Here is a 273610-nt window from a genome sequence, read left to right on the forward strand (position 1 = left end):
CGGGCTGGATGCTCCCCTCCCATGTTAACATCGCCGTATCCCATTTGCATTGCAACGAAAGCTTTGCCTGAATTCGTATATAGCACAAGGGCTGAGCACTGAGCTCTCCTTTTTCAGCCATGACTAGCATTTTCTAATAAAAATGTGTTCGTATTGAATTTGCGCAAAAGCAATTCCATTTGAAATGTACAGTGCATTTTTTGAATTCTAGTAACTGTTGCTTCATCACCATGAATAGAAGAAAATAATTAGTAATCAGCACAGGGAGTTTAATGTTTTAATTCTCCAGCTGCTGTTCAAAATAGCTCTGTGCATGCCTAATAGCTACAATTCTTCAAGAAGAAGGAAATAAGCATAATACAACATCATTGCCGAGGCTGGGAACAGAACAGTTGGTAGAAATTGATAGGTTCTTTGGTTTATTGCCATTTATTTAAAGAAAATATGAAAAGTTAAAAACCTGTCAGACAAGGAATTCTGAATCCTGGCACAGAAAGCTTGACAGATGATGTAGCAGTAACAGTGGAACTGGATGCTCAAACATAAATTAAGAGAACATTTTAATAAACCCCGGAATATTTGATATAAGGTGGGATATTTTAGAAGTCTTAAAAATGAGTTTGCTCTGTACAAATGATTGGGTTTGTTGAATTGTGTAGAAACACAATGTTTTGAACTGCTCAGTGGCTGTCACTCTTAAATACAATGCAGTAGAGTCAGTTGTACTAATGCTGAACTCATTGGTCCCCTTATTCTCCTGGGTGCTGCAGATATTCTGCTGAATTCAATTGTTCAATTCCTCCACTACCCCCATCTACAAGAGACGGGTTTGGTCTTCCTCACTTGCAAAGACAAGTCCAGTCAAATGGGCTTGACGCCAGCTTGTCTTGCCCACGTATCTACTGAAGGCAAAGGTGTTGTCGCTCCTGCTCTGTGCTGAGCGAGGTCAAGGCCAGGCTCAGTGTCTAGGACCTGAACTGGCTGTATTTTTGCCAAAAAGCTCTCCTCATCATTCTGCTCATGTGGCCTCCAAATACAGCCACCCTTGATGCCCTGGGTTCTCTCTCTGTTCAGACTGTCAGCATGCTGGGGTTTCAAAGACAAGTTTGCACCTTAACACACAACTCAGTGGAATCTGCCATGCTGCTATGTTCAGCATCCTCCCGCCTCTACCCATGTCAATCAGAAATAGCTGCTGAAATCCATGGCGTTGCCCCAGTGTAAAACTAGTGTGAGATCCCTGTGTGCAGGGAAATTAAACAGGTAGACTGCAGGATCAGCCTTGCCCCCCTTTTTCCCCTGGCAGGAGAGTTGGAGGGGGAATGGTTGTATGCTTAGGTGTCTGAGTGATCCCTGGACATCAGTGGAGATAGCTGGAGTAGCTGAGATCAGAATTAGGCCTGTATAGTAATCTAGGCAGGGAGGGTCAGAAAAGGAAGCCTCGCTCTCCTCCTTAGCCCAGCCGTGCTTTGGGAAGCTCCGACGGATACAGATGCAAACGTTACAGCTTGCCTCTATACCAGCAACACCCCCAACCCAAGTCCCACTCTCCCAACCACGACAGCAGTTCAGACTCAAACCCAGCGGTAGCCATCGCCGGGGCTGATAAATCAGGCCTTATGGATCAGCAGACTCCTCTCCCCCACTCTGTAACTCTCTCAAGCACTGTGTGTTTGCAAGTTTGACACTAACTCTCACATCACCAGTTTCATGTTCTGGCAATGGGAAAAGGGGCAGAGGGGAACTGAAAAAATAGGGTGAAAACCAAGTCAAGGGTTAAGAAGTCTGCATACAGTATTGCCCTGTCAGCCTAGCCCATCTCCCTACAGTAGCCTGGTATCTAGTGATGCTAGCCCTCCTGTCGACTGCACTGCAGGATTTGCTTTAGCTCAGCATTTCTTTTCTTTCTTAGGTGAGTATCTGCGAGAGGCTGTGAAATCTCAGTGACCCAAGGAAGGACCTGTTCAAGGAGAGAGGGGCTGAAGCAAACTGAAAACTTGTCCCATTGCTGCTCTTCTCCTGCAGTGTTCATTTCAACCCAGTGTCGGCATGGAGAAAGTAAGAAACCAGAGCCAAGGTGACTGAAGGACACACCTGAGTTCTGCTGGCAGCATTCTGCCGCACACCATAGTCCACGGAAAGGTGCCCGTGCCACCGTCATCCTGAATGAGCCAAAAGTTTATCAGGCACTGCTGGCTGGCCAAGGGTGGGAGGGTAGCCTGGACCTGCCAGGGCTGGGAGGGGGGAAAGAAGAAGCCTAGGGATGCTGGCTAGGAAGGAGCCCCAGGCACTAGGGCTCCGGGGTTGGATTCGGCAGCCTCTCCCCTGGCTATGGTGAGACAGAGCATCCTCCCATGCTCTGTGCCCAACCCAGCCATTTGAATGGCCAGCAGCACTCCCCTTTGAAGCCTGGTCTGCCCCTGTGAGAGCGCCCAGCTGCTTGCAGGCTGGGACACACAATGGTACTGACAAGGCCCGAGTTAGAGGAGGGATTTACTCATCATCCCCCAAGTAACAGACCTAAAGATTCTGGTTTGCTTAAAAATAAATCCACCTAGCACGTAAATAGCCCAGGCTCACCCTCTGAACTTCTTCAGCAGAGCTTTCTCCAATCTCCTGCTGACCGTTCATTAGTCAGCCCATTGCAGGGACAGGAGCCAGCCCTAGCAGAGCGTGACTGGCGCCCTGCCACCTTCACGCTCCACAGCTCCCTGCTCAGGCTCCGCTGGCTGGACAGCCACGGGCCGTTTACTTAGGCTCCCTCTACCAATCCCTTCACAGTCATGGGCAGCAGTCCCTTGTGTCCAGGGGCACAGGACCCCCCAGTAATCATTGGGGGCACCGGACTCCTTCAGCCCTGGGACCCACAGTGCTCCTCCCAGGGCTGTGGGGGGATGGGGGGGGGAAGAGCACCACCCCTCCCAGGGTGGGGGGTACAAAACATGCTCTCCCCATAAGGGATGGAACAGAAATTGCTGCATATGCCTAGCTTGTATCTTCATCCCTTTCACCAGGGCCCAGGATGAGCCACAATTCCTTCCCAGAGATCTCACTAACTCCATGCTCAGCTAGGGCTGTTTCCTCCCTTCCCTACTGCTTTCCTGTGCTTTTATTTATCAGGCCTCAGCTGCTGGGTTAATTAATCCTTTAGCTCACCCAGCCTGCTATCCTGATTAGCTGCTTACATTTCATTTCCCAGTCAGACCTCTTCGGGTCTCACCTGTTGACTCCCTGCACTCTGTCCCACCACCTGGCTCCATAACTACATTTCCCAGAACACCACAGGGCTGGGGGAGAGGGAGGGTTGCCCCCTGTTCCCAGCTACAAAAGCTCCAACTCTACCAGCTGACCCTGGTGTAAGCTGCTCTCCCAGAGGAGCTGTGGTGTTCCTGTTTGCAGTGCTCCTTTCACTAGTAATGCAATCTGCTTCAACAGCAGCTCCCAAAGGTACCATTTTAATCATCAGTCTATAGTCTGTCTTACCCCTTTTTAATATAATGCTGTTCAAAGATGTTTACTTTTCCTCAAGAGCTTCCTAAAGAACACATTTGATGTCCAAGTGTTCACAGAAGTGGAGGTCTCTTTAAACAGCACCCCCTTGAAATACCTTGTTTTGTGTCACTATGCTAATAATATTTAGGAGCTGCTGCTTTTGCATTTGCAAGAGGAAAGGGAATAATACATAAAATGCTGGAGGAGGTTTTTAGCATGGTCGCTTGCTGAGTTTATCTCACTCTGAGAGGGGTTTTTAGTCTGTTTGATTCAGCACAACCTCTTCTAAAGCTTTCTCCTTCAGAGTATCCATGCAATGTCCTTTTTGTTTCTTTAACTAAACGTTCCTCTCTAATTATTTTATTTGAAGTAAAAACAAATCACTTATAAACAGACCTGTACAGAGGAACTGAGCTAATTGGCAAACTTGGGCTGTTTCACATGGGGCTAGACATAAATTGATTTTTTTGCTGTGTAAGTTTAGTTGTGATGAAAGCCGCAGAAGGGGCAGGTGTCAGGGAGAAGGGTGTTTTCAGGCATTCTGGTAAGCCTGGTGTATTCCCCAATTACTAAAAAGTACCTCCACTTGTTATGGTATCTTTACAAATCTATACCTGTGCAGTCACAAAGGTTTTGCCATTTTTCCTGAATATATTTATATGAATATTTTTTCAGTTTTTCGACTGTTATTGATCAGCACTTTTCTGATGCTGCTTCTGTCTATGGCTGAATCCCCCTTCATGCTCCCTTTCTGATGACATTGTTTTTCCTTGCATGTAGTTTTATTTAACAAAATATAAGCTCCTCATGGTGGCCTACACAGCAGCCTGTAATTGGCAAGGTAAGGGTGAAAGGCCTCTTCCTTAGAAGAGAGCATGTCCATACAGGGATTGCCCAAAGGCCCATCCTTGTGCTCTGCTGGAATTCGTTACCAACCCCCCAGGAGAATATAAAAGGCGTTTGCAGAGTCTCCCTCGAGCCAAAGAATGAAGGACTAGAGCCACAAAGGGTCTTGGGTGTAGCAGTGTCTAGTTTTTTTTTTATCATTTGCATTACCATAGTGCCTATGAACCTAATCATGGCCCTGGACCCCTTTTGTGCTAGGTGCTGTACGAAAAGATGGTCCCTGCCCCCAAGAGCTTACACTCTAAGTACAAGATGAGGCAGCGGGGGGAGTACAGAAACAATGGGATGACATCGGTCAGTGTGACGCTCACTGAGCTCTGCACACTGCCAGTCTGGCCATTGCCATGGTTTTTGTAGACATCCTACCCTGCGACCACTGGAGTCCTCAGGCCCACGTCAGGTGTGGGGAGTTCAACAGCCAGTCTGTGGAGTAGGGAATTCCTGAAGCCAACCTCTGGGAAATGCTAGCCCCACCCCTCAAAGGTAGCTGGGGCCCCACACAGGACTGGAGGGAGGTGTCTCTCTTCACTCGGGATTCACAACCGTGGCCCTCTCCTGGAATCAGGTGCCTGAGCCAGGGCAGCCCTTTCTATCACATACAAACAGGGAGACCACCCCCTGCCCATGGTTCACTAGCCCTGGGGTCAGGGCACTCACTGGGCATGTGGGAGAGCCAGTTTCAAAACCCTGTCCCCTCACGCCTAGGTGAGGACTCTGACCACTGGGCTATGGGGTGTTTGGGAGATGCTGCCTGTATGCCCTGAAAATTCCCAGTCTGGTTGCCCTGGCTGTCTTTTGGGGGGGCCCAATCCGTTGGGCACAGGCAGCAGAACACCTGCCTGAACTTGAGGTTCCTGCTCTGTGGCATCAGGTCTGCAGTGGCTTTGCGCATGCTCACCAGTGAGAACCGGGGCACATGCAGGCGCCTTGGGGAGTTCAGCAGCTGAGCGGGTTTGAGGAGCGCAGCAGCACCTCAGTGCTGGACTTAGCTGCCTCACATGGGAGTTGGATGCCTACATCCCTTTGCCAGAAAGGAAGGTCTCGGCTGGCAAAGGCCCTTCCTGCGTTTTGCTTGGCATCCTGGCGTCTCTTGGGTTGAGTGTGGAAGTGTGCCTGTGCGGTGCCCTCCTCTTCATTCCGAATTCCTTCGCTAGCGAAAGCCCAGTTATATTCCTTTCCAAACCTTCAGGTGTCCGCCCCCCCCCCCCCCCCCCCCCCCCCCCCCCCGCTGCTTTAAGGTGTGTTCCAAAGCTCAGCTCTGCCTCCACAGCCAGCTACAGAGCATGTTCAGACCTTCTCCTAGCACTGCTGTTACCCGCTCAGTTTTCAGCTTGGATTTTAATGTACTGGATTTCTGCTGCCGATGTACACAGCGCATGCATGAAAACGGATAGCGTGGCACTCGAAGCCCCTTAGATCTGAGAGCATGCCAGATGGCTGAGTCAGTATGCATAATATACATTTGTCTGCTAGTGTTCAAATGAATGGATGTCTTCCAAACTATAAGCAACTTCGTATGGATTCTCATTTACATACAGGGCTGTCTGTGCGCCTAGCGAGAGTTCCTCGGTGAAGTTTTCAAGAGTGCCTAGAAGAAATGGGGCTCCTGAGCACCAAAATCATTTTTGCAAATGGGACTTAAGCCCACAATTCATTTAGGCACTCACGAATATTCTGCTCCCATCTGCAATGGCTGCTGCAGGAGGACCGTTGTCACTGACTTCACTGAATATATATGCTGCCAGTGTTTTGGGGAACTTGGGAACTCTGGTGGTTACAAATTGTAAAGAAAAGGGCAATTTTAATTGTCAGTGAAGTTCCACTTGTAAGTCAATAGGTATGTGGAGTAGGAAGATTCCTGAGACTTCCAAAGATGGCTGTGAAGATAATCTTATTTTGTGGGATGAAAAGATGCCACACTGGAGATTGAGATCTGAGCTTGCTTCGTAGTGCCTGCTTTTTTTGGGGGGGGCAGATGCAGTGATGCTTGTTAGAACCATTGTATTTGCTGCTGCTCAAAGCCCATATAAAGTGGGGGAAATATTGTTGAGGTCAGCTTGTTAACTCAAACTGTAAATTCCCCTCTCTATCAGAATAAACAATCAGAAAAGCTTCAAATACAAACTTTGTTGTAGATATGAGAATCCCAGGCCTTTCTGTGCATTTATGAATAAGCTATCACACCATTTGTGTGCAGCATTCTAGCCCTAGTGGTTCTAATGAATATCACCCTTGGTGACTGCCAATATTTGCAGATGTTTAGACCAGTTTTGCCACAAACCATGAAAAATTTCAATGCTCCAAAAAGCCCTATGGAATCTTTCTCGGAGGATTTTACCTTCCAAGGAACTGTTGCTTACCAGTTGATGTGATTCTCTCACAATCCCAAACTGTTGTCTCCTGGCTGTCAAAGCTCCCAGCTGTCCCCAACAATTTATACCTTGTTGTGCTCTTTCTAGACAGATCTGCATCTTATTGAACCTGAACATGTGGGTGGAGAATTAAGTACATTGAAAATTTAATATCAAAATCTCTGGGCCAAGTGCTGAGATGGTATAAACTGGTGATGTCCATGGAAGTCAATAGAGTTTAACTAATTTACACCAAGTGAGGATGTGCCCCTCCATCTTAATTTGCATGAAATTGCTGTTGGATTTCCATTCTGCACCCTGGAGTGCTGCAGACACCAGAGGCTGGTGGAAGAGTGCACCACGGCTGGGTGCTGCTCAGTACCTTTCTAAAGCACTGCATGAGCAAAGGCTACTCAAACCATGTGCTCTCTGTGAATGTCCTTCTCTTCTTTTAAAGTGCAGCCGCCTCTGCATTGACCCACAGCAGCTGTCTAGCAGTGTTTAATAGACCAGACATTGACCACAAATATTGTAATAGCTGGTGCTAGAGTGAGCTTGGGAGTGCAGGTTCCTACTAGGAACAGCTTAAAGTTGCTGGATAGGCTCTCAGCACAGTGGATCCTTTCCCAGTTCTGAGGAAGCTCTCCAAATGTCCACAGAATCCCTGCTCTGTACAGCTTCTATTCTGTATCCACAAGATTGGTTTCTGGGCTAGCACGCTGAAAAGCTTTCGTGCGTTAGCAGAAATAACTAAAAACCAAACTGTGATAAGCAGTCAATATGGCTAATAAAACCCTGTTGTTAAACTATCCTGGGAAAGGTAACAATGAAACAAGCTGGTACAGTAACAATCTGTAGCACTAATCAGCCTATGTTACAGCGAGTAATCATCTCTCTATAGGTTTGTAATCCTCTACCTTCCTGTGTGACATTAGCCTGTTGTTGTACCAGCTAATCACTTCCACTTGCTAGGAAGCTATGCAACTTATGTAAAACAATCAGTTAGCAGTTAATGAGCACTGCACTTAGACCCCGTTAGCAGAAGGAAGCATGGCACACTAAGTACTGTATGTAAATGTGGTGAGAATGACAAACGGGAATCTTCCTAGGAGGGCAGGCATAGAGGAACTGTAGCTGGAACCTGATTAAGCAAAAACTTGGCCCTTGTGTATTTCTGCCTTTTCACGGAGCCTGTAATTATGTTGATTCCTCTTGACTCAATTAGGAGTAGGTCACACTTCAGCTAGTTCCTGCAGTAACCCTTCCTTTGCCTTCATTCCTGTGAGCAACTCTCTAGCCTTCTTGTTCTGGAAGCCAGCTGAGTGTCTTCAAGGACTTTGGAAGAAAAAAAAAAAAAAACCCCAGTCCTGTATGGTCCTGGAAAACTCCTATTTTAACTGTAACATGATTCAAACGAATGGTGCCTAGAACCCGCTGATAGTGTTGTGGAGATGCACTGATGTACCACTGGGTGGCTGCAATCTATTCTAATGAGCCCAGGGAAGAAAGCAACAGTACCCTTCACAATTGCTCCTGAGCTAAATATATCTCAAAGGTTACCATTAAATACCATGTCAATGTTTGCATTCCATTTCTACGTCCTTGATGTAGTATCACCCGGTTGCTTTTGTTTCTAGTATCTGACTGGTGGAAAAGAGCTGTGTGCCCCCGCTAGTAACAATGCATACCAATTACAACAACCAGTCCTTGTCTGTGATGGCGGCTCAGGAGGCAGTGAGATCCCTGGAGTCTGCTAGTACGGAGTTTATGGTCCAGATTCTCAATTTTTGTAAAGAAGAATAGTGAATTAAATGAATTCCAACTGCTGGCTTTGTTCTTGCACTGAATACTGTTAAACTGGACAGTGTTAATGGTGGCCAACGATCAGACCTAGCTGAAGTGGATTGTTCTACTGAACATGCTTCATTCAGGCTGAGTAGAGGAAGAATTAGATGCCCTTTTGTGTGGTGATGGCCGAGGCAGCTGAGGCCACTGCCCAAGGCACAGGCCAGCATAGAAGAGCCTGAGGAGGTTCTGAGATGTGGGCTGAGGGGTGTCCCTAGGGACTGGCTGCAAACACAGGGGCTGGGGGGATTGATTGGTTGGAGCTGTGTGTGAGAACCAGGAAGTGGGGACTGCCAGTGAAGCAGTTATCAGCATGACCCAGAGATAGGTCAGAGACAGAATATAGGACTGGCTGGAAAGGGTGAACTTGGAAGCTGTGAGCAAGGAAAGGGTCTGAGGTTGTTTTTCCTTCTGTGTTCAGGGCAACAGAAGTTTGTGGACATTATAAATAAACGAGATTGAACCAAAGAAATACTTCACTCGTATCCTCAGTTTCTCCTCCTGACAGAAACAGCCCGGCAAGACCCCAAAACTGACTAATCACTCAGGCCACAGAGCAATGAGGTATTCAGGAATCTTGGGACTAGGTGAACAGAATTACTTCTCATATGCAGCAGGCCTTCCTTCCAGTGCAGGCTCCAACCACATGCTCCGTTACAGCTGACTGATGATGATCGTGGGGAGAGTCAGGTGCTTGCATGAAGAAAATACAGATGTTAACAGGTACTGTGGGGGATAACTTTATGTTACTGATGAAGGCCAGGGTCTTCCATAGATGTAAATGACGGATGCATTTGGCCCGTGTCCATTTTAGCTTCAAATGAAATCACTGGAGTATGAGGATCAGATTTAATTTCAGCTACACTTGTATTACTCTATTGACTTCATGGGACCTTAATGTAAACTTCTGCCGCCTTCTGGCCAGTGCAGAACACCAATCCCCCAGTCAGAGCTAGGCGGTAGAACGTGGTACAGGAATAGAGCTGCTCTTGGGGTTGCCATGCTGTCACTGACCCAGCGGGGTTGCTCTTGGTTTACAGGGGGGTGATGAGTTCAGCTAGCAGCCCATGGCCCCAACTCTATACCCTCCATTATGCAGATGTAAGGAAGGGCAGGCTTGGTTTTGTTATCGTGCATGTGCTGCAGATGCATGGCAGGGGCTGAGCTAGTGCAAAATAACGTAGTGCTCCCCATGGGGCTTGTGTAAGCTCAGTGCATGTTTTAATGCTTACTGCACACTTGTGTAAGAGCTTCCGGTTTTTAATACAAATTGAAAGTGGATATTTCTGCATTGTGCATCTCACTTCAAACGCACACTGACATGGTGAAATGTAATAACTGAGCTGTAGATTAGGACTCACATTTGGGTACTGCAGGTGAATTTCCATATGGCGTTAAAATTCTGTGAGGGTTCTGTTCAGCTTGGTAGCTACAGTAATTGGGAGCTTTACTCCAAATCTCAGCTCTGTTTTCACACTAAGTTGGTAGAAGAATGGCAGTTGCAGCAAACAGATTTCTTGGATACAATAAACTAACTTTTAAAACAATCAGAAAATACATTCACCTTTTCTTTAACTCCATTTTTATTTAACTCAATTTAACTAAGTTTTAATTGAGGCAAGGAAATAAGCCACACGTTCAGAACCAGTATTTAAAGGTGCAGAAGTGAGATCACGATTTTAAAATTTGTTTTCCTCAAAGTTGTCAGAACAGTACAGGGCTGAGCCATCAAGCTCTCACATTCAGGCATCCGTGTCTGCCTTGAAATTATTCACTTGCTCCAGAAATCTCTCACTCAGCGACACATTTAAATAATGGCAACTGAATTCTGCTTTGTTGTGATATTGGCTACAGATTACAGGTCGCAGCTTGGGTCTGAATTTAGAGTAGTTCATTTAAAAATACCATTTTTGCCAACAACCAAAAAGCTAAGGACTAACAGTAACACCCCTCCCCCCCTTGATGGTGTCTAGAACTAAATTATCATAGAAAGAATTTCAGAGTGAATTAATGAGGGGACAAGACCATTCTTTTTTTGTCCTTATTTTCTTATATTGCACGTACACAGCTGAGGGTGATCATGCCAGTTGACCAGATGGTGCTAGATTCATAGATGTCCCTTCTGAGTGCCTGGCACTAGAGAATATTTTGCTACTGGATGGTCTGGCCTGGATGGTAATGTGGGGTGGTGTGGAGCCACTCTGGGCGGGAGCCACCATTTCACATGCTATCCTGCTTGACTGGCTGCTTCAGGCCCTAGATACTTTCAGCTTCCTTGGGGTCTGTTGTAAAGATAATCTCCATGGAAACAGGCAGCAACCCAGTGTTGTATCACAGTTAGCAAATGAGAGAAGGGGGCAGCAATAATCAGAGGAGACTCTACGCTAGGCTGGATGGAGCGGGAGGGTTTGGATGAGGTGGATCTTGGGTCAGGCTCTTCCTGAGCTATTGCACAGCTACCACACTGCACCACACATGGGGCTACATTTCTCCAGTGAGCTGTGTGTATTGTAAGCGAGTACTTCAGGGCTGTTCAGGAGCCAGCCTTCTGGATTTGTAAAAGATTATTTTTCTCTCTGCTCTGATTATTCTCTTTAAAACAACAGAAGACCCACTAAATGTCCTTTGAAACATGAGAGAGAGTGTTCTAGAGGTTACTCCTGTAAACACAAGGGTATGTAGTGGTAGGCACTGGACTTTGCATTGCAAGCGTGCATTTTTAAAATGGAATAGTTGGGTCGAATAAAGCTCATTAGCGCAGAAGTTAGTCGCTCATTTGCTTTCATTCTGGTGTTTTCCCTGAAATCTGCATCCTTGGTTTTAAGTATAAGATGTTTTACTTTTGGGGTATCTCTCAAACAATTAAAGTGGCCATTAATAAACTGCAGCAAAGTGTTCTACGTTCAGAGAAAGACTTCTCTGGAATTTTTACTGAAAAATGATCTGGCTGTTCCATATGGCCATTCTGGTTTTGTGTTTTCATTTGCTAAGCTGCAGATGAAGTGGTAAAAGAGGATGATCCCGCTTTCAGGTAAAACCGGCTCACCAGAAATAATTGGTGTTTGTTGCAGTCAGTGAGGGTAAGCTTGATAAAGTAGTTGACTCACCTGTTACATAGGCTTTTTTCCTTGACCTTATTTGTAAAAGCTGCTTGTGACTAGATGGCAGATTGGAATCCTCACTGGCAGGAAGTCCAGAGGGGTCTTCATCCCCCTGTGACTGAATATTGGTGAAACAAGTGTGCCTACAGAACACTGACTACACTTTACAGTATCTTTGGTACGTGCTGATTTCACCAGGACCTGGGAATCGCTGCCTAACAGGCATATTTGAATTATTGTACATCATGATAAAGAATGGAACTTTCTGATCTTTCAAAATGTAACTGCATCCAGTACGTCAGGGCTGTGATCGTAAAGACGTCATTCTTGTGAAATGCCAAGCTCTCTGCTCTGTTGAGTCCTCCAGCCTGGACGCTCAAGTACCACCTCCTGCTCCAAATACCTCAAGTAGACTGTAGTGTGACAAGGTGGGTGAGGTCACATCTTTTAGTGCACCAACTTCTTTTGAGTTGCTAAGAACTCTTCTGCGGTTTTTACATTTCAATAAAATGTAGCGTGATGACTAAAAACTACGTTATCTGTAAGGAATGGATTCTCTCTCTGACCCTTCGGGGCCCAACTCTCTATTCCAGTAAGGTTCTTTCACAGGAATTACTTTAAAATAGTGCACAGTGGAGCCTGCTGTCTGAAACGTCTTCAGGATTAGAGCCTTCTTGAGTAAGGCTATTGAGATTTGGCTGTCATTCCCCATGTGAGTGGCACAGTTGAAATGAGTGAGACGGCTTGTCTGAGTAAGGCCGGCCGGCTGTGGCCTTCAGCTTTTTATGAATGGCCTGTCCGTGATGATAATGATGATAGTTATAATACAGGGTTGGCAGAACTCAATTTTTAAAATATTTTTAGCAGATAATATTGACATTTATTTTTAAGGGTTTTTTGCTATTTTTGTCCATTTAAATTTTCATAGTTGTGGGAAATTATGGGGGAGTCAGATAATAAGTAGGCCAGACATTACTTTAATTTTTTGAATCACAACATCTATTGTTAAAGCTTTGTAACTATTATAACACAAATTCCCAACATCACATGTCAAAATATACAGAATAAATATCCTTAAATCAAACTCTGTTCTCAAGTGATGTCTTGCTTTGCCTCTTTGTACATTTCTTTTACTGATGGTGTAATATTTCTTTGGCTGTTTTGTGCATGTATGGTGAAATTGATGTTCACTGACGTTAACCAGTAAATCTAATCCTTCCAAGCCAAGTTGCACAGCACTGGGATCATGCATGGTGCTGTACAAATAAGTAAGAAGGCAAGATCCCTTTCTTATGTGGAGTTGACAGTCTAGGTCCCTGATCTTGTGAAGACTCGTGCATGTGCTTAACTTCACTTGTGAGTTTTTCCACTATGGTCACTGGGGTGTACAGAATTATGGCCTAAAATAACATGGCAATGACACACGAGCAGTGTGCGGGTGCCATGGGATTCAAGAAGAAAGGGAGGCAGCACTTGAGAGAGTGGCTCCTTCTGGCCTTAGAACCTCTGAATGAGTGAGCGTTACTTGTCATGGTTTGGTTGTTTAGGAATGCGATGAAGGGAGAAGAGCTTCCCTGGGGAGATAAGTGATGGGCCACAAGTGAACAAGTAAAAAATACATGTTAATAGTTGTGTATAGCAGGTGAGGATTATGTATGTTCTATATCACCGTTACATGGTTCTCTTGCTCTTAACTCTGTAGAGAATGGAGGATAATGTTCTGTGCAGATGGACTTTCCACTCTGCTCCTAATAAGGTTTGTTCTCTATCTATGGTATAGATGTATCCCTTTCCTGTACTTTGGCTTTATTAATCCCAACATAGCCCTTAGCTTAGTACAGAAGTGGCTGTTCGTAGAGGTTTGCCTATGGGACTTCTGTTTCCAACCCCAATTAGCATTGCGCTGAAAGATGCTACAAACACCTCCTATAACCAGACAGGTGAAATTATTGGCGCAAGGGCCACAGATATAATTTTAACAACCATGAAGGGCCACCAGTCTCGGCCAGCAGCCCCTCCACCCCCACTGCAGTCAGACAGAAGAAGTTCAGTGAGGAGGCTGCCACCTCACTGATCTCCCATCCTCCTGGCTGCAGCAGAGAAACCACACGTCCTGTAGCCCCATGTGCTCCACCTGGGTCTCTAGGCCGTGGCTCCCTTCTGCAGCCAGGGGGAATGAGATCCATGCTCCCCTCCCTCTGGCTCCAGCAGGAACCCCAGCACCTAGGGATCCAAGCAGAGCGCTTTGCTGTGCTCCCTGCTACAGCCAAAGGGAGGACCGCGCTGAGCTCTGTCCCCTTGGCGGCAGCAAGGAGCCTGCCCCGGTCTTGTAGCCCCACAGCAACGCGCTCTGTCTGGGTCCTTAGGCAGCAGCTCCCTTCTGCTGTTAGCGGAAGGAGAGCAGGGGGCCACTTTGAAAGACTGTGCGGGCCATGGGTGGGGAGTCGTTGTTGTACAGCAGTCTAGCACCTCACCTGAGCAACTCAGCCCTGTGACTTCAGATCCTAGAAACTGCCACAGCCACATGGGTTGAAATTTGGATGGTGATGACCAGCATAGCTGGTTGTCAGACAAAATTTGGAGGAAGAAAGTATCTTGTTCATATGTTGATGGAGGGCTTATCATTCCAATCACATACATGCTGCTGGCTGGATAAACGCTCTGTGTAAATTTGCTTTTTTGTTTCTTAACGTTCAGTACATGAAGGGGGAAAAAAATCACAATCGCACACAACCCTGGCTACATTTACATAACAGTAGCCTATAAATAAGGCCCAATCCCTCTTGCCCACATCTCCTCACAGGACTAGACCCAGAAATTCTTAAAATCTGACTTGTGACTGGGAAGCTTTGGACCAGGATAGTGATTTATGTATGACTTATTTTTAATCAGTTGTGGATTACGGCTATGTCTCCTTCAGCATTCACCAACGTAGCAGCTTTGACCTCGGTTTGCACTTGAAAGCAAGAATTCGGCAAACTCTTGGTACCCCAGAAAGGCAGTGCTGCTGATTCAGCAGGCGGCTGCCTTCCTTTTCAGAGCCAGTGCCTTGCATGGTGTGAAGTGGGATTATTCTACTGGAGGTGCCAGCTTTGGGAGAAGACATGATCATATGAATGATGCCATGGGCCTTTTAAAGAGCAGAAATATTAGCCCTAGAGTCTTGACTAAACTCCCCTTGAGCAGTTATGAAGTATGCTGTGCTAGGAAATAGCTGCTGTTTTGTACCCCAGAGAGAGCTGTATTTCAGTGTTGTGTGATGTGATCTATTGTATGTGTATTGTGCGTATTTTGCTTTAGGAGCCTTTGGTCTTCATGATGCTATATGAACATAATAGCTTGTATTTATAAAACACAATAATAGAACAGGTTATAATTATCTTCTCAAATGAAGCTCTAGACCTGTGTTTATGCAAGAGTTCAGACTGGATGATCCAATGGTGCCTTCTGTCCTTAAAATCTATGATAAGACAAGTAGCACCCTCTGGCTGCTTCATGACCCAGCAGAAATTCATGGAATGAAATCTTGGATGAACTCCTCATTCCTGGATAACTTTCCAAAAAGCGGGGAGATCGGAAATGTGGATTTCCCCAAACAGGAGCTTCAGGGACTTCGCTGTCTTTGTTCTGTAGGATTTAACAAGAAATGAAACCAAACTTCAGGTCTCCATAATCCATTTATGTCCGTGTAAGTCGGATGATGCTGTGAAGAGTGTTAAATTTACAAAGAGAATAGGATGTGTTCGCTGTCAGGAGGAGACAGGATCAAATACGCTCTCTACCAGTATCCCACCTTCCCAGAATAGGTATGAATTAACTGGAACAAGCAGAATGAACACTGTGCCGACAACCGACAGATTAAGCCTTTTGTATAAGAACCCAATAAATAGCTAAACCCAGCTGACTTGTTTGGGCAGTTAGGTTGCAAATTAAAGATAAAAAGAAACCGCCTAGAATGAGGACTATAATAGCAAACAATTGACTGCTTTCAGTCCCTGCAGAAAGGGCGGAAGGGGGGAGAATAGCTGTTCTAAATGGAATTTGAATTTAATCTAAAACCTAGAGCTTAATGGTGAATTGTAATGGTGACAAGTTTAATCTGAACAAGATTAGCAGATGCATTGCTAATGCTCTTGAATCTAGTGGGTAGGTTACTACCCTATGAAATGTTGAAGTGCTGATTCCTATTAACTGCAATGACGCCAGAGAAGGCAAAGGTAATGAACTGTGGAATCGCCTTCTGTGGAATTTTTAACAAGCTTTTCATTTAATCCAACAGGTATTTCTACTTGTTCATGTAAATGGAGGGATAGATGTGCAATATTTTACTGGAGATTTGAAAGCAGAATTTAACAGTTGGAATGGTTTGCAGAGATTGTAAATTAGCCACATTTTGTAATCCTGGCTTAATGAGAAAACCGCAAAAGGTTCTTTACTCAAAACTAATAATGCTGCAGGTTTTGCTTCCTCTGTACAGGCCAGTAACCTGACTATGATGCTAGTTTAAATAGTCAGAACTTTGATAAATACCGTCATGATACAGTACTCTGCCCTTTTCTTTCAGGAACAAATACTTGAGGAGAGCATTTTTTTGGATTGCTTTGTCAGCTAGTCGCATCTATGTCTCTTTTGGAATCTTTGTGCAAAATAATAGAAAAAATTACCTTTGCAGATCTAAAACCAAGCGAAACAATAAATCAAGCAGGCAGGTTTCCCATTTCTTTGGGCAAAACCACATGCCAGTACGCATTTATTTCTGATGACTCTCCCCCCATGGCAGGGTCTCAGATGGGAATTTGAATCATAGCCTGGGCTTGGTCAGCCCTGTTTAACCACAAAAAGAACTTCCTTCAGCATCCCAGCTAGGGAAGGGAGGCCTGCTTCCCTCTCTGAGTCCACCGAGAGTTGTGGGTCTTCCCAGATAACCCCCAGGCATCTCTTTCAAGTCCCTGAATATTAAAACTGACTCTGGTCTTTCATGTCTGACTGAATGTCTCATGTCCTGTAGAAATGTGCTCAGGGGGAGAGTTGATCAAAACACCTATAAGTGATAATATAGTAGTCTGACAGGCATGAACAGATTACCCATATTTTAGTTGATTCAGAAACCACCTGAACTTCCTGCCAGCATGCATTACTGGATACTGTTGACTATTCCTATCTGGATAACACGATTGAATGATTAACAGCAGATATGCTAGAATTTGCTGAACATAAATTGTCAATGTGGCACAGCCATGGAAACTACTACCCCATTTACAATTACATTTGAGACCTATCAGTTTTTAATCCATTTAATGTGTGCCATGTTAATTTTATATCATTCTAGTTTTTAATCAAAATGTCATGATAGCAAGGGATTACAACTGATGAACAGAGGTGTCTCCCAGTCCTATGTCCTGAGTTTCTCTAACTCCCAGTTGAATTCATCTAAACTTTAGAGAAATAAGTTCAAGGGGTGGGCAACAAAATATCTATAAAGAGGAGTGTGTCTTCAGCAGTCTCCTCCTCCTCCTCCCAGCACATGGGAGGATGGTGGAAGCAGTCCTTTTGAACCTGTGTCTACCAATTTGTCAGGTATTTTCTGGGCTTGAGTAAGCACATTGAAAGTGCAGTATGTAAAAGGAATTGGTTTAGAAGCACAGGGACCCAGGCTGATGTTCCGATTTTATAGGCACAGTCCTGATATCTGGGGCTTTGTTTTATACAGGCACCTATTCGCCCCAATCCTCATCCTGATTTTTCACACTTGCTGTCTGGCCCATCTAGACACGGGAAGCATGAAAGAATTTGCAACCTGAACAAAACCCAATCCAGGATTGCCCCCATCTTCCAGCCCCTCCTTGGCCACCTTACTGGTATCTCGCCTTTGCTTTACTCCCGTCTGTCTTTTATAATCTTTTATGGTCCATGCTGTCTGTGGCAGGGACCAGGTCTCTTTGCATCTGTGCAGTATATTGTACGAAAATCAAATAACGAATCCAGCCCATCCTCTAACCAGCTCCCTGGTCCCTTCAGAAGCTCTGGGAACACTGGAGAGTCTTGGAGCTTGTCCTATAAGTTGCCAAACCAAAGTCCTGGTGAGCCCTATCCCGGGGGTTATCAGAGCAGGGGGGGACTATGGAGAGTTCTGACATGGCTTTTTTGCATGGAGAGCAGGCTTCTGTTTAGTATTCATGTGTTTTGACAGAGATAAAATTGTTCCTAAACTCTGGCTCTTCCATTGATTTTATAAAGACACCCTTTCTAATAATTCCAGTTATTATTTAGTGCCATGTTAATTACACTGCCTCATTGTTTAATGGATAATCATTGTCTTGTTGGAAAGTAAATGCAGCTTTTTACTGAGATCTGATTTTTCTTGTTGAATTTATGATTGTCTGGGCAGGTGTTTGATTTGGGGAAATTAGCTGGCGGCGCTCACACAGAGCAGATTGCTCTTCAGTAGATATAAAGGTATTAAAAAAGTCGGCAGATACTGAGCAGTTGGTCAAGAAGCAAACAGAAGTGGGAGTTATAAACTCAGCTTGATGAGTTGGGAGCGTTTCAGATTCCAGACGTGTCTCTTAGAAGCACCACTTCTGTAGTTTTCTGCAGGAGTGATTGATAACACGAGGAGGGGGAAGATGTAGTCCTGGCAGGTGGCATGCTGGTTCAGCAGCAGCAGGTGCAGCTCTGAATGCTGATGATTGGTAATAAGCTCAGGGCGCAAAGCTGGAGCTGGTTGGAACAGTTTGGACTAGATGAAATTTCAGCAAAATACGCTGTTTTGTCCAAGCGGAGACATTTCGTGGAGACATTTGTGTTTCAACAAGCTCTTCCTCAGCACAGCTTTGTCAGCTCTGGTCTGGGTGTGAGAGAGAGACTGACATACTCTGTGGATGGCCTGGTGGTTGGGACTTAGACCTGGGGTGAGGGAGACCCCCGCAGGTTCTGGAATTGAATATTTCAAGTGATAGAGAGCCCACCTCACTCCTCAGTAAGCGGTTCCAGGGCTGCTGTATACGGCTTGACAGCCTCATTCTGCAGGTCTGGTTTAAAGGTTTTGGTTCCACGCAGGTTAATTGTTACGCTGGAGTTGCTCTCCCTCACGAATGAGGCCACAGATGTCTTAAAGTCAGAACCACGTCCATGAGTAAAGGTTTGGTAAGGTAATTGAACCTGGGCAAGATAATGTAATAGCTGACAGGGGACTTGATGAGTAAAGAATTAAAGGAGGGTAATGTAATTAATGGAGATTGACATGGGTTTATTGAATATAGATCCTGCCAAACTAGCTTGGTATTTTTTGAGTTTATAAATTTGGTCGATAAAGCTAACAGAGACGACCTAATGTACTTTGCCTTCAGTAAGGCATTTGAGTTGGTACCACGTGACCTGTTGATTTAAAAAAAACCCCTAGAACAATGTAAAATTAGTATGGTTGCTCCCCATATGTTTGCCCTGTGGAGATGGAAGGGCCTTGAAAGAAAAATGAAAGAGTATGTTGTTTGTTTTGTGTTTGTTTTTTTTATCATGGCCAGACAACATTTTCTACTCTTTCAAGGGGCTGCTTTATTTCAAGGTCCAAAGAAGATACTTTTTATCAATGGGCTTTAGCTTTTTCACCCCAAAACCTCCGCCCACTTCTGATAGCTTTCAGTGCGGCTCCAAAGGACATCTCACATCATGGTAAGATTCTCATTCAGAGTTCAGTTAAAATGATTTCTCAATCCCCAGCATTTTTCCTGGGTGCGGGGGAGATGTGTGGCATAGGAGTGGTGGCGTTTCACACCTGTCGGGCAGGGCAGTCTCTGGAGAGCACTGATCTCCTGGAGATCCCTGAGTGGGAGCTTTGTTCTAGGCCAGCAGAGGATGGCCCTCTGTGTACGCAAAGGAGATCCTTGAGGTCTAGGGACCACCCAGCACATCTCTGAACGGAGGGAGGCCTGTGAGTTCGAGGGGGCGCTGCCCGATCAGTATGCCCTGCCCCAGAACGTGAGTGACTGTCTGGAGCTCCTACTCCAGGAGAGGTTTGTTTTCCTCACCAGCCAGCAATGGGGGGAAACTGGTGGTAAAATCATCCAGGGGCTGCTGTAGTCTGAAGCCGCAGTACAGCCTCTTTACAAGCAACCTGCATCTATAGACGGCCCTGCCCGCCCACCCGCCATGGGGACCCTAACACAGACAGGCTGATGCCCTCCGCTGTAATCTGGACTCCTTTCCGACAGCTCTGGACACACACACACACTCGTTACAGCCTGCTCTTTTTGGACTCCGGTTACCGGCGTTCGAGGACAGTGTGCGTGTGGTAGATTCGTAAGTTGCGTTGTGTGCGTGGGGGGTGGTGTGTGAGGTCATGACATTGCCGCAACCCCTGTTTCTAACGATCAGCGAGTAACTCGTAAACATTGAATAACTGCTTGTTTAACTGTTTCCCCTCAACTCTGTGTCCATTGTGAATCCCACGTGGTGCGGAGAGGAGGGGCGGTCGGGGACTGGCGTGGCTTTCACCCTGAGCGGAATCACACAAGAAATCTCTCTTGTATTAATAACTGAAGAGGGCCATAAGCCGGAAATCTCTCCCATCATACAGTGATGTTAAACATGGCAGCAGAAACATCCAGCTCCCGCCGTGTTTCCTCTTCTGCTGCAGGCTGCTCCCCAGGGCCATCCCCAAACAGCTCCTCCCAACATGGACCCAGGATGTGCTGCAGCTGCCCTGGTGGCATAGCCTCCTCGGGGACCAGCCTCAGCAGCAGAGTTTCGTTTTGTGCCATTCATCCATTGGCTGGCTCTCCTCGTGATTCCTGTTTCTGGCTCCTGGAAATTGAGTGGGAAGTTTGGGTATGGGGGGTGGGAAACACAGGCCCCAGGGATCGTGAGGTAGCCTTGGCAGACCCTCCAGACTCCAGTCTTGTGGCCTGGACTTGAGCTGCCTCCACACTGCAAAATGTCTGAGCTTAGAGACGCGTCACAGTGGGACTTGGGCATGGAGCCATACCTCAGGTCTGGCCCATGGGCCCGAGTCACTGATCTGTGTGTGGATTGTAGTGAGACTGGGGCTTAAACTTGAGTCAGAAGGCAGGTTTACGATGCATTCTAGACAGACCCATAGAGTTTTATTTCAATGCCAGCTCTGGTGGGAGTGTTACACGGTGGTGTCCTGTGAAGCACGAAGAAACGAGAGGAGAGAAGAGCTCCAGGTGTATATTAAAGATTTCGTTAGCAAAGTGGCAGCGTAGGAGACTCTTCTCAAAATTCTGACCATGACACCTTCAGATGTCTGCACCAAGGGCCACCACCTCAGTAGGAAACATCTGCTCTTTTTTTTTTTTTTTTTTTGGAGCTCTGATTTGAATTTTAACTCTAACCTCAGCAAAAGTTACTTGACATTAAATGTAATGATAGTGAGCTTTATCTGCACGGATTGTAACTGCACCCCCTGAATCATTGCTCCAGGACTTCCTACTTTAAAAATGTCAGCGCTGGTTTTTAATTTGTTAGAAAACTATTCTGTGAACTTTGTTCCAGTTTTGACTTGCTGCTTCAACAGTAACTTGCTTCTCTCCTTTTCCACCCGCTTTGCATTTCATGAGTACTAATTTGAACATCATTAACAGAACTGTATGCCAGAGATTGAAACTCTGTTCTAACAGGCCAGTAAGTGGCAAGTGTTGGTGAAAATGTGTGCGTTCTTTGCACTGTCCATCTGAGAACCTCAAGACAGAAATCAAGCCTGCAAAATTAACTTTTAAGAGTATAAAAATTCATCTATCATGGCATCAGGTTGCATATACAAACAATGGACCAAAGTCTGACATCCAAAGATTTAATTGTTTTGCCTGACCAAGATGTCAGAACGTGGCTCAATGATAAAACCACACACATCCTACACAAGTGTGTAGGTTGTATGTTATATTTATTGATTAAACTGGTTTCTCAAAGTGAGAATAGTGTTCTTCAAATATTTTGAATAAGAAAGACATTGTTACAAGTTCTTAAGGATATGTTCTTAAGGATATGTCTCTATCTAAAACACTGACTTGGTAGATCTTGATTCAAGATTTATATGTGAAGAAATCTCAAAAATTTGGATTTTGTATATCTGAATTAACTTTGGATGTTACTTTTCCCCTCTGAAAACACATGAAAAATGGTTCATGCTACTGTTTTGAATCTTTATATTTGTCTGCTAAGATACGGTGAGTATTCGATTGCAGGGTACAGCAATATATAATGTGCTCACTGTGGTGGGATATAATAAAGAAGGATTTTTGGAGTTCCTGCTGTCTAATTATTTCATTCTAGCCCACAGTGTCCACACATCTCTTCCTTATCCTGAAAGGCACCCGAAACACCAGCAAGTGCCAAGACAAATTAAAGCATCCAATCTAAGTAAACAAGCACATGGTGGAGTCCATATGTTCCAAAATTAGGCTCATCTTTGTTTATAACAATACATTACTCTTCTGCATTTAGACAGGAAATGGAACCACTTCTCTGGCAGTGAGGGACAGCTCTGAATCCTTGGCGACAGAACATTAATATCCCTTCGTGATGTCTTTCAGTTCAGCCTCTTGGACTCAGCCCTCGGGAAGGGTCTGCTCCATAGACCCTAACAACTGACCACTTCCAGCCTCTTGGACCAACATTTCAGACACTCTCTCAATAAGCTCCTGTGCACTACACACAACAACTGCATTTCATACGAATGTTGCCCTCCGTCTTACGTCATTTATGGAGCTGCTCGAGGACGTGGCACACCCTGTGGGATAGAAAAGGGTGTTTAATGGTAAACCTGGGTGACCCTTATGGTTCCCACCACCAAATCGCTGCTGGGTGCCTCTGTCTTGACATGTCACAGCTGCAGTTCCAGACAAGGCCTCCTGAATTTGAAGGTGTGGACTTACTGATTGTGGGACCTGGAGGCATTGGCTCTCCCTGTGCTCCTTACTTAGGTGGAAATGGCTTTTTAAATCTAGGATTTCGCTGCCAGCCAGGCAATGCATTGGAACTAGAGGAAAGGTAACTGTTTCTCAAATGTGCTTGATTATAATCAATCTCGAGGGCACAGGTCTGCAAGCTGTGAGGCATGCCCAGAGAAACATTCACAGAGGACGCGGTGGGACCCGGGCTAGCCCCCAGGGGGTGTGAAGAGGGAGCACCATCCAACCCTGCTCTGCTCTGGCCCCTGTTCCGAGTGGTGGCTGTGCTCAGAGTCCTGGCCCCGGCCTTGACCCAGGCCCCGGGGCTCTGCTCCCAGCCTGGCCACAGCGCTGCACCTGACTGCGGCCAGGCCACAGCCCCTGCCTGGGCCCCCGACTGCAGCCTGGCTGTGGTTCTGCTTCTGGCCCCACTCTGGGCCCCAGACCAGCCCACAGCTGCAGCCCCAGTCCCGGCCCTGACAATGGCCTCACTCCCAGACACAGCTCTGGCCCTGATCGTGGCCCCAGCCCCGGCCCTAGCTCCCGGAGCCATAGGGAGACAATGGACACAGGTGGGGTAGAGCGCCACATAAGTAGTTTAGGGATGACTGTTCTCGGGACTGGGCAGAAAGAGCACATCAGTGCCGAGACTCAGGGCTCACTCTTGAATTCTCCTTCCAAGATTCTGGCAGCCCAAGTCCCTGAGCCAGTGGTGTCCTGGGATATTAGAGGGGGCGGGTAGTGTTGACCCAGGTGGGGCTGGGTTGGGCTTGACTTCAGAAGAAAAGGGGAGGAGGCCAAAAGTGAGCGATGTTGAGTTTTCCTAATAACTCTTTGGAAGCAAGAGCACTGCAGCTTGTGTAAGGGAGTGCTAACCTGTATTGTGCTGGTCACCCACTCGGTGCTGCTGTGCGACACACCCTACCCTATATAACAAAGCTCAGCCATACCTGGCAGACCGTTAAAGGATCTTATGATGAGCCAGCTGGTGTGAATAAGCAAGCTCTGTAGCCAGTCCATATCTACGGAAGTACGTGAAGTAAACTAGGAACAAAGTAAGGGAGATTACAGGCTCTCATTAACATGTCACTCTTCAATACCCCAGAGAACTTCAGCTTTATCAATCTTTATAATGGACAGACTGGATTTTGAATGGCAAACTCACTCCATAAAGAAACTGGAGATGCACAGGTATCTTCTTTAATTTATGCTGTGGGGAAGCAGGCAGAGCAGATCTTTAAACCCATTGACTTTTCTGAAGCTTGTCACAAAGGTGACTATGAAAGGGGTCTGGCTATGTTTGATGCATACTCTATACCTCAAAGAACCATGATTTGTGAAAGCATATTTTCAGCAGAGAATTCAAGAACCAGAGAAAATGTTGAATGTTTATAAGACCTCTGCATGCATTAGCTGGCTGAAAAATGTGACTTTTGGGGAATGCAAAACATGAAAATATCAGACAGGCTGGTTATTGGGTTAACAGCAGCTACAACTGAGGAGTGATATAACCTTAGCCACAGCTAGCCAGAGAGTAGAACAGCCTGAAGTGGCGAAACAGCAAAGCCTAGGGCAACTTGGCAAACTTGAAACACGTGAAGCTAGCTTAGCAGCTGTGAGCAGACACTTGAGCATTAAGTCATGCTCACAAAACCTCTGAGGCAAGGCAAGAGAGCGCCCAAGCGAAGAGGGACAAATTCCAGGCAACATGCACCAGGTGTGGAAAAAGTCCTATCCAAAGAGAGAATGCTTGTCCAGCCTGTGGCACATTGTATAAAACACGCATGACATACCGGCATTTTGCAGCTGTTTGCTGCACCAAAGCAGTCAAGGAGTTGACTTATATTACAGACAATCAGAGCCATTTTTTCTGGGACCTACCATGTGTGATGAGACAGAGCCTGCCTGGAGAGTGAAACTGAATGTTCATGGCAAAGCTATTGACTTTACAATTGATTCAGGAGCAGAGGTCAATGCCCTCTCAGAGCTAAAGTCACCCAGCACAGCCCTGACTAGTCCTGGAGTTTTTCTGAACTGCACGGGGCTGGTTCACCAAAGAAACAACTTACAAAGACACAAGTTGTGTGCTCAGAGTGCATGTGACCAAAGGCTCAAAGACCAACAACTTTCTTAGCCACAACAGGGCAGCCCTGATGGGCCTAGTGATAGAGATGAAAGAGCCGCAGTTGATGATACTGGGCTTTTTAAAGGCGATCTAGTACAAATCAACTGAAAAGACAGCACTGAACCATACAGTGTCCAAACACCGCTACCAGCCAGAGACTAGCTGTGGCAGAGACGAGCTGTGGGTTTATTCCAATTCAGAGCATATCCTTACCTGGCTGTAGTGGACTATTTTTCCAGGTACATAAAATAATGTACTTGAAAGACAACATGTGACCGTGTTAGAGAGAAACTGAAATGCACTTTTGCTCACTTAGTTATTCTAGAATAACTAGGATGGGCAACAGACCACAATTCACTGCAGCAGAATTTGTCATTCCAGTCAAAATATGATTTTGATTATATTAGCAGCCCACACTACCACATGCAAATGGAGAGGCTGAGAGCTGCAGACAGCCAAGAAAATCCTACAGCAAGAAGATCCATTCCTTGCTCCTCTGAGTGACAGTTCAACACGAATAGCAACTACTGGATATAGTTCAGCACAACTCCTGATGGGAAGACCACTCAAAACTCTAGGTCAGCGGTTCCCAACCTGTGGCCCATGGGCCAAAAGTGGCCCGTGGGGTCTTTCCAAGTGGCCCACCACTCCCCTCCCGCTGGCTGCAGAAGGGAGCCACTGCCTCAGGACCCAGACAGAGCGTGTTGCCGGAGGGCTACGAGACTGGAGCAGGCTCCTTGCTGCCGCCAGGGGGACAGAAGATCAGCGCTGCCCTCCCCTTGGCTGTAGCAGGGAGCATGGCAAAGCACTCCTCCTGGGTCCATAGGCACTGGGTCCCTGCTGGAGCCAGAGGGAGGGGAGCACTGATCTCCCGTCCTCCTGGCTGCAGAAGGGAGCTGCTGCCTAGGGACCAAGTGGAGCACATGGGGCTACAGGACATGTGCGGCTTCTCGGGAACAGCCAGGGTGACCAGAGATCAGCGAGGTGGCAACCTCCAGGCTGAACTCCTTCTGTCTGGCTGAAGTTGAGGGGAGGGGCTGCTGGCGGAGACTGGTGGCCCTTTAGGGTTGTAAAAATATCTGTGGCCCTCAAGCCAAAAATGTTGGGAACCACTGATCTAGGTTCTTTTCCAGTCTCCAATAGCCAAATCCTATGAAAAAGGCTAAAGGAGCTTTTTGCGGGCTGGGGTAAATCAGGAGGGTTAATTGCGAAGTTTGGATTTAACGTGTATTTTCACTTCTGTATAAAGAGCTCTAGGAAGGATACTTCTCAAAGACAGAATGTGGAGCTGTCTGAAGGGATGAATAGGAGAGCTTACAGTGCAGTCTGTCTGTCTGCAAACCAAGCATTTTCTGTCTTGCGCTGCCTGTTATCTCTGTCATCGTGGTACGCTTTTAATGTATGTAACACTGATCTAAAACCAACAGAAATGTGCAACTGCTAAAGCTTTGTTTCATTCTCCTTGTAGCTGAACCCATCTCCCCCACTTTACCGCACAGGGCGCCATCTTCACAGTCTGCACAGAGTCAGACTTTACACTATAGAAGGGGTCAGTCTAGGACACCAGACACGAACACTTCTGAACATTGCAGAGACTTGCAGCTAGATCTCACCTTCTTTATCTCCGATTCGATTTGGAATAATTCCAAGATTCAGGTCCTCTGCCCGGTGAGCAGTAACCGTGAAGTGGAATAGCTGCTGAATAACAAGCATTTCCCACACCTTGTCATAGCTGGCTGCAAGTAATTAGGGATCTTTTAAAAGGAATGTTTGACTCTAAATGTGTTTTAAAACTAAAGCAAAACAATTTAATTGTTTAAATGTCCTGTACTTACAAAATGCCAATGTCTAAGTATCTTATTTAGCCCTTTAATGAAGAATGAAAAGTATGCTGCTATAACAGATTGAGAATCTACCTCTACAGAATAGGCATGTAGATTTACTATTACTGTAACAATGAATTTTCTGTGGCAAACATGGAGATAGGAGTCCTGTATCCAACAACTACTCTTTAATTTTCAGGTCTTCAGTGGCTTGAGACAGTTAGTTTAAATGTCACCGAAGAACATCTGCTTGGTTTTAGCGTCTTACGACTCAGCCGTCCTGTGAAGAGCTGTAGACCCTATTTACTGCAGGTAGTAATTTAGCTACCTTTCTGGCTTGCAAATAGTGTTTGAACCAATCCTCATTTTCTAAACACTTTGTACTCATTAGTAACTTTCAGGCTTGTTTCTGCTTCCTGCTTGGATGACACACTCCAAACAGTCAAATAAAGAACAGCAACCCAATTCTGGTCCAGTAGTCATTAGTGCTTAAATCTGCATAAACTTTGGGATTCATAGACATTTCTAGGAGTACTGGGTAGCTCTCCAAACTCTCCGGGGTAATGACTGCCCTGACATAGCAAACGGCTCTGAACTTTTATTAATTGAAATGCTCCTGTCTTTAAACTATGTTTGACCAGTTCTAGTGTAGTAATGGCAGTGAGAAGCAGACATCCTCATCAGCTGATAATCAGACTTTCTAGTGCCCTACTCCCCTCTTTTGCCTGACATGAAATACTTGAATATGTCACAACACACACCTGTAACATGAAGTCCTGTGTATGTCTGACAATCTCTCTGAAGAGCGTTCCTATCCTGACCTGTGCTACTCTTCATCTTTCTGGCAAAGATCAGATGACAGGAGCTAGCTTACCCTGCCCCTCCCATCGTGTTAGGGTAGGTTTGTATGCTCATTCTAACGCTTCACATGGTGGCAGCTGCTAGCCCATCCCCAAAAGCAAAAGGCCAGGCCCCTAGATGTGCTCCTCCTTTGGCTGAGGCACTACCATGCAATTCAGAGCAGGAATCGATTGCAGCTCTACGTAAGGTAACTGCAGAGGGAAAGAACTGCAGCTCAGGTAACTACTAATAAAGCATGCATCAAACACTGCTGCTTGACTTGCGGGCAGATCTGTTAGTCTGAGATGTTTCTCTGTTAAATAACACTACTCGACATGAAAATGTTAAAAGAAACTCTCTCTGCTGTTTTTGACCAGGGTGTGTGAACCATTTTTGTGATGCTCCCGTCATGTCAGCTAGATGAAGGTTCCGTTTCATAAACTCCTGTTTCTAGGGTATTATCTACTGTAAAGTAGCACCTGGCATGCAAACGACACTGCCGATCTGACCATTTGGTAGGTGTTCTTCTGCAAAGAACGATTCCCACAAGTTTGCAGGTTATGGATGGCTTCTTGTGTGCTGCAGTAACTTACAGTTCATCTCAGGTACACATTGTCAGGTTTGTCTGCCCAGAGCAGCCTAATTACATATTTCCTACCGGGACTGGAACAACTGTAACACTTGTTACTTTCCTGGAAAGATTCTCTTTAAAATGGACTTAAATAAAATTCATAACAAAAGTAAGAGTTAGGGCAGCTATCACAGTCCTCTTTTTTTTTTTTTTTTTTTACTGCATGCTTTAAACCCTGTCAATGGTAATGCACGGCAAGGGCGGGGGAGATGGTGCACAGCTGAAAGTCCTGAATTCCAGCCTCTGGCCTTTACACTTTCATTCTTCAGAATGAGATAAGCAGCATATTGAGTTGTTGAGCCTTTGATGGTTTAGAGAACATTCTGCCTTGTTCCAATCCTGCTTTGCTTTTCAGTCGATGGCATTTCCCAGGGTGATTTCGTGATCTGCACAACTGGAAGCAAAGATGAGAACACAGAATTCATTTCCGTTTGTGCCCTAAACTGAGATTTGAACTCTGATTCCCAGAGGTGCACTGACCCTGTTGCACCAACTTGCCCCCTGTAGTGGGTGTCTTTTATTTTCTTCGACTTCTGTCTTCAATATTTTTCCCCTGTGTGGCTGGTGCCAATTCAAGTAACTATTGTGTGACCTGTTGCATACAAATATAATAGCTCAATGTAAACATCAAGTCGTATAACTACAATTCAGGCTACTAAAATGGATTCACTATCAACATTTTTGTTCATATGTGACTCTTACCTTGTCTCTAATCCACAAACTTCAATTTCTGTGTATAATCTTACGCTATGTTTTAAACCATATTAAAGCAGGAGCCCAGGACTCAAGAGAATTACATTATAGTTGCAGCTCTTCCATAGATGGGTATGTGACCTTCTGCAAGTAATTTAATCTTGCTGTGCTTCAATGAGCATACCAGTAAAACTGGAGGAATAATACCTGCATCTTCTATAGCACTCTCCATTAGAGGATCTTGAAGTGTTTTGTTAATATCCACACCTTCTCCCTCAACTCTCCATGACTATCTGAACTTTTCGGACAAAGGAAATTCTAGGACAGGTGGATGGTCAGAAGATGATGGAAGGCTTGTTCTAAACATGCAGAAGAAGCAACTGCGCTGGTGTCTTTAGGAACTCCCGAAACACAGTTGATAAGTGAATGATTAAGGAAGCTGGGCCCTTGCCTCTCTGAAAATATTTTTAACTAGGGGGAAAATAGACTCGGAAATAATATGTAAATGTGACCAGCACTAGTATTTCCACTCCAGAAGGTCTGAGTTCACTTCTGACAGCGGGGACGATAATGTGAAAGGAACAAATAAGGTGAATGGGGGAAAAACCCTAAACCAAAATGATCTGTTATTGATTTACTCATTTTACATTGACCTGCTCACCCCTGACAGTTGTGGAGCACTGTGAAAACAGCTCACAACTTTCTAGTGCATTTGGAGGTGGTTTAATTGAAAAGCCAAACCCAATAAGGTCACTAGCGTTTATAATCGTTGTGTTTGCGGCACTTCCCCTTCTGGGAAGAATGATCTGACACACCCACACGCGACTCAGGCTGAGGTGTGTGTTTAGGCAGCGTTGCCAACTCCTGCAATATTTCCGTGAGTGACAGGCATGCAGAGGCCTCTGGAGCTCATCTGGCAATTCATGTGAAATGCTCCAGCCCCTTCATGAAGTTCAGTCCTTCCACAAGCCAGTAATGTGTCTTTCCTCTCTGCTGGCGGCTCTCACAGGAGGGGAGGAAGGAGCAAAGAGCCCACCCACTGGGAAAAGGGGGGGGAGGCGTGAGTGGAGCGATGAATCCTGAAAGGAACAGAGGTGGGGGGAGGGCTGGTGGTGAAAGAGAGTGAATGGAGTGTCTGACCTGAATGGGGAGGGGGCTAAAGGGACAGGAGCAGTGGGTGGGGACAACAGGCAGATGTAGGGGTGAGAGCTCCTGCAGTGGGGGGGGCCAGAACCTTACCCAACCCCGCTGGGATAGCAGGCAGCACTAGCTGTCACCCGCGCACACTGGGGATGGGTGCGGGAGCTGGAAAAACCCACAACACAATCTTTCTTTAAAAAGTCTCGTGATTTTCGCTCTCTCGAGCTTGGCAATGCTGCTGCAGCATAGCGACTGGTGGATTCGAAATGTGCTAACGGGTGGTAGCGACATTTTATAGCCTCGAAGGGCTAGTTTTATCTAGTTAACCCCCTTGTACTGGTGTGAATGTGAAAGAAGCTATAGAACAAGCGGCTCTGCTGTGCTAATCCAGAGGACCACACGGTGCTGTAGGCGCTAGGCATGTATTTGCGTTTCCATCTAATGACTCGTGTCCGCTGGATGGGGTGAATTTCATCCGTTCGCATGGTGTTTCTAACCCGGCCTTCTTTCAGAGGGGCTTGCCAAAGGAAGCGGAGAGGGGCTGGAACCCACCCAGGGGTCTCCAAGCCTCTGCCAGACTCCAGAAAGCAGAAATGTCAGTCCCAATGTTTTGGGAGCCAGACCCCAGACAATCGTGCGCTAGAAAGGACGGTGGTGTTCTCTGGGCTGTGATTGTTGCTTCTTCCTGCCCAGCCGTAGCAGGGGCGCTGGAACTGGGGCTGCTGGAGGTGCAGCCACACCCCCTCCCCTGTGCGGGGCCCCCCCCCCCAGCTCCAAGTGATTTCCATCATAGGCAGGGTTTGCACTTGGGTTCAATGGTTCAGCACCTGCATTATAAAATCAGTTCCAAGGCCCTGATCTGTATCACGCGAGGGACAATTAGCACCGCCCACTCTCCTGCTGTACTGGGGAAGGGAAGGCTGGCCCCTGCCTCCCCTCTGTTCCTCTTGGGGTTCTCTCCCCACCTACGATGGGGGGCTGCAGCAAAGCACCCCTCTCCCCAGGTCTCTCACCCAGGCAGGAGCTGCAGGGACCTTCTCATTGATCCCCAGTGGGGTGGGGCCACCCAAAGCTTTCGTGCCCTCCTCCCCCACCCTGTGAGAATGGCGTTGGGTTGCTGCTGCGGACAGGGCAAGGGATCTCTGCCTGCAGCAGCTCTGACTGGCTGCTCAGCTGCTTGGGAGGCAGCGGATGGACCAAAGGCCACCAGGTGGGGTCAGTCTGCCTGCAGTGGGCGGGCTGGTGGCAGGGGCTGCGCAGCAGCTGCTGGAGGAAGAAGCTCAAGTGTTGCCTGGCAGGGGAGTGTGCGCAGATGGGATGGGCGGGGCATGTCCAGGGGAGCCGCTGTGGGGCTGAGGCTAGCAGGGGCCTGGCTGAACACTGAACACTCAGTGTAATCCCCCCCAGGCTGCTGGGGGTGGGTGTGTGTGTGTGTGTGTGTGTAAATTGCCGTGCTCTTCCTAGTCCCTCTGAAGCATCCGGCACTGTCAGAGACAGGATACCTGGCTAGATGGACCACTGACCTGACCCGCTACGGTTGGCCATATGGCCTCTGCAGCAGTTACTCCTGGAGTTAGCGCTGCCCTGCAAAGAGAGACCCCGGTGACCGCAGGGTTTCAAATCTTAAATATAGCTTCTAACAATAGATGCTCTGCTGTCTCTCTCTCTTGCCCAGGAACAAAGCCATTCTTAAAACGTGTCAAAGCAGGCAGTCTGAAGTCATACATGTCTATGGAGACGGCAGAGCCGCTGGAAAGCGTGCTGTGCATCTGTACCACAGCACTTATTTAGGTAGCTGGGAAGAACATAAAGAACGACAGAACGGACTGCTTGAAAGGGGATGGAATGCATGTTCAGCAAGCAGCCTGTATTCTGAACAAATGCTTAAAAACCACTATTTCTGCTTAAAATATTTTGCTTAATAATTTAAAAGAATATTCCTTATTTTAATTTGCAAGGGGATAACCTTCAGATACTGGTGTAATTTTAAGCATGCATTTTAACTTTTGGTTGAACATTTGAGATGATGAGTAGTTTACTTCTAGGTCACATTCATGGCACCTTTCATTTTAAATCTGGTTTTAGCATACTGTGACCGTGACAGGTTCAGTAAGACTAGTCCTGTGGAAAGATTTTCAGCATAGTTAATCCCTGTCTGTTCTGGGCTAGCATAATTTACGTGACAGGACACTTATGTAATAGGTATATAGAAATTACAATGAGAGGAAAGATGCAGTAATTAAAGCAATCGGACTAAAAGTTGGGCTTTGTGCTGAGCTTTCTGTGGAAAGTTAGAGGCAGTTTGTTGAATATTTATGCGATCAAAACAAGATGATTCTTTCCCTCTTGTTGAGGGCATCCGAGAGTGCATTTGGCTTGATTACTTGTGCTAGGTTGTTTCCAGTCAATAAGCAGAGACGATCAAAGTCTGAACCTATGTCTCTTTTGGCCACCTGGTGGTTCTGCATTTGTTTCCTCAGTGAAAGAGGGTAGGTTGCATGAACAGTCACTACCATTGGTCAGCTGAATGACAGCTTTTTTCCAGCTGGCACTCACCTCAGACAGTGGGCTTAGTCCTGCTTGCCTGACTCCTGTGTGTAGCAGAGTGCTGTAACTTACACCAGATGCCCATGGTCTCCAGTGGTATTCTGGCCACGGGGTGTAGGGAGACTGTAACCACAATTCAGCTCTCCTGGCCACACTCACTGCATCAAGGAGCTGCCATAGTGGCTCCTATGTAGATGGAATCCTCTAGCTTTCTGGCTGCTTTCTTCACCAGAGCAGTGCAAAGTGGCTAAGGTAAGGTCCAAGATGTGGCCCACTCTCTTGCTTTCTCTCAGCATTGTCCTCAGCTATGCCTGTCAACAGGGAGTACCAATTAATGTCAGCTGTGCTGGTGGCTTGTGAGATAGGCACCCCTGTCCACTAAGAACTAGATGGAAATTGCCATATCCGATGCACTGAATACCCTCTGGATTGTGACTTGCATCACTGTTCAGATGCTCTGGGCAGTATAAAAACGTCTATAGAATAGTATATAGCACACTACCACGCCTACTCAGACTTGGACCCTAAGGCACTTACAATATTGTGGGCTTTGTACCTTGGCTATATAATCAATCCCCTCAGCTATCCCACACCCCTCATATCATCAAGAAACGGTGGAGGGCAAACAATGCCATGAGACTAAAACAGTACTGATCAATTTGAACAAATGCTTTGACTAAATGCATGATCAAACAATGCCCAGGTCAATGAATAGATTAAGGAAAATGCTAGTGCTGTAGACTGATGGGACTCATTGTATTGAAATGTACAGTACTAAATAATTGGATGGTGAAATACGAGACAACCTATAAAGCAAGGGAGCTGTGTGGTTTGGTTCCTTTACAGAACAACGTCTCTGGCATCTGTCTTCAAGTACCAAGTTTGCGAAAGTAGAAATATTTGCTTTGACTTCAGTAAAGTCAATTGGCAAGAAAAAAAAATCCTACGTTAATAAAAACAAACATTTGTTAAAAGATATTCCCTCACCCATTCTTCTATTGAACCAACTTCTGTCGGTGAGAGAGACCAGCTTTCGGCCTTGCACAGAATTCTTCCTCAGGCATTTAACTCAGATTTATGTAGAAAATAAAACCTTTAAATATCAATTGGATTTTCAGGCGTTTAATTGCTATGTGATGTCTAAATTCACTGTCATGTAAATAACTCAAAACTATTATACCTGAGCTATATATGTGTAATGAGATAATTATGGGTACACTGCAATTACAATGAATATTTGTGCATTTAATATTTTATCCGGGAGCAATCATAACTGAGCTGGGTAATCGTTAAATCAATAATACTTATTAAATGTTTGTCGTAACTCTACATGTGCCCATAGAAATGCTCAGTTATCTTCAACCTCTCTACTTTTTCTATGGGTTAATTTCAGCAAATGGATAAATTTCTCTAACTCAGATGTCACAGGCTCTAGATTTAGAACAGACTTCTAAGGTCTGTGTTCCAATTGGCCATGGTGAAAGGAGTTCTGGACTAAATGTTTCGTTTTTAAATCTTTAATATTTTTTCTCTCTAGTAGTCCTAGACGCAGTGCATGAAATAGTTCCGAATCAGAATCATTATTGTAATTTTAAAGTTTGACCTTTGAGTATTTGCAATGAAATGTTAGTAAGCTGTTGATAGAAGAAAAAACTCATGAATAAACTTGAATAACAAGTAAACTATAGGATTTTATGAGCTGCCATATCTATTTATTACAAATGATTTACTAGGCTTTCTAGTTTAGTTTACATTCTGAACAAAATAGAAAATATCAGAAATCTTGTGATTGAGATCAACCATCCAGACTCCTTTGAGTTGAAGTATAGGAGACATCCAAACCTTGCAGTACCTTATTTGAACAAAGCCTTTTAAGGCAGCTTAATCTCTAAAAGGCTAATTTCTTTCTCAGTAGAAAAATTAAGCTTCTTGAATACTACGTGCAATTCTGGTAGCCCCATCCCAAAAAAGATCTGTTAGAATAGAAAAAGGTACAGAGAGAGGCAACAAAAATTATTAGGAGTATAGAACAGTGTCCATATGAAGAGAAATTAAAAAGACTGGGACTCTTCAGCTTAGAAAAAGAGACAATTGAAGGGGGAAATCATGAATGTGGAGAAAGTGAATAAGGAAGTGTTATTTACCCCTTCACATAACACAAGAACCATGGGTCCCCCAATCTAAATAATAGACAGCTGGTTTAAAACAAACATAAGGAAGTACTTGCTCACACAATGCACAGTCAACCCATGGAACTCATTGCCATCTGATGTTGTGAAGGCCAAAAGAATAACTGGGTTCAAAAAATGAATTAGATACATTCATGGAAGCTAGGCCCATCAGTGGCTAGTTGCTAAGATGGTCAGGGACACAACCTCATGCTCTGGGTGTTCCTAATCCTCTGACTGCTGGAAGCTGGACTGGTCAACGGGATGGCTCACTCGATAAATTACCCTGTTCTGTTCATTCTCTCTGAATCATCTGGCACCAGCCCCTGTCAGAAGACTGGATACTGGGTTAGATGGACCACTAGTTTAATCCAGTATGACTATTAGTTCATGATTATTAAAACTTGATTGGTCCTACATCTGTTGCTGGTGGCTTTTAGGTTGAATGATATAAGAAAGCAATGTTGCCAGTTGTTTGGTTCCTTCAATGAGGGAATGTCTGTGACTATGTCTACACTATGGAACCTGTGTTGGCACAGCTGTGCTGGCTTCGCTCCCTAGTGTAGATGGCATACACCTACAGGAAGAGGATTTCTGCCAGTGCAGAAACATTACTTCTTCAAATGATGTTAACTATGCCAACAGAAGCCCTCTTCTGTGGGTGTGACCGTGTCTACACTGGTGGTTTTGTCAGCCCATGTTGCTAGGTGTGTGGATTTTTCACAGCCCTCACTGACATAGCTATGTTGGCCTAAATTTTAGGTGTAGACCAGTTCTGTGTTAAATGTAATAGGCCCAATTCAGTCCTAGCCTGGTTGATACGGCACCTTTGAATTCTCTGGAGAGGCACCAACTTACGTGAAAGGTGGATTTGGCCCTTTGTGCTTCTCAACCCTTCTAAATGGTTTTTCAGGTTTAAAAAAACAAATTTAAAAAGAACCCTCTAAAATACCTAAAAGACCTAGAACCATAGAAATGTAGGACTGGAAGGAACCTTGACAGGTCATCTAATCCAGTCCCTATAAAGGACCAGGACGTAGGTGGTCTGGCTTAGTGATTACACCTGGGCTGATGTCTGCCCACAAGGGACAGGAGTTGCCGCGCTGGAGTTAGAGGAATAGCAAGGCCAGGCAAGAGTCAGGGTCAGAGTCAGACTGGGTCGGAGATCAGAGGCAGTATCAGGCTAGAATCGAGAGGTAGGAATCAGAGTTGAATGCAGGCTGGAGTCGGAGACTGGAGATCAGGAGACGAGGCAAAGTCCAGCATTGCAGCAGGCTGAAGTCTGTGTGGATATCCAGACAATTTCCTGGGGCAACCCCTGGGGTTAAGTGGGGGCACTGGGCCAATCAGAAGACTGCAGGGTATTGTCACCCTGGGTCTCTTGGGTGGTACTTCCTACGGTGTCTACTTTCCACACTGCACCCGGCCTCCTAGTGGCACTGTGGGAATATCGGCTGCCCTAGAGTCAGTAGAATAGGTTCTAGTCCCCAGGTCCTTGCAGTTCCCTGCACTGAGATAGGGCTAAGTATTATCGAGACCATCTAACATGCTCTTAAAAACCTCCAATGATGGAGATTCCACAACCTCCCTAGGTGAATTGTTAAAATGCTTAACCACCCTCATGGTTAAGAAGCTTTTCCTAATGTCTAACCAGTATCTCCCTTGCTGCAATTTAAGCCAATTGTTTCTTGTCTTGTCCTCAGTGTTTAAGGAGAACAATTTTCACCCTCTTCTTTGTAACCACCTTTTATGTACTTTGACTGTTATCATGTCCCCTCTCTTCTCCAGACTAAACAAACCCAATCTCCCCCCTCCCCCCCAGTTTTTTCTCGTAGGCCATGTTTTCTAGACTTTTAATCATTTTTGTTGCTCTCCTCTGGACTTTCTCCAATTTGTCCACATCTTTCCCCAAGTGTGGTGCCCAGAACTGGACACAATAAGTGGAGGCTTTAACAGTGCTGAGCAGAGTGGAAGAATTTCTTTTCATGTCTTGCTCCTGCTAATATATCCCAGAATGATGTTTGCTTTGTTTTGCAACAGTATTACATTGTTGACTCTTATTTAGTTTGTGTTCCATTATAACATCCAGATCCTTTTCTACAATATTCCTTCCTAGGCAATCATTTCCCACTTTGTATATATGCAATTGATTGTTCTTTCCTAAGTGTAGTACTTTGCATTTGTCCTTATTGAATTTCATCTTATTTATTTCTGACCAGTTTGTCAATATCATTTTGAATTATAATCCTGTCCTCCAAAGCGTTTGCAACCCCTCCCATTTTGGAATAGTCTTCAAACTTTATAAGTATATACTCTCTATGCCATTATCCAAATAATTTTTTTACTTCGTATTTTACTTTAGTCCAATAAAAAATTGTTGTTGAATGGAACTTCTGCAGTTAATTTTTGAAAGATGGTATCACATCCAGAAGATCATCTAATGCATGTCACAGCAATGGGAATATTAGGGAGGGGAAGAAATGTTCATATTTTGAAGAATAATATATGATTAAGTTTGAAGCTAAATGTTTTGGGATACTGTTTGAACACATAAGAATGTAGTAATTTAATTCTTTACAGTAAATGACCACCTTTTAATTATGTAAATTGCAAAGAGATATAGTTATTGGAGCTTCACTGGATTTTGAAGTGTCCTGCTTTATTGACTCACAGGACATGTTCACTGAATAAAGAATATTTTTTCATAGACTCAAAAAGCATTGCCCGGTTATGTTTAGGTAACAGTGAACATAGCAGTTTGTTTTTCCTAAATCACCTTCACTACTTGTTTATCTTTAATTTTAAGTTTAGTTGTTAGCAAGACTTGTCGTGAAATAAGCATTGTGTGTACAGTCCTAACCATATATTCTGGTGGTGCAGGACTAATCTTTGCTGTTAGAGATTTTGGATGAAGAAATCCTCCTGATGGGCTAGAAGGGATCAAAACTATGGAACAAAGAGAAAAAATTGTTCATGTCATTGTCGGTCTAATGTAGACTGCAATTTCCAGTGCCAATGTTCCTGCCTCGGTCTCTCATGAGTTATATGCATCCTGTTGCTTATGTATTAAAGTGACTTGTGAAGGTGGTGCAAAACATGAGAAACAAATACTATTATAGTTTCCTACCCATCCACTGACTGACTGAAGGAGCAGAAGCAGATATACCATATAGTCTATATGGGTGTCTTAGCTTGAGATACTTGGCTGCAGGATTCCACATGCTGTAAAATGCCACTTCTAAAATGTTCTTACTGCTGCGCTTTTCAAATAATTATATGAATTCTTGGGCTGTATTGGGGACAACTTTTTGTTTCAGAAAATGGAAGAAGTAACCAGGGGGACAGCCATTTTAGACTTGATTCTGACCAACAGAGAGGAACTAGTTGCAAATCTGAAGGTGGAAGGCAATTTGGGTGAAAGTGATCGTGAAATAATAGAGTTCATGAGTCAAAGGACAGGAAGGCATGAGAGCAGCAAAATAAGGATAATGAACTTCAAAAAAGACCGACTTTAGTAAACTCAGAGAACTGGCAGGTAAAGTTCTATGGGAAGAAAAATCTATGGGATAAAAGGGTTCAGAAAATCTGGTAGCTTCTCAAGGAGAGATTTTTAACTATCCCAATGTGACGGAAAGATAGGAAGAATAGTAAGAGGCCAATATGACTCCATCAGGAGCTCTTTAATGGCCTGAAAATCAAAAAAGAATTCTACAAAAAGTGGAACCATGGATGACTTGCTAAGGAGGAATACAAGAGTTGCACAAACATGCATGGACAAAATCAGAAAGGGTAAAGCATATAATGAGTTACACATAGCAAGGGACATAAAAGGCAAGAAGAGTCATTAAATACATTATGAGCAAGAGAAAGATGAAGGAAAGTGTAGCTCCTCTACTTAGTGGGAAGGGAAAGCTAATAACGGATGTCATCAGGAAGGCGGAGGTGTTTAATGCCTAATCAGGGGGAAGGAATGCAATCCTAAATAGGAGAAGAACAGATTAAAGAATAGTTAGATGTATTCAAAATGGCAGGGCCTGATGGAATTCATCCTTGAGTACTTAAGAAACTGAAGCAATCTTAGAACTGTTAGCAATTATCTCTGAGAACTCACGGAGGATGGGTGAGGTCCCAGAAAACTGGAGAAAGGCAAACATAGCACCTATTTTTAAGAAGGGGAACAAAGAGAACCCAGGAAATGTATAGACCAGTCAGCCTCACTTCAATACCTGGAAAGATACTAGATTAAATTATAAAACAATCAGTTTTAAGCACATGGATGATGATAGGGTTATAAGGAATAGCCAGCATGGATTTGTCAAGAACAAATTATGCCAAACTAATTTCCTCCTTTGGCAGGGTTATTGGTTATCAGTGGTTTGCTGTCAAACTGGGAGGGTGTATCTAGTGGGGTCCTGCAGAGGTCAGTCCTTGTATATTTTCATTAATGACCTGGAGAGTGGAGTGGAGAGTACACTTACAAAATGTGTGGCTGGCACCAAGCTGGAAGAGACTGCAAGTACTTTAAAGGTATGATTAGGATTCCAAATGACCTTGACAAATTAGACAATTAGTCTGAAATCATCAAGATGAAATTCAATAAAGATAAATCCAAAGTACTATAGTTAGGAAGGAAAAATCAAATGCACAACTACAAAAGGTGGAGTAACTGGCTAGGCAGTAGTACTGCAGAAAAAAATCAGGGGATTATAGTGGATCACAAATTGAATGAGTCAACAATTTAATGCAGTTGTGAAAAAGCCTAATATCATTCCTGGATGTATTGCCAGGAATGTTGAAAGTAAAACATGGGAGATGATTGGCTCTCTCTGCTCAGGACTGGTGACGCTTCACCTAAAGAACTGTGTCCAGTTCTTGGTGCCCCACTCTAGGAAACTTGTGGACAAATTGGAGCGAGTAGAGAGGAGAGCAATACAAATGATCAGAGGTTTGGAAAACCTAACCTGGGAGAATAATTTGAGGAGAGCTCTGATAATAGTCTTCAAATATGTTAAGGGCGAAGAGAACAGTGATCAGTTTTCTCCACGTCTACTGAAGTTAGGACAAGAAGTAATGGACTTAATCTGCAGCAAGGAAGATTTTGGTTAGATGTTAGAAAAATCTTTCTCACTATAAAGGTAGTTAAGCTCTGGAATAGGCTTCCAAGGGAGGTTGTGGAATCCTTGCCACTGGAGGTTTTTAAGAACAGATTAGACAAACACCTGTCAGGGACAGTTTAGGTTTACTTGGTACTGCTCAGGGCAGGGGGCTGGACTAGATGACATCTTGAGGACCCTTCCAGACTGACATTTGGGGCTATGAAAATGATACATAATAATATAAAATATGGATAAGCAACACAAGCAAAGGCTTCAAAAAAACAAAGTGGTCGATGGCCATAATGGACCACCATAAAATACCAACTCCAATCTCCTGTACCTCTCACATGCACATCTGTTACCTCCTTGATTTTAGATGAGATTCTGTCCATAGCACATGGCTTTGTTGTTTTGCCCTCAGTCTTATAAATAAGACTTTGTTTTTCCTGACATATTAGTCTTTTAAAATTGGGGCATGGGAGCTTTTCCATCTTCAAAGGATTCTCTTTGCATAACTAAGGGAAGTTGCAATTTGTTTTCTTGAGACTTTGTTGTCCCATATAGGGAAGAAAAATCATGTAGTAAACATATTTGACTGTTTGGTAACTTTGGAAGCTAGAACATTTGGCTAACAGTTTCTAAGATTGGGACACTGTCCTGTGGGGGCAGGGACACTGTGAGGGAGGGGGAATATGACCACCCTGTTTTCCCCACATCGTCTGGTAGGCCACAGTTGAATAAGTTTGTAGGAATCATGCAAATATTTCCAATGTGTTGTGAATATTTAAGATGGTACTGGCATGAATCCCATCTGCACAAGGTTCTGTGAAGTGCTTCTGGTGCTGAAGGTTGTTGTAATGGATGAAGTTAACAGTATATTAACAAACCCAAGGTCCCCTAGGTTATCACTGTGCCATTCCTTGGCCACTCAATCTCCTCAGAACCAGTTTCTACAGGTGCTTGGGCTCCGCCACAGAAGATTGCTCTCTCAGCTGTATAAGAGCCTGAGACAAAGGTGAGCAGTTTTGATTCTCCCTAGCAGAGGGCATTAGTGCACATAACATTAAACAACATTAACTGCTTGAATAAGGGGGAAGCTCTACAATGTGAGCTCTCCCACAGGAACTACTGCATTTCTGCTTACTGGCTTTCAGTACAAACTGTAAACTTATCCCTCCAGTGAAACTCTAAAATGCTCTGCTGGGTACAACTGCTTTTTAAAAATCCCTCTCCAACAGGAATTGTCTGATTTTTGGCAGGGTTTTTTTTTTTTTTTTTTAATGTTTGCTTCTGAAGCTTTGCCAGGATTTTTGAAGCCTTTGACAATGTGTTAAGTAGCTTCATATTTTAACAAGCTACCTCTGTGGACTTCAGTAACCCACCTAATGTACAGTTTGTTCCTACCAGTTTCCATTTGCATTCAGATGGATCATCGCCTTACTGCTGAATTCAGTCAAAGACAAAACTTGCATTCACTTTGATGGGAACAGGATGGTGCCCTGTGGTTTTTTTGTTTGTTTATTGTCCACTGCCAGAATGCCTGTGAGTTTAATACATCTAAAACGTCTTCCCAGAGCAGAACAAGATTTGCACGTAGATCTTACTGCAAACAGGAAAGCTTTGATTGTGAGATCAGAACCTGTTAGATAGTCTTTTATGGCTGACACCGAGAATTCAAATTGATTGTTCATCACTTGAAAGACCTCAGCTAAATTGCTACAAGAAAAAAAGAATTGTAATTCCTTTGCTTGAGATTGGGAATTATTGTTGGGCTTGAGTGCTCATCAAAAAAGTCTGCTCTATCAAATTCTACAGCTGCCCAAATGACAGACTCAGCTCTTCCTGCAAGAGACAATCATTTCTATTATTCCTGCATCAACTTTTTACTGCCACAAAATGTTTGGTTTATTTTATTTGTGTTTCTGCCTGTAACATGGACATCAAGAGCTCGATTCTGCTCTAACTCGTTCTCGTTTTATGCCAATGTAACTCTGTGGACTTCAGCTGAGCTGCTGTTCATTTACACCTGATATCTGAATCAGACCATTGTTTCTCTGGATAAAGATGAGGCTATTGAAACCAGTGATTGAGTCTATTGAGAAATCTAAATACTGTATCAGCCAAGAAAGCCAGCTGCAGAATTCATAGACTCTGGTCTGATAAAAAGATTGGTATACACTTTTGTATTTACCAAAATGCTTTAAATTGTATTTGAAAGCCAAAAACCCTTTTGTGACTTTACATCTGTCTGTAACAGGAGTTGATGAATCAAATTCTGCAGTCCACAGAGATAAGCAAAGATGTGAGCAGGCTGCAGTCACACTTTACTGCAATTCTTTATGCAGGTATCTGGTTGCTAGAAGTTTGGCTTGAGGGTATGCAGCATGCATCAGCTACTTTGCCTGAGGGAATCCTACTCTGCATATATATATATATATATATATAAAATACCTAGAACTACTGTAATGGGTGTTGTTGCTGCCATTGAGGCTGCATTACCTTCTGCAATCCTGGAAACAGCAGGAAACGTCTACTGAGTTTGAGAAGAAATGCAGTCTTGTTCTCTGTTTCGTTGGAGGGCAGCAGCTTGTGTTATCTGATAGACCCTAGAGCACATATATAGCAGGACACAAGAAGACTAGCCATGTCTGCAATTCCTCCCGTTGTCCTGTATGGTCCCTAAGACACAGGTTCATGAGTGAATGGGAACACTCACTGACTATGTCTTTGCCTTGAAATAATCTTCTGAGCTGCACTCAGCTGAGAGCCTGAAAGAGTGTTTAAACCCTGCCAGTTTCCCATGCACAATGGGCTCCACCCTTCCCAAGTCCATGGGGAATTTGGGAATCTCCCCAGAAACATTCCCTTCCTACGGTTCAAGTGACTATACTTTTTAAGGCTATCTCGTAAATCGTGGCACAACATATTTTGGTGTAATCTTGAAAGCAAGCTCAGCACCTTCCCTAGACGTGCTGCTAAGGGAGGGGCTCCTCAGCTAACACAGTCAATATCTTGAGCAGCTCAAAACTCCCGGAAGGGCCACTCTGAAATGGCTTTTAGCACCAGAGCAGAGAGAGCAGAGCCTGTGCAGCCACAGGCTTTCCCCCCAACTCTTCAAATAGTGATGTGAGCCCAGAACTGGCTTAATCAGGGAAAAGAGGAGGGAAGCACAAACGATCCACTGAAGAGCCCTTCCCTTTGATGGGAGGTGAGGTGAAAAAGGCTCCTACCTCCCCATAAACACAGGGTGTGTTATCCAGGGAAGTAAGTCAATTTGGCCAAGAACCATTCCTCTCCTTGCTTCCTATTGGTGGCCAAGCTTTCCAGCAGGAGTTCCCATAGTTCTTGCTACTGACCATACTCTGCACAGTCCCACTCCCTGGGGAGGATTTAGCTGGGAATTGGCATGAGCTTTGCTCAGAGAAGATAGGAGTTAGCTGATGTACAAGTTCTCCTTTAAGAAGAACTTGGAACTCAGCGGCAGAGTTGATGCATTCCCATACGTGCTGAACCCACCTTCCCTTTGAACATATAGGGCAACCCAAGGCTCAGTCTTTGGTTCCTGCTCTTTTCTACGCTCTGTCTGTAGATGCTATTAGCCACAAGCCTGGCTTCCAATACCACCCTTACGTTGATGACTCGCAAATCTAACCCTCAACTACAGAGCTGTCTCCCTCCATCCAATCCCACGGTTCAGCTTGTATTTCGACACTTCCTTGTGGACATCCAGCCAGCAATTTAATCTCAATGTGGCCAAAACTGAGCGTTTAATCTCTTCCGAGCCCCCAAGACTGTTGGGGCTTGTCTTGTTCCCATTTTTGCAGTCACTGTGGGTGATACTACCATGCTCCCTATCACCCCAGGTGTTGTCTTCAACTCTGTCCTCTCTCTAGACCCACCTGTCCAGGCCATGCTTCTGCCTGCAGATTCTTTTGAAGGGCTTGTCACATAGGAGACTCTACGGGTCTAGTTCTAGCACTCTAGCTCTCCACATGAACTCTCTCTTGTTCTGGACTTGACCTTTTCTATGTGGCCAGCAAACTGAGCTTCTTGTCCTCGCATGTCTCAGATACTGTAAACCCCTCCTCAGTGGTCTAGACACCCCCTCCAGTCTGCTCAGAATGCTGCTGCTGCCTGGGCCATCTTCCTGGCTTGTCCCTGTGACCACATCCCCCCCCAACCTTGTACCCCTCCCATAGTTCTCCCCTCCCCAGCCACGTCAGAGACCAGCTCCTGGGCTTCGCCTTTAAGGCTTATCACTATTGAGCTCCTCCCTTTCTGACCAGCAGCTTATCGAGCTGCTGACCTGCCTTCTCTCTGCCACTGATGGAAGCCTTTGTTGCCTGTCTGCCTGCTTCTCCCTCAGGCCTCTCTGCCATCTGCATGGGACAAAGTCCCTGTGAGCATTCACAAAGCTGCCACCCTCTCCTTCAGAGCTCTCCTAAAAGCTTGTCTCTGCCCTGCTGCCTACACATGGCTCCTGTCTGCCTCTGGCGGGGCACCGGGGGAGCTGAGACGTTCGTTTGTGCGCCACATGCTGCCATTTTGCTACTGAGCCCCCGCTCCCCATCTACCTAGTTCCCCTGGCAAGGTGTGTTGGCAGCTGGACTGGGGTCTGGCACCGGCGGGTCGTCCCTTCGGGAGTCTGTGAGGAGTGGCATGCAGCGACTGGAGAGCCTTCCCAGCCAGGGTGGTGGTGGCTTTACCAGTAGAACAAAGCACTCAGGAAGCATCTTAAAACACGGTTCACGTGTGTACGGGACGGTTGGCCCTTTACCGTAGCTCAGCGGGTTTTCGGTTGGCAGCTCTCGGGCCGAAGGGCAGGGGGCGGGTTGAGGAGAAATCAGGGCCCAGAGACGGACAGTGCCCAGGGCCAGTGAGGAGAGGCCAAGGCTCCAGGTCAGCCTGACTGACAGGCGGACAGGCCAATGAGGGAGCCAGGAGGGCAGGGGGGTCCCGTCCTCCGTGTGAGGCGGGCTGCGGGCCGAGCTAAGGGGAGCGGCGACGCTGCCCCCAGAGCCTCAACAGCCGGTGCCAGAGGGGCCGAGGCCGAGGAGCCGCCCGGGGAGCAGGGCCGGAGGCAGCGCAGCAGCCGCACGGAGGCAGGCCGGAGCCGGAGCCGGGTGCGGTGAGCGAGCGGCGGGGGGGAGACGCCCCCAGCCCAGGGCCCTGCAGCCGGACTGGGGGGGGTCGTGACCCCGACGGGCGATGCGGGGGAAGGGCCCTGCCCCCAGCACCTGGGGGCGTGTGGCCCCCGCCAGAGCCCGTGTCCGACCCGCCGCCTCCCTGCAGCGCAGCCGGGCCTGGGCCGGCGCCTGGGGCGTGTGAGGAGCAGCTGTGAGCGTCCCTCACGCCCAGAGACGCAGCCGGGGCAGGGGCCCACGGGGCGGTGGGGTTGAGGGGGGGTTTCCTTTGACCTGTCCCATTTCTCCCTGTTGGTGGTGGTGGCTGTTCAATAAAGGGTGTTTGCTTTGCAGTGTCTGCGACGGGCAGTGGGGCAGAGACGCGCCCAGTGTGCAGAGAGCCCCCGGGGTGGGACACCCCAGCCCCTGTCCTCAGTGACCACGAGAAGGTGGGGGTCCAGCCCCCAGGGATCCTGGGCCCAGCCTTGTGGGGGTTACGGGGACCCCGCCACACAGGGGAGTGGGAGGGGAGCCCTCGCGGCCAGGCAGGCCCTGGGTACAGGGAGAGGGAGCGAGGACTCAGATCCTGCTGCCAGCCAACGCCAGCGCGGCAGTGCATGAGCCAGGAAAGTTCCCCGCAATAGCCGGACCGTTCCCCCGCTTACACATAAATGTCTCTTACCTAAAGGCTTGCAATCCCCTAATGGTAACCCAGGCAGGCCTGACTTCTTCAGACATCTTCAGCGGCTCTCTGTGTCTGTCTGGTTGCCCCAAACAACTACCACCTATCTTGATTGAGGGTCCCTTTAAAGCCTGCCTGCTGTAGTTCTGTTCCTGCCTTTGACCTTTCTGTTCCAAGCTAGTCCTGAGCCCCAGTCTCCTAGCCAATGGCTCCGGCATCGTCCTTAATTCCAGTGTTTCCTGCGGGGTAGTGTATCGTGAACCATTCGTTTCCTTCCTGCCTCTTTTTTCCAGACAGGCTCCGGTTGAGCTAACCCCATCTCTGCATGCAGTAACCATCCCAATAATCAGGCCAGTAGGCAGCCTTCAGGGATTATTACAGACAGCAACAATTCCATCATTGCTTTTGAGTTGTAATGTATGGTAGCTTCTTGCAGAATAAGTTCTTTTTGGCATACACTAGAAATTAATAAGTTATTTTCTTAGATGTGATTGGGATTGAGGTTCGGGTTCTCTAGTTTAATTCTATGTAGCATGTCAGCGTAGCACTGAGATAAATCTAGGTTGTGTAACTTGAACTAGAAGTGACATCTTGCAGAAAAAAGTAAATGAAGGAAATATGTTAGATTCTGAGGCGAATGTCTCTCCATTAAAAAATGTGACAGGTGCATAGAAATCTAAATCTTCAGGAAACTTGCCAGCTTGGTGATTCAACACAAGAATAGTCCCTATTTCAGTGTAATTGTTCTGTTTTAGTGCTGAGAGGCGGTGAGCTGGAGTTTGCTAGATTAGTTTTGGGAATTTCTTTACCAATATAAAGATTGTTGTCTTCAGGGAGGTCATTGGTATTAATGAACCACACTCTGAAAAGAATGATGGAGTATATGATATATACTGAACAAACAGAATCCATTGTAGCAGTAAATTCCTGGTATACAGGTTTATCTTCTTTTGGATTGGGAGAAATCCAAGTAGGGCTGTGTGCATGAGGCTGATTGTCTGTTGGCTAAGATCTGCCAAAGTGGATCTGATTGCAGGTTAGTTATGGTCACTTCTAAGAAGGAAATGTTTCCCATTTGTTATGTCACAGGCTCAGCATTAGATCACCCTTGTGTCCTTTGCTCTTTACACAATGAGAAACCTCACAGGTACTGTTGGGGATTCAAATAACCATGCTTTTTAAAATATTCAAACATGCAAGGCCTAGCGTGTGCGCATACTCTCTCAAACATGCACGGCTGCTTTGCTTGGGTTCTAGCCACTTCTGAAACATAGCACATGGTGAGCACCACTAGAGGGCCCACAGACTATTTAAAAGAATACTGCCCTATTTCTATCTATTACAATCATGGCTCAGTTATTGTTCTTTTTTCCATTCTGCCGGTCATTGTAACATGCCCAAACCTCTGCAGCTGGACATCACTACACACTGGAGTACTTGCGAGAGACTAAAAGCTACAGAACGAGGGGATGCAGTATCCCCGAAATCTGGTTCCATGAGGGAGTATCACAGCCTCCTGAATGAAATGTTTCTACTCCAAGGGCTCTTCACTTTTGTTCCAGAGCCTGTGGATGGAGAATGTGGATGAAGAGGATACAGTGCACATGTAACTATCTACATGGAATGCGGTGGGCTCTTTGCAAACAAAGCGTTAGGGAAAGGTGAATGCTCTTCAAACATCTAAACACACACAAGAGCAGACCAAACATCACAGATGGCTTGACAATGCTTGGCTTGGTTGGGTAGCTTTGTATAGTCAGAGCGGGATTTATTGTGTGATTGTTTGCATGTGGCATACTTCTTGTTCCTGCTACCTGCTAGTGATGGGGTCCAAGCTCCAGCGGGAACCAATAGGAGTGGGCAGGCTAATGTGTGCATGAGGGCCTTCTGCAACTCAAAAATCTTGCTTGCTCAGGTTTGTGCTCAGGTCCCTGTGGATTCATCACCTGTGAATTTCACTTCCTATCAGGGTTGAACAAATCCAAAACATCAATGTGGTTTTCAGTTTGCCAATTTCAGGCCAATAACCAAACCCAAAGCTGGCTAACTTTTGTGCTTTTTGGTGGTGCTGTGAACACCTTGTGCAGCTCTAGTGGGGATGAAGTTATTTAAGTGACAAAACTGTAGGAGATTACAGATCCTTAATGTGCATGGATCACTGATTGAAATAGGAGCATCTGTTTTCACATACAAAAGGTTATTTCCTTGTACAAAGAGAATATTTGCACATCTTATTGCCTGCTTTGCCTGAACTAATTTAAGGCTTGATTCTATATAGTAATTTGACTGCTGGGGGAATACTGCACCAAAAAATTAAAATTTCTGTACACAATATTTTAAAATTCTGCATATTTTATTTGTCAAAATAATACAATATAAAAACGTCAGTAATTTATTTCAAAATACCCTGTCAGCAAGTATGTCTTTAACAGTACAGAAAACAAAAAGGATTCAGGAAGTATTTTTTGACAAATAGATTCCTTTTCTAGGTATATTAATACAGAACGTTGAGTAATAATTACATTTCTGTATTATAGTTTAAATTATTTCCCACACCCCTCAGAAGCAGTGCAAAGGCTCAGGGGAGTCAGGGACAACAGAGGAACTGAGGGTGAGGGAAGTAATTGCTAGGAAGAAGCCTGGGAACAACCCTGGAGGGTTGTTGGGTGTGGGTGGGAGAAGTATGGAACAGATTTTTTTGGGGGGTGGCGTGGAGGGGAGGAGTTTTTAGGGAGTTGGGGAGACCCTGGCTGACCCCTAGCCTCTCCCATTCAGTCAGGCTCATCTGCCCCCATCCCCTTGTGTCCCTGCATTCTCATTCAGCCACCCCTGCTCCCTGTGTCCCCATGAGTCCCTACGCTGCCTGTCCCCATGTGGCCCTCCACTCCCATTCAGTCCCTGATCCAGTCTGTCCCACCACTAGCCCTTCTGAAACCCCAGTCTGTGACCCGCCAGCAGCCCAACGTGCCTCAGGCTGTCAGTTCCCCCATATCTCTTGCCACCTGAGCTAGCTCCTTCCTATTCCCTCAGCTGGAGATGGCTGATGCCATGAAGCAGGAGGCTTTATAACCCTTCCAAAATTTTGGTGACTAGACTTAAAATAATGAATGCATTTAGCTGGGGATGTTCATTTCCTTTTTTGGTCTATTGAGTGAGTCTGTTTAATCTCTCGATGACAAATGCAAAGCACTCCACTGAGGAAGGAACAATCAGCTGCACACGTACAAAATGGGGAATGACTGCCTAGGAAGGAGTTCTGTGGAAAGGGATCTGGGGTCATACTGGGCCACAAGCTAAATATGAGTCAACAGTGTCATGCTGTTGCAAAAAAAGCTAACATGATTCTGGGATGCATTAGCAGGAGTCTTGTAAGTAAGACATAAGTAGTAATTCTTCCACTCTACTCTGCGCTGATCAGGCTTCAGCTGGAGTATTGCATCCAGTTCTGGGTGCCACATTTCAGGAAAGATGTGGACAAATTGGAGAAAGTCCAGAGAAGAGCAACAAAAATGATTCAAGGTCTAGAAAACGTGACCTTTGAGGCAAGACTGAAAGAACTGGGTTTGGTTATCCTGGAGAAGAGAAGACTGAGAGGGGACATGGTAACAGCTTTCAAGTACATAAAAGCTTGTTACAAGGAGGAGGGAGAAAAATTGTTCTTCTTAACCTCTGAGGACAGGACAAGAAGCAATGGGCTTAAACTGCAGCAAGGGAGGCTGCACATAGGCTGGACATTAGGAAAAACTTCCTAACTGTCAGAGTGGTTAATCACGGAAATAAATTGCCTAAGGAGGCTGTGGAATTTCCATCACTGGAGATTTTTAAGAGCCTGTCAGGGATGGTCTAGATATTACTTAGTCCTGCCATGAGTGTAAGGGACTGGACTAGATGACCTCTCAAGGTCCCATCCAGCCCTATATTCTATGATTCCATGAAATGTCGTTGTTTTTCCTTGATAGACTTGTACTTGTAGATTTGACAAACTGTTTTTTAAAGCTCATGAACACTGTAAGATCTGGCTAATAAAGATTGGAAACTACTAGACAATAGGAAACCAGCCAACACCAGGGTGTAATTATAGCTAGATGACTGACAGCAGTAAGCAGCAAGCACACCAAAAGGACTGTACACTGATTACATTCCATGTATTTTGTATAATGTCCTCAATTTGCACAGCACTCATTTGCATTCGTATCTAAACAGTCTTGTTATACATACTTTCCTTAATTGCTTTTTGAAGGGGGATCCATAAAGCATATTTTTCATACCTCTAAGCTGATATTTATGTGGCTCCGCACAAAACATGTCTAGTACAATCTGTCACTGCGTATGCTCCAGCAGTCGCTGATTTGCGAAGAGGCCAGCATTTTCATATTTAGCTGTCAAAACCGGGCTGTGCAATCCTTATTTAGACACCGGAATAACAGTGGCTGGACTTTAAGGTGCGTATAAAAGGGAGATGATCGGTGGGAGCACGAAGGCCGGGTGAGGCCTGGAGCAAGCTCTTGTGGCCCTGCAGGCGCACTCTTCTCAGCTCCCTCTAGGAAGTTCAGCAACAAACCGCTCTCCTCCAGAGTCTTTGAACCAAATTAGCCAGATCCCAGGAGAAGGGGGATATTTAATCAGCTTCCCCCAAAAGACTTCCCCCTCCTCAGGGTCAGGGGAGTTTCCTGTCAAGCTTCTCCCTTCCTCCACCCAGGGGGCCCACAGCTCCCCTTTCTGGACTGGGCCTTGTCACCTTTAGCCAACCGTGGATTTCCTCTGACCTCCTTCAGCTGGCGCCTTGTTCAGGTTAGTCCCTCTTCTCCCCTGGCTGGAAGAGATCAGCAAGGGGACTGGACTTGATGACATCTCTAGGTCCTTTCCAGCCCTACATTCCTATGGCTCTACCCTGCTGGTGGTCTCTGCTCAGAGGGAGGAGGCAATGTATACACAGCCCTCCTTGCTAGAGTTGGTTCTGGTTCTGAGTTGGTTTGGGAGAGAGGTGTGACCTGCTCCGCCCCCTCTACAAGATTCCTGGTCTGGGGACCTTAAAGGAACAGCAGCACAGGTTTTCCACAAACAGACTATTCCCTGAGGCTGCTTGTTTTCTCCCCATATCTGTTGATGTCATTTTCTTAGACGCTGGGGTACCAAACTCTTTTAAAGGGGCCACACCATGGAACAGGAGTGGCCACTAGGCCCTACTACGCTTAAGGGGACAGACTACCTCTGTGCCAGTCCCTTACAGGCTAACAGAACAAGTGTCTGCCAGTTCAATTGCCATGTGAGGCAGTGGTGTGAACCCCGTGGTAACCCTGGGAAACAGAGGACCAATAGAGCAACAAGGCGAAAGTCCCTATGCCACTACTAACAGCTGATTGGGCATAAGATCTCACTATTGCACTGTAATTATGATAATCACTGCATGCAGTATCATCCTAGATACTTCAAAATGTGCGAAGGAAATTGGAAATTTGATTTTAATCCCCCGTCTCTGTATATTTAATGTGCCCATCACTGTGGTATCTAACCTGCCAGAAATCCTTCAAGAAGCAGCAAATTTGCTGTGAATCTGAGTTGTTGTTGTTGTTAAGCTTCCATGAAGAGAATAAATCTATGCCATGAGTTAACTATCATGGTATATACTGCTAGCAACTTAACAAGTAGGCTCTTTATTTTGAGTTTTGTTGCTATTTCTGCTGGTACTGTGTTCTTGCCCACAGCTTCTCTCCACTAATGGTAGAGTACCCTTTTTTAGAAGTAGATAGTAGAGAGACTGATGAGATATGCATTAGAAGTATCAATATTTCCTATGCATTCTCAAAGGAAGGTCCTGTCTTCCAAAACAGGCTGACATCTTTTTAAAGAAAAGCGAGTTCTGCTTCAGAGAAACATCAGATCAGATCTATTTTCAGAGGGGCCAGAGCAACAGATACAAAAAGTATTGGTTAGCTCTTATTCTGCTTGACTGGTTTTTTCCATTTTCCACATGCCCCATGACAGTCATAATTGTTGGAGACCAATATGTTACTATGTAGAGAACAGTGTTTGCTGAACACATTTTGCTTCTCTGCATTTCCCATGCAAGCAGTGTCAGTTGACTCAACAACCTGTGGGTTTTTTAAATCAGACGTCGGAATTCTATGCCTAACAAAACCACAGCTTAGGGCTGAAATTGCTTCAAAAACATGTCACGAGACATCAGGAGCTGTGCACAGATGTTCACTCCAGATCAATTTCTGCCCTTATCAGTTTTGTGAGAAACTTATGTGGCAGTGAATTGCAATTCACGTTTTAAAAATATTGCTTTAAAAATTTAGCCATATGTCCCATTAGCTGAAGCATCCCTGTTTGCACTGCACTAATGGTGCGGGCTAGTACAGTAACTGGTATTCTATTACAGTATAGAATTGTAGCAAAAGTGGTGAATGTATAAAATAACAGGCCTGATCCAAAGCCAGCTGAAATCACTGGGAGCCTTTCCAGTGACTTATTTGGGCTTTGAATCTAGCTCACAGTCACTGCAAGACTTGTGAGATGGGAACCCACAGAAAGGGTTCACAGCCACTCCACAGCTGGATAAAGGTATCTATGTTTGAAAAACTGCCTACATCTGCTGATGGACAGATGATTCCTAGAGCTTAAGGAAAAGGTCACAATTCTAGCTTTCTCGCATATTATATAGCATACTGCTCAACCAGGTCCCAACGCCAGACGAAAAGCAAGCCTTATCTATGCTGCAGAAGATGCCTGTCCTGTCAATGGGGGACTGGGGTTGATGCTGCTGAGCCAGACAGGCAAGTACAGAAACACTGCTTACATCCTTACTTGAAGCTTTTGAGGAGGGTGCAGAAGTTCCACTCTGCTGTTCCCCTCCCAGCCACAGCTTTGTTTAGTCGTCAGGTGTAGATCACTAAATAGGAGACCAAATTGTTCTCTGTATGCTTACTGTCATCACTTCGGGGCAGGGTGAAGACATCTGGACACCAGGAGTTGGTTATCTCCTTGCCGGCCTAGGATACTCTTGTAGCCTAGTAATACTTATAGCACATGTATAGCTGCAGACTGCAAGCCCAAAGAGACCAAGTGACACGTCATCTGGCTGGAGAGCTGTTGATTTGGACTGAGATCTAGGCTTCCCTGGCGGTGACCCATACCCATATTACAGGATAGAATGGTAGGATTGAAAGGGACCTTGCAGGGTCATCTAGTCCAGTCCCCTGCACTTATGGCAGGACCAAGCATTATCTAGACCATCTCTGATAGGTGTGTGTCTAACCTGCTTTTAAAAATCTCCAAGGATGGATATTCCACAGCCTACCTAGGCAATTTATTCCAGTGCTTAACCACTCTTCCTAATGTCCAACCAAACTGTCCTTGCTGGAATGTAAGCCCATTGCTGCTTGTCCTATCCTTAGAAGTTAAGGAGAACAATATTTCTTCCTCCTCCTCCTTGTACCAATATTTTATGTAGTTGAAACCTGTTATCGTGTCCCCCTCAGTCTTCTCTTCTGCAGACTAAACAAACCCAGTTTTTTTCAATCTTCCCTCAAAGGTCAAGTTTTCTAGACCTTTTAATCATTTTTGTTGCTCTTCTCTGGAATTTCTCCAATTTGCCCACATCTTTCCTGAAAGGTGGCACCAGAATCAGACACAAAACTCCAGTTGAGGCCTTAATCAGAGTGGAATAGAGCAAAAGAATTACTTCTCATGTCTTGCTTACAACACTCGTGCTAATTCATCCCACAATGGTGTTTGCTTTTTTCACAACAGTGCGTTACACTGTTGACTTGTATTTAGCTTGTGATCCATTTTTACTTGCAAGTCCCTTTCTGCAGTACTCTTTCCTCGGGAGTCATTTCCCATTTTGCATATGTGCAACTGATTGTTCCTGCGTGGAGTACTTTGCATTTGTCCTTATTGAATTTCATTCTATTTACTTCAGATCGTTTCTCCAGTTTGTCCAGATCATTTTGAATTTTAAACCTATCCTCCAAGGCACTTGCAACCCCTTGCAGTTTGGTATTGTCTGTAAACTTTATAAGTGTATTCTCTGTGCCATTATTTAAATCATTGATGAAGATATTGAACAGAACCGGACCCAGCACTTATCCCTGCAGGACCCCACTCGATATGCCCTTCCAGCTTGACTGTGAACCACTGATAACTACTCTCTGGGAGCGGTTTTCCAACCACTTATGCACCTACATTATAGTAGCTCCATCTAGGTTGTATTTCCCTAGTTTGTTTATGAGAAGGTCATGTGGGACAATATAAAAAACTTTGCTAAAGTCAAGATATACCACATTTACTGCTTCCCCCATCCACAAGTCTTGTTATACTGTCAAAGAAAGCTATCAGGTTGGTTTGATACAAGTTGTTCTTGACAAATCCATGAGGACTGTTACTTATCACCTTTTTATCTTTTAGGGGTGTGCAAATAGATAGCTTAATTATTTGCTCCATTATCTTTCTGGGTACTGAAGTTAAGCTGACTGGTCTGTAATTCCCCGGGTTATCCTTATTTCCCTTTTTTATAGATTGGCATTATATTTGCCCTTTTCTAGTCCTCTGGAATCTTTCTTGTCTTTCATGACTTTTCGAAGATAATCGCTAATGGCTCAGATATATTTTCAGTCAGCTCCTTGATTATTCTGGGATGCATTTCATCAGGCCCTGATGACTTGAAGACATTAAACTTCTCTAAGTAATTTTTAACTTGTTCTTTCCCTATTTTAACCTCTGATCCTACCTCATTGTCACAGCATTCATTAAGTTAGATGTCCAATTGCTACTGAACTTTTTGGTGAAAACTGAAACAAAAAAGTCATTTAGTACTTCTGCCATTTCCACATTTTCTGTTATTGTTTTTCCCCCCTCATTGAGTAATGGGCCCTATCCTGTCTTTGGCCTTCCTCTTGCTTTTAATGTGTTTGTAGAATGTTTTCTTGTTACTCTGTGTCTCTAGCTAGTTGAATCTGGTTTTGTGCCTTGGCCTTTCTAATTTTGTCCCTACATACTTGTGGTGTTTGTTTTTATTCATCCTTTTTAATTTGACCTAGTTTACACTTTTTGTAGGACTCTTGAGTTTCAGATCATTGAAGATTTCCTTGTTAAGCCAGGGCAGTCTCTTACCATACTTCCTATCTTTCCTATGCAGTGGCATAGTTTGCTCTTGTGCCCTCAATAATGTCTCTTTGAAAAACTGTCAACTCTCTTGAACTGTTTTCTCCCTGAGACTTCCTTCCCCTGGGATCTAACCTACCAACTCCATGGAGCACTGGTGGGTCAGCCTGGTGGTCATGTGGTTCAAGGGAATCTCTGCAGCCATTCTGTGGCATGGAAGAGGAGTACCCTTTGCCCCTGCCTCCTGTTTGGCCTGATGACAGGGCTGGCTCTCTGGCCTTTGAGGCATAGATAAGTGGCCACCCTGGAGGAATGTAAGGTGAGCAGGAACTTGTCCTCCATTTGTTCTAAATAAAATCAGTTTATAATCCTTACTTGTGTGTAACTCCATTGACGATACTAAGGTTAGGAAATGTGAGTAGAAGTTGAAGGATTGGGCCCATTGTTCTGTGGTCACACATGGATTTTTGTTAGACAGCTATATTGGACTTTCCTCCGGTATGTTAAAAATGTCCCCACTTTGCAAACTGTCTTACTGTGCTTGACATTTTGTAAGTGAAAAAATAACATAAACTTAGATAACTGAGTAAACTAATTTTAAACTCTCCTAGCAGAATTAATGAGCAGGATCCTGTGTAGAGCTCTGAATCCATTTATTCTTCAGAGATTATGAGAATGACTGTCAATATCTTTTCCATGCTTGAACTGTTTTCATCAGCAGCTTTCAGGTGTGGATTATCTGCACTTGACAGTAATTGTTTCTGTTTTTTGCCAAGTTCTTGCAGAGGTTCCTTGGATGCTGCTTTGCTAATCTAGAGGCAAAATGGAAAATTTCAAACAAATAATCATTTGTCAGAGATCAACCCCCTGAGAAGGATATACTTTTAGCAAGATAGAAATATTGGTTGTGATGAAAATTCCAAGCAAAATTGTATGCTGCAAACAACGTTGTGTGTCAGTGAATATCTGTGTGAAACAATAATATTCACTGACATTTAGTAACACAGTAATTGGTTAATATTCTGTGGAAAATACTTGATCAGGGAGCAGTGTATATTTTGTATGATCTCTCTTGTTTCATTGTAATGAGAGCACATCTGACTAGAGGGCAATTGAATAGTTTATTGCAGTTATTTACCATCTCTGGCAGCTGAAGGTAGTGATGACATTAAACTGCTAGAAATAAACCAATAAGAGAGTGTCCTCCTGAGCAAATTTAAACGCAACATTAATTGAAATAAAATACCCTAAATAAAGCACTGAATTTATTAGCTCACATCATTTATGTAAGAGCTTTCAGGTAGTTCATGGTAAATTTCCATGCTAAAAATGATGGCTACCATCGAATAGTGGGTTTACCTTGAATGTCTGAATTGCTGTGTTTATTACTTACAATCCTGTTTTTGGTTCTTAGGTCACTCAATGGCATTATGCAACGTGTAGGTTTCAACACTAAAGGGCTTTCATGGAGGGTTCAAAGCAACTGGAAAAGTATAACTGTAAACGAGTTTGTTAGAACTAGGCTGCTAATTGGCCCTATTGTTACAGCCAATGAAAAGAAGAATATTGTGTTAATTTCAATTAAATAAATGGATAAATGTAATAAATAAGAAAGTCAATGTCAAAGGTATTACCATGACCCTGTCGTTGTACAACATTAAACACTTAACAAGGTTCAGGGTTTTGAATACCGCGACCTTGGCCTGCGTAGTACTATGGCAAATATATAATTAAAAATAATTTTAACCTACAGAATACAGATACAGAAAAAGGAGAAAACATTAAAGGATTTGAAATGTAAAGTATTAAGCAAGGTTTGGTGTACATTTTAACAATGCCTATGGCATGTTTACCAAGCAAAAAGTGTTTATTTGGTGGTAGTCTTTAGAGACTGAGATTCAAATCTTTAAGGAAAAATTCTGATACTCTTGTTTGAGCTAAATTTTTTTCTCTCACTCAAACTTAGTTTATGAAAGTGGGGAATAGCTTTTTAGCTTGTGAAGAAAGTGGAATAGTTTTTCTTTGATCCTCTTACCAGGCAAAGAAGTTTTAAAGGTTGAACTGCTGATGGAGTTGAGGAGTTTGGTTGGATCTAAATTCATATCTTCCAGCCAAGTCTTTCACTGGTCACACTGCTTCTCTTGGAGCACTCCCAAATAAACCTGCCCCAGGCCTGGGCCTTACCAGTCTAATCTGTTCCCATATAAAAGTCAATAATAAAATAGAAATAAACTCAAACTTATATATAGTGCAAAAGCATATAGAATATTAGACATCAGAAAGATATGACAATGTTCAGGACAGACTACACGCCCCATTAGCCAGAGAGAAGAAACTGTAAGTCAGTCAAGGCTCCAAGTAGAGTTCTAGGCTTCTAATCAATTAGAATCCCTATCGAAGGCTCAGCAGTTCTGTTTGTCTGCAGTGCATTTGGTTTCAGTGTCTAATCTGCAATGAACACATTGAAACACTGTAACTCTCTGAAAGGCTTGTCTTTTGTTTGTGTCACATCTATGAATACTGAATTAGTTTAGCTTGTCACCTTCTTGGGAAAATAAAACTGGAAGCTGTTGAACGTTGGAAATACTGTACATTGCATAAAGCAAAGGATAGGGCTCCCCGGTAAGCTTACCCTGAATGACCATGAATCAGACTGAGCATGAGACAGGAGCCATAATATGTCATTACTGACTCATAAAGCTGAGCCAGAAAACAGGGCTGTAAATGAAGATTCTTGGACAGGAGCTGGGAGGATCACATCTGTGGAAGTTCTGTGCCTACTTCACTCACACATGCTGACCTCTGCTCAGAGTCAGTTTCTTAAACTTTTTAAAGGCACAAACATGGGGGAAATCTATCAGTATTTGCTACGGAAAAACATAAACATTTTAGCAACTAGTGTTTGTTTGACTTGTTGCTTGCGGGGGTCCCAGAGCAAAAGAGCTGCTCAGCTCACTCATGTATTCAGAGTTCTAGAATGCACTGATCTGTCTTTAACATGGGCACAAATTCTGAAAACAAAGAGTGTGTCTGCAGTGCCAATGAAGGTGTGGTTACAGTCCAGGTAGCTTTAATCTAGCTAGTACAGGTAGTAGTAGTAGTGCAAGTGTGGTGACACTGGCTTCATCATGAGCGAGCAACCAGTGTGCAACCTTGCTAGGGAGCCTTGGCATGTAGCTGGTTGTCTAGCTTGCATTGAAGTTCATGGCATCACAGCTACAGGCTGGCTAACCTGTGGGGAATGGGCTTTAAATGAGGCTCGATGGGGGCAGGAGACAAAAGCCCACAGATAAGTCAAAACCATGGAGACCTGGAAGAACGGTCAAAATCTGGGGGGAGCATGGGCTGATAGCGAGACAGGAGAGAACATAGGGGAAAATCAAATCAGTATCTTAGATGTCTGTATGCTAATGCAGGGAGTATGAGGAATAAGCAGGAAGAACTTGAAATGCTACTTAATAAACACAACTATGACAGTTGGCGTCACAGAGACTTGGAGGGATAATACACATGACTGAAATATTGGTATAGAAGGGCACAGCTTTCTCAAGAAGGACAGGCAAGGAAAAAAGGGAGGAGGTGTTGCCTTGTATGTAAAGAAGATACATTTAGACTGAGGTTGAGATGAAAAAAGGAGACAGACTTGCTGAAAGTCTCTGGGTAAGGATAAAGGGTAAAAAACAAAGATATGTATTGGAGACAATTTTTTATTTCAGAAGGTTGAGAAAGCTAGTAGGGAGAGACTGTTCTATATTTGATTTTGACAAACAGGGAGGAACTGGTTGCGAATTTGAAAGTGGAAGGCAGCTTGGGCGAAGGTGATCACGAAATGATAGAGTTCATGATTCTAAGGAATGGTAGGAGGGAAAAAAGCACAATAAAGATAATGAATTTCAAGAAGGCACACTTTAGCAAACTCGGGCAGTTGGTAGGTAAGATCCCATGGGAAGCAAGTCTAAGGGGAAATCTAGTTCAAGAGAGTTGGTGGTTTTTCAAAGAGTCATTATTAAGAGCACAAGAGCAAACTATCCCACTGCGTAGAGTAGAAGTATGGCAAGAGATAACAAAGATGTGAATAAGTGAGGCCAGGTAATTGCCGGTCAGGATGAGACAGTCTTCTAGCCAACCAAAGATGGTAAAAAGCATCATAGAATCAATAAAGAATCCCTGAGTATTCCTACACAATGGGCTGAATTGACCAAAGGAGACTGTACCATGGCTGCAACTGTTCAAAATACTCTCCTTTGCCCACTAGCACCACTTCTGGCTTGCTGGGGTTCAGCTTCATCCAGCTGTTCTTCTGCCAAGCACTGGGCCATCTTGGTGCTAGTGCTGTGATTGTCTGTGGTGAAGGACAGGTAGAGCTGTATGTCATCTGCATTTTGCTAGTGCTTGAGTCCATGCCATCTGCAACCGCGCTCAGGCAAGACAGCAGTATTTCATGGACAACAGTGTTGAATGATCTGGAGAGATCCAGGAGAATGAGAATAGATATTTGCCTTCCATCCATTGACAGGAGATCATCCATCAGTGACACTAAGGCGGTTTCAGTTCTTCAAGTTCTTGCTCACGTCCATTCCCAATTAGGTGTGTGTGCCACATGCACCACTGCCATATATAGATCACTTCTGGCCCCCCTCCCTCTCAGTTCCTTCTTACTGCCTGTGATGGTGCTGAAACATTCAGAGCTGCCTGAAGTGCCTCGGGGACGCTGACATGTGGGAAAAGTGTAAAATCTGTAAAAGTTTCTGTCCTCAGACTAAAAAGGACCAGGACATCAGAGTCATCCTAATGGAATTGGTGCTCAGACCGGCATCGGATCTGAGGTTGGACTTGGCTCCAAGTACATCAGCGCTGTTTTGGAATGCCCTGCCCCCCTCCGGCACCATTGTCTTCCCAGCACCGTTCAACATTTCCGGTGCTGAAGAAGCAGCTGAAGAAGGCCCATGCTGATCGGTGCCGGCAAGCATGTCTGAAGTTGGCTTAGAAGAGCATGGGGACATTAGTGAGACCCACGTCAAGCCACTCCTCCCTGCAGGCCCTGGCAGGATCTCTGCTTGTGCGGGTGTCAAGCCCCATCCCTAACCCGTTGCTGACTCCAGGGAACAGCAAGGCAATCCCGGTGCTGCTGACATCCAGGGAAGGGAGGCCCCCGCACTGAGAGCCAGCTGCCCCCTCAGTGGGCTTATGGAGGTGAAAAGCTGCACTAAGATCACCTCAGCATTCCCCATCACCAAGGCACCACTCTCCAGTGAGCCAGCGGTCACTGGATCTGTGACCCCAGTCTCCGGTACCACACCGCGAGAGGTCAGGATCCCATATCTGGTCTCCAGATGCTAGGTGCCGGTCTGTGGAGCGATGGAAGCGATCCCTTGAATGCCAATCCCCAAGACCTCAGCACTGGTCTGTGGACTCCTGATGTGGATCTCCAGAGTCCTGGCGCCGCTCACCAAATCCTTATAGAAAACCTAAGGACAAAACATGGTCATGGGACACCCAGCACTCAGGCTCCCAGCTCTGATCCCTGGCACCAGAGCACGAGTGCTCACGATGCAATGCAGAGGGGAAGTCAGCGGCAGAGCCTCCATGGTCGCCCAGGAGTGACTCCTTTGATTTGGAGGAAGAGGATGTGGCTGTTCCAAGAGGACAGTCTTTGAGCCAGATGGCCAGTTTCCCCATGATGCCACCGATGGGGACATGGCCTCAAGGGCAGTGGCCTGGTCCATGGCACTTTTGTAACCCATCAGGGTTCCCCCAGGCTGTGGCCCCACAGGCTCACTCACTCATTAGGACCTCAGTGCTGCGATCTTCAATAGCCCAGAGTATGGCAGCGAACCTGGATGTGGAGTCCAATCAAGAAGGGACACCCACAGACAGCCCGGCAGGTGCTACCCCAACCAGAGAAGAGGACCCTGCCCCCATCTCCACAGCTACCAGTCTCTTCTTTCTCTTTTGCCCGATGAGGCAGTAGTGGGACCCTCCACCAGAGCCCCATTAGATGACTTTCAGGGCCCACTAAGAACTGCTGAAGCATGTGGCAACCAACTTGGGGCTCAAGGTGGAGGAGCCTAGAGAGCCAGTGGCTGAACTATTTGGCATTCTGGCAACAGCAGCTCCATCCAGAGTGGTTTTCCCAGTGCATGAGGGAGTGATGAAGGTGGCCAGGGCACTATGGCAGACCCCTGCCTCCTTGCCCCCCACATCTAAAGGGGTGGAAAAGAAGTAATATGTGCCTGCCAAGGGGTTTGAATATCTCTACACCCACCCCTCTCCAGGATCGCTGGTGGTCGCGGCTGCCAATGAGCGAGACTAATTCTAATCCAGTCTCTTATCGATAGACAGATGCTATCTGTAGGAGTCATCGTCAACTCATACCCCTGTCTAGGTCCTCACATCCAGGCTATGCCTAATTCTTGATGATTAATTCTACGTAACGTCTCTAAGATATGGCCTTTCCCATCCACCCACACAGCTAAAACACTTATCTAGGCTCTTATCTCTATTACTGCAACATCCTTTTCTCCGGCATTAACAAATGCAATCCTGCCCTGTTGTTGGAAGGCAGCTGCAAAGATGATTTCCTAGCCTATCTCTTTGGCTATGTCACCTTTCTCTCTGAATCCCTTCTCTGGCTGCCCCTTCTCTATCTCCTCAAACATAAGCTACTTGTCTTCATTTTCAAGGCCCTTCACAGTCTTTTCCCACCCTACCTATTGTAGTAAGTATAAGACCTGTCATAAGGCCTGTCTGTAAAACAGGCTAAGGCCTAAATGGAGAAAGACCTGTCCATGTTTCCCCACTCTGTTTCTTAAACTCATATGGACCACCTCTCTACCTAGTGCATCCAATATTCATCAAATTCTGTGGGTATGTGAAGGGAGGGTAAAAGGGGATTACTTAGCTCGCAGTTTTCTGTCATGTTAGATCGCGATCCTTTCTAGAGGACAGCTCGTTTACTTACCAGACCAGTGGTCAGGGTCACCAGTGTGGTACGGTGTGTTGGCCACCGGTGTTTATCAGTGTAGGCTGTGTGCGTGTATCCCTGTGCAGATGCTGTCCCAGCTCTAGCCAGGAAACCAAGACGGCTCTCACGATCGAATGAATCGACACGACCACGGATTAGTTGAGCAACGAAGGCACCCTGGCCAGGTTTATTGTGTGCAGCACAATAAGAAGTGACCTACAGAGTATCTCTGGGTCAGTTTCGTATAGGCGGCGTTACAATGGCCACGGCCCAATGGCGGGACTTCCTGTTATCCCCTAGACCGGATGACATTATTCCCTCTGACACCCTCTTTTATACATTGTTTCATACAATTTCATTCTGCCCCCTTTGATGTAGGTAGTTGCAACCCTCTTGACGTAGTCTAATACCATCTTTTTCCGTTAATTGGCTGATTTGGGCAAAACAACTCAATTTATCACCTTTTAGTCATTTCTATTCATCAAAGTGTCATTTTAGGGAGTTAGTTCTCTTTGGTATCTTGGTGCCTCCTGCACCTACTGCATAATTTGTGTTTTAATAATATTTTGGCAATATATATGTTTTTTGCAGTATCAGCACTTTCCTGTGCCAATTTCAGTTAGCTTGTTTTTTTCCACTTATACTCCTGTTCACTTGGCTTTTTTCACTTAGGCCTTAGCCTATTTTACAGGCCTTATGACAGGTCTTATACTTACTACACCTATCATCTCTCATTCAGTATAGAAAAGTCAACGCCCACCTCTGATTGGTCTGTGACATAAGTCTCCATTGCTCACTTGTTACATTTTCAAATAAGTATCTTCATACTTTCTCCCATTCCGTCCCCAGCACTTGAGAGAAGCTTCCCATAAACATCTGCAACACAAACTCATTATCCTCCTCCACAGTCCTCTTTAAAACTCTTCTTTGCCATGATGCCTGCAAAAAATTGACAAGCCACCGATGTGCTGAGGCCTCTGCCTCTTATGCTGCCCAATATTGTCTTTTCCTTGTACTCCTCATTGGACTGTCTGTACCAATCTGTTGTCTCTTGACTTACACTTAGATTGTAATTCTTGTGGGCAGGGACTGTCTTTTGGTTCTGTAATATTACCTAGCGTGTTGGGGTCCTGGGTCACAACTAGGCTCCTATGTGCTATGGTAAAAAAACTCGTCTCATGATCACCCTATTTATCCATTCTGCTGCTTCCTTCCACGAGATCCAGAATTATTGCTATGCATTGTGATAGTCTTCAGAGGCCCTGATCACAGACCCAACATGCTGATGCTGTACGAAACAAACTGGAAGGCACAGGACCTGCCGCACATACTTCATACTCTAATTTAATGCTGCACATAATGCCATGTGGCCTACCTTTCGACATACTCTACAGTGCTGAAAAAGTGCTCCAATTGTCTGGAATGTAGCAGAGGAATCTGTTCTGTTGACAAAAACAATCAGGTGTTCTCAGTGTGTACTAAACAGTATACTAGCTAAGACAATACTCCTTCTATGGCAAGAGGATGCTTTTCCAAGCCACTGAAGCTGTGAATCCTCCTGGACTAGCAGATACGGAAATGGCATTCTTACTGAGATAAAGCTTGAAGAGGATGTCTGTAAATCAATTGGGAATAATAGTCAAGCCTTTGGTCTAATGCATTTGTTCAATGAAGTGGAAATTCATTAGCTGTCTGTTTTAGAATAAATATCCTCCCAAATGTCTGACCTTTGTTGTGCAATGATATTTTGTCATGTCAGAACTTTGAGGAGGTGTAGTCCAAGTGCTTTCAATCAATCTGTTGTTCTTTTTAAATTTAATAGGTAATCACTGTGTCAACAGCACATTTATCACCATTATCTTAAAAATGTTTCTTCCCCTCTTGTCTTTAAAGGAAGAAGTTAACTTCATGAAACTTTTAAAATGTTGATGGGGCTAACCCTGGTTGAGGAGAATCTCTTTGAATCACCTCTCAGATAAGGAGTTCAGGATTTGGTTCATTGTTGGGGATACTTACACCAAATACCAGAATCTGTTTTAGCAGATGACTAATCTTTAATGTAGGGATGGTTTTTATTGTAGGTTTATCTGCAATGCATCTTGAATATGGTAATCCTTGCATGAGGTATATTCCAATGTTTCCTCGATAGTTCATAACGACTCGTAATTGAGCACTGATTGATCACAGTGTTGCCAACCTTGCCTGTGTTTTTCTTTTCATTATGTTTGCTGTACAATAACCGTAGACGATGATGGAGATTCTGATGTCCTCAGACAGTATAGGTAGTGGCGCTTCTTGTTCTGCTGGGTACAGAAAACTGGCTGCTTCTCAGTGCTGAAATACTGTTCTAGAGTTTTACTGTTGTAATGAGGACTGTTGTCCTTAAAGTGAAGACCGTGTGTTCTTGCTGAAGGCCTATGTTACTTTAAACACCACTATTCCGAGTACAGAAAGTGTTTAGTAACATGAACAGTTCTGCTGCGTGTTCTGCACTTTCGAAGTGATATATAAAAGCTACAATTTGTCATAATACTCTCAAAGGTTTGTTCTAATAATATTTTGTTTCATACTGGTACAGCCCCATTAAGCCTGTTTCTGCACTCCCTGGGGACTGGGCCCAAAACTGTGCAAGCTTGTTGTTTCACATTGCGATACAAACAACTGATATCTCTGGCCCAAGAAGCAAAAATCTTATGAGCCCTTCACAACAATAATCATGCATAGCACTTCATCCATAGATCTGGAAATGTAGTGCTTAAGGAAACTGAGGCACAGAGGTCATGTGACTTCCACATGGTCACATGGTGAGTTAAATGATAAAGTTGGGACTAGACTTGCAGTCCTAAATACCTGAACCCATTTAGTGTTCCCTTCCATATAGACCTGTGTGTTCAGTAGTAAAGTGTGCGGAACTACCAGCTCAGCCATTCTGTAAGTATGGTACGTAGGCGACGTGGAGTGTTCAGCAGAGTGATAAAATGCTTTATTTTTAAAAGAAACATATGGTCCTGCTTTGACACCCCATGTCCTCCTGACTTGAGAGGGAACCTGGCATGTTGAGGGGATTGCAAGATGCTCTGCCTAATGCAGAATTATCATTCCTCTTTTCTCTGCAGTTTATGATAAAACTGGACAGTGAGGAGTATACATACTTCAGCAGCCGTGAAAAGCTTCAGTAAAACCACCGCTGTACAACACAACAGGATTCTACCACACAGGTCTGCACTTTTAATAATAGTAATGTCAAGTATGAATGTGCTCTGTAAACATGATTCTTTTTATACTGAATGAGGCTCAGCTAGCGAAATATGTCAATGTTCAGGGTTTTTAATGGTTAACTAGTGCAGGGGATGTGTTAAAATGGGATTTTAGAGTTACATGGCTGATTTTGGTGCAACTTTATTAAATTCACTTCAGAGTAAAGGAAAATATTTTTGTTACATTTTATTTTTTGTAATTCCCAGGGTAGAAAATGTGCTTAGTAACAGAATCCTAAAGTCTAGCACTTGGGTGCTGATCTTGGAACATTTACTCTTTCTGCTGGTGGGGTTAGAAGTATTGCAGAGGGAGAGTGCTAAAGCTGTAATCCGTGCTGTTGTCTGAACCTTCTGAACCATAGAGCCCCTGTTTTGAGCTGGTAGTTTGGGTAACTTCATTGTCTATGAATGATGAGTGCTGTTTTAGCTCAGGCTTTAATTTAGCATCGTCCCAGGTAGTTTCTCCAATCATAGATGCCCATGCTCCCTTGTTTTTGGGATGGGACTGGAAGGGTAGAAATTGTAACCTTGCCATTGACTGCTCTGGTTGGAAGGATGCTCAGATACCATGATGAGGGGATAGTCTTATCTTAGTGTTACATGAAGATTTCATATATGTACTGACACGGGGAGCCTATTTAAGAGTCAGTAGTTTGCTGCTTTAAAAAGAAATTGACAAAAACTCCCCCTAAAGTCTCCTGGACTCTGTTTTTTCCCTTCCTGTCATTGCTGATCACTAAGATTGTTTCAGTGTTTGCAAACAGAGTATTTTCTAATCTACAGGCTGCTGTTTCTATCTGATTGATTCAATGATATCACAATCTGTTGTTTGTGACATTTATAATCACCTTGGAATTAGTGTTGTCAGAGAGGCCAGATTTATAGCATTGCTGATGAGTTGGGGGGAGCTAAAGTGGCTGATTCAAAAGTAGAAAATGTGTCTTAAATGAAAATACCTAGGTAACCAGCCATGGTGGATTGGAAATAGAGAGTTCATGGTGAAAAAGTACTGGAGCTTTGAATTAACACTCCAATCTGAAGAAATTTGTCAGAGCATAGCTGTTGGCAAGAATCAATCTCTCACCTCTCACCCCTGTTGATTTTAACAAGAAGGCTTTGGCTTGCGTTTTGCTTTTGTGTGTGTTGGCAAGTCAGTTCAGTTATCAAAGTCAACCCCTACTTTTTGAATGCCAGGTAAATTGATGCCCAAAAAGCTAGCAGGGATTTAAAATCTGGCTACCAACAGTCTACTTCCCTGGATATTTATCTATTATTGTGTGACTTCAGATAAATCTGCCTTGTTCAGGAATGGTTTTATACTGGAGTTTGATGATGCCCATTTAATGGGTGCCCTGGCCATTTTAGTCAGGTTACACTTTGAGACCCTTTGTGATTTCCCATCACTGCATTTGAGGTTTGGAGAATGGGAAGGGACTACTGATTCTCTGCTTATCCATTTGACTTCTAATTGTTCATTCTCTGTGATTAGACTGAAGAGCACCCAAAGTTAAACCTCTGCACAGATGATGGATTTATGAATTCTAGGTACTTGGGAATGCTGCCTGCATTCTAAAAGCTCTGTGGTCTGTGCTAGGGCTTTAGACAAATTCACTATTTATGGTGCCGTGAAGCCTATTGGAATAAACACTTCTTTAAAGCAGCAAACATATGGAATTAAAAAAGCAAGCACAAAAAGATGTAAAATATCATGAAAATTTGGCCTATCAAAGAATGTGTGAACAGTGACAATTACTTCTGTAATGAAATAACCATTCCAATTCCCTATTCGGACCCAGTTTGATTGTGTCAAGTTTGCAGATGTAATGGTCTATCCTGCATGGGGCTGAACACTTGTATCTCTCATGGAAGGCTGATCAGCCCCTCGCAAGACTGGGGCCTTGGCATTTTAACTTCTTCCAGAGTTCACTGGCGGGAGACGTGCAGCTGTATGTGAGAGAGTGTGTTCATTTGAAATACAAATGCATGGGATTTTCTCAATTGCCTAAGTGGTTTAGGAGCAGGTTGCGCCCCATTGAAAGTCCATGAGAGATGTGCACCTGAGTCATTTAGGTGTGTCTGGAAATCCACCCCAGATATGTTTGATTAATTAAAAATCCAAACCCCAATGTCTGTGCCAAGCAAAGATTTGTTCCTGAATTCATATCCATTAAACATGGAAAGGAAAATAGTTTAAAAACCAAAGATAAACATTATGAGCAGGATATATTTTAAAGCACCTTCTTGGAGGAGAACTTTCACAGTAAAGAATATAAAAGTGATTCCCATTGTCAATAATTTTCCATATTCCCTTTGCTGGATAGAAAATAATTTGAGTAGGTGCCACCACTAGCCTTAAAATGTATGAAGAAGGGATCATTATAGAATCATAGAAATGTAGGGATGAAAGAAACCTGGAGAGGTCATCTAAGCCAGCCCTCTGCCTTGAGGCAGGATCAAGTACACCTAGACCATCCCTGACAAGTGTTTGTGCAACCTGTTCTTAAACCTCCAATGGCAGAGATTCCATAACCTCTTGAAGCCTATTCCAGAGCTTCACTACTCTTAGAATTAGAAAGACGTTCCTAATATCTAGCTGAAATCTCCCTTGTTCTACCTTCATTGGACATGGCGAAAAATTTTTCACTGTCCTCTTTTTATATGAGTCCTTAATACAGTGGTTCTTAACCTTTCCAAACTACTGTACCCCTGAAGCCTGAGTCCCACCCCCACGGGGCTGAGGCATGTAACTTAGTTTCATGGCACCCCTGTGGCTCCAGGCAATTGCCTTTCTTGCCACCCCCAATACCAGCTCTGCACTTGCGACCCCTCTAAACCCCAGGTTAAGAAACACTGCCTTAATATATCTGAAGACTGTTATCAGGCTCCCCCCCACCGCCCCGCTCAGTTGTTTTTTTTTACGATGGGTCCACCCTAGTTGTGGCTATTAGATGTTACCCCAATTTAAATGTTAAGTAACTGTGATCATCTAATCTAACGTGGGTCAGCCCTAAGGGAGACTTGGAGCTGAGGAATGAAACCTTGAGGAATTTGACCCAGTATTGAGCAGGAAGCCCATCCTGGGAGCCGAGCCCTGGGGTGATGAGCTGTCCGTGGCCTGTGTTGCAGATAGGCTGTTGTGGTCTGTGTCCAGTGGAGTGACTTTATTTGAAGCCTTGCTGGTTCATTTCTAGTTGCAGTGCTTTTCAGCTGTCAAAGTGAGGTCACCGTGACAAGGACAGCAGAACCTTTGTAGAAGTGGGGAGCCACCGGCGCCAGAACTGCAGGGGCCAGGGCACCATGTCTCCCCACTTTTTAACATGGGTGTAGTTTGGGGGCAGAGGGCAGTGATAATGGTGATCAGCTCCTCTGCCGTGAAGCGCAGCCCCTGCTAATGCTGCTCTGCACCTGCCTGATGCTTGTAGTTTTGGCAAGGTGGGGGCAGTATCGCCCCTGCCCCCCAAACTACACCCATGTTAAAAAATGGGGGGCCCATGGCCCTCTGGCTCCCCTGGTTCCGGTGTTGTTGCACCATGATCCAGTCACTCATGGCCAAATCAGATAGGATTTTGGATTTCCACAATTGGTGAGGAGTGCAGGTGGACAGTGAGGCCAGGTCCTGTCTTGTTGACCTGAGGAAGCCTCCCCAGTGGAAGGGAGGGATGTTCTGGTAGTAGTGAGAGGGGTAAGGTCTGTGGAAGGTGAGGTGCCCACCATGACTGAAGCAAGCCCATTGAAATCCCCCTTCCCCTGCCATCTCGCTGGGGTAAGATATCAGTGCTCCATAGCCAACTCTCAGGTCAGTGCGGGTCTGGGTGTGCCAGCCCAGCGTACGCTGCCCCAGGGAATCCACTGCACAGTGCTAATTTTGGCAAGGTAGCATGGGAACATGTCACTGCTACCCAGCACGGTTTGATCACACTCCGTTTCAGATACACTGTCTAGGTGTGCACTGTATGTGTCAGATAACAGGAGGGGGCCCAGTATCTGTGTAAAGGTTAAAACTTCAGTTTGAAAGCATTTTTATAAGCTTTGCCATTCACCTAGAACATGTTTTTTGGTATTATTTAACGATATCTTAATAAAGTTTTAAATGTTTCACTAATTAGTCCTTTTCTCATGTTTTGACAGGTTATTCTGTAGCTACAATAATTAATTCTTATTTTTCTGTGTTTGATTGAACACCTGTTGAAAATCTTAAGTAATGATTGGGTTTATTTGTGTTTAAATTTGTCAGCAGTGTTTTACATAACAAGGAGTTTTGTCTCCACTTAAGCATACACATGCTTCCTTCATACTGTCATTATATAACCACAGTATTTAGATGAAAGTGAACTCTAGGGTATAATGCAAAATGTTAATTTTGGTGCTCAAATCTTATTAACTGAAAGGAATCACCACAGAATTTTGTATACAAATAGCCCCATAAATCCTGCAACATTGATAATGTAGCTTCATTTGTTTCAGATGCGCAAGGCTGCTGAAAATGATGAGACTTGCTTGATGTTTTTAATATTATTAACTGGTATGAGGTGCAAGTTTCAACAAAGATTTGGAAAAAAATAAAAGGATTGTTGTATTGCCTGGGCACTTACAACCACATAGACTACCGAAAGCAAAACTCACTGTAGTGGAGAGCTATGCTGCAGAGAGAGGATGTCCGATTTCCATTGACAAGAAAGCCAGTTTTGATCCCTCTGATATCTATTTATTGAGGCTTTTTTTAATACACTAAAGCTGATTTAAGTCTCAAAATTATTTCTAAAGTAACTTGGGACTGAGCAAGGCAGATAACAGCTCAACAATAAGCCATTTTTTTACCCAAAATTCTACAAAAACTAGCACATCCGGTCTTCCTAATACTCTCTGCTTTGAGTGTCTAGCTATACAAAACAGTAGGCAGAGATGCAATATTTTTATTTATTTAATTCTTTAGTTTAGTGCTACCATTCTCAATACAACAAATCCATACCCACAGAATATGATAGCTGAATGGAAAGGCTATATAAATCAGTGGCCACTAATGCAACAAAATCTAGCAATTCCTTTATCTGCTGACATTCTCTCTTTCCTGCTCCGATTTGTAATAATTACTTGCATGCTAAATTTACATATTAGATTATGCAAAAAGATCATTTGTTTGTTTGGAAATCTATTTTGTTAGCAGAAAATGAAACTGATAGAGTTGGGCCTGCAATTCTTTTAATCAGTAAAGTTAGCTACAAAAACCCTAATCTTGTAACCCTTAGTCATGTGAGTAATCCCTCTCTATCAGGTAGCCTCATAGTCCAGGGTTGCAGGATCAAGCCTGGAATGGTCTGTGAAATGTTGCAGCAAGTGTGTGGGTATTTTGACAAACTCTAATTCTAAAGTGAACATTCTCTCAGTAGGATCTGATCGTTCTGTTATACTGTTTGCTACAGTAGCATGTAGAAGCTCCAACCAAAATCAGGATCATAGTGTGCTGGGTGGTGCACAAACACCTAGTGAGAGACCGTCCCCACTATAAAGAGCTCATAGTCTAAATAGACAAGACAGAAACAGGGTGGGGAAAACGGCCTAACACCCAACTGGAGTGAGAGGCACAAGAAGAGAAGTAACAAGAACATCCAGCAGGTTAGTGGCTAGGCCAGGAGTAGAACCCAGGGCTGCTGACTCTCACTCCACTGTCCTAATTGTAGAATCATACAAATGTCCGGCTAGAAAGGACCCTGAGAAGTCATGAAGTCCAGCCTCCTGTGCTGAAGTATCCTTGATATGTATTTGTCAAACCTGTTGTTGAAAACCTCCAATGGCAAGGATTCCATAACCTCCCTTAGAAGCCTATTCCAGAGCTTAACTATCCTTATAGTTAGAAAGCTTTTACAGCCATCTAACCTACGTCTACCTTGCTGCTGATTATGCCTATTACTTCTTGTCTTAGTTTCAGTGGACATGGAGAAGAACAATTGGTCACAGCGCTCTTTGTAACAGCCCTAAACATATTTGAAGACTGATATAAGGTTCCCCCTTAGTCATCTTTTCTCAAGACTAAACATGTCCAGTTTTTTAACCTTTTCTCTTTGGTCAGGTTTTCTAAACCTTTTATAATTTTTGTTAGTCTTCTCTGGACTCTCTCTCCAGTTTGCCTCAGTTTCCTAAAGTGTGGTGTCCAGAATTGAACACAGTAGTCCAGCTGGGGCCTCAGCAGTGCAGAGAGAGCAGTTACTGCCCATGTCTTACATAAAACTCTCCTGTTAATACTCCCCAGAATGGTATTAGCCTTTTTCTCAACTGCATCGCCTTGCTGACTTGTATTCAATTTGTGATCCACTGTACCCTGCTGAGCCTTCTCAGCAGTACTGCCACCTAGCCAGTTATTCCCCAGGTTGTAGTTGTGCACGTGATTCTTCCTTCCTAAGTGCAAAGTTCCTCACTTGTCTTTATTGAATTTCATCTTGATTTCAGACCACTTCTCCAATTTGTCAAGGTTGTTTTGGATTCTAATCCTGTCCCCCAAAGTCCTCCCTGCTTGGACTCATCTGAAAATCTTGTAAATATACTCACCACTCCATTATCCAGCTGTGAAGAGGTTCACACACAACAGGTGCACCTCCTTGTGGCCAGATGTAATGTAGTGGCTGTCTTTCTGTATGGTGCCCTAAGCCGATGGTTGCTCTGTTGCTGCAGTGGTCTCTCTTCCCACAATGTGGCCCTCTGGCCAAATCATGCTTTAGTCCATCCCTTCTGGGGTATCAGAAAATCCAACCAAGCTGTAGGCCAATGACCTTACAGCAGGTGTTCTGACTTTCTCTGGGCTCTGTGATCCTTGCCTGGGACCCTATAGCTGGCAGCCAAGGTGTACTCCTTCAGACTCCTTGCTGCCTCCTTGGACCACTTCCTACCTCTTCCATCCACCAGAGAGTGACTGCAGACTTTCTTCCTGCAGCCCCTTTCATCGTATTGGGCTTTGTGGTGCAGCAGGCTCACTTCTGGAGTTGATGACTGCCATTCACTGGATTTCCTAGAGAGGCTATGAATGTGTCTGTCACCTTTCCCAGTATTCTTAAAGAACTGCAGAATAGGTTTTTTAATTTGGCCCCATTTTCCTTGTGTTCTGGATAGGTGTTGCAAAGAATTTTGTTACTCCAAGGCTTCTGAGTTGTCCATATGCATATCCTTTCACTGGGACTGTCTTTACAATTCCATAAGAGATAACATCATTTCCTGGACTTTACACGTTTTGCATAGTCCATCCTTATGTTTGTCTATTAGAAACAGAATACTATTTAACCCACAATTACTTGTTAAAATTTTGAATAGAACCACTTTGCTCTTCCTCTCAGGGCTTTGGATTGTATCAGCATTTCCAATTCTTACCTCATGGCCTTCCGCTGAAAGGCTTGGTGTTGAGTTGCTTTTACTCTTCTATTCATTTTACAAAGTTGGCTGTATATTTCTGATGTATTGGTATCGTTATTTACTTTCCTGTAGTATTTCCTCCAGCTTTCTCCTTTGCCCTTTTATAGCCCTTTGTGCAACTGCCTTACCTTTTTACATGTCAAGTCTTCACTGTTTAGTGTGTTTTTTGTTTTTGAATATGTCTTGTTCCTTTCCTTAATTACCTTGTTACATTCCTTCTTCCACTATGTTTAATTAGTGTTGGTATTTTAGGAATAGCTAGGTTGTCTTTATAATTCCCTTAATAATATTACTACAGAATTCCTCAGTATATTTGCTTATACATTACTTGCCCACACATTCCTCATATTTGTTTCTAAAAAGCTTCCAATTTCCTTTTTTAGGTTCCAAGTGGGGGTATTATTCTCATCTTTGGTATTTCCTTTTCCTTGATATATGATTAATGGTGGGAAGTGGCCACTACCCATCCCCTTATCTCTGTAAATTTCCCAGCTGCATTTGCTTGCTATGTTACTAGATGCTGTACCCAGGTCTAGGCAAGAGAGCCTGCCGTCCACTGCATTGAACCTGGTAGGTGTTCCATCATTTAATATTATTACATTATCATCTTCAAAAAATTGTTCTTATCATTTGTCCCATTTCTCCACAATCTGTTGTGACTGTTTGGTTCTCCACAGATAATGTACGGACATAGAATCATAGAACATTAGGGTTGGAAGAGACCTCTGGAGGCCATCTAGTCAAAGCTCCTGCTCAAAGCAGGACAACCCCAACTAAATCACCACAGCCAGAGTTTTGTCAAGTTGGGCCTTAAAAACCTCTAGGGATGGAGATTCCATCACCTCCCTAGGTAACCCATTTCAGTGCTTCACCACCCTCCTAGGAAAAAGTTTTTTGTAATACCCAACCTAGATCTCCCCCACTGCAACTTGAGACCATTGCTCCTAGTTCTGTCATCTGCCACTGCTGAGAACAGCCTAGCTCCCTCCTCCCTGGAATCTCCCTTCACGAAACTGAAGGCTGCTACCAAATCCCTCTCCCCCCCACTCTTTTCTTCTGCAGACTAAACAAGCCCAGTTCCCTCAGCCTCTCCTCATAAATCCTGTGCCCCAACCCCTTAATCATTTTTCTTGCCCTCTGCTGGACTTTTTCCAATTTGTCCACATCCTCCCTGTAGTGGGACCCAAAACTGGACCCAATACTCCAAATATGGCCTCACCAGAGCCGAATAGAGGGGAATAATCACTTAGAAGATTAGATTGGAAGGGACCTCAGGAGGTCATCTAGTCCAACTTTACTTGATCTGCCAGCAATGCTCCTCTTAATGCAGCCCAATATGACACATGACATCTGCAATTAATTCCTTCAGTTCTACAGCCTCCAGCTTTCTGCACTGGTTGTAAACATTATGTTGTCTGAGAAATGCAGAATAGTTTTGTATCAGTATCTCAATAACATTTTACTTGTTATTTAGCTTTTTAACCTCTATTTCAAGGTAGTTTAAGTTTGCCTATATGAACGAGCACCCACCTTTTCCTGGTTTTCTATGATGTGTATATATGCCATATCCTGGGATTTTATAGTCTAGTTCTTCCGATGTACCATGTCTCTCGTGTACATATTATATCAGTGTTTTCATTTCAATATATTTCTTTAATTCCTGCCCATGTGCTATAAGACTATGTGCATTCCAGCTAAAAATAGCCACCCCCATTCTTTTAATCTTTAATATTTCCTTCCCTTAGGAAAGGATGGAGTCATTCCATTGATAGGTTGCTAGCTCCTAGGTACTTTTCAGCAGCGTTAGCTGTAATTCTCATTTTGTGTTTCTTTGCTGTCTGAGATGTACAATTTATGATTTCAATAATAAATGCAATGAATCTCTCTTCTTCTATAGGTATCATGTCCTCTCCTTGTAACCCAATGTAACTCATTACTTCCTTCTTAGTATTCTGTTGCTTGCTAATCATTGTCCCCACATTGGCTTTTCTTTTTTGTCCTTTTTCCTTTTAGGTGTCTCCTAGTGGCTTCTGCATATGAGATAGTGTTTATGATTTTGGTTTTATATATTTCTCTAACTTGCTTTACCTCAGTACATCCTCCATATGCTGAGCTGTGTTTTCCTCCACTGTATTAACATTTTCGTTCTGTCCCTTCTTCCCAATTATCATATGAATAGTCATTTCCACACTTGCTGCATCTTAATTTCCCTTTGCAATTATTTGCTATGTGACCAAAACTTTGACACCTGTAACATCTCATTAGAACTTGTTTGGCAACCCTGTCCCTGACTGTTTAGGAGCAGAGGATAGATGCTGTACATCTGTGTGAGTCCATGTCAAGGATGCATCAATTTAAACTCAAGAAGTATCAGGCTTTCAAGAAATGTGGTCAGCTCAGTGTTTCCATTTCTCTGAGTAATAGAAGCAGCGTGCAGCAGGTGACGATGAGAACTGGCAAGTCTCCCTTGAAATTAGCAAGAGACTAGCGAGAGTCGCTTCCTACCCTTGAGCATAAATAATTCTGAAAGTGTGAGCAAAGCACATAAAAGAAACAGAACACCATTTCTGCTTGTGAAAGAGTGGTGCCCGAAGGTAGTTTACCATTCCAGTGGGGGACATGGGGTCAGCTCGGCAGGTACCCTTGAGAGGAAGTGGAATTCTAGAATAATGATGGTTACAAGGGGAAACTGTTTTGACAGGTGATGGGAGTTTATCTGCAGCTGGAGAAGAGTGAAATTTCTGCAATTAAGGGGAGGTTCTTGGGGCCTGAGCCAATGCTCACTGAAGTCAATGGAAACTCCAGTTGACTCAATAGGCCCTAGATGTGTTCTGCTGAGAGGAGTTTGATAGTAGTAATAGTTTTAACTCCTGAAAGAGGCCTATAGGTCTGAGTGGACACTGGAAAAGATCTGTTTTGGGGGCCCATCTGCTGGGGTGTTTTCTGAGCTGATAGTCAGAGGGCGGGGTGCGGGGTGTGGAGGAGCATTTTGTGGCTGTCTGAGTTTTGTTCCTGTCTGAATGTTTGGTTTTTAATGCTGCAGGGGGTTTTACGTTGTAGTAATGAGGTATTGGCTCATCTAGAGCCTGTATACTGGCATATTATCATTAGTGAAATAATAATAATAATTATAATAGTGAAAGGAAGAAGCTTGTATAAACTCTGATGCTCAAGTATATATTGTTGGGTTCCGTTTGGGGTGTTTTTTATATCTACCCTCAGTTATTGTGTATTCTGTTCCTGAGCTAAACCCTTTATTTTCATATAATCTTGCTTGCATTTGCTACCCAATAAGTGTGTTGATTGCAATAAAGGTATAATGTGTGTATTTAGCCGACCGGGGCCCGACTTTGGGAACGACTTTTGTTTGTTATCAGGATGGGGGACAGATGGGATCTAGGAAAACGTCTTAGCTCACCAGTTTAAATAAGGGTGGCAGCAAAAAAATAAACAAAATCCTCTGTCTTTGTCCAGATTTAACACTGAGTTGAGGCTGAGATCGGTTATGTTAGGTACAACTATTAACTCTAAAGAGAAATTTAGATGACTGTAGGATATTTGTCTGCCCTAAAATTGCTTCTGTTCCTACCAACTGCAGTTTCAACAGTCAGACAATTCGTTTCAGTTTTCACCTAACGTTATCATACTGATTTTGAGCACAGAATGAGTGCAAATGACTTGCTGTATTTTGTGAATAACCTCATTTCAATCTCTTAAATTTTATTGTTGGGTCATACTTTTATCATTGTGTGTTAGAGGCATTGTTCCTTATTTTTAGACGTTAATGGCTTCACTAAATTACAGTATTAGAAATACAAGAAAATTTAATGTGTGGTAATTGCAGGACAATTAGGGAAATCATGGAAGCAGAAAATGATGGTATTAAGTTTTAACTTTTATTATGAATTTAAAAACCCCTTAATACTAAACCTAGAACAAGAATAAAAAGCACTAGGTACAGTAGTTCCCTGAGAAATAGTCAAGTTAGCAGAGAGCTTACATGGCAGGCTACAAAATGAACTATATTTTATACTGTGGCTACAGCTACACTGACGGCGGCAAAGTCGCCGCCATCAGATCGATTTCTCTGGATTGACTGAGCAGTCAGTGAAGACTCGCTCAGTCGATCCAGAAATCGACGTACTAAGACCACCTTCACAAGTGGCATAGCGCTGCGTCGACAGGAACGCGGTTCCCGTCAGCACAGTGCATTGAAGACGGCGCGCAGAAGTGAAGCAGAGAAGTCGACGGGAGTTGCACAAGTTTTTTTGGTAGCTTGTGTAACTCCCGTCGACTGCCGCCGAATCTCGGCAGTAAGTGTAGACAGGGTCTCAGTAAGCTCGAAAGCTTGTCTCTCTCATTAACAGAAGTCGGTCCAATAAAAGATATTACCTCACCCACCTTGTCCTTGTTTAAAAAAACAAAACCGGCTATAGTAAATGTGACTTCCCCTCACCCCCAGCTCAAATCCTTCTGAAAGCAAGGAAACATCAATCTGTGGGACACCTCTTTCCCATACCTGAATGCCCACCCAGCACATTTCTAGTGATAGGGGCACACACTACATCATCATAGGGAATGAATGCCCTCCTGTCTCAGATTAATAAGGCAATACACGATCCACAACACATCAGTCTTCCTCTCAGTTTGTGACAGCCCTAATTGCAACCTCAGTGACATCAGCAAACATTCAGCATTGACACTTGCACAGGTTAAGTGGATGTGTATTTGTGTGAGACTTATGATATCTCAGTTAAGGTCACTTGTCTCTAAATTGTGTCATAACATAAGGCAACACACATATGCCTAAGTTATAGATGGTTAAGCTGATTAACAGAGGGATGTTGGGGATCTCTATTGCTTTAGCAGAAGTAGAAATGAGAATCCTCAAAGAGCCACTCTAACAATTTAAGCTGTTGAGGATTTAGTAAGGAATTCAAGGGTTCTGAAATAAGTTTGTCAGGTGGCAAAGTGGTAAATTTCAGGGCTTCTCTTCAGAGTCCTTTTTCTAAAACAAAGGATCATCTTTCTAATGAGGGTTTTAAACACAAGCAGAAGCTTTAACCCAGAAAAAAATGATCTGCCAATCTGTCCTCATCAACTTGTAAAATAACATAAAAATAATGTTATGAACAGTTTGAATCCTTTTCTGTATGAGAGATTTGATAACATACTCGGACTTTCTCCTAGAATGTGAAAGGGCAAAAAGCCGGCATTGGGAGCCACACTCTGCCTCGATGCACCCTCCAGCTCTGACTACAGTTGCAAATAGGAGGCAAGCGTTTGATTCAATGGCTTTTATTTGGAGAAGCACCCTGAGTTAATTGCCTCCTACAGAACTCCATCTTAACTAGACAGAGATGTCACATTCCCACAGTGGAGGACATGTTGATGGTTCTGCTCCTCATAGCAGTTAATGGAGACCTAGAGAAGAGATACCTGTTCCTAAAAATGATCACATCCATGAATTGGAACTGTCCGCTCCTGGGACTTGGCTTCTCGAAGTGCATCTGTAACTCACTGCTCAGTGTGTGTTATACACACCCCCCTGCTGGGTTCAGGGAGGATGCAACTCTCTTACAGTCCATTTTCAGAGGCTGGCTCTTTAGCCATTTTTTTTTGTTCTTGAAATGCCTGGTATTGGCCAAGATGATGATTACACATCTTACATTGAATTTCTTCTATCTGAGCATCTGGAACGCCACAGTCCATCTAAGCATGATCACAGAAAGGTATTAATTCACTCCTGAATCCCCTTCGCTTTTGCTTCTCTTAGATCTAGTCCCCACCTCGCCCTTAATTACTGGTGACTGTTGCTCTTTTTGATTACTTTTTAGTGCGATCATCACTTGTTAATTCTAGCTAGGATTTTGGTCCAGATGTGATGCTCGCTTTACTTTGTCAAACTCTCCCTCCTGGTACCTCTGTGTAGGCCTGATGCTGAACCTTGCAGTGTCTTCATGGATTGTCCTGTCTGGAAAGAACCGTGTCACTTCAGTTTTGGCAGAGTTCTCCTGTGGACTGCTGCCCCTCTTCCCTTCAGTCTTATTTCCTTGACTATGACTCTCTTCTCCCTTATCGTCACAAGCAGGGTAACTCACCCTTCCTCTTGCTGCCCCATTGCATTCCATACCATCTGGGGAACTTGCCTATTTTCTTAGAGAGACAAGATGCGTGGGGTAGTATCTTTTATAGGACCAATTTTTGTTGGTGAAAGAGACAAGCTTTTGAGTTACACAGAGCTGAAGACCTGAAGAAGAGCTTTGTGTAGCTTGAAAGCTTGTCTCTTTCACCACAGAGGTTTGTACAAAAAAAGATATTACCTCCCCGACCTTGTCTCTAATATCCTAGGACCAACACATCTACACCACCACTGCAAACAACATATATTCTTATGGTCCAAATAGCCCTTTTGTTTATTCTTTTGAGTTAGGAAGGATTTATCCTTCTGACAGCGCTGTTATATCTCCTTTCTTTCTGCTACACTGTGTTGCCTGGAAACCAGGTTAAGTTGTTTGAAGTATGGGTTAATGCAAATGTTCACTCGTAGTGGTATATTCTTACTTGAAACCTGGCACAGATGAATGAAGGAATCCACTGCATGCACAGAAGTTTAATCCATGCACTCTCCCTTTAGCAACTAAATGTTTTTCTCCCACTACTGCTAGGCCAAAATCCATGCACCCATTTGGTGCTTCTTCTTCCTCCTTGTCCCACCCCTTCTACGAGTGAACTCTACTCTCCACCTCTCTGTCAACCAGGTATGCTGGGCATTGTCACAGATGCTAGTGCCCTTCCTGACCATCCACTAGGACTGCTGGGAGGGGAATCCAAGCCTCTTCCGCTCTGGATCTGCTGGGAGTTTCAAGTTCCTGGAGACTGAATAGAGTCCAGCCACTGCTCCAATCTTGGGGTCCCGAGGCATGTTCTTAGGGTGCAGACCTTCTATTTGACACTCCCTCCAAGCATTGGAACCTTCTGTTCAGCTGCCTAGCATCTTTGGCACAGCGCTGCCCCTCCAGGCTCCCCAGTACTTAAGTACGCCCCATTCCCAGAACTCCACCTCAAAGCTGTGAAGTTTCTAGTTCTAGTAGCCTGTCTCAGGGGCACACAGCAGTCGTGAAGCGGTCAGCATGCACACTTAGCCCAGTCTAACAACTTTAGACTTAATCTTGTAAAGTACAGAGAGTACAGGTCATCCAGAACAATAACAGCTGAAATTGCAGGGTCTCCCTCTCGCTTGGTCTTCCCTTGTCAGTCCTTTGTGACCAGCTGGGTTCACGCAGGCAAGCAGGGAGGCAGGCTGGCACATGGCAAGTGGGCTTTCCCTCATGAACTGGAGAAAATGGCCCCTGAGTAGACAAGCCTCTGCCTTTTAAAACCTGCAATGCCCTGTACCAGGTGACACACAGGTGACACACCTGTTAAGCATGCCTGCCCCAATTCAGCACTGCCCTCCAGACCGGTGGTTCCTTTTTCCACTTGGAGTGCTATCTGTGCTCACTGCTGCTACCTTCCCAGAAATAGAAATATCATCCCAAATACCTGCCGATCTCATTGTTTGGCAGACTTGCCTCAGAATCGGTGTGAGTAAGTGAAACATGTCGCTATAAACAGCATATATCTGATCAACAAGCATCTTAGAAAGGGGAATGGTCTGGTATGCAGGCAGGTGTGTTCAACACACACCATGCAGTCTAGGTTTGGATCTGAGTTACGAACACCCCAATGCTGGGGAGTGCCCGGGTCAGAGTCTGGGTTTAGCCCATTGTATGTCATGTTCTTCTGCACCACATCTGGCCTGGTCTCAGCCTGCAACTATGCCCCAGCTGTGTTCACCGTAAGAGCTTTTAATGGCTGAGGTTCATTTAAATAAAGCGTGCTACCTACTGGCTGATCAGTATAATACAGGCTAGCAGTCCATTACTTAGAGAGAAAATGTGGGTTACTTGCAAAATCTGGATCTGGGGTTGGATTTCAAACATCCCCAAGACCTGGCAGTGTTCATATTCAGGGGTTTGGTAAGGACTGTGGTCAGGTACATTTTCATTGACATCAATGGGACAGTTCACAAGGTTAAAGTTAGGTAAATGCTTAAGTGCTTTGCTGAATTGGGGCCATAGTGCTTTACCCACTTTTCCTGTGACCCAGGAATGGGTTAGTGAAAACTAGAGCTACTCTCTGGGTTATATGTTGCATTTCTTGTGGTAAATAAGTTGCACTCACTGCTTCTAAAAATATTCACAAGGGTTGCATCTGTAAAGCTAAATATTGCATTTACCCCAATTGCCCTTTCAGTTTCAGGGAGCTGTGCTGCCGAAGCTGGGTATTGCAATTTCTGCTTTTGATTTGTTTAAAGGAGCTCAGCTGAACATGTTAAAGTGTTCGTTGTTTTTAGTGCCTTCCCACCTTTGATTTGGGGTGTGGAATTGCCCCCTTCCCCTACTGCCCATTTTTAGATGAATGAATAGCACAGAGAAACATTGAGTTGTTTTGAAAATTGTTTTCTATCTGTTTTTATTAAAAGGAGACGAATTTATGTCTCCATTGGAATGTATCACTGCCTGCCTCAGATACCAACCGTTCATACTGAATCTGCCTAGCACACCTCAAGTGTCTTTTTCTTATTTAAAATGTATAGGGACAGATTGACAGAGGCCTGGAAAGGGAGAGGGTCTGTGAGCCTGCAAAGGGGTTTGAACAGTAGGAGGTGAACTGGTGTGGGTGCCAATTCTCTGCTCAGGACCCTGATCTCCAATGAGTGATATGCAGGGACAGTGCTGGAAAGAATGGGAGGAACTGTCCAGGAGCATATCCTGCCCTCCTCTACCGCCCTTTTCAAGCTGGCATGCAGCAAGCTGCCAAATGGGTGAGTGAAGAACTGTGCAGGCCCCCAGATCTTTGCATGACCCTGAAGGAGCTGGGGGCGGTTTTCAGGGACCAGTGGTGGGGTAAGGCTGGAGCTGTGCCATCATTTATAAGTGGCACCGAACCACTTGGAGGCTATATTTGCCAAACACAGTATTGCCAAACTCATGATTAAAAACAAACAAACCAATCCCCAACAAAACACTTTGGGCTGTGTATCTTTGCTTTCTGGTGTGTGATCTAAACTGTAAGCTGCACTCTGGGTGCATGTTCAAGCTTTTCCAGCGAAGAGCATTAGAAACCTCCATTTGTTTTTTAAGTGAAAGCTGAGAGTCTCACAATCACCTGACTCCAGGCACTGGGGCTTTAAGAAAAACGCCAAATATCATGAGACTCTCAATAAAACATGACTTAATCACACTACGAACTTCACTTTTGCAAGTGATCTTCCATATGACACTCCTCTCTTAAAGATGGAGACGGAGGAAAACTGGCTGGAGAATCTACTTACCAGTGAAACAAGTCCAGAAAGACTTGCTGCTAAAAGTGAGATAATGGAAAAATGTTTGGAAGTGGATAAAGGAACATGCTGCTGAATGTGCTCCAGGTTCAAGGACTATCAAAAAACAAGAGACCAAATATCCCATCTGCATCTATCCCTTCGGAAATGCATTGGGGCAACCAGGCGCTAACCAGGGAACTTGGGTGGTGAGTCATCTTCTCATGCTAACTCCATGGTTGGAGAAGACCCTCTGTGTTCCCTCTTATCTGCTTCCTTTATAGCGCCTATTTCATGACTGCACTAAACTGTGTATTTACTTCACACAGCCTTCAGTCATGATTTGAGAATGTCAGTAACTCAGCCTGAAGTTAGGGGTCTATTACAGGTGTGGGTGGATGAGGTTCTGTGGCCTGCAACGTGCACAAGGTCAGACTAAATGATCATGATGATCCCTTCTGACTTAAGTCTATGAGTCTAATTATTAAAACAAAGTATTACCAGTGAGTGAGCTCTGCTGAAGTTTAAAGAGAATTCAACATGATGGAAAGGGTAAAAATGTGAATGTATCCTGCATATCTCTCTCATAACTCATCAGTTAGTTGTTCTGTCCATATCCCAGTAGATGTTTATCTGAGCACAACAATCATTTGCCCTAGTTATGAAAGAAATCCTTCACACTGCAGAGACATAGAGCCTAGCTACAGCCTGACAAGGAAGTCTGATGTACCTTTATGTTTATCCTCACTGTGTGGGATCTCACTAACATAAAAGTGTTTATTAGTAATGTTTATCTAAGCACCAAACTAAAGCCTTCAGACCGGGTGTCCGATTGCCTTTAAATCAGTTCAAAGCTGCAGTGAAAGGCTGTGCGTTTGGGATCCTATCTATACACGGTCTCCTTTTGTTTATCCACAGCACTTTCTTCTTAGGCTCTCTTCTTCACTGAACCCTTATTGATGGAATTTTTTTCTGGTTTCCTGTGGCTTCTAATTTGGGCCTGGATCCTGCATGCCCATCCACATGGATGGCTCTCCTGTGAAGACTTGGGTGGCATTGAAACCTTGCAGATGTAATCATCTAAACATAAGGCTCCTAATCGAAAGCATGCATACCTTCTCACTACCTTCTCACCACAGCAGTGCTACCAAGTGACAATGTAATAAAACGTAGGCTTGCACAGGGCACTATTCTGATGACCTACAGTGGAAGAGGCTATAGCTAAGCTGTTGTATACAAGGTTACTTTATTCTAGAGGACGCTAAAGCACTTTTCTCAAACCAGTTAATACTTCTGAGAATCATTTTGGTTCCCACTAACATGATGGATGCTGATTTCAATTCGGCATCTGGTTGAAGGTCCCCTTGACTATGGCTGTTAAGTTTCCCCTCTTACCAGTTATTCAAAACTTGATGGCTCCTATTCCATCATGCTTTTATGTTATGCTGGAGCTTGCATTCCATCCGGATGTGTGAGGAAGACGATGATGCAGTGCTAAACAAGAGTAAATATCTGCATCTGTTACAGCAAGGAAAGTCTGAAAATGTGCCAGGGTAATTAGAATACACTATCATAGGAAGCCTGAAAATAAAATGTACAGGAGCAAATTCTGCTCTCAGGTGTCTCCAGTTTCCAAAGTGAAGTCAGTGAGGATGCAGGGATGTAAGTGACAGCAGATTTTGACCCAGATAGTCCAAATCAGGGTATCTAAGTGAAAATGTCAGTCAGTAAATATATATATTTTCCCTCTCTAAAAGACATACTGTGTAGTCTTACCTGAAACCAAAGCTTTGCTTATATAGACCCAACAGTGTGTGCCCTATGGGCTTTACAGACACAGATGAAGATGAAGTCTGACCAAAGAGCTTACAGTCTAAAGCACCAGTCCTGAATTTGATCTGTGTTGGTGCAGGGATCTGCTTGGGTGGAAAAAATTCCACTGTTAACACCTAGACAGTCAGTGCACACTTGAAGAACGAATGGGGGTGAAAGCTGAAGCAGTGTGATTGGATGGTGACACTTAGCATGCATAATGTTAGTTCCAGATTTTTGACAAATTATGTAGTCAGTTGCTTGACCACACTTTGGTCTGGTATGAAATATATTCCAGAGACCAAAAAACCAGTGTCAATTAGGTTTATTAATATGCTGCAGGAAAAAGGTTCTATATAATAAGTTTCCAAAGAACAGTCCCATTCAGCCAAGTTACAGTCACCTTATGCAGAAGGTGTGCTCCCCATGTTACACATTTCAGCTGGTATTACTAGGTGTTATAGGATTTTATAAGTTACATCTCTTTACATGTCACTAAAATCCAGCCTATCAGTTTGTCTCAGTTCCCTTACTTGTTGTTCTGTTCCTCCCTTATCTTTGGTTTGGATGCTTGCATTTCAGGTACTGGTCCGTGAAGGTAACTCCCTAACTTGTACTAAGACATAGGACGAATGTATCTTGATTTTGGCAAGTTTCCTATCTGCTTATGTGAAATGGTTACTTCAGCAAATGCAAGGAGTTGTGGGTATTTCGCATAAGTGAACAGAATTATGGGGTAGGCCAGTTTAGGCTATTACACTGTTACAATATTTGTGCATAATGTTATTGGTACTTAATGCATACTCTTATATATGGTGCAGATAATACATATTATTAATAGGATATATATTTATATGCTAGCCAGCATATGTTAGTCAACAAGATTGAATTTTAAAATTGAGTTTTCAGTCCACTTTGTGAACACTGCTTTGTGCATGTAATATGACAATGTGGGATGCTCTATTTTGTTTTTCCAGTTTCATAGAAGGTGAAAAACTTACCATTACCAGTTCAGGTTTGCACAGTTTTTCAATAAGTAAAATACAGTGGAATTTCACAAAGATGACTGAGTTGCTATAAAGATGGCAGGTTCACAAACTTCCTTTTTCTTTAAAAATACTGTCTGCCCAGGATGGCAGGAACTGCTTGTAGCTTTCCAGTGAATTCATACTTATTATAGATCAATGATCTATACACTTAACTACAAGTCTAAAATGTTTTTGGTTTCTGATAATTGCAATTTGTGTGGAGACAAGGTGGTTGAGGTAGTATCTGTTATTGGACCAGCTTCTGTTGAAGAAAGATAAACTTTTGAGCTACACAGAGACCTTACAGAAGTTGGTCCAATAAAAGATATTACCTCCCTCACCTTGTCTTCCTAATATCCTTGGCACAATACGGCTCCCATACTCTACACATAACAATTGTATTATTTACAGTTTCTGTTCAGTGATTTATGATTTTGAAGCAAACTAGAGCTGGCAGAAGTATAGATCTTGACAGTCTACAACTGGGCTTTTCACTGAAAAATGCAGATTCAGGTAGACCAAAACATTTTGTGAAACCATGTTGAGTTCACTGAATTATTTCAACTGTAAAACAAAACAAAAGCGAAGCCCCTGAAAAAACTGATATTTTCAAAATATAATATTTAAATTTTTCAATTCAAAACGACTGCTTCAAAATTGCTTCAAATTCATTAATTTTTTTTTTAAAAAGCTCCAAAAAAACCCACCTTTCTTTTGACCTGAATTTTTAAAAAAACTTTTAGGTTTGCTGAAAATTTTGAAAACTTTTCATTTAAGTTTGATCTGAAAGGAATTTATTTATTGAACAGCCAGCAAACCAAAAACTCAGTTATTTGCTCAGCTCTGTGCTTCTCAAAGAAAATGTTTAGCTATTGGCAATGCCCATATATTTGGGTGAGTGAGGCCAAAATTTGAAGTAGTTTAACAATATCGTGTAATTAACAGTCAGGAAGGCAGAAGATTCTGGAAGCAAACCCTGGGCTTGGTATGGGGTGTCGGGTGGTAGGTTTTGGTTTTGTGGAATATTTGTCCATCTTCTGTGATGAGAGGGTGCTGTATAGTTTGGAGGTTCCCTGGAAGGGAACCAATCTCCTTGGGGAAAGGCTGGCCAGAGTAGTCGGGAGGCATTAAACTAAATAACTAAAGAGGAGGGTGAAAATGGCGAGAAAATGAGCACTCCTTCAGCACAAAATCATAATGCTGAGAACAAAATGAATCAAGAAACCAAAAGGTGTGCAGAGAAGAAAATTTTTAATTGCCTATACACCCGTGCTAGGAGCCTGCAAAATAAACACGAGGAATTGGAATTGCTCATTTATGAACATAAATTTGATCTAGTTGGTAGGACTGAAACCTGGCAGGATGATTCTTATGGCTGGAATGTTGAAATCATGGGTTATCACCTGTTTAGGAAAGATCAAGTGGGCAAAAGGGGAGTGATCACAGATACTGAAAGTGATCTGGCTCTCTTGGTAAACTGGGCACAAGCAAACAATATGTGTTTTCATATGGCCAAATGGGAAGTTCTATGTCTAGGAGCAAAGAATGTATGCTATGCTTACAGGATGGGGGACTCTGTCCTGGGAAGAAAGATTTGGGGGAGGTGGATGGATAATCAGCTGAACAGGAGCTCCCAGTGTGACACTGTGACCAGAAAGAGCTAATGCCGTCCTGGGATGGATAAACGGGAACCTCAAATCGGAGAAGGGAGGTTATATTATCTTTGTGTTGGGCACTGGTGAAACTGCTACTAGAATGTCCAGTTCAGGTGTCCACAATGCAAGAAGGATGTTGATTAATTGGAGCGGATTCAGATGAGAGCCACAAGAATGATTAAAAGATTGGAATACCTGCCTTAGAGTGATAGTCTCAAGGAGCTCAATTTGTTTAGTTTAACAAAAAAGAAGGTTAAAGGGTGACTTGATCAGTTTAGAAGTACTTACATGGGGAGCCAAATTTGATAATAGGCTCTTTGATCTAACAGGCAAGAGTCTAACAATATCCCATGGCTGGAAGTTGAAGCTAAACAAATTCAGACTGGAAATAAGGTACTTTTAGGGTTACAAATTTGCAACCACTGGAACAACTTATCATGGTTTGTGGTGAATTCTCCATCATTGGCAACTTTTAAATCAAGATTTAATGTTTTTCTAAAATCTGCTCTAATTCAGATAAGAATTAATTCAGGGAAGTCCTGAAGCCTGTGTTATATGGGAGGTCAGACTAGATGATCACAGTGGCCACTTCTGGTCTTATCAATGAAAAATACATGTAAAGGGACAGGGCATCTTAGTGGTTAGAGTTCTGGACTGGGACTCCAGAGACATAGGTTCTTTTTCCAGCTGTGGCATTGGCCTGCTGGGTAATGTTGGGCAATATTATTATTTCATATTAATGATTTATTATTAAAAGAACATCCCAGTTAGGGAAAGGAATATCTGACACATTAGTTTTGAGTGTCCACCTTAACCATCTATCTTAAAAATCAGGGGCCATTTTAAAACTTGTATTCTCTGCAGCAAGTTTATAGGGGTTGGAATGTTTTGCTGTCCTGCAGCTGGTGTCTATTTTGGATTCTATATAGGTTACAGAAAACTTAGCAGTAATGATGTGGCAGCACCACCTATGCTGATTGGTTGGCATTGTATGGTCTCCACAGCAATGCATTACATAGGTGAGACAATGTCCCTGCATTATAGCACATTTGTATGGTCCAGCACATTCTATGCCCTGAATTCCCCACATGGGCTCTCCATGGACATTTGCTCTGCCTTTGCACAGCACAGTAGAATTCTAGTAGAATTCTGTTTTTCTTCTCTGGGTGTGTAATTCATTGATAGTCATTTGTGCTATATAAACAAACTGTCATCCAGTGCATTACCTAAAAGGGATTGGCAGAATGCATCACTGTGGTTACATTCAATGATCCGTTGCTTAAGTAGTTAAGACTTCAAATCAAATTTATTATATTTAAGCTAATGTCAAACGTTCTGAACCACAGTGAGCACATTATTGCAGAATAGGCTGCTTCTCAGACGCATTAACTTACAGATTTAAAAAAAAAAAGTCATGTAATACAAGTTGGTACAAAGACAAGAGCATTTATTGCATAAACCCCTTGTTTTGGATTACTTCCCTGGACACGATACTGTTCTGTAGAGTCCTTTCATCACTGGCCATGCACCAAAGATGATACTGTCTATTTTATTGTTAGCTAAATGAGTTCAGGTGCTTCCCTCTTGCTGTGCACCATGGGAGATGACAAAGGCATGCAAATACTAGAGAAGCAAATGGAGAGTGTGGAAGGGGAGTGATGGCCATGTGGTGTGTTACTTCTTAGCATGTGGCTGCTTCTCCCCTGCCCCCCGCAACAGCCCTTTTACATCTCTGAGACATGCTTGTTGTGGCAGCCATTCTGTGGGTCATGGTCCCTCAGCAATAGGTTCTAACTTACACAGTGAATAGCTGGGTGCATTAGTTCTGCTCCATGCAGCAGGAAGTTCTGGTCTTGTGGCTTCCACTTGCCCTTGGAGAAGAAAGTAATTTCTTTGGGTGGGCAGGTAACCAATGGCAGGATGCTCCCCAGGCTTCTGGGGGAGGTTGACCTGAAAGGAACATGGTGAAGTGGGCAGGCTATGTGGATCCTCCAAGTTCCTTTGGCCTAGTGTCCAGTGTTTCCTGTGCTTCTGTAGGCTCTACCTGATTTCAGGGCCACTTTTCAGGCCCTGCTACTCAACCACTATTGCTTCTCCTTGAGTCAGGGTGGGGGAGCAAGTGACAGCGCGTTGGCTTTGCCCTGTTGTCACCAATGTGGATGAGTCTCTTTTGGTTGGTTCGTCCACAGAAGGTGACAACTTCTCTTGATGTTAACAGGTTTGAACATCTCTTTAAAACTAACAGTTCACACTGATGCTCACCTTCACTTGTTAAAAGTCAGTCCCCAGGGTGGGATTTCCCCAAGCACTCAGTGTTGGCCTAGCTCTGCTGCCTGGGTGATTGACCAATTAAAACCCATTGACATGTATCACCAAAGCAGAATTCACACATCTGCAAAGCAGTGATAATTCAATTCAGCAGAACAGTGTCGCTGAAGGTCTGGCCCTGCACACCCCAAACTCCCACTCCGGCCTGCAGGCTCGAAACAACATCAGGGGTGGGGTGTGGAAACCTCCTGCCAATAAGAGACAAACCAAGAAACTTGTTACCAGAACCCAAGAGAAGTCTATCAAACAGAAACAAAAGCAGCCCTCCATTAGGCATTGTTCCCAAGTCTGGAAACTTCGCCAGGAATCTGACTGAGTTGCTTTCAAAGATCTAGAATGAGACTGTGACAGATCCAGGGTTGTGGAAAGGTCAGAGAATTACAGACCAGGGCGGGGGCACATCAGTGTGGTGTTTGAGGAGAAGTTAAGCACTATCCTGCCCCTGTTTGCTGTTCAGTTACATGAGGGTCATTGTGTTTTCTATTGAAAATAGAAGCTGGAATGTGGGTGAGAGCAGGAGAGAGCAGCAGAGGTGATTGTTATGATTAGTCTGCTAGCAGTATGCCTCTTCCAGCCTTATCCAGTGAAGTCTGGGCAAACTTGCCTGCTTTCATGCTGGGCACGCAGATTGTAATGTCTTCTCTCTCCAGGGGTATTGTGGTCTTCTTTTGCTGTGCCTCGTAGTCTCAGCTGTCAGTTACCTTTGCCCTTCTGATTGAATCCCTTACCTTGTCCTGGAGCCGGGTGATGTAACTTAAATACGTTACACGTTTCGTGCCGATCAAACTGGAAAGGCTCCATGGCTGTGTGTGTAAATGAAGGGAAAGCCCCTTTTCAGTATTCCAGCTGTGCGTTCCACAAGAAATCCCATGATATGGTGCGCTGCATTCCGTGACTCTTGGGCAGCTGTAATAGGGGAGAGGAAGAAGAAATGACTAATGGCAAAGCATAAAAGCCCCTGTAACCTAGACAGTGAGCGAATTTTTATTTCGATTCTAACCTTGCTGCTTCATGCCTACCAATAAAATGCTCACTCCTGAGGACACCTACCACTTATTGAAGTGCGGCCGTTTTAAGGAAGCTAGTACTAAAGGCATTGCCTGCGGAATGGGAACAGAACCCTAATATGTGGCTGTACTAATCCATTCCTGCACAAACGAGAGAGTGGACCAGGCTCTGCTCCAGGTCACAGGCAGGCACTGGTCTAACTGAGAACAGACTGCAGATGAGTGATTGTCATAGGAAAAGCAACTTACAGGAGGCTCTAGGAAGGTATAAGTGGACTTGGCATGTTTCAATTTGTATTTTTATCAGTTCAGTGGATAATATCAGTGTTTATTTGCAGGCTGTTTTTCCAATTTTTATCTGTTTTCATCTATTTTCATAGTTGCGGGAAATTATGGGGTGGGTCCGACAATTATTTAATGACAGTAGACAGTGATATTCAAAAAGCTAAAGCTTTATGACTAAGACACAAGCTGTCAACATCACATGTCAAAATAGATAAAGGAAATATCCTACACTATCGCTGGCATTACAACACGTACATATTAAGGTGGGACTTGAATATGTTCTTAAAGAGCATTCTTCTTATTTTGTCTGTAAATTTTGATTATTATCAATGGAAATATTTTTTGTCAGTTTGTGTGCATGGTGAAATTGATGTTACCGACATGTATTGATGAAAATCTAATCCTTTTAAGCATAGGTATAAGAGGGAAAACATCCCTTTGTACATCATCCCCTTCCTATGTTAATTGCAACAAACTCTCACCAGCTACCTTCCGCTGCATATGTGCCATTTGGAACCGTGGTCCATTGTCTTGTATCACCATCCCACAGTTTGAATGCTTGTATGATGTGATGTTGTCTATACCTGCTGCTAAATGAATTCCACAGAAAGCAACTGCAACCGGGGCACGTTTTGTTAAGTGGGTCGTAATGGGGCTGATATGTCGAATCCTGTCTGCAAACTAATGTGATATGGGGAATCCCAGGGTGCAGAGTTGTGAAGCTGCCTTGGAGGGCTGCAACCATTCAACACAGCTCTGATACTTTCAGATCAAGGTTTAGTGCAGATTTCCCCCAGTTACAGTAATTGCTTGTGAAATTTGTGATTATTGAATGAAGGGTTTGGTTCAGAGGGCAAGCACACTTCTGTTTGATTCATTTTATGTTCTAACCCAAACTTATAATTGACAGACTACACTTAGTTGAAAGAATGAGAGAGAGAGTTTGGCAATAGAGACTGAATTTATGGGAACCAACACCGTGAATATTGTACTTTGGAAGAAAAAGTAGTCAGAATATAAAGCGGTGTAGGAATTTGGGGGAAAGTAAAAGGTAATGAACTTGGCATGGTAGTGCCTGGGAATGGCACTATTGGAGGACATCCGAGGAATGACCGCTTCTGTGATAAATGTCTAACATAACTTCTTATGAGGACCTGCCATGATATTGGACTACAGCTAACGCAGCAGCTGGATGCTTGCTTTGGAGGAGGTCAGGAACCCTGTTGGCCTGCTCTGTGAAAACCTTTCATCATTACCTAGAATGCAATTTCCTGATTTCTGCAAATCAAGATGTTAACTGCAGAGATGAAGAATCATCTGCACGGATCCTGGCACATTCACTGCTGTACCCAATCCCAGATCTGAGTAACACACAGCGTCATGTCAGATAGGGACATATTGAAGTCATGTGTTAGATGTGGTGTTTCATAGATCCCTTATTAAAAACAGCATATGCAACTCATGAAACAGTTTTCTTTGAAATGTGACTTACAAAGCTAAAAAGAAAATGGAGTTAAATTCCATAATATCTACTGAAAGCTCAACTGCCCGGAAAGAGGTGGGCACTCAGCACAGATATCAGGCTCAACTATTTTTATGAGATGTTATTTCCTCTCAGGATTTACTGCAGATCTCTTAGAATGTCTCAAAAATCTGATTGCAGCCCATGCAAGCCAGGGTATTTTGGACTGAACAGAATGAGTCATTCTAGATAGCTGCAGTGATGCTGGAAGTACCAAAATGATTTCAGGGATTGGGAAGAATCCTAAAATACCCTGTTTGTGCCCTCATAGTCTGGGCAGCCGGCATACTTATGCTCACTTTTCATTGTGAGTGTTGATATGAAAGACAAATAAATCAGGGCGATTAAGATACGGATGTGAATTGATGTAAATCGTAAAAATGTATTAATATCTTGGTATTTAACACTGTCTCTCTCAGCCTTTTTCCCTGCTTCAGAGCTGACACTACTAAGAAATAAATGTGAAACACAGGCAAAATGAGCCATTCAATTTACCCCTCCTAAATTAGTTGGCTGAATTTAGGGAAATGCATTTTAGGCTTATTAATGGAAATGTGGCTATAAAGCCTTTCCCTGAAGAGTTCTAAATGAGAGTACAGGGAGCTAATTTAGAAAGTGCTTTTATGTCTGTCTTCTGTAGGCATCTTTGCTCCTGATAGGTGGGGAAGGGAGGTGAACGAACGTTTGGATAGGGCCCAGTCACTTTGTCAGGTTCTTCAAATACAGGATTGGAGGTGCACATGTGACAATGATTAATAAAATTAGCCCATCATAGCTGAATAATCTTAACCCAGCTCTGTCATCTGCTTTGTGCGTTGCCCATCAGCAGAGTGTCGAGGAGTTGTACCTACAAATCTGACCAATAGGGCCCTGCCCCTACTGACTGTTACAGGGGCAGGCTTGGTTTCCCTCTAGCTTTCATTGTACTTTTAGCTGGAATATTAAAGAAACTTGTAAAGTGGAAAAGACCCAGCCGGGTGACTGACTGGTGTTGCTCTGTCCCTTTCCTGCTCCAAAGATCTTAGATTCTGGAGAGAATGGTTCATGAGTTACTTACCTCCTTGTCAGAATATCCAGTGAGGTAGATACAGTGAGGTTTCTAGTCTGCACACAAAGGGTGAGCAAAGCTGGTGTATAGGAGCAGGGCTCAGCCCTGAGCCATAGAGATAAGATTCAGAGGGGTAACCTTGTTAGTCAGTAAACAGCAAAAACAATGAGAGTCCTGCATCTGACGAAGTGGGTTGCAGCCCACGAAAGCTTATTCCCACAGAAATTTGTTAGTCTTTAAGGTGCTACAAGACTCTTGTTTTTAGAGATGAGATTGTTTCCCCTCTATACCCTAGTTGTTGGGTGAAGAGTGGGAGGGAATAGTCTCTGGCCTTTAATGGCAGGCAGAGTTGTGCAATGTTCTCATCTGTGGCTCATAGACAATGGGTGGAATATAGGAGGGGCAGTTAACCAGACTTGTTGCTTGTGAGAGGTGGTTTCCTTCTCCTGTAGAGTGAAGGAAAGCCCAGGTGGCTAATGTGGCAACAGTGGGATAAGGAGACTTCTGACTAATCAGAAAGGATAAGAGTTTACATGGTTTTTGGTAAACATGGCCTGCCGTTGTTGCTCATGAGGTGAGAATCACAGAGTGGGGAGAAGGTGGTATTTGCACTTAAGGACCTTCATGACTGGGTTTTGCTTGGGCATGGGGGCAGCTTTATCTTGCCCCTAAATGTCCCTAACAGCAGAGACTGCCTGATCTCTTGTTCTTTGGGAGTGGCACTGGCTGCAGGACACTCAGCAGAGCTGGATTTGTGGGTTTTTGCACCTCCACCACCTTCTTCCAGGCAGACTTACTACCGCTCTAGCAGCTTCCAAAGAAATGTTTCCCTCATCAAGACCCCCTGCCTCCTGAAGCTCCTATTCTGTATGCACTGAGTTTGAGCTGAACACCTACCCCATGTGCGGCGGACCGCAATGTTAATACAAAAAGCTAACCAAAGTTTTACTATTTGAACTTGGTATTTTATAAAAGTTCTCAGGGACATTGAAACGGAAGGAACAAAGACACTTCAACGTATAAAAACGACAGCAAAAGGAATTAACACGGGGAGGAGGGATGGGAAGGTAAAAAAATCTGGGAGAGCCATGGAAATGGTGTAAAAAGCTGTAACAGCCCAGCAGCAAGGTGAAGCATGATTCAGAAAGTCTAATCTGACCTAATGTAGTAATTCATCTCCAGAGTCAATTCTCTGGCGATGGACTGGATTTACAGACTCAGATTTTGGGTAACAGAACTCAAATAAGATCCATTTAGTATGAATCACTATTGACTACCTGATTTATAGTGCAAGCTGCTTCTGGGAGTGATTGCAAATGCAGATGTTTTCTGTGCTGCCTCTCTCATTGATTGGAGTGAGGTCACTTTGCTGCCATGTGGCAGCAGATTGGATTAATTACAAACGGGCTGTACAATACGTTATCCTTGAAACATAGGACATAGTTTGACTGAGTTTAAAAACATTAAAATGGTTTATACTAAGAAATACAAGTTGTTCCCAGCAGTTTTTCTGCTTAGGCCCAAAAACAAACTCTGTACGTACGCAGCTGGGGATGTACAATACCTGGTAAATCTTCTGAAAAAGCCTTCCAGGAGAGGGGGTGTTGATGAGTGTCTGGGGCAGAGGAAGGATGAGATGTAGGCTACAGCTCTATTTAAGTTGATGGACCGATCACAAAAGATGTGTGTAAAGCATTGGGGGTGTGAACCTTGTCCCAGTAAGAGGTTTGGATTGACTAGGCACTTCTCTGGGTATCTCCACCTTTCTTCTGCCCACGCCTTCTGGCTAAGCGATGTTCCAGGGACAGAGGGTTTTAACTGATTCAATTTTGCTGGCCTATTGAAGACTAAAGAAGCAGGGCCCATGTGCTTCCTTCCAAGCATACGACTAGAGTTAGGATTTGAAAGGACAAGATTGCTAAGGTCTGTCACTAAAACAATGCACCATTACAACTTTGTAGTGTTTTTGTCAAATGTTGCATAATGGTTCTACCATAATCTTTTTACGTCAATGTCATTTTTCAAGGTTATGTTGCTATTTTGCATAAGGCAAATTAACTTCTCATTGCTTGACAAATAGTTAACATCAGCACCCAGAGAAATTTATATAATCCCACTTCACATGGAAAGACTTATAGAAAAGGAAAATGTGAAGAGCATCATCTCAAATAATTTTCCTTAGGTTGAGGCAATCTATGCTTTTAAACACATGTAGCTTTATTGTTTTTATATAAGCATATTAAAATGTGCAACGTTCCAGCAGTATCATCTTGCATTTGGTACCATCTGGTGGATTACAAATCTGTTAATTTTAATGATGTAGAATTTACACATTTCAATGGCAAAGATCTATTTTTTGTCACTGAATATCTTGTGGTCATCTGTGCTCTGAAATGTATAGGTATTGGATAGAACCTATAAGCATTTCTATGAAGCATCTACAGCAAATTCCATGCTCTTTTACTACCATGGCACGTAGTTTGTTAGTTTAAGAACATCAACCCATTTTCCCCTTAAGATATGATAATTTATGCAGTATTTACATCTTGAAGCTTTCCCTTAACTGCTTTCCAGCCAAGAATCCTATAATGAGCCCAAACTATAAAAATCATCCTTAGTGGGGATAGGCATAGCTGTCTAGCAGCACATCTTTTTAAACAGGGGACGTGGTCGTCTTTATACTGCATATAAATAAGAACTTAAACATCAGATCTAAGCCAGTTTTAGAACAGTGTCGGGAATCCTTTGTTATAGGTTAATTAGGCATAATTGGAGCTATTTGACAGTGGAATACTGGCTCAGCAGGGAGAAAAGTCACGTATGTTCACCTGACTGTAACACTGTACTTATTAAGCCAGCAGAAACCAAGCTCTCAAGCAAAGGAGTCCCATTGTCTTAACAATTACTGTGATGGAGCAAACACAGCCCCATAGCATCTGTCCAAAAAACAAATGGGTCCACAGATTACACTGGGGCTAGCTCCATCTTGCAGAGACTGCCTATGCGGCCTGTCCTAGTAAGGCAGAGATCCAGTGGTAGCTACTTTGGAACAGGAAATAAAGAGGAGGGAAGGTTCCTCTTTGCATGGAGGGCAGATCTTTCTCTCCCTGTGGCCAGAACAAGCCTGGGGCTGTTGAGCTTTGAGTGTAGATTCAGCTAGGAAGGTCATTTGGTCCAAGGTGGGAAACAACCAGAGAAAGTGCCTAAATGCAGCTGATTACCCCATAGCAGACATGGGTTTTTCTCCAGCTGGCCGTACTCATGGGGTATGGACAGGCTTCTGTCATCATCCGGCATTTGATTTTTCTCTTTTCCTCTGATATTAAGGAATGAAGTTATAATGATGTCATGGACTATTTTTCATTCTTTTGACAACCCAACACTTGTAGAATGTATCTGTAAAGCAAATGTTGGGTCAATGTGTGTGCTGTTGGAGTGGTCGACTGTTCCAGGCATGGTTCTGGATCCAGGGAGATGTTGGATTGACCAGTGCATAAGGTTGGAGAAACCTTTTATTGTTTGTCTGAAGGAACTTGACCCAATCTCCCCGTCTGGAGTAGGGCTGATTGTCTGGTGTTGAGCATGCTTCTGGAGCACACTTCTGAATGTGGCGGGGGCTGGTTTGGGAGCTCAAAAAGTTACAGTCTAACTTTTTAGAATGATGTTGGAGTGTCTGGAAGGCAAAGAAAAAGTGGCATCATGACCTCTTAGTCCTGTAAGGTTGGCAGCAGCATCTTGGGAATGGGTCAGTCAACATAGTTAGCTGGTGGCTTCCTTAGACTGCCACAGGCATTGAAATATGTGGGCATCAAAGAGCCTATTAGCTTCTAGGGGAGGTGTGTAATGGCTTGTGCTGAAGACACAGAAGGAGCCCAAGACCCAGCTTTGGTTTGGGCTTCCTGAAGTGGGATAATGAACAATGTTTTCTGCCCTAGTAAAGTGGCATGGAACATCTGAGCCTCATGGCACCCTCTACTAAAGCTGAGCTCGTCTGAGTCTAAACAGTTTAACCCTCTTGTGTTTAAATAATAATGCACACCAAGAGTTAAGCGAGAACCTACACCCAGGTCCATCAGCGTTCCTGAGGACCCAGCCAGATACTGTTTGTGTGCTAACAGTTTCTGCATAACTAAACTCTTGGTTTTTTTCCCCTTAATTGGATATGCTTCCTACAATGTTTGTATGTGTGTATGTATATATGTGTAAAATATCTATATCTATCTATCTATATATTTAATTTTAAAAAGAGATTGGAGGAAAGGAATGCCAAAGTTCAGAATAAAAAGTGGATTGACTTGCGCATTCTCAAGTATATTAATTAAAACTATCACCAAATGTAAGTGCAAGCTGTGCAGATGCTATTGTAGCAACTAGAAGATTTTTCCAGTGTGTGTTTAGTTGCGTGTACTGTTATAACACACACATACAATTACAGTCAAATATTGTTGCATTCATGTTACCAAACATCACTCCCTGCTTGGAGAGTCCAGAAATATATAATCATAAAGTGATAAGATGAAGACCAATCATTGCAAATCTGAGTTTGTTCTCTTGTCAGCTTCTGACAAAACCTTAATTTTATTTAAAGGAGTTGTGTGATTTCCATTTGATTTCAAGGGTTAGTGGCTGAGATTTTCAAAGGATGTTGAGTTTTACGTATGGGCACCTAACTCCCTTAGGCTCCCTTTTAAGAGTAGTAGCTGGAATTTTCAAAGTGTGTGTGTGGGAGGAGGGAGGGGCAGAAAAATACCTCGGAGCTGATAAATTCACTTTGGGGAAAATACCTCCTGTGTCTCTTACCGAGATAAGTGTTAGTATCACATCCGTGTGTGTGTGTGTGTGTGTGTGTGTGTGTGTGTGTGTGTGTGTGTGTATTACACTAAGGTTTTCACAGGGAAACTATCCTCTCCTGGTGCTGTGAAGGATGACCCTCATCGGTAGTGCTGCCTACTGGCAGGTCATCCGTCTTCCTGACATCTCCTTTCCTCCACAACTCTAGCATGAGGTCGGCCCCCTCTTTTGCAGTTCAGCCCTCTGGCCAGGTCCTATGTTCCAGTTCTCCCTTTTTACGGTATGCAAAAGGAAAAGTCCCATTATGTAGGATTCTCTTGGTGCCCACAAGGGATGTGGGGTTCTCTTCTTAGCCTCGGGTGCTGAGGCATGTATTCAGGGCCATCCCCAGTTGGATTCCCCACTGAGGGATAGGCTCTTTTTGTTCCCACGATTAGGGGCTGGTACGGCAGCCCAGGCCCACCCTCTCCACTGGGCTCTGATCCAGGGCCCCATGGTGAGCAGTACATTCTGTACCTGGCAGTGCTAAATAGCTGCCTCCCAGGGTCACTTCCTACTGGAGCTCCCCTTTCTCCCAGAGGCTACACTGAAGGAACTGAACAGAAAATAAAGTTTCTGACCTTCCCAAACAGTCACTGGTTTCTGCTTTGTGTGCTTGGTAAGGTTCCTGAGGTCAGGTCTCAGCCAACAAACGCTGTTACCTCCCCTGAGCTCAGAGCAGAGGGCTGCTCCTTTCCACTGCTTGCACTGCCTTCTGAGCTGCTCCCCTTTCCCTTCTCAGCTCCACCTCCAGCTGGTGCAGCTTAGCAGGTGTGTGGGGGGTGGGGTACCTGGGCTCCTTTGCTCAACCCCTTGTTCTCCATGGCAGGGTTTATAACCCACATCACAGTGCAAAGGTAACTTTTTAAAGGAACCAAACACGATCTCATTGCAATAGCTGTTGATCACATATAATGTCATTTAAAATAAACCCCGGGGCCCTGTTTAGGCTAAGGCTGGCACTATATCTTTGCATTCTGGATGGAGGAGTCTGACTTCTGCTTGGCGAACTGGATGAGTTAGGCAGTCTGGCAATAACTAACGGAGGTTTGTGCAGCCACGGCTCAGCACCTCGTAGGAACAGGTGTATTTCTCTGGCTGTCAGTGAGCTTGTTCCCTGTGCAGCAGCTGTGGGCTAGCGCCCACGAAGGGCCCTTTGGTTAAGACAAACTAGTTGGTAAGACTTCAGCATTTGGGAAATGTAAGCGTACATCAAAATGCTCAGTGCAGAGGAGGGTTCGGAGCAATGACATTAAAACTACAGGAACAGTGTCAACACTAAAGCTGGTTGGAAAATGACCAGCTAGTTTTGTGACAAATTCTGAGCTCGAAATGGACTCACTTGCTAACCTTATCAAAATGGTTACTGAAACTTCATTTGCTGTCACTCTGTTTGTGGGTAAGCAAAGTGGTGATAACCACTTGAATAATATTTTCTGGAATGGTTTCAGTAAAATGTTCTATAATTTCAAGGTAAAATGTCACTACCTCTCACCCTCCTCCAAACTTCATTTTAGAAAAAAATGCCGTTTTTGATACTGCCTGCAGCTGCCCTGGTGAAAAATTTCACAGCTGAAGAAACATCAATGGTAAAACTGGCAGTTTTCTGGTGTTCCACCAAACAGAGAGAGTTTTCACTTTTAATCAGGATGCTTTGTCATCCGTTCACTTTGGACCGTGTTTTTGTCAGCTAGTCGACCTTCCCAATGTGCAGCCTGGATAGGACCCAAATAAGAGACAGCATGTGCCTTCCTTCTGAAACACCATCAGGCCATGCCAAAACTCCAGATATTGTGGGATGGAAAAATCTTCGAGTGCTAGGATTCTCCCAGGTACCTAGGGGTCACATTACACTGAACTCTGGCAGTCAAAGAGCACATCAAAAAACTGAAAAAGGAAGTGAACAATAGGAATTGTGTACTCCAGAAACTGGTCAACATGAAATGGTGAGCTGATCCCAAAACAGTCTGAGCAATTAGTCTTACCAGCGAGTGTTGCCATAGATAATCCTAATGTCTCTCTATTTCCCCCCTCTCTGTTTTGTATGAGATTGCTTTTGAACGTGTAAAGAATTGCTAATGCTTTTGTGTAGCTGGCACAGAAAGTTAATTCACAAGCGGGCTAAGGATGGGGTGGACTGGTTTAGAGATGAGAGGAATTAACTTCAACTATCACCCCAAACCCAAACTAAACCTTTTCTAAGGATCAAAAGTAGTTACCCTGCCACTTTCCCTATTTCAGAACCACCAGCAATCTGATAAGTATCCGTCCTTCAGCAACTATGCCATCATACCTCTAGTGGCTCTGTTTCCTCTCTGTCTTCACAGCACAAAATCCATTAACAGCGCAGGGATGGAACCTTCTCTGCCATTCCTGGATTTCACCGTGGGGCACAAACAGCAGAGTTTTGCATTCTAGCCAGGTCAGCAGAACCCAGGGGAGGGGTGACTGTACATCACTGCGTCGGGGGCGGGAGAGTGGGCCACTAGGCTGCTGCCTGTCTGAAAATGAGTGAAGCCCAGATTGTCAGAGGTGGGGGATTGGAGGAGGAGAGGAGAAATTAATTAGACCACGCATCTCTCAAAGAGATTCTCTGCATTAGCCCTCATTTTGGGGAAAGAGGAGACCACCCCCTTAGATGGATAAGCTTACATATGCTCACCCACAGAGTGTGCAGTAATGCTCTAGAATGTGTGTGATTGTGTGCAATCTTTCTGAAATGATCGCAGAGCAAACTGGTTTCAGTGGAAATACTATCCGTCTATAGATCTGCACCAGTAGCTCTTTGGCCACCCTACTCGGTATGGAAAGAGAATGCTTTGTGATGAACTATTTTTAACATGAGAAGGTGATTATAAGTGTAGTCTAATAAAAGCTAAGAGAAAATTATGCTTCTGGTTAGTGTGTGGGCTGGATTCAACATCCAGAATCCATTTCTGTGTGTCCTCTGGGATTTTGTACTGAACATTTGTATTTTAATTACTTGCTTCTGTTCGTACAGTAGCCAGTTGTAGGGGCAATGAATTCACACTAAAATATCCTTTAAATCCCAGAACTACGCATGCCTAACAAACTTCATCTGGAGTAAAGTAATTAGTCCTAAGTAGGTGTTGGAAGAACCATTATCACCAAATGTAAGAACCCACAGTCCTAGAACTAAGCTCTGCAGGGTGCAGGGCGGGCCCGTTCCTTTCTGCTGCCAAGGCCCTGGGTGGGGGAGCACCAAGAAGTACTGAGAGGCTGAGCCCTGCAGCAAGTCACGCCTTAAGGAACATGAGTGACTGCACTCTGTGGTCGACTGGCATGCCCCATATAAATCAGGAAGCCATTTCTGTGAATTGTCTCGGAAACACAGGCCCTTTGGTGTGCTTAGACCCTACTACGCACCTTGATCCCAGACTCCTGGCTCTTGACCTAGGCATGGATCCCAGCCCTGATCCTGGTTTACTGTCTTCGGTTTAAGACCTTTGCTGACCCTGGTGAAAGACCCTGGTCCGGCACGACCTCGATTCTTGCCTCACACTCTCAATTTGACAACAGACTCGGACTTTGGGGTTTTGGCCTGGCCCAGCCCTGAATTGGTCTCTGACCTTCAACACCAATACTGAGCAGCTCACTCCGGGCCCTCAGGCCACCCACAGGATGACAGGAGATCGATCACTTAATAATTGCCCTGTTCTGTTCATTCCCTGTGAAGCATATGACACTAGCCAGTGTCAGAAGACCGGGCAATGGGTTAGATGGATCATTGGTCTGACCCAGTATGGCCATTCTTATGTTCTTAATCTCTCCTTTTGGAGCTGTTCCACTTTGTATAAGTAATCATTGGAGGAGGGACTTTAACCTGGGTCTCCCACATCACAAGTCGTGCCGTAGGCAGCAGGCTATAGAGTTATTCTCCCCCCTCTGACTGACCCAATGACTGATCAAGTATTTTATACAAAGTAGAAAAGCTTCAGCAGGGAAGACTGAGAGAGACCCACAATACTTGCCAATAGCCTGGTGATTGGCACTGAGCAGGGATTCAAACTTTTGTCTCCCACATCCCTGCTGAAGTACCTTAACCACTGGGCTAATGGGTATAAAAGGATACCCCCTCTACACCTTTTATTTCCTTTGCTATTATTTAAAAAAAGATTTAAATTGCCTGAAACTAAACAACATTTTTGCCTTTTTTTATTTGCCAAAAATTCTGAAATTTCTGTTTGAGTAGAACTATTTTTTCTGATCCACCAGGGAACTGAAACTTCAGTTATTTGCTCAGTCCTTACAGGGAGTTGTCTGCCATTCATAGCACTGTGTGTTTCTGATATTAACATGTGATGACCATTTCCTGTAGGGTAAAAGAGTGTGCTGTCTCCAGAGAAACACAAATATGGAAAGCCTCTCTCTATATGGATTTGTTTAATTAAAAAAAAAAAAATCCAGGGGAAGAGTAATAAATTAACTGCTACAAGGAGAAAAGTAACGTTTATTTACTGTCGGCAGCTCTGAACAGAAATCTAGAAAAAAATATCTAGAATAGTATCTCCTGTTTCTCTCTCCTTAATCTACATATCAGTCATGTTTGAACCTCAGCGGCTTCCAAGGTTCAGTATGGATGAGCACTCAAAGCTTGGGCTCTCCCCCAGTTCTGCAGCCAATGTCACAGCATTGTGGATTACAGAAGAGCCTCGCATATGAGCACTACCTTTTTAGCTCAGAAACGACGTCTGCATTCCCAGCTTACACTTGAATACAATGTCCAGGGCTAGGATGCCTTCACCAAACCCTACTCATGGAATCCCCCCACTCACTGGGGAATGTGTGTATTCTCAGTGTTGATGGCTATTTGCCAGGTATAAAAGGCATGTACAGCTATGGGGTTGGGGCTGGAAAAGTAAACTGTGTGTGTGGGGTGTAGCATAGCAATTTAGTTTTATACAACTCTGCATCACAGTAGGTGAAGGAATGTTTTGGTTTTAACATCAAACAGAAAGATATAATACAAAAGATGTAATTAAGAAATAGTTGTTTTGGCTACTTGTTTGTTTTCCTATTTCCATATAGAAAGATTCCAGCTGCCTTAACAAACACCTGCCGAGTAATTTTTAAATAGGCAGGTTAAATATCATTTTAGTTGTTGAAGCTTCAATAAAACACATGAGAAGCAGATGACTCATTAAAAGCATCCCTGCACGATACATCATCGCTGCTCATCCTTCTTGTTGGTGAGATAGTACTAGGGGGAAAATAGAGAAGTCATAACCGTGAAATGTTTGAGTCTGTCATTAAAGCATGGGACAGGAAGAAGCAAACCCATTCAAACTTACTCACAAATGCTGTGCTTTTCAAAATGCAGGCAGTTGTTCCCACGCTGTTTGCCTCTCTTGTATTGGTGCGACTCCATTAAGGATGAAATTCACCCCAGTGCCATTCACAAGGCTGCATGTACTGCTTAAGCCCCTAACAAGCTCTAAGTGGCTCTCCAGTGTAAGATCCTGCAGACTTTCTTGTTAAATATGAGCTGAGCTAAGGAGCTACATGCAGGCACCGATGCAGATAATTAATGATCTTACAACTTTTTGTCTGTTCTGCCAATGTCTGTGAATCCAATCAACTTTTTCTGTAATTATTTCAAATGCTAAAGGAAGAATCCAGCTGGAGAAAATGTGGTGGATAGCGGGGTGGGGACTAACAATCTTGGAAGCCAGTAATTGGTCACTTTGCCTAGCAGTTTTGATCAGCAGAATGAAATGATTGGTGCAGATTATCAAATGCTTTGTTTTTTGTTTTACTGGGCCCAACCATGCCAGTTCCATGTATTTTAATAGTCTATAATTACTTACTTTTATTAAACTACAGTATGTGCTCTGAGACTGGCTTTCACTCCTTTGGAATTAATTTCCCTTGCCCATATTCTGCGGCCACCATTAATTTTAACTATTATTATTTGTAATTTATATTGCAGTGATGCCTAGAGGTACCAAGCTTGGGACTCCAATGTGCTGGGCACTGGACATTGAATAAGAGACAGCCACCGCCCCAAGAAATGGATAGTGTAAACAGAGATGACAAAAGGAGAGGGCAAAGGAGAGATTATTTTCCCATTGTAACAGATGGGGGACTGAAGCACGGAGGTGAAATGACTCACCCAATGCGAGGTCCGTGGCTGAGCCATGAGCTAGCCCAGGCCTGAGCCTGAACCTCCAGACCCATCTAACTTTTCTCACTTTGACACTAAGACTGTGTGGTAGGCTCTCCCCTAAACTTCTGCACTTGCAGGGATAGAGCCAGAGGGCAGCAAAACAAAGGTTTCTTTGATTGCTGGTAAAACAGAAGTCCTGCCTCCAGTGCAGTGGCAAGCTGCAGTCCCAGAGTGCCCTCCCTCCCTCTGCAGGCAAGGACAAACTGAGCCAAAACATCCCTGTGGCGTCCCGCCTGGTCCAATCCTGCAACGCAGCTGGGGGAGCAAATGGGTCAGCTTAGCACCATCAATGTATTGGTGCCCATGGAAGAATAATTTGGAAACAGTTCCATTCACTGTATGGTGGGCATGGCCAACAGCCTGGTGGCCACTCAGAGTGATACATGGACATCCGCATCCCACAAGGGCCCAGTTAAACACCAGTGACAGGGACTGTGTAACTGAAGGCAGAACTGAGCCCCCAATCCATACAATGTGCTTAGCAGTTGGTATGCTGGGAAAGAAGTTTTACTATTTTGGGGGGGAAGTGAACCATGACTAATTCTCCAGTACCCGTGTTAATACACGCACTACTGCTCTTTCACTGATACTGGTTGTATTGTGACAAACAGAAGGATCCTAGTTAGTGCAACCAGTCTTACAAACCCTTCTTTATCCATCCGTCCATCTGACCTATGCTGTAAAGGACTAGAGAGGCAATAAGGAGGATATACAATACATTGCTGCTAATGCTTTGTTTATGTAAAACAAATCTGAGTGAATTGCCTGTGCAATGTGCTTTGTGGTTGGCTAGCTAGTAAATACCACTTGTACACCTGCATGGCAGTGCTCTACACCGCTATTGTGTGTCGCTGCTGGCTGGTCTGCAGAACACGGGGGGAAGGGGGTGAAATTAACTTGCGTCAATGCTGTAATCAATCATGAAAATAAATGCTATACAAGCACAGATGTATTGGTCTGTACTGATTAGCCTGAATTGCAGATTAGTTACTGTGGGCTAAGTCAAAAGTTGTGTAGTACTGTATGGTACTGCACATGCTATAAAACCTATCCGTTATGTATTTGCTGAATAGGTAAGAGGCAGAAATATATTTTTCATTTTATGTTGAACCCAGCTGAGGTCACTTCTGAAGCCTCCAACATGTTCTATGTGTATTTGGGGATTTTTCTTCTGCTAATAGATTCTCCAGTCTGGCGAGCTGCACTCAAGTGCAGGAGCTGAGGAAAGGGGGCCAAGGCAGAGAAGTAGAATTCAATCACTCTGTTTCCCCTTTCGTCACTGGACATCAGTTACACTGAATACCTTCAGAGCGTGGGGAACCTGCCCTCACATTAGCCACTCAGAAATTCTACTTGACACTTCAGCTACGTCTCCGCTTGGGCTGGAGATGTGATTCCCAGCTTGCGGAGACCTGCTCATGCTCGCGGTCGTCGAACTAGTGCACTAAAAGGAGTACAGTTGCTGTGGTAGCACATGCAGGGGCTTGGGCTAGGTGCCCACGGGGTCCAGAGGGTTTGTATTCAGGGCTGCCAGCCTCTCCTACAGCTCACGACTGCCCAGGGAACTGGGGCTCTACTACTCTACTCTGCTCTACTACTCTAAGGAGTTGTCTGCCTGTCTGGTAACATTCTTTAGCTGGCAATGTTATTCTGGCTTATAATCACTTAAAATCTTTCTGTACTTAGTAAACTTAATTGTTTGTTTTATATAAAGCACTGCTTGTGGTTTGGGTATGTGAAGAGATTTCATTTAGAGTAACAGAGCTGGGGCATATCAATTTCTTTGATAAATTGACTAACCAATGAGCTTTCAGAGTCCAGTGGGCAGCACTGAAGTCCGTAAAATGTCAGTTCGCAGGGTTGCATCTGGGACTGGGGATAGTGGCCGGGTGGGTCACACCATTGCATAATCCCATGAATGACTGGCCAGAAGTACTCATTCACTAGGTCAGGGACCTTTTGCTTACAGGTGGCTGGGCATGGGCTGACCCAGTAGTGGGGGGTCACACAGCAAGGTAAGTGAAAGATGACTCCAAGAGTGGGGGGATTGGGGTGACAGTGATCTACCAGTCCAGATTGCAGAGGGGAACATCACACCATCTCTCAGAACTTTTAAACAGTGAACACAGAATACACTCTGAGTAAGTCTGAGACACATTTAGAGCTGTTTAAGCATGGGGAGGCTTTTCTTTCAGCACTTTTCCTGTATACACCTTGTGCATTTACACACATGCACACATCTGTACTTCATGTCCACATCCTAACAATAAAAGGGCTGAACAGCCTGGGACATTTCCCAGTTAATCACAACAGACAAAAGGAAAAATAAGGTACTTAATATATTGGGGTTTTGCAAACTCTTCAGCTCTTGCAGTCTCCTAGATTCCTGTCAAGGAAGAGCTAGAACTGCAGTCAAGGAGCCACACCATAATGTTCTGCTGTCCCATCACTTCACGCTAACAGGCTTCCTCCTGCTGTCAGAAAGGCTGGAATGGCCCGCTGATTGATACCGTTACCTCCTCTCCCCCAGATGATCAGTCCTGCGGCTTCTGGGATGCTGGTCTTCAGTCAGGTGGCTTGTTGACCTGAAAGGTGAGGCTTCTGGGCCATGTGTTTAGTCTTATGGATTGTGAGCTTCACTTACTCAGCCTTTGGACAAATCATGGAGGAAGCCTGCTTTGGAGCCCTGCAATTTGGTCTAGTCAGGTTCAAATGAGCTCATTGTTAGTGAGAGTTAACTTGGAAATGTCCTGCTCAGGGCTAAAATTCTCACCGGATGTTTCCCGGAGCCCTGGGACTCAGCTGCAGCCCTGTGGGGTGCACCAGGGCTCCCCCGGATTTGAAAATATTTACTGTAGCACTGCTCCAAATGGCTCTGGCTGAATTTAAGTCCTGATCCTGCTTAAATCATCAACTTAAAAATATTTGGTGTTTTGTATACTTCAGAGACTTCTCCCCGCCCCCGCCTCCAGTATCAAAACTCGGATACATGAGACCACTTTGGGTGAAGCTGGCATGATCTTATCTGGGCAAAAAGGTCTTGAGAAGACATTGTCTCACTAACGTACAGAAAGTTTGATATAAAAAATTCCTGTAAAATAGCTGATTGCTAGGATTCTTTTTCAACAGCCATTCAACATTCATCCATCAGCAAAATTAAAAATCAGTGTGAATTTATGATTGATGTCATCTTCTTACAAACAAGACAATTTATAGAAATTTTTCTATTTAGAAACTGGTTATAATTCAAACATCTGATCCTCTGGAAACTTTTCTCTATCACGATGAAGTTATTTAAAACATATCAAGATGAAACCTGTTTAGAAAATAGATTGTTTTTGTAAGGCCTGTATTCCCATATCTGCAGTTTTTCTGACACTATATTTTTGATGTCGTCCTGTTCAAATTGAAACAAAGGAATAATGGCATAGTCTACCTTGTCAAGCTATTGCCTGGGTTCACTTAGGTATGATTCTCCACTGTTTCACCTAGAGAAGTTAGATGCAGAGATGGAGATCTGTCTTCTGAATGTATCTTGAGTTACAGGGAAATACGGTTTATAATTTTTGCTCTGCGTCATCACATACATGTATATTTGTCTCAAAAATAAGTAAATAAAAAGCAGCATATGTGTTCACTCCAAAAGTAACTTACCCCATCCTACCATGAGTCCTCTTGAGGAATACTCACATGAAACCTTGTCAGCAAGGCAACTGAGGGTATGTCTACACTGCAGATCACAGCACACTCCTTGCGCTGGGCTGTTGCGTCCCCACTTGCCGCACTTGGGTCGACATTCAAAGCAGTGCACCGTGGGTAGCTATCCCACAGTACAACTAGCCGCAGAGGCTTTTGGGAAGCTTTTGTCCTTCCATGATGCAGCGTGCTCCCTTCCCCTCCCTTCTTGTCCCAAACAAATTGGAAATGCTTTTTCGCGCCGTTTTTCTATGCCGTGTGCATGCCGTTGCCAGAGAGACATGGAGCCTGCTCAGCTCTGCACTATCATTGTGAGCATCACAAATAGTTCATGGCTTATCCTGCAGTATTTTCAAAGGCGAGACAGGAGCCGCAGCATGGACAATAGCGATGTTACTGTGGCCGCCCTGCTACAACCCATAGAGTGGAACAATTCCCATTTGCTGCAGGCTCTCATGCATCATCTTCAGTCCATGGAGCACCGGTTCTGGTCCCAGGAAACAAGCTCAGATTGGTGGAATCGCATCATTATGAAGGTGTGAGATGATGAGCAGTGGCTGCAGAATTTTCATCTGTGAAAGTCCACTTTCTTTGAACTTTGTGCGGAGCTGTCTCCAGTCCTAAAGCACATGAATACTCGCTTGAGACCAACTCTGACAGTGGAGAAGCGAGTGGCCATTGCTCTGTGGAAGCTGGCAACCCCAGACTGCTACTGGCTATTGGTCAGTTGGGAATCAATTCGGAGTCGGTAAATCCACCGTTGGAGCTGCTGTGATGCAAGTGTTCATGGCCATCAATAGGCTTCTGCTAAGAAGGGTAGTGACTTTGGGAAACATACCGGACATAGTGGAAGGCTTTGCCGCAATGGGGTTCCCAAACTGTGGTGGGGCAATAGATGGCACGCATATCCCTATCCTAGCACCTGGCCACCTTGCCACAGAGTACATAAACCAGAAGGGATACTTCTCAGTGGTGTTGCAGGCCCTTGTGGATCACAGGGGATGTTTCACCGACATCACTGTGGGGTGGTCTGGAAAGGTGCATGACGCGCGCATCTTTAGGAACTCAGGTCTGTTCAAGAAGATGCAGGCAGGCACTTTTCTTCCCTGGCCAAAAAATAAACATTGGGGATGTGGAAATGGCCATAGTGATCCTGGGGGATCCTGCCTATTTTCCTTGCTCCCTTGGCTAATGAAGCCCTACACCGGGCACCTGGACAGTGAGAAGGAGCATTTCAATAACAGGCTCAGCAAGTGCAGAATGGTGGTGAAATGTGCATTTGGCCATTTAAAAGACAGATGGAGATGTCTGCTTACTAGGCTTGACATCAGTGAAAAGAACATCCCATCAGTTATATCTGTGTGCTGTGTGCTCCCTAATTTGTGTGAAACAAAGGGAGAAAAGTTCCCCCAGGGTTGGGCCATGGAGGTTGATAGGCTGGATGCAAATTTTGAATAGCCAGATCCCAGCAGTAAGCGCAGAGCCAATGGCAAAGCGCTTTGTTTTTGGGAAACATTGAAAATCTGGTTTTGAAATTGAAAGTAATGTATGTCTATGCTGTGCCTTTATTTCCCATCCCCCCACCCTTGCTCCAGCGGCCCCCCCTCCTCTTTTCTCCCCACCCAAGCTATGAATGAATAAAGACAGATATTTTTTAATGCTGCGAAGTTTTATTTGTGACCTGTTTCAGTGGGGGTAAAGGAGGATAACTTAACATTATAAAGTGTCACAGTGCAAGCAACTGTGGTTGTGTGCAGTTCTTAAAGGGGCCATTGCGTCCTTTTGCTCGCCTCCACTGGTGTGGAGTGCAGCATGTACTGCACCCTGCTCAGCCTCCTCCTAGACCACTTGGGAGTGGGGGCTGATAACAAAGCGGTAGGCAGCAGAGCGTTTTGGAGGGGCTACAGAGATAGTCTGTCCTGCCACTGCTTTTCCTGGAGCTCTATCAGATGCCTCAGCATGTCGGACTGATCCCTAATAATATGCAACATCTCCTGTTGCATATCATGCTCCTGCTCCTGTGCAGATCTTCTGTGTTCCATGTTTATGTCTAGTTTTTCAGACAAGGATATTCTCCAGGCTCTGAGCTCTGTGTCAGCAGCTGCAGAGGAGTTCATTATTTCGCTGAACATGTCATCCCATGGTTTTTTTTTTACTGGCTTCCTAATCTGGGAAAGTCTTTCAGCTGGAGTTTGGCAAGGGGGGGAGCCGAAGGTCCGAGGTGTCTACTGTAAGATAAGCAAAGCACAAAGTTGCCATTGTTAGCTGACCCAAAGTAGTAAAGGAAATATTACAATGTCAAAAGTATTCCCCTTCATGTTCACAAGGCTAAGCCAGACCCACATTCCATTCTGTACATCTCAGAAGGGTCGGACTGGCGTTACAGACATGGTAAGCATGGGACCTTTGCATCCATTATGGAGAGGTTTAATTAGCACTAAAATCCACAATCCACACTTGAGCAAGGAGAGGGATCACCGGGCTCCCCTGTAACATCCCAAGGACCGGTTTGGGAGGAGGTGGGCAAAACAGATTAGAGGATGCTGCAGGTGAAGTATAGCAGCAGAAAACACAGGGCAACCAGTGTCCCGACCCGTAACACCTAGAGCAACAAAACCAGAACTAGGAATTGTCTTGGGGAGGCGCACAGGGACCCCATCCGCAGCAGAGGAACAACACGGAGTGATTGTATTGGTTGGGTATTTTAAATTTGCACCATCTTCCCTAGGTGACCATGTGTGATATCCGTCTCCTGAGGGTAACGCAGATGGAAAGGGAAGATTTGCTGCAAGCATCTGGGTACAGGCCTGGCCCTTATGCTGCTATGCTGTGTTCCGCAATGATGCTTGCTCATTTAATAGCTGAGTGGTGGGGAAAGTATCCTACTGTGGTGGAAGAAATAAGGCTCCCCTCCCCAGAAACCTTATGAAAAGGTTAACAAATTACTTACATGAAAGTTTCCTTGAGATATCCACAGAGGATTCTCGGAGCATACCTCTGCACATAAATAGTCTGTTCCAGGAGTAACCCTCCACTGAGGTTTGCCACTATATGTAAGACCTTCCCCTCAAAACACAAACTTCTTTTAAGAAGCTGGACTGGGGACATAACCGCAGAAAAAAAGATTTGTCACACACACTCACCAGATGTGCCTTCCCCTGCATCTCGATCAGTCCCGTTGTCTTGTGTATGGCTGGACTGCTCTGGGGTAACAAACAGGTCCTGGCTCTCAGGGAGAATGGATACCCTGCTCTCCTCATCCTCATTGTCCACAGAGTCCTCCTCATTCGTCCTGGACTAGAATTCTTTGGAGGTATTGATGCTGTGTGGTGGCACAGTGGTGGGGTCACTGCCGAGAACTGCATGCAACTCCTCATAAAAACAACGTTTTGGATGAGGAGCCAGAATGGCTGTTAGCTTCCCTAGTTTTCTGATAAGCCTGCCTCAGCTCTTTGATCTTAACACAGCACTGCTGCACGTCCCTGTTGTGCCCCTTCTCCAACATGCAGCGAGATATCTTCTCGTAGATATCTAAATTTCTTTTGCTGGCTCAGAGCTGAACCAACGCAGACTCTTCGTCCCACAGACAATGAGATCCAAGATCTCTGGTCGACTCCAGACTGGAGCGCGTTTGGGCCGTGCAGTCGCCATGAGCAGTTCAGCTACAAAGCTCTCTCCATGCTGTCCAAACCGGAAATGGAAATTCAAAATTTCCTGGGGCTTGAGGGGGGGTGCCACTTCCTGTTTACGTGGCCATGTTACAGCAGAGCTTGAATGTCCAGAGCGGTCACAATAGGGCATTATGGGATACCTCCCGGAGGCCAGTGGCATTGCGTTTTGCCTACACTGATGTAAATTCGACCCATAGAATTTGAATTCAGTGCTACACTACTTGCAGAGATGGTATTATTAGGTCAACTTTTACCACACTTTAAATCGACGGAACTTGTATGCCAGTGGAGACGCATAGTTTAGGGGGTCGATGTAAGTGGCGTTAAGTCGACCTCCATTGCCAGTGTAGACCAGGCCTGAGAAGTAAAGGATTCTGCAAATGTAATTAACAAATGCCAGTTCAGACAGGGCCATCAATATCCATTGTGACTGCTGCATACTGGTTAATGGGGAAATATAAACACACACAATATTAATTAATAGCAAAATATTATATCCTGTGATCAGCACACTCATTAGACACCTTTACCACCGGATTGTGAATGTGCTGAATCTCTTACGCTAAGCAGGGATACTCTGGGCTGGTACTTTGATGGGAAAATATCAAGGCTCACCTGGGGACCCCAATGAGGCCCTGCTTTTGGGGGGTGGTACATGTGGGGTAGCAGAGGCCTGTCATGACCCAAGAAAGAGGTTCAGCAATGTTCATCCAAAAGTAGTTGTTATGAAGGAAGGGGAGCCGAGTTACAAGTCACAAAATGGTTGAATGGGAGTAGTGTCACGTGTAGCGTGCTGCACTGCAGACTCATGCAGAATTCTGAGGAATAAACTGTCTCTTCCGTTTTTTAAACAAAGTATTTGCTTGGCTGACGTTTCATGAAGTCACAGTAAGAATCATGCTAATCTTCTTTGGTTGCCTGATAGTAGCAATAAAGCTATGTTGGGAGGCATTCCTTTTACTTTAGCTTCAGAACCGATCATTGTGACAAGAGCACCATGATGCTTTCTGTTACCATTGAAAAAAACAAACGAAAGCTTCTCACAGGATCAGCAAAGTTATGGAATTTTTTTTGCGGAGACAATATGCCTTTTTACTTTGATTGAAAAAAAATATTACTTTTTCGGCAGCCTATGTTGCGTGTAACTAGTTGTAAAAAGAAAAGCCCCAAAGAAGAAAGTTATAAACATTATATAATCTTATTTATTTAAATACATACATCTGGCAGCCACTTAAATGTCACTTTTTTTTTTAACCATACATTTCATGATACTGCATTCATTTAAACATTCTTTGCAGTGTTCTTGGCAGATGTTATGCATCCTTGATTGGAAAGTCATGGCTCAGCGCAGTTTAAAATGATGTAGAATTGGGAATGTTAAATTGAACCGCTGAACCAATACAAACTTTAAGGTACCCTCACTAATACATGTGTATGTTTCATCAGATGCAAAGTATGACATCTATGCTTTAGCCTTTTATATGAAACTGTAATAATGTTCCAAAGTCTGACTCCTGGTCTTTTAAGAAGAAACTAAACTGAGAAATGAACCCTTAAAAAGCCAAAAACATTTTAACCCAAATTTGCCATGCTTTATTTTCTTATAATCTCCCCCAAAAAAAGAAAATACAAAAAACGGGTTTCTCTTTCTAGACAAAATTCTACACAGTCTTAATCCCTTCGGCCTTTTCTGTGCATAAATCTATTGAAGAACTAGTCACATGGTTCCATAAGGCAAAGAATAATTCAAGCATATCACATCAGCGAGAGGTAGAATTGTGTTTTGGCTAGTTCTAATGGCTTTCCTATCGAGAGACATAAATTCATTCAGAAGCATCTTTTTAAGAGACTGGGTAGATTAGGGGACTGGCCAGGGATATTAATTTTTAACAAGTCTATTGCTTTTAGATGTTTGTTTTTATTGAGTGCCACTGTACTTACTAGTTTATTCAATGTAGATTTTATTGCACCAGACATTATTTGATCCATTTGGGATAAACATTAAGTGTGGGTGCCTTGGAGCTTAACTGCCCAATTATCATGAACACCAAGAGAAGATGGATGACATAAATCTTTTTGTGCCATGTGGACGGTGTCTCTTTATCCCTTAACAAGCACACTTTAATGTGATGCCGAAGCTGAAGCAGCTGGTGGGACTGTGGATTTGCTTATGGATCACAGAGTGCAAAATGTTAGACCCTAAAACATAACAAGGTCTATTTCCTCTTCAGAACTATGTGGGCAGAGCTGAAGCATTGGCACCAAGCATCTGTACTCATCATTGCCTCTATAGAAACCTCTGTGTCACGAAAAGAATACTTTGAATAGTAGAAGAAAGGAAAACCTGGAGGTTTATGATCACGTCATTCTGTTTCTGCCAACAAGGCAACAGTGCTGGACAAACCATTTGGTAGAGCAAGCAAGAGGCTAGCTCTGTCAATGAGAACATGCATGTGCCAATGTAGACTTATGGTGACATGGCTCCACTGGACAGATTGAATGGCAAAGAATTTAACTGGAAAGAGCTAAAGACATAAATTATGCACTTCCTTGCAGAACTGAGAAAGATGTCCAAAGAGTAAAACCCCACCTGGAAACAACAGGATAAGCAGTGGACATCGAGCTGTGCCAAACCAGCTGGACAAATGTCAGATATCGTCAAACCAAAAAGTTACCTTCCACCTCTGTGCAATTTAGATTCTTTTCCCAACTGATAAAATTACCATCAAAATTAAATAGGGCCATGAGATTTCATATCTATTCAGAGGGGGAAAATGTTCTGGCTTCTCATGAAAGGGGAAAAACAATCATGTATTTATTCCAAGGTCCATCAAATCCTGTGTTAAATATTGGAACAAGGGGCTATATCATGAGCAAGTATGCAAAGTGCTGAATATAACCTGCTTAATAGAGACTGCCCAGGAGGAATGGAAGTGTTCTTGTAGGTTCAGGAAAACTTTAGGGGTAATCTTGTCAGAAAATTGGTTAGAGTGGTTTCCTGTACACCATGGCTTTTTGTTATTTGTAGGTGAAGAATTTGGCTAAGATTTTTAAAAAATTGGTCCATAAAGTTAGGTTCCTAGGTCCATATTTATGCATTAAATGTCCTCAGTGGGATTTTTCAGCTCTTTTGATAATCAAGCTATTTACTTGGATGCAAAAGTATGGATTTAAGAGTCTATCTTTAGGCACGCACTCCTGAAAAATATGCGGCCTTTATCTCTGTGAACCATTAAAGGGAAAATGTTAATAAGGAGACAAAAGGCTACTGGATACACTATACTGATGGTGAAGGCTGTCTTCTCACTACAAACACAGCTCAGAGGAGTTTGAAATGTATATGAGTTGGAAGTCTTACCAAGAGTGAGTTAACTGGTTGTGGCTCCTGAGTTCCTGTATTTAAGCTTCTGATTACCACCTGTTCCAGTAACCTGTTCGGCAAAGTACTTTTGGTTCTAGTAGAGAGTGAATATATTTCAGCTGCAGCTGAGCATTGGGTAGGCATAACCTGGTGATTGTTGTGATATTGTTAGCATTGTGGTATACTGGAAACTTGTGTCATCAGCCAGCATTACATGCCATAGTGTGAGGATGTGTGTTGCTGCGGCAGCCTACAAGCTTTCTCCTGGTGGTGTGATCAGATTTAATTCCTGGATATGTCACAGTTGAATTTAGGATTAATAAGAACCTTGAACAACATTAAGGCCTGTGTTTCTGTTTCTTCTGGAGTCCTAAGAATTTTTGTCTTTAATCTGTACCTATTTTTAGATCCTTTTGTTTTCCTTTCTTTAGTTGCCCAAATGGCCTTTTCTTTTCTTTTAAATGGTTTGTTAAAGGTTTATAGAAGGACTACACAAACTATTTAGCGAATGAAAGATTTAGTCGCTGACAAATTGGACAACTGCTGCTTGCCTCTCCCAGCTGTTCAAATCAATATGTTCAAGGAGAATAAAACCGGATAATAGAGCAGCTTGGACACCATTTTACTCTTCAGGTGCATCTTCAAAAATATACCAATGTAATTCAAGAAATGCAGAGAGGCAAGGGGAAAGGTGAGGGGGATTGCAGGTTGTATTTTCTTTTGTTGCTCTTACTGATTTCAACAGTTTTATATACATTTATGTGATTTTTTTTGTAGATTTGCTGAGTTACGTAAGGAGAAATTTGTTAACTTAGAAATGCTTGATTCCAGGATCCAGTATTACAGAATACTGTATTCTTCGTACCTCTTTGAGTCACCAAGAGAGATCCCACTGTTTTTATGTATCAGTGAAGAATTGCAAATTACTTTAGGTTATTGAGACAGCTGCAGGTCAGGTGAATGCACAAATTACTTTACTGTTGTCAGTCCTAGACACTGAATGCTGTAATTTTCCATCAATAAATAGTTTTGTACTTTGATGCCAAATTACAATCCTCTTGCTCTATCAGTCATGGGCAAAACAAGTGGCTAATACCAAATATTTTGTGGTGCTTATGCTAAGCCACATTTTTGCCATTGCTATGTGGGGCCAGACTGCCCCATCAAGCTGCTTGCAGTGACTTTGGAGCCTGGGTACCAACCTCAGGACAGACTGTTAGGAATCAGGACACAAACCCCAAAATGGTTGTGAGTTCATCAACCAATTATCAAGTGTAAACTCTTCAGACACTATTATGGCCTAAACCTGGAGGCACAGATAGTCCCCTTGGGTATTCCGGTCTATCTCGCCACTCTGGTGAGCTAGTCTTTGTAATGGTCGGTCACTTACACCAAGAATCAGTCAAAGGACCGGTCACTTATCCCAGGTCAATTGTGTCTTAGATATTATACCTAAGACAACTCTTGTAGCCAATCCTTTAATAAACTATATACAGATTCCTTACATAGAAAAGGAAGTAAAAGTTATTTACAAGATTAAAGCGGGTAAACATATACACACAAGTGAGTTACAATGTTAAGCTTCAAAAAGTAATAGATGATTCTAAAACAAGCAAGCTCTATATGTCCTTTAGGGCCAACCCAGGCTTAAACAGTGGGGGTCTCTTGCTTATGCCTAGTAAACCTAGCCCCCGGAGTCCAAGCAGCACAGAGATTCAGTTCCTTCTTGTTAGGGGGTTTCTATCCGCCCTCCTCCTTTGTGCTCTAAGTTGCAAACTCAGCTGTTGGGAGGAATCCACTTGCATGACTCATTCTCCTGGGTTAAGGGCAGAACAACAAATGCCTTTTGTCCTCTTTATCATCCCACAATCGACCCTCTAGTGTGGATGGACCTTCCCTGTTGGGAAGGATATAGCACTTTCTGTTGGAGATCAGCACTTCACATTAGTTAATGTCTCACTCCTGTCTGGTGATTTACACAGTCACAGAGGCTCACAATGCACTGCTCAAATATCACCTTACAGTGTGGGATACAGAGATTTTACATGAGATGAATGCAGGCAGCCACTCACAAGCATTCCATAAAGTCTAAACACATTTTTATATTTCTAATACATTTTTAACAATACTAGCTCACAGTTGAGCCAGACTGATCCCAGTTAGATCTTTATCAGCGTTCAGTGTCACAGACCCGCTCCCAAAGAAATAATTGTGTATGAGGGAAATTTGAAAAAGTGCATGTGTCCCCTTGACCACACAACACAGGGACAACATTTTGCATTATATAAAAGAACTCCATACACTTGACAGCAAAGGGGCCAACATTTTCTAAAGTGACTGGTGATTTTTGATGCCTTCATTTTGGGTACCCAGCTTCAGACAGCTCAAAGTGGTATCTCAGTCAGAGAACTTACCATAGCTAGTCTTTAAAAGACCTGAGCCAAGACAGCTGAAGTTATCTGACACATCAGCCTGGAATGGTGAAAGGGAACTCCACAGATGGGCCTGGTGTAACAAGCGAGGGACAGACCAATGTCATGGCTAGAGGATGAAAATGTTGTGGCTCTGCATGGATTCTCCTCCATTTGGCATGCTCTGCTTTACAAGTTACCTTTCACTTATTTCCTATGGCTTGTTTCTCTTTCCCCTTTGTTGGGAGTTGTCTAAATTTTCTCCTATCATCATAAAGCAATGAACAAATGTAAACTACTTAGACAAGATGGTTATGGCTTTGTATTGTACTTGCCTGCCTAGATTTATGTGACTTCATTGTGACAGCCCTCTTATCCTTCAAGCAGCAAAACAATTCAATCCACAACCAAGTTCACATAGGCTTTTATTTTGTAAGTTCTTGTAAAGGACATTTCCTGGGATCCTGTTCCTGCCAGCTGTGTGGTGGATGATGTATTGCACCAACAATGTGTTATTGATTTAGCAGTGTCTTGCTGCATCAATAAACAGAGAGGCTGGTGGAAGCAACAGTGATCCTGCAAGGGAGACCTGCTCACCTAATTTGAAAGGCGAAATAGCAACGTTTCCCATTGTGGCATTTGGGGTAGGATAGGAAAGAAGGTTAGGAAGCCCCCAGTTGTAAATTCTTCACCTTCTAGTAGAAGGTGATGCTGACAAGAAGTGACTCAGCTGTCAGAACTGGCTCTGTGGGCATTTTGTGAAGAAGCAATATCGCAGTGCTTAATGCTTATTTGTGTGATTGAGGGTTATGAGGATGGCTGGTGTTTGTTTTGAGCGAATGATGCTGAGAGAATTCATAACAAAAATTGCATTCTAAGCCTAGATGGAAAGTGATTTCTGATGGGAAAGCAAATTTAAAGGAGCCAAAGGGGATGCATTCTGGGAAATCAGGTTCCCATTCAAAAATGGATCTTAAAAACATTCCCGAAGATGTTGTTAGTTTAATGTTATGGATTTGTGGGTGGAGGAGATGCTTCTCTTTGTACTGTAGCTGGAGGGTTGACATTTATTGTTCCTCTTGCTCGTTGTGCAATTCCATCCTGAGCTGTGGCCTGCTTTGAAGAATCTGTTCCCTAGATCACTGAATATATAAAAGGAATAGGGTATGTCATTGCATCAGAGAGAAGCCCTGCAAGAAGAAGCGGAGTTTTATGTGGTCTATTCAGCTTCTTGTATTTCTAGGAGAGCAGTGTCATCATGGCTGTTTACACTCTCTAGCTTGTTTGTCAAATGGCAAGTGGTATTTCAAAAAAAAGTTTTCAAAGGAAAATTCCCATGTATGCTGGACTAGACCCTGAAAAGTTCTAGTATTCTAGAAATGGGTGACTACCAAGAGGTGCAGGGCTGGGTTTGGATAAACTTGAATGTGGAAATTCACATGCATAGCCAAACCAGAGAAGCCTCCTATTATCTGTGACCCTTCTTCTGTATCTAAGCAAGGTCCCTGTAACTGATCTTCAGGGAGGAGGCTCAGTTGCCCGGTACAACTGGAGAGCTCCTTTCTAGGCAGAACATTTTAAATATCAAAGGCATCATAGCATTTCCTCCCCAGTAAGCACTGTGGAGTTATGAAGATGCAAGATATTGTGCTCCACCCACTCCCACTTCCAGTGCGTGGGGTGGCAGGGAGAGTTAGGTTTCTCACTGAATTTCACATAATTGTCACATTTATCCCTGCTCCAGAGACGTGTAACAGTTTGGGGGAGTTTCTACCTTGAAACACGCTGGACTTCAGTAGAGATGTGCTGTCTGCCTTTCTGAGAGGTATCTCTGATGTTTTGAACAGAGAAGCAGATGCAGACTTTTACAAATCCCTTACAGCCGAGAGCTATCATCTGCCATGAAAGGGCCAGCAAATGCCAACCAGGAGAGTAGAGGCCAGGAGAGCCAAACTCCCATGAATAGTCCCCTTGCCATCAGTGAGGTATGCTTCAGTAAGTGCTCATGAATGAGAGTTGAGGGCTGCCCCACTGGACTGTAAGTTATCCATTCAGCCTCCCATCTTTCTTAACATACTACATTTGCGTAAGCTTAATAGAGAAAACAGGCACCTCTTGGTATGCAAACAGTACTCACTGTGCAATATCAAATGCTCCGTCAGACACTTCAGATGAGATGTTATCCAAACCGGCTGGAAAGGCAGTGCAGGATAACTTGAGTGCTATTTATATGGCCACAATATAAGATTGGCTATAGCAGTTGCCTAGTAGTTGCTGCTAGTGGTTGAGACTGAAAACGGTTAGCTATTAACTCCTGTTCTCACATGCTGAGAACTTTAAAAAACAAAAAACAAAAACAAAAAAAAAACCCAAGCCAGGAAATCTTTGGGTTGAAATTTTCCATGCAGTGATCTAGACACTTTTGAATGGACCCTGAAATCTTGTTATTTACTTATTATTATCATTTGTTTTTGTTTTTTATTATTTTCTCTAGAGCCTGGACCTGGATTATACTTTGACCAAAAACTTTGGACCTTGACAAAAAATAGACTACCCCGATCTTCAGCATGTTACTCATGTCTGTGACATGCTTATCCTCTGCATATACTATTTATTATTAACGTGTGGTAAAGTCAGGCCAGATGGCTACAAAAGGGTACACCTATTTACAAACTAGGGAGGTGCTCAAGGCCCCTCCCCCAACAAAAGGGTATATCAGGGCTGGTATGTGAGCCCGAGAATGCTAAAGGCCCTTTTCCCTGCAGGCAGAGGAGAGGTTACTGCAGGTCAGTTAGAGACACCTGGACCCAATTAAGGGCTACTCCCAGTGTACCTAAACCCTGCCTTCCCTAAAGGGGTGAGTGGGATGAAGCAAAGTGGCCAGAAGGTTTGGGGTGGCTGGAGGAAAAAGTGCTTCTCTTCAGCCAGAGAAGCAGAGAGAGGAAGAAGCCTGGCCCCAGCCTGCAGAAAGGACTAGTGTCTCCAACCCTCCAGGGCTTTACCACCACCTCTACAGCCCTGAGAAGGAGCCACAGAAAGGTACCTCCCTGGGCCATATACATGGACTGGGACTACCTGCCCCTCCCCTGCGGGGTTGAAAGACTCCCCCCAGGCCTGAAATAAGGCCTGCATCAAATGCTCCATGAGAGAGGTACTGAGAGGAAGAGCCCAAGGACTTGTCCAGGTTGGGGCAGAGTTACCACAGGCCCTGCTGCCAGAGGAGACTGTTGTCAATAGATGAGACCAAGGGGGTTGCTATAGCACACGTATCCTGTGTAAATGCACCCATTCTATGAAGTGTAATGTCTGAGGATATACAGCTTCCTTTGCTTATTATGCAAATACTTGTGAACTTATCAGATTGATACATATGGTTTATTCAAACTTATTAGGCTTTTGTAGCATCCATTTAATGGAAGTGTCCTTACATGTTCCTTGGTAGCAATTGTGTTCCCCCATTCCTAGGAAGATGTTTAACTTTTATTGTTTTTTGCTCACTAATGTTCATTATAATAAAATGTTTGAATATTCTACATTCACCATGTATTTCTTAATGTAAAATATATCTGTATAGCCAGGTTTCTTAAACATTGTATCCCCTGCGAAAGGTAAAGTCTAGTTATCCTAGCAAGCTTCCAAGTAACCTCTGGGCTCAGTTCTCCACTTGGATGCAGTTGAGGGCGGCTGTAGGGAGCTGGTTGTGCCATGTTTGTGCTGCTTCCCTCTATGTGGAGATAGGGTTAACTGGTGTGAGAGGTGTATCTCCTGCCTCTGCTAGCAGAGAGTTTTGCTGCACAAGGGTAATTCTTTCTTAGACATTTATGGCCAGTTTCCATCTATTATGTGCCCATTAAATGCTGTGACATGGACTTAGCAGACCAGAGAACTGTCCATATGTACTCATTTTGGATTTACCTAACACCTGCAGTTCTAATAGTAGTCAGGATGGAAATCACATGCATCTCCGAAAGGTGTAACATTAATTGGTAGCTGCATTGTAGGAGCTTTCACCATCCTATCTATGGGCCATTGTTGATTTACGCAGGCCTATGCATAGTCCTCTGCACTGAGCAGCAGCAAGTTGAGCTCCCTTGCTCTCCAACTCGGGGGGAAGGGTCAGGGTTTATGCTACTCTGAGGAGGCCTAGGTGTCAGTGCCTCCTTTTCATATGAACACACACTTCTCTTTGACCTTGCAAATCGGAGCAACCTGTTGTCACAGCAGCAGGGTTAGTGGCCAGCAGTGCTCTTCCCCTGAGCATCCTGTTTTCATTATTTGTAACCTTGTGCTTATGAGTTGGGAACTTGGTACCTATGCAGGATCAAGTCCTGTACACAGATTACCTTCTGGCATTGAAAAAACACACTACGAATGAGTTGTAGTATGGCAGGATGAGTCATGGGAAAAACCATCATCAAGATGTCATCCAGCTGCATGGATTGGGAATAGGGTTTTTATATTAATGAATTTCAAGGGAGGAAGGTATTGAAAATCCTGTTATAATCAACCAGATTTTATTTTTCATGTTCCATTATCTTGCTATTAAAACTAGAGCACTGCAGCCTGGCACAAGATTTTTTTTTTAATAGAAGTGAACTTTTTTGCTGCATGTGTCTGTGCCTTAGGTAATTCAGTGATGTTTATTGGGCAAACACATGTATTATGTAGCTGATAACCAGGCAACCATGGCTTTGTGTTTATACTCTGTGCTGCTTGCTTGCATACAGTGTTGTTTATAGGTGCACCTACATGCTGGAAAGAGAGTTTGGGGTTCATATTAAATCATTTCAGCAAGACTTTAAATACTCTCCAGTATCCTTTCAGGAGAAGAAAATTAACTTTACTGGAGGCAGAACCTATTTCCTTAATGAGGAAATAAAAATGATCAATAAACCATAAAACAGGTACATTGCAGACAAATCTCTATGGTCACAAACAACTAAGAGAACCAGCATAGCTGGGAATAAACACAGATACTGGGTATCTTTCTAGGTGTGGGGGAGAGCTACAGAGCCAGTGAAGAAAAAAAGCACTCCCTCAAACTAAGACTTTGACGGGCTGTTCAGGCAGACCTAGATTAAGGGGTTCAAGACACAGCCCAAATGGTAATGCTATGGCCCCTTCCCTCCATGGAAAGGCAGTGCAGGGATCACCCCCACACCTTTTTTCTGGGCAGATAGACTAGGGCTGGCCAGAAAACAAGAATTCCATTTCATGAACATTTTTAAGGTTTCAACTTTTGTTTTCATTCTGCATCTGAATGAATCTGAGCACTTTCAAACCTGGAGATCCCCCACCCAGAACAGCCAGACACCTGGGATGTACCTGGTTCACACTAACCACTAGACTGCTGCATCAGCCTCACTCCCTTCTGTTGGAGCAGCTCAACTTATTCACCAGCAGCTGGAAGCTTGTGCTGTTGTATGGATGTAGCACTTTTGCCAAGTAATCTATAATTTGGGTAGTCTCCATAATACAGCCAATGACATTGTTCATGCAAATTAGCTATTGAGTAAGGGTGGTGATTGGTTTCATTACCTCTGCTATCACAGTGGTCTAGGATGGGAGAGATCCCAGAAGACTGGAAAAGGGCAAATATAGTACCTAGCTATAAAAAGGGGAATAAGGACAACCCAGGGAATTATAGACCAGGCAGCTTAATTTAGGTACCAGGAAAGATAATTGTTTGATTATTTGTTCAATCAGTTTGTAAGCACCTAGACTATAATAAGGTGATAAGTAACAGTCACCATGGATTTGTCAAGAACAAATCATGTCAAGCCAACCTAATATCCTTCTTTGACAGGGTAACAAAACTCATGGATAGAGGCAAGCAGTAGTTGTGATATATCTCGACTTTAGTAAGGCTTCTGATACCGTCTCACATGAACTTCTCATAAACAAACTGGGGAAATATAGCCTAGACAAACCTACTATAAGGTGGGTGCAAACCATTCTCCGAGAGTAGTTATCAATGATTCACAGTCAAGCTGGAAGGCCACATGGAGTGGGGTCTGCAGGGAGCTATCTGGGTCCTGTTCTAGTCAATAACTTTGTAAATGATTTAGATAATAGCATGGAGAGTATCCTTACAAAGTTTGCAGATGATACCAATCTGGGTGGGGTTGCAAGCGCTTTGGAGGATAGGATAGAAGTTAAAAGGATCTTGACAACCTGGAGAAATGGTCTGAATTAAACAGGGTGAAATTCAATAAGGAAAAATGCAAAGTACTGTGTTTAGGAAGGAATAATCAATTGCACAAATACAAAATGGGAAATCACTGTCCTCTGAAGGAGTATGGAAGAAAATAATCTGGTGGATCTCAACTAAATATGAGTCAACAATGTAACGTTGCTGCAAACAACCCAAACATCTTTCTGGGATGTGTTAGTAAGAGTGTTGTAGACAAGAATGAGAATTAATTCTTCCATTTCTACGCAGCACTGAGAAGGCCTCAGCTGGAATATTTTGTCTGGTTCCGGGTGCCACGCTTAGGGAAAGATGTGGACAAATTGGAGAAAGTCCAGAGAAGAGCAAGCAAAATGATTAAAGGTCTAGAAAACATGGCCAATGGGGAAAAATTGGGTTTGTTTAGTCTGCAGAGGAGAAGACTGAAGGGGGGACATAAGTCTTCAAGTACATATAAGACTGTTATAAAGAGGAGGGTGATAAATAGTTCTTTTTAACCACTGAAGACTAGACAAGAAGCAATGGGTTTAAATAGCAGCAAAGGAGATTAGATTGGACATTAGGAAAAGCTTCCTAATTATCAGGGTGGTTAAGCACTGAAACAAGTTACCTAGGAAGGTTGTGGAATCTCTGTCCATTGAGGTTTTTAAGAGCAGGTTAGACGAACATCTGTCCTTTCCAATCCTATGATTTTCTGATTCACCAGCGTCCTTTTGTCTCATACTGGTGTCCATACAAAGGAACAACAAAGCTGGGGTATCAGAGGCTCCTATGAACTGCTCACTCTGTGGGAGGCAGCTCACTATGTGGAACAGTCAGAAAGCTGAGAGCCAACCCTGCTCCCCTGTTCTGGAACAGCCCCAGACTTGCTAGTAGCAGAACTGGAGGTGTTTGAAAGTGGGATCTTTCTCATGACAGTCCAGCTTTTCCCAGAGATAGCAAGCCTTCTGCAGAGTTAGCATTCTTGGCCTTCTGATAGCGTTCCAGGCGTGTGTTTTTGCTGGGTCAGATTCTCCATTTGGGCTGAATTGAATACAAATGCAATATTCAGTTGAGAGGCATCTTGTTGTATATGATCTAATGTGGAGAAACACTGACATAGGAAAGGGTAGATAGGCTGTGAGTTGTTTAAATTGTTGGCAGTTACTGCAGTTATGCCCAGGACTCAGATAACTGGGCAGATACATGATTAATTATGGTAATTTGTGTGCACAAATGATATAACTATGACCCCAATATTTTAAAAGATCCAGGCCCTTAAAGAGTAGTCCAGGCACGCACCTTTTGCAAATTTGTACAGGTAACATATACAAAATTAACTATAGTTTTACCGCTGAGATGGACAATCCTAAATTACATGTAAGGAATACTACATATTAAAAAAACAAACCCAAGTACCAAAAAGGCATTTTAAAAGATTCCATGCGAAATAGCCCCTCGGAATAGTTCAATGCAGTGATATTGCTTTCCTAAGCTAGTTTGTAACTTTGAAAACATATGCACATTTTTTTAAAATAAAAACCTCTGTTTTATTTAACAAAATCTGGGTTGTCATGGATTTGGATTTCATGCATGTGTGAGAAGGTGGTGATCCTTCTGGGATGTTATGGAGTGAGCAACAGAGCAGATATCAGGAACATAGAAATAAAGCAATAAATGAAGCACAAACTTCACAACCAGTAACAGCATACACAGGGTGTCGCAACCTTGGCATCTGCAAAGGAAACAACCAGCCATGGAGGCAGTGTCAGCAGCACTCAGACTAAGAATGTGTGCTGACCTCCCACAGAGAGAGCCAGTGTGTTCCTTCCCTGCCCCTTCCCCCCACTTTTCAGCTGGCATTAGTGAGAACTGGAGTAAGGGCATAACTCCTTTCACTTCCACCAAGCTGCAGCCATTGAACAAAGGCAGACAGGCGTTGTGCTTGATCATAGCACATAGGATTTGTCAGACTGGGTCAGACAAGGGGTCTGTCTAGCCTCATGTCCTGTCCTCAACAGTGGCCAGTACCAGAGGCTTCAGAAGAAGATGGAAAAATTCCTAATTCCTAGTGGTCACAGATTGGCTTAAACTCTGAAGCACAAGGTTTAGTATTTCTTCCAAAATGTGTTAGCATTCACTGTTCTAACTTTGAATATTTGTGTGAGCTATACAAAAGTCCAGTCTTTTTTGGGATCTTGTTAAATTCTTGGCTTCAACAGCATTCTGTGGCAATGAGTTCCACAGTCTATTACACTTTGTGTGAAAAAGTGTTTCCTTCTATCAGCTTTGAATTTCCCACACTTTAGTTTCATTCCATGTCCCCTTGTTCATTATATGGGAGGGGCAAAACATAAGCTTCTGATCTAAACATAATTTGAAATTGGTCCGGGTGATCTGAGAGCCAGCATAGTAGGAAAATCCTCTACAGAAAAAGACTGGCATGACAGGTCCACAGACTAATCGTTCATCGATCAGCTTTTCTGGAGTGTGTTTGGAGCATTTTATTTTGTTCATTCTGCAGCAATTCAAATATTGGCCATACTCTCTGATTTTTCTAATTATTTTAATTAACAGCAGCAGAAACTGTCGCTGACAGTGAGAGTTATGGAAACATCTTCTGACATCTGATACCTGCTTTTTTTCTTGCTGACACAGGTATGAATCGAGAGCACCAGTGGAGTTACATCAGTGTGACATTGGTAAGAGAGGAGAACTGGGCATGATTGTTGCTTATTTTTCACTTTTCTTTGTTTGCCTTCTACTCTGCTTGAATGAACAGAGCCAAATTCTCCAGCAGCAGAAACTGCAGTCTCTTCTTTCCACTCGCTTTCCCTGCTATTCTTTGAAACGCTCACCCTTTCCTCAGCTGTCAATCCAGCATCAAAAAGTAGCAAAAAGTAAAATGTCACAGGAGGGCAAAATGCAGATGCTGCTATGTTGCTGTGTGATCTCCTGAGCTCAAAACCTTTACTAACTTTTACAGAAGCATTTTAAAAATCCTCCATTTAAAAAAAAAAATTGCCTTGGGTTCCTCTCCATTTAATTGGCTAAATAATCATAATCCACACAAACCTCCACATTTCTTTTTCTCTATCACCCCTCTGTGCAGGGGGACACAAAGAATCACATTAGGAAAGTGAATGAAAATGATAAACTGAATTTTATGCATATTGGAAGGTAAAATGTCAGAGGGATTCATCAAATTGCACAAAGAGATTGTTGACAATTCATTGTCTTTGGAATGTCAAAAATATATTAGCTCAATTTAAAATTTTCCAGACTCTTTCATCTTTGTGAGAGTTCAGAAATTATATCCAAGTTCAGGTGAATAATTTTTATATTTGTACAGTACTTTGAAAAAGATCTATATTAACAGCCTTGTGAATGGGAAAGAGCTGAAACAGAAACTGCTGAAGTTACCAAATTAATAAATACTTTAAATGTTTTCAATCAGCATATTAAATCAGAAATGGCACGTTCTGCTAGAAATGTGTTTGAGGTGATGTAGTCCTTATCAGGAATACAGTCTTGCTAAAGGTGTCCATCAGTGAGTCATGCTCCTTTCACATTTACATGGTGGTAATATTTTTTCTGTAATACTTAGTTTATTTTAAGATAATAAATGTAAGGATTTATTAAACATCCAAACATCAGATGTATTCCAGTTTCTGAATGAGTTATTTTATCATCTAAGTGCAGCATCATATATTTGTTTTTAGTACCAAAGGAATACGAATCAGGCTGACGTTTAGTATTTTCTGAATAAAATGAATACCTCCAAAACATTTAGAGATAAAAGAAAAAGGATCATCTGACTTTATAACACATACCATACATAGTCTCTGGGAAATATCATAACAAAAAGAAACTCTTTTGGAATTAAAGGGAATGTCATCAGAACATAATTCACTCGGTTTTCCAATTCTACATTTTCATTCTCAGATGTACTGCTTTTCTGGGGAATACTTCATGGGATGCTATCTAAACTAGGATATGCTCATGCTGTCAGGAAAGCCCAGCCTGGGAACACCTATGTATAAGAAACAGAGATTTCTAATTTGTGCTGCAGCTTTCTCTTGTTCTTGGATGTGATATATTTTCTCTTTGCTAAATAATCATAGTTTCTGCTGCAAGTTTTAACTCACTACTTAAGGAAATGGCAAAAATCTAGAGGTATGAATTGAGTAGCCACATTACAGCACTGAACGTATGTCTTTAAAACATAAATAATTGAGCATAACTGAAATGCAGTCAGGTCAATGTTAACTAAATGTATGCTAAACTAAGTAATTAATTATGTGATATAAATGTCAACTGAGGTATGAGTATTCAGATATCCACTAGAAATATGTGTGTGTTGAAATGGCTGGGAGATGTCAGGAATTCAATTGTTAATGAGAAAGGTATAATAAAAGTTGAAAGTCATTACACTGTATCATTCTGGATTAGAATGTACATGTTTTAGAACTCCATTTAAGTTAGTTACTATTTTTCCTAATGATGATTCAAAATGCATCTGGGAAATGTTAATACTTTTTTATCAACAACTAAATAAGAATAAGATAGTAATCAACTGTATGTGGCGTTTTTGTATCTGTACAGCCCAGTGCCTCTGTATATACACTGTGGATTTCTGAAAAGTCAGAAGTGTAGTAACATGTCTAAACATAGCTTTAGATTTTTGATCATTTAAAATAATTAATGTACTTGCTATGTTTCCTCCCATTTTATTGATTACCGTAATTTTTGTTCTATATTTAAATTCTAGATTGTCATTTCTTTAGTGTGGGAACCTGTTTTCTCCTTGTTCTGTGAAGTCCTAGGATGCCTTTTGGGCACAGCAAAACTAATGTGAGAGCATGGCATAGCTTTTCAGTGGGGAAATAATGAAATTCACTATACAGCATTATTCCTTGTAAATTATTGTAGGTTTCTGACAGAGGAAAAACCTTTTACAGATAGTTTAATCAGTATTTGCAGTAGTAAAGATAATAGTAATTCATTTCTATACCTTCCTTGAAGTCACTAAATTACTTAGATAAAATTGTTTGCCTAAGTAGTTCTTACCTGAGGACTTGTATGGCATCTATATAGTAACTTCATCTTCTTGAAGAGGTTCAATGCTAAGTAAAGTACTAATATCTGATGTGCCAGTTGCAAAGAATAATGATGAAGTGAAAATAAGGGGTTTCTGTAGATTGAAAGGAGGTTCTGGAAGTGATCCACTACTAATTTTCTGCACTAGTATTTTTTCTATATATAGTTAGCTGATAACCATACTTTTTAATGAAAAGTTTTCATTTAATAATTAAAATTTCTTTAAAAGCATCTTTGCACAGGGGAGCTGACATAAAATGCCTACAACTAAAGTACTGGAACGCCTATGGCTAGTACAAAATCACTAAGTACCATGACTCCTTCCAGATTCTAAAGTGTTTGCAGTATCATATATGAGAAATATGCCTGTCAAACCAGGAACGGTTCTCTCCGTGCACTATAATGAAGGGCCAGGGTCCACTCTCTGATGTGGGTTGTGGTTGACTTCATTGGGTGCCGTGTGCTTGCAGCTGAGGGCAGACTCTGACCCTAAACATGAGAGCCTCACATGGTCTGTATTTCAAGTCTGAGGATATTAACTACAGTAAAAAATATTATGTCTGCCATAAAATAGTTATTTCCAACTTATTTTGTAGGAATCACTGAGGTACTGCAGTTATTTCATAGAGTCATAGGGTGAAATCCTGGTCTTATTGAAGTCAGTGCAAAACTCCCAAGAGAGCCAGGTTTCTCTGGTATCACTCTGTCACTCAGATAAAGTTGACTTTTTAATGGCTGCCACAGTAACAGCTGAATACTTGAATCACTCTTGTTTCTAATTTTCTCATTTGATATATGTTTGAAAAGGGGAATGTTAGTGCACTGAAAAGTCTTTGACTTCTGGGTCACCCCGTCTATTCTACACCAGGCTGTCAGTGACAGGAAGCTGTTACTATTTGATCTGAAGGCAGCTGGATGTTGTATATGAAATTTGTATAGTGGCTCCCTCTCCATTTCCCAGTAGACCTGTGTTTACATCACAAAAATGTTCGAAACTGACATGTCTTGCTGGCAGTCAAAGTAGAAAGGACAAGGACTAACCTGATTAGGAGGGTAAACTACTGGTTACACAGAGTGGCTGCTGAAGTTCAGAGTTTAGGCAAATTGACAAGACAAAGTGGGAGAAAATTTGCACTGCCACTGCCCAAGCTGTATCTATTCCATGGATAAACAAAAGTTTTGTTTCCAGGGCTATCAATCCAGCATCTTTCAACAGCACTGCCATAGTCATACCTGGAAAGTTTCCCCCCATTTTGAAAGGGATTGCTGATTATGGTGTCATTTCCTATTTTAATTGCAGGGACTCTCTGCCAAAGCAATAAAATCTGTTAACCTAGCTGATATAAGTCAGAAGTAAGGAGCTGTAGAAAATTGATAATGGAAGCAAAAGGACACAAGGAGGAATCTATGGCCAGCAGAACTAAGGACAATAAGGAGGGTTTTTTTAATATATTAAGAAGAAAAAAATTATGACAATAGTATTGGTTTATTATTAGATGGTAAAATAGAATTATCAATAACAATGCAAAAAAAGCAAGTGTTCAATAAATATGTCTGTTCTGTATTTGGGGAAAAAACAGATGATATAGCCTCATCATATGGTGATAACACTTTCCATTTCACTAGTGTCTCTGTGGGATGTTAAACAGAAGGTACTAAAGATAGACATTTTTAAATCAACAAGGTCCAGATAACTTAATCCAAACATATTTAAAAAGCTGGCAGAGGAACTTGATGAACTGTTAATGTTGATTTTCAGTAAATCTTGGAGCACTGAGGAACTTCCATAAGATTGAAAGAAAGCGAATGTGCCAATTTAAAAAAAGCGTAAACGGGATGACCTGGGTAATTATAGGCCTGTCAGCCTGACATCGATTCCAGGAAAGATAATGGAGCAGCTGATACGAGACTCAATTAATAAAGAATTAAAAGAGGATAATATAATTAATGCAAATCAAAATGGGCTTATGGAAAATAGATCCTGTCAAACTAAACTGATATCTTTTTTTAATGAGATTACAAGTTTGATTGATAAAGGAAATAATGTTGATGTAATATACTTAGACTTCTCTAAGACTTTGACTTGGTACCACACAATATTTTGATTAAAAAACTAGAATGATATAAAATTAATATGGCACACATTAAATGAATTAAAAACTGGCTAACTGATAGATCTCAAAATGTTATTGTTAATGTGAAATCATCATTGAGTGGGTGTTCTTGCCAGTGGGGTTCACAGAGATTGGTTCTTGGCCCTATGCTATTTAACATTTTTATCAATGACTTGTAAGAAGACATAAAATCATCACTGATAAAATTGGCAGATCACTCACAAATTGGGGGAGTGGCCACTAATCCAGAGAGAGATCTGGATCGGTTGGTAAAATGGGCACTAGCAAACAATATGCATTTAAATCTGATTAAATGTATACATCTAGGAACAAAGAAAGTAGGCCATACTTACAGGATAGAGGATTCTATTCTGGGAAGCAGTGACTCTGAAAAAGATTTGGGGATCAGGGTGGATAATCAGCAGAACATGAACTCCCAGTGTGATGCTGTGACCAAAGGAGCTAATGCAGTCCTGGATCGCTTAATCAGGGGAATCTCAAGTAATATTAGAGAGGTTATTTTACCTCTGTATTTGGCACTCGTGTGATCACTGCTGGAATCCCGTGTCCAGTTCTAGTGTCTACAGTTCAAGAAGGATGTTGATAAATTGGAGAGGGTTCAGGGAAGAGCCACAAGAATGAATAAAGGATTTGAAAACATGCCTTATAACAATGGTGCCCAAACTTTTTACTTCGTGCCCCTCCTTACCTCTGTCCACACTTCCCCCCTAGCTGGGGCTGGGAGCTGGGCATGGTCGGGGACCGAGACTGGGAGTGCGGGCTGGGCCTAGCCATGGGGGGGAAACTTTCCAGGTATGACTATGGCAGTGCTGTGGGGAGGGGCAAGGCTGGGAGCTGAGCAGCCGCAGCTGGGTGTCATGGGCTGAGACTGGGGACCACTGCTGGAGCTGGGGGGCCGGGCATCGTGGGGTGTGGCCGGGCCAGGGGCCGTGGCAGCGGGTCCAGGCCAGGAGCTGAGGCCCTGCATGCCATGGCTGGGAGCTGAAGCCGGGCCAGGTGCCAGAGGCTGAGGCTGGGGGGACGGGACTGGAGCAGAGATCCAGGCAGAGTGGGGCTGAGTAGCGCTCCCTGCCCGCCCCTTGTGGGGCTTGGCCTGGGCCATGCCACATCCCCAACGTTCCTCCATGGCTCCCTAGGGGGGAGTTTGGGGACCTCCCACAGTTTGGGGACCTCTGCCTTATAGTGATAGACTCAAGCTTAACAAAGAGAAGGTTAAGGGGTGACTTGATTACCATCTATAGATATCTACACAGTGAGCAAGTATTTAATAATAGTCTCTTCAGTCTAGCAAAAAAGGTATAATCCTATCTAGTGGCTGGAAGTTGAAGCTAGGCAAATTCAGACAGGAAATAAGGCATACATTTTCAGCAGTAATTAACCATTGGAACAATATGCCAAAGTTCATGGTGGAGTCTCTATCACTGACAATTTTTGAATAAAGGTTGGCTGTTTTTCTAAAAGTTCTGATCTCGGAATTACTGTGGGGAAGTTCTAAGGCCTGTGTTGTACAGGAGGTCAGACCAGATGATCACAGTGGTCCCTTTCCCTTCTGGCCTTGAAATATATGAATCTGTGAGCCTGACTGCTATAAATTAACACTGCTTTTAAAAAGTCCTTGTCATAACCGTATGCCTGTGGGGCTGGCTTTGTACGGCAGTGCACAAAGAGTTATTAGTCATACATAATTCCTTTTATTTTTCCTTCACGTTCTAGAACTCAAGCACTAAGCAAGTGCATTTCATGTTATTCCTGGAACTGCCGCCTCACTTCAATTTTGCTCTTTCAAAAATATAGTCATGGCATCATCCAAAATGCACCTTCTTGTACTGCAGCCTCATTCCCAGCTGTAACCTCCGCTGAAAGCAGACCTACTAATCAGAGAGAAAAGAGAGGAACACCTAGAAAATATTATTTAATTAAAGATAATCAGCATTCATCTGCAAATTATGCTAGAATAGGGCTGGGTTGATAGGAAAAGGCAGTAACATAGCTTAGACTTTCATAGCTATTGCTGTGAGCTTTTTGGGTGTGTTGAAGCCTGGCAAAATTGCAGATGCAGAGGAAAAGGCATATTTTAGAAATGTTATAAAGGAGAAGCAACATGATTATGCCAAATCCTAGATACATAGCAAGAAGGAAAGGGAGGAGTCAAAGCCAACTCCCATGCTGTTGAGAGAGTGACAGGGAGGTTGGTGACATTGTCATCAGCAATACAGGAAAGGGCTTAGGAAGAAATAGTAGCGGTTCAGTTCTTGACAAATTTAGCTGATGGAAGTGGCAGGACATCTGTGAGGGAGAGACAGGAAGAGATGAGGGCCTGGCTAAAGGGGGAGAGTGTGCGGCTCAGGGGATGCTAAGGGCAGAATCTTGGAGAAACCGACAGAGAGGGCAGGGAAGTGGTATCAGATTTTTCGAGGGTAACAGTGAAGGGGCATTCAGGATAGCAGGATGGAGCCATGGAAACCCAAGGGAGGAGTAGTGGTTGATGGTTTCAAAGGCTTTAGAAAGTCTGAGGAGAATGAGGCTGGAGAGGAGACTTCTAGGCTAGACAAGGAATAGATCTGTAGCTATATTTGTAAAGATAGTTTCAGTGCAGGGGAAGGGGCTGAAGCATGACTAGAAATTGTGGCGGGAGTTGGAAGAGGAGCAGTTAGAGCAATAAGACTAGACTGCCAGCTTAGTCCATGAGGAGAAGGGAAGAGACGCTGGGGTAGTAGAGAAGGAAGGGGGTTGTGCGGATTCCTTTAGGATGGGAAAATCTCCAGATAGCCAGGAAACATAATGAGAAGGGTTGCCATGCCAACATTTGACACCTAGCGTTGTCAGTGAGTGCCCAGGGACTGTTACACGTGTAACAAACTGAGAAATAAACAAACGGGGCCTTGGAGTGATTACATGCCCACAGCATGACCTGTGTGTCACCATGATTTGCTGATGGAGACTCTGATTGGGTGTACGTAGCCTTTGGAGCTCCCTGCACAAGACCCTCTGGTCCTACTGTAGTCCATCCCAGTGCAGTGCAGTGAAAGGAAAGGGCAGTGAAGGTGGGACCTCCAGGTCTGCCTAGAGAGGCATCTCAGAAGCAGCAAATCAGAGCCCAACAGGCTCAGATAAGGGGAGTTGCAGAGCCTTAGCAGTTCCTGGCTGGGACCATAGAAGTGAAGAGGGTGCTCCTTTCTGGCCTGGAGATAGACAAGAGCCGTAGAAAGCTGGCCCTGAGATAAGAAGGCTGTCGATAAAAGGGACCCAACAGGAAGAAGCCCAGAGAAATAAGATCATTAATGATCTGGAGGATGGGGTGGATTGCGCACTCTGCAAATTCCAGGATGTCACTAAGCTGATGGGGGAGGTAGATATGTTGGAGAGTAGGGATAGGATACAGAATGACCTAGACAAATTGGAGGATTGGGCCAAAAGAAATCTGAAGAGGTTCAACAAGGCCAAGTGCAGAGTCCTGCACTTAGGATGAAAGAATCCCATGCACTGCTACAGACTGGGGACCGACGGGCTAGGCAGCAGTTCTGCAGAAAAGGATCTGCGGGTTACAGTGGACAAGAAGCCGGATATGAGTCAACAGTGTGCCCTTATTGCCAAGAAGGCTGATGGCATATTGGGCTGCATTAGTAGGAGCATTGCCAGCAGATCGAGGGAAGTGATTATTCCCCTCTATTCAGCATTGGTGAGGCCATATTTGGAGTATTGTGTCTAGTTTTGGGCCCCCCGCTACAGAAAGGATGTAGACAAATTGGAGAGAGTCCAGCGGAGGGCAACAAAATGATGAGGGGGCTGGAGCACAAGACTTATGAGGAGAGGCTGAGGGAACTGGGCTTCTTTAGTCTGCAGAAGAGAAGAATGAGGGGGGATTTGATAGCAGTCTTCAACTACCTGAAGAGGAGTTTCAGGGAGGATGGAGCTAGGCTGTTCTCAGCGGTGGCAGATGACAGAACAAGGAGCAATAGTCCTAAGTTGCAGTGGGGGAGGTCTAGATTGGATATTAGGAAAACGTTTTTCACTAGGAGGGTGATGAAGCACTGGAATGGGTTACCTAGGAAGGTGGTGGAATCTCCATCCTGTGAGGTTTTTAAGCGGAGGCTTGACACAGCCCTGGCTGGGATGATTTAGCTGGGGTGATCCTGCTTTGAGCAGGGGTTGGACTAGATACCTCCTGAGGTCCCTTCCAACCCTCATCTTCTGTGATTCTGTGAATAGCAGTGGCAGATTGGAGTAAGCCGTATGGAGCTGCTGTCTACAGGGTCCTTGGGTTCAAACCCGGAGTAGTGGGCATATTCAGGTTTCCTCAGGGGCTAGAGGTAAAGTGGCATAAACCCCAAGAAAGGGACCAGCCTTATTTTGGAGCCCAAACAGAAGGCCCCGAACCAGGGCTGAAGACCCTAATTAGGGCAAATGTCATATTCATTACTGGACTCTTCACTACCCTGGAAGGGTTCCTTTGGCCTTTGTGGCCAAGCTGCTGAAGACCCTCCAAGATCCATTGGCAGATTGCAGGAGGTGTCAGGGGTGAGAAAAGGACTGTAGTACCACAGCCAGCTGCTAGGAAGTACTCCAGAGGTAATTGCCCCATCATAGAGGCCCATCACCCTCCATTCCATTAGCTAACGAGATCAGGCATGCTAATTTTTATTAATTGGCTTAGAAAAAATAAAGCCAAACCCTTGAAAGTGGACCTGATTCTGATGCAGATTCTTACCATTCTCTTAATAGTCAGTGTGTTTAAATCTGGCATATTTTAGTGCTGGAGCATGATCTGCGGCAGACTCTAATTCTGCTGAGGATGGGGTGAGGCCTGTGGCAGACTCTGGTTGTTTTCCCAGTTTGAAGTGAGTCAACACACAGTCTGCCATAGCAAACTCTTACGGTACTGAGGCTTTTCCCACAAGGATAGCTGTTGCAGAAACAGAGACCTGACAGGCGACACACAGGCCTCAAACAGCAAATGCTGAGGCTAAGCTTTTCCCAAGCACAGCACTGACCAAATTCTGCTCTCATTGAAATCAGTGAGAGCTTTGCCGCTGGCAATTCGGCCAATGCTGAGCAATGTTGAAAATCTTACCCTTAAGCTGGGATACAACAGGCCACCTCTTCTATTAACTACTCGGACATTTCACAATATTGGGCAAAATCAGTTTCTCGGGTTTCAACCAACTCCACTGCCAGGATGCTGGTTGGAGTGGGTAAAACTCCAGGAGAGGCCACAGAGAACTGTAGAACACGTTAGACAATATGCCCTATGCACTAGGGGCGCTGGAAGAAGGAGGGAGAGAGAGCATCTGAGAGGAATGAATGTGTGCCAGGACCCTAAATTCACTTGAAGAACAGGGATCTGTGAGGCTCCTAAGTACATATTTAGAGAGTTAAATAAGTGGCCTGATTTTCAAAAGCCTGTGAGTGCACAGCAGCTTCTGTTGGTGTCAGTGTGGGGGGCGGCACCTCTGAGAAATCAGGATTTAGGTTCCCGGTTTTGAAATCCTGGCCTGGAAAATATTTTAATTTGTGAAATGTCAGTCTCAAGGTTACTTGCACATACAGAACCCCACTGACTGTCTGATGTGTTCATGGTGAATAAGAAAGGGTGGCTCATAAAAATGAAACCTGTAAACAATGTCTGCATGTAATGATGACATTTATCCCTATCACAGGTACGCAGGAGCTGAAGTCTGTCCCAGGACCCTTAGGGCTTGGCTAGTGTTCTGCATCCCATGACAGCCAGCCTCCCAGCCGGGGTTGACAGACTTGGCCTAGTGAAGCTCATGCTAGCACTGTATCCATGACTGCGTGGACAATGCTCTGAGTTGGGTTTCAGGCTCTTCGAGCCATCCCCCTCTCCTTGAGACAGATATTACTCTGATTCTGACCTCTTAGTTACACTATCTGTCTAATTTTTTTCCTTTGTAGATGAGTCAGGGGCAGCACCTCTTGCTTCAAACACCATTGTCAGCTGTATCTTTTTTTCTGTTGTAAGTTCATGATGACCCATCACTTTCACAGGAATGAAAGTGAATACCCACTGCTATTAAGTGACCAGAGCTGCAGCTTTCTCTGATACTGCAGCAATGTATGCAGTTTCTCACCTTAAGCTCAAGTACAGAATCTGAAGATAAAAATCATTTTTAGGAAATGTTGCCCTCAGTGTCAAGCCGTATATTGTCATTCCTCTTGTACCACAGAGAGAGTGAAACATGGCAAAATGAATTGATGTTTTGGAACAGTTTTTACTTTATATCTTTTCATAATCAAGGTTTTTTTAATAAATATTTAACACAGTTTTTCTCTAGCTGTGTCCAAACCACATTGTGTCCCTGATACGGTTTCCCACAATCTGGCATAGCTGTGGCCACGTGGAGGCTGGTCCCAACACTGCAGGGTTGGAGGGTTCTGAAAGATTTTCTTTTTGACCTTCTCTATTTGCTTTGAATTTGGTTCCATATTTGAGTTTTTTATGAGTTTATAGACTGAAATCTCTGTTACAAGCTTAAGTAGAATGAGGAATACTAAGCGCTGGTCTACCCTGAAAACCTACATTGGCATATCTATGGCCATGTCTATACTGATGGCAGCAAATTCGCCGCCACCAGATCAATCTTTCTGGATCGATTGAGTGGTCAGCGTAGACCCACTCAATCGATCAGGAAGTCGACGCTGGTAAACCACCCCCTCAGGTAGCATAACGCTGCGTCGACGGGCACAGCACCGTGTAGACAGCGCGCAGAAGGGAAGCAGAGCAGTCGACGTGAGTTACGCAAGCTACTCTGCGTAGTTTGCATAAGTCCTGTCGACTGCCGCCGAATCTCCAGGTAAGTGTAGACCAGGGCTATGTCTCTCGGTATGAATTTACACCCCTCGGAGACAGATGTGCCGACCTAACTCGCTGTGTAGACAGTGCTACCACCTCTCAGGGAGGTGGGTTAACTAGAGCGATGGGACAACCCCTCCTGTCGCTCCAGTGAATGCCAACGCTGGAGCGCTAACATGGTGCCGCTGCAGCATTTAAAACGTAGACATACTCTAACACTGCACTACTCTTCAAACCAAGAGCTGCGTTACAAATGTATTTATGAGATTTTAGAACAATGAGCGTGTTATTCAACTGGAGTGCAATCAGCATGCTTGGTGCTGAACTCTTGGGGGGGAGGGCCGTCTTGTGGTTGAAGCTCTGGACTGGGATTTAGGAGATCTAGATTTAATTCCCAGCTCTGCCCTGGACTCCCAGGGTGACCTGGGGCAAGTTGCCTAATCTCTGTGCCTCTATACCCTATCTGTGACATGGGGATGATGACATTTCCTTTTGCTTACCTCTTGTCTGTTTAAACGGGATGCTCTGTGGGATGGGTGGCTTCTTACTCTGTATGTATAGCACAATGGGGCCATGTTCTCCTCCAATAGGGTCTGTAAGCACCGCCATAAACAACAGAAAGACATGACATTAGTACCAAGCAGCTCATTGTGTTCTTCATAAACTTTTCCAAATTGTCTCAGTAAAATGAGGTGAATAATATCTGGCAAAGACCAATTAATCATTGGAACCATTTACTAAGGGCTATGGTGGATTTTCTGTCCCTGGAAATTTTAAAATCAGGATTGGATTTTTTTTAACAGATCTGCACTAGTTCAAACAGGAATTAATTCAGAGAAGTTCTCTGGCCTGCATCATACAGAATGTCAGATTAGATGATCATAGTGGCTCCTCCTGGCCTTGGAATCCATGAATCAATGTGCATAGTGGCATTTGAGATTGACTGGGAGAGGATGGTGGGAGTGCTGCTTGTTGCCTGTGCAGTGACAAGAATGGGTGAACCTCAGAGTCACGCCTATTTGTGGGATTTGTTATCCTCTGGGTTGCCCTGGATCACTGTAACTTCAGTGCCTACTCTGGGATGCTCCCCCCCATGTTTGTACAGTAGGGGATGGTCAACACTGTCTGGATTAACATCCACCTGTTTAGGACCCTCCTGAGCTTTGTGCATGGGGTGAAACCCGATGTGTGTGTGGAGGGGTCATTGACAGCAACCTCTGTGTGGGGTGAGCATAGCCATCAGCCCAGGAAGTCCTGGTAGAGTAGCTCCATTAGGAGTGAGGTAAAGCTGCAGGGTGTCATTGAGACACGAGGCCTTTGTTCAAGGAGTGCTCTGTATGGGTATACTGCGTGCGTGCACCCAGAGAAACAACATTTAAAGGAACATTATTAAGGGGAAGCACTCAAAAGTTACAAAATACCAGAAGTAAGCCTGCCTGTGCAACCTTAATTTGGCCACCTTGTGCATTTACATTATGATACAGACTTTAATTGCTTGATCACATACTGTTTTTTCCACATGACACTGCCTCATTTGGTAATCAGTTAGTGAGCAGCTATTCAATATTTTGCTTACTCCTTGTTCAATGTGTAGCCCTAGGCCTTCTTTACCACACACTATTCAAACTCTGCTCTAAAGACAGAAGGATTAATTTCCTCGTGGGCTTTTCTGGGGTGCCCATCAATGTAGTATCTGACTGCTTCACAAATCTCAGAAGATGCACTGAGCGGTATGTAGAGCAATCTTTCTGCCTGTCTTGCTTTTCCTGTATTGTGAGTGGCTGGTCATCCTGCCAAACATATAAATATGAACCTCCGTCCTTAGTGGTTTTTAAGGCCCGGTTTGACAAAGCCCTGGCTGGGATGATTTAGGTGGGTTAGCCTTGCTTTGAGCAGGGGGTTGGACTAGATACCTCCTGAGGTCCCTTCCAACCCTAATATTATATGATTCTATGAACTGAATTTTAATGGTGGTCTTTGCTTGACAAAGAGAAGTGACATCAGAATGGGCCAAAATGAAAGAGGAGAAAACAGGATTCGGAAATGTCTGCTGCTCTCTTCTTGTCACCCCGATGCCATTTGTTAGATAAGTAAACACCCTTTCTCATAAGGTTCATTGTGACACAAGTGGGAAGCCAGAGCTATATGCATTACTTGTGTGTTCTCTCTAGTGTTATAACCTTCACAATTTACGGAAAAGTAACACTAAAAAAATCCTCTTATGAGCTCTGCATTGCAATGGATTAATTTCCCTAAGATTTCTTATCAATTTACTCCAATTTCAGGAGCTGACTATGGTAATGATAGGAAAGAATATTAAAGTAAACAAGTTATGAGTGAAAATGGAAGGAAAACTGTATAATTGATGCAAAACAATGCTAATCTCCCTATTCCTCCCAGTCCCTGTCCTAATAGCAAACAGTACTTTTATAGCATCTGAAGAAAATACAGTAACAGTTTGCCTGGAATGGTCTTTATCAGATGGATGCCAGAGATATGTATAGAAAGTCCTTGAAACCAGACATCTTGCTTCTGAAAGAACAGCCTGATTTCTAGAACTCCATAAATCTCTCTAATGACTTGGAACGTTCAGAGTGAGTGTGATCTGAAGATAGATCGCAATCCATGCCTGCTCACAAGAGCACTAATTGAAGCAGCAATATATTTGCATTTTAAAGGAACATGTAAATACACACCTTTCTGATGTCTTAGTAGTGCTTTTTCTACCAACGTACTTTCACATATTTACTTATGGGAAAATAACTCCTGTGAAGCCCTTTAAAAAGCATCATGCTAACATCTAACAAGGACTGAAAGAGCCTGAGGGTATCTGAACAAGCAAATTCTGAGTAGTAATAGCTGACTGGCAAAACCAAACTGTTCAGAGCATAAATACCTTTTCCTCATCAGCTTTTGCACCTTCTCACACTTACACTTGTGTAATTAACTTCTCCAAACCTCAGTTTTGATCTGTTTTTCCTGTTTTCTCTGTTTTTTCTCTTAATGAAAACCTGATGGGCACTATTATTTGTTTAACAAAAAATGGAAAGGGAAAAAATGGAGACCACTGTAATACCCCGAACCTTTTAAAGCTGCTACTTCATACTCATGTTTATGATAAAAATCAGAATGCTTCATATTTACTCACTGTCTTTCTATCCAAGGCTCTAAAAGCACTTTCAAACCATTAATAATTTAATCCACACAACTCCCATATGAAATATCTAAGACGAGCTGTACCCTTTCTGCACATGGGGAAACTTAGCTCGGCAGAGGGTATGGCCAGATTTTCAGTTATGGAGCACTTTGGTTTCAATGGGAGCAGTGAATTCTCACTAGCACTGAAAATCAGACCATAATTGACTTGCCCAAGGTCAGAGTGTCTGTGGTGCAGAAGACTAGATGCCTGAAGTCCTGACTTCCAGGAACTTGCTTATGAATACGTATGAACACATGAGATAGTGCTGTGAAATCCCCTCTCCTGAAGCAGTGCTGATCTCCTTCGTTCCTTTTCACTGCAACGGGGCATTATCAATCTGAAAATAGTCATTCTTTTAAAGAACTTAAAGTAGTAAGAGGAACCCTATCTGTCCCTAAACTCCCAACTAACTGCGGGAGGTCCTGTGTTCTAAACATCTGTGTGATGTAGAGAAAACTGACAATGCAGGAGAAACAGTGAAGCTGACTTTACACACACTGTTATCACACAGTGCAATCACATGAACAAGTACACTCAAAAAACATTTTTTTTTCAAATCTCTTCCCTTCTAAGTGGTCTTGGGAATCACTTGTTACAATTGTAACTAGATAGTTTTCAGATTATTACACTGATTGTGTTTCTTTTTCTTGCTTTGCTTTCCACCACTGCAGTACTGTACCTTCGAACGGCCTCACAGGTACTCTGGCTCAAATTCTGCACTCCTTATTAGTTCTTTGCTCATTCAAGAGTCCCGTGGACTTCCCCCTCCCTAAGGACCTGACTGTGTATTTGTGACCAAACCAAATGTTACCGGGTTGAAATGTGTATTTTTTCCTGACCAGTGTAAGATGAATAGATAAGATTTCACTACAATGACACATTGGGAAGAAAATCACTCCATTTAAAATAAGTATGATGGGGAGCCAATGTAATTTAATGCATTATTTTTTGCAGAGCTCTTCCATGCCTCTACTTGACAGAAAAATACTAAAACACAAACATCTTCCTTAGAACCAGATCTCCATTCCTATTGGTAAAACAGTTTTACTATTGTCCAACTAGAAGAGAGTTTATTCGTTGACTCAGCTGTGGTTAGTGGAAAAAGGACATTAAAGAAATGCTCTTTTCTTTTCCTTTCTTGTAATTTGTCCTGTGTTTACAAATACTTGAAGATAGGTGAGAGGTCATTGGTTCTGCAGTAAATATATAGGGAAGATTTCAGTGCTGTGAAACTATTTAAAATGTGGATATGTTGATGGAAAATTTTTCTCTGAGATGCTGAATTTTGTAGCTGTGCTCTGATTTATAGCACATGTATTTTGGGTTTTAAAAGTAATCAATTTTAAAGACATTTGATATGCTTTTCTTATTGCATTTCAAAAGGTTACAATAGTCAAGATGTATAGAATTTAAACTCCAGAATACTTTATGGCGTTACAGAAATAGAAACTCCAAAGTTCATTGGACTTATATTGATCCCATTTTTTGTGTGGATTGCATTAGTGCATTAAAAATTTACATAAAAAATCACTTTTTAAAAATTAGCTTTCCACTTCTAATGTGACATTAAGAAGATATGTTGTTTGTTGACACATCTGTAACTGCCATTGTATTTTCTCTCTATTGTTACCTTTTCACAAAGACAGCATTGGAAAGAGAGAGTTAAATCTAGATGCTGAACCTTTCACAATACATGATAGTCTTGAATATGTTCACTTGAGTAATTCTGATTCTTTGTATACACTGGGCCACACTTAAGCTAAACTACCACTGAAGGACATGGGCAGCAGTCCTGCAATAGTGCATACGTTGCGCTTCTCAGTCATCTGTACAGATGCACCTTTTAAACCAGCTGTCTAAACCAGCTGTTGCCCTTCCTCCCTGCATGGGCCCATATTACTTCAACTGTTGGGTCTTTAACACCATCTTGTGCAATTCTCCTTGCTCCCTCCTTCCCACCCCTCTTACCGTCCCTCTTCAGGGACCTCTCTCACGAGCAACTTCTTGTTCGGGAGGAGCAGGTCCTCCTAAGAGTAGGGGCCATAGAGGAGGTTCCTCCGAACATGAGGGGAAAGGGGTTTTATTCCTGTTACTTTCATATTCCCAAAGCAAAGGGAGGCCTCAGGCCTATTTTAGACCTATGTCACCTCAACAGATATCTCAAGAGGCTGAAGTTCTGCATGTTCTCCTAGCCTCTGTCATTCCTTCCTTGGATCCAGGATACTAGTACACTGCTCTCAACTTAAGAGACATGTACTTCCACATTTTGATTTTCTCCAGTCACAGGAAATTTCTCTGGTTTGTGGAGAATGAACCCATCATCAGTTCTCAGCACTCCCTTTTGGCCTCTCATCAAAATGTGTAGCAGTAGTGGCTGCTTACCTGAGATGTCATGGAGTACAGATCTACCCCTCCCTGGATGCCTGGCTCATCAAGGCAGGTAGCAGGCTCAGGTCCATCGCAGTCTAGATCTGGTAATTGCCACTTGTTAATGATTGGGCTTGCTGATAAACGAGCAGAAGTCCTCCCTAGTCCCAGTCCAGACCATAGAGCTCATCAGAGCAGTCCTTGACTCCGGACAGGCCAGGGCTTTCCTTCCAGAACCCCAGTTTTAGGCCATGGCACATCTCATTGGATACGTCCAGGCCTGCCCTCTCACTACGGTGCAAACACGCCTCAAGCTACTGGGTCACGTAGCGGACTGCACTTACGTAGTATGCCGTGCACACCTACATCTCAGACCCCTTTAGGTTTGGCTAGCCTCGGTGTATACTCTGAGCAGACACAATTTAGAGCATGTAGTTACAATAACGACCCACGTTTGGTCTTCCCTGAACTGATGGATGAATCCCTGCTCGGTGTTGTAGCCAGAGGGAGTAGAGCACTGATCTCCTGTCCCCCTAGCTGCAGAAGGGAGCCACTGCCTAAGGACCCAGTTGGGGTGCACAGGACTACAAGACGTGCAATTTTCCTGCTGCAGCTGGGGGAATGGGAGATCAGAAAGGAGGCAGCCTCCTCGCTGAACTCCTTCCATCTGGCTGCAGTGGGTGGGTGGGGGAGAGGCGCTGCTGGTGGAGCAGCCAGGACCTACCATTCTTGGGGGGAGGGCAGGACTCTATAAATAAGTGCCTTTTGGTTGGGCCTGCACTTTGCAGGCCACCCACTGTGACTCAGGTGCCAGGCCTTGTGCTTCAGTGTGTAGTGACAGTCACTTCTCAGCACTAGTGCTTTGTCTGTGTGTGACACACTGTGAATAATTTGTGGGTGTAAAATAGTGAGTGTAAAAATGAGCACAGTCGCATCAAACTGTTTCCTTTAAATACATAGTGAGTGGTAGTGTGTACATCAATACATGAGAGAGTTGATAGACTGGTGGCCCTTCAAGGTTGTAAAAATGATATTTGTGGCTCTCAAGCAGGAACCCCTGCCGTATACACTGTTCTGCAAGGACCGACTCACCAAGTCTTCCTACAAAGGTGGTATTGCTACATTGATAGAACCAAACCCTTCTGCAAGTCCTCACAGTTCTTCATTGTGGTAGGAGAAAGGATGAAAGATCGACTGGTGTCTTCCCAAGGGATTTCTTCCTGGATTATCTCCTGCATCAGATTCTGTTATGAACAGGCAAATGTTCCTCCACCAGCGATTGTCACAGAACATTCGACCAGAGCTTAAGCCGCATCAACAGCCTTTCTGGCCCAAGTGCCAATCCAGGTGTCATCTGCAAGGCGGCCACATGGTCATTGGTACACATCTTTGCGACCCATCATGCTATCATCCAGCAAGCTCCTGGTGATGCCAGCTTCGGCAGAGCAGTGCTCAGGACAGCATATCCATGAACTTTGAGCCCACCTCCAATGATACTGCTTGCCAGTCACCTACAGTGGAATCGACATGAGCAAGAACTCGAAGAAGAAAGGAGGGTTACTTACCTCTCGTAACTGTTGTTCTTTGAGATGTGTTGCTTACGTCCATTCCATGACCTGTCCTCCATCCCCATCATCGAGTCAGTGGTAAGAAAGAACTCAGGGGACGCAGGACTGGTGGTGCCTTAGAGACCGGAGCATGAGCGTGGGGCTCTAGGGGGCGCTGATGTCATCCCTACGGATATTGCGAAGGCAGAAAATTCCAGTAGCCATGCATGAAGGCCCGCACACGCCTGGAATGGAATGGACATGAGCAACACATCTCAAAGAACAACAGTTACAAGAGGTGAGCCACCGTCCTATATCATTTGTAGAGACTTCTATTCGACTCCCTAGGTAAAGAGAATCAGAGGCCAACTCGCTGCTGTGCCCATTCTTGACCCTGAGTTCCACCAAAGCTGTCAATTTCTTTCCAGCCATAAGCCGTTGGACCACTTACATGCCAGTTCCTGGGAAGTGCTCTGGGACATGGTTTCTCTCTAAACCATTCCAGACTGCACAGGAGGCCTGATGACTTTATCATGAGCTTTGGCAGCCTCATTTATGTCTACTGAAATAAAAATATCACCTATAGCAGGCCTAACACAATTATAGCAAACTCCCAGTAGCATTGAAAGGGCTCTGTTATCCTACAGGTGTACGAAATTATCCTATTTTCTGGCCAGGTAGCTCATTGATGCATCTCCATTGAAATTTTGGGGCTCATTCTGTCACAGACGTGACTTATTGAATGGAGAAATACCTAACTTACCAGAGGAAGTCTGTAAGGCTACTTGATTATCAGTGCATTCTCTTTTGTAGCATTACAAAACTGAGTTGCTGTTTCCTTTGGATACAGAGGGTTAAAAAAAAATTCGATCTTAATGGTTCAGGATGAAGATGTGTGTTGTTAAAAATAAGTATACAAACATCATTCCTCCAGGGATGTAGTAATTCTTGTAGTTCATAGGTAATTGAATAGACTTTATAGTACTTTCTTAATCACAAACTGGTTCTAGTTTGAGGGTTTCTCTAATTCCTTTTGAGCCTTAAAACAAGTTCTGAAAACTGAGATTCTGCAAATAGTATCTTTGGCTCCTGTGTACTGAATATCTCATTTAAACCACCTCAGTAAATTTTAGGCATAGAAAGCAGGGCACATTCACTAGTTTACCCAAACTTTGCTATTTTGGCACATTTATTTGTGCTTACTTTTTCCTGCAAGTTTAGAGATCTTTAGTATTTCTGATTGCTCATTTTGCCAGCTGTAGTATTTTGGATCCAGTGTGTGGGATTTCCAGTGTTCAGTTGCAATACTGCCATTGATCAGCATTTAGCAGTCCACGTTTTAGACTGTCAGCACTGAAGAGCTAAGCAATAAGTTGCAAGATCCTAAATTCTAATCAAATCCATTAGATTATTAATATAAACAAGAATATAGTGTGGCAGCCTGCTGCATTTCTCTTTTCCCTACAGCAAATAGGAGCTGATAACCGTTTCTCTCTCCTAACTTCTTTGAAACAGCCTGGATATTCTTTTTAGATCTGATTCCTTGAAGATGAAATAAAAAACTGCCTGACAGCTGGCTTTGTTTTTTGTTTCTCTTCGTTCATGGTCTCCACTACATTATGTCTTTTAAGACATGGTGATAAAGGTTTCTGATAAATCTCCTTTGCCCAAGAGGAAGAAAGCATTTTACCAATTGGACATTTTCAGATATAAACAAAGCCATCTGTTCTATTTAAAGCATGGCGGCATTCAATTCCTCATTGTGAGGAAAGGCTTGTGGCTGCCATAGATGGTGTTTTTTACAGAGAGGAATAAAATATAATTGCAACAAAATTTTTGCAGTAATTTTTCTCCTTTGATGTTTCCAGACATTATCCTAATTAAGCTTTTATCATGCAGTACAAGTACAGTAGCACATCACGTCTGTCTCCCAACCAGAACGTTTCAAAGGTACTTTACTTACCAAAGCCTAGTGCCTATTGAAGGAAATACGTCTGACAGCATAGAAGGGATGCAGTAACTATTTTTTCAACTTCTTTTTTGGATGTAGAGACATTAACTCCTGGTCATTTGGAGAGAGGAACTCGAAAGGAGAAAGGGTCCTGTCATTGTATGCTGCAAACCCCATTGCTACATACAGTCCTTCGTTTCTGTTCACAGGGATGGTTTTGTTAGGTCAGGTTATGCCACTGGCTGTAGAAGTTCATGCAGACTCATCCTCAGAATGGATTCCTAGGAGTGCCGTTGTAAAAAGCAGCCCTAGAGCCTATACAGCTTGTAGGCTGTGGGAGCTAGAGTGTGTGTTCCAACATGCGCTGCATCATCTTGATCAAAGTGGCCTTCCTCTCCAGAGCTGCTGAGGGTGGTCACCAGTGGGGAAGGCCACTCTGAGTTGCTCAGGGCTAGTCTACACGGTGCGTTAGTCCGCGCTAGCTAGGGTGTACATTCTAATGTGCACTAGTGTGTTGCACACTAACTGGCCTATGTGGATCTTGCTGGTGGGCACTAAAAGTACTCCAAGGTGCATTAATGTAGTGAAACAGGACTACATTACTGCCCACTAAGGAACTGTTAGTGCCTGTCAGCCACACAGGCCAGTTAGTGTGCAACACACTCGTGCACTTTAGGATGTAGACCCCAGCTAGTGTGGACTAACGCACCATGTAGACCAGCCCTTAGCTTGCTCCACGCAGACATCCCTGTAGTGCTCAGCAGGTTGTCGTTTTGGCGTTTTGTTGAGTTTAGTGTCAGTCACCTGCCCTACAAGAAATACCGTATCTAGGTGTGCCATGTAAATCCGGGAAGAGAGCAGATGGTACAACTGCTTATATCCACCTTTTATGGGCAAGATTTTCAGTAGCGGTGACCTCTCTTTCAGTGGCTAAAGCGGGGCTTATGAGACACATGAGGCCTTGTACAGACCATCTTTGCTGGGGGAATTTCTGTGAATGTCTGGCATGCAGTTCTTAATCCTTTGTAAACGTGTTAACTTCCAAATATGGCCATAGTCATAGTCCTCAGTGAAGTCTCTTGCCAGGTTTCAGTTTGCAGTATGAAAAACTGTGTAGCAGCAATTTTAATGAGAAACATCTAGACAAGTTTTGTGTGTGTGTACTGCTACAAATATATAGAGATAAAAAGAAAATTAAAGTTGCAATGTCAAGTATTCAGAAGTTAAGAAATGCCAGAATTAAGTTTGCTCGTGCAACCTTAATTCAGCCCCTTTGTGTATATGCATCATGATACTGTTTTTAATTGTGTGATCACATAAACATTCAAAATGACCATTTTGGGGTTAAGTCTACACAGCTACAGACTGGGGACCGACGAGCTAGGCAGCAGTTCTGCAGAAAAGGACCAGGGGTTACAGTGGATAAGAAGCTGGATATGAGCCAGCAGTGTGCCCTGGGTGCCAAGAAAGGCTAATAGCATATTGGGCTGCATTAGTAGGAGCATTGCCAGCAGATCGAGGGACGTGATTATTCCCCTCTATTCTGGGGAGGATGGAGCTAGGCTGTTCTGAATGGTAGTAGATGACATAACAAGGAGCAATTGTCTCAAGTTGCAGTGGCGGAGGTCTAGATTGGATATTAAGAAAAAGTTTTTCACTAGGAGGGTGGTGAAGCCCTGGAATGGGTTACCTAGGGAGGTGGTGGAATCTCCATCTTTAGAGGTTTATAAGGCATGGCTGGACAAAGCCCTGGCTGGGATGATTTAGCTCATGTTAGTCCTGCTTTGAGCAGGGGGTTGGACTGGATGATCTCCTGAGGTCCCTTCCAACCCTCATCTTCAATGATTCTATGATTCTATATTTGCCTTTATTCATTCACTTCGTCTCTCAACCTGCCTGATGTAATCTTGTCCCAAACTTGCCTTTACAGTGCACAACTCAAAGGGAGGATGATATATCCAGGGTGGGGACATGAGTCAGTGATCTTTTTCTGAATAGTATTACCTGTAGGCCTGGCAGTTCAGCACCTCCCTGGCTTCTATTGGGAACATCCAGCTGCCCCCTAGCTTGCTGGCACAATATTTAATGTGCTTTCATCTCATGGTGAACTGACAGCTGTTTAGCTGAACCTCTCCTGCTCTGCATTTGTTTACCAATTCACTAGCAAATGGTTCACTGCAGCTCAATTAAAAAGGATATATTAGAACTGAGTGTGTTACCTACCTGTGTTCCCAGTCACTGTGTGTTTTCCACAAGTGTGGTTAGCAATACCACAGTAACTATAAGCATCTCCATGGACTACTCCGCTCACCCTTGCTGATATAAAATAAATGTCTTTGCATGCTGGCTGCAGTTTGGGAAATCATTCACTTTGCCACAGACTCTTCGCACTTGTAAATCACAATGTGGTGGGTAGCTTGCGCTTTCTAGGGAAATATAATTGTTTCCAGCCCTTGATTTTAATCCTTTTCCTGGTAATAAAGGTGAGTTATTTATGTGTTAAGCTAGCATTGTTTGTTAAGGCAATTTGATACAGGTGAAAGCCTAAAGCTGGCTGGTCTGTCATTCTAGAGATCTTATTGTTTGTATGCAGAAAAACTTATTATTCAGCCACGCTGGAAATTAAAGATGAAAATTGAGGGCTGCATTGTACTAGAATTAAATTTCAGGCTTCCTCTACATCCAGTGATTCAACTCAGCCTACCAGGTATAACAGAGAAAATCATGGCAAAATAAAGAACAAATAGCCAGAAATCGCATCAGACATGTACATTTGTGACTTCTGAGATACCATTAAGTGGGTAAATCCTTACTGGGCAGCATGACATAACCTATAGGAAAATTCTGGGAATAGTTTTAATGAAGAATGGGGTAGGGGAAGTTTGATTTAAAAAATAGTCAAGAGGATTGGGATCCATGAATGCTGTGTTGACTCACTAACTATGTATTATGTAGCGTGTATGCAATCCCCTGCCATCTTGAATTTTTGCTACCACTTCAACAGAAGGTGGACTACAGTTTATTGCAGGTTCATTATCAAATTGCCAGAAGTCCACCTGTGAACCCATTTTCCTCAGTTGGCTGCGTGGTGCTGGGTTGCTTTCCATTCCAACAAATGTTTTCACAGATATGTTGTCAAGGTGTGAGTGACTCGTGATGTGGGTTATGAATTAGTGAGAAGGGAATAATTTTTTAAATGTCACCAAAACCACCAACTTTTTGTGAATCTTGGTGTTGGTAATTGACAGGCTCAAATAGCCAGACTGAGCCAGTCCGCCATCCAGTGAAGAGTTTAGTTAAGAGAGCTACATTATTTGGGGTTTTTTGGGGGTTGTTTTTGGTTTTGTTCTTTTACTTCACTCAATAGTGACTTGCAAAAGTTCATTTCAAGATGCTTCAGCTGGAACAACTCTCTAGGGTGTCTTGTTTGTGTGAGCAAACATTACTCACAGAGTAAAGGATTGGGTCCATGCTTCATGGACATGGAAAAGTAGGTTTAAAAATATATATTGAAATTACAAATGCATCGCAATCTCCCCCAAGCTTTATTGTCATCCCTGCACTGAAACGGTTCCATTTTGGTTTTTGATCTTAAATTTCTGCAGACTATACAGCTGTTCTTTTCACTAAAAATGGCAGCTATAGTGGAAAGACATCTCCTGACTTCAGTGTGTCCTAGTGGGTAGAGCATTGGACTGGGATTCAGGAGGCCTGGCTTCTATTCCAGAGAATGAACTGCTGGGCGACCTGGGCCAAGTCACTTTGCTGCTCTGTGCACCAGTTCTTCCCTGAGTATCTGTCCCCATGGGTGCTGCATCGTGGGATGTGTGCGCGCCTACGCTCTTCATCACAGACTGCAGAGCAGTGCTTGTGGGCCCACACCTGCACAGAACAACACCCCGTGCTCACAAGAAGGGGACATGGCAGGCACAGGCCTGGCACCACCCTCTTCCTTCTCAGCTACCTGATGCTCTAGATGCAGTCTTTGCTGCTAGCTGTTTCAGCTTCCTACCTTTCTTGCACCCCCTGAAAGTCTCTATGTTTGTTTCTTAGTTATTTACTTCATTGTATTTTATTTTATTTTATTTGGGGGTTTTTGTGCTGTTGGAAAGGCTTTTCCCTCCTCCTACTTGTGGAGAACAATTTATGCTGAAGGCCCCAGGGTTTAAACCCTCCTAGACACGCCATTGTTCTTTTCCCTGCACTGACAGACATTTGAGTTGGCTTCGGTGTTTGGGGACTCCTGCATCCCCTCAAAATGCAGAGTCTGTCTGGGATTTAAGGGCAGGTACAAAAAAGAGAGGCATGCTAGACTAAAACTCCTTGGGGTGTCCCCCCCGTCCCCCCAAGCAGCCCTGGATACATCAGCCTCAGCATCACAGGCTGCTTGAGTCACCAGTCCAGCTTTGTCTGTGTCCATGGACACAAAGACCTCAAAGAGAAAGAAGCACACCTCCCCAACCAGAGAGATGAAGAACGGGTAGGTCAGCCCAGCACACCCACTCTTTCAAGACCTCACATCCCTTCAAGGACACTGTAGAGACTCTGAGTGAGGCATTAGTACCATGAAAGAAGCTTTGTCTGGGTAAGCTCTTTAGCAGACAGCCACCACAGTGGCACTGCCTGATCCTCCAGGCCACTGTGATACACATCGGGCTAGTGTACCTCCCTTGGTACGGGCTTTCTACTCAAGCTCTGGTGTAAGACAGGACCTTGCATCCACAGTCAGTAGCAGCACAGCAGTCTCCCTCCCACCGATCCGTGATTTCACCTCTGGCACTGACTCAAGCCTCTGCTGTAGGTGATCACAGCCCTCTGGCTCCTTCCAGGTTTCTGTCGGCTGATGAACCACAGTCTCCATTACTATGGAGATCTGTCAGAGCCCCTTCACTAGTACTGCCCAGGCAGCTGCAGGCGGAAACCTGTCCAAGCCTTCAGCAGTCGGCACCAGTCATGATGCCTGAGGCACCACCACTTAGTTCCCTGGACAAATTACTGGACTCTGAGATCTCGGTACAGGAATACAACCTGGTACTGCACCATCCAGTTCCCAGGAGTCCCTGTCTTGAGGAGGATCCTAAAGAATCTACCAGGCACTGCAGAACTGGAGACTGACTATCAGGGACTCTTTCCCTATACCCCATCAGTGGGATTACTGAGATCCTTGAAGCCAGTTTGTTGACCAATTTTATCGGATGCTAAGAAGAGATTACAGGCACCCACTGGTACACTCCCACTCACGACTACATGTTTTACACGCCCCAATACTGTGTATTACTTTGGTACTGGATGATATGCAGGAACCAGAGCCTCAAACTGATGAGGTCTCCCCTCCTTTAATCTGCGTCTCTGGATGAGGCAGTAATGCCACCTCCACCCTCCTCCTGTTAGAGGAAGTCTGAATCGCAGCATTCTTTGGTGGGTATCTTGAATGTTCATCCTCAAGAGAAGGTTGCTTTACGCATTAATGAGGCATTACTATCCCCTGCATATACATCGTGGCAAACACCAGTTATGATTCCACTTATCTCCCCAGCGCCCACCTCCTCTTTCAACTACTGCCTGGGAGGCTCTACAGTGGAGCACGCATCAGGACATATAATCACCTTGTTTTTGTTCCTATGGCTGCTCAGCCTCCCTACCTCCTTCACCTCTGCTGTGGAGTTTCTGATTTTGCAGCTGAGAAGGAACTGAGCAGCGGCAGGTTTGCATCTGCCAATATCTGCTCGTTTGGAGCACGAAGTGGTCTTCTGTGCAGGTGCGGTCCTGCGAGCAGTACTTTGCAGTCTCTGATCAAGAGTGCATGGGTGCATGCACATCCTACAGTGGAGTTCCCATAGGGACAAAATCATCTACAAGAACTCAACTTACTCTGAGGTAAGTAATCTCACCTTTCCCCATTTGTAGAATGGGCATAATGATACTTACCGTGTAAAGTTCTTTGAGATCTACCGATAAAAAGTGCTACATAAGAGGTAAGTAGTAGTATTACTCAGCTACCTGAAGCAATAAGCAGAAATATCCTAGAGCCATACCCTAAAGATCTTGATGACTGTCCTCATTTAATCACTTAAATAACTATGGCAAAGGTGTATCCCTATTCTGCATTTCCATGAATATAAAGGTTTCCAATAGTGCACATGCTTGCTCAATAACAGCTAAGCTGAGGTATGGAACTAATTAAAGATAAAATATTTTCCCCCTACAAGAAATGTTTTGATAAGAAGGGCCAAAGATGCAATTCTATGTCTATAAATGTGAATTGTTCTCTGGCTTTAGTAGAAAAGGATTATAAAAAAAAATCCTCTATTTTAGATCAAGTTAATTGTGAAGTTAAGGTTCTGGAAACAGTTGTCCTGGGAAAGTCTACATCAGAATGTGAGAGAAGCCAGAAAGCCTCTGCAACACGGTTGGTTATCTGCATTTCAGTAGTACTCAAACACCCCTGTGAGGATCAGGAGCCCAATTATGCAGGGTGTTCATAACGACATAGGGAGACACAGGCTCAGATTCTCCAACATGCTATAGATCATCACTGATGGGGATTAAACCCAGTGGCTTTGGGCAGCTAGTGTGGGAAATCTCTGGATGGCACATGCCAACTCCTGACCCCCTGGTGAAGGGGGTGTGGTTGAGAAGAGAAGGGTCTGAGTTGGCTGACGTGTCCCTGTATTCTGGTGATCCCGGCTATGGGAACAGCTCTGGGGGCTCTGAGGCTGCTCTGAAACTCCCCCAGGGACTGGTCTACTCTAAATCTGGCCCCAGGATTCTGGAGTCACAAGCTGCTTCTTTTCTCCCCAGCTGGGCCCAGGACTTACCAGTTGTAGCTGCAAACCCGGCCCAATCCCCACCCTCAAGACCTTGCAGTCTAACAACAGACAAGCTACAACAAGCAAGTGTGTGAAGTGATGGATGTGAAGGGGAAGGGCAGAGAGGGACCAGGGTGCTAGCAATTAGACATTATTTATATTGATAGCCAGGGGCACAACTTGATGTGAGTCGTGTTTGTCACATCACTAAATCTGAGCTGTCACAGTGGGCTTGCAGCTTACAATTCGTAGCTGGCTAATTTATTTGAGGCCTTGCTTTAGAAGCAGGCCTGCAGAGAGGTTAGTTGGGGGAAGGTGTTCCCCGTGCGAAGGCACTCATGGGCAATCTCAGCAGGCTGCCGTTCTGAGCAGTAATTGCGTTGTTAGAAGGTAGCCAGGCATTTCCATTCTTCCTCTGGCCATGCTGTTGGTTTCAGGATGTGAAGTGTGTGTTGGTATCAGACTGTGCTTAGTAGATTTAAATATTTGGCTTGAAGGAGTCTTGTCAATTCCTTGAGGCACCGATCATTCTGCTGCCATGCCCCGTTCTTAAGAGAATGTGATGTAAATCCTTCCTTGGTCCAGGTGCCTGCCCGCACCAAAGTGAGCCCTGGCAGCCTTCTCTCCTTGTTGGGGGATGCAGAGTCCATCACTGCCACCAGTGAAATGGTCTGCCAGGGACAGCTCAAAGAGGTCGAGTGCAAGGCGCTGCTCCCGGTGGTCTGTCTTTCTGGCTGTGCCCAGATGCTGGGGGCTTGTGTACACAAGTGGGGGGATGGCCAATTATTTCTCGTGTCAATGATTGAGAGGATAGGTGAGAAAAGTGTACTATGGTGACTCAGAAATCCTGCTGGGGCCCCAGCCCCTGACCCCCAGATGGATGCTCCTCCCCCTTTCTGCCCAGGCACTGGGGAGCATGGACCCCCCAGCCCACCTTCAGCAGATGCAGGGGCTGGAGCTGGCAGGTTATAGCCTCCAGGTTGTGGCCACATGCGGTTGGCAGGAGCTGGGAGAGGCTCTGCTCAGCCCAGCCCAGCAACACGGAGCTATTTACCAGTTACCCCAGAGCATTGACTCCTCTCTGACCCTGCCCCACTCTTCTTCTTCCTTTCTACAACCTCCTTTTATTCCCTCCTTTTCCAATGGTTCCTGCATAGCCTTTGCATCAAAACCCCCCAGCCCAACCCTCTGAACCTCCCTCCTTCTACTGCCCTAGTTCCCATCAGTCCTCTGGAGACCCTGACTCCCCTCCACTCTTCAGCGTCTCTCAGCAGCTCCCTCAGCTCTGCCCCAGCACTGCTCTCTGCTCTGTCTCTCTGGTGCCCCTCACTGGTGATCTTTGGGGGCGTGAGAGCAGGACCTGCTGCTGCTGCGCCGCATGTACAGATGGAAGCAGTGACCCCAGGCTCCTCTGCTCTCAGTGTGGTGTGCATGGGTCTCAGGTGCTCTGAGAGCCAGCTTGGCAGCAGTAGGTCTATGCATCAGGTGAGGAGATGCTGAGGCATGGTTGTTGGCATATGGCCAGTTACTGGCTCTTGATACAGGCCTGTTCTGCCTAGTGGCTCATCCGCCTGGGGAGGAGCCTGCCCTTCTGGTACAATAAAAGAGGCTGAGTTTTATTGCTTCAAAGGTAATAGTCCGCAGCTGCCTGTGACAGTAGCACCACTGGTCTGTTTTCTTCGTGCAGTGATCTTAGTATTTTGTATCGTGCATCTGGCTCATGGCAGGCTGAGGGGCTATCCTTCGGCTGCACCAACATCTGTCAGACAAAACATGCAGCCTACCCTTACTGCTGGGTGCGATGGTGACACTGCAACACAACATTTCTAACACTCGCTCCCTTCTGCTTTGAGGAGGAGTCTTCTGGCTCTGCTTAGCTGTTAACACTGCAATAGGAGACCTGACTTTCTTCCCTTGAAAGAGTCAACTCAGCTCTTGGCCTCACCTTGGGAGGGGCTGAGCGACTGCAACCTGTTGATTTCAGTGGGAGATGAAGGCCCTGGGCACTGCGCTGAAAGAAGATCCTCTGCAGCTCTTTTCCTGATTGCTGAGTGACGTTGGGCAAGTCACTTAACTTTAGTTGTCTTTACTCTCCTTAGATGGAAAATTTGTATAAATAACACAGAACAAGGGAGCAGGAGCCTTTGTCCTGCACTGGAATAACATTTTCAAAAATACCTAAGTGATTTTGGAACCCAAGACTCACTGAAAGTCCACGTAGGGGTGGGGAGCAGTGAGACCATTTTATAACTTTGCAAAAGATAAAGTGCTGGAGCGCAAACCCTGAAGTGATTGAATAACCGATGGTGCAACATTTTGTTTTTCCTCTCTCTATTTTTAGGTATTTCTGATGTATTTTAAAGAAGGTGAGATATGCAAATGGAAAGGGCAGAATTCTAAGGGATACTGCCAAGGATTTGAATAAGTCATAGTGTGGCTCTAAAGCAACTTCAGCTCTGCACTTACAAGGCTTCCTTTTGCTAGGAGTGGAGAGTTGTGTGTTGTAGCGTTTAGAGAAAGTGCTGGGAGGTGGTTTTTAGGCTGTGAAAGGTTACTCTTTACTGAAGATTCTTTTCAGGCACTATGATTTATAAGGAATGCATTTTTTGATCGTTGTACTAGTGTTACGTTTTTGCATCGCTCTATAGTAGTGAATGGTCTGCCAACCATAAAAATATGTGCTGGGCTAAAACTTGGAAGATATATTGTGTTGTACATATGTATATTTATGCACATACAAAAAATTGGTATTATCTGAAGAAGATTTAGATTGATTTAGTAAATCTTAATTTAAGTACATCTTAATTTATAGGAGTGCAACAAATTGGAAGATTTTAAACCTTCAAATGCTTGTCTTTTCTATCTGAGGATCAGTAGTCAATCTCAAGTGTTCACTTGGCACTTGTGGTATTTAAAAAATAATATCTTGTGCCCTCCTGAATCCCATCACATATGAAAGGTATGAGTAAGTCAAGTCACCAGAGAATGTAAAGCATGTAAGGGATTTGTTATGTGTTGCATACAGTGAATGCTCTAAACCTCTTCCCAGTTAGGAATCTCCTGTGGCGAGAGCGGGGAGTCAGGTGGGGGGAAGGGGGTTAGGGAAAGGGACACAGATAGGGTTCTAATCATTTTTAACAATGTTCATTTTACTTGGTGATGGTTCCTCTCTGGACAACATAATGAAAATATATTAAATTAATGATCCATAAAGTCAACAGAAACCAGATAGGGTAAATTTTCAATCAATCAAAATTAATATTAAAACAAATATACTAGAGATATGCCTCTCAGTTAGAGTGGGGGTGAAATAAAGTCCTCATGTTAGAACGCCCCTTAACTTTGGAAAAGTTCTGATTTAGACTAGAATCTTAGCCTTTCAAACGAGACTCATCTCATACCTGCTTTCGTAATCTACATTTGAAATAGCTTTCATTTGTATTCGTGTAGTGTTCTTTGAAAATACACCTATCACTCAAGAGTCTCATTACGTAAAAATACGCATTCTGCATACTCAGTCTTTTACTTGGATGTACTGAGCACCACAAGTGCTCACTTTAATGACAAAAATACAGTTTACTGCTTTTTTACTCCTGTTATCCCTGGAATGCCAGTGTAACTAACTCTTCAGTGCACAGTTAACTCAAGTTATAACTTGACTGTTGCCGCTAACTCAAATCCTTTCCACACACACAAACCCTTAACACAAGCACAGTGTTTTCAGCTTGAGTTGGCTGATCTGTCACAGCTTGATTTAGTTCAAATCATCACCTGCTAAGACAACCACTCAGCATTGCTCAAGTGTTATTACACAGTGTGCCCACTCTCACTTGAGAATTCCTCTGAAGTTAGCCTGTCCTGAGTGTAGACAACCCTGAAGATAATAGAATTGGATTCTGTTTCTGCTTGTGCATTATCAACAGTCTGGATCGCTGCATTCCACCTGTGTACCCCACTGAAAGCATTCTATAAGTCAAGGATGTGGCCTCTCCTGGAATACTGTATGTGGTACTGGTAGTGCAGTCTCAAAAACAATATTGCGGAATTGGAGTTGGTTCAGAGAAAGATGATGAGAACAATCAAAGGTCTGTGAAAACTCTCATTGAAAGAGAGGTTGAATTAGACTGGGATTGTTTATCTTTGAAGGAAACAAATAAGAGGGGACATGATTCATGTATATCAAATGAAGATAGACCAGAATTGTCTCTTTTCCATGTCTGGTAACACAAGGATAGTGGGAGATTTTCACATAGAGTGTAATTAGACGGTGGAACTCAGAACTCAAGGAGGCCAGAAACTTAGCAAGATTCCAAAATGGATTGGACATTTATATGGCTCTCAAGAATATCCAGAGTTCTGATTAATGACAATCACATCTTTGGAAGGGTTATTGAACCTTGTGTTTCAGGGTTTAAGCCAGTCTCTGGCTGCTGAAGATCAGGAGCAGATTATTCCACAGTTGCTACTGCATGGCTCTTGCATCTTCCTCTGAAGGCTGTAGCTATGGACACTGGGTGGGAGACAGGACACTGGACGAGATGAACCTCAAGTCTGATCCAGTATGGCAATGCTTATGTTCCTATATACCACTCATTACAGCTGCCCACCTGAGAACTGTGAAGTAAATCTCTCAGCCGGGATAAAGCCAGCCAAACGAGCTCCTTACTCCAGTCATCCTTGCCCCAGTATGCAAGGGGAGGTAGGATGTGGGGTGGAGCACATCTGCTGTTCACCAATTCTCAGCTGGTCTATGGTTCCCTTAGGGGCCAGAGTCAACTGGCAAGTTAGAGCAGCCTAGGGACTGCTCTAATTTATGGTGGGAGCAGGGCAGCTGCCCTTGAGAATGAGGGAGCACCCTGCTGCCCCACCCCTGGAGTTCATTAGAAAGAATCTGGCCTCGGAAGTTTTTGCTAATTAACATAATTAGCAACAGCAAGTTATCTGATGGTTCATTGCACCGACGACTTAACATCATCAAGGATTTAATAACTACATTAATGTCGTAAAGCATTACAGCTTCCTATTGTGTGTTTTCAGGCTGTCAGCAGATTCAGGGCACAGCACGCTTGTTGCTTTCATTGTAGTTAATTACAGTTTATTTCTGTACTTCCATATGCTAATTTATAGCAAGGATTCCCTCTTACTAATTGACAAGTGTTGTGTGTGGAGGGGAAGGGGTGGTCCAAAGGCAGCAGCAACTTGCATGTTTAACTTCAGACTGTGAGTAAATTATTTCGTGATACTTATATAATGCCTGTCTCCTGCAGGCCTCCATGGGTCTTATGAACATTAACAATTAGCTTCTTCATGTGCAGTGGTTGCATTTCCCCACAGTGCCACAATCTCTTAACTGACACACAATAGTTTTTCCTGTTTTGAGTATAGGGTGACACTACAGCATCTAGATACTAGACTCCTACGGTTTTTAATGGGAAGCAGGGACCATTAGCACACTTACACTGACAGATATGTCTTTCTGAGTAGTAAGCTGTGAGGTCAAGGAAAGGATTTCTTCTGTCATGAATGATCCTGCAGAGGTGGGGAGATGCATGGTGGGTTTTTCTCCTTCCTTTAAGTGGTAGGATACCAGGTCTAGGATCCAAACTTATGCAGCAATTCCATAGTCTCATATTATCTTCAGATTTTATTGCATAAAATACAAATTGGATCTCCTTCACCTGGCCTATAGAGACCAGGAAGGAGCTGGCATGTTTCACTGCTACCTTTTAGCACCATGCCAGTTGAGACTGTTCTAGAAGGAACTTTTAATCAGTAGACAAGTGTGCCTCCTCTAGTCTCACTGGCAGTGCACTGGCTGCATCTGTTTGAAATTTGACAGTATTGAGCACGTGCTGTTGGGTTGTGTGTGTATTTTAAATTGTTTTGAGGGTCTGAGCAGCTTCAGCAGTTGAAAAGCTGATTAAAAGGGATAGTTCCCAATATTATTCTATTAGTATCACTAACTGGTTTGAGTCTGTGTTGCATGCTGATGAAACGTCTGCGAAGTGTTGTTAATATCCACCAAAAAGTCTTTGTGATTAACAATTACTGTTAGGATGAGCCTAGGAGAATTTTCGTGTTGAACAAAATTGCTCTTATTGGGGTTCACTATTTCCTCATGGGCCTGGTCCAATGCCCAAGGAAACTGACGGGTGTATTTCCATTGAATGCAAGGGGCTGTGTTCAGGCCTCATGTTTGCAAGTCCATTGTGCGCCCAATTACTCATCCACAAACTAGTAGCTTAGTGCTTGAAGTGCCACTCTGGGATTTACAAAACCCAAGGAACTCAAAATATGACACCCTTAATTGAATTTACTTGTGAATTTTTTATAGCTTAATCTACAGTGTATTTTCTTCTCTTGAGCTCTCCGTTACTCTTTGAGTTTACATGGTGCTATAACTGTGCTGTCTCTTGTCTGCTTTAGAAAAACAAGAGGGTGATGGTATTCGGTGTGGTTGGTGTTCATTGCATGCTGCTACTTTCGTTCTCAGCCTAGGACGATCCCCTCACTTAGCTACCACTGCAGAACTGATGTGATGGGGGTTCAGGATCTGACTCTTCCCATTTCCTTTATTCTTTGACCTTTGCCAGCAGCTGCTACTTTGCTAGCAGCAGTTTGAATTTCCTGACCACTCCATGACACAACTGGATTTTTTTTCTTGTGGCTCATTTGTCATCACAAGGCTTCTGGACATACTTGGGCTTGTCCGGAAATGTAAACTTGTGGAGTTAGTGGGAAAGAAGCTCCCAGGCAAAGGTTCACAAGGGCTGAGGGATTTGTTTAGTCACAGTTCTTGAGTAGAATTTACTGCTGGCCTACTAAAAAGGATGAAGTGAATGTCTTGTTTTGATAGAACTTATTGCATTCTGCTGTCGTACAGTGAATTACAGCAAAATCTAAGGTACTACTTTGTGATACCTCGGGGCATCACCGACTTTTTAATGGCAACCACTGTGCATTTCATTAAATGAGCTTAAGAAATGGCAAACAGTTCACATTAGCCCTATGCTATCACAATGGGCTGAAACAAAGCAAGGTAGTCCTTTTAGTTCATGTTTCAGAAGAATGAATGACAGATCTCCACAGATGCCAAAGAGAAACCCTGTCTGCTGACAAGCTTTTCTGATTTATCTGCTACCACCCACTGTCGTTAAAATCCTACTTCTGACTCAGATAACGGTTTGTGATTGGGAATCAAACAGACATACCAAGCTACAATAACATCCCAAAACAAGTCTGTACAGCATGTCTAGCTCAAACACTTAAACATCACGACTGTGCACAAGTCTACTGCCAAGTCAAAGAAAACAGGAGATAAAGATTGTGCAACCTATCTTACTTCCTAAGCATTCCAGCCAGAAAGCGTACATGCCTATAATCCCATCAGGACCCCAGAATGGTGCTCTCCCGGGAGACGTGTTCTGGGATATCTGAGAAAGTCACAAGTGAATGGGTTCTGGAATTAAGAAACAAAAGGTAAGCAAGTCCAAATGAGAGATGGAACCCAAAGGCCTTTCTGCCCTGTGGCTGAATGAACTGTTAGGCCCCAGTTTTAGTAATCCTTAAGCAAGGTGAAGATTTACTCATGGACTTAAGAACAAATCATGCCAAACTAAGCTAATTTCCTCCTTTGACAGGGTTACTGGCCTAGTGGATAGGCGGGAAGGAGCAGATATGATCTAGCTTGATTTTAGTAAGCATTTGACACAGTCCCACATGACATTCTTATAAGCAAACTAGGGAGAGGTAGGTCATGCCAGACTAACCTGATTTCTTTCTTTGAGAAAATAACTTGATTTTTTAGATAAGAGAATGCAGCAGATCTCATATACTTGGACTCAGTAACGCATGTGATGTGGTACTGCATAGGAACTTAGTTCAATTGGAGAAGATGAGAATAAGTAAGAGTATTGTAAGGCGGATAAGGATCTGGCTAAAAGGGATAAGGGAACAGATTGTGCTAAAAGGTGAACTAGCAGACTGGAAGGAGGTCACTAGTGGAGTTCTTCTAGGATGTGTCTTGGGACAAATTCTATTCAATATTTTAATTAATGACCTTGGCAGAAAAAGTAGGAGTGTGTTAATGAAATCTGCCAGTGGTTCAAGGTGGGAGGCAGTGTTAATACAGGAGAGGATTGGATTTTTATACAGGAAGTTCTGGATGACCTTGAAGACTGGAGTGACAGAAATGGGATGAAATTCAATAGTACAAAGTGTAAGGTAATATAATTAGGGTCTAATAATAAGAATTTCTGCTACAAGTGGGGTTCTTACTGGTTGGAAGTGGGAGAGGAAGAGTGAGACCTGGGTATGTGGGTCAATCACAGGATGGCTATGAAGCACCAGTGTGATGCGGCTGTGAAAAAAGCAAATGTGATCCTAGGATACATCCTGCAAGGAATTTCCAGTAGAGACAAAGAAATATGAATGCCATCGTACAAGGACATGGGAAGACCTCATCAGAAATACTGTGTACAGTTCGGTCACTCAAGTTTAACCCATGTTACCCATGTTGGGAAAGATTGTTTCAAACTGGAAGAGATGCAGAGAAGAGCTACTTGGATGATTAGGGAACGGAGGGCCTATCTTATGAGCAGAGACCGAAAGAGCTTGGCTTTTTTAGCCTAGCACAAAGAGGGGTGTGCTTGCTCTCTATAAATACATCACAGTGGGTAAACATCAGTGAGGGTGAAGAGGTATTGAAGCTAAAGAACAAATGGGTATAAACTGGTCAGGAATACATTTAGGATGGAAATTAGCAGATGGTTTCTCAGCAAGAGAGGAATGAGGTTCTGGACTAGCCTCCCTGGTTGTCAGGGCAAACAATTTGATTAGTTATAAGAGAGAGCTGTACAAATTTCTGAGTGGGATTGTATGACAACATTGCTTGTTATGGTGGAGGGCAGGGCTCAGCAGCCTTGGATGTCCCTTCCAATTTTTGTTTTCTATTTCTAAAGCTCAGGCTTCCGGGCTTCAGTTGGCCATCTGCAGGGATAAGGAAGGGATTCCTTGTCCCCACCCCAAAGTATTCTGGGAAGGGAGTTTGTTCTCCTTCCTCTGAAGCATCGGGAATGGACAGGATGGGCCAGTTCTATGTGGGGGACCAAGCATTGTCTCTCTCATAGGTGATTGTTCAGCTTGGTTCTTGCTCACAAACTCAGAGTCTAATTGATTACCCTTTGTAGGGTTGGGAAGGAATATTTTACCAGATCAGACTGGCAGTGGTGTTGAGCTTTTTTGCCTTCTTCTGCAGTGTGGGATGTGGGTCACTGGTCAGGGTTATCTGGCGGTGCTTCATTTAATCATTTCCCTGCCATTGCAGGGGCGGTGGGTGTTGATGCACCTCAGCCCTCCTGTTCTCTGCCTGTGGACATAATAGTCTAGTCTCCTGAGTGCCGTAATGCTGTGGTCCAGTGTTGGTTGTTGGCCTTAGTGTGGGGGTGAAAGGTAGTGTTGGTGGCTTGAGATACACGGCGGTCAGACCGAGTAGGTGATCTGGTGGTTGCTTCTGACCTTCAACTCTATGACAGCAAGGCTTTGTGTTTGGAGCCACTGGAAACAAATCTCAGCATTAGTGACGAGCAGAGCTACTGCTAAATGATTGAGATGGATAATAAGAGTCTGATGTTTATTCATGGTCAATTAGTTTATAATGAAAATGGCTCTCGTATTCACTGTAGAATATGAGAGACAATAATTACAGTTATTTTATTGCATTTGAACTATGTCTTATCTAGCTCTTGTGTACTTCTGCTGCTCCGCAGCTACACCATCCCAGAGAAGAGTATTTATCTTTCAAACAGTCAATGGAAATAGGTTAAAGAAGAGTAAAAGAAGGGAAAAAGTTCTCCGAGCAGTACCTATTAAATAAGGTTGTCTGTTGAGTGAATAATGGTGTGCAAAGAGCGACGGTAATACAAGGCTGCCTTCCCTGCTTTGTGAGTTGAAGATATCCTCTTAAGAAATGGCATCACAGCTCCATGGAAACTAATCAGTACACTGGTTGAGTGAATCAAAGAGCTATAGTAGATAAGATCCTTTTGTTTGAAATTATGATGAACCTGTGGGTTAGGTTTGCCAGATTTTACTTCAGGAAATGTGATATGAAACTACATAAGAAGAGAGAGCTGCATTTTGAAAAAAGGGTTTACACCAATTTGTCATCAACTGTTCTAAATGTAGATGTCACCAAGGGAGGAATGAATCCGAGTGGGTTCTGTTATCAGTGCTCAGTTGTGTAGGCTGTGTGCCTGTGCCCCCCATGGAGGTGCTGTCCCAGCTCTGCGCAGGTAACCGAGACAGCACTCACGATTGAATGAATCGACAGGACCATGGATCCATTGAACAACGAAGGCACCCGGCCGGGTTTATTGCAGTTGAAGCACAAGAAGCAACCTGTAGCTTACAAGCACACTTCAAATACGAGTGCTCCATTGCAATGGAACAGCACAATTAATGGCAGGACTCTGTTATCCCCTAGGCTGGACAACATCGTTCCTTCTGACACTCTTTTATACACTGTTACAGCCAAGTTTTGTTCTGCCCCTTTGACGCAGGCAGGTGCCACCCTTTTGATGTAGTCTGATACCACCCCGTACCTTACACTGGATGGTTCAGGCAAAACGTCTCTATTTGTCATCTTATAAGAGTTTTCTATCTGTTAAAGTGTCATTTCAGGGGGTCAGGTGGCCCTTGTTATCTCTTTGGTGTTAAGATGTGCTGGTACCTTCTGCCTCTGATATGTATTTGTAGACTTTAGTAATGTTTTGAAAATATGTGTTGGCAGTATCAGCTTTCTTCTTGCCAGTTTCTGTGAGGTCGTAAGTTTACAGCATGACTCCTGCTAACTTGGCTTTATAACAGACTTGACCATTCTTTTACCTTACACCTTGGCCTGTTATGCTAGGCTTCAGGCCTCATGCTCCAGTTGTTAAGGTTAACTACACCACGGTTCCTAGTTTGGGGGGGTACATGCTACAGGCCCTTCCAGCCAAGGGGGATTCCACATTTATGTAGAGGCATTTCATAACATAGTAGTTTTCATAATAATTTCATCATATCATCCAGAATTCATTCCTTGAATAGGTTAAGGAGCTAGGGCCTGATTCTGGAAACCCTTCCTACTAGAGGCAATCCTGACCTATATGCACTTGTAGTAGGTAGTGTACAGTTTAAGGTCCTGATCCTGCAAACCTGTATGCATGTGCTTAGCTATCTGCATGTGAGTTCCCATTGCTGTTAGCTGAATAACTTGTGTACTTAAAGTTGGGCTTGTGTGCGTGTTGGCAGAAATGGCATCTGTGTATTTTGTTGCCATCATGGAGCGTTGTAAGCTTTTCCTGAAAGCACAATTGGAGTTGCAGGTAGCAAGGAACATGAAGGGTAACAAGAAGGGTTTCTACAAGTATATTAGCAACAAGAAGGTCAGGGAAAGTGTGGGCCCCTTACTGAATGAGGGAGCAACCCAGTGAGGGATGATGTGGAAAAAGTTGAAGTACTCAAGGCTTTTTTTGCCTCTGTCTTAACAGACAAGGTCAGCTCCCAGACTACTGCAGTGGGCAGCACATAATGGGGAGGAAGTGAGTAACCCTTAGTGCTGAAAGAACAGATATAGGACTATTTAGAAAGGTCAGATATGCACAAGTCCATGGGGCCAGATGCAGTGTATCCGAGGGCACTGATGGAGTTGGCTGTTGTGATTGCAGAGCCATTGGCCATTATCATTGAAAACTTGTAGCGATCGGGGTGTCCCAGATGACTGGAAAAAGGCAAATCTAGTGCCCATCTTCAAAAAAGGGAAGAAGGCAGAACTGGGGAATTACAGACCAGTCAGCCTCACCTCAGTCCCTAGAAAAATCAGGGAGCAGGTCCTCAAGGAATCCATTTTAAGGTACTTGGAAGAGAGGAAGCAGATCAGGAACAGTCAGCATGGATTCACCAAGGGCAGGTCATGCCTGACAAACCTGATTGCCTTCTATGATGAGATGACTGGTTCTGTGGATATGGGGAAAGCAGTGGACATGCTATACCTTGACTTTAGCAAAACTTTTGATACTCTCTCCCATAGTATTCTTATCAGCAAGCTAAAGAAATATGGGTTGGATGAATGTCCATAAGGTGGATAGAAAGCTGGTTCGATCATTGGGCTCAACAGGTAGTGATCAATGACTCAGTGTCTAGTTGGTAGCCAGTATCAAGCAGAGTACCACAGGAGTTGGTGCTGGGGCTGGTTTTGTTCAACATCTTCATTAATGATCTGGAGGATGGGGTGGATTGCACCCTCAGCAAGTTTGCAGATGACACTAACCTGTGGGAGGAGTGGTAGATAAACTGGAGGGCAGGGATAGGATATAAAGTGACCTAGACAAATTGGAGGATGGGGCCAAAAGAAATCTGATGAGGTTCGACAAGGACAAGTGCAGAGTCCTGCACTTTGGACGGAAGAATCCCATGCACAGCTACAGACTGGGGACCGACGAGCTAGGCAGCAGTTCTGCAGAAAAGAGCACGGTAGTTACAGTGAACAAGAAGCCGGATTTGAATCAACGTTGTGCCCTTATTGCCAAGAAGGCTAATGGCATATTGGGCTGCATTAGTAGGAGCATTGCCAGTAGATCTCAGGAAGTGATTATTCCCCTCTATTCGGCATTGGTGAGGCCTCATTTGGAGCAGTGTGTCCAATTTTGGGCCCCCCACTACAGAAAGGATGTGGACAAATTGGAGAGAGTCCAGTGGAGGGCAACAAAAATGGTGAGGGGGCTGGAGCACAGGACTTAGGAGGAGAAGCTGAGGGAAGTGGGCTTATTTAGTCTTTAGCAAAGAAGAGTGAGGGGGGATTTGATAGCAGCCTTCAACTACCTGAAAGCGGGGTCCAGGGAGGATGGAGTTAGAGATGGAGTCTCAGTGGTGGCAGATGACAATACAAGGAGCAACGGTCTCAAGTTGCAGGGCGGGAGGTCTAGGTTGGATATTAGGAAAAAGTTTTTCACTAGGAGGGTGGTGAAGCACTGGAATGGGTTACCTAGGGCGGTGGTGGAATCTCCATCCTTAGAGGTTTTTAAAGTGCGGCTTGACAAAGCCCTGGTTGGGATGATTTAGTTGGGGTTGGTCCTGCTTTGAGCAGGGGGTTGGGCTAGATACCTCCTGAGATCCCTTCCAACCCTAATCTTCTATGATTCTATGAAAGAACCAACGAGGCTTGTCCCACCTCTGCCAGAATTTGCCTCATTAAAAGGGCTGTTGAATTATAGATAAAATTAGCTAGCATGCTTCAACCGGCAGAGAGGCAATTATTTTAGCCACACGATGCAGTTCCTTTCTCCTCCTTGGAGAGAGATTCTTCACTGAAAATAATTTGTGGTTTTAAACAAAGAAATGTTTCTCTAACTCCTTACAAATCACATATCAGCAAAGGGATTTGGGAAAGAAAGGTTATTTCATGTCAGTGTGATGTGTAGCTCTGCAGACTATCAGTCAGAAAGGAATACTGTGCTGAGTGAGGAATAAGAGAAAACAAAAATAGAAGCCTAGACCCTCCCATCAGCTCTATTCACAGTTGATTCTACCTCATGTGAACTGAACAGACAGACCCATCCCCCACAAGTCACAGCCCCTGCTTATAAGACTAGTGTGTCCTGGATGTTCGTAGTGCTTCCTCCAGGCAAAATGTATGCGCTTCACAAGTGTGTACCAGCGTTGCCCCAGGCAACAAACTTAACAAAAGGATTTAAAAACGCTCTTCCACACACTTGGGTGGGTAGCAGAAATTTCTCCAATGTATATTTCTACTCGTGTGAGGGTTTTTTGCCCAAGGATGAACCTTCATGTGGTTTCCCATGCTGATGTTGCTATGGCTCCTCAGGTATCGTACCACACTTTAAAAAAAGCAGCTTGAATACTAATCAATGAGATCAGTGATGTCAAATGAAGTCCCGATGGTAGAATTGAGTCTAAGTGCTAACTACAGACAGTCATGGACTGGAAGACCACTTATTATTCTCTACATGTCTCTACCTCAAACCCAAGTCTGAGGTATAGTTGACACAACAAAGGAGCCCCACAAGAGTTTTCTCTGGGAATGAAGTTTGAGTTGTAGATTCAGTCCCGTCTCTGGTGTTCATCAGTGGGAAGACCCTGCTCCCAAAGGGTATGAACTTCTCCAAGTTCGGTTCTGGTGAGTGGGGCGGGTTTGAGGCTCTCTCCAGGGGTCAGATGCCTACAGCCCAGCTCAGTCAGGAGGGGATGGGATTCTGCCTCTTCACAAATCCAGCTGTTCCCTTCTGCATAGAAACCTCCTGTTGGTGGTATTGGCTATGAGTTAGTTTAATTCTTGCCCCAAAATGTGAGTGGGAAAGAGTCCTTCCCCTGGCCCTGCTGAACCTCAGTTCTGCAAGCTATGAGGGAGAGAAAGGACTTCCCCAAGTATCTTTGTACCTGATTCCACATTCCCTGCACCAGTGTGGAGCAGGCATGCAGCACCTACAGATGGAAGTGGTAGTGTTACATGCTCACCATGTGCAGATATCAATGGCCCCACAAGCAACGGGGCAATGGGGAAGCACCCCTGGAGTTTCTGTCCCATCTTTTACAAATATGGCAGTCAGTGTGTGTTTCTCTCATTATAAAATAAGGGTGGAATCTCCATTCTTAGAGGTTTCTAAGGTCCACCTTGACAAAGTCCTGGCTGGGATGATTTAGAATCATAGAAGATTAGAGTTGGAAGGGACCTCAGGAGGTGTCTAGTCCAACCCCCTGCTCAAAGCAGGACTAATCTCAACTAAATCATCCCAGCCAGGGCTGTGTCAAGTCGCAGCTTAAAAACCTCTAAAGATGGAGATTCCACCACCTCCCTAGGTAACCTATTCCAGTGCTTCACCACCCTCCTAGGGAAAAACTTTTTCCTAATATCCAACCTAGATGTCCCCCACTGCAACTTGAGACCATAGCTCCTTGTTCTGTCATCTGCCACCACCGAGAACAGCCTAGCTACATCCTCCCTGGAACCCCCGTTCAGGTAGTTAAAGGCTGCTATCAAATTCCCCCTCATTCTTCTCTTTTGCAGACTTAACAAGTCTAGTTTCCTCAGCTTCTCCTCATAAGTCTTGTGCTCCAGCCCTCTAATAATTTTTGTTGCCCTCCACTTGACTCTCTCCAACTTGTCCACTTAGTTGGGGTTAGTCCTGCTTTGAGCAGGGGGTTGGACTAGATGACCTCCTGAGGTCTCTTCCAACCTTAATATTCTTTGATTCTATCATAGAGCTTCTATCACATGAGCTTCTTGACAAAAGCCTTCCTAAACATTTCCAGATTATTTGTTTTATGTGAATATTCACTTCGTGAATTATAGATTTGTGCGAAAGATTGGAGACAAAATTGTCTGCTCTCGAAATAGATAGCTGGCTTTTGATTAAGTTGACGCATGCCCTTCCCTAGCATTTAGTATTCATGTTGCATGAATACCCATTTAGCTGAGATATATTGTGTTCTGCTCTACACAAGCATGATCCTAAATAATATAATGTAAGTGCTAAAGAACAATTGAATTGATAAAATTTTAAAGAGAACTGTGTTCAAATCAGGTTTCTATCAGTTCAGTGACTAGGCATCTCCTCAAAATGTTTTGAGCTAAACAGTAGCAGTGTGAATCCTTATGTGTGCAGCGCTGAAGACCCTGTTTGGAGAAGACATGTCCAACCTGGAAAATGCATATCTGAAAAAGGACACACATGTCTCCAAAGTTGTGCTGCATGTGAATCTGAATCTGGTTCAGGCCCAGCTCTAAGTCAAGAAGGGCCAGTTTTTAGAAAGGTACTTTGGCAACTAACAATGCAGATCGGCACCTATGCACTTCTGAAAATCCCACTAGGTACTTAAGTAACTTTTAAAAATCTGACTCCTGGCTTTGGGAGAAAGATGGGAGTGCATGCTTACTGGTCTCTTCTCACCCTTTTACCTCCTTTCCTTCACTATTGGGGACTGGAACCTCTAGATCCCGAAAGAGCTGGTTCAAAGATGCTTCCAAACCTATAGCCATCAGAACCCCTAATGATAGACCCCATAGGGACAGGAAGGAGTGCATATGTCATATTTAGTCACAATGGGAGGTGGATTATCCTAAAATTTAAAACACAGAATTGGGATTCCTGGGGTCTCTTACCAGCTTTGCCACAGACTTGGCAAAGGGGGGTTTCAGGTTTCGAGGGACTTGGAAAAGTCCCACCCTGAATCTCGGGCATTGCACTTAGGGATCCTATTGGATCACATTGCAGAGAACTCCAGTTTTGCTGGGTCCTGGGCTAGGGATCTTAGCTGGGTAGATCATTATCTTCCTGCAGAAAACAAGCCAGTTCATGTTTGTTTACGCCAGTAGTTACCCAATGGTCGAATCCGCCTCATTGTTCTGGTTAAAAAATGTTGATGTGACTCCATCACAGATTATCAACCAGAAACAATGCACATTTTCACTTGTATTGAGTAGGAAATTCTGGATTTGGAAATGTAATGTGGTTTTGAAGCATTTGAGGAATAAATAGTTAAATAAATGAAGTGTGAAGAGCTCAGTTTTAAGACACAGTCCCAACAACAGGAATTTGGGGATAGGAGAGGCTGAGGGGACACTTCCTTAAACTGAATGCTTTTCATACACTGACTTTCAAATAAGGGGAGATGTTTATTGCCTTGTATGTGCACTTCGGGCAAAAGTTTCACTCCACTGCACTCCAGTGGATGGGCTGCCATACTCATGCTGAGGCAATTCTATACGAATGTCCCCTAGTGACTCCTGTTCCATATGCAGGAGGAGCTCCAGTGGAGAATCAGTTTGGAGCACAGGGAATGTAGTCTTGCCCTTCATTCATGCAATGCTGACATTTTGAAGGAGCCTTAAGTAGCTGAAATGTGTTTGACATATGGAATTTCCCCCGTGACTTTTAATGTTGTCAATTTCTTAAACAAATGTTATTGCATGAAAAGAACTGACTGAAGTTATGTAAAGGCAAACATGGAATCATTCCATACAGGGAGCTCTCCATGCTTCCCAAAATGTTAAGAGCCACAGCAGATAGCATTAAACTCAAGCTGTCTACATTTGTGTGTGTTTGTGTGTGTGTGTGTGTGTGTGTGTGTGTGTGTGTGTGCGCGATCCTTAATAATCAGTGCACTCTAAAACCAAAAATGAAATAAAAATAAATCAAAAGTGAAAACACCCAGAAAAAATAAAAAGGAGATGGGAGGGGGGAAAAAAGGAAAAGCTATGGTTACCCCTGAGATCTTCTAGTACTAGGGAGTTATGCTCCATCAGTGTATAAATGAAGATCAGGTTAAACAACATCCTTGTCCTGCAGGAACTCTGTTAACTTGCCCATGACCAAAGTGAGTCATGTCCAGCTCTTTCTCTCTGAAAGGCTAGTGTAGACCTTTCCAGGTTCTGTCGAGTACCTCCTTTGTGATGAGTATGGGAAGTGAACAGGTTAACTTGAGGGAACAGACCTGGTAAGAGAGTAGATGACTCAAAAGGCAAAAACAGTGGGGACACGTAGAAAAAGCTGTTTTTAACTAATAGCCAAAAATAGGAAAAAAAGCATGAAGCTTTGCCCAGAGGAGAGCTCAGTCAGACCCTTCTTCCACCTAAGAACTGGTGTGACAGAGCCATAACAGGTAACAGAGCCCAACGTTCAACTGACAAATTGTAATGAATGAATCTGACAGTTGTTTGCTTTTTCTTTTATTGAGGTGGGACATATTACAAATGCATAACATGCTTTTCTTCTTCGAGCGCTTGCTCATGTTGATTCCATTCTAGGTGTGTGCCCGCCCACGTGCACTGCTACTGGCACTTTTTTCTCTTAGCAGTAACTGTAGGGCAGGCTTTGTCGCCCTCTGGAGCCCTGTGCTCATGCACAGCTTTATGAGACACCACCAGCCCTGCGTTCCCTCAGTTCCTTCTTCCTGCCCGTGATGGTCACTGGAACCCCTTCTTTCTTGCTGTTGCAAGTGTTCAGAGTTTTCTTGTAGTACAGTTTTCTTCCCCTTTGTTTTTCTGTAATATAGTTGGCAGTTAAGTTCCGATAGTCCCATTTAGGGATGTTTGTCCGGGAGCAGGGCATTCCCTGTTCCCCGGCCTTCAAACCCTGTTCTACCTGCCATAAGCCTTTCCCGCTTAACGACCCACATGATAGCTGTTAAAGTACTTGGGGGAACACACAGGAAGGACAAGAGGAAAATTTGCAAGGGCTTTAGGCCTAGAACGAAGAAGATAGAGAGATCCGTCTGAAAGCCTTGCTCATGGTGGCGGCACTGAGACTGGCCTCAGAACCTCCCCATTCTGACTCTCTCCAGCGCAGGTGCCAGCCTGTTCCTCATCGTCACTGGACGAGGCGGTCGCGGGACCCTCTTCTGCAGTGCCACTGGATGATTTTAAGGCATACCAGAACATATTGAAAAGTTCACATTGAACCTGGGCTTCAGATTGAGGAATTGGATGAGCCGGCTGACGAGCTGTTTGGAATATTGGCCTCAGCAGCTCCTAGTAGAGTGGCCCTCCCAGTCCATGAGGGGCTTGTTAAACTAGCCAATGACCTGTGGCAAAGCCCAGCCTCCTTGCCCCCCACATCTAAGAGGGCAGAAAGAAAATACTATGTGCCGGTGAAATGGTTCAAATACCTTTATACCCACCTGGCACCGGGATCCCTGGTTGTCATGGCCGCCAATGAAAGGGACAGGCAGGGGAAAGTCAACTCGACCCCTGAACATAAGGATGCAAAGAGACTCAACTTGTTTGGTCAAAAAATTCATTCTATGGCCAGCCTGCAGCTACGAGTGGTGAACCAGCAGGCGCTGCTAGGTAGATACCATTTTAATATCTGGCAGTCACTGACAAGTTCGCAGGCTCATTGTCCCCCTCCTCCAAACAGGAGTTCAAGGCCATTTTAGAAGAGGGGATATTGGTGACCAGAGCATCCCTGTAAGTGGCTTCCGATGCAGCAGACTCTGCAGCCAGGATCATGGCCTCGGCTATTTCGATGAGACAGGCATCATGGCTCCAATCCTCGGGTCTCCTGTCAGAGGTCCAGCAATCTATCCAGGACCTCCCCTTTGATGGCACGGCCCTCTTTGCTGAGCAGACAGATGCCTGATTGCATGGCATGAAGGACTCTAGGGCTGCTTTACAGTCACTTGGCCTCTATACGCCTTCTTTTTCTAGAAGGAATTTTAAGCTCCAGCATGAACAGCGCCCTGGGGACCACCCCCAGAGAGACTCCTATAAAAGGAAAAACAAGGCTTATAAGAGGCACAAGGGTTGTTTGTCATCCACTGGCCCTCATCCAGGCTCTAGCCACCATAACCGGAACGGAGAGCAGACCTTTTGAAGGTGCGCCTGGGAGCGACCTACCAGTTCTTTCCATGGATCCAAGCCCCCTTTTGTTTTCTTCTCATCTAGCCCATTTCCTCCCAGCCTGGTCTGCCATAACATCAGACAGATGGGTGTTCAGCATGGTGGCTATTGGTTATGCCCTCCAGTTTGCCTCATTCCTGCCTTCCCACCCTCCCCCGCCCCATCCTTCTTTAGGGACCCCTCTCATGAGCAGCTCCTCGAACAGGAGGTACAAGCACTTCTGCAAGTGAGTGCGGTGGAAGAGGTTCCCAGAGACTTGCAGTGTCGAGGGTTTTACTCCCGTTACTTTTTGATCCCGAAGGCAAAGGGAGGGCTGAGGCCTCTTCTGGACTTAATGTGCCTGAACAAGTTCCTCAGAAAGCTAAAATTTTACATGGTCTCCCTAGCCACCACCATTCCCTCTCTGGATCCAGATGACTGGTATGCTGGTCTCGATTTAAAGGATACCTACTTGCACATTGCAATCTTTCCTGATCACAGAAGGTTCCTAAGGTTTATGGTAGAGACCGCCACTACCAGTTTGCTCTGCTCCTGTTTGGCCTCTTGACTGCACCACGAGTTTTCACCAAGTGCATGGTGATGGTAGTGGCCTACCTCAAGAGAAGAATGCAGGTGTTCCCCTACTTGGACGACTGGCTCATCAGGGACAGGTCAAGGTCCCAGGTCCAAGCCAGCATTTTGATCACCCGAAGTGTTTGTCAGGTGCTGGGCCTCCTACTAAACAAACAGAAATTTAGTATTTTTATTAGTCCCTGTGCAAAGAATAGAATTTATCGGAGCAATGGCAGAGATTATTACACACATTTGGGCTCGTCCCCTCACAACAGCGAGGGTGCGCCTCAGCATCCAGGGCTACATGGTGGCCTGTATCTACGTGGTTCCCCCAGGCCAGGCTGCACCACAGACCCCTCCAGACGTGGTTGGCATCAGTTTATTCTGCGGTCAGACAACATCTGGACAAGATACTTACGGTCCCTCCAAAAATACTTACCTCCCTGGTATGGTGGTCGAGTCCAGGTCATGTCCTTTCGGGAGTGCTCTACAAAGCGCCTCAGCTGTCGGTAACTCTGGTCTCCGATGTCTCGGACTTGGGATGGGGAGCTCACGTTGGTTCCCTCAAGACTCAGGGTACGTGGGCCTCAAAGGCACTGGGGCCACATATCAACGTCAAAGAGCTCAGGGCAATTCATCTAGCCTGTGCAGTCTTTCTACCACATCTTGCCAACAGGGTGGTGCAAATTCTCACAGACAATGCAGCCTCCATGTCTTATATCAACAGGCAAGGCGGGGGCCAGATCTCCTGCCCTATGCCTAGAAGCCATGCATTTATGGGACTTCTGCATCAGCCACAATATCCACCCAACAGCCGTTCACATCCCAAGGGTCAACAACTCTTTTGCGGACCGTCTCAGCAGGTCCTTCTGCTCTCGCCATGAGTGGTCCCGCCATCCAGAAGTGGCGGTTCGCATCTTCCAAAGGTGAGGCAATCCCTGAGTGGACCTCTTTGCCACCAGGGCCAACAGGAAGTGTCATTGCTTCTGTTCCCATCAGGCCCTCAGTGCAGGCTCCATCACAGACGCTTTTCTCTTCCCTTCTCCTGTATGCCTTCCTGCTGATACATACCTTTGATCCACAAAGTCCTCCTGAAGGTGAAGAGAGACAAGGCACAGGTCATCCTTGTGGCACCAGCGTGGCCCAGACAACACTGGTTTAGGATGCTGTTAGAGCTGGTGCGACACAGGCATTGGACCCTGCCGCTGAGCCCGGACCTTCTGTCCCAAGATCAAGGTCGCCTGTTCCACCCGGAGCTGACCTCCCTCCACCTGATGGCTTGCATGCTCTGTGGCTGAACTGGAAGGAGCAGGCCTGCTCAACCCAAGTTCAGTGTGTGCTCTTGGAGAGCAGGAAGCCATCGACCAGATCAGCCTATAAGGCTAAGTGGAAGCACTTCATCTGCTGGGCAACTGAACATGGCGTGTCCCTGACAGAGGCTTTGATCACAACAATCTTGGACTATCTGCTCCACCTGAATCAAGAAAGATTGGCCTTCTTGTCAATTAAGGTCCATGTGGCGGCAATATCTGCCTTCCACCCCTTGTTGGAAGGTAGAACAGTCTTTGCACATGGAATGACAGCTAGGTTCCTCAAAGGTCTGGGAAGGCTTTTCATCCTGATAAGGGGGCCTTCCCCTCAGTGGGACTTGAACTTGGTCCTTTCTAGACTCACCGCGCCGCCCTTCGAGCCCATGGCCTCATGCTCCCTTACGTACCTGTCCTGGAAGGTTGCCATCTCATCTGCCAGGTGAGTGTCGGAGATCAGGGTGTTAACATTGGAACCACCCTACTCGGTGTGTTTCAAGGACAAGGTCCAACTATGCCTACACCCAGTTTTTTTGCCTTAGGTGGTCTCCCATTTTCACCTGAATCAGGAGATCTTCCTGCCTGTTTTTTGCCCCAAACTGCACAACTCTAGTGAGGAGAGGTGTCTGCACTCTCTCAACATGAGGAGGGCCATGGCTTTTTACATCAACAGGACTAAGCCCTTCCGTCGCTCCACCCTGCTGTTCGTGGCGGTTGCAGACTGGATGAAGGGTCTACTGGTTTCCTCGCAGTGTCTTTCGAAGTGGATCACAGCCTGCATCCAGGCCTGTTATGAGCAGGCCGGAGCTGCACCTCCAGTGTCCTTGACAGCCCACTCAACAAAAGCGCAGGCGTCATCTGTGGCCTTCCAAGCCCATGTCCCCATACTGGACATCTGCAGAGCAGCTACCTGGTCGTCGGTACATACCTTCACGTCCCACTATGCCTTGATGCAGCAAGCCTGGGATGATGTTGGCTTCGGTAGAGCGGTGCTTCAAGTGTCACGTCCATGAATTCCTGCCCAGCTCCAGAGACACTGCTGGTGAGTCACCTAAATTGGAAATGGACATGAGCAAGCACTCGAAGAAGAAAGAACGGTTACTTACCTTGTAACTGTTGTTCTTCGAGATGTGCTACATTCCACACGCTCCCTCCTTCCCCTCAGTTGGAGTTCCGGCAAGAAGGAACTAAGAGGGAGGGGGAGCCGGCAGCGCCTATATGCAGGCATGTGTGCGCCACTGCAGGGGGATGTGGAGAGCACACACACCTAAATTGGGAATGGACATGAGCAACACATTTCAAAGAACAACAGTTATGAGGTAAGTAACCGTTCTGTGTGTGGGTATGCCCTGTTCCCACCCTTTACACCTGAGCCTAATCAACTCAAGTGTAGTTGGATTATAAACCAATAAAGAAACCTCTGTGACAAGTTCAAACTTGCGCAGAGCTCTTGGGCTCCAAGTGGATAAGGTCTCAAAGGCTCCTGAGTGGATAAGGCGTCAGCAGCTACCTCCACAGCAAAGGGGACCAAACCTGTTTTCCAAGGCTGGGCAAACCTCTGGTACAGAGCTGGCACTTGCTTTAGGCAAGATTTTCTGGCTCTGCCAGGAAGGGAGGGGTGGGTTGACCTGGTGGCAGCACTGTACTGTTCCGGCATTTCCCATTGGTGCAGAATTTCAGCATTTGGTTAAAAGAAATGTCTAGCCCTCCCAGTTGCAAAGAAAACCTGCTGTTTAGTCACTAATGCAGGGTAGTCCTGCTGCAGACAGGCAGCCTCAAACAAAAGCTCTTTCAGCCAAAGTCTTCTGTCCTGAAGCAAATTTTCCATTGAAGTCAGTGGCAGGTTGGGCCAAGTATGAAATGTAGGATTTCAGGCTTTGGACCTAGAAGTTATGAACAGTCTTCAGTCACTTTAAGAGGCTGTTAACTCTCAATCAAATGATGAAATGAGAGCACCTGAGGGCACTCAAATTCTGCCCCTCTGTGTCCCTCCTCTGAGACAAGAAGGGAGGAGATCTGTATGATGTGTATGGGAAATACCCTATATTTTAATGACACTGTGTCTTGGTATAATCATTGGGACTGTTTTAGTCAGTGAACATATGACGCTTGAAACCAGTAAGAAATAACAGCAGCTGTTCTGCTGCAGAGGCGTAGAAGAACTGCCCTGGAGTATTTGAGAGAGACCCCAGCTCTGCTCATCTCAAAGTTTGGCGGGAGATCTGTGTACAATTCATGAATTCTAGTTTGAGTTTAGGAACTGTCTGTATCAATATCTTTGTCCAACTACAAAGTCCATTTTGGGATGTGGGACTTGCCTTTTCTGTTGTCCTTTTACCTCCACGCTGGACTGAAATTCCAAGGGTTAGTGATACAGGACGAACAATGGGGAGTCGTTCAACCTTGATGTTCCTCTATTCACACGGATGCCCCATTGGACAAAGAATTAGTTACTGCTCAGAAGAGCCAGTCTACCCTGGTGAGCTGGTAAGCAAGCAATGATCACCTGGTGGGGAACTTTGATTGAGGCTGATCATAGGGTTACCTGACAAAGGGGACTGGAGGCTATAAAGGAAAATGTCTCTTGCTGGCCATTTTGAGAGAGAGGAGAAGAGTGTAGAAGACTGGCTGCAGGAGTGAGCAGAGACTACATGTTCTGGAGGAGAAACCATGTGCAGCAGGGAAGTGGGAGAGGAAGGATCCCGGCCTCCTGAGAGGACTCTGACCTGAGCCCAAAGAATGCTGCAGAGTTGTGAGGAAACTGAGGCAGGGAAATGTATCCAGGTGTGTTATTGTTTTGTCTGGGTGTGTATAACTCTTGTGTGGTCTAAAGAGTAACTGTGTTAGAATCCCTTTTGCAAAGCCTGTGTGTTATGTACGTCAGCTATCAAGTGTCCCTGTGCTTAAGCTCCTGAAGAGTTCGGAGGAGCCCAAACTAGTCACGGGGTCTAGGGCAACTGAACTGCAAGGTCTCACTACTGGGAAGGGGTAACAGACAGTCTGTGACCAAGAAGTGTGCGGAGATGCCAAGGAGAGAGACACTGCTTCAACCTGTGCAGATCCAGGGAAGCGTAAAAGCGCACCGTCCAGTGTGGGGGACTCAAACCTAGCAGCTTAAGCACACAGACACAGGGATCCAGCTCGATTTGATCCTTTTTCAGTCATACATTTTGTGGCGATATTAGAAGAGCTCTAATAAGATTTTAGCAAATATTTTGTAAAGCACCAAATCAACTAAAGATGTAATTTGAATAGTGTTGTAGCTACAATATTTGAGACGTGTGAGAATTCATTAGCTGCATATCTCACAGTGACAAGAATTTTCAAGCTGAAAACTTCTTCAGATTCACTCACACCAGAAAGAGACGTTTTGGCTCTGACTGTTCTATGACAGATTCTGCCTTGCTAGGAAGATAATTGTCCTCGGATACGATGTGTCTCCTCTTGCTGCCTCCTAAATGTGAAGGATTATCATCGTGCGTGTCCATAGATTCTGTGCTGAGCTGCGGGAGTTGCTGTGCAAAATTCTAGTAGCAGTCACATTTCCCATTGTAAATGTAATAATATGTTTTTTTAACCTGAATAACTGATACCTGGGGTTAAATTCTGCTCTGTTACACCAGGCAAGGGAATTTTCCAGGGTAAACGAGAACAGAATTTGACCCACTGCTCCTATGTAAGTATATCCACTGTGTATTCTGTATTTGCAAATACCTGAGCTGAGGATAAATGCAGGGGAATCGCTGGTGTAACTCCAGATTAGGTCAGGTTCATCCCTGGTGTAGGGGTGAATTTGGTTCAAGTGTGTGGCCTCTTCTGAAAATCACATGAAGCAGATGGCACATCATCTCTGTGGTTTCCGTATACAGCTGCTCTGAGAAACATGGCTCTGCATCCTCCCCTTTCCGTGGGGACAGGCAAATAGTTGTTCACCAGGCATGGTGCTGTGAAAATACAATGGGTACAATTAAAGCAAAGGGCCAGACTCCATCCTGGTGTAAGCTCCATACCGCCCAAGTGACACCTGTAAGGATGCAGAGAGCTAAAGTCAGGGCTGAGTATGGCCCCTGGAGTTTATAAACATTGTTCTGGCATCAGCTCTTAGAAAATAAAATCAATGCAAGGTTGAAAAAAAAGCGGAATTCATTCCCATTTTAAAATGTTTTCATCACTGCCTGAACTTCAGCAGAACCCAAGGAGCTGAGAGTAGATCTGAATAAGTTGTTTATATTCAGACATACACCTCGTTACCCCCCTACTCCTTCCCAAAAATAGCTGGGAAGCTCACTAGCTCAGGCAAAGAATTTTCTAGTATAGTGTATTCTTACATCAATCTGAAAAGAAGGAAGTCCCTTGTTTACTTGTGTCCCTGAGTTCTTAAAAAAACACAAAACACACAAAGAATGAGTGTCTGTCTCTGACAGTTTGGTACTAGACCATTGCTGAAGACGACCAGGCGTTGTGCAAAAAATTCTGTGCAATATAGTTCCTTAAATACTTTCCTGAAGGAACCTGTTTCTTATTATTTTTCTTCTGAGAAGAAAAGGAAACAGGTAAATAATACGTGAATAACTGAAGTAAACAGCTGTGCAAAGGGAGGCAAAGGGTAAGAATGTTTGCTTTCACTTTCTTTCCCAAATCTAATCTGTCAAATCGCTTCACATCAAAATAAGCTACATTACTCACATCATTTTGTGTCACATAGGGCATAATGTGGTGTGACAACTCAATGTAACTCATCAAGTGGGACTGAGAAAGGGCAGAATTAAGGCATTATTGAAAGGAAATGCCCCTGTACACTTTTGGACATGGATGTTCTGTGATTTAGGGAGAATGGGAGGTTATTTTAAGCTCACATGGTGTAATTTATATCACCTTGCGATCTCGCAATATGTGAATTATACTCATTTCGATTCCCTGAGATTCTCCCACTTCCTGACATGTAACTTATAATCTCTTTCACGTCTCCTCTGAGTTTGGCCATCTGAGAACAGTATGGTAACATACATGACACAGGGCCAAAGGAGCAGGACAGTGGAGAAAGCAACTGACAGGAGAGTGTAGATGGTGTATGTGCTTCCTTGGATTCAGAAATGAGGTCAGAGCCTCCCCATTTTGGCTCTCCCCATTTAGCTATTGAACCAAAAGAAATTCAGTCCCCCGGGGCAGCTTGTGATGTATTATTACATGGCGGTGTAGCTTTTCCCCTTTTATTTGTCTGTGGTGACAAATGAAATGTTAAATCAACAGGTTACTGCTCCCAGACAGGTAGCCAAGTCAGGCCGAGACTTGAACATGCTTGGGTGATTTCTTAATGTAAGTGGACTTCATTGTTTCCGTGGCACTTCAGCATGAGCCTGATTGGGTGGCCCGGCTTAGCTTGGTAGAGAAGAGAGCTTAGGCCGGAGGGCATGAATCTGCAGCAGGTGTCAATGAGACTTTTCCAGAGGTGGGACTGAGCCATATCTGGGAACTGGAGGAGCACAGGGAAGCAGAAGAGAGAAGCAATGTTACCACGTGATGTGGAGAGAGTGGAAGAAAAGAATTGCCAAAGAGACTTAGGAGCCCAAGTTCTATTGACTTCTGACAAACTGCAGATCCTGATGGAAGAGTGCAGAAGGATGAAGCGTTTCAGCTTCCTGGAATTATGGAATTTCAGTCTACTGGAAGCTGATGGTGGTTGCAGTTACAGCTTGTGCAATTTGCTTATCAATTTTGTGGTTGACTTTATGTTGTTCTCAGAGTCAGGATGTTAGAAGAGTTCTGCATTGTATTTGTCAACATCGATACACTTTTTAAGTATGACCATTCTTCTTATAAAGAATCTCTATGTAAATTCTTCTGGTATGAGAAAACTAATTAAAGAAACAAGTACAAAATATCCCCTTTAGCAATTTAAGATCATAAAAGGGAGAAAAGCAAAGAACTAGAAACATCTAAATAAACAAATCTGATTTCAGTTAAAAACAAATTGACTTTAATTTTATTTAAAAAATCATCATTTAAGTTTTTTAAAAAATTATATTTTTAAATTTAAAAAAATCATGATTTGTATCCATCCTGGCAGCTGGAGAGAGTCTATAGAAGATGTTACAGCAAAACCCATTCCCAAACAAGCTACTGGTGTTGGGTGCAACTTAAGTGTCCTTTCAAGACTCAAATGAGGCCTACTGACCAGTGATGAATTGAAGAAGCAAGACTCGGTCACATAGTGTGGTGCTACACATCTTGGTTTTAGCTGGGACCTATAGTGCAAATACTGTTCTCACAGTATTTCCAACACAGCTGAAACCAGGATCCTGTTATGTATTGATGAAAGCTGCACAGAGGACAGAAATCCTGTTTTGTGAAGGATTCTGAATTTGCAAAATCTGTTTTCATTTTAATTTGGAATGAAACCAGCAAATTATGAAAGTCTCTATGAAAGAAAATTTGGACAACAATCTGTTTCAGATTGAAATGTTTCATTTTGTTTTGGCTTTTTTATTTTATATTATATTTAATACAAAGTTAAACACAGTTAAAATAAATAGTGAATTCCAAACAAACATTTTAAATGTTTCATTCTAAAAATGTTTAAATGGAATCTTTCAACATTGTTAGAACTCTTTTTCTGGTTTTTCTTTAAAACAAAAAAAAAACCCCAAAAAAGAGCAAAATCAACACCAATTTCACAAAACGTTTCAATTTTAATGGATTGCATTTTCTGACAGAAATGGTTCTGTTCAAGTTTTTCCAACCAGCTCTAGTGACAAGAGCACTGTACGCTGCACATCTCTGTCCCAGGGGACTTCTAATCTAAAACATAATTTAATTTCATCTACTTCAGTCTACACCTGCGGATGATCTGCCCCAATGGATACAACAGAGATCAAACTTGGAATCTGCACTAAACTCTGCACACAAGGAGTATAGTTTCTCTTAGGAAGGGAGGGCTTGAGCTTGGCAGATGTTAATTATCATGTACTAGGAATCTCATGGGAGCACAGTATTATCACACAAGATTTCCAGCCTGTCTTCGAGACCGAAGCCATTTGTATAAGCTTTGAATTACTCACTTAAAGTGGACCTCCAAAAACTTAGGGCTTTACATTTATTGCTTAAAAAGCATATGTTGATGGGATCACTTACTGGCATGTGTTTAGAATATGAATAACTCAATATCAATAAAAATAATGAAATGCTTCTTTCATGTGTCCCTATTGCCGTTGGGAGCAGACACACATTCATCATTCAAAAGGATGCTCTTGTAAAGAAAGGGTCTGCAGGCCAGTCCATTTGCCCAGCCCCCCCGGCCCTTTCAGAAGCTGCCAGACTGGAGTTCCATTTGACAGTGCTGACCATATGGATGGCTGATATTGAGCCACTTCATCATGGGAGAACTGATATTCTAGATCTTCCAAATAAGGCTAACTGTGGTGATGTCAGAGAGGCACTACTTCGCTTGGGCAGCGGGATGATTTAGGAAAGGGGGCAGTGAACTTTTTCAAGTCTCTATCCAGGCCAATTCATAGCTGAGGTTTGGCTATACGTTTATTTTATTATCACCATAGACTGGGTACTCTCCACAAAGTCAAGAAAGTTGTGTGAGTTTAACAAGTAGCAAACAATAGTAATTCCTGGTATCTGTTAAATTTACTTCTTGGTAAATGAGTAGTAGATATTTCTGAGCTTTGCTGAAAACCTCAGGAGGTGCCTGCCTTCCTGAAAACAAAACATGTAAAATGATGTTAACAGTTCAACTCAGATTTGGAGCTGAATTAATTTTCAATTATTCTCCTGGTCCAGCAGTTCAGTCATAATAGTAGAAATAAAACTGCAGTGTATGAAATATTCCAGTCCTGGTGCTTTAGAATTGATTTGACTCAGAGTATATTTAAAGATCAAAAGAAAGCTTCAGGCATTTGTCAATCAAATGAACTTGTGAAATTACCACTGCTTTGCTCTCTGTCTTGGAGAAAGAGGACAAACAAGGGCAGGTGAGCTGCCAACCCTTTGACAAACTTAAATTTTTATTAATAGAGTTCAGTATGTGGAGGGAGGATTTATGAAACTTGATGGAGGTGCTCAGTGGGGAAGGACAGATACAGAACTGCAATACGAAAAATCCTCCTTGTCCTCTAATAAGAGAGACCATTTTAGAGAGCACCATGAGTTTATAGATTCATAGAGTTTAAGGCCAGAAGGTCCATTAGATCATCTAGCCTGACCTCCTGTATATCACAGGTCACTGAATTGCACCCAGTTACCCTGTACTGGACTTAGTACAATTTGCATGTTTGTTGTTATTGATAATGACTGAGGAAGGAAAGTGCAGTGTGACTCACCTAACTATGTAGCATACCTAGTTTAGATAGGTAATGCTGTGTGCTCCAGCCTTCACAGAGAGCATAGTGCACCTAAAGAAATATTCAGAATTTAAGCTATTCTTATCTGTGGGTTGTAGATCCTTAATGTCCTCAGACAAGGCAACAAGATTCAGGGACAGACTGCCAAGATGTATAGGATTTTAAATGCAAATCGTTGTCAGATGATGAGATTTAGCATGGTATCAATCCTACTTGCCAGATATTTCGGCTGCTGTGGGCAACAGCAGTACAGGGAAGGATAAAATTAAAGTGGTTAAATTTGAATTTTCTGGCTTCCCAATGACCTTTTTTCCCCTGAGGCTGGCTCTGTCACACCACCACCTCACTACCTTGGATCTCAGTTTTCTCCTGTATCAAAAAGCAATGAATGCTGGTTACCTACCATCCAGTGTATTGCAAGATTTAAATTGAGGTTCTTAGTAGAGCCCTGCGTGGATACAAATATGGGGATCCACATCCAATCCACGTCCACGAGAATAAACTTCTATCCAACCCACAATCCGCCCTCCCTCTTTTAGATGTATTTGCATCCCTAATATTAATCAGTTGTTTGCACCCAGCCACCCCTCATCAGCTGTTCAGCCCCACCATGTGACTAATTTATGTTCAACTGTTCAGACCCGCCCACAGCCTAACAGCTGATCAGATGTTCTGGTGGTGCCTGGGGCTGGCAGCTGCTTCAGTCCTGCCCCAGAAGTCATGGAGGTCCCAGAAAGTCTATTCATGACCTCCGTGACCATCTGATCCACAATCCACAAAAAATGGTCCGTAAATATCTGCATCCGGGGATGCGGATATCCGCAGATATAAAGTGTATATCTGTGGATTTGCAGGACTCTAGGTGCTTTGAGAGCTTTGCATGGAATTCACCACATAAATACAAATGATTAAAGCCAGTTAATAATCCCTGGATTATGAGGATCTTTGACTTCCAGACCTAAACTCTGTCGACTAAACCTCAAGTGAGTCTATATCTCTCTGCAGCCTGGCAGGAGTCTGAAACCCTGAAAAAACTGTCTGCTCAAGTCACGGTGTTAAATTCTGTAACCTGTGAGTATTACATGGCTTTACCACAAAATTTCTGAAGCAGGCATCAAACTTTTGAGTGCCTCAGGAAGCTTGCTGACAGTATGGGGGTTTCCTAAAGTTCATGAATGAGAGTTAAAATCTATAACAATCTGTCACCAAAGTTTCTAAAAGTAGTCAAAAGCACCAGTCATCACTGGCCAGATGACTAGATAAACTTTGGACTCTCTGGGTCAAACTATTCTTGAGCTAGGACTAGCCATATAACGTTGGGAGACGTCCCAGAAATGATTCTGCCTCATTAATGAACAGCCTTGTTCAATTTGCTTTAATTTTTCAGGAAAAAAAAAATCAGCCTTGGCATAAGATCCCAAAATATGACCAGCCAAGCAGATTGATTTAGTTTTGGCAAGTTGGAGGAATGAGAGCTAGGTCAGTTCATCAGGTTCTTAATGGAAAGGTAGCTTCAGCCTCAAGCACTGCAGTGTCTTCATAGTGTTGGCAGTGTCCCTGGAAGGATTAGGGTTAGCCTTTGTTAGTGGAGATTTATTTAGCACTTTGAGACCTTGAATGAAAAGAGCTACAGAAGCACAAAGCTTTATTATTAATAGAGAGCTCACCTGTTTGCTTGCTGTTTCAATCGATAAAAAAATAGTCAGTCTGATGAGAGAATAGAATTAATTAAAATGAAAAATGTTAGCGCAGCAAAAATAAAGTAGAATAAAAATATTGCAGAAAAAATACCTGGAGAAAGAGCAGGTTCCTTTTATGCTCTCTCTAAAACTACCTCAAGCAATGGAATTGACATCTGATGTGTTCCACACCTGGATTAGAAGTGGCGGGCAGAAAGTACAGCTGTGCATATCGAGAGCCCAGGTGAGAGAGTCTGTATTTGCTGGACAGTCAGAAGCAGCAGCTCATTTTTGGTGGGATGAAACTACACAAACTGAGACAACGCAGTAAAATAGTTCCCTGGCACTAATTCTATTCCTGCAAAGCAAGCTTGCTAATAATGCTGCTACAGCTGATGCCTTTCTGGGGAGGATCAAAAGATACCGTATGACGGTGGGGAGGTGGTATTGTGCTCAATTCAGAGATAAGGAAAGCGAGACAGAGAGAGGTTAATCACATAAATCTGTTAGTCTCAACCCCAGGGTTAGAACTAGAGATGAGCAAAACCATTGACAGGAATAATAATATCTCATTGACCTCAGTGGGCTTGCGTGTGTGAGGAAGTGCTTGCCTGCGTGAGCCAGGGCTGCACAAGCCAGCGCTGTGTCTCAGGAAATCCATGAAACCCTGCTTCACGTGCTTAGTCCTCAAAAATAAATGCCTCATTTTAAATCTTGCTGAAGGGAAATGCTTCGTAAATGTTTGTATCCTAGCCGCTATGCCAGACCCAAAGGCAGGCTGGTCCTTTCATTAACTACAGCTGTGCAGACTCCTTAGGCAGATTGCTTTGCTGAGTATCGATTGGCTGTTCATGAAAACATTTTAAAAAATTAAGATGCAGCCAAATGCCGTGGTGTTAGAGAATTGTCTACCATTACCAATTCTCACATTTCTTACTCTGTCTCTTGCTTGTAGCCCGTATAACAAACCTGTTGTTCAGTCTAACAGAGAGTGTGTTCAGTATTTCACATCCACAAGAAATGCAGCTAATTGCAGAACTTCAGGAGCTCTGACTTAGCTCTGTTCCCCAAATCAATCTTTCTCTGGCCACGGAGGCTGTTTATTCCTTTCAGTGCACTTGGAAGCTGAGTCCATAGCATTTGCCAGTAGAAATGGACACACACATCAAGCTAGGTATTGTTTTGATACCCCCTTAGATGTGCAGAAGGAAGAATAGGAATGAACAAATAATGGGCCCTCTCTTCCACACAGGGTTGTCATTTTAAACTTCGGATAATCGTGTCTCTCCTTGAAATACCTGTTTTAGCCATTAGAGAGACAAGGTGGGTGAGGTAATATCTGTTATTGGACCAACTTCTGTTGGTGAGAGAGACAAGCTTTAGAGCTTACACAGAGCTCTTCTTCAGGTCTGGGAAAGGTCCTCAGAATGTCACAGCTAAATACAAGATGGAACCGATTGTTTAGCATAAGTAAATAACACATCATTCAAGGTACCATTATCAGCTTTGTAGTGCGATGTCTGGCCAGATCCTCATTCGGTCTGGTAACGGGAGCCACAATAAAGCCATGATGCTCAATGTAGACTATGCAAAATGGGGAGGGAAGCTGCACATTGAACCTGGTTTGGATAATGCTGTTGTATTATATGCTTCGTGAACCCCTTCAGTTCCCTGTGGGCATAAGGAAGCCCCGTGGCTCTGTCTGTCTAATTTTAGATATTTGTAAGGCCTCACCATGGCACTCCAAAAGGGTTGTTATCCCATCTCCTGCTTTTCCCTGTGGATCACTGAAACCTTCCTCCTCCTCCTCCCTCTCCTTTTGCTTCCTTTCTCTTTGTTACTTCTTTCCTTCTTGCCTCCTGCTCTCCCCTCCTTGCCCTGTTCGAGGTCAGTCCTGAGGGAGATAATGTTACAGGGACAAGACCTCTTCAAAGAGTAGGGTCTTGCATTTGGATCTGAACATGGTTAAAGTTGGACTCCGTCTAATCTCCCCCAGCCAGGTTATTCCCTAGGTGCTGGGCATGCTCATCTTGTTGCCGATGCTGGTTAACTAATGGGGACTAGCAGTAAGGGGATCTGGGTTTTACTCCTGCCTCTAAGAGCTACTCACTGTGTGACCTTGGGCAAGTCTTAGAATCATAGAACATTAGGGTTGGAAGGGACCTCAGGAGGTCATCTAGTCCAACCCCCTGCTCAAAGCAGGCCCAAACCCAACTAGACCCTCCAACTAAGTCATGTCACTGCTCTGTGCCTCAGTTTCCCCAGCTGTGCAACAGGGGCCATCCAGAGCTGCAATGTTAAAATTCGCAACCTAAGAAACAGAGCAATTGTTAGTGCAGGTTTAGCATGGTCCAAAAAATGCACAGTTGTTCTGCCCAGTGTGCTAGTGGAATTATAGCACTGACTGTAGTTTAAACATACAGCGTGGTGAGTTGCCACAAGGAAAGGATTTTAAAAAAGGGATAACCTTTATTTGGCTGTACGATGGCTGCTCGTTGTTGCAGCACAATCCACAACCTCTCCTGATGTGCACTGTGGCGTTTGGGTTTGAAAACCTGTTCCATTGTACATGACCCTGTTCTCTCCACCACCCACAGGGCTGTCATTCAGAAGCTGCCTTTCACTAGTGCAAGTAGCCCGCTGGTCTCCGTTTTTGCAGGTCTCCAGCATTGAGACCATTTAAAAACAACTTACATGGAGTCAGAACTCCGTAACATTCAATCAATAACATGAACTTTTTGTCTTTATGGAGACAATTGGAGACTCTGTTTCTAGATTCTTCTCCAGAAAAAGGGCACTTTTCAAAAGGAAAAATCATTGGGACGTATTCACTTTTATCCTGTAGGTGCTTTTGAACATTTCCCCAAGCTGTCCAAATATTTTCTCCAATTGCCTTTCTGAGGAAGGGTATAGAATGCCAAATTTTAATCTAAAAATATCTTTGCTTCCTGCTCCCCCATATGTGGGGTTCATGATTTTGGAGTTAGACCCCAATCCTACAGTCTGATCTGTGTGGCTGGAGGAGCCCCTGTACTGGGAGGAGCCCACTGGTTTGGAATTTTATTTAAATTGTTTGCTGCATTAATGTAGTCAACAGAAACATTTTGGGAAACTCTTTTAGTGGGAGCTTCTGAGAGACAAAGCCAGCAGATTAACACCAGCGTGGCAGTTTTTAACTAAAAAACTCACCACTTAATTAAATGGGTGAGATTATTATACAAGGTGAGTTCTTTTTTTCAAATGTAACCACACTTTGTACTTGGTTTTATATGGTGGAGTTTGAGTAATAAAGTTATGAAATATTGACTGATTCCCCGTTCTCTCACTGCTTCCAGTACATCAAGGGAGGCTTCCCTAGAGGAACTTCTGACAGGCTGTAAACCATCAGCCATGACAGCGCTGATGAAACAGAGAGTTGTTTGGCTTTCTAATCTGTTCTCTCTTGTGAGTTCAAGATGGCTTAACTGTATTCAGCACTGTGTCCTAGGGCCTGTTCCCCTTCATGACGCTTCTGTCCTTCCTCTGTCCTTGACAAAACATTTGGTACCTCACAGCAGGATGGCCTTGACTCAGTGACACGAAACCGCATCTTCCTGGGCTGTACCTGAGAGGCAGTCTTTGCCGGCCGCCCAGTGGTGCCGTACAGCTGGAGAGGTAGTTCCCGTTGGTCTCTGCTGTGTATTGCTACTCTGTGTACTGAGGCCTTAGTTCAGCAAGGTATGTATGTAAGCATGTATCGAACTCTCAGGATGCATGTGGGGGCTATAGCTGTTGGAGGCCCAGTGCGATTTGAGTTGACATCTTCCGGTTGGCAGAGACAAATCGGACTACTGAGTAACCTTGCAGATGTCTCAATTTCTGCATACCACGGCACATAACAAGATGAAATACACAACATGTTTGCCTGCAGCTGCAAATAGATAACGGTGATGTGAACAACAAGTTATCCTTGGACGTCTGGAGGTACACCTTTTCATTGCCAAGGGGAATATTTTTACACCACCCCTCCTATCACCAGATGTTGTTTTGATGACCCCAATCATCATGGTGAGAATGGAATGTAGTTAAGGGTGAAAACCCAATGTAGGTAATTAGTATATATGATAATGAGTAGAGAGGTAATTAGTTGAAAGCTGTTTATGGAAGGGTATAAGAAGTCACTAGACAAAGGGGCGCTCCATCAACACCTGACTCCGCGGGAGGTGCTGTCAGTCGGACCAGAGGATCCACTGACTCGCTGGCCGGGCCCCTGAAGAAAGCCGTTCCTGTATACAGCCTTCTGGGTGTCTGCTTAGCACTCCAGGCTTAGTGAGTATGATATATTGTAGTTCATTTTAGGCTTTGTATTCAATTAGTATATCTATAGAAAACCTTGCACATTAAACCTTATTGATCTGCAAATCGGGTGTACCGTGTCTCACTGGTATTCACACTGATCATAAGTGTCCAGTATCAATATAGGCCAGCATGGAATTGAGAGGGCATTCTGAGCAATTTCAGTGTGGCCTCCATTATCCTAAAGAAAAGGTTGGCATAGTCCATAGCTGACTGATAGTTACTTAGTTGGGGAAAAGTCTGTACCCAGAAGACAAAGTCTCTCCTCACCTGGTGGTTTCACGCTTCAGATCCAGGAGGATGTGGGCCAATCAGAGCATAGCTGCCTTGGCTCTCCAGAAGGAAACAACTAATAGACGTGTGGAGGTAAATCACAGATTCATAGAATTTAAGGTCAGAAGGGACCATCATGATCATCCAGTCTGACCTCCTGCACATCGCAGGACACAGACCCTCGCCCACCCATTCCTGTAATAGACCCTAACCTCTAGCTGAGTTACTGATGTCCTCATTTAAGGACTCAAGTTACAGAGAATCCACCATTTACTCTAGTTCAAACCATCAAGTGACCTGTGCCCCATGCTGCAGCGGAAGGCAAACCCCCACCAAGGTCTCTGCCAATCTGGCCTGGAGGAAAAGTTCTTCCCATCCCTGAATATGGTGATCAGTTAGACCATAAGCATGTGGGCGAGATCCATCAGCCAGACACCTGGGAAACAATTCTCTGTAGTAACTCAAAATCCTCCCCATCTAGTGTCCCATTTCCAGCCACTGCAGATATTTGCTAATAGCAGTCATGGTTGGGCCATGTGCCATTGTAGGCATTTTCATCAGACCATCCCCTCCATATATTTATCAAGCTCAGTCTTAAAACAAGTTGGATTCTCTCCCTTCGTCCCCCCAGCTCCTCTTGGAAGTCTGTTCCAGAACTTCAATCCTCTGATAATTAGAAACCTTTGTCTAATTTCAAGCCTAAACTGAATGATGGCCAGTTTATATCCATTTGTTCTTCTGCCAACATTGGCCTTAACTTAAATAACTCCTCTCCTTTTCTGGTGTTTATCCCTCTGATGTATTTATAAAAAGCAATCATATTTCCTCTCATCCTTCATTTTGTTAGGTTAAACAAGCCAAGCTGCTTAAGTCTTCTTTCAGAAGGTAGATTTTTCCATTCCTCTGATCACCCTAGTAGCCCTTTTCTGCACCTGTTCCAGTTTGAATTCATCTTTCTTAAATGTGGGAGACCAGAGCTGCACCCAGTATTCCAGATGAGGTCTCATCAGTGCCTCGTATAAAGGTACTAACATTTCTCTGTTTCTAGTGGAAGTACCTTGCCTCATGCATCCTAGGACTGCGTTAGCCTTTTTCATGGGCACAGCCCCTCAGCAGCTCATAATCATCCTGCGCTCAGTCAATACACTCAGCTCTTTCTCCTCCTCTGATAGTGTATAGGAAAAATTCTTGTTGTTAGTGCTTAAGTGCATGACTTTGCACTATTAAAATTTCATCCAATTTCTATTAGTCCAGTTTTCAATGTCATTCAGATCTTCTTGTAGGATATTCCAGTCCTCCTCCATATTGGCAATACCTCCCAACTTTGTGTCATCTGCAAAATTTATTAGCACATGCCCACATTTTGTGCCAAGGTCATTAGTGAAATTGTTGAATAAGATCAGTCCCAAGACCTTGAGGAACTTCATTAATGACCTTACTCCATCCTGACAGATCACCTTTCAGCATGACCCATTCAGCATGACTCGTTGTAGTGTCCCCTTTAACCAGTTCCTTACCTACCTTTTGATTCTCCTATTAATCCTCATTTTCTCCTAATAACTAAAAATTTCCCATGTGGAACTGTATCAAATACCTTACTGAAATCCAGGTAGATCAGATTTACTGCATTTCCTTTTGTCTATAAAATTGGTTCCTTCTCAAAGGGATCAGGTTGCTTTTTCACGATCTATCTTTTGTAAAACCATGTTGTATTTAATCCCAGTTACTGTTTACCTCTATGTCCTTAACTACTCTTTCTTTCAAAATTTGTTCCTAAACCATGCATACAATTGGGTCAAAGCTACATGCCTGTAATTTCCCAGATCATTTTTTCCCCTTTCTTAAATATAGGCACTATATTTACAATTCTCCAGTAATAGGATACAACCCCTAAGTTTACAGATTCATTAAAGATTCTTGCAATTGGGCTTGCAATTTTGTATGCCAGTTCCTTTAGTATTCTTGGATGGAGATTATAGAGACCGCCCTGATTGGTCTCATTAAACTGTTTGAGATTGGCTTCCAGCTCAGATATGGTGATTTCTCCTTTCTTGCTACTTACCAATACTAAATCTAACATGGCATCGCCTCTTGTTAGTTTGGTGATTATTAGGTGATGCATCACGGGGGATATAGTTCAGCTAGTGGAGGAGAATGGGGGCATAAGGCATGCAAACAACAATTCCCATAAGATACTGTGGTGGCGCTTCCTAATAGACATTTTTTGTTTTCAGCTGAAAATTGTTGCCAAATTTTCTGAGGAGCTCTAACATTCAGTCTTGCTTTATAGGCTTTGAGAGACAGAGAATCAATCCCATCCCTAGGTAATTATATTAACATGTTTCTTATAACGTGTCTTGGTTTTGGTAATTATTTTTCCCCTTTTGGTTGAGCTAGTTTGTCCCCTAACATTTAGAGGTGTGAGGCCAAATTCTTTGCTGGAGTAGACTAGTTGGCATTTTATGTGTGAGGGTATTTTGCTCTGCTTTTTCTGTCATTTAAAGTCTCTTCCCCAAATTGTGTGGCATACAATTTAGAGGTCAAAAGTTAACAAAAAGTTAGTAACCATGGTGCAGCCGCTTTATCCTTCCCCTGCCCTGATGCCTTTGCATCCTTCAAGGTATTTGTTAGAACAATTCAGATCTTAGACTGAATGAATCGCATCAGATAGCACTGAACTTGCTCATGTTTTTTTTCTATGGCTGTTTCAGAGGGAACAGTTGCTATGCAGCTACTTGGGCTCAGAAGGAAGATACAGATTTTAAGTGCCCATTCTTTTAAAATCTAGAGACCCAGAAACCCCTGGAATGGGCCATTCTTCAAGGTCTTGAGAACCCAGTTTCTAATATTTATAACTTAATTTAAACTCCTGCAGCCAGGTTAACAAACACAACCCAGTAGGAATGTCCCTTTGCCTTATTTCTGAATAGACAAAGGGTTTGCAAAAGTGTGGAACATCCTTTTACTAGAAATCATTGTCTGCTACACAGTGTTTATGATAATCATGTTCTATTACATAGCATGCAATCTGCTTCTTGCTTTGATAAAAATAGAGGCATCCTTTTTTTCCTTATCTTCCCAACTTCATTTACTCCACACTGATAATGGTCTCTTACTTTCCTTTTCCTTTAAAATAGGGCTCAATTAGAATTTTAAAGCATTTTGTGACCTGAGATGTTCTACAAAAGTCACTTTTTCAAAAGAACAGTCCCTAACTGATGGAAGTTTGTAATTCCAGCATTGCTAGTGTTACATTTTTTTCATTGTATTTGCTCTTGTTTGGCTGTAAAATTAAAAATGATAAAAAAAAAAAGAACTTCTCATGCTTTAGTTGGTAAAACCAAAGATGAGCAAAAGGCAGTTTTCTGCTTTTGTTAGATATTAATGCACATGATAGACATGCATAAACTCTTCAGTGATGAAAAACGTATCTAATGCAATGGACTATAGGGTGGATTGATGGAATTACTGCAAGGTAAGAAATTACATGGTCTCCTCAATGGCAAGGCCCAATACGTGGCTTGGGCAGAAAATTGAGCCAAGTAACTGAAACTGTGAATAATAGATCTGATTTTGTTTTGGAAACTCTACCAGTTTAAAATAAGACAGAGTGAAGTATGTGTTTTTCTTGGGCAGCTGATCTCACATCAGTCCCTGTTTTTAGCAGTGATGAACAGGGACTAAAAATCGGCCATGGCATTTAAAGCACACCAGCCAGGGTGCAGCTGGACCCACGTGGTGGGCGAGGTGAAGGGGCGGGGCTGGGAGGGGGAGTGGAGTGGAGTGGCGTGGCCGCCGCACTCCGGCCAGGGTGCCGCTGGGCCGATGTGGCAGGAAAGGGGCGGGGTAAAGGGGCGGGGCGGCTGCTGTTCTTGGCCAGGTCCAGCTGGAGGGCCTGATGAAAAGCTTCCGCAGTGGGCTGACTGGCCCACCAGCCCTTGAGTGCGCCAACCCCCCTGGCCTTTGCCAGAACTGCCAGGTGGCCAGTCTGCCCATGGCTTTTAGTAAATGTATTTGCTTTATGCTTTGTTTGATTCCGTATTCTAGTACATTTGATTAGATAATTGATTGGATGCAAAGCAAGCACTGTATAGCATCTGAACCTTCTATTCCACCATTTCCCTAGAGATCAGAAAGTCTTGTCGTATGATCAAGGTACAGAGGAAATTGTCCATACGAATATGCAGATAGCCGTATAATAGAGCTGCAGTGCCAATAAAAGCTATAGTTAAGGCTGCCTACATGTTTCCAACCTGAAGGCTATTTTCCAGTTACTTTTTGAACTTTTCATGCTAAATTTTTCTATGCTTGTTCTCTGCCCAAAGATGGCTTTTTTGATAGAAAGTTTAAGTGAAAACAATCCAGCCATTTGTGAGTATGAGAAAAAAGTGGATTTTTCTCCCTGAGAATTGTTGTGCTCTGGTTTTGTGTGGCTTTAGTGTCGAATAAGTGTGCTATAGAAAGTTTAAATTTGCCTAGGAGAGTTGTCTTGTTGTGTCTTGATGGAAATCAGTTTTTATATGCCTGAGTTATGAGGTTTGTTTTTTCATTCTGGTTGTCCAGTATTCTTAATGAAAATGTTGTTGTATTATTAATTAAGAGCATTTTGAAAAACGTGCAGTGAATAGGTTTGTGTGTTGAAATCAGCCTCGTGGGTAAGTGAGAAGTTGGAAATCTAATTTACATGCCTCGAGAATGAGGTGGAATACCCTAGTCCATACTGGTTTGCAGTGGGGAGCCCTGCCTCATTCAGTATGCAAAAGCGTACAATTAGCCCCCAATTCTGCAAGATGCAAGTGTTTGCAGAGGTTTAGGGGGCTGCCTATATGCAACCATTTGCTTGATCAGGGCCTAAGCGATGGCCTGGATGTCAACATTTATTTCTACAAACATTGCCATGGGATCTTTAGAGGTCACGAGGGATCAGGACCTTTATTTTAAATTTAATCTGGAAGACAGCAGCACAGTCCCCCTCATACCAGGCTGGGGTGTTGGATCTAGAGCTAGAAGGCCACCCGATGGATCATCAGCACTTATTTATTCCTTTCAACTCTTCCATACAAGTGCTGAGCAGGCCACTTGGCCTGCCTTGAGAGATCGGATGGGATCATGGCCCCAGGTAGTGAGGCTCTGATGGCTAGATCCTGAAAAGTGCTGAGCACTCTGGCCTTAATCCTGCAGAGCACTTATGAATGTGGTCCAATGTAAACACGTACTTAACTGGGTGCCTTAACATGTGTGCCTTCGTGGATGGGGTCAGAGCGCTCAGAACCCTACAAGATTGAGGGGTGTGTGTGAGTGAGAGAGAGAGAGAAAATCCTAAAAATAATAGGGATGGTTTAATGCTAAGTGAACAAATGCAACATCATCATTGTCTATCTGGGATCCCACACTGTGATTTGTACATCAGTGGCCTATAAAATAAACCTAACAGAAACCTGCCCTTTAGGGAAGAATAATAGGTTGCTCCAAGTCAATAAATACGCTTCCTTAGAAATTACAGTGCTTTGGAAGAAGGAAATTATTTTTCTTTAGGTAGGAGGTCTTTGATGCTATTTTTTTTTTAAAGATGGCAGTTTGTGCGCTCCGTGTTTCACAGACTGTCTGTTTGTCTGTCTATCTGAGAGATCAGGTGTTGAGGGAATATCTTTTACTGGACCAACTTCTTTTGGTGAGAGAGACAAACTTTCAAGTTTAGACAAGCTTGTCTCTCTCACCAACAGAAGTTGGTCCAATAAAAGATATTCCCTCATCCATCTTGCATCTCTAATATCCTGGGACCAATGCTGCTACAACAACACTGCATGCAATGTCTGTCTGTGTAGATTAGATTATCTAATCTAATCTACATTCTCTATGACCACATGATAGTAAAATAAATCCTGGATTATAAAGGTGAATTGTCCAAAATATTTCAGCTGAGGTAAATGGATTTTGGTGCTTTTTAATAAAAGGAAACACATACTGAAATTATCATTTTATTCCTTTAACATCTGTAATAGTTCAGCTCCCCTGCCAGTCTGGTTTGTGTTTTAATGTGCTCTTGGTCAGTTTGTTGGATACCCATTATAGCAGACCACAGTTAAACAGTAGTTGGAATTGCTCAGAATAAAGGGCTGCATTTGGTGGATCAAGAAAGGGTTCCTAGGTTCTGTAAAAGAAAATGTTGCTATCAAGCACACCAAGATTCTAGCCAGCGGAGAAACACCCCTAGATCAATGTCTTACCAGAAGCTGGGAATTGATTCAGAATCTGAGAAGAACAGGAGAGCTTGACACCAGTGTCCTGGAGCTGCTTGGATTTAGCATAGTAAAGAATGAATTCATACAGCAGAGCAAGCAGAGGGGAATTTAGAAACATGGTGCAGTGGAAGGAAGGATTTAAAACACACATGAATGTGGAAGAAGGCCTCTTCAGTATGAAGATGCAATAGGCTATACTGTAAAAAACTAAAATACAAGGCAGAAAAAGGGGGCAAGGATCTGCTTTGAAATCTCGGGGGAGAGGGGATTATTTATTATAAGACTCAATTTCATTAGCTTTTTAAAAACACACAGTTTTTATCCTGTGTCCAGAGCACTGGCTGGGTGCCTTATAAATGCTAATACGTAATTGTCACGGTTCAGGGCAACTGTACCTGTATTTCCTCTCGGTGGTCTAGCCAGGGCACCCAATCTCAGGCTTCCAGCTGCCCAGCTGTCGCCTTTCTTGGGTGCAGACCCATGTCTCTCCCTCTTCTGACCAGAGCATTTCCAGATGCACAGCTTCCTTGTCTTCACTGTGTATTTCTCAGCACAGACAGGTTGCCCAAGGACGCCTGCTGGCTTTCTCTTCAGAGATGGTTAACTGGTGTCATTGCTCCAGTTATAAGGTACACACTATGCAAGCTTATTTTATTCTTAAAGTAAAAAGCATCATAGAAAAACATGTTAAAACAATAAAATAACTGACATGCATGCTAATGAGCTCAGCAGAATTAACCCCACTCTAACATGGATTCTGGCCCAAGCAGTCCTTCGCGCCTGCCCTCCCACCCCCAATGCAAGGTGATTCCCTGCGGTTACAAGTTCATCATAGCCTCAGCTCAGAACAAGCATGCTCAGAACATGTTTAGTTCACCCTTCATACAGTTCAGGGGTCTTTGACCTGGGGTTTCCATGAGCAGGTAGTTTGTACACAATGCATCTGTCTCCAAAAAGCTGGTTTTGGAGGGGAGAATTTGCATTCCCCTCACCCTAAGGTACTTCCTAGGAAATCCACTTCATACCTGTTTTCCAAAACAACCTTTGAAGTTTCTAATACCTTCCAGAGACTACATTAATCTTGTCATCTTGCTACAGGCATTCAAAACAATAGTACATGAACATTTGCACTTCTGATGCAATGGTACCGGTGATGTAAGCAGAACCCCTGGGGCACCGCCTGGGAGCTGGGATACCATTGAGCCCTCTGTCCAACCAGCTTGGGCTCCCTCTCACTCTGTGATGCTGTGACAAGCCACAAACCCCTGGCAGGTATCACTTTCACAGCCCTCCACAGGCAGGGACCACACTCAGTTCAGTTCAGTGAATGCTTTCTAGCCACTCACGAACCAACAACAGAGAAGCTTCAGTTGGCTCCTCAACCCAGGACCACAGGATTATACCATCTACCAAGGTCAGAAAGCCCGGCCAGTGGAGATTATTATTCAGTCTGCCCTTCCCTCGAAGCGGAAGGAACGTGCACCACCTTTTGTTGCTGAGCAGTTTGTCTAAACACTTCACTGAAAGACACACTGGTGAAGGTAAAACATTAAACAAGTTTATTAACTACAGGAAAGTAGATTTTAAGAGACTATAAGTGGCAAGTGTAAATAGATTAAAAGAAGCTACCAAATGAAATCACCATAAGATCTCAGTCTAAATTGGACACAGGAAAAGGGTTTGAATCAGCGATGTTTCATCCTTGTTAGCTGGTTTCTTAAAACGCAGGCCGGGCAACCTTCCTTGCCTGGTACTCCCCCCTCCATCTCAAAGTCCTTTTGTCTCAGAGGACCCTTCAGTTGAATGGGAGTGGAGCCAAATGATGATGTCACGCTCCCCCTTTATAGTACGTTTCCGCTTGCTGGAATAGTCCATGCATGTGACGTGGCGGCTGCATCCCATTGGCCAAGCAGCCCCATTGCGAGTGTGTCCCCCTACAATGAAGCCTTCCCTGTAAACAATTCCTGCTAGTGGAATCTATTCTGAATGGGAGAGAGAGTCTCATTAATGCTGTCTGGCCACTCCATTGCTGTGCTGAAGGGCTGTTTGTGGGAGTTCCCCACTTGCAACATGTTCTAGTAGCATGTTCAACAATGCTTCATAACTTCGCATACTACAATGCCACGTACAATCCAACAGGACATTAATGTTCAGCAGATCAAGGCTGTTAAAATAATACCAGACAAGGCCTACCTTGTACAGAACATATCATAATTACACGACACTGGTGAATATGGGGGTTTTGGGGTGTTGTTCTCAGACCCAGAGTGTCACAGTACCCCAAAAGTACAACTCCAATTCGATAAGGTTTATCTTAATTCCATAAGGTTTGTTCAGGATCAGACGGATATTGTCTGTCTGTCTGTGTAATACTGTGGTTAATTATGTTTGCTAGGGCAGTGTCTCAGGCCAGGCAAGGCTGAAGCCCCACTAGGGTGGGCCCTGCGCACACCCTGGGTAGTAGACAGTCCCTGTCCCGGAGTGCTGGAACCATGTAAGTAGTGGGGCTGCTGAGAGCCATTGAACCGAACTGTAAATCCTGTAATACGATGGAAACCACTTCAAGCCAGGGGGTGCAGCAGCCCTCCCAGCAGCCCTAGTTCCAGCATCTCTGTCCCTGCCCTGAAGACCTTCCAGGTCCTGTCATTTCTCCGTGTTTGCTGTGGGCCTCGCTGCCCATGCAGTGTGTGTGGAAGGGGGAGGGGCCCCTGAGGCGCTTTAGCAGTGTCGGCAGTGGCTTGCCTCCGAAGCATGCTGACGATGATGTTCAAAATGGGGGCCTTCTTCTCACAGGGAGGGGTCTGAGCCCCAGCAACATACAGTGAATGGACTGACTGCTGCTCTGTTAGCACCTCCTTGCTAAGTGCGCTTCCCACTGCATCAAAACTCTGGGGCCATGTCCCTGCATGTGCGAGCGGGGGAGAGAGAAGGATTCCCAGCCCTGCTGGCGCTGGGGAACAAGGAAGAGCATGCCAGTGGGCTGTCTGTGTCGAAGGGAATGGCGATTAGAAGAGATCTCCACAGGCTCGTCAGCTGCAGCCCAGCTGGCTCAGATCAAGCGGACACTGGAGATTGGATATTGTTTGTGACCCTTGCTCACGGATTGACACACAGGTCACTTAATCCTGCTGCACAAATGGAAGCTGTCAATCCCTGTGACTAGGATGTGCCCAATACCATAGTTGTCCCAGTAACAACGCTAGGCGTGCGTTGCAGTGACCACGACATCGACACCCCAGCTGTGGATTGACAGCTTGTAAGGAGGCCCTGCAGTCAGGGCATTCAGAAAGACAAATATGCTCTCCCTGCCTTGCTGGCTGTGTGAGTCTGATCGAGATTTCCAGGCTCTGGTTCATGTCAGGCCATTGTTTGCATGTGGGTTAAAACCAGGTCACCTCTCATCTGGACTGCTCCAGCACCTCACCTCTGCATTACATCTTGCTTCCTTGTATGATCCTTTCTCTCTTTGCCTTTGCCTTGAACATCACAAGTGTCGCTCACTCTGGCTTATACAGATTCTGCTTGGCACTCCTTTAGGACTAGAATCCTCTGTCTTCTGGAGCCATTGATTGCTGCTGACATTGCCAGGCTGGACCCCTACCCCACACTTCTTACAGTCTTTGCTTATTGCCCGTTGGCAGATGGAGAGCAGCTATCTTTCTGGCTGCCCCAAGAGCCTGCAAGCCCCGGGCTTTGCCCTCCCTCCAGTTTAGCTCTTTGAAAAAGAGTGGCTTGTACATATATCAACAGGTGTGAGCAGCATCTGCTCCAGCATGGCTTCGCTCTCACAGCAGAGCGGCAGCCTGCCAAAGAGATGGCACTTGCATCGTTATGCACGCTCCCCATCTGTATGAAGCTTTGGTTAGAACCTGTTGCCCTAGTCAAACTGGCACGTCTTGTAAATGGGCATGAAGCTGTTCTAGCATATGGGATTAAACAGAGAGAGTCAAGGCTGTAGAGCAGAAACAGTACATTTGTTAAAGGAGGGCAGGGTTCCCACATAAGGCTGTCAGAGTCACTGGCTGCCCTGTGTGTGTGTGTGCTAGAGAGAGACACATCCGGATTACATGATGAAGTCTGTGTAATCATTTGCATCTTCATGTTTCCATAGAAGACATCATTGTCTTATTATTTTTTAAAAAGTTTTTCCAAAGAGAAGGTAGAGATGTACGGTAACTCTTCTGACCAGGAATGTATTTATATACTAACACATTCCCTGCTCTGTGTGTATCATTTTGTCAGTTGTACTTGCCTGGTTTTAATCTTTGATTGCTGCGCCTTGTTGAACTGAGGAAATCTGTGGCCAACCCCCAGCCACCGAGACACCCTCTTTGGCCCTTCCCCCGCCCCCGAATGTTGTTATTGCAGAGGTGTGTAGGGTTAGCTGGGTTCGGGGGAGTGACGGATGAGAAGCTACAGTGCATCAGTCTGTGAATACTGATGTGTAATAATGGTATGACGATTGTAAGTGACCTTGTCAGCAAGGGGAAGTTGCTGTACTGCTATGGTGGGTCCTTGGAATTTCCTGTGTGGATGTATTGATCTAATCTAGTCGGGGGCTGTGAGAAGGGCAAACACTGCACGCAGTAGTCTTGATAAGCAGCTGAAGACAATGGAACGAGCTGTAGCTTAAAGATCCCATCTCCAAGGAAGATGCAAGCTGATTTTGCCAGATGGGGAACTTGGAGATCAAAGACCAAACAACTTGTAAAGGGGACTCTCCTTGACGTACAGGGGGAGAAATGGTTTGTGAATGAAGAATGGATCATGCCAGCCAAACGTTGGGGGTCTTGGTGGAGAAGGTGCCTATAGGGAGTTTAGACCTTCCAGGATCCCGTTGTGGAAATGGTTGGACACCTGGTGGGCTAGAGATGAGTGCAGTTGGTTACTGTTTTAAGGGTTGTTTTTCTCTGAAATGCTTTTGTGGCCCACTGGACAGAGCATTTGGTCTGGGGCTCAGAAAGTCCAGGATCTATCCCCAGCTCAGCCTCTGGCCCCTGGGTGACCTCGGCCAACACACTTTCCCAGTCTGTGCCTCAGTCTCCCCAGCTGTCACGTTGGGGTGATGATGCTGACCTCCTTTGTGAAGTGCTTTGGGGTCTGTGGAAGAAAAGAGTATTCCTCTTGAGTTCTTGGCTCGGACAACGCTGTCCTGGTACTGCGTTAGTTCCTGTCATTGCTCCTGGAGGGAGCCGAGCTGCAGGGTCTGCACCTAAGTTGGGCATGCCAAGGAGATAGTGGCTAGTACCAGGGGACGGCAGGCGGGGCCCACTCTGAGAGTGGGGGAATTGCATGAGCCCACCCAGAGCCAGGTGAGGCGTGAGGCTCAGAGGGGGGAGTTCAATGAGACAGAAAGGGTCAGAGGTGCAGTTCACCTGTGACAGGCCAGAAGCAGCGAACTTCAGTCCATCATGTGCCTCCTGCCTGCAGGGTTTCAAGCATGCAGCTGTGCGTGCACAGAAGCCAGAATCTGGCCCGAAAAGAGGCACCTGCTCGAACGTAATCTCAACCAGGGCTGAGCTGTGGGCTTGGCAGGAGCCCGGCAGAGCCACCAGGTGTGCGTTGAGTCACATCGTTATTTGTCTCGTTGTGGTCACTTGCATCGTGTTGTTCTGGGTGGGTGACAAGGAGTTTCTTCTCCGAGTTCACCTCAATGTATGCTGGGCTCAGGCTGCTCTCCGGGTGCTCCTGCTCTGTACTTTTGCACATTGGCATCATTCCAGTCCAGCCCGAAGCCCCATAGTTGCCAGCATATTGCTCACATTTTCCATAGAGAGAGTGACATCTCCCTTCCATGGGAGGCACTGGCAACTACAGCTGATCAGCAATTTTTGTGATGAAAATTTTTGTTGTTGTTGCCAAAAATCAATTTGTCAAAAATGATTATTTTGCAGAAGACTGCAGTGTAGACGATACTTCGATTCCTCAGTCCAGGATGGACTTTCTGGGGAGAGCGCTCTAGCCCAGGATAGCCAGGAGTCCAGTGGTGAGGGCACTCCTTTGAGATGTGATTCTAGTTAGGCAGAGCAAGGACTTGAATCTAGGTCTCCTGTCTCCCAGACAAGTGCTCTGACCACGGGGCTATTGGCTATCTGGAGGATAGTTCTTCAAGGTCACATTTTTCCAATCTCTCTTTTTCTCTTTTTTTCCAACAAAATTTGAAAGGTCTGTTTCTGTGTGATGCAGAATCTGGAAAACTTTTGGAAATATCAGATATTTTCACAGGACAGGAAAACTATTTCCTGCTCAGCTGTATGGGAAGCCCCTAGTGTGCCTGGTCCAGAACACCTGTTTTAGCCTCCGGTGGAACAGCCATTGCAGAGGTGGCAGCAGTTTGGAGTGCTCCCGGCTGCCGGGGGAAAGTCCCCACACCTGCGAGAACAGGAAGGCATTTCCTTCTTGGAACTGTGCTATCAAAGCAACTGGGCTGATGCCTGGCTGAAACCCCCTCCCCGGGGAGGAAGCACCAAAAAGGTACAGCATGCAGAGGGGATGTCCCTGCAAGATAATGCTGACAACAGTGACTTCCTCTTCCTAGATGCCCCCCTGGAAGCTGTGCAGCACCCAACCCATGGAAGGGGGGGGGGGTTGTAGAATATGATAGCCTCTTCGTACAGCTCCCTCACCTTCCCTGTGCCTGTCCTGGCTGATGCCATTTTGGTTTCTGTGTGGGTGCATTCTGGAAGCGATGATCTGGCCTGGAATGCATTAGTCATTGAAATGCCATGGCAGTTTCCTTTGAAAACCTTCTCCTTGTTACAAAGACAGTAGAAAATATTTCCTGACTGACTTATCTTTTGCTTATTCACGTTTGGATTGCTTAGCAAGAATCCATCCCATCTGAATCACTGGTCCAACCCATCTGGTCACAGAAGAATGGTTGCAAAAAGCCAGCATTCAGGAATGCTGCTGTCCTGTCAAAGCTGCTGCTGTAAAGGCAATTACCAGTGATGTTACCTGGAGCCGATCTGATTGAGTGGGAGGCAGTTGAATTATAACCACCGGTAATCCATCGTGGATGGCTGGAAGGTCAGCGAATGGCATAGTCTGGGTATGAATGCATACCACATTCTGTTTTCTTCTCCAGAAGCCTCTTTTGCATGTGGTGAATTACATCCTGCCTGTTGCTGGTATTGCATTTTTTTCCAGTTGAATTGTGAAGCTGGCAAAGTCCATAATGATGCAATCTGGCTAAAGCTTCACTGTGTGCTGCCTTCCTCTGGAACGAGTAGCATTCAAACCCAGCTTTATTAACTGTCTACTGAGAAGAAACTTCTGTAGAATGCTGCTGATCCACGCTGGACACATGTCCTTGAGCAGCTTGCAAGGTGTGGGTCATTAAGCAGTGGCTGCTAGCAATGGCCCTGGTCAGAGCACTCCTCTTGTACAAGCAATTCCAGATCTGCCAGCTGAGGCCGTGGGGTGACCTTTCAAATCATTACATGACTTATGTTAATTATCCACCTGCATTCTTGCAGCATGATAAACATTGGTGGAATTTGGAGGGAACTGCTCCTGTATTCCCCCTCCATGGCCCTTGCAGGGCATCCACTTCAGGTTTGTGGCTCCCACCCATCACCTCACTTGGGCAGAAACATGTATCTCTCTCCCTTCTGACTGGGTTTTAGGAATGCACGGCTCCCCGACGTACCCTGTGAAATCCCCAGCAATCTGCGGCCTAGAACCCAGTGCCTGTGCTCTGCTTTCTCGCCAAGGTCTATGATCAGTATATTGCCACCAGTTACAAGTTACCATCCAGCTCCTTGTAAGCAAGCACGTTGATTCTTAAAGTAAAGAATGTGCATTTGCTGGATCAGAAAGCAAGCCTTGTGTCAGTTTAAATGCAGCCTTTTTATGCCAAAAGCCCTTTCTTTGTCTCTTCATCTCTGGAAAATTCAGTTGAACCACTGTATGCAAACCTTCCCAGGGGTGGTGCCTACCGGGAGATGTTTATAACCTACGGGATTCACCTTGCTCGTCCCCCCCACCTTCCAGTTCATAGTTCCCAGAGGCGCTGTGGTAACCCATCCATCTGGAGTTGTATACAATCCTTGACAGATAAACTTGATACAGTATGGTCCCCAAATGTATTGCGTGCAGTTGCCATATCTGTCATGGCCTCTAATGAACTTTTCTCATCCATCATATATATATATATACAGTATTTTTTTAAGTTTGATTTTTTTCCTCTGGTTATTTGTAAATTGTTTGCATGCCTAGGAAACGTGCAAAGCTGATGGATATTCCAGAGTTCTCTTGCTGTCGTACACCTCAGGAGAATATCTCTTGAAGGTGACATTTTTCCAGTGGAAGTTTGTAAAAGGAATTAAATGGAAGCACCTGTTTTGAATTGCAAAAAATAAACAGTTGATCAGACTGAACAAAATGACTGTACTTACTTCTGCCTGCTTCCCCCTTGCTAGTATAATCATTCAGTGTGCTAGGTGGAGCTAGCATGATATTTTTAAAGTGGCAATAGAGAGAGAAACCGGGTTCCTGTATGAAAGGACAATGTGTGTATATATTTCAGATCATTCAGTGCTAAAATTAATGATAGGTTTCACCCTTCCTGCCAAAGCTGCTTAGTCATTTTTTCTCAAACCCTGTTAAGATAAGCCTTTTTTTAGCTCTACTGGAGAGCTCACCGAATACGTTCAGCCTGAGTAATCGGGATTTGTGTGTGTCCTGCATGTGGCCTGGGAGGACTAAATCCACCTTCCCGACCCAAGGGCAGACTTGCAGGGCTTCAGAACAGCTGAGATCTCCAGGATGGCTGCTCTAGCCTAGGGGCTGGAATAGCAGCTGTTGCATCTCCATGCTGCTGGATGAGCTCCTTGCAACGACTGGAACGTTCCCACGCAGCACACACTCCTTTATGAGTTACGATCCCTGTGCTGTCGGTAACAAAGCTCTCTCTTTGCCCTCACTCCCGCCTCTCTGATGGGGTGGGGTCCTGGGGAAAGGAAAGAGAAGACAAGGAGGCGTCCCTATTTTGATGCTCTAGCACGCAAGACAGCCTTAGTTTCATTCTTCGTGTTCCCAGAACACGAGGTCCTGCGGTTCCTGAGTGTCACTAGACAGCCCAGAGGAGTGGGGGACCCAGGCTGCTGTCCCCAGCATTCCGCAGTAGCAGGCAGATCGAGGCCTGTATGGGAACTGATTGCTGAACCAGTCCAGAGGGTATCTGGAGCATGTCCCCCAGGGGCCACTAGAGACATTTTCCTGCCTTTAGGCTAGCAAAGAATTTCTCCTCCCCTTGTGCCTGTGGCTTCCCAGCCACAATTTCCCATAACATCGAGCTCCATTTCCCTTTTAGTTTGTGGCCTCTCCGTGGCATGTTAGATCTAGATATTCTGTGTGTCTGACCCTGGTTCCATCACATCAGTGCTCTTGCTCTATGTCTGAGAAGGGAAAACACCAACACATGGTTTGCAATTTACTGTTAATGCTTTGTTCCATTTATGAAAAATTAAGGCCCCCCTGCTTCAGTCGTCAGCTTAGCAGTTCCCTGGAGCTGACACCAGGTTCAGTTGTCATGTTGTTGAGTGGGAAATGCTGGAGAGAAACCAATTTATTTTATAATATATTTACAAAAAATATGACATTAGAATCCTTTTAGAATGCAAATTATTTACCAAAAAACCAAGTTTTTACCGGTCCCTGAATAATTAAATAAGGTGTATTTGAATAAAAAACAAACCACCGATATAAAGTATTCGGAGGCAGTCAGGTTAAAAGGAATAATCCAACTGGAAAATACCCCAAAGGTTTCGGAAGTGTGTGTGTGTCATTTCCGACGTGTTGAAGGCCCTGGCCATTCGAAGAGCTCACCGTGCCCCGCAGAGGCTGGGCGTCTAGCTCTGTTTGTTTCCAGGGCAGGACTGGGCTCCCGGTTTGTAAAATTGACATATTGCAGGTTTTGTAACAGCAACAAAGTTGTGGCTAGTTTTGAAACATGAGTTTTGAGCTACCAACCATTGTGTGGCCCGCAGTGCCCATGTGAGTGGGAGTGCTCTGGTGATAGTGGGGTTGGGCCTTTGCCTGTCTCCTAGCTCTCATCTTCTGTTTTAAAGTGACTGTTGAACTGGCTGCTTTTGTTGTTTCTTAAGCGCTCCTGGTAGGAGCAGGGCATTCCCTGCCCAAAAGCGCCTGCCATGGAAATGCTGGGCTAACTCTTTTCTGTTCAGCGGTTCTTTCTGGATTGCCATTTCCAGCATGTATGACGTTTTGGATCAGGGAGGTGTAGAATTTGCACCACAGACCTTACCAGGCCAGATATGTTCAGAGTTGTTGTGGTCTGTTGTGTCAAGGCTCCCACATGCTCAGGACTGCTTTTTTAAAACAATTGTTTAGGTGGATTTGCTGCTTTAGCTTTACATTGATTTGGTTGTTAACAGCTTTTAGAACTTTAAAGCCTTTGAGAAGAGTTGTTTGTGCTCTTTTTGGCGCAGCACTCTGTAGTCTGTGGTCTCTGTGGGCTATATAATTCTTGGGTGGAACATACAATTTAGTAGAAGTTATGGGAGAATGGCAGCTCCTGCATTTATTTATAGACGTTTTAATGCTTCAGTTTTCTATAATAAGACTGTGTTTATGACAGGTTTTATTCCCTTTACTGGAATTATAAAGAAATTTCTTACTACCCTGAATCAAAGAGCTGGCATACTCTCTGCAGCTGATTATGGCCAAATTCCATCCTAAGATGCATGTGCCTAATTCGTGCTGACAAATCTCATAGCTGAAGGCAGAATTTGGCCCATAGGTGTGGATTCTGGTCTTGATTACACCACTGTCACTCTGTTGCCTTCAGTGGAATAACAGAAATCCATATGAGTTTAGGAATTTAGCAGGAAGAGTCTGGGTTGGAATTAAATTTTGATTGACAAATCATGTCTGACTCTTCAAAAGATAATGATGTCTGTCTGCAGTAGGATGTTCCCATTTAATGTGCTGCAGAAAGCTGCTATGTTTGAGTTCCGACACGAGCAAAGATATGATGGTAAAGTCATTTTGTTGTGTTTCCATACTAACCAGATTAGTTCATGAAGCATTACACTTCAGAAAGCCTACACTATTCTAGATGGAAGGAACGCGGTCTTTGATGTGCGCAGAGAGTGCTTCAAGAGTACAAAGATTTAAGTGCCTCTGTTAGCAATTTGGTTATTACTTAGACATATTTTGTAGGTTTGGTATCAAAGAAGCTTCTCTTTAATATACTCCAGTGCTTAATTTATAATTTTAAGACAATTTTGAGCAATTACATTGCTCTCCCTTTCTCTATCCGCTTTTCTGACCTGAAGCAACAAAGCAGTGTTTGCCTATTTGCATTAAGGTGTTTCAATTAACTAACTACATTTTAAAATAAGTCTCGAATGCTAAAATCCATTAAATAGCTATTTTTAACAATGCTTGTGAGGCTTGTTTGAATTTGTAGGTAACACTTAGGTGGGGTCAGTTTTCATGCTAAAGTTCTGGATCTTTCAGGCCTTTCTCCAGCAAAATACCAAACATGGAGCTGCCACCTCTTAAAATAAAGATTCCTTGTGAGATTGTGTGAGGTGGCTCCTTGCTAGAGTACCCGTGCTGAGTGCGGCTCCCCTAGGGCAAGGGAGAAAAGAGATCTTGCCTCCCAAGTCAGGGAGACGGGGAAGGTCTCTGCCCAGACAACTAATTTCCCTTGCAAAGCTGAAGAGGAGGCTCCCGCTTGATGACATCATCTTGTGGCTGGAAAGGGAAGGAGGAGAACCCAATGTGGGGTAGGGCAGGAGAGAGCCCATCCACACCAGGAAACGTCTCCTGCACAGCTGCCTGTGATGCTTCCCAGCGGTACCCAGGCCGAGAGGCCCCTTGCTACCACCTGCCCTTAGCAGGAGGAAGCCTGTCTGTGCCCACCAGGGGTCAACTCCACAAACACTGTCCTCTAGGCCTACGCAGATCCCACTCTCTCTCTCTCTAAAGGTTAGCAGCCGGCATGCTCCTGTCCCAAGCGCCTCCCTTCCAGCCCGTTCCACTGGGCACTGTCAGTATTTGCTGATCTGCGCAGGATGCCCCAGCGTAGCAGTCCCCCACCTCTCAGCTCACTGCTCCACTGAACACGCAGCACTTCGATATGTGTAGAGTGAAAACCAGTAAAAGTTTTCTTTACATGGTATAGAGTCAAACAATACCAAGTAGAAGTACTGGAAACAACCAGTTACACATCAGACCGGACCAGCTCAGATCACAACGCGCGTTCTAGAACCTAGGCTGACTTGACTTTAGAGCAGTGCTCACCAAAGCTCCGGTGCTGTACGGCCAGGCTTGGCCGGGACCCTCCTTCATAAGGCAAACCTGCTGTTAGCCTCATCAGAAAAGGGTCCACGGTGTACCCTGCACTCCCAGTTACACCCCAACCACCCATTGTCTTTACCCTGGCAGGATCCCTCCTGCTGTTTGTTTCTTCTTGTGAATTTCCTCTTTTATGATCGGCTCAGTGTGCAAGCTGGCATCCCTTGGGAGACATGCGGTGCCCTGTGCACACATGACCAGACAGAGAGAGCAGCGTCCCTTACCTCCTGCTTGAAAGGAACCTGTCTGAGACATGTCACCTCCTGCTTACCTGTCTCCAGTACACAGCCCTAACTCCTTTCATGTGAGCCGTGTATATCGTTTGCAGTGATTATGATGGCCAGTGGGCTACTGGCTCTGGGCAGAGACCCCACATGCTGCCCTTTCGTGAGTTACTATGCATCTCTCTGACCCAAGGGATCCCTGTAAAAACCCCATGCGCCCCCTGCCTCCTCTGCCATTTGTCACCCATCTCCCCACTGTAGCCAGGACCATGCTCAGCACTTACTAAACACCTTCCATCTGAGGCTCTAAAGATGCTCTCACCTGCCACCTCCTCCCCGCTGGAATGGACCCAGCGGGCATAGTTGCAGGAAGTGGGGTGGAGGGAGCAGGCCTTGGCCCTGAGTAGCCGGGGGGTGGGGCAGCTGTCAGGAAGCTTGGCGGCCTCCTACACCTTGTTCCAAGGACATTTCTGAGGGCATGAGTGAGGGCAGATGTGCCACGGCCTTTTAGGAGCAGTCACAGGTGGCAGGGATGCTGGCCATCCCCTGGGAGCTCTCCCTTCCTTTCTGGAGAACCAGCCCAGGCAAACAGAGACTCTGCTGGGGTCATTAGTGCCAGTGTCTCTCTAGCTCAAATGCTGGGGGCATGCCTCACCTTCCTCCTCATCTCTGGCTCTTCTGGCTGTCTCCTCTACCCCCAGGCTGGGAAGTGGGTTCTTGGGTCAGCATCTCTCCCGTCTCCCTCCGCAAATAAGCAGTGCACTTGCCGTACCCCAGGCAGTCTGCTCCCCTGATGGGAACACATGGGCGATGTGCCTTTAAGAACAGCAGCAGAGCCCTTGTAGCCCCCTCCCTCCTATTAATTGTAAGGTTTTTTCTCAGCCATGCTGTTCAGTCACATTCGCAGGCTGCAAGAGGAAGCCGCTCCTGAGCCTCGCTGGGTGTGAATGTGTTGTGCTCGCTGGCAGGCAGACTGGCTGGAGGGGACGAGTTTGCTTTTAGCGTGGGCATAAGGACATTCTGGGGAGCAGGTGGGATGCAGCGAGAGAGCTCTGAGACAGCTCGAGGAGCAGCATTATGCCAGCAGCAGGCGTCCAGTAAGCTCTGGTGACCCAAGCAAAGACTTGTCCAGTCGGTAATGTCTGCCTCTCCACTCTGCCCTGGCGTGGAAATGTGGGGGTGACACACCAGGGCAGAGCAGCCCCCTCCCAGTGCAGGGGGCACTGCTGGGCTCTGTGAGCACTGCCCTTCCCAGCCTCTCCGCACTTGTTCCCTGCGATGAGGGGCCGCCTGCTTGGCTAGGTAAGAAGTGGCTGCGACTATCTCGAGGCTCGTGCTACTTTGTGGATAATGCCTGCTGCTTCTCCACTCAGGCTCCTCCGTCCCGGTCAAGAGGAGTCGAGTGCCACTTGCTGCCCCGTGCCAAAGGGGGAGAGAGGCAGCTGCCAGGACACAGGCCTCCAAAGGGTTAAGAGACTCTGTCCCTACTCCAAGAGTTTGAGTGGGAAATAGTCGGCAGAGATACACCATTCAGCTGCTGCTGCTTCTCCCAGGCTGCTGCTGCAGTTTGGTGTGTATGAAAAGCAGCTCTGCTTGCGGAAGATGCTCGCTTTCTGTGTCCGAACCCAACGCATGGCAGCAGAGCTGGGCTAGCTGTCGCTGTCTGAGGGGATTACAGTCACCTGCCTGCTCCGGCTTCTTAGCAAGGTAGGTGCCATTCCCACTCTAGTAGGCAGTAACCTTTGCTTAGTGCAGGCAGCCTCATCCCTGCTCAGGGGGACACAACTCCACCAGTGGGGGAGATTTTCAGGGGGAGAGGAAGGGTTTTGGGTTATCTAAACCTGGGAAGGGAGGGCTGGCACGCTGGATGTGTGTGTGTGTGTGGCTGCGGGGAGAGATCCAGGATACCAAACTGAACAGCCAGCCTGAGCAATATTTCTCATTGCTGCGAGCAAAGTCGTTGCACAAAATAACAGCAAACTTGCTTCGGTGTCTGTGCACTGAATCTTTGGGCTGTTGTTCCTTCCTCGGGCAACCTTTGCGAGGGAGAGGGAGAGCTGCAAAAGGGCAAGGTCATGCCTGGGGATTAGGGAGGGGGGCATGGTGCATGTACAGCTCTCCTTGCCCTACTGCCTCAGGCCCTGTCCAGGCTGAAGGGGACTGGTGTCGAGAGAGAAGTGCAGGGGGAGGATGAGTGTTCTTGTGCAGTAAAAATGAGACCGTTTTTAAAAGGGTGGCTTTTTTGCTGCTATTGCTTCTTTTGGGATCAGGCATTCTAGGCTGCCAGGTGTCAGTCCCTTCTCTCAGAAGAAGACAAACCTATTTTAGGAGCAGCTGCTGAGCATAGGGGCTTTTACTGCCCGTTCTCTGGAGAGGAATGTTGTTCACCTCTGCTAACTGCTTTCCCACCCGGAACCTGTGGTTGAGTTTTTGTTACATTAACACCCCAGAGAGAGAAGCTGCCACTTCCATCAAATTTCCTAAGACAGACTTTTTAGAAAGATTCCTTCTTGGAAAGTGTCTGATGAAGTCAGTGACAACAGTTGCCAATCCTCCTTTCTCACCAGATGCACACAGCTTTAGATTTGCCCTGAGAGACAATTGAAGGGTTTAGTCTTCAACAATTCAGCTGGATGGGAAGCCTTCTAGCTGAGTTTTCAAACAAGTTTTCCTCCAGAAAAGCAGGGCTTTCGGATCTGATAGTGTGTGGATGCTAGTCCCTAGGACTGATTTACTGTGTGCGTGTTAATTAGCCTGTGAACATGCAAACGCAGATCCTGCCAGGGAAAACTGTTCATGCACGTAAAGGACACGATATTTGGGTTTTAAGTATGGATTGGAAATTGAAGTGGGCACTGTACAGATTACGTACTCCAAACACATGAAGAGAATCATGCAGATTGCTGGCACTGCAGATAGAAGCAACAGAGCCATCACTGAGTAATATTTTCAGAATGTTTTTCAGAACAGCACCCTTATGGAACAAGAGCAGATGTCTGGCCTTCACTGAAAATCTTTTTATATGCTTTTGTGTGGTTAGTCGTGGCTTCCTATACAGGGATGAATTCTTGCTTTAGCAGTTTGGTCAGAGCACATATTGCTTCCTGAACTTCCCCAATGCACAGAGCTTGAATAAGTACTTGTGTATCTAATAGAGAAGGCTAGAAAGAGATCATTAGTGACTGTAGAACAAATTCTGCCCCAGCAAATGCAGGGAACTAATATGGTTCTTTAGTGTGGGAGTGGAGTAATATCTGGGGAGCCCACACGGAGGGCATGTACCCGGGAGCTCTGCTCTGCAAGGTGTCTCCACTCTTTGTAGCAGAGCATGGGGGAGCTTTAGGAAAGGAGGCTCAGAAGTGGAACAGGTAGACCTGCTGCTGTGTGAACCCATCAGCCACTGGAGGAATGCTGCAGGAGCTGTGAGTAATGCTGCAGTGATGGCCGTGGAGCGCAACTCCGCTGGTTTGTGGCTTGGGAGTGAAGATTTCCAAACTATGTGCTTGGGATAGGATTTGTCCCATAGCCAGCATGTATTTATTTGGCAGAGGGCCTGATTCTCCTCTCATTGAAGCTGCTGTAAAGCAGGAGTAACTAGACTGATAACGGTACACATATTGTAGTTACACCTGTGTAAAACTGGTGTAAGTGAAACCAGAATCTAGACCGGTCTCTAAAACATCAACCGTAAAATGTAATGAGCATTCAATAGTCAAATTACCTTTGTATTAACTGGATGCAGACAACACTGGAAAGATTATATAGTAGTCATCATATTTGCTGCTTATTACACAGAGACAGAGTGGAGGTTAGAGCTGGTTTAACATTGCAAAATGTTCCTCACAAATGTGTTCAACTGGCAGCGCTTTTGTGTTAGCTTTGCGCCAGTATTCTAGCAAGTGCATTTACTGTCAAGAGTGTTTGTCAAAACAGCCAAGTTTTAAGCAAATGTTGGAGAATTGTGACAAGCAGTGAATTTTGAATTTTCCAGTGTGCATGTTAGCACTACATTCCTGACTCTATGTGCTATGCCCATCCAATCAGGGCACAGAAACTAGCCATGTGATCTAGAGGTCATATCTAAACTAGATTGCTTTTTGAATATCAAATACTTGCACCAAACTTCTCATGAGTCGTCTATAGACCAAGAATTATCTGCAGAAATTACTTGGCAAATTATTTATTGACTAACGAATAAATCAGGATCTGTTAATCAGATGATTAACAAATGCAAACAGATTAATTTAATCTCTAAAAAGAAATTGCTGTGGAAGAGTCCCCTGGCTCCCATGGTTCAATAAGCGGGGGATAATAATGATGTGACTGCCGTATTTCAAAGGCAGCTGAATTCGTTTTTGAATGCTTCTGCTACACCAGCCACAAGTGACCAGAGTCTGTTGTCCAGAAGCTGCTGAACCCAAGATAAAATATATCTTTCTGGCGATAGGTGAGCTATTTTTTGAATGATGGTAATAGTGCAAATGAAATATATTCAGCTTTGTGCAGTTTGTAAAATCCACACACAGCAGGTGATAGCGTCAGACTCCTTTTAGTGAATACCTTTATTTATTTATATTGTGCAAGGTTTTCTCATTTTACGGCATTCAGAGGATGAGTGGAAATACCATTCTTGTTAGACAAAAAAATTGAATCTGACTTTAGAGGTGAATTCAAAGAGCAATTTCCACTTAATATATATAGCAGCAAATAGGAGGAAAGCTGCTTACAGATTACTTTAATGATGAATCATTATAGGGCTCTCACCAGGTTGAAAAGCAATAAAAGTCAAAATGAAGTGATAGGATTTAGTCATCTGGAAAATATATAGAAAAGCTCCTGTATTATAGACACAGGGCTTACACCACAGCAAAACACAAATATTGTGAGGTACAAGAGTATCATCAAGTGGCTCTTAACCTCAGAGATCTGATGGCAGCTACGATCTATCATTTATTGTTCCAGAAGGTTATTACCTTTGTTTGTTGTTAATTCTTTGTTTAAAGAAAACCATCAGTCAGGACCAACAGATATTTCTCTTTTCAGCTGCAGATACTGTCGTGTTCAGGGGTGCTGGTCGCTGTGTATAGTGAGGGTGCTGAGAGCCATTGAACCAAACCGCAAACCCTGTATATAATGGAAATCACGTCAAGCCAGGGGGAGCGACAGCCCCTCGCCACCCCCACTCCTCATTCTAGCGCCTATGGTCCTGTTACTTTTCTCCTGTCTGCTGTCATTTTTATTACTAAGTTTAAGTAAATGCTGTGCTTTTCCAAAGTCAGATGATTTGGAAGGATCATTCCCAACACACAGATGATGCTAGCTGTATAAATGAGAGCCATAAACTGTTCAAAGACCCATAGCTTTGCTGCAGAGCTGCAACGGCATGTCTCCAGGCATCATGCTACCTTTCTTCAGATGCCGTGGCTTGTAACGGGTGTACTTTTGCTTAATGCAGTCTGAGTAGAAACATTGTGGTTCTCAGCTGTGGGGTACCGTGTTCTGTCCCCAAGTCAACACATACGAGACATAGTTTTTCATGTCAGTTAAGTGCTATCGTCTCTTTATAAACATTGCATCAAATCGACAGCTGCTGCACAGAGGGTAAATGGGGCGTGGAGCAGAGAGAAGCTGCTGTGCGTTGACATCGCCGTTTATTTGTCATGCATGTCATGCAAACGGAGCGTATTTAGAATGTATCTTGTGTTATCATCTCAATGTTTCCACTTGAGGACTACAGTCTGAACTTGCAGGCTGCGTACCAGGCATTACTTCACTTACTTGTGTAGCCTGGTATCAAACTAACATTTCCAGCAGCACGTCAATCGCTCTGGGAATATCACAGGTGTTAGGAGGATTTGCTAGCCCACTTCCCGTGGGACCAATTTGTTACAGCTTGTAGGTGGCTGAATAATTATTCTGGGCTCTGTCTCAGGCAGTGAAGCCTCAGCTGGTGTCCCACCTCCATCAGTGCTATCCTAAAAACCTGACTGCCTGTTTCAAGGCAGACACATCTGAAAGGATGGCCCTTTTGACTGTAGATCTCATGATATAGTATTGAAGGGCAGAAGATTGTTTGTTGAGGCCATGACCCTGCAAAATGCCAAGTGCCTCCTGGATCAGGTTGAGTGCCTTCGGGACATGGTGGGGATTCAGGGTCCTCAGCACCATGCAGGATCAGGCCCTTTTGAGTTAAACTTTCTTTCAGATCTTGAATAACATCATTAATTGATAGCATAAAATGTAGCACTTCAGTTTTGCGATGCCTGTTCCCAGCCCACCATCAGACAGCAGGCACGCTTCAGGTTCAGATGCTGCTATTCTTGTAACTATTCTACACCATTACCTGAGTGAGCATTGTAAATATGAACATCCTATGTCAAAAGTCAGTCCAATCTTCCTGTCTTACATTTCTTTTATGCTGAAATTGAGTTCGGTACCCCTGCCAGCTTGGAGGTAAAGTTGAATGAATACAAAGTGTTTGTTTTAGTGGCATTCACAGATCTCCCATTCTCATCTTGCTTTTTTCTCTCTATCTACTTGCTTATGTGGAAAATGCAAATTTTCCAAAGAAGATACTGTAATAAAATCTGTGTTTCATATCACAAACTCTCTCTTTTACTATTATACATAAGAGAGACTCAGCTGGCAGTTGTCACTCAGGCAAAATTCTCACTGAATTCAGGGGTTCTTTGTTTATTTTCTGCACATGTGAGGGCTTCAGTATTCAGCCAATGATGTCCCTGTTTTCTGTGCTACATGTGCTGCAGAAAGACGTTTTGTTAACATGCAGGAAACCATAAACAGACATTTCTCTTTATGACTTCATGATTTATCTTCATAATAGCTGCTGGTTGCTAAAAGAGTTACAAAAAGTCACATAAAATGCTGAGTTAGAAGTTAGAGTTATTTGAATAATTCATATACAGCAGCTGTCCTTAAAGTCATCATTTGCCAATAGTTAACATGAAGCTGTTATCTGAGGTACCGTAGTTTTATGAATTCTAATTGGGCCAAGGGGGGTCTCATTCATAAACCGCAGCTCTGATTATGTGTCAGTATGAATCCTGTTTGGAAGAAGCTTTACTTTTTTAGTTTTTATAGTACCCTGTACATGGCAATAAAAGCACAGTTGAGTCCTGGCATGCCCACAGGTACATCTCTACCAAAGAACACACTTGCCATAATGATCTGCCTTTGTTATTTTTTATCCATAACCTTCCAGACTTTTTTAAGAGTGGGTTCAAATGTAAACAGTAAAGTGAGTACATACATCTGAAGAAGTGTCAGGAATACAATAAATATTGCGGTGACATTATTAATAGATTGTTAAAGATGGAAGGGGCCATCTTGTCTGACCTCTTGCCTACTATGGATCTGAGAACTTTACCCATATGATTCTTGAATGTCTCTTAGGAACACATCCAATCTTGATGTAAAGACTCCAAATGACTGTGAATTTACTACATCTCTAGGAAAGTTGTTTCAGTGCTTAATATTCTAACAAAAAGTATTTATTTTCCAATTTGCATTTGTCTAGCTTCAGTCTCCAGCCATTGGATTTTGTTCTGCTTTTGTCTGCTGGATTAAAGTGCTCTCTGCTCTCCCAGATACCTCCCGATGAAGTACTTATACACTGTAATCAGGTCACTTCTCAACCTTTTCTTTGTACAACTAAATAGATTGGGCTCCTTTTTTATCTCACAGTAAGACATATTTTCCAGACCTTGAATCTTCTTGCAGTTTTTTTGTGAACCCTCTTTGGTTTTTTAACATCCTTTTTGAAGTGTGGGCACCAGAACTGGAATCAGTAACCCCAGTAATGGTCTCACGAATGACGTATACAGAAGTTATATCACTTTATTATTTCTACTTGATATCTCCTCTGCTTGTATGTCCAAGAATAGCATTTGCTCTCTTAGCCACAGCAGTGCTGTGGGTGCTCATGTCTTATTGGTTATCTACAATGATCACTTAGTCCTTTCAAAAGTCTCTGCTTTCCTGGATACAGTTCTCCCATGCTGTAAGTATGGCCTGCAATCATTGTTCCTAGACACGTGGCTTTGCATTTGGCTTGTTTAAATGAATGTTGTTTAATTGTGCCTGGTTTACGAATGATTCCGATCGCTCTGTATCAATGATCTTTTCCTTGCCTATGTTACCACCTTGACCAGTATTGAATAGCACTGGGCTGAAAATTCATCCACTGTTGATTCCTCATTAACAATTATCTTGTCATAGCTATCAGTTAGTCAGTTTTTGATCCATTTGATGTGCACCATAGTGATTGTACTTGGTGCTAATTTTATAATCTGAATTTTGTGCAGTATTAAAACATGTGCTGAAGAGAGGAGTATTATGTGAGCACAGCTATCTTTTCTTTGTCAACCAGTCTTGTCATCTTTTTGAAAAATATCAGGATCATCTGATTATGCCTATTTTCCATAAAATCATGTGAACTGATATTTAATTATTTTACTACCCTTTAATTCTTTGACTGAGTCCTCTATAAGCTGTTCCACAGTTTTGCCTGGGATTAATGTCTGGCTAAATGTCCTATAATTACCTAGGTCATCCTGTTTGCCCTTTATAAGGATTGGTATGACATTGGCTTTCTTCCAGTCCTGCTTCCAACAGCAGAGTCTTTAATGCTCAGCTCTCTGTGTGTGTGTGTATATAACATCTAGATCCCTCTTCCTCTCCATCATGCAGGCTCATGTACAACTCCCTCACTTTCTACACACCCTGTCATAAGATCCAGCACCTGAAGCACCCTTCTTCTTCGTGTGCTGGTGCCTATGTGTATTCCACTGTGCGTGCCTGGCTCGGAATCAGAGAATTCTTATAAGCAGTCCATTGGTCTATGCCTACGCCCTCGCTCTCCTTGTGCCTCCAACTGAGGAGATAAAGGGCGAAGCGGACAGATCCCTCTCCAGTTCCACCTTACCGCCCCATGGCTAAGGTCAAAACCTACAGTGTCTGGAGCTTGGTCTTCCTTTATTCCCACCAGCCCCCAAACCCCAGCCCAGGTATCTTGTTTGGGGTACCGGATTTTGCCCAGGACTCCAGGCTTCAAAATCTGTGCTTCTTGCCCGTGCTCCTTCTCTGTCAGCAGTGACCATCAGCACTGTCTGTACTGCCTCAGAGAAGGTGAAATATCTGCCACTTGTTTCCCAGTCATACCCATGAGGGATGGGAGCTTTGCCTTAAGAAGCATCTAATGGAGAAGGCCATGAGGCCACAGTCGGAGGCAGGCCAGGGAACCCTTCCTACAGTCGGCCTCACTCAGGAAGGAGTGCACCTCCCATAGATTCCCAAGTGGGGTCTTGTTGAGAGGGCAGGGAGCATTCTCATAAACATGAGAGCAGATCCTCCTCTAAGTCCACTTCAAAGAAGTTGGATCAACCCTGCCTAAGTCGAGTAAGTCTTCTTTCTCGGCCTATGAGGATTTTGTCTTAAGTCTCAGGGTCATGACAAGAAAGCCCTCAAATCCCAGGCATCTTCAGTACCAGAATGTGCTCTGGTGGCAATGGTGCCTCAGGTACCAACTAAACCTAAACTCTAGGAATCAACGGAATCAACAAAAGGCAACCGTTGAGAACCTCAATCACTGATGGTACCGGCTCTGCCTCACCCGCCTGTGGCACAAGCTGTAACTGCTCCGGCAGTGCAGGTGGACAGGGCCCCTTGTGCTCCAGGGAGAGCAGAGTCTTATGCTCCACCTGATGAAATTTGTACTCTCCTGGATCCCCAATGTCCATCATCATCAGGTCCTTCTCTCACAAGAGAGGTCCTGACTCCACTAGGAGATTCAATTTATGGGTGGAGTCTTCCTCCCATTCTACCATCTAGCCATTGTTTCCCTTCAGCGGAACCATCAGCATCAGCACTGCTGATGGATCCCAAATTGACATCTTATTTCTTGGGAGACTCTGATGTGCCTGAGGCATACCTTCCTAGACGGGGGACGGGGGCCAGTTTGGAACCAACCTGCACCTCAGCATCTGCCTGGGAACCATTGGTAAGCTATGCCTTGGGACCCTCCACAACCACCGTTTGACCGGTCTTGCTGGCCATACCAGGGACTGTGGGACCTGTACTATCCTGCAAAGTCAACACAATTCTCCAGGGAGTCAGTCTACCTGTCCTCTCTGAGAGAACACCCAGAGCTTTCTCCTGTCCACATGGGAGAGGAAGATAGAGCCAGATCTGGTGGTTCTGCTAGGACTGACGAGACTGTCCTCCTCATCTACGTATGAAACAGTTGCTCCAATGTCTCCATCGCCCCCGATAATCATAGGCAGTTCCCTATTATGTAGGGTTGCAAGGAGAGAGAGAGACAAATTCTGTTTGGTGTTTGAGGGCTGCTTATGACCTAATCTTTGAAGTTGTTCATCTCTTGGAACCTGTCCATCAACAGATAAGCCTGCGTGGTGGCTGAATTAAGGGATGCTCTGATGAAGTCTAAAGTCCGTTGGAGTGAGCACAGACTTCTCTGCATTTACACTGACCCCTAGGGAAGACAGGAGTTGAAGCATTAATGAAGTCGACTTATAGCCTTATGGAAATATCTTGACAACAAGAAGCCAGTTGTTGAGATAGAGAAAGGTGGTGAAGCTATGATGCCTGATGTGGGCTGCCATTACAGAGAAGATCTTGTTAAAACCCTGAGTGTGGTTGAAAGGCCAAATGGGAGCATTCTGTATTGAAAACGGTCAGAAAATTGGTCAAGACAAGGCCTGAGTCTTCCTTGTTGCTCTCAACTAGCCCAGACAATTTTGGTTCCTGAGTCTCCTATGCATGTCATCTTGGTCGTCCGCAAGTAGAAACTTACATCAAAACAGCAGGGTGATTTTTCTCTTATTTTGCGATTTCTTAAGCTAAGTGGGAGACTATTTTTGTAACAATCAGTAAATCATTAAACTGGGGTTAACACACTCTGGCAATTGCACTAAACTTTGTATTTAGTCGTTGTATCACCATTGCACTAATATTTATGTATTCTTGGGTAATAACCAGTAAAATCCAAAGAGTATAAAAATGTCCTGCTCTGTCACCCTTGTTAAAAGTAGGCTGCAATTTCAGTCTCTAAAGCAAGATAAAGAGATACACAAAGAAGTGGAATTATCATTTTTTGTGTATATGGGAACTGATTCGAAGCCCACTGAAATCCATTGAATAAAGGGTTTTATAGTCAGCCCCATTGGGCCAAACTTTTCAAAGAATGTAGGTGCCTAAAGATGCAGATATGCACGCAGTGGGATCCACAGAAGCACCTGAGCAGTGTAGGCACCTCGCTATAATTGATTTCAATGGAAGTCAGGCACCTAATCTACTTAGGGGCATTTGACAATCCCATTAGGTGCCTAGTGACATCTTTAGGTGCCTAAATACCTTTGAAAATCGGGCCCATAGTGCTTAAGATGATAGGCACTTTAGACAAGTCTGTGTCCTGATCATCTTACAGTCTTGGGAATGTATTCTGAAAACATTTAGTCACTGCTGTGTTGTTACTTCCAGAGCCTTATTCAAGTCACTGGGACTCAGTTACCCAGGAGTAACTATAAGCATGTAAGTGTGTGCGGGGTCAAGCATTGCATATCACATGACAAATTACAACAGAGGAGGAAGTCCCAGCGCTTCAGGAAGATGCAGCTGCATAGATTTGTTCCCTGTGCACCTTCATGGCTCTGTTTTGGTTTATTTTATTCTCTCAGCTTTGGAGCCCAAGAACAAATCAAGGGACTGATCCGCAATATGTGAAGAGGGCAGAATTGAGTGACAAAAGTTATAAAAATGGATTTAAAATTCATCCAAGCACTAACTTAAAACAGTTTGTCAGCAAGTCTGTCCTTCATCAGGGGAATAAATCAAATAGGTGTCGGCTGTTGTATAAATCCAAGGCCTGAACAGCTGATTTGGGAGGTGATGTTGCTGACTTTGGCCTTCTAACTCAACACTTAACATCTTTTCTCCATTCAAGTCTTTGTCTCTTACCAGCACCTCCCAAATATGCAGTTTGAGCCTCAGGTTCAATAGTCAACCACACAAGGCAGTAAGAGTTATTCCCTGGAGATGGTCACATTTGGTGACACAACACATTGGAGGGGAAGAGTTTTTAATTGAGTATTTTATGCAACCTCACCTGTCTTCATGACGGAGAGTTGTTTGCTTTGGTTTGGCTTCTTTGTTTTTATATCTGGAAAAGTTTTGGAGAAATCCTTGAAACTTTAGTCTCAAGGATAAAGCACGAAAGGATAACGGTAAGGAGATAATAGGCCAACACTAGGGCCAATAAAGTAATAGAAATTAAAGGTGACAAAATCCAGTGGAGCCCGATTCTTCTCTAGTAGGGCTCTTTCTTTCACTACTGTGGGAGCAGGAGCAGATATTATTTATTCATAGCCCACTGAGGTCAGTGGGGGTCTTTCCATCAATTTGAATCTGGCTCTGTCATTTTAGCTAGTGCAGGATTTTTCCCTGGTGTATGATCTTCATCTTGGTTACAAAACCAACCTGGCTTAGAGGGTAAATGAAGGCAGGTATACAGAATAATAAAAAAGCAGCATATACTCCATGGAAGAAAGGGGAAGTTGATAGTAATTAATATAATTTGAAAAGATAGGAATTGTAGAATGATAAGGGATGCCAATTGGTGCAGGGAAAAATCTATGGCCAGCAGAGTTAAGGACAACAAAAAAGATTTTTAAAAGTAGATCAGTAACAAAAAGAATCCTACCAATGATACTGGTCCATTACTAGGTGGAAATGGTAGAATGATCGATAATAATTTAGAAAAGGCTGATGTGTGCAATAAATATTTTTGTTCTGTATTTGAGAAAAACAAATGTTGTAAGTCATATCATATGATAATGAAGAAACAGTTTACATTTTAATAAGAAGTAACTAAGGATATTAAACAGCAGCTACTCAAGTTTAGTAAATTGGGGGAATGGCAAACAAAGAAGAGGACAGGTCACTGAGAGAGAGTGGTCTGGATCATTTGGTAAACTAGGTGCAAGAGAAAACTATGTATTTTAATACAGCCAAATGTAAAGTTGCACATCTAGGAACAAAGAATGCAGGCCATACTTGCAGGATGGGGGATTCTATCCTGGGAAGCAGCGACTCTGAAAGAGACTTTGGGGTCATGGTGTATAATAAACACAAGTTTTCAGTGCAACGCTGGCCAAAAGGGCTAACACGATCCTTGGATGTTTAAACACTGGACTTTTGAGTGGGCTTAGAGAGGTTTATTACCTCTGTATTTGGCACTTGTGCAACTGCTGCTAGAATACCATGTCCAGTTCTGTGTCCACAATGTAACAAGGATCATGATAAATTAGAGAGGGTTCAGAGAAGAGCCACAGGAATGGGATAGAAAGTTGAAATCTTAAAAAGTAAAGGGTAGGAAAATAGTTTCCCTCCCAAGTTTAGCCAAAGTTTAATATCAGCACATTTCATCTGGGGTTTTAGCGCCTCTGCAATTTCTGAGGATAATTATTGTTGGGTGAGAACATTGTATCAGAAAGTCCCTTGCTGGGATTCTAACCTTGGATCGTATGTAACAAACCTTGGTAAATGGAGAATTAAGGTTGCTGTGACACAACAGTGCGTTCTGTTTCCCTGTGTCCTTCCGCAGTGTGGGACTCCCCAGACCATAGCTCAAGAAAAACCAGGAAATGCTAACCTGAAGTGTCTCTGCACATGCCCAATAGGAGCATTAGTCTATATTGTTCAAGATATTCACTGTTGTAATATTGATTAGAACATAGGATTGTAATGAAATGTTATTGCTCCATTGATTTAAAAACACGTGGCAGGTGGATGAGGTCCCTTTTTCAAGCCAAGAATCAATGCTTTTCCAAGACAAGCAGAGATGTTTGAATTTGTGTTCAATCCTGAAAATAACAGACTTCATTAACTGGATAGTTCAGCTTTTTTTCCCTGGCTGCTCCTGACTGTAGTTTCTATGATTGTTCCCTTTTTATATCTTCAACTTGTGTTGTACAGTTTGTGTTGAATTAGCCCGTACCTGAGTCTGCTAAAGAAGGTTGTCTCACCTTGGGCTGCTGATTTAAATTTTCTTTTCTTTCTTTCATCTCTGTCTCTCTCTCGTCTGCCGCAGGCCCAATGCTGTGTTGCCATCGTGGCTGCTGCAGTGGTGTGCTTTTCTGTAGCGTGGTGGAAATAGAGTGACCCAGTAACAAATGTGAAACATTGGGACACGTTTATTTTCAGGGAGGGGTAGAGTTGCCTATATAAGAGAGAGCCCCTAATATCGGGACAGTCCCAGTAATATTGGGGTGTCTGGTCACCTAAGGGGGTAGAGCAGTTTTGCTGTCTGGGAAATTGGCACTTGTGCAGTCCTCAGGAGGCAGCATTTTCCCACTCTGCTGACAAAGGGCTAGCCTACGTCTGCACATGTGGGTCTGCTGTCGGCAGAGTTGGTTTGGATGATAAAGATGGTTTTTCCTGAGGAGCAGTAAAAGGTCTGTATTGTTGTCCTGGGGACGGAGTTGGCTTGTTGATGAGTGGCACACTGAGACGCTGTGGAGAGGATGTTGACTGCTGTTGACCTGGGCTGTAGTACAAATCACTGTGTGCCATCTTGCCCTGTGTCATTGGATCTCTGCGACAGAACAGAGTCTATTAAGAAGTGTGTGCATGATACCCTGTGCCTCATGGGCTGAAAGGCTGTTCCCACACATGTTCCAGCTCAGTGGCCTGATGTCTGGACACGTGTGTTGTTAGTTTTTTAATTGGTACTGAACATTTCAGATCCTTTTTTAAAATAAACCTGAGCGTTTTGAGACTATCCATTCTGTATGGTGCTCATTTCCTACTGCGGCACATAGCATCTCCACTCTTCCCAGGGTGGGAACTGAGGGTGCTTAGCACCTTGGGCTGGGAAGGTTTAAAATGAGAGAACATTTTAATTATGAAAAGTGATCATCCAACATTGATAGGCGTTTTCATGTTGTCGGTGTCACTGGTTTTACATTGTCAGGAAACTTTGCAGTTCATTATTCGAGGCAAAGTGCTGTGTGTAATTATTGGGTAGTGGCACCCAGCAGGTTGTAATCAATTAGTAAGGAGCCTTGCAGAGCATGTCATGTTGGCTGGGGATTGGGGCATCGTGGTAAGAAAGGGGTGCCACGCACCTGAGCTAATTGCACTGGAGCAGATTTCCTGAAATTTGGCACGTGTGTCTCATCCACCGTGTTTTAGCACAAGCACAGTGAGAGTGTGCAACCCCACTTTTCCCAATGGAACCGCCACAGCCTCTCTGATGGGAACATCGCTTCCTCCCCAGCCCCCGTATAGTTCCTTTGGGTCCAGCTATCCAGCTCCAGAGACATCAGCGAGCAAGCCCCTCTGCTGCTCCCCCGCCTTTGGCCCTCTCCGACCCTTGGCTATGGCTCTTCTGCTTAGTGCCAGCAGTTCCCCCTCTGCTGCTTCTCCTGCCGCCAGTCCTTTCCAGCCCTCTGGCCCTGCCTCTCTGGCTGCTCTCCTTCCATCAGCCTTCCCTCCAGGTTCCAAAACACAGAGTCTCCTAGCATATTCCTCTCTCTTCCCAGGGAGGGCCTGCAAAGAGCGATCCTACCCCTCAGGACTTTCCCCACGCTCCTTCTCTTTCTCGCCCTCTCTTCTTGTCTCTGGTTCTCCCTGATCCTGTATAGCACCCAGCTGCTGCACTACCCTCTTCATTGGCCAAATGGGAGCACCTGCCCTGCAACAGGGGCGCTGCACCCACTTCATGGACAGGGCCCAGGCCCACTCACCCTGTGGCAGGGATGTTGTCATAGGCTTGTAAAAGGAGAATTGTAGCTTTTGCAAGTTTAAGTGATAGGCCTGTCACGATGATGGCTCAGTTGCATGTGCAGGAGTTGTACTGCTCCCTCATTCTAAAAGCCAGCTAATTGCACTGAAATAAGGATTTAAATGAGAGTTTTTCCTGCATGAGGAGAGCAGGTTCAGATTTTAACAGAGTATGGTTATTTGTATCTTTGCTATCGGAGGAATAGATGATATGACTCAGGGTGACATAAATACTACTGCTATTACACTAAACATCCAAGGGGAATCATACAAAATTATATATTTGTCAGGGTTCTTTTCTGCAATGACCTAACTTCACAATAGAGAAGCTTCATTCTGCATTCTGAATTGCTGAATGTTCTCAGTGGCCAGGTAGGTAGTTTAAATTAACAGTGTTCCTGAATTCTATTAATAATTCATCTGTCTCTTACACAAGTAGTGCAGTATTTGTCATCCATCTTTAATCTGACCATAAGACATTGTGAGCTATTCCAGGATACTCCATGTTGTCTGCAATCTGACCTATCCTGGCTAATCCCAAATTAGAATCTATTTGTAGGGGTCTCAGACTTTTTCTTGGTGTGGGCCACATTATTATCCAGAGATTGTCTTGTGGGCCACCTGCTTTTCCATTCCCAAATGCACAGACAGCTTCCTCTCGTGTGCAAGTGCCAAACATCCCTGTGGCAAATGCACCACTCATCTGGGTGGAAAAGTGCTGTTGGGAAAGGAATCTGTTCATTTTTAGCTTCTTTTAGTGCAAGTATGAGTTGGAAAGAAATCAGAGAGCCGCCAACGTGTGACCATCCAACTCTGCATGGACTACAGACTGAAAACCTCTGCCCAGTTAACAGATCATTAAAGTATGGAGACTGCAAATAGAAGAGCCTGACAGAGAGAAGTGAAGAGAGAGATGGCAGAGGCCCTGGGGGTTTTTCACCTTCCTCTGCAGCATGGGGCACAGGTCACTTTTTGGTGGATTCTCTGTACATTGAACTCTTTAAACCATGATTTGAAGATGTCAGTAACTCAGTCATAGGTTAGGGATCTATTGCAGGACTGGATGTGTGAGGTTCTGTGGCCTGCATTGTGCAGGAGGTCAGACTAGGTGATCATAATGGTCCTTTCTGACCGTAAAGTCTCTGAGTCTATGAACATGAGCTGCAAGGATTACTGACTGGGAAGAGCAGAAGTGTTAAACTGGAGCACATTATGTCGGCTAGAGGAAAATGAAAATCAATGACTTGCTATTGATTAACAATTTTCACTGATACTTTATGGAAAACCAAAAGGGATTACTTATTTTTTCCTGCTTTACGTTTCTTTGACTTTATTATATTTTTATTGTTATGTACATTACAGTAGCATTCAGTCTCTGCCTGATTTGGGGGCCCCAAGTGCTAGGCACTGTACATAGACATAGTGACAAAGAATTTAGCATTATAACAGACAAGAAGGACCAAGAGTGAATGAAAGCAAGTGGTCGTATTTTCATTTTACTTATGGCGAGCTGGGGCACAGACAGAGTAATAGATTCCAAACCCAGCAAAGGAATGACACATCAGTATAACAAATGGGGTGACTTTGCTGGGGACAGGAAAATAGGATCTGGGGAAGAAAGGGGTTGACCTTAACTAATGAATGAGCCAGTTATCCACTATGTAACACTCACCATCCCTTGAATCCCAGCTCCCTTCTCGCACCTTCTTGAGTTGGATGGCATGCTGAGGTCTCAGGTCCTGAGACAGAGTGTAGCACTGCTGTGGAGTTGGCTGGCTTAAAGAAAAGTTCCCTCACTTTCGCTTCACCTCTGGGTGGGGGCAGAGTTCTTTCCTGACTCCAGCCGGGTTCACTGGTTTCTCTGGTCTGAAATTCTCCTTTGCCCTCGGCTGGCTCTTGCTAGTTGGTGCTGGTTGGATCCTTCTCTGCCGGATGCCAGTCATGCCTCTTCCGTGTAGCGAGAGTCTTACAGCAATGCAGAATCTGTCTTTGGCAGGAGTAGGAGTTTAGCTGCGAGTCCTTATGCTGTGCTTTCTCTCTGTTTCCACGCCCAAATGGAAGAGTAAACTCTCTGGCCCTGTGCAGAATCAGGCTGTCCCCTTGCTAGGGCTGTGCAGCCCTGGCTTGTCAGTGGTCTGGGGGGATGGCTTGTACAGAGACCTCCCTTTTGGCCTCAGCAGGGGTTCCTAATTCCTCCTGTGATATTCCCCAGGGTACAATCCAGACCAATGAATAGCTGTGTCCTCTCAGTTCTCCAACCTGGGGGTGCCTTTTACACTGCTTTACTGTGAGAGCTACTACTCCTGGTCTGTTCACACACAGCCTCCAGCAGGTAAATTATGCCCATCTAGAGTGCTACAACCAGCCATCCTTGAATTACACTGCAGGCAACACCAGCAAATTCGCAGTTCCAGACTTTCCCCCAGAAATGTGCGTTTTGTACTGCCCATCACCCGCCTGGACAGCACAAACTCATATAAAGTTTGTCATGTTATTAATGGAAAATGATATGCACAAATCCTGTTATCCCAAATGAAGTTTCCCAGACACTTCAATTCAACCACACTGTCTAGATAAAACAATAAAGCAAGTTTATTAAGTACAGAAAGATAGATTGTAGGTTATTACAGCTAATGAAACATAAGTCAGAATTGGTTACAAGAAAATAAAAGTAAATCACAACTAATACCTAACTTAACAAGCTAGCGTGAATTCAAAGCAAAGGTCTTTCTCAACACATATTTTAGCAGTCTTACTGGCTGAATCTTTCAGTCAGGATCCCTCCCCCCAGGCCAAAGATTTTTCATAGAATCACAGAAGATTAGGAAAGGGACCTCAGGAGGTCATCTAGTCCAGCCCTTGCTCAAATGATCCTAGCCTGGGCTTTGTCCAGCTGGGTCTTAACAATTCCACCACCTCCCTAGGTAACCCATTCCAGTGCTTCACCACCCTCCTAGTTAAAAAGTTGTTCCTAATGTCCAACCTAGACCTCCCCCACTGCAACTTGAGACCATTGCTCCTTGTTCTGTCATCTGCCACCGCTGAGAACAGCCTAGCTCCATCCTCCCTGGAACCCCCCTTCAGGAAGTTGAAGGCTGCTATCAAATCCCCCCTCATTCTTCTCTTCTTCAGACTAAACAAGCCCAGTTCCCTCAGCCTCTCCTCATAAGTCTTGTGCTCCAGCCCCCTCATCATTTTTGTTGCTCTCCCCTGGACTCTCTCCAATTTGTCCACATCCTTCCTGTAATAGGGGGCCCAAAACTGGACACAGTACTCCAGATGTGGCCTCACCAGTGCTGAATAGAGGGGAATAATCACTTCCCCCAATCTGCTGGCAATGCTCCTACTAATGCAGCCCAATATGCCATTAGCCTTGGCAAAAAGGGCATCCTGTTGACTGACATCTAGCTTCTTGTCCACAGTAACCCCCAGGTCCTTTTCTGCAGAACGCCGCTTTCCCCACATCCACAGAGCCAGTCATCTCATCATAGAAGGCAATCAGGTTGGTCAGGCATGACTTGCCCTTGGTGAATCTATGCTGACTGTTCCTGATCACCTTCCTCTCTTCTGAGTGCTTCAAAATGGATTCCTTGAGGACCTGCTCCATGATTTTTCCAGGGACTGAAGTGAGGCTGACTGGTCTGTAGTTCCCTGGATTCTCCTTCTTCCCTTTTTTAAAGATGGGCACTAGATTTGCCTTTTTCCAATCATCTGGAACCTCTCCTGATTGGTACGAGTTTTCAACGATAATGGCCAATGGCTCTGCAATCACTTCAGCCAACTCGCTCAGCACTCTCGGATGCATTGCATCTGACCCCACGGACTTGTGTATGTCCAGCTTATCTAAACAGTCCTGAACCTGTTCTTTCAATACTGAGGGCTGCTCACCTCCTCCCCATTCTGTGCTGCCCAGTGCAGCAGTCTGGAAGCCGACCTTGTCTGTGAAGACAGAGGCAAAAAAAATCATTGAGTACTTCAGCTTTTTTTCACATCATTGCTCAGTTGGTTGCCTCCCCCATTCAATAAGGGGCCCACACTTTCCCTGACCTTCTTCTTGTTGATAAAATATCTGTAGAAACCCTTCTTGTTACCCTTCATGTCCTTGCTAGCTGCAACTCCAATTGTGCTTTGGCCTTCCTGATTTCACCCTGGCATGTGTTTTTATATTCTTGCCTGGTCATCTGTCCAAGCTATCACTTCTTTTTGTGTGTAAGCTCACTGAAGATTTCTCTGGGCGCCTACCATATTTGCTATTCTTTCTCCACATCAGGATGGCTTGTTCCTGCATCCTCAATAAGGTTTCTTTAAAATACAGCCAGCTCTCCTGGACTCTTTTCCCCCTCATATTAGCCTCCCAGGGGATCCTGCCCATTAGCTCCCTGAGGGAGTCAAAGTCTGCTTTTCGGAAGTCCGGGGTCTGTATTCTGTTGTTCTCCTTCCTTCCTTTTTTCACTGCTGCCCAGGTTGCACCCACTTCTACTTCCCCTACCAAATCTTCCCTGCTTGTGAGCAGCAGGTCAAGAGGAGCAGAGCTCCCAGTTGGTCCCCCTGCAGCACCTGAACCAGGAAGGCTGTCCCCAACACTCTCCAAAAACTTCCTGGATTGTCTGTGCTCTGCTGTATTGCTCTCCCAGCAGTTTCCTTTCTTCTTCAAGTGTTGCCATCAGTAGAGAGGAACGAGGGATAATCTGGAGCACAGAGATGACTCGTGCCTGCTGATAGTGGGTGAGGGCAATGAAAAGGAGGGGACATGTGATCACCTGTAGCAAGGCAGTGTGGCCTCCCTCGAGGCCAACACCGAGGGACTGACCTGACGCGCGCCACTTGGTGGGCAGGCCCGGGCACCGCACCACTTCCAAACCGGAAGTGCAGGGGCGGGACAGGAAGTATAAAAGCCAGGCCCTGTAGCTCAGTCAAGAGGAAGCTGCCCGAGGAGGAGGTCTCTCTCCCAGGGCTGGGACCTGAGCTTGACTCTGTTAAAGGGCCAAACTACCCACCGGCGGAAGCATAGAGGGCCTGCCTGAGCTACTGGGCCCCAGCGACTGGGAAGGGCTGCCTGTGGCCCATGTCTAGGGAGAGCGGCTGGCTGCCCGTGGCTCGGAGGAGCTACCTGCTGCCTGCGACTTGCCCGAGCCGCCTGCCCCAAACAACTTGGAGGAGCTGCCAGACGCTGGTGAGCCCAAGGGCCTGCTGGGGCTGCCCCTCGCCATCTACCCCAAGGAGCTGGACTGTGACAGGGACTACAGGTACCTGGGTACGGGGGTGGAGGAAGTGGCCCAGGGATAGCTGGCCTCGGTCCAGCTCTGCCCATGCTGGGCCCCTACTCAGTGCGTTTTGGTGGGAGCCCCACAGGTGCAGTGGCAGGACACCCCGCCACTGCTAGGGCCCTGGGCTGGGACACGGTGGAGTCAGGTAGGCCTGTGTCCCCCGGCCACCCCAACCCTGGGGTGACTGCCATCTTGGGCTGCTAAACCTCGATAGGCTGTAGCTGGTTGCTCTGTTTGTCTTGCCGGCCCCGCCCCGGCCTGAGGACCTGGGCATAGAGACTGCGTTGTTTTGCCTGCTTCGCCCTGTCGGAAGGGCCCGGGCTAAAGTCTTGTTTCCTGCCCTGCCCTGCCCTGCCCGAGGGCCCAGGCTACTGACTATTTGCCTGCCTATAACGAAGCAATGTGGCTTCCCTCCGAGGACAACACCCCGAGCCAACCCCACACTATTACACACCCACATGTCACCTCTGGGAGCAACCTTCCAGCCCCACATCCCTGGGTCAGGGCAGCCAATTCTGCTGGCTCTGGGCTGGGGCCGCAGGAGTGGGTAATATGCGTGTCTGGGCCAGGCCTGGTCATCCCTGGCTCGGGCAGACTCACAGCATTGCAGTGTCTCCCTGGAGCTCCTGCATCCTCACAGACATCTCAGCAGGGGAGGCCCTTAACTCGGGCTGAGCAGAAGTCAGGGAACTTGCTCCTGGCACCTTCCCTAGCAACCTCCCAACCTGTGCCGAGCCCGCGGCCGCTGCATTCTCCTGGGGCTCTGTCCTCGGCTCATCAGCACATTTCTGGCTTGCTCAGCTCCTGTCCCTGGCAGCTGGGCCCAGGCGGGGAGGGGCTCTTGCAGGCAGCTGCCACTCAGTACACAGCCAGTGATCCTGAGCAGAGTCAGCCAGCATGAGGAGCAGCTCCAGAAATATGCTGACATGCTGTGGGGAGGCGCAGCAGGAGAAGGACAGCAGGCCAAGCGGAGAAAACCCTGCACGGGCTGCTTGACCACATGACCCCACATCCCCCTCCCCCCACAGGTCACCTCTGCTGGAGTGTCTCCTCTCTCCTTTTCTAGTCCTTTCTCTTCTTTGAGAATCATCTGCACTCCAGCTGAGGTTCAGGAGACATAAAGTCTGTGTGGCTGGGAACCCACAGCTGTTTCTTTGTCAAGATGTAGATTTTCACCCACATCCTCTTTCCTGGCAAGGAATGGCCATGGAACCGGGTGATGGTCCATTTGATTTTGTTGACACCTGGCTGAAGCATTGGCTAGCCTTTTGTCTCTGGAGAACTGGTTTGTGACTGTTCCCCAGACGCAGAACACGTCTTCAGTAATATCAGACCGTAAAATCCTGTCATTTTAACAGTGTTGCCACAAATATTTTACCAGGACGAATAATGATCAGCAAATTGTGAGTTTTCAAATGATACTGTACCTCACAAGGCATCCTTTGTATGAAGTGTATCATAGTCATGTAAAAAGGGTGAACGTGGGGTAAAGGCTGTTACACCTCTCCACCCCTGCCCCCAAGTGTGCTGAGAAATGGTGTCGGAGGGCTCTGGTCAGAGCTCTGTAGTTGCAGTCTTTTTGGTAGAGGCCCCAGTAGGCTCAGTCTGGAGCCCCAGCAGCTGGCAGACTCCCAGTGGGGGTTGCACATTCATTCATACATTAGATTCACTAAAAAGAGAAGATTTTCTTTTCATGTAGCAGAAATATTAGCGCTCGGCTGTATTTAAAAAAATATCTAGTTAGCACATAGTGAGGTGAAATCTTATATTTCAAATAGCAACAAGAGCAATACAATAAAATATAAACCTTTTTTCCATTACAACAATGTAAGCAGATAGCGCATCTTGAAATGGGGAATTGTCACATGCATTAACTCACCTAATTGGTTGTGAAAGGGCACATGCAAAGTAACAGATGATCAACAGAGGCAGGCAAGATTCTGTGCGCGTAATGTCACAATGATCAAAGGTGTGTGAATTAGCATTAATATCCGTGTCCTGTTCTACTGGTACCCTCAGTGGCACTACCCAAACAGCTTCAAGCAAATCTCTCCTTTCATTCATTCAAACAACGGCAGAATATCCATAGCAGATGAAAGCCTATTTAGTGATGTTGAGGAAGAAATACTAACTATCGTAAAGGGATTAGGAAAGGAAATGTTGTTTTAACTCCTTACAAATGTTCATTACTATATTAATAAACTTTCTCTATGTCCCTTATCAGTAAGGAAAAAAGAACACTGCATACCAGATGATGGAAAATACCATATGGTTGCAGATTACACAGGCAGCCTTGGCAGCCTTTTTATAGTGGTCCTTGGACTGTGAGAGACCATGTGGTTTTGAGTCTCTCGAATAGGTTATTTGCATCTGAATATGTGTGTTAGGTTTGTTAGACGTAGTCAAGGTGTGTTTATCATCACTGTGTGGAATTGTGTTCTTTCTTTGTTTATACTTATTTTGATTAGTTTTAAGAGAGCTGTGCATGTACATGGTGCTTTAGATAATACATAAGTGGTGATATGTAAAGACATCAAAGAGCTGACACATTAACTCTGACAAATAACATAGGAAGATAGAAATTGCTAGACTGACTCAGACCCGAGGGCCACCTGGTCCAGTCTCCTGTGTCCCAGAGTGACCAAACCCAGATATTGGATAGGAAGGTGCAAGAACCCTGCAGTAGCTGATGTGGGATAATCTGCCCCCAGCATTAGGTCTCCTTCTTGTCCCCAGCAGTTAGAGATTGGCTTTTAATACTGTATGATAAAAGAATGGCATTGGTGCATTGGACGTGTCCCCCACACATTGGAGCAGCATGAAAGAAGGCATGGAGAGGTGGTTACCAGGGGAGAAGGTAGGAGAGAGGGTGTGGAGGTGCATAGAGGAGTTGTGTTCTGTTGGGAGGGATGAGATCAGAGAGATGGATAGAACAAAGTTGGACTTTTTTCTTTCTCTCTTTTTATGTTATTTTGCAGCTGCCATTTACATTTGTAAAATTCTAAAAGGAAACAATAAAAACCCAAAGGAAATCTAGTCAGTCTAAAAAGGCACCCTTTGCATAGTGTCGGCCAGGTTGTTTTTTAACTTATTGCATGAAATTAAAATAAACAATTGTATTTGGTGCAGATTCTGCTTTCATGCTGCTGAGCACCAAAGAATGTAGGTTACATTTGCAGGATGGGGATTATATTATATTCTAGAATGTGGTGACTCTGAAAAGGACTTGGGGATCATGGTGCAAACCAAATGACCACAAGCTCCCAGTTTTATGTGGTTGCCAAGAGAGCTAACATGCTCCTTGGATGCAGAGGCAGGGGTATGTCGAGTAGGAGTAAGGGTGTGGGACTGCTCTGTATGCAGTATTGATAAGACCATTAACAGGTAATGTGTCGAGGTCTGATGTCTAAACATCGAAAAAAACGTTGACAAACTGGAAAGGGGTCAAAAAAGACCAACGAGAAAGACATGAGGTCTGAAAAATAAGCCTATAGTGAGAGATTGAAGAAGTTCTATTTAGATTAAAAAAAATTAAGAGTTGACTCACTCAAGTCTGAAAGTACATACATGAGGAGAATGCTGATATTCCAGGGCTCATTAGTCTAGCGGACAAAGCAGAAGAACATGATTCAATGGTTGGAAGCTGAAGCTATTATAAGACTAGGAATAAGATACACTTTTTTGTATACACTTTTTTGTGAGGGTCATTAACCAGCAACTTACCTAGGAACATGGTGGATTCTCTATCACTTGAAGTCTGTAAATTAAGATAATATGTCTTTCTGAAAGAGACGTTCTAGCTGATTCAGAAATTATGGGGTTGATCTAGAAATCTCTGGATGAAATTCTCTGGCTTGTGCTATGCAGGAGGTCAGATGTGAGAAGGAAGAATGGCTCCTTCTGGCCTTAAAAGCTGTGTAGCTTTGAACCATTGACTTGAATGGGCTTTCAAGCCGGCCCATGAAGTACAAAATCATGTACTTTTACAGTGCCGTGATACTGTGATCCAGATGCCATCGTATAGGATTGCTCTAATACATAGTGATTAAAGTGACAATGTCAGCTTGTATTATTATATATTAACTAATATCTTAAATATTCATCTTCTGAGAGAGCAGCCTTGAAACAGAATGCCTAGAATTTTTAAATATTTCTTTTAAAAAACTGTATAAATGTTTAGATGGCTTCCTTATGTTGAAAAGGTCTCTTTCAAAGAGAGAAACTGACTAGCTAACTGACTCTACAGGGGAAACAGTCAAGCCAACCTGTCCTGGTCAAGTGCACAAAATGAATGAGGAAAAAAAAATGGGGGGGGGGGTCTTCTCTTCTCTTCTTTTCTCTTCTCCGCTGACTTCTTTCAGTTGTAGCAATCTTAAGTGTTGTTAGTAACGTCAGAATATACACAGGTTGACACACAGAAATGGGGCTTTTCAAGTTGATGACATCCCTTTAAAGGACACTTCACTCAGAATCCTAGGTGAAAAGGAGGATTTTTCATGTAGTAATGGATTGTAAGATCACAGTTTTGTGGTTACAAGTGTCATTTTGCTTTGTTTTAGCAAAAAAAACCCAACTCCTCCCCTCCTTCCCCCCCCCCCCAAAAAAAAAAACCCAACAAAACAAAACAAAAAAACCCAACACCAAACCAAAAACCTGTGGTAAAAGACTGAATGCACCTACAGATATTGTATTCATTAAAGTCCTTTCCTCCACATAAGTCAGTGGTTCATTTTCCAGTTACTACCATGAAGTGCCTAATTGAAACCACAGTCAGAGCAGGATTTTATGTCTAGTTCCAAACAGACGGGTCCTTGTGCCTGCCCATGCAGGAGAAACTGTAGGCTCAGGCCTGCCTTCATTTGTCAGATTTTGGAAAGAACAAACGGAGCCTGTTTTTTTTTAAAAAACATTCCCAGCAGGTTTGCCAGGAGCAGGTGTAAGTTGCATTCTCACTTCTTGTGAGATTTTTGCATTCATAATAAATAGCTAAACCTCACTGGAAGAAAAAGACTTTATGGGTCACTAAGACAAAGTCACAAAATCAAAGCAAATGATGTTTGAATGACAAACAGAATCACACCTTTGGGAGATACTAATGACTGTATTTTACCCTGATTTAGTGACTTGGAAGTGTTTCACTAACATTAATGATCTTTGTGACACCCTAATGTGGCTGGTACTTGTGTTCAGTGTAGCCTACGTTATTTTAAATATGAATAATACATAAATAGAATTCAGGGTTCACAGTATGGATAATTTTTCAATCACACTGTGGGTTATAGGGAATGGAATAAATAAAGCATGAGACAGAGCAAAGAAACAAGCAGTTCATCAGATTAAAAAACACAACATATAATCAACCACACCATTGTTTCAAAGTGAACTACCCAGGAAATTCTGCAAAAGAATGAGCTGGATGAAAATAAAATAAAAAAATGAGGGAACAGGAGAGGGTATTGAATTAAAAACAATCAAAAGGTGTTTAAAAAAGTAGTGCCCAGTGTAATATGGAGCTGAAAAGCCATTATTATATGATTTGAAAGGTGGCAGCAGCCTACACAAAACTGCAATGCCTGAAAATATGATTCTGCTGGTGGTGCTGAGAGAGCAAGTGAGCAGTGTTTGCTGGAATTGTTTTTCAGTTTCCATCCAAACACAAACACCTCCCATTATGTCTCTGACTTTCTAGTGGGAAATGTCAGTTCCTTCCATCTTGCTCAGCTTAATTCTTTGACGGCTGATATCACTCTGGTTATAGCTTTTTCTAAAGTAAGAATTATAGGTGGGCTGAGGAGATGGTGTTTGGAGACAGGGCCGGTGCATCAGTCTTCGATGGTTGGTTTAAAGGCTGAAATAAAGCTGGGATTCTGCTATTCGCTTGGGTGTGACTGTGCCATGTTTTTGGGAACCATTTTCGTGGTTTCCATAAAAATGATGGATCTCTCCAGGACCTGTTGTTGTTTATCGGATTACAGGTGAACTCTGATTTTTCTCAAGTATTGATTATTTGAAATTTGGAAAATTTTCCTTCAAATTTGCAACTTTTTTCCAAAATTCCAAATTTTCTAAATTTTGGGTGCACTCTCTGATCCATTTGGGTAACTACAATTTATTTGTTTAGAATTGATGATGTCATGTTCCCATGAGATTTCAGCTCTAGCTGAATTGGAATTTGAAAGTGGGCTCCTTCTGATTTGGGGTCTGACACGGAACTGTAGCCTGAATGCAGATCCCAGGTTAGCAACTTGCTATAGAAATCATTAAAATAATCTTTTCTGGGCCATATATTGCAATACATTTGTCTTCTATTTTCCCTTTTCCATGCTTTGGTGAAACATTCATTAGTCTCCTACATTTTGTTTCCATTGAACTAGGTTAGGCACCTATTAATGTGTAGGCTTATGGAACCCAAATACACATGCAATTATTTTTGTTGTTCATAAGTTGCTGTTCTGTCCAAGAAATTACCAGTAGCAAATGTGTTGACACCATCAAGAGCAAGAATTTCATACCAGTGCCCGTTACGGAAATGAAGAGTTTGAATGGTCTTTAAAAACCACCCATTTCAGAAATATATAATGTAGTTAGAAACAATTGCTCTGGACTGAAATCTAGCATACTAGAAGTCTTTTTCTGTCAGGGAGCAGATTTATTCTACAGAACAGGAGAAGGAAAAGCATTCTTGATTCATAAAAAAGCATTATTAATAATGTAAAATAGCTCTAACCCCCCTTTTTACCTTAAACAAGGGCTCTGGTTATTTTAAAACAAATGTATGCAGGTCACTGGTGCATTGTGCAAGTGAATCATTATTGATCTGATTTTAAAAAACATATACTAGTCACAACTCAAATATTCCTGTAACGATAGGTTAGTGGGATATCTATTGGGAGAGTGCTGACATACGGCAGATCCCAGGTTTAAACTTGCCCTGTCTGTTTCCCTAACCCTGCAGGAAAAGCTGTTCTTTTACCGAGTATCCTCTGAATAATTTCCTGTATTGATTCAAAACAAGTGCTTTCATGCTGGATTATATGTGATCAATTCAGTGTGATGATAGTAGCCATTAGAACCACGCTGCAGCAAGCCCAACTGCTGGCGATCCACTCACCAAACAGTGAAAGCTATTGATGACTTGTAACACAAGAGTCTGGCTCTAGTTCTGTGATTTTGTGCTGCGGCAACTGTACCTTAGATACCGCGTGGCCAGGCATGCTGGCAACAACTTCCCATGGAGTCAGTAGTTTATGAGGCTCTTTGGTCTAGTTAGAGCTGCATGAATCCAGCTTTTTTTTCCCCCCAATGAAAAGTTGCATTATATATTTGTGGTTTCATATCAAAATCTCATCCATCAAATGTTACTTGCCTATGAAATTGACAAAATGGCCATTTCCATGTCGAAAATGTGACATTTGAAGCGTGTGAGTTTTGAAGCCATTTGTTTGTGAATGTGCCAATTATTTTGCTTGGAAATGGGTTATTTTCATTGAAAAATTGTCCATTTTAGAGCTAATAATTCAATAAATGTGGTGTTTTTTCTCACAAAATGAGCTTGATGTTGAGTTTGTAACTAAATGCCTAATAATATTAAAATAAAACCCTAGTTTAGTATTTATTTATGTAGCGTGTTCCTCATCTCCTGTGATCTACTTAGTAAATGATGCTACCTGATGCCTGGCAAAGAAATAACTGTAAAATACACAAAGCAGCAGATGCACTGTTTAGTCCACGAAGTTGCCCCTTGCCCTTTAAAAGCAAGCTTCAGCCACATCAAACAAGGTGCCTTGCAGCAGAAGGGAGAGGGTGTTGCCAACACATTTCATGTGAGAAGAAACACAGAGCTCTCAGCGGGTGGGAATGTGGCTTAATAGGTGATAAGCCTGTACTTAGAAAAACTTCCATTTGTCTTGCCTAAGGGTAGAGAGAGCAAGTGTCAAGGATAGCGGAGACTGACTGACTAGGAGGTTTTCTGTGGCTATGGTCCAGTACTGCACCAATATGGATAAAAAAATAAAAATGTGGATTTGATCCTGACAGACAGTGAATTCCAGCAGCCGTTGGTTTTTTAATCTAACTGCATTTGCATTTCATTCAATAACCTAACAGTTTCACCAGCATATCAAAATTGTTTACATGTTAAAGGTCCTTCTTCTGCAAGACTATTTGCCTGTTATCCCTTTCTACTAAGCTGCCCAGTGTTGGGATGTCCCACCATAAATTCAAACTGTAAATAGGGAGTATATGTTTAGCAATGAGGGAAATAGCCATGGGAACATCTTATCAAGGAATGTGGTGGATCCCCATCACTGGAAGTATTTAATTCAAAGATTCACTATCTCTTTCTGAAAGGTCCCTGTAGCTTGACTAGAAGTTCTGGGCTTGATGAAGGGATTGCTGGGTGAGGTTGTGTGGTCACTGTTATCCAGAGGTCAGACTAAGTGGTCATACTGCTCTCTGCTGCCCCCTTAAAGTCCAAGAATATGAATTCTAGAGGGAGGAAGCTGTCAAGGGTCAGTGACACTGGGCTGCTCAGGAAATGGTGTCTAGATTGTTCTGTGGGTAAAGGCTGGCAACGCTAAAATTATTTCCCTAAAAATCCCAGATGATCTGGTGCTGCAGATCAAGGGAACAGTTGGCTTTATGAGAGCTGAGAATACAGCCTTTAAAATATATGGTTTCAATCATCTGTTTTCAATGCTCAGCCAAAAATCAACTGATCTAATCAGTTTGTGTACAGTATCTGTTTAATAGTTGTATCTTATTGTTGGGAATGTTGTGCTAGCCATAGTAATTCACTAACATGTTTTCCTTTAGTTGTTCCCTGGCATTTGCTTCTCCTGCAGTGATGTCTCTCCTATACACCTTTCTTCACTTTCTCTGTAACTTGGTTTCATGTCCCAAAGAGCTAGAAATTGCTAATTGAACTATTTTCAGTACCAAGGAGCTGAATAAATCCATGCTGAGAAGTAAAGAAGATAGTGAAATACACTTATTCCATGATATCACATCCTCTGATCATTCACTATGACAAAGTTTGTGTTAAACTCAGCACTGAAACTAGCTCTGATTCACACTGTAGCAATTCTAAGACTGTGTATTCTATTGGTTGTACACGCATTAAGGACACAATACTATTGTGAGTCATTTCGATAATTGGGCATGCAAATTTACCCTAATTGTTTGTTGTGAAAGGTGACAGAAAGTTTATAAATTGTCACAATGACCTACAACAATAAATGTTGATGGGGGAAAAAGTGATTTAGTACAAACAAAAAGGCTTCCTTATATATAACACAAGGATTGTGTTAAGATCATGCCTGGCAAACAAAATAAGTGTGGGAATGGAAATCAGTTTGCTAAAATCGATGTGTTGGAAATTTGGCCTAATTGGTGGACAAAATATCGAGGGGCTGGGCTATTTCACCCATCACTCCCTTCTGCTGTCTTGAAAAGAAATGATTTTGTGAGGGGGAGATCAGGCTGGGATGCTAGCTGACTGAGAGAAGTTGAAGGAGTGATCTTTACCTTCCTGGCTGCCGCCGTTGCTGTCTCTTGAAACCCTGAAATCTACTTTAACACCATCGGGCTGTCTTCCATTGATGAAGTTTCTAAATTTCCACTGCAACTTCAACAGCCACCCCGCATCCATTAAATTCTCTTTGGAACATTCCCACACTAGCATCGACTTCCTGGACACCACAGTCAGCTTCAGCAGTGGAACCCTTCACACCACTATATACAGAGATCACCACACCTACCTTCACAGATCCAGTAACCACCCCAAACACACCAAGAAATCTGTTATCTACAGCCAGGCACTCAGATACCACAGAATATGCTACAAGGAGGAAGTCTGGGGTATACACTTTAAAACACTTAAAACCAAAAACAAAGACACTCCACCAGAGAATCATATTATGATATGGCATCGAATAATTACAACATGGAGATCACATCCTGAAAGAAATCTTTGCTGAACCCCCTCTTCTGACCTTCAAACTACCCCCCAGCCTTCTTCAGCACATTAGCAGCAAGCTCCCCACAGACCAGGACACACCAACTCAAAGCACCACCAGACCCTGCCAGAAGAACAGATGCAAAACGTAGCATATCCCTGCTTCTACAACGAACATCGCTTCCCCACAATGCACCTTTCAAGATCCATGGGGCCTACACATGCCTATCCGAACATGTGGTGTACCTCATCCAGCGCACCAAATTTCCCCAATAACACCGGTGTGGGTGAAACCAGACAATCCTTACACTCTGGAATGAGCTCACACAGAAAAATGATAAAAGACAAACATCACATCACCTGTGAGTGAATGCTTCTCACAAAGCGATCACTCTGTATCTGACCGCTCAGTCTTCGTCTGCACAGAAAACCGGCACAACACCTTCAGAAGACAAGCCTGGCGCTTAAATACATAATTGTGCTAGACATTAAAAATCATGGACTGAACAGAGACACTGGATTTATGGTTTATTACAACAGTCTATAACCCACTCCTCCCCGCAGCTGTTTTTCTCCTTCTCCCCCAATGACTGGAGAGGTGTTAACAGGCTACTTCACCTTGAATGATCCTCTGAAATATGTGCTAACTGCCTTATGCTAAACAATCTGTTCCACCGTGTACTTAGCTGTGACACTCTGGCCTTGTCTACACTAAAAAATAAGTCGACATAAGATATGTCGATTTACAGCCACCACTATAATTATTTCCACCAACCTAAAGGACAGTTTGGGGACCTGAGAGCCCATGGGCTCCTGGGCTCCCTGTGGGCTTCCCTCCTTCCAGGTCCCAGCCAGGAGCTGGGGCAGCCGTGTGGGGTCTTCTCCCCTCCCCGGTCTAAGCTGAGAGCCAGGCGGCAGCCGCCCGTGACCTGGCTTGTAGCCAGTAGCTGGGCTGCAGCAGCCTACGGCTTGTCCAGTCCCGGCTTTGAGTTGGGCTGCTGCAGCCTGCAGCTCGCCCAGTCCTGGCTCACAGCTGGGAACCAGACTGTAGCAGCCTACAGCTCGCCAGGAGCTGGGAACCAGCCACCCCGGATTTGCTGCATCCAGGGCTTCTCGCCCCGCTCCCAAGTGGGCACGGGTACCAGCCCCCCTGGCTTTCTTGTCAATTTCACCACTCTACAAGAATGACAGCCCCTCTACTGCTGTAAGGGGATGCAGGGTCTACGCTGATGCTGCCTCGCCCTAGCTATGGCATCAAAAGCCGTACACCTCCCATTGAGGTGGTTTTATTTTGTCAGAAAAACAGGGCAGTTTTGACGGCGGGGGGTGATGGCAGTGTGTACACCAGCACAGTTTGGTTGACTAAAGGTGACTTTTGTCAACAAAACTCTCTGGTATAGCCCATGCCTCTGAGTACATTTCCAGACTTGAAGAAGAGCTCTGGGTAATCTTGAAAGCTTGTCTCTCTGACCAACAGAAGTTGGTCCATTAGAAGGTATTACCTCACCCACTTTGTCTCTCTAATTACTAATCCTTGACATTGCAAATGCTGTAGCCGTTTTTCCTTTTTCTCTATTTTTAATAAAAGATTAACAAGGAATTTTAATGGTGTGTTTGTCATGGTACAAAGGAGATTTAGGTCTGTGTATATTGAACCCTGAACCTTGGTTAAAGATGTTTAATGTTGGACTGTGAAAGGATCCTGTTAACATCTTTGATGCTTTGGGAGCATTTATTCCATCAAAATGAATACAACAGACTCCCTGCCATGAGATAGGTCTGGGCTGAAAGGATCTCCCAGGTTCTTAGCATCAGGCTTTGCTGAGGTCATTCGGTCATAATTAAATACACATGCTGCTGATGTGGCAATGCTACTGAATTTGAAAAGCCTTCAAGAGGGAAATATATACACAACATAGATGTGAATGGCTGGCCTTGGAAAGCTGCTGCAATTAGCCCCTTCCTGACATCTAGCTACTTTCATAGCAGATGTTGGGCCTGATTCTCATCTACTCTGGTGACTTTGTGTTACCCCAGTGAAAGGTAGGAATCGTTGGGTGATGCCTATATACCAGTCTGGCGTGGGGGCATTACTGGGGAAAAAGAAGGGTGGCTGGGTGCTCTGCTGGCTGTTCCAGTTTGTGCTGGGAGTTGGAATGGTAAAGCCGTCTCTCTCCGTCATCTCCCATGCTGCACCAAGCACAGCTTGTCTGGAGCAGAGAATCTTGGCTGTTATTTTTAAAATAACGTGAATGCTGCTTTGAAAGCTTCATGAAAGCATTTTGTCCTTTACACAATAACTGTGCTTGCTATTTTGTGGATCTCTGTGGATCATGCATAGCAGGTATGTAGATGGAGCTGATTTCTACAAGAGCTAGTGCACAGATACATCTTCAGTCCACAGATGAGGTGGATAGAATGTGGAAATGGATTTGTCTAAAACCATCTGTAAATATTTCTTAGCAAGGCCTGGCATCCTGACAGTTTAAAACTGATCAGTTCCTCAGTTTGTTGTATTTGCAGGTGGTAATAAAAACACTTTTTTTCAGCATGATTGTATAAAAGCTTTGCAGCTTCTAGGATTGTTGTAAATAGCCAAGAAAAAAAATAGGCATCTTAGTATGTGAACTAAGGTTCAATTCTTCTTTCAGCATATTATTCTCTCCTTGTTGATTAATTCTCTCATAAGAGAAAATCCAATCTGCAGCTTTATAGAGCACTGAATCCCAGTAGTACTAAATCTGGTCCAGATGTGCATGTCAAGCACCAATCCACACAGCACATATAGATTTTTTTCTTACAGTTAGAAATACACTAAGAGCATAAAAAACAGTTTTTTCCAAAAGGCCAAATTGTGCAATTATTAGTCTGTCCTTAGGTTGTGTAGGCCCTTTGAGCTGGGGGCATGATTCCCAGCAGCTTGAGGAGACATACCAGTGCCAGTCCCAACTGAACGAATACGCTAAAAATAGAAAGTAGACGTGGCAGCGTGAGCAGTGGGAGGGGCTAACCCACTAGGGTGTCTGATGGGCCTGCACACAGGGCGACGAGCATGGGCTCTCAAACCCTCCCAACCCCGTAGGCTCCACAACATCCACACTGCTATTTTTAGCAAGCTAGTGCGAGCCCGCCAGCACAAGTCTATCTGCCCAGGCTGGGCTGCTCAGTTCCAGCTGCAGTGTAGACATCCCCCTGGGGGGTTGGTGGAAGCTCCAGGGCCATTGGAGGCAATGATGCCTTGGAGATGGCAGCAGCTCCAACTACAAGTCATTATACACTAATCTGGTCACTCCATGCTGCTAATCAAAGTACTCTGTGTGGCTTTGGTGGTGTTTTGCAGCGTGATCACTCACTGGAGCTAGGCTAGCTAGAGTGGAATAACCTGATTGTACTAATTTGAGATAATTGTTGCAGTGAAGACAAGCCCATAGATTCATAGGTAAGGCTAGAAGAGTCCATTGCGATCCTCTAGTCTGACCTCCTGGACGACGACTTCTTCTTTGCCTTCTCGTCAGCCAAGGTCAGTGACTCTTGTCCTTCATCTCCATGCATTCTTGTCAAGTGCATCTTTGAAGTTGATATCAATCTTCTTTATGTCCTCTGTCAGCATCTCAAGCCACTTTTTCCTAGGTCTTCCTTATAGTCTTGGTCCAGTGACTACCAGCTCTCATACTTTCTGGCCAACATATCCTGTTTCTCGTTGTCTCACATGACCCAGTCATCTCAGTTGATACTCATTCAGCTTTTCCGTGATGGGGTATCAGCATCCTGGCTCATTCCATTTCATTGTGTAGCCTATCAGCTCTTGTCTTACCCAGCGTCCATCTGAGCATTCTCATTTCACCAATGTGAATTAGTTGTTCTCTTTTCTCCTCACTGGCTAGCATATGCCATGGCTGGCCTAAACCGATCTTACATACTTTGCTGTTTAGTTTACTTGGCATATTCTTATCTCAGAGAATTCCTGTCAACTCCCTCCATTTGCACCAAGCATTCTTCATGTGGGTTCTAACATCTGCATCCACATACGCAGCATGGCTCTATATTCAACCAAGGTATTTAAATTGATTTACAGACTTTTAACTTTGTATCATCTGGTTTTACTGCCTTCTCATTGGCCTGCTCAATGGAGCTGCATGTGTATTCCTTGCTGCTCCAGTTCCTCTGGAAGTCTTTTCTCAATAGTTCTTTCCAACGGTTTCATCGTGTGACTCGTTGCCTTGATGGATGAGTAATTACTGCATTCTTACACATCTGCTTTATGCTTGACAATAGGGACCAGTCAGGAGTGTGCGCTTCCTCTACTCATTGGGAATTTTTCCAGTATGGAGAATTAAGCTAAAAAAAGGTTGTGGTCATTACATCTTCCTCATGGCCGAATGTTTTAAATGCCTTGCTTGGTACACTGTCCCCTCCCACTGCCTTCCCACATTTCATCATCTCTAGCACTGTCTGGAGTCTCCACCAGAGCAGTAGGTCTTGTGAGGTTGTTAGCTGCACACACTTCCCTCAGGGATTTCATAAACTCGCTGCCATCTCCTAATGATTTCACCATCTTCCACGAACACTTTTCCATTCTTCTCTCTGACACACTTCACAGCTCCCATGTCCTTTGTTGCCTAGATAGGTATTCACAGGCTATAATCAGGTCATCCCTTCACCTTCTTTGATAAACTAAATGGATGTAACAGGAAAATAGACTCCCTGCCCTGAAGAGTTTTCAATCAAACTTTACCAGATGGACAGTAATAGTCAGACAACACAGGTCATACAGGAAACCTGTGGCAGATTAACAGGTTGACCCTGGCTCTCCTGACCCCCAGGCTAGTATCTTCATCACTGGACTATTCGTCCCCTTGTGAAATTTAAAACTGCTAGGACCAATGGAGTCAGCCCCTTTGAAGTGTTACCTGCAGTCGCAGCTACAAATTCTCTCACGCTGCTCCTGCTACGTGGTGCGGGCTGTGTTAGATGATTCCACCTGCAGTACTTCAGTTTTCCCTCCTGCCCATGGGACAGCCTGGGTTCAATGCTGCATTTAAAGTGCAATGAGTTATTGGATATTAAGTATTTGAGTATTAACAGGTTTGTGTTCCTAGTCGTCTTGTTCTTCATCACAAGTTATTTTCTCTGCCTATCAATGAGATATAACCACAGTGGGAGTAGTTACCTGTTCCAATAAACTGTGAGAGGTTCCTAAGAGCCACAGATGAAAACGACCTTTTTAGCTCATCCCTCCATTTTCTATTGCTTTGCCCAGTTTAGTTTGAAGTATCCAGGTGATGGGGCTTCCATTATTTTCCCTTGAAAGACTCTGTCTCAGACTAATAGTCCTTCAATGACTTTTCTAGGATGTGCTGAGTGGTGTTCATTTGTACTTGATGTCATTGCAATCGTTGTGTATTTGACATACTTACTCTTGATAGCGCAAGTCCAGTATTAATCTAATGGTAACATTATTTTATTTTGATATTCTCACTGTAAATTATTGTACAGTGTGCCATCGTGTCTTCTAGAGCTTTTAATGTGAGCTAATTTCATTTGTTGCCCTAGCATTTTGGAATTCCTGTATTCTAAATTTACCTAGCACAAGGGCAGTTCCAAACTAATCTCACCAATCTGGTGGGTTGGTGGCTATGAAAGCTCATTCTTTACAAGTGCTAGAAAACCATAAGTAGTATCTAAGAGTGAAGCACTGGAAACGGAAATGATTGCAATGGCCCAGAGGGCGAGACCAGCTAGGACTGGTTATAACGACTACTTAAATGTGGGTGTCAGATGCCAGGGTGATAGGTATGGTGTAAAAATATAGCGTGTTGATTAGATAGACATGAGCTGTTGACATTAGGAGGAAGATACCGGACTGCAACTCAGTTCTGCACTCTGACCCTTTCTGTCATCATCTCAAGTGTCCTGCATTTGGCCCAGATATTTAAAGTTGTCCTACGGTAGCATTTGCCATTGCAAAATCCGACGTCTGGTGGGCATTGCTCATCCCTGCCTGGCAGCAATGAGCACGGTGAGTGGCCTGTGTTTCTGGTGGCAGATATCTGAAGAGTAGCTGTAGCCACACAAGGCCCCAGCCTCAGGCTGCCATCATTTTTGAAGAAAGAGGCAGGAGGGGAGCCCCTCCATGGGATAAGAAAGACACCGGCAGCTTCGCCTTATGGGTGGCACCTGTTGGCAACAGTGGCAAACTGAGGCCAGAGAATCCCATGCAGGTTGCCGCAGAGGAGAAGAGCAAGTGGTTAGATTGCTGTTATGAACTCACTGTATTCAGTCTGGTGTTCATTTTGATCATCAATTATTGGTGTGAACTTTATTCATTTTGAATTCTATTAAGGTATTTATTTGTGACAATTATGGATCTCAGCTCAGGATCAAGGCCTATATTTCGAATATTGCGCCATATTTCCTCTTTTTCACCTGAGGAAGAGCTCTGTGTAGCTCGAAATATTGTCTGTCTCACCAACAGAAGTTGGCCCAATAAAGGATATAACCCAGCTTGTCTCTCTAGTAGGCTGGGACAAACATGGCTACAACAACACTGCAAACGTCTTTTTCACAGTGACATTCGTGAGAATGTGGGCACAGAGGAATGCCTATTTTAGGTCCACTCTTGCAACTGGTTCTGCATGGGCAAAGAGATCTGCCTGGGTGGACCCACATGCAGGTACAGGGCCTTATTTATCATTTAAAACAGCCTCTCTCTCCCCGCAAATGTAAAGTTAATCATGTAAAGCCATTCTGTTGTGTTCTTCGGGGATTTGTACTGTTTGCATATACCTTTTTAATGAAAGAGAGTGTTCAGTAGAAAATGTGATGTTCTTCATTGTGTCCCTCGTTCTGAGGGTCACCGTCCCAGGGTTGAGAGGTATGCTCCCCACACACACCCTTCTCCACTACCCTGCACTTTATACTCTAGTTCTGTGCAATTCAAGGGCTGTCTGCATGATGAGTCAGTGTATAACAAGCCAGGGCATGAATCTACAGCGCACTTGCCTGCCACCCACTAACTTGCTGTGTGGACAGTACTATGCTAAAATCCCACCATGTGCCTGGATACGCTCCTGTTTAAACAGCAGTAAATCAAAGTGCACGTTGAAGCTTATTGTGTGCAACACCAGGGTCCCCGGCAAGCTGGTGTGTGGCAGTTTCACGCCATGAGTGCTAGCTCGCCGTGTAGGCAAGCCCCAAGAAAAAGAAATGTTTTAAAATGTCTTGAATATGATGGTCTCTCTTGTTACTATTTCTGTCAAAGGGCTCCCTGGCTGGAGTCCCCTCTTATGGCAGGCTGGTTTCTCACAAAAAAAACATAATGTAAATAGTCTGTAACAAAAAAGTCTCAAAACGGAGTCCATTTATCACTCCAGTGCAAGTAGTCATTAAAATCCCATAGTGTCTTATCCATTGATGTAACACACACCACATTCTGACGTTTTCTGACACAGCCAGGCTCTTTGTTGGTCCTATTCTGTCCTCCTTCTAGGACAGGTGCCCAGCCTTTTCAGCTGCAGTGCAACCCCACTCTTCAGTGGGAAGCCCCCCAGCCTCTCTGCTGGGAGATCATTCTGACTGCGGGAGCATCCTTCAGTCCCCAGCCTTCTCACTGTTCCCCTGATCCAGCTCTTCAGTGTGAAGACATCAGTAGGCAAGCCCCTCTGCATTTCCCCTGCCTTCAGCCCCTCCTGGCCCTGGCTCTCTGGCTTGGGAAAGTGACAGCAAACCCCTTTTGCTGATCTCCTCCCTTCAGCTTTCCCCCAGGAAACACCTTTTGGTTCTGGCAGCTCCCACCTGTCCCTTTTCCTCACTCTCAGTCAGGCAGCTCTCTCCACTCAGATTCTCCCTGATCCTTTATGGCCCCCCCATCGCTGCCTCTCCCTCTTCACGGGTGAAATGGGAGCACTTCGTTCACTGGGGCCAGCCACCCTGTGACAATCTTTGTGGTACATGTGGGTGTCAGTACAAAGCGCAGAGCCATTCACTGGTGTGTGTGCAGGCCCTGCAGCTGACATTTGCTAGACATTTGGGAATATGTGCCCGTGTTTCTGGTACAAGAATTATTCATTTTGCTGCTGACATCTATGAAGAATGAACATAAAACAGATCCTTCTACAAGACATTTCAAAATCATGCAGTAATATAATAATGTCTATATGATGAGATGTGTGCTAACTTTATTTGATGCTGAGGAGTTTAAGGTTTAAATTGTACAATTGTATCTATTGCTTCATGTGAAGAAAAAATTGATAGTCATATAAGTTTTTAAACAAATGCTGTCTAACACTCTGCACCGGGAAGTTTGGGTGCCATCTGTACAGTATGGCATGTGGAAAGAACATAATCCTTAAACCAAAGAATAACTGGTACATACTAAATTTCCAGGTTAACTGTTAATCAAGAGCTGCAATTGTTTCATTTATGAGGGTTATGCAGAAGGGAATTCCAGCAGGCTGGAGCCAGATACGTTAAAGCCCTGTACGTGCCATGTGCTGGGATCAGGGCACAAATAGTAAAATGGGCACGAAATGGCTTGAAACCAGCAGGACAAGTGGGTAAATAAACAGGAAGAGCTCTGAAATGTTGGGGGGGGGGGGGGGGACCAAGGTATGCCGGAAGTCAAAATCCACTCAAATCTGTTCCTCAAGTCCATGGGTACCCAGTGGAATGGCTTCATTTGAAGGCATCACACACAAGCGCTGAGGTGTAAATAGCAGCTGTATTTTGGATGGGCAGTGAATGAGAGAAAGTTGAAGCAGGAAGGCTGGCTACCAGGTGGCTGCAGTCAAGAGCAGTCCATAGTGTGGAGCAAAACTCCAGCTGCTGGCTGGGTCCAGTGTCTGCTGATTTTGTGAATCCAGCACAGGCGGAGTGACAATCTCTGTATAGCAAATCAGATACTAAGAAATGGGAGCCGGTAAAAGCATCCTAAGTATTTATGTAACTCCTAAATGTTGCTTCTTTCACTTTAGCTGATTTGCCTTCTGAACTATCTGTAAAATGTCAGGTGTTTTTCCAGCATATATGCCATTAGAAAAGTGCCTTTTTACATTGGATAAATGTAGAGCCCAAGCCATCTTCCTCAGATGTTCACTTGATCATTCTGACTGAGGCTGAAGGATGAAAGCATATGCATGGAAGACACTGACCTCAATAGTGAATGCTGGATGTGATAGATAAAGAACCACTCAGAAATTGTTCCTTTCCCTCCAATCACTTTCATTTATGAAAATGCTTTGGGTATATTTATTGGTTCCCATGCATTGCAAAAGAAACTGCTAGTGCTTTCATGAATGGCTTGAATGGCCAGCTAATAGCATCTGTATCCTCTTATCCTCTGCTACTGTAGGCTACTGTATCCTCTGCTAAAACATTAGGGCCCAAACCTGCGCACCCCACTCATGTAAGCAGTTCCATTGACTCCAGTGAGAAATAGGAGTAGACGTTTGCATGACTGAGCATCTGGCTGTACTCAAACCATCTACTGCAGGGTAGTACTGTTCTTCCTTTTCTCTTGTGTGAGGGAAGCCTGACACTGTTACAGATCAGCTAGATCCAACTGCTGGCGCTTTATTAATTGATACAGTGCGTGATTTCTGTCAGAGCAGCAGAGCAGTCTAGCTACTGCTGTATAGTTTATTTTCTAAAAGGATCCCAGAGAATAAAATTAATGACAGTTTATAGAACATACTGAATTTTAGTTGCTCATCTCTCTCTTTCCTGACTGCTGCAGCAGTGTATCTTGGTTTGGCCCACACAAGCTCAGCAATAGACTTCAGTGTGTCCAACCTCTAGGCAGTTGTAACCAGTTTAAACAATAACTGAAGCAGTTACACAATTGGCAAGAGATCTCAGTGGAGCTGGGGAGAAGGTTGAAGGGGATGAAATAAATGTCATGCTGTGATTTTTATTTTACTTTTACTTTTATTTTATTTATTTATTTTGCATAACTACCAGGATGGCTGTTTTATAAATGAGGCTTGAAAGCTTTGCATGATCCACACTTTATAAGTAATTTATTTCTTTTGTATACTTTCTTATCGTATTTTAGTTGAAGAACATAAGAACTGCCATGCTGGGTCAGACCAACGGTCCATTTAGTCCAGTATCCTGCCTGCCGACAGTGGTAGTGCCAGAGCTTCAGGGGGAGTGTACAGAACAGGGCGAATGTGGAGAAATCCACCTGTGTCCTCCTCTCCTGACTTCTGGGAGTCAGAGGTTTAGGGTTGCTCTGAGCATGGAGTTGCATCCCTGATGATCTTAGTTAGCAGTCACTGATAAACCTATCCTCCATGAACTTCTCATATGTTTTTGTAATGGGAAATCATGCCTCACCAATCTACTAAAATTCTTTGAGGAAAACTGGGTTATTGGGCAACAAAATGGCAGATGAAATTCAATGTTGATAAATGCAAAGTCATGCACATTGGAAAACATAATTCCAACTATACATATAAAATGATGGGGTCTAAATTAGCTGTTACCATTCCAGAAAGAGATCTTGGAGTCGCTATGGATAGTTCTCTGAAAACATCTACTCAATGTTTGGCAGCAATCAAAAAAGCTACCACAATGCTGGGAATCATTAGGAAAGGGATAGATAATAAGATAGAAAATATCATATTGCCTCTCTATAAATCCGTGCTATGCCCACATCTTGAATACCACGTGCAGATCTGGTCACCCATTTCAAAAAAAGATATATTGGAATTGGAAAAGGTACAGAAAAGGGCAATAAAAATTATTAGGGGTATGGAAAAGCTTCCATATGAGGAGAGATTAATAAAACTGTGATTTTTCAGTTTGGAAAAGAGATGATTAAGGGGGGATATGATAGAAGACTATAAAATAATGACTGGTGTGGAAAAAATAAATAAGGAAGTGTTATTTACTCCTCATAACACAAGAACTAGTCTCACCAAATGAAATTAATAGGCAGCAGGTTTGAAACAAACAGAAGGAGGTATTTCTTCACCTAGCATACAGTCAACCTGTGGAACTCCTTGCCAGAGGAGGTTGTGAAGGCAAAGACTATAAGGGGGTTGAAAAAAGAAGGGAGACTGGGAATGGACGATGGCATGGATCACTTGATGATGACCTGTTCTGTTCATTCTCTCTGAAGCACCTGGCATTGGTCACTGTCGGAAGACAGGATCCTTGGCTTGATGGACCATTGGTCTGACCCAGTATGACCATCCTTATGTTCTCATGGTTTTTTGATCCAGTTATACTTTTGGCCTTCACAACATCCCATGGCAATGAGTTCCACAGACGGTATTAATCCTACTGCCTATTAATGTGCATGATGATAATTTAAAATCTGGCTCAGTTTTCTGTCCAGGGGCGCTCCATGCCACCACCAGATATTCATATTCTAGACATTCTCTCTGCTAGAGTGTGTGAGAGAGACATAGAGGGTCAACACAGCATGTTTTTTATGTGCATAAACTTACTTTGAAAAATCGACAGTGGTGGTAACTTTTGGAATGCCAATTGATTTCAAAACACTTCCAAGCTGCATTTAACCATGGAAATCTCAGAAGTGAGGACAGCTGCTCTATGCTTCACTGCAAAAGTCTTCCCCTGGTATCACTGTGATGTGTTTGGTCAATGAGCAGACAAACTTGAACTTCAGGTAATGGGGTGGAAGAGAGGTAAAGCTCCTGTTAATGTATGTGCGAAGGAGAAAAGGTAGATGGGAGGCAGGGGGTGAAAAGAGGAAGCACAGAGAACTGAGGAAGAAGGGGAACTCATTGTATTGGAGGAGAGGAATGGAAGGAAATGGTCAGAGCAAATGGCAATGGGAGATGGACAGAATGAGAGGGAAAGTTGGCCCTGACCTGGAATTCCAGCCCCCCGCAAACCTGAGGGCGCCTTCTCCCCCTCAGTCACATAGTAGCTGCTTTCTCTTTTAAGGCTTCCACTTGACCTTCGTTGTCTGTCAACCCCCCTCCCAACCCTTTGTTTATTTCCAAAGGGGGCACTAGTGCTCCTGCACTCTGAAGCTTAACACGCACACCCCCTGGATCAGTATGTGTTGCAGTAATGTTTTAGCTGATCTCACAAAGGAGGCAGAGATGCACACAGTCGGGATATTTCAATCAATGTACACAGCTGTGTTTGTGTTAGTCACTCACCTGGAGATAGCATGGTCTCATTAAGCTATTGGTTACATAGAATAAAACAAGTGGGCAGTTAATGATCTCAAGGGAGATGCATGTCTTTTGAAGCCTGCCTTCCTCTACTGTATCCTTTTATTATTTATTGGTATATACGTTATCCAGAGATGCCGTATCAGCAATATCCATATCTGAGTATGCTGCCGAAACTTAGTCTGGCTGTAACATCAGTTGAAAAGTCAGTGCAGTCTTATTCAGTTAGCTGCAATACCCACGTACTCTTCTTTTCATTATGTAGAGGAGGTAGGAAGGCAGAATATGTTGACAGAGAGGCTGTTTTGAGCTACTCTGTTGTTTAACTGAGACACTAATGATCAGATTATCTTGGAGAATAATTACACCCCTTCTCCTTTCCCCAGATTGTGGCCCGTTACTCACTGGAGTTGGGGTTCCATTCCTTGTTGCTAAGTACACTGCGTCCAAAATGGAAACATGTTCTCTGCCCTGACACCTTCCAAGATCCCTTAAATCAGTTCTAAAGAGAGAACAAATCCCAGGAAAATGATCAAATATCCCTCTGCTAATGCAGAGGAATGAAAAAGTAAACTCAACCTTGCAAGGAATTTAGGAGAAGAAACGCTTTGTTTCTTTTAACTCTTGACAGATTTTCAGGTTTTGGCTTCAGTTGGGGGCAGGAGGTGGGTGCGTTGCTCCCACTGTTGAGGCTCAGGAGACTGGGTGCTGCAATCACATTTCTGCTTCTCTGGTAGGATTTTCAGATGTGCTCAGTGTTAGCCTAACTGTGATCAACGGGAGTTTAGTTATTAACGTGAATGGGCGCAGAGCCCTTGCTGAGTGCTTGTAAACGTTTGCCCCTATGTGCACAATAACAATACATAGGCAGCCATGTGCCACAGTCCTGCGTTGTAATTCCGTGGAGTCAGCGTGACCCAGGGAGAGGTGGTGGTGTGGAACTGTGGAGAGTCGGGCTCTAGGGGGTGCTCCTAGTAGACCAGGATGCCACTGACTTCCTATGTGATGTTGGGCAAGTGTAACATTGTAAGTGTTGGCATCTTTATTATTTTATTACAGGTCTGCCTCAGATTTCCCCTATGCGGGGATGTGCTTGTACTGATAGATGAGCCAGAATTTTTCGACAGTGTCTTTCTTCCAAAAATGCTGATTCACCAAAACCAAAACTTTCCCAGAGAAGCATCTGTGTTGACAAATTTCTTGTTTAGAATTTTTTTTTAAAAAGTTTTGAAATGGTCGACAGTCCTGTGTTAGCATTTTTAAATGAAAAAAATCAGGGTTTTGGATCAAAATGATTTTTTGTTTCAAAGTGTAATTTAATCAATAGTTAAAAAGTTTTAAAAATGCCACACGCGCATCAAAGGGTGGAGGAACCTGGTGGTGAAAGGGGGCAGTCACAGTAGCAAAGGAGGGAGACACTTGCCCAGAGTTAATCGGTAGTTCCTCCCCCTGGGAGTCTCTGGTACCCATTGGCCCGCTGATGGAGAGGGGTGCTGATTGGTCAGCATTCCCCATCTCCCAGGATTTAGTCTAGCACTGGGGCCATGTGAAGCCTCTTTCGGCTCCATTCCAGCAGAGAAACGATTACTCACTAGCTTCCAGCAGCAGCAACAGCAGTCCTCAAGATGCAGAGGAAGGCTGATGTTACCCCGAGTGTATGCACTGTCTGGATTGAGGGTGCTCCGTCGTCCACTGTGCCCACAAGAGGGCATCCAGGATGGCAGCTGGATCTCAGCAGGGCCTCAGAGCCGAAGCTGTTTGCATACAGAAGAGGCATGCAGTGGGATGTGCTCGTGCCACTTCTGCACTCACTGACAGGCTAGGACTGGGAGCAGACCTCCTCAAGTGGACAAAGCTAGAAAGAAAGTAAATAAGGGGGTCACCAAGATATTCCTGGAGAAAGGGGGTTCAGCATTACAGCCTAGGGACATACATTACAATTGGCCAGAAGTTTCCAGGGATGACGGTGCTGATATACGTCTATAGCAGATTGGGAAGGTGTTGTGATGCTAAGTGGCAAGGTAGAGTATGGAGTGACCATGCTAGTCACTGGTGTCCCCTGGGACTGTTTTCCAGTGCAGTTAAGAGAACAAAATTAATGGTTCCCAGAGGCAGAAGACCTGGGATTTCGGTGTTGAGCCTTGGGCTCATGTGATAGGATGAGATCTTATGGCCTTCGCAGGCCGAGGTCCCCACCCTGCAGCACCATCCCTCCCTCTGGCGCGGGGGCAGGGTGCTAGGACTCAGAAACAGCTGAGTCCTGGGGGGCAGGCTGAAGAGGGCCTACCCCGCATTATGGGTTATATGGTAAGGAGCCCTGTAACCCCGACACTGGAACCAATGAAATGCCAGGTAAAGGAGAGTATGGGTGGTGGTGTTTAACACCTTCCCGGTGTTAAAGTTTAATAAAAGTTGCGGCCTGCTGCTTAATTCCATGTGTGTGTCTGTCTGCATTTTGCTGCTCTGTCCACATCAAATATTAAAAGGACAAAAACAAAACAAAATGGTTCAAAATTCTTAACATGAAATGTTTTGATTGACCCAATCCAAATTTTTTTCCAGATTTTTGGTTACCAATTTTTTGTTGTTGAGATTTTGACTTTTTTGTCGTGATTTGGAAAGCGATTTTTTGTTATCAGAAATTTTCACATGACAGAAAAACCATTTTCCACACCGCTCTACTAATACTGAACATTGCTGCGCTTACAATAGCTGATTAGAATATTTCTACTGGAAACCTCTGCCATTGAAGTTAGGATTTGTGTTACTGTGACACAACTGTGGACCATAAGTAAAGGGATTATAAATTACAAGGCTAGAAATGACTGTTGTGACCATCTGGTCTGACCTCCTCTGTAAAACAGGTCATAAGACTTCCCTGAATTAATTCCTGTTTGAACTAGAGCACAGCTTTTAGAAAACAAAAATCCAATATTGATTTATAATTCACATACAAACCCTGTGATTTCTCCCCACTTCTCATTAAAGGTCTAATAGTAGGATGCTCTAGAAAGAGGGCTCACGTCACTGAGGTGTTACAGTGTATTTTACACTGCATTTGCTATTTTACTCTGAGGTATTGTCTAATAGGCAATCTACATTCTGTGATGTGCTCTCCTTTTGGGGTATGCATCTCTCAGTTTTTAGGGTGAGTTGTGCTGTAGTCCTTAAATACAATTATGTTCTCGAAAAACAAGGCAAATACCACCACTAGCACCACATATTTTCAGAGGGATTGTTCACCTCTGAATATTTTGTTGGCAGGCAATGGAGTGGCCTCAATTTAGGATGGTGATTATGCTGTGTCTAATCCCAAGATTATCATAATAATGAAGAAACCTCTGCTGGAATTGTGGGCAATTTGTGCTCTTTACATCTCTAAGTAACAGAGGCTCGTGCACAGCAATCCTGGACTAATGCAAACTCCTACTAGGCTGCTCCACTTTCTCAATTTCTGAGATTAGAAGAATCCCCAATTGGTTCATTTTAAGGAGGTTCCATGGAAACTCAAGTGTAGAGTCTAGCATAGGAAACTATATCGTGCCTACATGGAAAAATGACTGGACAGCATTAAGAACAGTCTCCGTGATTAGAGTTCTTATTTAAAATCCTCTCTGGCTCACAGTGAAAATGGGCCAAATTCTGCCCACAGCTACACCCAGGCACTCTCGCTGTGACCAAATTTTTGTCTATTCTTGAAACATTATGGAGTAAAAACTGAAGCAATACATAAATCTACAGTGCAACAGTAACTCCTTCAGCCTACATAAAGTGGGCAATTTTTAATTTACTGCACCACTCATTTTTATTTTGTAGGGAAAGTACTGCAATAAGATAACACATTGGCATGCAGATTTATCCCTCTGCAGCATGAATCTCCTTTCAGTCTTATCCAATCTATTATGTATTTAATAATTTACCTATTTTTCATAACAATGAACACATTGTGAAATAGAGTTAATTTCATCTCCTTTCTATTACATTTTAATTATACTTTAGAAATGAGCATTTTTGCAACATATGTAATTTCAGCGCCCCATAAAAACTATTAAGAGAAGAGAACAAATTAATGGTGCTTACTCATAACAGGTCTTGTCAAAATCCATTGTTAGAATAACAATGATCATAATAATGCATTGCAGTGAGCTCCTAGTATCAGTGCTCTGTGCACAGTTTAGATGTGTCAAAAAGGGGAATTACTCAGCAGAGCCCAAGCAGATCGTGTGGTCTTGCTTGGAGGTAAACTTAATTTACCAAAATAAATATGAAGCTGTTTGCACAAAAAGGTAGTAGATAAACCTCACGAGGCACAGCAGTTTTGAATCAACTCCACTAAGTCAAAAAGAAACATATTAAACAAAAACTATCCAAAGGACCACATACAGGATACAGAAGGACCTAAACAAACTGGAGGAATGGGCCAAAAGAAATCTGATGAGGTTCAACAAGGACGAGTGCAGAGTCCTGCACTTTGGATGGAAGAATTCCATGCACAGCTACAGACTGGGGACCGATAAGCTAGGCAGCAGTTCTGCAGAAAAGGACCTGGGGGTAACAGTGGATAAGAAGCTGGATATGAGTCAGCAGTGTGCCCTGGTTGCCAAGAAGGCTAATAGCATATTGGGCTGCATTAGTAGGGGCATTGCCAGCAGATCAAGGGAAGTGATTATTCCCCTCTATTCGACATTGGTGAGACCGCATTTGGAGTATTGTGTCCAGTTTTGGGCCCCCCACTACAAAAAGGATGTGGAGAAGTTGGAGAGAGTCCAGCGGAGGGCAACAAAAATGATGAGGGGGCTGGAGCACATGACTTGGGAGGAGAGGCTGAGGGAACTGGTCTTGTTTAGTCTGCAGAAGAGAAGAATGAGAGGGGATTTGATAGCAGCCTTTAACTACCTGAAAGAGGGTTCCAGGGGGGATGGGGCTAGGCTGTTCTCAGTGGTGGCAGATGAGAGAACAGGGAGCAATGGTCTCAAGTTGCAGTGGGGAGGTCTAGGTTGGACATTAGGAAAAAGTTTTTCACTAGGAGGGTGGTGAAGCACTGGAATGGGTTACCTAGGGAGATGGTGGAATCTTCATCTGTAGAGGTTTTTAAGCTGCGGCTTGACAAAACCCTCGCTGGGATTATTTAGTTGAGGTCAGTCCTGCTTTTAGGAGGGGGTTGGACTAGATGACCTCCTGAGGTCCCTTCCAATTCTATGATTCTATGACCAGAATACATTTGTGTTTCAACAGAGCTCATGGCTGACTCATACAGCTGACTATGGGTATGTTTTCACAAATTCACCACGTCAGATCAATCTATCCAGATAGACTGAGCAGTCAGTGAAGACCTGCTCAATCGATCAGGAAGTTGAAACGTTAAAACCACCTCCTCAAGTGGTGTAGCGCTGCGTCGACGGGAACGCATTTCCCATCAGCACAGTGCAGTGAAGACGCCGTGTAGAAGAGAAGTTACAAAGTTGATGGGAGTTATGCAAGCTATGCAGAGTAGCTTGTGTAACTTCCGGTGACTGCCGCCAAATTTCCAGGTAAGCGTAGACCTGGCCTAAGAAAGTGGCTGAAATTTTTATATTGATTCCCAAACTGAATCTCTGTAATCAGTAAAGCGTGTATCTCCTCATAACGTGATTGTCTCAGAAGAATTGCAAAGCTCATTGTCCCAACATAACATGCTTGTAAAGTGTGTGCCTAGCAGCTCCTCCTCTTAGGAAATCAGCCTTCTACAGCTGCTGGCTAACTGAATTACTCCTCTAGCTCGATAAAGGTGTAGTTCAGTGTCAACCCACCAGCCATCACCATAAAGTATGTTCTTTTTGAATCTAAGGATTTACAATTTAGCTCTCCAGCATTGAGAGAACTCAGTTCTTATGCAGCCTCCCTTATGCCCCACAGTACATCATACTCAGTGTGATCAACAAACACTAGTCCAGAGTCAAGTTTATGTTCCCCGAACCACACTACTTTACACTCATTGCACCACTTTGCACACAATCCACAATCTTCTTTATTGTGAGGGGTAGGTATATGCTTCCACAGTAGACCCAAAAAAGAAAGGAAAAGCTGTTGGATGGACAAATGTCAGGTAGCGTGAAATAGTTTCTTTAACCATAAAAACTATTTTGATGTAGGGGATGGGCCTCACTAAATCTTTGAACACCCTTCTGCTGTTTTTAAGGCTTATACTGCAGTGTTGGATATACTGCTTAAATGTTTTGTTCTGTGCACCCATGTAAATAATTCTCCTGAACTCCATGTAAATAATAGTCCCATGTAAATAATTCTCCTGAACTTAGTTGTTGATGTTCTGAAACAATTCAGGTCAGTTTATATTACTACATAAATACTCTGCATAGTGCAGTGACTAGCTCGAGTGGAAAATTTTAAACCATGGGGGGAAAAAGAGAACCTTTCCATTCCGGTAAACGAAAAATTTAGAGGCACAATGCTAAGAGTGCACCCCAGTTAGCATGACTCTGGTTTTACTGAAGTTATAAAAGCCCCTGATCAGAACAGCAGAGAAGTTTAAAACCCCGGTGGCTGTTGGACAGTATAGGTAAAATAATTGCACAATCACAATGAATTCTTAGATATTTGTATGAATGGCAGGATATTTTTTTGAAGTTTTGTATTTAGTATGCCTCAAGGCTCTTGGAAAACTATTATAGTAGCACCATCTATTTTTTAAAGTGGTGTTTATATTCTAAATCCCTGTCTTCAGGAGTTGTTTACCTGATAATAGGAATTCAAATGGACCTGAAACTTGCCATGCAAATTCAGACCTGGAAACAATTCTCTTTTCATGAATTTTGCACTATAAGAGGGGGAAAGAATGCGTATTTCCATGATTTAAGTTAGTGAAATGTTTACTAAGAAGGGGACAACTTATTGTTATAGACTCAAAAATAGCTTTTTTCAGATTAATTTGTTAGTGTTTTTAGTTTATTTATTGTATGTTTTGAAATAGCAGTATTAATTATAATTGAAAATAGACTACTGTGCAAGAACAATGACTCTAGAGATGTCAATTTTAGAACGCATAGCTATTATTTTAACATCACAATAAGATTTACCCAATACAATATTATTGTAATTGATGCACATTACAAACTTCCTGAATGCACATCGACCTGATCATGTTAATGTGCTTGGTGACGCATAGCAGGTTATTACTAGCCCCCCATAGAGACTTGATTTCAAACTGAGTTTAGATCATGAATGAGAAATGAGGGTTGCATTTAGTCCTTGTACGGGTTATTCCCTTGTAGGTGGAGTGGAAATTCTGTGTTTCGATGGGTGGTTTCCTTGCAATTCTTACATCAGCAGTTGCTCCGGCCACCGTCAACCTCACGAATGGTGTTGGGATTTCGTGCTCCAAACTCAGAACTGTGTCTGTCATAGGAAAAGACTATTTGTACAGATCCTTCCAGCCTCCTCTCTGCTGCTACTCAGCTCCTTGCAGCTCCTGGACAAATGCAGCTCGCGCAGGATCAGCAGCACAGCGTGGGAAATATGCATTGCCCTGTGGTTCTTGGGCAGTGGAGAAATATGGCAGAGACCTGAACCAAAAAAAAGGGTGGTTTGGATTTAGCTCTCCCTCTTCCAAACTCTGTGCACCCCAGTGTGAGAGGGTGTTTCAAATAAAAGGTTATGGTTTAGACCCATCTCCTACTTTATTACTTAGTCAGTGTTTGCACATGAAACCCTCAAACGGAAATCTAGATGCTGCAGGAAGCGGTTTGTGTGACTCGATCTGGGAATTCTTTTCAGAGTCAATGCTGGACCAAGGCCCCAGCATAGTGCTCGGGCATATTATCTTGTGGGAGATCCTGTCTTTCAGGTGGCGTCTAAAACTGAGGCCCATAAATTCAAACTGAATGAATTCAAACTGGAACAGGTGCAGAGAAGTGCTACTAGGATGATCCGCAGAATGGAAAACCTGCCTTATGAGAGTAGACTCAGGGTATGTATACACTGCGGAGTGAATTCAATTTATTTTAAATCGACTTTCACCCACCAAGTTTTAGAAGTTGGAGGACTGTGATCACACCACGCTCACTGCACTGGGGGATTGCGTCCCCACTAGCCATGCTTGGGTCAACAATCAAAGCAGTGCAACTAGCCACAAAGGCCTTTGGGAAAGTCGTCATCCTCCCATGATGCAACATACTCCCCCCTCTCTTCTAGTCCAAGTCCAAACAAACAAACAATCTCCTCTTTGGGCCATTTTTTCAAACCCTTCACTCTGCCACGCGCTCACCATTGCCTGAGAGGAATGGAACCTGCTCAGCTCTGCAGTATTATTGTGAGCATCACAAACACCTCACGACTTATTTGCAGTATTTTCAGGGGCGAACAGGAGCCACACCACTGAAAATTGAGATGTTATAGAGGTTGCCTTGCTACAAGCCACAGAATGAAACAATTCTTGTTTGCTGCAGGCTGTCACGCACTAGCTGTAGTTGGTAGAGCGCCGCTTCTAGTCCCGGGAAACAAGTAGTGACTGGGGGGATCGCATTGTGATGAAGGTGTGGAATGATGAGCAGTGGCTGCAGAACTTCTGAATGCAAAAGGCCACTTTCTTTTAGCTTTGCGGAGAGCTCTCCCCAGCCCTGAAACGAATGAATACTCGCTTGAGACCTGCTCTGAGAGTGGAGAAGAGAGTGGTCATTGCCTTGTAGAAGCTAGCAATGCCAGACTGTTACCAGTCACTTGGGCATCAAGTCAGAGTCAGTAAATCCACCGTGGGAGCAGCTGTGATCCAGACCATTAATAGACTTTTGCTAAGAAGGGTAGTGACTTTGGGAAACATGGAGGACATAGAGGAATGCTTTTCTGCAATGGGGTTCCCAAACTGTGGGGGGGCGATAGATAGCACGCACATCCCTAACTTAGCCCCGGACCACCTTGCCACAGAGTACATAAATTGGATACATCTCAATGGTGTTGCAGGCCTTTGTGGATCACAGGGGATGCTTCACTGACATCAGTGTGGGGTGGTCTGGAAAGGTGCATGATGCGTGCATCTTTAGGAACTCAGGTCTGTTCAATAAGATGCAGGCGGGCACTTTCTTCCCTGACCAAAAATAAATATTGGTGGTGTTGAAATGCCCATAGTGATCCTGGGGGATCCTGCCTACTCTCCTTGCTCCCTTGGCTAATGAAGCCCTACACCGGGCACCTGGACAGTGAGAAGGAGCATTTCAATAACAGGCTCAGCAAGTGCAGAATGGTGGTGAAATGTGCATTTGGACATCTAAAAGCATGCTTGCGAAGTCTGCTCACTAGATTAGACCTCAGTGGAAAAAAACATCCCAACAGTTATCTCTGCCTGCTGTGTGCTCCATAATGTCTGTGAGACAAAAGGGGAAGAAGTTCCCATTGGGTTGGGTTGTGGAGGCAGATGGTTAGCTGCAAATTCTGAGCAGCCAGATGCCACTGAAATGAGAGCCAATCACGGAGTGCTGCGCCTCAGGGAAGCATTGAAAAACATGCATTGCAAAGACCCAACAGTAATATGCATTGCTTATCTCTGCTATGCTTTCACTTCGCATCTCCTACTCATCCCTGCATCGAACTAGTTTCCACCCTTCCTCCTCACCCACCGTTGCAGTCCCCTCTTCCTTCCCCCTCCCTTTATTCTCTTTTTATCACTAAATAAATAGTAATGAATTGTGAAACAGTATGTTCCCCCCCACCTTTCCCCTCCCCCTCCGATCCTTCCCCCCCCACCTTTCCCCTCCCTTTATTCCCTTTTTATCAATAAATAAAGACTAATGAATTGTAAAGCAGTACTTTCTTTATTGGTGATCCTTCACAGAGGGGGATATGGAAGAAAATGGAATGTTCCACACGCATTGTGTGGGGCCAGGGATCCTGAGCCCATTTTGACTGTGCACACACAAAATAATCACGCATTCCCACTCCTTAAAGGGGCCGTCACCTCTTTCTGCTCACCTCAACCAGTGAGGAGTACAGCACGTGCTGCACCCTGCTCAATCTCCTCCTAGACCACTTTGGGGTGGGGGTTAGGAAAGAATGCGTTAGCTCAGAGTTTTGCAGGGGCTGCAGAGCTTGCCGCTGAGCTTCCTGAAGCTCAACCAGATGCCTCAACATGTCTGAGTGATCACACATTATACGCAGCATCTCCTCTTGTGTTGAACGCTCATGCTCCTGTGCTGCCTTCCTGTTGTCCATGTCCATTGTTCAGTTTGTCAGATAATGAAATCCTCCACGCACTTAGCTCTGTGTCAGCAGCCGTGGAGGCATTCATTAGCTCATTAAACATCCCGGGTTTTTTTTTTCACCTTCTTATCTGTGACAGGTGTTTTGCAGGGGTATGAGATGGTGGTGTGTTGAAGGCCACGTTGCCCACTGTGAGGGAAGCAAAGCACAAGGTACCCACTGTTAATTCATCCCATGGACAAAAAGCAATGTTACAATGTAAAAATAAATCCCCTGAACATTCCCAAGGGAAGGCTACAACTGCATACCATTGTCTGACTATTGCAGGGGTCAGAGTGCCGTTCCAGCCATGGTAAATAAAGGGCAAGTGTATCTATGTTAGGGAAATCCCTGGGGCCCATGCTGCACAAGTCCATGCTCCCTAGAGCAGCATATATGTCAGGCTCCCAGTTGATCAGGCTTTTAACAGGCGGTAGAAAGGGTGAGGGGTGGGTACGGGTTAACCGTTTCTGGAGGAAAAAAATGAGAACCTGTTTGCGGATGCCCAAGGGCCATAGCAACAACATCCTGCTTAGCGACTTGCAGTGTGCTGAACCAAGAAACCATCCCCGGCTGTGATATCAGCCTGCTGAGGGTCACGCAGGCGGAAAGGGAGGATTTGATGTGCAAACATCTGGCTACAGGCCTGGCTCTTGTGCTGCTATGCTGTGTTCCGTGATGATGCCTGCACAATTTATAACAGAGTGGCAGGGGAAAGTGTCCTATCGTGGTGGAAGAAATAAGGTTACCTTCCCAGGAAACCTGCAAAGGATTGCAGAGGACCTGCATGAAAGCTTCCTGGAGATATGCATGGAGGATTCTCAGAGCATCCCTGTGCACAAAAATAATCTTTTCCAGGGTGAACCCAATGCTTAAGCACACCAAGTACAAGGAAGCACAGCCCTACTGCCACACACACCGCTTTTTCCCACTGATACAAGATTCTGGGCAGGGGATATAACCGAAGACATGCAATTTGCAGTACATACTCACCAGATGTGCCTTTCCCAGCATTCCAGTTAATCAAGGTGTCCTGCATCTGGGTGGGCTGCTCCTGTGTTGCAAACAACTCCTGGCTTTCAGGGAGAAGGGATAACCCACTTGCCTGCCCTCTGTTTGCCTCATCATCCTCCTTATCCTTGTCCATGGATTTGTCCTCATTCATCCTGACGTCGGTTTCCCCCGAGGATAAACAACTGCGTGGTGGCACAGTGGTGGGGGGTCTCTGCCGAGAATCGCATGCAGCTCCTCATAAAAGCTGCATGTTTTGGTTAAGGAACCAGAACAACCGTTAGCTTCTCTAGTTTTCTGATAAGCCTCCCTCAGCTCTTTGATCTTATCGCAGCACTGTGCGCGTCCCTGTTGTGCCCCTTTTCCAACATGCCGTGAGATATCTTCTCATAGATATCCACATTTTTTTTGCTGGCTCAGAGCTGAATCAGAACAGACTCTTCACCCCACAGACCGATGAGATTCAAGACCTCAGGTTGGCTCCAGGTTGGAGCATGTTTGGGGCGTGCAGTTGCCATGATCAGTTGTACTGGCAAGCTCTCTCCATGCAGACCAAAGAGGAAATGGGAATTCAAAATTTCCCAGGAATTGTGGGGAGGAGCTATTTCCTGTTTATGTGGCCTCAGTGCATCAGACTGTGAATGTGCAGAGCGGTCACAACAGAGCATTATGGGATACCTCCCAGAGGCCAATGACTTCAATTTACATTGCGCTCTGCCTGCACTGATGATCATTCGACCCACAGAATTCGACTTCAGTGCTATGCCACTTGCAGAGGTGGTTTTATTAAGTTGAATTTTCTTGCGATTTAGGTCGGCAGGATTGACATGCCAGTGGAGACGCATACTTTGTGTTCGACGTAAGCTGCGTTACCTTGACCTACATTGTCAGTGTAGACCAGGCCTCAAAGAGCTTGGTTTGTTTAGTATAACCAAAAAAGGTTGAGGGGAGATATACATCAGAGGGATAACTACCAGGGAGGGAGAGGAATTATTTAAGTTGGATACAAGAACAAATGGATATAAACTGACCATCAGGAAGTTTAGACTTGAAATTAGATGCAGGTTTCTAACCATCAGAGGAGTGAAGTTTTGGAATAGCCTTCCAAGGGAGCAGTGGGGGCAAAAAACCTAGCTCTTCAAAACTGAGCTTGATAAATGTATGGAGCGGATGGTATGATGGGACAGTCTAATTTGGCAGTTGACTCCTGTAATAAACATCCTCACTCCTGTAATAAACATCTAATCTATGACTATGGCCTGTGTTGTGCAGGAGGTCAGACTAGATGATCATATTGGTCCCTTCTGACCTTACAGTGTATAAGTCTATGAGTCTACTAGTGTCCTTGCTAAATTCAATTTGATTAATTATGTTCTGCCCAGTTATATTTCCATCAGTCCATTTTATTGTTCACTTCTTGTCCTAAATTATTATGTTGTGTGGGCAATTGTGTTACACGCTGAACATTCTAATCTATGGGTAGCACCATTTCACTAGTGGGTGAAATGGGCTGAGATTCTTCTGATTGCAGCATGCTACTGTGTGTAAGTGTCAGATGCTGTTGTGGAAGAGCCACAAAAATCAAATGCATTTTCTAGAGGAGAGTTTTCTCCTTTTCTGATGTCTCAAAATCCTTCTCAGCTGGGGCTAATGACCCTAATCTGAGAGATCTCCATTTACATCTTTAATGGTATTTAAATATTTAATCTTTCTTAATACAAAAAGAAAAAAATCCTGTCAGCTGGGCTAAGAGTAGAAAGAAGCAGAAGAAGGAGTGGAGTGCATTGGTTAGTGAGTTATTACCATGCCTATTGACTCTAAGGTATCGTTGTTAAATCTTCAAAATAGAAATAACAGTAAAGAAAGAGCTGAATACTTGGGGGAAAACTAATCATGTGGCTGTCTTAGTGATCAATGGATGCTGCCTGATCTGGCAGCTGCTCTTTACAAGACTTGTAGTTTACCACAAAGTAACATCTCAAAGGAACTTGTTCATAAAGGTCATTTATAGCTACTTCTTAATAAACCAGCAAGTGAACATTTAATAAAACAGACCTCCGTGTCCGTTGCTTCAGTTATCAGTATTCATGTGGCTGATGGGAAGGGGTGCAGGTGATATCTAGTAACCGCTGGAGGGGGGGCTGGAATCTGTGAAGCCCTGTGCCGTCCTCACTAATCTAATCTGATCAAGGGCTCCTGAGTTCTAATCCCAGTTATAACACAGATTCTGTCTGTGGCCCTGGGCCAGTCACTTAACCTCTTAGCTTCAGTTTCCCTATCTATGAAAGGCTTGATGATAATTATTTAGCTAATGTACAAGTGTATTGTGAGGGGTTAATTATTCAGAGCCCAGTTCTGTCCTCAGACATGCGGGTGGGATGCTCGCTGCCATCAGAATTGTGATATTTGTGTTTGCAAAGTGCTGAGAAGATAAAATAATAACAAGTGATTGATAAATTCTGTAGGTTAGATTAGCCCCTCGCTGCAACTTGACTCAACGGTGCAGGTTTTGACATTTGTTCAAAAAGGAGATCTCACAGTTATACACAAGCTTCGGGTGAATTCCTGACCCCACTGAGGTCAACAGTGAGGCTCCCTTTGAGGCCAGGACTTCTCTATGTGAAGCCTATGGCAGGCAAGACGGCGTTTGTTCCCCCCACTAGCTCCCAGAACAGGGAAACTGCCTTCTCTCAACTGTTACCGTATTTAATGGAAGGAATAGAAATAAAACAACTTAATGTGGGAGAAGTTTGACTTATGGATTCTGTTGCTATTAATGTTAAGAGTTTCCAAGTGTAAGTGGTGCTTTCCCATTATTGTAATTACCTAATGCTGATGTATTGGGTTATTTGACTTGTTTGTCAAATTAAATACAATTAAATAATTAAACAGCCCTGAATTTGTAGGTATCCTTCCAGTGTTGTGCTCTTTCTTGGATTAAAACCTTTAGGCTGATTGACTGAGATTCAAACAAAGTTTAATATCGTACCCTGGAATTTCCAGTGACCCACTTAAAACAGAAGCCTCAGAATATCCTCGCAGATTATGGGTAGATGTGGCACAGTTACAAGAAGCCCTAATATTTGGGAAGAGATGTAATGTTTAGAGAGGCTTTGTGCTAGTGCGTTGCTTGACTGCATACAGTAGTCTAATGCAGGAGCAGGAGCAGTCTGTGTTCTGACTGTCTACAAGCTGTCCGTTGTGGAGGTGTCAGTCAGGAACTGGGATGGACAACTAGCACATTTCACTGAGCTCATTAGATAGTCACAGCTCTCTGTCACTGTTGACCTGGGCTGCAGCTGAACCAGTGGCCTAGATGGAAATGGAACTTTCCTATGAATTATGGTTATAGAATTACTTGTTATCTGCATTTCAAATACAGTGAAACTCATCTTACAGGACTGATAAATGAGTGCTTAACAGAAAGATTAGCCAACTTGTACTTGTACTGTGTTTAATCGGGATAGTCTCTCAAATAGGAAGTTGCCTGCAAATGTAGATTCTTGTGGAGGTTTCTCTTTATTGCATTCCGTAGGGCAATAGTTTTCAATTTTTCATTTGCAGATCCCTAAAAATTTCAAATGGAGGTGCGGACCCCTTTGGAAATCTTTGACATAGTCTATGGACCCCCACTGGTCCGTGGACCCCAGGTTGAAAACCACTGCCTTAGGGGACAAATCCTCTAGGCACAATTATACATTATCAAAGCAAATTATCCAAATGTATAAGAGTTACTGGGGAGTTAAATGTGTCTGATTTATGGAGTGCCAGACATCCTAAGAACGAACAATTCAGACAGTGCCTTGATTCCATTAGAGCCATATTTTAAATTGGTAATATAGCTGAATAAACCTGAAAAAATTATATCTACATTAGCAAGAAATGTATCTTACCACTCCATGTTATTTAATATACACTGAATTGTAGAAAAACTTCACTTGAAAACTGAGAAGGCTAAAGTAGTAGGGGCTTAGTGTGAATTTAAGGGGAGGTAGCATTGTTGCCCAACTTTTAAATTCCAATATTTCATTGAAGCTCTTCAATTTAACTGGAAACACTCCTGTGCCCATGAAAATAAATGTATTATGCTTCAAAGCCTCTTTTCTAGGTGTGATATATGGACCTACTCTGTCAAAATGGAAGGGAATTTCTCTCCAGTAGAGAGTCAGCGATGGACTGTGGAAAATAACTTATACTATTAGAGCTGGGCAAAACTCTTGAACAAAACTCTTTTTGCCACAAAAATGCAGTTTCAGGTTGTCTGAAACATTTCACAGATATGTGTAGTTTTGGTGGGAGGAAAATATCCAGATGTTTTGTTTCCACATTTTTAAATGAAATGTTTCAAATTTTTTATTCAAAATGAATTTTTGTTTTGAAATTTACTTCAATTTTATTAAACAAAAGTTTTAAAAGCTTGATAATGAAACCATTTAGCTTTGAGTTGAACAAGCTCCTGTGAGTACTGTGTGCTCATAAATGGCATGAGCAATTTGAGTTTCCATGTCTTGTAAATTGAGTTTATATATTGATTAAAGCCTTGATTAAGCTAACTTAATCTTATCTGAAGTGATCGATTGCCCTTACCTATACAAAGACAATAATACCTAGACAGGATACGTTTCTGCCCTGCAGACAGAATGCCCACAGGTTCCTGTTTTATGGTACCTCCTTGCTGCTTAATTTCATAAGATCTGTAAATTATGTTGCCATGTTGTTTTTCAGTAATCGCTCTTCCCCAGGACAGTGGCTTAATGTTAATATCATTGGCCGCTATTATCAAAGTGGGGGGGGGGGGGGGAGGCAGGAGAAGAGGGAGTGGCAGTGCAGTTAAACTTAAATAAAACTGGTTGGTTGGGGGATCATCATCTAGTCTGAGAGGGGAAAGGATTCTTTTTTTCCTGAATGGCCAGTGAACCAAACATTCGTTATTCGTACAGCTCCGTATAGCAGATATGTAGAGATGTAGCCACGCGACAAATCACAGAGCCTCTGAATAAACTGCATTTATCATGCACCTTCTTTCCCCTCATCTGCACTCAGTCTGTGGGTTTCATTCGACATTCCAAACCACTGAACAGCTTCGAACAGCTGCCATTTTCAAAACAGCCTTAAAATATTTCCTCCTTCCTCCTCAGCAGATGTAAAATTTCACCTGAGCCCCCTACAACCCCCCACCTCCCCTCCCCCAGCACTAAATAGAGCTACCGGACAGGCAATATTTGCACTCTCCAAAATGTTCCTAAAACTGTTTTATGCGCAGGGGGAGGGTTAAAAACATCTCACAGGGAGAATACTTCCTGAGGTGGGATAAGATAAAAGTTTCATTGACATAAGTTTGCGAGACCTGCAAAATGACTGTTGTGGTCACCCCAAACACAAGCCGGTACAGCCTTTATGCCATACTTGCTAGACATTGCCATGTTTTTTCCCTCTGCATCTTATACAATCTGGTTACCGAATCTAAAACTGCTGCAGATAACACTAGTGTGCTATAGATGACAAATCTGCTGCTGGTGTCTCCGTACAGACTATTTAGTGATGTGAATAAAATGGGTGGTTGATGTTACTATTTTATTTGGAAAGAAGGAACCACTCCAAATATCAGTGCAATTGAACCAAAGAGCATGTTACAAATGGGAAAGGAAGGGTGATCGGTAGGTTGTGTATAGCCAGGTTTTTTGACTTTAGGTTAAAATCAATAAAGCTCTGACTAAAGCAAAAATTTGACAAGAAGGTCTTAGAAAACGTATTCACCCCCACAGTGAATGTACAGCTCTGCAGGGCAGTAAGCTGTTTGCAGAGGGTTCTGGTGAAATCACAGGAACTTCCTATGCTTTGGGGGAGCTCCCCTCTGTGAGTGTCAGCTTCAACAGGGATATAAGATCTGTAATAGCACATCCAAAATACAGCTGGAAATATGGAAGAAGACATAAGCTATAACGCTAAAAATGAATGCTGTAATAACGCCCCTCCCCAGCTCAGCAAGAGGCAGGTTTGGTTGGGACACACCGCTCCAGGGACATAGAGACAAGGGGACAGTTTATGCCCAGCTATGCTGGAGCTGAGCCCTCCTGGTGCATCAAGGCATACATAGGTGTGTTTCCGGGGGAGAGGTCTCTACCGCCTAGTGGCCAGCTGGGGTGAGGTGGAGGGATTCAGGCAGCTGATTGGCTCTCAAGCCCTCCCTCAATTCAAAGCCTTCTCCTGGCATCTGGGGGCCGCCTTGCTGTCCCACCCTCCTTCAGTATAATTGAGACTTGTCATGTGTTTCTAGGATGCTGTGGGTCTGTCCGACTGCTTTCACATCAAAGAGCCCTGCTTGAATTCACACACTAACCCACCTTGGCCGAAGGGCAGCCTAACCCAGACAATCAGCACCTATGCCTAGATTTCAAACACAGCCAACCAGCCCAGAGTCCTACTGAATTTGATAGCACATTCCCAGCACAGAAAATTGCTCTCTTTTGCCCTGCCCCCCAAGTTAATTAATAGCAATAAGACAGATTTGCCCCAGAGATAGTCACAAGCTGCCCCTTAGTCTCCCAGCTGTCTTCATCCCATGGGTCTGGCTGGTGAGACAATGTCACCAGTGGTAAATGCTGATGATGGCAGCTTCACATTTCTTGCCGTGGAAGGCTATATCTGCTGGAGGATAATAATCAAGCTCATTAGAGGAAAAGCATTTGCTCTGCTGGACAGAAACACAAGCCTTTTTGATTGACTTGGGTGTGCTTCTTCCAAAGGGTAGCTTCTTGACCACTTTGACCCTGCAAGTGTGATAACCAGCCATAAGAAATGAAGGGGAGAATTTACATGCAGCTTCTGCAAGCTTCCATGCCCTGTCGCATGCTCGGGCTGCTCGCTGAAGGAGATCCACATTTTCCAGGCCCATCTTCTCAGGTGGGAATGACTGCTTGGGGCTCTTTGGCTGGCTAATCATTGCAGTGCTAACAGAGGTGCCCCTCTGTATGAATCTAGAGTAATACGGTGCATTACAACTACAGCAGAAAAACGCAACGTAATTCAGCATGTGTGTGGTGGGCCTGCCTAAGCAAGCGGTCTGAGAGGAAGGACAACAGCAAACAGATTTCTGGGCTGGAAAATGGTGAAATGTGCCAAGCTTTTTTAATAATTATCTGAATTGGCAGAAAACTGGAGTATCTGCCAGTTTGCAAATAGCACAGAGTTCAGCGTTTCCCATGGCACTCTTTGGCAGTCATCTCAGACTGGATGACTCAGATCTGCGTCTGCTCTCTGACAGCATCTGAAATGGCAAAGAATGCTTCTGACTAATGGGTAGCGTTGAGATGGCTTTCTCGTGGTTATGACATATTAAGGGAGTTCATCTCCCTGGCCTAGGGGCCCAGTTGCTCAGCACTGCAATATGGTGCTGGAATACAATGTCTAGAGAAAGCAATAGGGATTTCTCATTGTTCAGCTTGGTTTACAAAAATAAACATCTGAGTGTGCAGTTGTGGACCTTTGAAGGACAGAGGCTCTGTTGGAGGAAAGAGAAAATTCTAGATGCTTCTCCTTGGAATGAACATCTTGGTGCTTTTGTTGCTGACATTCCCATGGCCATGGTAAGGCAGGGTTAGTACATTGCCACCCAGTGCTGCGGGGCCTGAGTGAAGATGGATGGCTGATTAGAAGTCCAACTGGGCTTAGGAAGCTATTGCATGACGTCAAAGAGCTGCTCCAGAAAATGGCGTTGTCTTCCGTTCTGTGCTGTTTGTTCTCTGCTGTAGGACATACGTGGGCTGGTACAGGGCGGTGGTGTGTGTATTTACATACATGGGGGATACTTCAGTGCACATTGCACCATCCCTGCAAGTGGGTGCTGCTCTGTACCCTGTTGTGAGACTAGGCAAGGGATGTTATATCGGGCTGTTGGCCTACCTGGGAACAGGCTAGTTCTGCTGTGGGGTGCTGTGTCAGGAAGGTGGAAGGGTTTTAGGCTCCTGGAGGAAGGTGCTAGTTCAGGGTCTAGGTTGGAGCAACTCTCTCTCTGCGAGAAGCATTTCCCTCCTCAGCCGGTGGCCCTGCTGCCGTTTCCTGACCTCACTTACAAAGAGAAGTGGCTCAGATCAGGAGTCTGGGCTGGGAAGGAGCCGGCACGACTACATGTCGGGAGGCAGAGCCAGTGAGCAGTCAGTGAGAGGGCGCTGGCTTTCTGGGGAGGGGTGTTTGGATGCTCACTGCAGGCTTTGGAGGCTCAGGAAAGCAAAGGGCTCTTGGTGTCTTTGGGGTGGGGGTGGGGAGAAGCGAGGAAGTAAAAATGGGAAGAGAGGCAGGAATCCTTGGCCAAGGGAGTCAGGGTGTCTGGGGTGTGAGAGACAAGCAGTCTAATCACCCCGGCCTTACTGTGGGGGGCAGGAGACAGCACACTGCTCCCTGATGCGCTCAGAATGGTCCTTAGCTGGGGCTGCAATCGGGTGTGTAAAAGGAGTGGATCGTTACAAGCAGAGCTCTAACCCCGGCTCTTTGTTCATGGAGTTCTCGCAAATGCCACCTTCTGTCTGTGAACTAGTCACTGGGCCTGTTCTGGGCCGTTTTCTTAGATTGGGGGAGGATGCAGATGTCTTCCCTGCCCGCTTAGAGCACAAATCAGCAGGTCTGTGGATAACGCTGCTCGGAGAATGAACCTCCCAAATACGGTTCTCCACTATCAGGTGTGACTGCTTCAGACCAGATCCCAGACTTCAGATCCCTCCCGGGGGAGTGCTGAATAGACACAGGTGCATGCCCTGCTGCCCTGGGAGCTCTGACCTGAAGGTGTGTCAGGGAGCTGGGGTTGCTTGGAGTTAGCCTGGCCATTCAGCCCACGCTGCCTCCATGCATGCCCACATGCGAGCGCTGAGGGCCCTGCCGTCCTAATGTCCTCACTGCGCTTGGCAGGAATTCTCCATACTGCAGTGGAGACATTGCTGCTATTCGGAAACCAGAACTGTTTAGGGAGTTTTGTGGAGCGCCCCAATGTGCCTGGGTTAGTGACGTGCAATTCCCTTTCAGTGAGGGGGAGAATGGGAATAAGCCTGGTCAAACCGTCTCTGGTTCTGCGTGAGTTGTGCAAGCCGTGGCAGCGCGTCTCGTGGCACTCGCTGATAGCGTGGCTGCAGACAGGGCGTTCTGGATCTTCCCGGCCACAAGCACAGGCTGGAGCTCTCAGGCGCCCAGGCTGGAGGCCTTTTCCAAAGCATCTGTGAGGTGTTAGTATTTACCAATCTAGCATAGCGCTGCCCATTGTTATTAACTGGCGGCCTGTCCCTTTAACTACGGTAAGCTAGGACAGCTGTTTTCATTCATCTTTCTGAGACACTCAGAAAATATGTCTTGATTCAGACCAAAAGAATCATTCAGGCTCACACAGCCTGAAGCTTATTATGGCAAATAGGTTTCAGTTCCTAAGTGGTTCACTCACCCTGTATTGACACAACATTTCCCTAGAGTTTGGAGTGGCACAAGTTATTGTGGTCCCAGTTCAACAAAGCATTTAAGCGTGTGCTTTAAGTCATGGTGCTGCTACCACATATAACAATGTTGTAACACGGACAGTAGGCGCCCGTTAGCAGCAACACAGTAACAGGCCCTTCTGCTACGTTGCACTGCAGTGGCTGTTGCAGTTATGGGGAGTGTCGGCTGAGCAACGGCGTGGGAAAAGTTGAGTGTTTTGGAAGGGGTGGGGCAGCCGCACGGTGAGGGGGCGGAGCTGGGGGTGGGCGAACCCCAAGTGTGGGGGGAATGGAGCAGGGGACGCTGGGGTTTTGCAGGGAGCCCCCAGTCAGCTGCCGGGGACAGGCTGAGGATGCTCCCGCTGGCAGCGTCACGTCCCACCCTGGCGAGGGATGGAGGGATGGCCGGGGAGGGCACCATGCACAGCCTGCAATGGGGGCGGGGGCTAGTTCCTAGCATGGATGGTGGGGACGGGAGGGAGGGAGGATCCAGGTTATTGCCCTGGGCAGGGAGGTCTCCTGACCCCTCACTGCAAACAGCACACCCACACCCCGCTGCTGGCAACTGAGGGGACAGGTCAGTGCCCCGCGGGGATCCCTGATATTCCCCACTGCAAAATAGCAACCCCCACCTTCCGCCTGCAAGCCAGACGCTGAGGAAGGGAGGAGGAAACCTTCCAGCTGGGCCTCCGCTGCTACCCTGATCCCAAACCTCCCCATCCTCTCTTCCAGAGCCTCCTCCCCACACGTGCTCCCCACGCCGGCTCTGTCAGGCAGGGCAAGTGGCCGGGACTGTGTGCCCTGGAGCTGCGCTGAAGGGCCAGGGCTAGGAGGGGAATGGAAAGATGCAGTGGGGGGCAGAGGGCAACACCCCTACGTGCCCCCCATCTCCACCCTGGATGAGATGTCACAACATCACAAATGGTGCTGTTACGCGGCGGCTCTGTTGCTGATCCCAAGTGGACAAGTCACAGCAGGGAAGGTGTTCCCAGGGAAATGGTGCTCTTACAAGATGTTGCTGCAAACGAGCGCCCGGTAATGGTGTGCTGTGCTTTGTATTGTGCGTTAGAAACATCCTTTCTGCGTGAAATATGGACATTGTGCATCTGTCGGCTGGGGGCAGTCAGGGGATCTCAGCTGATCCCTGGAATGATGCTGAGGGCCTGGTCCATGGAATTTGCACTCGTGTTTTTAAATGTGCATAGAACAGATGGCTACTAATGGAGTCCTGTATTTTTGTTTACATGGTAAAGGCCAGGTCCTGATCTCATATTGGTGCGACTCCATTGAGTTCTGTAGTGTGAAGCTTGATTCGCCCCTGTGTAAATGAGATCAAAACCAGGCCCTGAATGTTCCAGTGAATGCACAATCACTGAACACTTGCGTGTGTGGGAGTGTGCCTGCGGAGCTGGTGGGGAGCAGGAGGGGGAGTTTGACAATGGAGCGTTAGGAGGGAGGGTGGAATTAAATAGATCTTTGAAGGTTGTGACCAGAAGCTTTAACTGGATGTGACTTGACCCCGTTCCGTTTCCCAGGTGTAACGTCTGCCCGCCTGCGGGTGAGGAGAGGCTCCCAGCAGTGGCCAGAGGGCTGTTTAGCATGGAGTTTGTTCATGAGCACAGTCTCTCTATTTATTTATGCCACGTAGCCCACCCCCAATTTTTTCCTTTGTAGTCCTCATGGGTAAAGTTCAGCTGAATGTCCCTGAAGTCTGGGGGAGCTGCTGCATTGGTTGTACGAGTGTGAGTCCATCTCTGCTTTGTATAGCAGCAAGAGTGGTGTGCTGCTGTGCAATATGCAGAGCCAAAACTGGCCATGGCTGTTGCTTCCAGCCTTTCCTGTCTGTTCCTTCAGAGGCGCTGGGCTAGATCCTCAGCTGACGCAAATTGGCAGTGCTCCTCTGAGGAGCTGCAGTTGCACTTAGCGCCTCTTTGTGCCAGCTGGGCATCCAGCCCTGGCTCTTCGAGGCATGTTGATGATGTTGATGTAGGCGGCTGGGACAGGTCAGTCTTCATAGCGTACCAGACGGAACCCGAGAGTAACTCGTCTCTCTCTCTAATAAAGCCCCGTCACAGTAAAGTTACTGGGGTGAGCGGGTTTGGAGACACTCCCGACTCTGTGGAATTAGTCACCCGGGTAACGAGCTGGCTCACGCTCCCCTGGGCAGCACTAGAACTGGAGTGTGTTTGGCTGAGGGGTTGTAGAAGGTGCCGTCTGGGAAGTCTGCCGTCTGATACATCGGGGTCAATCCTGCTCCTCCGACCCCAACGGCTGGGCGCCCTCAAACACAGAGGGCTAATATGCAGGGAGTGGGGATGGCCAGAGATGGGGAACCTGCAGAGGAGATGTGGGGACCTCCTGTGCACCACAGAGCCCAGCCTTCTAGGGCATGCCATGTGGCACTGGGCAGCTGGGTTTGTGGGGTGGGCTTGGTGGATCTGCTGCTGCTCCCCTGCCGAGCAGGGCTACTGCAGCGTGCTGATGCAAGAGGCTGCCTGTGACACGGTGCCCTGCCCCTTTAAGAGCCAGAGTGGCTGTGCAATTAGTGGAC

General features: G+C 44.3%; 1 long non-coding RNA gene across 3 annotated transcripts; it reads left to right on the plus strand.

Annotated features, from left to right (window-relative positions):
* Positions 1 to 3026: 3026 nt before the first annotated feature.
* On the plus strand, positions 3027 to 141159 carry LOC137153871 (uncharacterized). 3 transcript variants are annotated; one of them, XR_010919912.1, is made up of 4 exons: positions 3027 to 3447; positions 64659 to 64760; positions 125233 to 125276; positions 140774 to 141159. It is a non-coding gene; the product is annotated as an uncharacterized lncRNA (long non-coding RNA). The 3 variants fall into 3 exon arrangements; XR_010919911.1 differs by lacking the exon at positions 140774 to 141159 and adding an exon at positions 128975 to 129118; XR_010919910.1 differs by lacking the exon at positions 140774 to 141159 and adding an exon at positions 126520 to 127146.
* Positions 141160 to 273610: the final 132451 nt, after the last annotated feature.

This window comes from Emydura macquarii, unplaced genomic scaffold (assembly GCF_026122565.2).
Source record: "Emydura macquarii macquarii isolate MOO-44397 ecotype Brisbane River unplaced genomic scaffold, CSIRO-AGI_Emac_v2 contig_1253, whole genome shotgun sequence".
Taxonomy (NCBI): domain Eukaryota; kingdom Metazoa; phylum Chordata; order Testudines; family Chelidae; genus Emydura; species Emydura macquarii.